General features: G+C 40.2%; 6 protein-coding genes, 1 long non-coding RNA gene and 1 other non-coding gene across 14 annotated transcripts; 6 read left to right on the top strand and 2 right to left on the bottom strand.

Annotated features, from left to right (window-relative positions):
• Window positions 1-56,186: 56,186 nt before the first annotated feature.
• Window positions 56,187-80,763, top strand: LOC124276577 (inner nuclear membrane protein Man1-like). Its single transcript, XM_046712224.1, is given in 16 exon segments — window positions 56,187-57,084; window positions 58,149-58,195; window positions 59,477-59,555; window positions 62,577-62,686; window positions 64,737-64,801; window positions 65,925-66,034; window positions 66,068-66,101; window positions 66,649-66,712; window positions 66,714-66,753; window positions 67,021-67,126; window positions 70,684-70,804; window positions 71,219-71,255; window positions 72,202-72,292; window positions 73,694-73,802; window positions 77,485-77,563; window positions 78,129-80,763. Coding segments are annotated over 16 exon segments (2,133 nt in total). The 5' UTR covers window positions 56,187-56,195; the 3' UTR covers window positions 78,281-80,763.
• Window positions 80,764-88,125: 7,362 nt separating this feature from the next.
• Window positions 88,126-107,231, top strand: LOC124276576. The gene is made up of 3 exons (XR_006898573.1): window positions 88,126-89,201; window positions 93,658-93,659; window positions 107,219-107,231. It is a non-coding gene; the product is annotated as an uncharacterized LOC124276576 (long non-coding RNA).
• LOC124276575 (pyruvate dehydrogenase E1 component subunit beta, mitochondrial-like) lies at window positions 90,552-122,417 on the bottom strand. Its single transcript, XM_046712223.1, has 11 exons — window positions 122,339-122,417; window positions 122,158-122,220; window positions 121,663-121,770; window positions 97,868-97,930; window positions 97,023-97,058; window positions 96,549-96,611; window positions 95,751-95,795; window positions 95,080-95,257; window positions 93,935-94,045; window positions 93,271-93,504; window positions 90,552-91,455 (listed from the first exon to the last, which is right to left on the bottom strand). The coding sequence occupies exons 1-11, from the start codon at window positions 122,369-122,371 to the stop codon at window positions 91,307-91,309; spliced, it is 1,083 nt and encodes a 360-aa protein (XP_046568179.1). The 5' UTR covers window positions 122,372-122,417; the 3' UTR covers window positions 90,552-91,306.
• Window positions 122,418-125,605: 3,188 nt separating this feature from the next.
• Window positions 125,606-133,573, top strand: LOC124276574 (phosphate carrier protein, mitochondrial-like). Of its 2 annotated transcripts, none has more exons than XM_046712222.1 (7): window positions 125,606-125,717; window positions 125,850-125,965; window positions 128,265-128,569; window positions 128,870-129,051; window positions 130,929-131,101; window positions 131,473-131,583; window positions 133,084-133,573. In XM_046712222.1, exons 2-7 carry the CDS (start codon window positions 125,851-125,853, stop codon window positions 133,242-133,244), a joined length of 1,047 nt encoding a protein of 348 aa, XP_046568178.1. In that variant the 5' UTR covers window positions 125,606-125,717; window position 125,850; the 3' UTR covers window positions 133,245-133,573. The 2 variants fall into 2 exon arrangements, with proteins under 2 accessions (XP_046568178.1, XP_046568177.1); XM_046712221.1 differs by having other exon boundaries at window positions 125,620-125,713; window positions 125,846-125,965.
• Window positions 132,186-132,389, top strand: LOC124276583. The gene has a single exon (XR_006898576.1). It is a non-coding gene; the product is annotated as a small nucleolar RNA SNORA53 (small nucleolar RNA).
• A 1,933-nt stretch (window positions 133,574-135,506) lies between the features above and the next one.
• On the bottom strand, window positions 135,507-208,823 carry LOC124276573 (laminin subunit beta-1-like). Its single transcript, XM_046712220.1, is given in 33 exon segments — window positions 135,507-137,454; window positions 138,171-138,327; window positions 138,751-138,927; window positions 140,455-140,596; window positions 142,182-142,357; window positions 143,204-143,380; window positions 144,759-144,941; window positions 145,437-145,672; window positions 148,595-148,779; window positions 149,053-149,233; window positions 149,938-150,129; window positions 153,550-153,646; window positions 154,578-154,777; window positions 157,057-157,162; window positions 157,164-157,282; window positions 157,633-157,796; window positions 158,429-158,597; window positions 158,600-158,659; window positions 159,259-159,402; window positions 160,125-160,314; window positions 160,488-160,615; window positions 161,280-161,400; window positions 161,809-161,967; window positions 162,993-163,208; window positions 164,592-164,701; window positions 165,736-165,915; window positions 166,452-166,640; window positions 167,525-167,645; window positions 168,668-168,813; window positions 171,453-171,570; window positions 172,365-172,918; window positions 208,229-208,426; window positions 208,735-208,823. Coding segments are annotated over 32 exon segments (5,280 nt in total). The 5' UTR covers window positions 208,278-208,426; window positions 208,735-208,823; the 3' UTR covers window positions 135,507-137,320.
• A 664-nt stretch (window positions 208,824-209,487) lies between these two features.
• LOC124276571 (5-aminolevulinate synthase, erythroid-specific, mitochondrial-like) lies at window positions 209,488-286,237 on the top strand. Of its 6 annotated transcripts, none has more exons than XM_046712218.1 (13): window positions 209,488-209,546; window positions 261,661-261,731; window positions 267,517-267,558; window positions 269,672-269,840; window positions 271,219-271,323; window positions 272,116-272,316; window positions 275,055-275,274; window positions 275,610-275,794; window positions 277,560-277,739; window positions 278,347-278,511; window positions 279,206-279,345; window positions 280,415-280,543; window positions 282,539-286,237. In XM_046712218.1, exons 4-13 carry the CDS (start codon window positions 269,678-269,680, stop codon window positions 282,872-282,874), a joined length of 1,824 nt encoding a protein of 607 aa, XP_046568174.1. In that variant the 5' UTR covers window positions 209,488-209,546; window positions 261,661-261,731; window positions 267,517-267,558; window positions 269,672-269,677; the 3' UTR covers window positions 282,875-286,237. The 6 variants fall into 6 exon arrangements, with proteins under 6 accessions (XP_046568174.1, XP_046568173.1, XP_046568170.1 ...); XM_046712217.1 differs by lacking the exon at window positions 209,488-209,546 and adding an exon at window positions 219,365-219,383; XM_046712214.1 differs by lacking the exon at window positions 209,488-209,546 and adding an exon at window positions 246,590-246,631.
• Window positions 243,573-246,333, top strand: LOC124276508 (cell surface glycoprotein 1-like). The gene is made up of 2 exons (XM_046712139.1): window positions 243,573-243,607; window positions 245,184-246,333. The coding sequence occupies exons 1-2, from the start codon at window positions 243,573-243,575 to the stop codon at window positions 246,331-246,333; spliced, it is 1,185 nt and encodes a 394-aa protein (XP_046568095.1).
• Window positions 286,238-288,358: the final 2,121 nt, after the last annotated feature.

The raw sequence follows: 288,358 nt of genomic DNA, 5'->3' as shown, positions 1-288,358 counted from the left end.
CCTAATGGTTAAAGCGTTCGCTCGTCACGCTAAAGATCTGGGTTCGATTGTCCGCATGGGTACAATGTATGAAGCCAATTTCTGGTGTCCCTCGCCGTGATATTGCTGGATATTACTGAATGCCATACTCACTCACTCACTCCCTTATTTTACGTGCACAAATGTTGTTAGCTAACAGGTAGCGTCAGGTGAACTCTGGAATCAGCCGATCAGCGTAGACACTTCGAAATTCTTGGTACAAATGCGGGAAGCATTTCGGTGCCAGCTTCTCTGATTTCTGTGTCTCAACAAAGAACGTTATCAGCTTCTTTCCAATCAGCAATATGCCAGCTATGCGAACCCAGCCTGTAAATAATCGAATCTGGGTCAGGAACTCCAGTGATTGATATCATGAACACCAACCGAAGCAATTAGGATACGATGACATGCGTCCACCAATCCAGCGAACCAGACCATCCTGCTATTCGCCCCTCACGACAAGTGTGGGTTATTAAAGATAGGTATATGTGCTTCAATCAATTTTTTCTTCTTCCTCAAAAACATAACAAATCAACTCTAACGGGGATCTTCATGAATTTAATTGGACTTGAAAGACGGTGGCCTGTGAAACATCTTATCGATTAAAGGCGTTCCAGAAAATGAGAAACGACCTACGTGGTCGGGATGGTATGACACGCCATTACCCATAGATCCTTGATAACAATCGACGTGATCAGTTTTCGTACGACCGCTTTCTGTTGACGTCACACCATAATTAACTTGCGTCATATACAGTTTAATGAATATCCGGGTTTGAATTGGTCTTCAGCAACCCATGCTTGTCGTAAGAGGCGACTTACCGAATCGGGTGGTCAGACTCGCTTACTTGGTTGACACATGTCATCGTATCCCCAAGAGCGTGGATCGATGCCCATGCTGATGATCACTGGAGTGTCTGGTCCAGACTAGATTACTGCAGACCGCCGCCATTAATCTAGAATATTGTCATTTTATAATATATAACAAGTTTTATGGATAACAACTTCTTTATTTTCGTGAGTGCGACGTTTCGATACAGATTCTTGTACCGTTGTCAAGCAAGAGTGATACATGAAGTGTAGGAGCTGCATATATATACTGTATATAACAATGAAACAACATAATAGACAAGGGAAACAACATAATTGCCATGATTGGCTAAGCAGTAAGCTGATGAAGCCAGTAAGTACATAAAGGATAGTGAGAGGAAGCCAGAGATGTAGTTACAATGAGATGTTTATACAATGGATGCGATGTTTATACAATAGACTGGGCTTGGTGGAGGAGTGGATCATAAGCAGATGTCATCGTATCCCCAAGATACGTATGCCACCCGATTCGGATGCAATCGCATCCATTGCATAAACATCTCATTGTAACTACATCTCTGGCTTCCTCTCACTATCCTTTATGTACTTACTGGCTTCATCAGCTTACTGCTTAGCCAATCATGGCAATTATGTTGTTTCCCTTGTCTATTATGTTGTTTCATTGTTATATACAGTATATATATGCAGCTCCTACACTTCATGTATCACTCTTGCTTGACAACGGTACAAGAATCTGTATCGAAACGTCGCACTCACGAAAATAAAGAAGTTGTTATCCATAAAACTTGTTATACATTGTACGTCTCAACTTCTAAAATGCCACTCAAACAAATTGTCATTTTAAATAAAATAAAGCCCCCAAAATCCAAATCTCATTGGGGTGCAGAGGTTAGGCTTAATGCTGTACGAAACAGGTGTCGGTATATCTAACAGGTGTCGTGTATTAAACAGGTGTATTAAACAGGTGTCGGTGTATTAAACAGGTTTCTAAGATGCCTAGCGGTTAGAACAATCGAAAAAAAAAATACATTATCAGTCAATAAAGGTATAGTTTTTTGATGACGTAACAATTGAATGACGTTATCCCGTCACTGCGCCATTCTAGTGTGCCCCCCTCGTAATCGAAACATTTTACATTACGTCACAATGTAAGCGACGTCACGATGCATGTCAGTTGTCATCGCCTCGTACGGCCTCCTACAGTAAACTACACCGTTGCATCCAGTTTCTTGGTTTGCTGTTGCTTCACGCAGCTAACATCACTGGTGGAAACATTACGTTTATGTTTTACGACGGTTAAAATGTGTCATTTCGACTCACAAGTTTTCAGCGACACGGTAACGTTCGTAATGTTTACATTCCCACAATGCAATTGTGGAATGTCGCTTGACTACTCAACTTCCTCTGGATGTACTGATCTAAACTTACGCTGGTAGTAGAAATGCAACGTTCATATTGCCCCATATGGTTTACGTTAAGGACAGATGTAATTAAAATAATTCAGAGAAGATATTTAATCCGAACGTAAACCGTCATCAAACTGTTATCATTTGTTTTTTTTCTGGTAACGTTCGTCTTAACTTAGGGGGCAGAGACATCAATAGAACAGCGCGCCAGTTAGCCCTGTGCGAGGATTCTTAATTTAGGTCACTGACACCGTCGTTTGTTTTCTGCCTTAAATTAATCGTAATTATCTTTAGAAAGTATTAAATTTGGCTTCTTAGAAAAGAAATACACTTCGCCCTACCACCATGTATAGTGTAATAAAACACACTTTCGCCCTGAACTATTATAACGTTAATTCTAAGATGCCTAGCGGTTAGAACAATCGAAAAAAAAATACATTATCAGACAATAAAGGTATAGTTTTTTGATGACGTAACAATTGAATGACGTTATCCCGTCACTGCGCCATTCAAGTGTGCCGCCTCGTAATCGAACCATTTTACATTACGTCACAATGTAAGCGACGTCACGATGCATGTCAGTTGTCATCGCCTCGTACGGCCTCCTACAGTAAACTACACCGTTGCATCCAGTTTCTTGGTTTGCTGTTGCTTCACGCAGCTAACATCACTGGTGGAAACATTACGTTTATGTTTTACGACGGTTAAAATGTGTCATTTCGACTCACAAGTTTTCAGCGACACGGTAACGTTCGTAATGTTTACATTCCCACAATGCATTCGTGGAATGTCGCTTGACTACTCAACTTCCTCTGGATGTACTGATCTAAACTTACGCTGGTAGTAGAAATGCAACGTTCATATTGCCCCATATGGTTCACGTTAATGACAGATGTAATTAAAATAATTCAGAGAAGATATTTAATCCGAACGTAAACCGTCATCAAACTGTTATCATTTGTTTTTTTCTGGTAACGTTCGTCTTAACGTAGGGGGCAGACACATCAATAGAACAGTATTAAATTTGGCATCTTTGAAAAGAAATACACTTCGCCCTACCACCATGTATAGTGTAATAAAACACACTTTTGCCCTGAACTATTATAGTTAAAGCACGAGGACGCTTGCGCGTGTACACTATACATGGTGGTAGAGCGAAGTGTATTTCTTAAAGCTATAACGTTTAACTATAATAGTTCAGGGCAGAAGTGTGTTTTATTACACTATACATGGTGGTAGAGCGAAGTGTATTTCTTCAGCATTAACCAGGTGTTGGTGTAATAAACAGGTGTCGGTGTATTAAACAGGTGTCGGTATGTTAAACAGGTGTCGCTGTTTTAAACAGGTGTCGGTGTATTAAACAGGTGTCTGTATATTAAACAGGTGTATTAAACAGGTGTCGGTGTATCAAACAGGTGTCGGTATGTTAAACAGGTGTCGGTGTGTTAAACAGGTGTCGGTGTATTAAACAGGTGTCGGTGTATTAAACAGGTGTCGGCTTGTTAGACAGGTGTCGGTGTATTAAACAGGTGTATTAACCAGGTGTTGGTGTATTAAACAGGTGTTGGTGTAATAAACAGGTGTTTGTGTATTAAACAGGTGGAGTTGTATTAAACAGGTGTTGGTATGTTAAACAGGTGTCGGTGTATTAAACAGGTGTATTAACCAGGTGTTGGTGTATAAATAAGGTGTTGGTGTATTAAACAGGTGTTGGTGTAATAAACAGGTGTCGGTATGTTAAACAGGTGTCGGTGTATTAAACAGGTGTCGGTATGTTCAACAGGTGTCGGTGTATTAAACAGGTGTCTGTATATTAAACAGGTGTCGGTGTATTAAACAGGTGTCGGTATGTTAAACAGGTGTCGATGTATTAAACAGGTGTCGGTGTATTAAACAGCGTTTGAAGACAGTTAACACATATCAAATCATGCAATCAGGTCATTTATGACTTCATCGTTATCAACACATATATCCACGACCAAAACAACATCTACGTCTACGACCACGATCACATCCGCACCTGAACCAACGGTAACATTAAAAATCCACTGACATCAACATTTACGACAGCATTGGCTACAGCCGCGGCTTCATCCTCAATCACGACTACATCCACACAAACGAATGTGACCGCAATCACGACTGTATCAACGACACGACAGCATCCACATCACTATCACATCAACATTAGCGACAGCATCCACGTCTACAACCTTAACTCCATCACCAACCACGAACACACATCAACATCTACATCCATGACGGTATCCTCGAACAGGTTACATCACAAATCTACAAGCGCATCAACGACAACATCAACATCGACTTCTCCAACCACATCCGGCACCGGTTTTACCACGCATTCATCCATTCATAGTGGATGATAGATTTGTTTACACACATAAATACCAGCAACGTATATTTGCCTCTCAATCCCTATTCTGTCCATCACTTGCTTGATGACGGTGGTAAAACCTACACCGAAACGTCGCTGTAATAAACAAGTTGTCCATCCATATATTGTTATCCTTGTTGACAAACGGCAACAGTACATATCGACGTCGGCTATCTGACAGAAACCACCCCAAACCGCCCCAGTATGTGAAAACGAGATACTTATTATGTTGTGACCGACTTCGAAGCAATGTTGTCTGTTGATGACGTGGATGCGAAATATCGGTCAACCGAGGCCATGATACTGCTGTAACATATAGCCTGCCCAGGAAACTTGCGTAGCTTTTACTTTACATCCGGTAAGCCGCACTGTTTTTATTTACGGGGTGGGAGAGCGCAGACGACAACAGTGGGTACAGGTAAACTGAGCCTGTCGACCGACTTTCACGGCTCGACCTGAAATTCGGTCACTGTGTGGTACAATAATGGTGCTACCTCGCATCAAGGTCGATATGGAGTTTAAATACTATCTCCGTCAGAATGTGTATTTATCGATATATACCACATAGATTTGTCACGGGACTGCCCTAGAAGCGACAGACGACCTGTGGGTACAATCGACTGTTATGAATAGTTGTGAACGAGGGGTTTTATTGGTTTCAGACAAGATTCGATCTAACAGATGGTTCATCTGACTTTTGTGAGGACACTACATACATTCTCATGTTACTTTGTTGTTCGTTTGATGTTTACCACTGCACTCAACAATATTCCAGCTATATAACGGCGATCGGTAAATAATCGATTCTGGACCTGACAACCCAGTGACCAACATCATATCAATCTACGTAATTGTGATACGATGACACATTTCCATGAAAACATCATCTTCATATATTTCTAATGATTTAATTAACGAGATGGATTAACGAGATTCCCACTGTCCCTATCTACTATCTAGCGAAATCATCGTTCACATTTTAAGCACTGTATATAAGTAAAATATAAACATTGTTATTCAAATGATTTAATTATTAACTAAAATCACTGTGCAATGCCGCCCCACAACTGCCCTAGAGCTTCGTAAGAAAAGAGGCAGTGGGGTAGCCTAGTGGTTTAAGCGTCAGCTCGTCATGTCGATTCGATTTCCTATAATGATTAAAACACGTGAAACCCATATCTGATGACCCTCGCCATTACTCACTTTGTGAGTACTGTTTTCTTGTATCGACCAAAATATTCCTTTTAAGTCACAACGTCAATACACGTCAGTATAATAATCTAGACTCTGAAAGACAAAAGAAAGTATACATCCATGTGTGATAATGCATGCAGGAAACAGGTGATGTTTTCATACGGGTATGGTAGTTGTGTTCTGGGTCTTTGTGTTTGAAGTGTTTCCTCGACTAGTCTGGCCTTGTAACGTTTGTAATGCTTTGGTCAAACCCAGCATACCTTCCCTTTCCCTGGTAGGTTCTAAGCCTCCATTTTCCAAAATAACTCCCGATTAAACAACGAATGGTTACGTATAGTCTGTCGTACAGTCCCTGAAGCAAATATATCCAAGAAAGCCAACGCAAGTCTAGAAAATGTGGCAAGTCTAGATTTCCTCAGCTTCAGGCTGAAAATGAAGAAAGTCTCAGGGCTCCTTTTCATTATATTTTATTTTGTTTTACTATGAACTTTTTTCAGTAAAATATGTTCATTTCAGAGACTAGTTGTTAGTCTAGGTAACGTATTAAAAGATCAGTTTTATGTAAATCTATATTCAGTCACTCATGATCAGATTTGAGTTAACTAGGGGCTGTGGGGTAGCCTGGTGGTTAAAGCGTTCGCTCGTCACGTCGAAGACTCGAGTTCGATTCCCCACATGGGTACAATGTGTGAAGCCCATTTCTGGTGTCCCCCCTGATATTGCTGGAATATTGCTAAAAGCGGCATAAAACCATACTCAGTCACTTGTGTAAACTAAATGTACATTCAGTGTCTTGAAAGGGTTCCACCACAAGCTCAGACACAGGGTTAAGAGGAGAGTGTTGTGCGGACAATCCCAGTTTGTAGTCCGGGATTACGTGTATTAATATCATAGTTTATTACATGCATATAAATTAATGTTTTATCATGTTCCACTGCCCTTTGTACACAAGTATACATGTACAGTAAAATATCATGTGGATAAAACCACTACGATGTTGAGTCTGCTTCAGCACCCCTGTAACTAGTCTCGCCTCCTCAACTAGTCTCTCTCACAGTTCCTGAAATGCACTACTTTCCCTTCCGCCCATATCCACCTGTCATGCTAAGACTGGCCTGTCTCACAGTCCCTGAACCACATTATTTTCCCTTCGGTCCAGCCCTCCTAGTCTGTCGTACAGCCCTCCCTGCAATGCTAAAGCTAGTCTATCTCACAGTCCCTGAACCACATTATTTTCCCTTCGGTCCAGCCCTCCCTGCAGTGCTAAACCTAGTCTATCTCACAGCCCCTGAACCACATTATTTTCCCTTCGGTCCAGCCCTCCCTGCAGTGCTAAAGCCCTAAATGAACAAGGGAAGAGTTCCTCTGAAGCTCCCATCTCACATTGACTCCTTTACCATTTAAAAGGAAATATTTGTTTCTATCAAAATGACTTATATTCAGAGAATAAGAGTGAGTTTAGTCTACACCTCAACTATCAACTGTCCAGACGCTTTTGTATACCTGGTGGTACTGCAAGTCATGATTTCCCACGCTGGGTGTTATTGCTACCAACGTCCTCAGTGTGTTTACATCGAGCGGTGCGCTTGTGACGTCAAAGCTCGGCTGACTCGACCGTCATAGCGCTTCTGTCGGTAACTTGATCTGATGTAAATAACGCAACCTTGCAGTCGGTTTTGTTTGTTTCTGTTTTTTAAGCTTGTTTGGGTGTTTCGTGTAGTGGCTTAAAACAAAATCTCGGGAATGTTATGAAGTAAGGAAGAGAATATTATGGGTGTCAACTGACACAATTCTTCGTTATGTGTCTCACTTCTAAATGCCATTCAAGGACCTGATGTAATGAAGTCACCAAGTTCTTCCCCAATTAGTCACCTCACGTGTTGCTTACGACCAATTCCAAACAGGTCTTACATATTCTGTACATATTCAATGATTTGAAATTATCGTTCAAGTTATAAGCACTGTATTTAAGAAAAATGAAAACATTATTCAAATGGTTTTGAAAGAAAAGTACTAAGAGACTCTTGAGATTTACTTGTCTATGTGAGTTGAGAACTATAGTACAGTATGCTATTGTTTGTTTTGAAACTGAAACGTCGATCGCGAGCTCTGGAATATTGCTGAGAGTGGCGTTAAACAACAAAAAAAGAAACATACTTCTGTCTCCGTCTTCTTCATCCGACAGGGGTTGGGTGTGTGTAGCCTAGTGGTTAAAGCGTTCGCTCGTCACGCCGAAGACCCGGGTTCGATTCCCCACAATGTGTACAATGTGTAAAGCCCAGTTCAGGTGTCCCCTGTCGGGTTATTGCTTGACTAGTGCTAAGAGCGGCGTATTACTAAACTCGCTTCATCCAATATTGTTGCATTGAATTAGCACAGTTTATGTACCGGAAGTATAACGACATCAGACGTGAATATGTTCCCGAAACAACGTGATGACGCGTAGCTGACCCACCGGCAAACCTCCCCTCCCCGGCAAACCCTCACCCCACCCCACCCTATATGTGACAGAGCTCAAGTCACAAATCAGTTGAAGTTAAGCAACGAGTTTGGCAGCTTGACTCCTGAGAGTTTCTAGGACTTCAGTCCTGCTCCACAACGAAGCACATGCGATACATGTGGTCTCACATTAGGCAAGTGAGTTTGTGCAAAATTGCCTCTGTTCACCCAGCAGAAAATGGGTACCCGGTGAGATAAGTCATGTGACTATAACCTTCTAGCGCCTCACAGCTTGGGTTATCCAGGGTAATAATAATCAGATTGTGATTACAGCGTCCAGTGAGCAACTACTCAGATGGATACTTGGCGCTACTAATGAATTATTATGATCATTATTAGACCACACCACGGCACCCACCCTGCCGCTATCTTTCCTAAAGCATGCTAAAATTACCTGGTGAGATGTGTTCAACACAAATTACACCTTTACTACTAATTTCTTACTGCCAAGCGCCACTTTATCCGGCCATTGCGCACTCGTTCAACGTGTAATGTTGTGAGTGTTCCTTGGTGCACCCGTACTTTTCCAAGGAGCATATCTTCACTTGCCCAGATGTGGGTTGAAGAAGTTCGCGGGGCAGTGAACGCATCTCGCATTTCACCAAAACAAAAACATCGGCTTTGTTTTCATCCCCACTGGTAAACCCATGCAATACGTGTCAAGTTGTTCACAATCACAAAATGAAACACGAATGTCGGTATCCAGTGTATGGGGTTATCTTTCAACTCCGCGAACATTCGGTTCACATCGAGTGAGCACAGAACGGTTAAATGTGATTCATGTGCACTTCGGAAAGACTCGTTTCATTCCGGAGATGCACGAAGGTACTCCGAGTTCCAGGATGTTTTTTCTTCATATATATTATGGTTCCGACTGTTGTTTCTTTATCGCCACAGTCAGCAATATTCAAGTTATATGACGACAGTCTGTAATTATCCGTGTCTGTACCAGACAATCCAGTGATCAACAGCATGAGCATCGATGTTCGAAAACGGATTACGATGAAATGCATTAACCAAATCAGCGAGCCTGACCACCCGACCGCGTGAGTCGTCTCTTACGACAAGCATGAGCTGCAGGGGACCAGTTCTAACCCGGATCTTCACTGGAACGTTCCGGTGCACGTACATGTTAGTGTTTCAGGTCTGTCTGACTACGAGTGAGTGTAGCGTAGCTTTGAGTAGTGTTCCAGTTCTATCTTGGCGTGTGATCTGGATGTAGGAGGAAAGCCGGTAGTGATGGAGGTCTCACCACTTTGGTGAAACACAGGAGCCTGGGTAAGTCTAGAAACTACGGTTATAACGAAATCAAAGGGACTACTACTAGAAACTACGGTTATAACGAAATCAAAGGGACTACTACTATAAACTAAGGTTATAACGAAATCAAAGGGACTACTACTATAACCTAAGGTTATAACGAAATCAAAGGGACTACTACTATTAACTACGGTTACAACGAAATCAAAGGGACTACTACTATAAACTACGGTTACAACGAAATCAAAGGGACTACGACTATAAACTACGGTTACAACGAAATCAAAGGGACTAGGGGAATCAGGGGAGTCATAAACTTTGTACACATGCAATTTTATGCATATAAATAAATAAAAATTATGCTTAAAAATGATTGGGGGGGGGGTGGGGGTGTTATTGATTTTGTACATGATGTGCAGGGGGGTCACTTAATTTGTAAATAGTTTGGGGTAGGGTCGTTCACTTTGTACATGCACCTCCATAATAATCATCATCCCCCATCCCCCACCCCCTAACCATAAATTATGAACAGTCCCTTGTTGGTAAAATTAGAATTAATTAATTTAATTCCGTTATATATGCATACCTCAAAAGTAACCGGCAAACGAAACTTGTGCATGAAAACACCGATCTAACGATAGACTGCACAGCATTTTTAAGAATGGCTACAGATAACCCATTATTGTTTGTGTTTATTGTGAGTAAAGAGGCTATCAGAGACATTATCATTTCCAGACTACGCACAATGAGTTGCACAACTTTCTGTTGCACAAAAAAAGAGGTACATGTGTATATTTCAGGGTGGTGTTGTTGCAGTGGTTGTGTCAGCAAGATCATTTCCACCAGTAAAGGGGCAGTAGCTTAGCCTAGTGGTTAAAGCGTTCGCTCGTCACGCCGAAGACCCGGTTTCGATTCGATCATTTCCCACATGGGTACAAAGGCCAATCTTGTTATCCCGGGCGTAAAACGAACCTCACTCACCCACTCGACCAGTAAATGACATAACCACAGAACCAGATTTACCACATCACTGAACTACTAATTGGGCAGGCATGGACTGTGAAGAATAACCGATGGATGTCTGGTTCAGCCATGTCGAACTTCTTGATGGTGAGCCTTTTCTTGACATGCATTAGGGTTACTAGGTAGTTATTTCAAAGCATACACAAAAAAAGTTCCAAAATAGCAATCTTCTTTCAAGAGCGATTACTGTACAAAGAACTCTGGTCATAAGGAAGTGCAAGTGGTGATGCACTCTCCAAACATTCATTATTTAGTGTTTCCCCCAGGATTCAAAAAGGGCAGGGCAACTGAATTTCAAAAAGGGCACCCCTATTACGAAAGGGGCATGTAATGACAGATTTCCAAGTTTCAAATTATCCATGCATATGGTTTGCAATGTTAGGAGCTCTAAGTTCAATGCATAAATCAATTAAAGGTCCAAAACGTGTGGTATGGGGCAAGTTATGCTTTATAAGAAATTACAAAACTTTCTGTGCATCTACTAGGGCGGCCTTTCTTTCCCTGAACAGTTCCTGAAAGCATTCTTAATAGAAACTGCTTCCTCCTTCTCATATGAAATTGCATCTTGATGCATCGGTGAGTTTTCATGCAATGACACCTTGTCAAGTCTAATGGTCTCACATCCCTCCTTATCCCATACCATGGATCCATTTCTCCCTTTTGTATTCCACTTTTGACAAAGAGAACGAAACATCATGCCTTGTTTGACGCCATCTTCATTTTGGACATCTTGATATTTCAACCAAGGCCTGTCCTCTTTCCACTTGGATTCAAATGTCAGTTTGTGCCCTGCATCCTTTTTCTCTTTCTTTTGAAAACAATTGCAAGCTGTACTGTTTTCTGTCACTGCAGGACTTTTGGATTCATTTGCTGCTAAAAATGCCTAGGGGAAACTCTATTATTATTATATCAACATTGATTGACTCCGATATATCTCCCCATTTTATCAATCTTAAATTAAAAATAAAGTTCCACTACTTTTTTTAAGAGCATAGTCTATATGGCTGGCAATGAGATACACAGTCAACAGTGCGACATTGATGACGTTATATTATGTCACTGGACTGTGGTCAATGTCCCCATCCGCCCGGCGTGGTTATGGTGACCTGTGTCCGCTTTGTGTCACATTCCATAGTCCAGTTCTTGACCTCACCGAATTCGTTTGACCTCGGGAACCACGCACGTAGGTCACTATGCGTGCAAATGTTCTTGACCCCCGCTGGCTCATGTCCAGGAGATGGTAAGGGGATGCTGCTAGGAAATGGGTAGAGACGAGGTGATGAGATTGGGGTGGGTGATGGGGGGGGAGGCTGGGTGGTGAGATTAGGTTGGATGATGGGTGATACCATTAATCAGACACCCCAATTGTCAGACACTTTCAAGAGCGAGGGTGGAGAAGGCTCACCCCTACAGTAACAATAGATCAGTCCTGATTAGTATATCCCCTGTTCTATAGGATCAAGTGACTAGCATAACACAGTGTTTGCTTTGAATGATAAGGACATATTAAACCTTATCTAATTGGCTTATATCTCTTGCACAATATGATCAAAACTCCCCCCCATAGGTCAGCCTTGTTAAAGTTTAAACTATCTTAATTGATCTACTAACGTAAGATGGGAGGCTGGATTGGGGTGGGTGATGGGGTGAGGTTGGATGACGTGTGCGTGGGAGGGGGGGGGGGAGGCTGGGTGGTGAGATTGAGATTGGGGTGGGTGATGGGAAGTGACCAGATGATAGGTTAGGGCTGGATGATGGAGTTGCTGTAGTTCATGGAGTGAAGCTGGGTGGTGAGATTGTGCTGCGTGATCGGGTGCGACTGGGTAATCGGGTGCGACTGGGTGATCGGGTGCGACTGGGTAATCGGGTGCACCTGGGTAATCGGGGGCGACTTGGTGATCGGGTGCGACTGGATAATCGGGTGCGGCTGAGTGATTGGGCGTGGCTAGGTGATGATATTGAGGTAGGTGTTGGTAAGCGACTGGGTGATGAGACTGAGGTGGGTGACTGGGCATTGGGCTGGGTATGGGCCATCGGTGCGGCTGGGTAAGAAGAAGAATGAGAAAATGTGTCTGTGTGTTTTCACTGCCCTTCCTTCCATACACAAGGTGCTCACATAATTAGTGAAAAGGTGAATCAATCTACATTAGATACAACCCAGGCTGCACGTGAGGCGCTCGATGTTAAATACCACCTCATCTAGCCACCCCACCGGATACCCATTTACTGCTGTGTGAACAGAGGCATATTATGACCAAAGTCACGTGCGTTACATGTGCTTCTTCGCCAGGCAGGTGATAGCGGCCGTATGTAGGAGTACGCCGGGTGGTGAGGTGTGTCGGTGTGCGGTTGTCCATATACACTCTGATTGAGATAAACACTCTACAATTTCATTGCAACCAGATCCTTAAGGCCTGATACGACACTTCGCTTAACATAGCGTAAACAATTGTTTCCGTTTGCTACAATTATATTGTTTGTAAAGAAAAACCCAATAGCGACAAATAAGTGGTTAATTATATATTTAATTTTTCTGCGGTGCATAACACAGTGCACATGGCACGTGACGAGAGAACCTCATTGTAAATGTCACACTGGTAATCATGTAGAACTCGGTTAATCATGGCGCTACTTGAAGAGCTCATTTACAGTCTGGTTGAGTAGCGCAATGACCCTCACCTTCAACCCCAGTGACCTCGATCGGGATGACCAATCTTTAAACATGCTGAGACGACTATAACCTGAGGTACCCTCGTCAAAATGTTCAGAGAATCAAATTGGGAAAGTTTCGCCTGCAGTAAATTAAATGTTAGGTGCAATAAATGCCTTCAAATTTGTGAGTGAGCCAGTAAGTTTAGTTTTACGTCGCTTTTAGCAATATTCCAGCACACCAGAAGTGGGCTTCACACGTTGTACGACCGAGTTGACTGTTTCTACTCGCCCGGGCGATAACAATGTGTTTGATCGGCTTTCAAGACGTTGGTGAGTTAATATGAGTGAGTGAGTATGGTTTTACGACGCTTTTAACAATATACCAGCAATATCACTGCGGGGGACACCAGAAATGGGCTTCACACATTGTACCCATGTTGGAAATCGAACCCGTGTCTTCGGCGTGACGAGCAAACGCTTTAACCGCTAGGCTACCCACCACCCCATACAGGCTGATCATGCCTAAAACATTTCAACGATACTTTACCATGCACTGAGATATAAGAAGCATGCATATAATCAATGCATAAGTGCACCATGCGATTAATGACGTGCAATATTATAACTGCAAAGGATCAAAGCATTCAAAGTTAACAACTGAATCTCGCGTCCCGCGTGTCTCAGCGGGTACTGATGTTGCTAAACGTAGCTGTTGTCATACGATGGTGAATTTAAACGCAACAGTTCAAGAGGGAAAAAATAAAGTCTATTTGGTGATGTTATCATGGCTCCTAGCTCTTCTCTAGACTTGTCTGTGCATATAGGTACAAACTTGCCGGGCACCAACACCTGCGCTGAATATCGGTTAATGTAATAATGTTATCTTGCCGTGACATTTGTCCTCCAACACCGAACAGCTGATCACCAGCTGATCGCAGGACACGTATTTTGACGACACGCTTTGTGTTCATGGACGTTGTTCAAGAACACGGACCGCATCCGTCTTGCGCAAACATCCTTGATATGGAAGGGTTTTCTGCCACTTGCACCTTGTGCAGGTAAATAGTAAGTGAGTGAGTTTAGTTTTACGCCGTTTTTAGCAATATTCCACAATATTACGGCGGGGGACACCAGAAATGAGCTTCACACGTTGTACCCATGTGGGGAATCGAACCCGGGTCTTCGGTGAGACGAGCGAGCGCTTTAACCACTAGGCTACCCGCCGTCCCACAGGTAATAGACCATGAGTATCACGCATATAGCAGGTGGAAGATGGACCCAGCACTTCAGATCTTTAGATTTAAGATTTGTCGTTTGTTTAGTTACTAGTTTAAAGATTCAGCGGGGAGGTGGGTTAGCCTAGTGATGCCTGGTAGCTAGCCGTAATATTGCTGAAATATTGCTAAAAGCGGCGTAAACTAAACTCACTCACTAAAAATTCAGCAATATTCCAGCTATATTACGGTAGTCTGTAAATAGTCGAATCTAGGCCTGACAATCCAGTGATTGATGTCATGAGCATCTATTTACTATTTCGGGATACAATGACTTGAGTCGACTAATCCACAACCCGATCCCCTTAGTCGCCTCGTAGCATGGGTAGCTGATGATCAGTTCATCCCGGGTCTGATCTTCCCCAACCCATGTTTGTCATACGAGACATCAGTTCTAACCCGGGTAGGTGAGGTGAGGTGAGGTGAGGTGAGGTGAGGTGAGGTGAAATTGGGTTTAACGTCGTGCTTGAGAATATTTCGCTCATATGACGACGTGCATGCGTGTGTATGTGTATGTGCGCCTGCTTGTACTAGCCCAGACTGAAGCTGGTTTTATAGTGCTAGCCCACTGCGATACCATGCCGCAATGAAGCATGAATACCCCACTAAGACACATTATACTGACTCCGAGCCGACCAGTCCTTGTTGTACCGGTACCCATTAATGACGAGAGCCAGGCAGGGACCAACAAGTACCATATTTTAACGTCTTTTGGTATAACGCGGTCGGGGATCGAACCCGCGACCTTCCGCTCTCCGGGTGGACGCTCTAACCACTACACCACGGAGGCGGTTCTAACCCGGGTAGGGGTGTTGGGGTAGCCATATGGTTTAAGCATTCGTTCGTCACGCCAAAGACCCGGGTTCGATTCCCCCACATGGGTACAATGTGTGAAGCCAAATTTCTGGTGTCCCCGCCGTGATATTGCTGGGATAGTGCTAAAAGCAGCGTAGAACTAAACTCACTCACTCAAACTCGGGTCTTTAGTATATTCAGGCGTAGTGGTCAGAGCATTCTATATCAATCAGCAAGGTTCGGATTTTAGGTATCTGCCAAGGTAGGATACATGTTATGTATCTTTCGGCGACACCCGGTGTTCGGTCACTATGGCCACAGGTAGCCAATATCTACATGGTATGGTGTGCTAACACTTGAGTCAATAAGCTGCAAGGAGCTGTGGGTTACGAGTTCGAATCCCAGATCCGACCTAGGCCTGAATGAACCAAATGATAGACGTTCCAGGATTTGTACTGATAAAGATCTGTGGTCTGACAGAACCATGCTTTTGGTTGCGGATTTCACAAAAATGACATGTACGAGTTAGAATCACAGAAATGTTCCGATTATGATCCCTCGTCTGACAAAACATAATCTGTGGCAGTCTAAGTAAACTTAGGCTCAGTATTATTCGTTACACTGCTATAGTGTAACGAATAATACTGAGCCTAAGTTTACTTAGACTGAATCTGTGGTTGCAATTTCCACAAAAATGACATATACCAGATTTGATCCAAATTTGACCCATGACTGTTATTACAGGGTACACACGTGATATTTCACTAGAAATCCGCTTCCTGAGCGCATCACGCGAACGCATGCCATTCACATGGTACAACGAGTGACGGATCCCTCTGCCTTTATCTTGCATAAGAGTGTAGTTGTCCTTGGAAATTGTGTTTGACGTCCAAATACACATTTTTCTGTGCGGTCATCGTTCAGGGTTGGAACCAGCGTTCTAATCTCTCAAAGCCTATCTGTTTACGGGATGACGTAACAGTGAATACGCGACACATTTATACAGGTAACAGCTTATAAAAGGTTATCTTTGTGAAAACGTTTCCAAAGGTTTCCATCATGGCCTCAGAAGGAGTTCCCCCTTTGCCCTCTTTCATTACAGAAATGTCCCTTACAAATTTTGGATACGTTGCTTTATTATTGTCAGTCAGTAGTAGTAGTCGTAGTAGCAGTAGTAGTAGGAGGAGCAGTAGCAGTAATAGTAGAAGTTGTAGTAGTAGTAGTAGTAGTAGTAGAATCAGTAGCAGCAGTAGCAGTAATAGTAAAAGTAGTAGTAGTAGTAGTAGTAATAGGAGTAGTAGTAGTAATAGTAGTAATAGGAGTAGTAGTAGAAGTAGTAGTAGTAATAGTAGAAGTAGTAGTAATAGGAGTAGTAGTAGTAGTAAATGTAGCAGCAATAATAGACTTGCACAAGTCTCTAAGGTAGAAAAGTAATACTTAAAATAATAATTTCTAAAAAAATAATAAATAACAGACTGGGGTCCTTAGATGCACTGTCCACTTATCTAGACTTGCTTCTTCGAAGGATAGAATTACTATACATCCATGGACTGAACATCAAGTACAGCCTTAGAGCAAGGCTGCAGCATTACCAGCGGCACATTTGGTTGGTCGTTTAGTTCGCGAATAACTCGAACTTTCCTTATCTTGAAAAGCATATCGGTAGACATTTTTCAGTAGTTACGTAACAATACCCAGACATGTTGTGCTATGGCTACGATGAGTGAGTTTAATGTTACCAAATGGAAGAGAAAAAAACGAGACGAGAGGACTAGTGGAGACGACCATCATATTTATGGCGATCATATTTTACGGACGCTTTAAGTAATCCGGACGTGGTGCTGCCAATGTGAGTGAGTGAGATATGCATTCGAGCGACCTGGATCCAGGTCTTGAGCCGGCAAACACGTGACTCAAATATTTCACAAATAAGAAAAATCGTGCTCTCCTTCCTAGAACGAGATAACACATTTTATATTCGACGGCGAAAATTAAAGTAACACTCGATATTCACAATATGGTTGAAATATTACCGACGTGACTTGAGATTTCTTTTCACTCGCTCACTTTTTTGTCGCGTCCCCAGGTTTTAATATTTCCAAACGGTTCTAAACTGACACGAGGATTCTGTCTACATCCCGAGAACAATTTTGTCGGTTTGAGTGAGTGAATCGGGATATACGCCGCTTTTAGCAATATTCCAGCAATATTCCAGCAATATCACGGCGGAGGACACTAGAAATGGGATCATACATTGTACCCATGTGGGGAATGGAACCCGGGTCTTCGACGTGACGAGCGAACGCTGTAACTACCACCCACCCCAGCTGACTGTATGGTGAAGTGAGGTGAGGTGAGGTGAGGTGAAATGGGGTTTAACGTCGTTACCTAAGAATATTTTGCTCATATGACGACGTGCATGCGTGTGTATGTGTATGTGCGGCTGCTTGTACTAGCCCAGACTGAAGCTGGTTTTATAGTGCTAGCCCACTGAGATACCATGCCGCAGTTAAGCATGAATTCCCCACTCAGAAACATAATACTGACCTCGAGCCGACCACTCCTTGTTGTACCCATTAATGCCGAGCGTCAGGCAGGGACCAACAAGTACCATATTTTAACGTATTTTGGTATGACGCGGCCGAACTACCGACTTTCTGCTCTCCGGGCGGACGCTCGAACCATAGACTAAGGCTTAGTCTCTGAATATATATAACTTTGATAGTAACAAACAAGCCCATTTAAATTGAAAAGGAGCCCTAGGGAGACCAGAGATTCAGATTCCTGAACCTGGGGAAATCTAGACTTGCTTCGTTTAGGGCTTTAGCACTACAGGGAAGGCTAGGCTGTAGGGAAAATAATGTGGTTCAGGGACTGTGAGACAGACTAGCTCGAACCACTACATCACGGAGGCGGTCTGCCCTGTATTGAATGAAAAGGGTATTTCAGTACAGAACCACCCACCATGCGTGCACACATGCACGGACTGTACATGCAGGAAGCATTGCTTTCATTAACACACGTTATTTGTGTGTCTGTATCTCCCTCACATAAATTTGTCCGGTTAAATAAATAATGACACATTCGGTAAAAAATAGTTACATAACACAGAGCTGCAGAATTTTATTCCACCCATGCATATAAACTTGTTTCACTTAAATTTCATAAACTCATCTCGTTACGTAAATTGGAACGCGTTGCATACCTATTCATTTTCACAGAAATCTGTTCCTCAACGTTAATTTTAAAGATCAACGTACTGGCGGAAACTAGAATACATATCCTCAGTTGGGGCTTGTAATGAGTACGTTACGACCCGGTCGTGTTTGAGCCCATGCAGCATCCACTGCGGGCGGAGCGTGGTCACCACAAGTACACCACGACTCGTGCACGTGAAGCACGCGCGGCTGGCGCACCGAGCAGACGATAGTATCGTGGTCCGGGCAAAGTCTATTTTCATGTCGTTTCTAATTTTGGTTTAACAGTCACGGTTAAAACGTGACTCACATAGTTTTCCTGACCGGATTGTACATCTGTTGTTGGCGAAAACACGGGGTTTCTAAAATGCATGAATTCAAGGTTTTCTGTTTGTTGGGTAACAGCCGACCAGCTATCTGATAGCGTTTTAAACTGGTTATTCAAGTGATTGGCATAATGATCATCAATATATGCACTTGAGGTGCAGTGATATGGGTCAACCAAGACCATCGCCCGTTTGTCGTCAAGCATTGTCGCATCTTACGACAGTGACGGGTTGCTGGAGACCGATTCAAACCCGGATGTTGGCTTTGGGAATTTGAATCATAAAATGTTTCTCAGTGAACGTGAATTGGGGTGAGGTGAAATTGGGTTTAACGTTGTGCTTGAGAATATTTCGATCATATGACGACGTGCATGCGTGTGCGTGTGCGTGCGTATGTGCATCTGCGGCTGCTTGTACTAGCCCAGACTTAAGCTGGGTTTATAGTGCTAGCCCACTGAGATACCATGCCGCAGTTAAGCATGAATGCCCCACTCAGACACATTATACTGACTCCGAGCCGACCAGTCCTTGTTGTACCCATTAATGCCGAGCGCCAGACAGGGACCAACAAGTACCATATTTTAACGTATTTTGGTATAACGCGGTCGGGGATCGAACCCGCGACCTTCCGCTCTCCGGGCGGACACTCTAACCACTACACCACGGAGGCGGTCGAACGTGAATTCAACTACAGTGGAAACCGCCTAAGTATATGGTTTGGAGATAGGAAGTCTTTTTGCAAATTGGCATCATCTGGTGAACTGAATCCAGTAAGTCATTCAACGTACATCTCACAGATGCATCCGTTTTCGATTTCGCACAGGGGCGGTGGGGTAGCCTAGTGGTTAAAGTGTTCGCTCATCAAGCCGAAGACCCGGGTTCCATTCCCCACATAGGTACAATGTGTGAAGCTCATTTCTGGTATCCCCAGCTCTGATATTGCTGGAATATTGTTATAAGCGGCGTAAAACTAAACTCACTCACTAGATTTCGCACATGTGCGTTTAGTTGAGAAGAGTGCGTGAGTGAGTATGGATTTACGCCGCTTTTAGCAATATCCCAGCAATATCACGCCGGGACGCCAGAAATGAGCTTCACACGTTGTACCCAGGGGAATCGAACCCGGGTCTTCAGCGTGATGAGCAAGCGCTTTATCTAGGCTACCCCTCAGCACAGTTGTTTAAAGGACATCAAGAGCATATTTTGGTAAAGCTGAATATTTTTCAACGTTAATCTGAAACCGAAACGTCAGGTAGCGTTGCGCAATAGACAGACGTCACACGTCAAATTGTCACAGAAAGAGAACTTAATTTTGTACCGTTGTTTGCCGTTAGTGAGTGATTGGACGTATTGTCTTCTCGGGGTGAGTGAGTTTAGTTTTACACCGCACTCAGCAATATTCCAGCTATATGGCGGCGGTCTGTAAATAATCGAGTCTGAACCAGACAATCCAGTGATCAACAGCATGAGCATCGATCTGCGCAATTGGGAACCCATGACACATGTGTCAACCAAGCCACCGAGCCTAACCACCCGATCCCGTAAGTCGCCTCTTACTACAAGCATGGGTTACTGAAATCAATTTTAACCCGGACCTCCACGGATCGCCTCTTCGGAAGAACCGGGCATAATGTGATGCGAATCCCAGATACTGACCAGGCATTTAAGGGTGTCACTTAATACGATTCCCAGGGTTTGGTATTACTGACTGACTGAGTTTGGTTTTACGCCGCTTTTAGCAATATTCCAGCAACATCACGGCGGGGGACACCAGAAATGGGCTTCACACATTGTGCCCATGTGGGGATTCGAACCCGGGTCTTCAGCGTCACGAGCCAACGCTTTAACCATTAGGCTACCCCCACCGCCCGGTTTGGTATTAAGTTTGCTTGTTTCTTGTTTAACGCCGCCCTCAGCAATATTCCAGCTATATGGCAACGGTCTGTACATAATCGCGTTCCAATTGTGTAAATCGATGCTCATGCTGTTGACCACTGGATTGTCTGACCCAGACTCGATTATTTACATATAACTGGAAAATTCCTGAGTGCGGCGTTAAACAACAAACTGGTAGATATCTTTAGAGCCTAGGTCGCTTTGTACAACCGCGCCTTGGTGCGTGTTTCACTAAGGCGTCGTAGCGCTACGACTGTCGTAAGTTATGTTAAACAATGGGAGTTACGATCTATTTAGCTCCTACATCGCTTTGTACAACCGCATATTGTGCCTGTTGTACTGAGCCCTCGTAGCGCTACGACTGTCGAAAGTTATGTTAAATTGTGGAGTTACGACAGTCATAAATTTACGATAGCCATTACTGCGCATGTGTGTTATAATGTCAAAGTCAGCAGTACAGTAGAAGTATAAAACTAACGCTTAGTCTCTGAATATATATAATTGTGATAGTAACAAACAAACCCATATAAATTGAAAAGAGGTCCTAGGGAGACAAGAGATTCAGACCTAAGGAAATCCAGTCTGAGTAAACTTAGGCTCCGTATTATTCGTTACACTGCTATACTGAGTCTAACAAAACCGTGTAGATGGTCGCGTCAGCTAACCTTTGAGCTACCTATGACCGTCCAATCAAACACGAGACGGCCGAACGGATTTCACCAATCAGACAACGACTACTTGTTAGGGTTCGGCGGGACTTACAAAACGGTTTTTGAGTTTTATCTTCCCTGGTTGCTGACACTGATCTATCAACAAACGAAAATCCGCATAAAACACATATATTTGACCTGCAGTATATACGCTTATGGGTTTCTAATGACATGGTTACTATTTGCTTATATTTTCTCAAGATAACATCGGACTTGAATATTGACAAAAACGCTATTTTCAGCGACTGTTTACTCATTGCGTGTATCACTCGGAAGCGATCGTGCGGAAAATAGCATTCGGAATCGTTCGGGGTTTTGAGGTAAAGGTTCAAACGGTATGTGCGAATGTTAACTTTCGCGTTTTGGTAAGCTGTGTTCTGATTGGTCAGTCCAATAGGTTAGCTGACGCGACCTTCTACAAGGTTGTGTTAGACTCAGTATAGCAGTGTAACGAATAATACTGTGCCTAAGTTTACTTAGACTGTGGGGAAATCTAGACTTGCTTTATTTAGGGCTTTAGCATTGCAGAGAGGACTTGGCAGTAGGGTGAATAATAATGTGGTTCAGGGACTGTGAGACTAACTATAGATGTATGCTAGACACTGGTTCAATGTTACACTCGATACTCTTAATGTAATAACTCCACAGAGAACTGATTGCCTGAGACACCCACGCACACAGCGAGGAGGGGTCCAGATGTCAAAGTTCAAGGGGAACCTAATCACGAGGTCAACTGCTGTCGGTTAGGAAATAAGGTGAGGTGAGGTGAAATTGGGTTTAACGTCGTGCTTGAGAATATTTCGCTCATATGACGACGTGCATGCGTGTGTATGTGTGTGTGCGGCTGCTTCTACTAGCCCGTGATAGGCATAATGATCATCAATATATGCACTTGAGGTGCAATGATATGGGTCAACCAAGACCATCGCCCGTTTGTCGACAAGCATAGTCGCATCTTACGATTCAAACCCGGATGTTGGCTTTGGGAATTTGAATCATAAAATGTTTCTCAGTGAACGTGAATTGGGGTGAGGTGAAATTGGGTTTAACGTCGTGCTTGAGAATATTTCGCTCATATGACGACGTGCATGCGTTTGTATGTGTGTGCGGCTGCTTGTACTAGCCTAGACTAAAGCTGGTTTTGGCAGTGAAGCATGAATTCCCCACTCAGACACATTATACTGACTCCGAGCCGACCAGTCCTTCTTGTACCCATTAATGCCGAGCGCCAGGCAGGGACCAACAAGTACCATATTTTAACGTCTTTTGGTATGACGCGGTCGGGGATCGAACCCGCGACCTTCCGCTCTCCGGGTGGACGCTCTAACCACTACACCACGGAGGCGGTCGGGAAATAAGGTATAGAGTCAAGGATATATAATATAATATTAATATCAGATGTTGCTTGATGTTTAATTTTCAATCTTTATACCTGATAGAAACGTGATTGCTTATTAATTAGATTAGAATTACTGAAAGTATTGACTTTGAAACGCAGGATATACACTTGTCAGGCAAAGCCTTCACTATCAGTGATGAGATAAAATTCCACAAACTTATGCAACCATTTCGTAGATAATATAGAATGTCTATCGATAAGGAATTTCAAGAATTTAGCTTTGCTATAAAACTATTAATATATATCCTATGAAATAAAATTACTGTAAACGCTTCTTTAATTGCTAATTGTTTTATGTCACCCTCTGCAGTTTTCCAGCTATATGACGAGTTTCTGTAAAAAATCGAGTCTTTTACAGACAATCTGCAGTCCGTTTTTCTCTAACTGACAATGGTGAATTGCAAAATAACTCAAAATTAGGAAATGTCCATTAAATGTCAATGTATACTGAAACGACAAAAATACCCAGTATCCAGCACTATCTCTTTTGGTATTTCTACACCAATCTCTGAAAAAGGTTTTTAAGAAACTATCATGTTGCCTCGTGCACCATCTGACATCTTTTACGCACGTGGTACACAACAGAACATGTAAATGCAACAGGGGTCGTCTCATCATAATTTTTGTCGCAATCTGGCTCACGCATGTGACAGCCATTGTCGTCGGAAGTGCGGGGGGCGTAGCTACCATTGTAAAAAAAAGACGGGCTTACACATGATTGTTGCTAGAAAGGTTGGGCAAGCCCTCATTACTATCGGAAGATAAAGCTTCGCAACCTATCGGGCTTACACGAAAAATTGGCTTGCTACGCGCCTGGCTGTCGCTGCTGATGGTCACAATTGTAATGTACAGGGTAATCGATAATAATTACCCTATATAGATATCTTTACTACTTATGACGTATTTTGGGTATACTAATTCCCGCGGTATCAGTTACACTGTCCATGTAGTGTTGTTCCGTGCCAGTGCACTGCAACATATAGTTTACCGTGATCTTTAGATTACGAGAGCTCATACCGTTGGAATTAGTATGTAAAACAGATCCAAGCCATCTCTAACCTCGTTCCATCAGTCTACCTGATGTGGCGTAATGTATGTAGCGACTTTGGTGTTGACTTGTGCTGCCTCAGGTAAGCTACGTCTCGGCATGGGCGCCGCCATGTTGTGACGTCATAGCGAGGTGTTTTAGAAGGTTTCGTATCTAGGATTTTACGTCACAATAGAAAGAACGGGGATGAGAGATTCTCCGATTAACGGTTGAGAGAGACAGACGAATCACTGAGAGTTGGATGGTTGCATCTCGATCGTAGGGAAGAAAACCCTGAATAACATGTAAGTTTACACCCGGCTTGCCGGAGGCACTATACTCGCAGAAGCGCATGTAAAATCTTTCTACTGTTGTAACTATATATAATTGTACTGTACCTTATAACTTGTAGAGTAACGCTTTGGGCGGCGTGATTGCATATTGTCTTTACTGTTAGAAGTTTGCTATTGTTTATAATAAATTTGCTGTTGGTAACTTTTATGACTTGTGAAATCATTTACTAGTTAAAACTGTTGTGTTGCCGTGGCTGGAAGAGAGTGATCCACATACCCACATTGTCGTAGTAAATACCTCTCCAGCCACCCCGTCGACCGTTACAGTTTTATGGTGGCAGCGGTGGGATCCATTTTGGATCACCTAGTAAATTGTGACTAGTAAATTAATTTATTATAAATGTCAAGTAATATAGTGAGTAATTTGTAGTTTTATTAAATCATTTGTATAGTACTGAATATATTAGTCATGGCAAGTCCTTTGAGTAGTGCTGATCCTTTGGATGGTCCTGCTGGAAACTTACGTTCTCGTCGGATGCAAATCAATCCAGAGTTAAACTCTGAGTTAAATTCGGGAACATTCTCCCAGGTTACATGAACAATTCTCCTGTTCATAGACAATCTTTTGTTGAACCTGTACCACCACCAAACACACCACCTGCCATGGTGAGCTCAGATTCAAACTTATTGGGTCTTGTGTCACAGCTGTCAAGCTGCATGATAAGTCTATCACAGAGAATTGATTCTCTAGATCGCTCTGCTAAGAATAATTCTGTGGGAAGAATTTCGCTTCAGCTGCAAAAATTTAATGGTACCGGTGATTACCGTGTGTTTGAGTCACAGTTCTCAAACCTTGCAGCCCAGTCCGACTGGAGTAATGCTCAAGCCGCCCAGATGATGGGTTGCGCTTTGGAGGGTGTAGCTCAGAAATTCTATTCTGGCTTACCTGAGAGACAAAGATGTGATTTTTTGTGGCTCTCTCAATGTTTGAGAAGAAGATATGCTAGCTCTCTTCCGGATGTGAGGCAAGAAGAATTGCTCACCCGTGTTCGCCAGCCAGGAGAACGAATTGCTGATTTGCGTGATAAAATCTGGTGTCTTGCTCAAGGTGCTTACCCGGATTTGTCGTATGAACTACAAGAAAGATTTGCTTTTGATGCGTTCAAGAGAGCTGTAGGGAAGGAATTACGACTTCGATTCATGGACCGTGGGGTCAGTACACTTCAAGAGGCAGTTGATGTTGCTGAGATGTACGAGTCCATCGTAGGAAGCCCGGTCAGAACAAACCGGTGAGAGCTCTCAGTCCTCATCCTTCTTCTGGGAGAAGAGTTCACTTCAAGGCGGAGGAGGATTCAGAGGACCAGCGTTTTAAGATGTTGACTGATCAATTGTCAGAGCTTCAGAAGACAGTTGAACGATTGGCCTCTGTACAGCAGCAGCAGTCGTATTCAAGACGTCACCAGTATCAGTCTAGAGGCCGCAGGTCACCAAAGATCTGGAGATAAGAATAAACATGTCAATGGTTCAGAGCATCATCAATCTTTTCCCGAGAGAAAAAAGATCAGGGGAACGAGGCACTCCTCTCTCTCGTTCACCGAGTACAGGCAGACACTCCAGTACCTGTTATAAATGCAGTGGGACTGGACACTGGGCATCCGAATGTCCAAGTAAATGCCACATTACCGAGCAATCGGGAAACGATCACCCACCTTCCCGGGTTTAGGTCGGGATATGGTGGAGTCTGATAAAAATGGAGCCGCAAATCCTAAAATAACAAAAACAAGAGGTCATATGGAGGGAGAGATTTGTTTGGTTTCTGATCAAGGGGGGACAACTCCTTCAACACTCACTCCATCTGACCCGATTCCTGTCAAGGCCAATTTCCGAGCCTGTTTCAATATTGGCGATAAAGGCCAACTTGTCAATCTTAAGATTGGAAAGGCTTACTTCACCCTGCTAGTGGATACCGGTAGCCAGGTATCTCTAGTGTCCCCTGCCGCGAGTAAACGATTGTCTTCATCTGTAGCTGTCAGTTCCGTGGACTTCATGCTTGAAGCTGTAAATGGAAGTCTGTTTAAAGCCCATGGTCTTTTTCAAGCACCTGTTCATGTGAGTGATGATATTTACCCCACTGTGGAGGAATTCCTGATTGCAGAGGTGGATAATTCCCATGAATGTGATGGTATTCTTGGAGTAGATGTGTTGGAGAGACTTGAGGGTCTGATTGACGTCGCTGGGTCGAGAATCGGATGCTTGGCAGTTGGTTGCCAATGGTTGGATCAGAAACCACTGTCAGCATTGCTGATGACGTTCACCTACCACCTCACTCCGTTTCCCTACGTCCAAGTTTCCTTGCCGGAGTTAATCAAAACCATCCTCAGTCCTTGTTGAACCCTGTAAAGACATACTTTTTACACAAGGTTTAATGATGAGTAACTCCATAGTTCATAATGAAACTAAAGCAGCCACAGTTAAAGTCATTAATGTTTTAGACAGCGAATACACTTTAACTAAGGGGAGAATTATAGGTCAATGTTATGGGACTAAAGTCATAGAACCTACCATAATCCCAAAGAGAGTTTCTAAGGTTAGGGTTGCAAATCCCGAGGTTCCCGAACACTTAGTAGATTTGTTCGAGAGAAGCCAAGATAATCTTACCCTGGAACAACAGGAAAACTCAGAGATCTCCTGTATACTTACAGAGATATTTTTGCTAAGAACGATGATGACCTAGGTCGTACAGGTCTGGTGAAACACCGTATTGATACTGGGGATGCTAGACCCATCAAGCAAGCCCCACGTCGCCAAACTCTTGCTAAGCAAGAAGCAGAGAGAGAAAGAGGTTGCCCGAATGTTAGAGCAAGGCGTTATTCGTCAATCGAATAGTCCTTGGTCTTCCCCAACGGTATTAGTGCAGCTGATGGTCGATGGAGATATTGCTGTGATTTTAGGATGCTCAATGGTGTTTCTCGTAAGGACAGCTATCCCTTCCTCGAATAGACGATTGTATTGACTGTCTAGGAGGGGCAACCATGTTCTGCACGATGGACCTTCAAGCAGGCTACTGGCAAGTGGAGATGGACCCTCGAGATCGAGAGAAAGCAGCTTTGTCACTCGTTCAGGACTCTACGAGGTGGAATGTCCTCCCATTCGGACTTTGTAATGCTCCGAGTGTTTTGAGAGACTAATGGAAACAGTCCTGAGAGGCTTACAGTGGAGTGAATGTCTCTGTTTTCTTGACGATATAATTGTCTTTGCAAATTCCTTTGATGAGGCACTTTTACGACTAAAATCTGTTTGGGACAGGCTGACTGTAGCAGGTTTAAAGTTAAATCCTAAAAAGTGTCATCTCTTCAGAGAGAAAGTCAACTTTCTCGGCCATGTAATTTCTGCTGACGGGGTTCACACCCAGCCAGAGAAAATAAACTCTGTTAGATTGTGGCCTACTCCTAGATCTCGCAAAGAGATTTTACGATTCCTGGGGCTTGCAAACTATTATCGGAGATTTATCAAAGACTTCTCTAGAATTGCAAGACCCTTACTTTTGCTTACCAGTCCCTCAGTTGATTTTGAGTGGACTGAGTGTACTGACCGAGCATTCATGAATCTGAAAGAGGCTCTCACCTCAGCACCCATATTTGGTTTTCCTGCCCAGGAAGGTGCCATGACCTTGGACACAGATGCCTCCGGTGAGGGAATTGGAGCAGTCCTGTCCCAAGATCAGAATGGCAGGGAAGTGGTTTTAGGTTATTACAGCAAGTGTCTCACCCCGGCAGAGAAAAACTACTGTGTTACACGCCGGAGCTCCTAGCTGTGGTTACAGCATGTCGGTACTGGCATCCCTATGTCTTTGGCAGGCCAGTGACTGTGAGAACAGACAACTCTGCGGTAGTCTGGGCCAAGCGAATAAAGCGACCAGTGAACCAAATGGCTCGTTGGCTTCAAGAACTTGGTAATTATGATTTGACCGAGGTTCACCGACCTGGTAGGAAACATTGGAATGCTGATGCCTTGAGCCGTCGTCCCTGTGAGCAATGCCCACAATGCAGGAGAGTGGACGGACCATGCAGTGTAGAGGTTCCTGACATCAAGGCTTTCTGTTCTGCTATCACCAGATCCCAATCTGCAAAACAAAAGGATATGGGTTTCAGTTGTGAAGAGATGAGAGAGTTGCAGCTCCAAGACCCAGATATCAGCCCAATTTGAAAGCTAGACAACAAAACAAGCGCCCCGAGTGGGAGGCAGTTTCTGCACTGTCTGAAGCATGCAAAGCCCTATGGGGTCAGTTCGACCGTTTGTCAGTTAGGCAAGGTGTGTTGCATAGGAGATGGGAGAGCAACGATGGAAAGGAGTGGCGATGGCAAATAGTTATACCATCAATCAGACGTAGAGCAATCCTTGAAGCTTGTCATAACTCACCTTTAGGAGGGCATCTTGGCGTCCTGAAGACATTCGCCAAAGCTGAGCAGTCCTACTACTGGGTAGGGATGAAGATGGCTGTCCGAGATCACTGCCTTCAGTGTGACAAGTGTGTCGCCAGGAAGAGTCCAAGGAAACAAAAAGCTCCTATGAAGGAGTATACCACCGGCTCCCCAATGGAGAGACTAACCACTGACATCATGGGTCCAATGGACCGCACATCAGCTGGCAACAAGTATATACTTGTTGTTACTGACTCGTTCACTAAGTGGACAGAAGCCTTTGCCATCCCAAATATTGAGGCAAAGACAGTGGCAAAGAAAATTGTTGAGGAGTGGGTATGTCGTTATGGTACCCCTAAATTCATACATAGTGATCAGGGTAGGCAGTATGAAGCCAATTTGTTCCAGGAACTATGCAAATTGTTGGGAGTGGTGAAAACAAGAACCACTTCTCTCCGACCTCAGGCAAATGGCCAGGTCGAGCGTTTCAATCGTACCCTAGCTGCCATGTTGAGCATTTACACAGACGAGAAACCACGATATTTGGACAAACATCTTCCCTTTGTGATGGCGGCATACAGAAGCTCAAAGCATGAGTCAACTGGCCAAACCCCAAACAAACTCATGTTAGGTAAGCAAGTGCGCATGCCCTTCCACCTGGTTACTGGTGATCCTAATGACCAGCAGCTCACCAGGGATGAGTATGTAGAGGAGGTCAAGCAGCAGTTGGAAAAAGCTTTTCCGAATCGGCACGGAAAGCACTTAAGCGCTCTTCAGAGGTGCGAAAGAAGCGTTATGATGTTGGAACAAAGAGAGTCACGACTTAAAGTTGGTCAACCTGTGGTTGTATAACCCCACAGAAGTACCAAGTTAAGTTATAAACTGACTCCAAAATGGTCGAAAGGTTGGGTTGTCACCAAGGTGATTGATGACATCACCTACCGCATTCAAAACGACATCAACAATCCTCCGGGTGGTTCATGTAGACCGTCTACTGCCATACCTAGGGAAGGAACCACCAAACTGGTTCCATTCCAAGCAGAATGCTTGAGTTCACTGCCTCTATGGTCCATTGTCCTGAAACACTGGGAGATAAAAACATTAAGAGAAGATATGAATTGCTGACGTCACGAATGAATTCTGTATATTCAGTTATCTAGATATCTATCAAGATTTAAAATTTAGGCGTGTTGGATGCTGTCTGATAGAAATTAGTTGATTGAGGAAATAGAATGACTGGTTCATAGGCTTAATAGCGAGACTAAATTGTAGATGTTGGATCAACCAATAGTACCCTAAAAGCCTAAAGACATGTTGTTGTTGGAATAACATGGGGAATGGATCTCTCTCTCTTGTTGCCCCGTTCATAACAAACATTTTTATATTATATCATCCTACCTACTATGTAATATGTAAATTCTAATCTTCAGGACCGAAAAATCTGTCAGCTCACCCTCCCCAGGGGAGGAGGTGCTCATCCTGGATGAGAACACAACCATCGACACAAACATGGACCTTCCTGCAGAAGCAGAGCAGGATATACATTTCCAGTCTGGAATGGATTGCCCGGCATGTCGGAGAGAAGCATATACACACACACTCCGGCATTTCAGCACCACTGGACAATGAGACATAGGCCCCAGTTGACCATCTTCCATTGTCCTGTCCTGGATTGCCGAGCGACCTACCATATGTTCCCGGACTTGACCCGGCACTATATGAGGCATCACACCAGCAAGCGGGCCAACCCAAACAACATGATACAGGCTTGCAGGAAGGCTAGGACGACTGTGGCAACGAACAAGGGGTTCATGCACCCAGGGAAATGGACCTTCCCGGCTCGGATGTCAAAGAAGGCAGCCAAAGTTACACCCGCACCTTCCCAATCAACACAGAAGGAGTTACCAGCAGAACCAGTAGATGTCCAGTCCGCTCCTGAGCCGACTGAGAAAGAGAGTAGACCAGTTTCCGTTGGTGAGGTTATTCCGAACCAGTGGGAACTGGCCTATGATCGGGCCCAGCTTGAGATACAGGCACTGAAATGTCAAGTTTCCCAGCTGGAGAGACAGATAGCCAGGTCAGTTCCGAGCTGGCCTACCACCTTCGACATTCCTCTGACCAAACCGACACTGGATGATTTCATCCGGTCTGGCAGAGAAGCTATGGCTGTCCTTCACGAGGCAGAGGATAGACGGTTCAACGAGCAGTTAACTTTGCGCAGACAAGCTGATGCCTACATCCGAATAATGACCAAGTAAGCTGCCGTTATACTTCGCAACTCTGGAACTATCTCCTGATCTCTGGATCTCTCTGGAACTATCTGTGGATCTCTCTAGAACTATCTCTGGATATCTCTGGAACTATCTGTGGATCTCTCTGGAACTATCTCTGGAACTATCTGTGGATCTCTCTGGAACTATCTGTGGATCTGCTGAACTGTGTGGACCTTACTATTTTGAACTGTATTTATTCTGGAACTGTGGAAGATATATGTATATTTGTGATGATTGTGAATAATTCTTGGGAATGGTAAGTAGGTAAGTTTTCTTGATTGTATGCTATATGAATTCCACATTATGCCAGTATTATTATCTGTATGAATGTACTGTATATATCATAATTACCATACCGTTGTATATATGTATATCCTCTTATGTCAGTAAATCGAGACGATTTAAGAATAAAAGAGGGATATTGTACAGGGTAATCGATAATAATTACCCTATATAGATATCTTTACTACTTATGACGTATTTTGGGTATACTAATTCCCGCGGTATCAGTTACACTGTCCATGTAGTGTTGTTCCGTGCCAGTGCACTGCAACATATAGTTTACCGTGATCTTTAGATTACGAGAGCTCATACCGTTGGAATTAGTATGTAAAACAGATCCAAGCCATCTCTTCACCTCGTTCCATCAGTCTACCTGATGTGGCGTAATGTATGTAGCGACTTTGGTGTTGACTTGTGCTGCCTCAGGTAAGCTACGTCTCGGCATGGGCGCCGCCATGTTGTGACGTCATAGCGAGGTGTTTTAGAAGGTTTCGTATCTAGGATTTTACGTCACAATAGAAATAACGGAGATGAGAGATTCTTCGATTAACGGTTGAGAGAGACAGACGAATCACTGAGAGTTGGATGGTTGCATCTCGATCGTAGGGAAGAAAACCATGAATAACATGTAAGTTTACACCCGGCTTGCCGGAGGCACTATACTCGCAGAAGCGCATGTAAAATCTTTCTACTGTTGTAACTATATATAATTGTACTGTACCTTATAACTTGTAGAGTAACGCTTTGGGCGGCGTGATTGCATATTGTCTTTACTGTTAGAAGTTTGCTATTGTTTATAATAAATTTGCTGTTGGTAACTTTTATGACTTGTGAAATCATTTACTAGTTAAAACTGTTGTGTTGCCGTGGCTGGAAGAGTGATCCACATACCCACATTGTCGTAGTAAATACCTCTCCAGCCACCCCGTCGACCGTTACAGTTTTATGGTGGCAGCGGTGGGATCCATTTTGGATCACCTAGTAAACTGTGACTAGTAAATTAATTTATTATAAATGTCAAGTAATATAGTGAGTAATTTGCAGTTTTATTAAATCATTTGTATAGTACTGAATATATTAGTCATGGCAAGTCCTTTGAGTAGTGCTGATCCTTTGGATGGTCCTGCTGGAAACTTACGTTCTCGTCGGATGCAAATCAATCCAGAGTTAAACTCTGAGTTAAATTCAGGAACATTCTCCCCAGGTTACATGAACAATTCTCCTGTTCATAGACAATCTTTTGTTGAACCTGTACCACCACCAAACACACCACCTGCCATGGTGAGCTCAGATTCAAACTTATTGGGTCTTGTGTCACAGCTGTCAAGCTGCATGATAAGTCTATCACAGAGAATTGATTCTCTAGGTCGCTCTGCTAAGAATAATTCTGTGGGAAGAATTTCCTTCAGCTGCAAAATTTAATGGTACCGGTGATTACCGTGTGTTTGAGTCACAGTTCTCAAACCTTGCAGCCCAGTCCGACTGGAGTAATGCTCAAGCCGCCCAGATAATGGGTTGCGCTCTGGAGGGTGTAGCTCAGAAATTCTATTCTGGCTTACCTGAGAGACAAAGATGTGATTTTTTTGTGGCTCTCTCAATGTTTGAGAAGAAGATATGCTAGCTCTCTTCCGGATGTGAGGCAAGAAGAATTGCTCACCCGTGTTCGCCAGCCAGGAGAACGAATTGCTGATTTGCGTGATGAAATCTGGTGTCTTGCTCAAGGTGCTTACCCGGATTTGTCGTATGAACTACAAGAAAGGCTTGCTTTTGATGCGGAGAGCTGTAGGGAAGGAATTACGACTTCGATTCATGGACCGTGGGGTCAGTACACTTCAAGAGGCAGTTGATGTTGCTGAGATGTACGAGTCCATCGTAGGAAGCCCGGTCAGAACAAACCGGTGAGAGCTCTCAGTCCTCATCCTTCTTCTGGGAGAAGAGTTCACTTCAAGAAGGAGGATTCAGAGGACCAGCGCTTTAAGATGTTGACTGATCAATTGTCGGAGCTTCAGAAGACAGTTGAACGATTGGCCTCTGTACAGCAGCAGCAGTCGTATTCAAGACGTCACCAGTATCAGTCTAGAGGCCGCCCAGGTCACCAAAGATCTGGAGATAAGAATAAACATGTCAATGGTTCAGAGCATCATCAATCTTTTTCCCCAGAGAGAAAAAGATCAGGGGAACGAGGCACTCCTCTCTCTCGTTCACCGAGTACAGGCAGACACTCCAGTACCTGTTATAAATGCAGTGGGACTGGACACTGGGCATCCGAATGTCCAAGTAAATGCCACATTACCGAGCAATCGGGAAACGATCACCCACCTTCCCGGGTTTAGGTCGGGATTTGGTGGAGTCTGATAAAAATGGAGCCGCAAATCCTAAAATAACAAAAACAAGAGGTCATATGGAGGGAGAGATTTGTTTGGTTTCTGATCAAGGGGGGACAACTCCTTCAACACTCACTCCATCTGACCCGATTCCTGTCAAGGCCAATTTCCGAGCCTGTTTCAATATTGGCGATAAAGGCCAACTTGTCAATCTTAAGATTGGAAGCGCTTACTTCACCCTGCTAGTGGATACCGGTAGCCAGGTATCTCTAGTGTCCCCTGCCGCGAGTAAACGATTGTCTTCATCTGTAGCTGTCAGTTCCGTGGACTTCATGCTTGAAGCTGTAAATGGAAGTCTGTTTAAAGCCCATGGTCTTTTTCAAGCACCTGTTCATGTGAGTGATGATATTTACCCCACTGTGGAGGAATTCCTGATTGCAGAGGTGGATAATTCCCATGAATGTGATGGTATTCTTGGAGTAGATGTGTTGGAGAGACTTGAGGGTCTGATTGACATCGCTGGGTCGAGAATCCGGATGCTTGGCAGTTGGTTGCCAATGGTTGGATCAGAAACCACTGTCAGCATTGCTGATGACGTTCACCTACCACCTCACTCCGTTTCCTACGTCCAAGTTTCCTTGCCGGGAGTTAATCAAAAACCGTCCTCAGTCCTTGTTGAACCCTGTAAAGACATACTTTTTACACAAGGTTTAATGATGAGTAACTCCATAGTTCATAATGAAACTAAAGCAGCCACAGTTAAAGTCATTAATGTTTTAGACAGCGAATACACTTTAACTAAGGGGAGAATTATAGGTCAATGTTATGGGACTAAAGTCATAGAACCTAACATAATCCCAAAGAGAGTTTCTAAGGTTAGGGTTGCAAATCCGAGGTTCCTGAACACTTAGTAGATTTGTTCGAGAGAAGCCAAGATAATCTTACCCTGGAACAACAGGAAAACTCAGAGATCTCCTGTATACTTACAGAGATATTTTTGCTAAGAACGATGATGACCTAGGTCATTACAGGTCTGGTGAAACACCGTATTGATACTGGGGATGCTAGACCCATCAAGCAAGCTCCACGTCATGAAACTCTTGCTAAGCAAGAAGCAGAGGAGAAAGAGGTTGCCCGAATGTTAGAGCAAGGCGTTATTCGTCAATGGAATAGTCCTTGGTCTTCCCCTAACGGTATTAGTGCAGCTGCTGATGGTCGATGGAGATATTGCTGTGATTTTAGGATGCTCAATGGTGTTTCTCGTAAGGACAGCTATCCCCTTCCTCGAATAGACGATTGTATTGACTGTCTAGGAGGGCAACCATGTTCTGCACGATGGACCTTCAAGCAGGCTACTGGCAAGTGGAGATGGACCCTCGAGATCGAGAGAGAAAACAGCTTTTGTCACTCGTTCAGGACTCTGAGTGGAATGTCCTCCCATTCGGACTTTGTAATGCTCCGAGTGTTTTGAGAGACTAATGGAAACATTCTTGAGAGGCTTACAGTGGAGTGAATGTCTCTGTTTTCTTGACGATATAATTGTCTTTGCAAATTCCTTTGATGAGGCACTTTTACGGCTAAAAATCTGTTTGGGACAGGCTGACTGTAGCAGGTTTAAAGTTAAATCCTAAAAGTGTCATCTCTTCAGAGAGAAAGTCAACTTTCTCGCCATGTAATTTCTGCTGACCGGGGTTCACACCCAGCCAGAGAAAATAAACTCTGTTAGATTGTGGCCTACTCCTAGATCTCGCAAAGAGATTTTACGATTCCTGGGGCTTGCAAACTATTATCGGAGATTTATCAAAGACTTCTCCAGAATTGCAAGACCCCCTTACTTTGCTTACCAGTCCCTCAGTTGATTTTGAGTGGACTGAGTGTACTGACCGAGCATTCATGAATCTGAAAGAGGCTCTCACCTCAGCACCCATATTTGGTTTTCCTGCCCAGGAAGGTGCCATGACCTTGGACACAGATGCCTCCGGTGAGGGAATTGGAGCAGTCCTGTCCCAAGATCAGAATGGCAGGAAGTGGTTTTAGGTTACTACAGCAAGTGTCTCACCCCGCAGAGAAAAACTACTGTGTTACACGCCGGAGCTCCTAGCTGTGGTTACAGCATGTCGGTACTGGCATCCCTATGTCTTTGGCAGGCCAGTGACTGTGAGAACAGACAACTCTGCGGTAGTCTGGGCCAAGCGAATAAAGCGACCAGTGAACCAAATGGCTCGTTGGCTTCAAGAACTTGGTAATTATGATTTGACCGAGGTTCACCGACCTGGCAGGAAACATTGGAATGCTGATGCCTTGAGCCGTCGTCCCTGTGAGCAATGCCCACAATGCAGGAGGAGTGGACGGACCATGCAGTGTAGAGGTTCCTGACATCAAGGCTTTCTGTTCTGCTATCACCAGATCCCAATCTGCAAAACAAAAGGATATGGGTTTCAGTTGTGAAGAGATGAGAGAGTTGCAGCTCCAAGACCCAGATATCAGCCCAATTTGAAAGCTAGACAACAAAACAAGCGCCCCGAGTGGGAGGCAGTTTCTGCACTGTCTGAAGCATGCAAAGCCCTATGGGGTCAGTTCCACCGTTTGTCAGTTAGGCAAGGTGTGTTGCATAGGAGATGGGAGAGCAACGATGGAAAGGAGTGGCGATGGCAAATAGTTATACCATCCATCAGACGTAGAGCAGTCCTTGAAGCTTGTCATAACTCACCTTTAGGAGGGCATCTTGGCGTCCTGAAGACATTCGCCAAAGCTGAGCAGTCCTACTACTGGGTAGGGATGAAGATGGCTGTCCGAGATCACTGCCTTCAGTGTGACAAGTGTGTCGCCAGGAAGAGTCCAAGGAAACAAAAAGCTCCTATGAAGGAGTATACCACCGGCTCCCCAATGGAGAGACTAACCACTGACATCATGGGTCCAATGGACCGCACATCAGCTGGCAACAAGTATATACTTGTTGTTACTGACTCGTTCACTAAGTGGACAGAAGCCTTTGCCATCCCAAATTTTGAGGCAAAGACAGTGGCCAAGAAAATTGTTGAGGAGTGGGTGTGTCGTTATGGTACCCCTAAATTCATACATAGTGATCAGGGTAGGCAGTATGAAGCCAATTTGTTCCAGGAACTATGCAAATTGTTAGGGAGTGGTGAAAACAAGAACCACTTCTCTCCCACCTCAGGCAAATGGCCAGGTCAAGCGTTTCAATCGTACCCCTAGCTGCCATGTTGAGCATATATACAGACGAAACCACGATATTGGGACAAACATCTTCCCTTTGTGATGGCGGCATACAGAAGCTCAAAGCATGAGTCAACTGGCCAAACCCCAAACAAACTCATGTTAGGTAAGCAAGTGCGCATGCCCTTCCACCTGGTTACTGGTGATCCTAATGACCAGCAGCTCACCAGGGGATGAGGATGTAGAGGAGGTCAAGCAGCAGTTGGAAAAAGCTTTCGAATTGGCACGGAAAGCACTTAAAGCGCTTCAGAGGTGCGAAAAGAAGCGTTATGATGTTGGAACAAGAGAGTCACGACTTAAAGTTGGTCAACCTGTATGGTTGTATAACCCCACAGAAGTACCAAGTTAAGTTATAAACTGACTCCAAAATGGTCGAAAGGTTGGGTTGTCACCAAGGTGATTGATGACATCACCTACCGCATTCAAAACGACATCAACAATCCTCCCCGGTGGTTCATGTAGACCGTCTACTGCCATACCTAGGGAAGGAACCACCAAACTGGTTCCATTCCAAGCAGAATGCTTGAGTTCACTGCCTCTATGGTCCATTGTCCTGAAACACTGAGAGATAAAAACATTATACCCATTTGATAATAGTGGGTGTAAACTTAAGAGAAGATATGAATTGCTGACGTCACTTAATGAATTCTGTATATTCAGTTATCTAGATATCTATCAAGATTTAAAATTTAGGCGTGTTGGACGCTGTCTGATAGAAATTGGTTGATTGAGGAAATAGAATGACTGGTTCATAGGCTTAATAGCTGAGACTAAATTGTAGATGATGGATCAACCAATAGTACCCTAAAAGCCTAAAAGACATGTTGTTGTTGGAATAACATGGGAATGGATCTCTCTTGCTTGCCCCGTTCATAACAAACATTTTTATATTATATCATCCTACCTACTATGTAATATGTAAATTCTAATCTTCAGGACCGAAAAATCTGTCACCTCACCCTCCCCAGGGAGGAGGTGCTCATCCTGATGAGAACACAAACATCGACACAAACATGGACCTTCCGCAGAAGCAGAGCAGGATATACATTTCCAGTCTGGAATGGATTGCCCGGCATGTCCGAGAGAAGCATATTCACACACTTTCCGGCATTTCAGCCCACTGGACAATGAGACATAGGCCCCAGTTGACCATCTTCCATTGTCCTGTCCTGGATTGCCGAAAGCGACCTACCATATGTTCCCCGGACTTGACCCGCACTATATGAGGCATCACACCAGCAAGCTGGCCAACCCAAAGAACATGATACAGGCTTGCAGGAAGGCTAGGACAACTGTGGCAACGAACAAGGGGTTCATGGACCCAGGGAAATGGACCTTCCCGGCTCGAAGTCAAAGAAGGCAGCCAAAGTTACACCGCACCTTCCCAATCAACACAGAAGGAGTTACCAACAGAACCAGTAGATGTCCAGTCCGCTCCTGAGCCGACTGAGAAAGAGAGTAGACCAGTTTCCGTTGGTGAGGTTATTTCGAACCAGTGGGAACTGGCCTATGATCGGGCCCAGCTTGAGACACAGGCGCTGAAATGTCAGGTTTCCCAGCTGGAGAGACAGATAGCCAGGTCAGTTCCGAGCTGGCCTACCACCTTCGACATTCCTCTGACCAGACCGACACTGGATGATTTCATCCGGTCTGGCAGAGAAGCTATGGCTGTCCTTCACGAGGCAGAGGATAGACGGTTCAACGAGCAGTTAACTTTGCGCAGACAAGCTGATGCCTACATCCGAATAATGACCAAGTAAGCTGCCGTTATACTTAGCAACTCTGGAACTATCTCTGGATATCTCTGGAACTATCTCCTGATCTCTGGAACTATCTCTGGATATCTCTGGAACTATCTCTGGATATCTCTGGAACTATCTCTGGATCTCTCTGAAACTATCTGGAACTATCTGTGGATCTGCTGAACTGGGTGGAACTTACTATTTTGAACTGTATTTAGTCTGGAACTGTGGAAGATATATGTACATTTGTGATGATTGTGAACAATTCTTGGGAATGGTAAGTAGGTAAGTTTTATTGATTGTATGCTATATGAATTCCACATTATGCCAGTATTATTATCTGTATGAATGTACTGTATATATATCATAATTACCATACCGTTGTATATATGTATATCCTCTTATGTCAGTAAATCGAGACGATTTAAGAATAAAAGAGGGGATATTGTAATGTACAGGGTAATCGATAATAATTACCCTATATAGATATCTTTACTACTTATGACGTATTTTGGGTATACTAATTCCCGCGGTATCAGTTACACTGTCCATGTAGTGTTGTTCCGTGCCAGTGCACTGCAACATATAGTTTACCGTGATCTTTAGATTACGAGAGCTCATACCGTTGGAATTAGTATGTAAAACAGATCCAAGCCATCTCTTAACCTCGTTCCATCAGTCTACCTGATGTGGCGTAATGTATGTAGCGACTTTGGTGTTGACTTGTGCTGCCTCAGGTAAGCTACGTCTCGGCATGGGCGCCGCCATGTTGTGACGTCATAGCGAGGTGTTTTAGAAGGTTTCGTATCTAGGATTTTACGTCACAATAGAAAGAACGGGGATGAGAGATTCTCCGATTAACGGTTGAGAGAGACAGACGAATCACTGAGAGTTGGATGGTTGCATCTCGATCGTAGGGAAGAAAACCCTGAATAACATGTAAGTTTACACCCGGCTTGCCGGAGGCACTATACTCGCAGAAGCGCATGTAAAATCTTTCTACTGTTGTAACTATATATAATTGTACTGTACCTTATAACTTGTAGAGTAACGCTTTGGGCGGCGTGATTGCATATTGTCTTTACTGTTAGAAGTTTGCTATTGTTTATAATAAATTTGCTGTTGGTAACTTTTATGACTTGTGAAATCATTTACTAGTTAAAACTGTTGTGTTGCCGTGGCTGGAAGAGAGTGATCCACATACCCACATTGTCGTAGTAAATACCTCTCCAGCCACCCCGTCGACCGTTACACAACTATAGGTGGCACTGTTGCTCACGTGACTAGCATTTTTTACTCAATCATGTTGAAGACTTTAGTAAGGCAACGCTGTCATGTCAAAAGGACTCATTTAATAACATTTCAGTATCCCGCAATTTGTGTGCAAGCTGTGTTCAATTATTAAATGTCAACTTTATCACGATATATCACATATAAACTCTATTAGGTCAAATCACAGCAGTGAGGAGGAAGCCGTAAGACGGCGTGACCTTGACCTTTGATGTAATTGTCAAGGATATTCACGCGCCAAGGTTTGCTAGATTTGGTGATTTTATTTAGTTATGACCTTGTAACCTCGAAAGGAAAGGTCATATTCATCCGCTGCAACCACGTCACCAAATCTCCTTCAAGGCCGGGAACTGGGCCCTGCACATGCATGACTCGTGAACATCCGGGTTAGCATTGGTCTTCACCAACCCATGTTTGGCGTAAAAGGCCACTAACAGGATTGGGTGGTCAGGCTCACATATTTGGTTGACACATATCATGTATTCCAATTGCATGGATCGATGTTCATGCTGTTGAGATCACTGGATTGTCTGGTCCAAACTCTAATATTTTCAGACCGCCGCCATATAGCTGGAATATTGCTGAGTGAGGTGTTCACCAACAAACGAAACAAACAGATATGGTGCATGATAAGAGACTTGGCAGGCAAAGCAGGGACCAATATACTTTCCACCAGCTCCAGAAAAACCATGCTGTTCGTTTATGAGATAAAGCTATTCAGCTTTCATTTTTGCGGTCCTTTAGCTTGTAATTTAAGTTCCGTAAGTACAATTTATGGCCTAACGCGTTTGCATTAGCGTGAGTCTTTAAGTGATACATTTACCTGTCTTAAAATACAAGCTAAAATGAACACAGAATAGCTTTACATTCGTTCTAGCACGACTGACAAGCGTTTGAAATCGGGACACAGAACACACAGGAGCAATAGGGGATTTTTCGAGGAACTGGTATTAAATCGCTCTACGTAAGAACAGGGCCCCGTTCCTCAAAGCGATCGTAGTGCTACGACAGTCGTAACTCCCTTTAACATAGACTTACGACTGTCGTAGAGCTACGATCGCTTTGAGGAACGGGGGCCAGATTTGCAATGAATAATATAATAATATCAATAAGTTGCAATATTTCAATAACTTTATTTTAGATACTGAAACAAACTTTTTCTGTTTCTAATAAATAGAAGTAATGATGGTTGTTACTCAGTTTACAAAATCTGAACCAGTTTTGTACCATAATGCAATCGACGAAACCTCTTCACTCCCACGACCTATATATTACTGATGGCTCGCCCGTGACCTAAGACGTAGGGTGACCCGCTTCATTGAACTTGCCAACTTCTACTCTCGAAAGTCAATATTGATCCCCACACTGCTGTTTCCAATTTGGAATCTACTAATGGGAATCGAGTATCTCCCAAAGTCGTGCAGGAATTCCGTGTGCCAGTCCCTGCTGTCCAGTGGCCTGGTCCAAGGACGAGGTCACAGCCTCGGAGATAGACTCACGCTTTGTCTCTGAATGTAAATTATATACATTTGATAGTAACAAATACGCCCATTTAAATTGAAACGGAGCCCCCGAACCTTAGGAAATCTAGACTCGCTTCATTTAGGGCTTTAGCATTGCAGAGAGGGCTAGGCAGTAGGGAAAATAATGTGGCTCAGGGACTGTGAGACAGACTTTCCGGAGAAAACCCTGGCCAGCATGGAGAACGATGAGTCTTTTCCAATTGGCAACTTTCTCCCACACTGCTTACAGTCCCCACCGGGTACCCACTGACTGCTGGCTGTTAGAGGCATGTACCCATGTCTCATCCAGACAAAACAGGCTCATTCTTCTTCAGGTTTCTGCTTAAAGGTTCGAAGATATTGATTTCTGATAACGATATCAAATAGTTCACACAACGCAGCCTTATCTATGGTGGCTGATTAGGGCCATCGCTTTCTCTCCTTAAAATTCGATGGCCCTAATCAGCCACCATACTTATCTGTTTGTATCCAAATGTATGCAAAAGTTGCCATAGCTTGTATTTTAGCTGCGGTGTGGTAGCCTGGTGGTTAAAGCGTTCACACGTCATGCCGAAGACCCGGGTTCGATTCTCCACATGGGTAAAATGTGTAGCCCATATATGGTGTCCTCTAGGGCTGTGTATTGGCAGATAAATTGTATTGCAATATATTGCGATTCATGTACCCGCATTGCGATATGTATCGCGATATATTGGGATCTTAAGTGTTTGACAGTGAATGACACTAATTGTGCATTCCGATCCTATTTTCTACATTATAAGTTCCTAAACATACATGTTATGGTTCTGACAACAGCAATCTAATAATTAGGTTGCATAGTCAGGAATTCTATTTTCTCTATTATACAATTTATAGTGTTACAGTTGGCCGTTTTGTCATTGAAAAACGTAGGAAAACATCTTTTGTGAATGAAAGTCTGTGTAGATTTTCATTTAAACCATAAAGATAATCACAAAAACTTCAACTTTGTTCTTTACCCAATATACCTGTTCTCAGAAAAAATATGGCAATACGCATCGTTTGAAAAGCATATTGCAAATATACCGGTAATACCGTGCAGTCCTAGTGTCCTCCGCCATGATATTGCTGGAATATTGCTAAAAGCGGCGTAAAACTAAACTCACTCACTCAGCTTCCATCTTTTTCATTTTCAGAAACTAAATGGTGATCTGAACTTGTCACCCATTATGGATTAATATGGACTGTATATCATTGCTATATTTGTATTTAGGGGAAATTTATGAAATTTATCATCAAGATGTACTCATCATTATGTGCTTGTGTCAGAACTGATACTGGATTATCATCTTATTTCAACTGTAATGTTGGCACAAGGCAAGGGTGTATTTTAAGTCCTCAAATTTTCATTATTTTTATAAATCAACTATCACAAATGCTGGAGAATGATGGTGGAAGTGGTATTTTTATATCTTCACAAGCCAAGGATGTTTATTCTCTTCTGTTTGCTGATGATGTCTCATCTGACAGTGCTATGCAGCTCCAAAGGAAAATTAATGTTGTTGAAAGGTTTTGTGCAGAGACTGGAATGAAGGTGAACCTGAAAAAGACTAAAATAATGGTATTTCGCAATGGAGGTCCGCTCAGGGATTATGAGAAGTGGTTTTTAAATGGAACACAAATTGAGGTTGTTAATATGTATAGATACTTAGGTATTGTGTTTACTCCAAGATTATCATGGACAAAAGCGAAAACCTGTTTATCGTCTCAAGCGAGGAAGGCCATATTTTCTATCAACAATTATCAAAAACGTTTTGGATATATTAACCATCATGAATTGTTTAAGATATTTGACTCTATGATTGCACCAGTACTCTGTTACGGATCTGAAATGTGGGGAACAAGCTACTGTAAAATTATTGAAACTGTGCACACCAGACTTTGCAAGTCATTTCTTAAAGTTAGTAAAACTACCAACAACAACATGGTTCTGGGAGAGTGTGGGAGAGCTCCTCTCCAGTATCAATATATCTCAAGAGCAGTCAAGTACTGGTGCAGACTGATACAGCTTCCACGAAACAGACTTCCTTATCAGGCATATCTAATGATGAAAACTCTCGATGATAATGGTAAAACAACATGGGATTCTCATATTAGGTTGATATTATTCCAATATGGATTTGGTTTCTTATGGATATCTCAAGACATAGGCTGTATACCCACATTCATGGAAATATTTAAACCGAGATTCTATGACTGCTTCTCACAAAACTGGCATGCATCACTATTTTCGTCACCCAAATGTAAATACTATTCACAATTTAACTCATCTCTAAGCGTCGAACCATATTTAACCAGTGAATTGCTACCAAATCAACGTAAATCATAACTCAGTCATAACTTCAGACTCGCAGTGGAATGTGGCCGTCATACAAACACCCCGTATAATGAACGTCTCTGCCTCTTTTGTCATGCTGCTGGCCTGGATTTCATCGAAGATGAACTCCATATTTTATTAATATGTCCAAAATATTCCCAACAAAGATCTGATTGTTTTTCAATACATCTGACTCAACCACCGACAATTGAAACCTTCATCCGATTGTTGTCATCAGACAATATACATATTTTAAAATCATTGAGTAAATATCTTTCACAAGTTTGCCCTAGAAGGAATGAATAACTGTAAAACAAATCAATACTAAACTTTACTTAGCTTTACTCAGCATGTATTTACTCTTGCCAAATGTATGTATTATGGGCCTTGGGCCTAAATTACTGAATAAACCTGTCTGTCTGTCTGTCTGCTATATTTGTTTCAGGGTCTGCATGATAGACAAGGGGTGTGTATTTCATACCCGCAAGCACAGTTTTAAATGGAATTAATATTTTTCGTGGAACATGTAAACTTCGACATTTTATACTACAATCCAATTGATTGTGCATTGTTCCAAGGTCATTGTCATAATCTGTTGAATGTTTGAACTTCGCAGCGAAGCAGTCGTAGTGAGTGAGTGAGTTTAGTTTTACACCGCACTCAGCAGTAGTTCAGCTATATGGCGGCGGTCTGTAAATTAAGTCGAGTCTGGACCAGACAATACAGTGATCAACAGCATGAGCATCGATCTGCGCAATGGGGAACCGATGACATGTGTCAACCAAGCCAGCGAGCCTGACCACCCGATCCCGTTAGTCGCCTCTTACGACAAGCATGGGTTACTGAAGGTTCATTCTAACCCGGACCTCCACGGGTATGAAGCAGTCGTAAAAGCATCGTGACCGTGATCACTATTCTCAAATATTCCACGTCAATAGCGCTATTGTAAGATATGTAAATCAAATTATATGGAGGATGAATTTCAGTCTAGTATATAAAGAATTACGTGTTAAATATTTTGAAAATATACCTATGTACATTAATGAAGATGTCATGATCTATAATCTAAAAAATTATAATTCAACACATTTACTGTCCATCTCAGATTATGTTAGAGTTGCCTTGATTTTGCGCAATTCATTTGTTTGACTCCTAGCAACTCATTAATGTTTCCCATACAGCTGTGTACGTGGGCCGAAGACCTATCTGCCGAATAGAAGAAGATTGTGTAACTAGTTGCGGGTGTATCTCGTAATGCAAACGCCCAAAATGAAGCAAGTCTAGACTTTCTTCTGAAGCTCCTACCTTACTCAGGCTCCGTGTTCGTTTTAATGAAGTTCTTTGTTGTGGTCACAATTACATCAAACTATACGTTTAGGAACGATAAAAAGGACTATAGTGAGTGAGTAAGTGAGTTTAGTTTTACGCCGCACTCAGCAATATTTCACCTATATGGCGGCGGTCTGTAAATAATCGAGCCTGGACCAGACAATCCAGTGATCAACAGCAAGAGCATCGATCTGCGCAATTGGGATCCGATGAGATGAACACAGCTCCTCGACTTCAAGGTTGTACTTCACTCGCTCAAGGTCATACCTAGTAGGCAATCAAGGTTGAGATGCCGTCGGTATATTCCTGTCATATAGCGACTCTAGGGTATTCTGTGTTGACAAGTTGTTATCTTGCAAGATTATTGCCTTTCGATTGCTTCACTTTTGTAAAGTGTTGTATATTGCTTACTTACTCGTAAAGTGATGAGGTTCTCCTCAGGGGACCGCCTCCGTGGTGTAGTGGTTAGAGAGCGGAAGGTCGCGGGTTCGATCCCCGACCGCGTCATACCAAAAGACGTTAAAATATGGTACTTGTTGATCCCTGCCTGGCGCTCGGCATTGATGGGTACAAGAAGGACTGGTCGGCTCGGAGTCAGTATAATGTGTCTGAGTGGGGTATTCATGCTTCACTGCGGCATGGTATCTCAGTGGGCTAGCACTATTAAACCAGCTTAAGTCTGGGCTAGTACAAGCAGCCGCACATACACATACACACGCATGCACGTCGTCATATGAGCGAAATATTCTCAAGCACGACGTAAAACCCAATTTCACCTCACCTCACCTTAGGGTAATTTAGACAAATCATATTTCACCACATAGTTCCGAATTCTACAGCACCCAGTGACTTCATCCCTCATAACAACACGGCACAACATCATGGAGATGATACTGTAACAACAAAATTCTACTTCACGGGAATACCTTCCCACAAGCTTTATTATGACATTTATAATCTTAATTGGTCATCCCCTTGACTGTGTCGGAGGGTTCTCGTTTGGCCGGAGGCTTTTGTTCTTGACAAAAATTCACTGATGCGCGATAATGCCTTAAAACAATAGTCTGTTTCGGCCTAACAAAGTACACACTATAATTTCATCTCGATAATTTTATTTCAGCAATTCAACATTTTTGGTATATTTTCTCTTCATGAACAAAATCATAAATACACATTTTGTACATTTTCAGAGAATAAGAAAATATCACTGAAGACATAAATAAATATGCATAAATATTTTTGTTCATATATACACATAATTATTCCAACACAGGGACACCAACCAGGTCTGAGACGAGATCCCCATATGCCTCTGGGGTGTAAGCCCCATTCAAGAGACGCAACATTACAACATTTCATATGAACTCTGTCCCTTTTTGTGCTCTTAACCCTAAACTTGTGACCTAGATGGATTAAGTGTCTACCTCCCCTTGAATTTGTAATTAATGAGTTCGAACTCAGTCTGCCAAACGCTCATGTGCCCCAAATGAGACTATGGGTGACAACTACTCACTGAATATGTATATTGGTTTACTCTGTCATGTATATGACTCATGAGAATAAACTTTGACTTGACTTGACTGAAAACAGACTATAGCCGGCAAAATAGCGGACCGTTACTCTTATTCCGTTATCATCACATCAGCTGTCCGGCAAACGGGGGTGAGGTGAGGTGAAATTGGGTTTAACGTCGTGCTTCAGAATATTTCGCTCATATGACAACGTGCATGCGTGTGAATGTGTATGTGCGGCTGCTTGTACTAGCCCAGACTTAAGCTGGTTTTATAGTGCTAACCCACTGAGATACCATGCCGCAGTGAAACATGAATACCCCACTCAGACACATTATACTGACTCCGAGCCGACCAGTCCTTGTTGTACCCATTAATGCCGAGCGCCAGGCAGGGACCAACAAGTACCATATTTTAACGTCTTTTGGTGTGACGCGGTCGGGGATCAAACCCGCGACCTTCCGCTCTCCGGGTGGACGCTCCAACCAGTACACCACGGAGGCGGTCGGCAAACGGGGGGTTAGGTCCCGTAAGACCGACCTTTGGTTGGGTGTAAAAACAAACTGGTCGGTTTGCAGGGGTGTATCCTCAAGGTTGACTGGTTCTAGATAATGGGCAGTCAATGTTTTTACAACGGTAGGGTTAATGCTAAAATGTTCACCGGAAAATAAGTGGACAAGATTCACGCTGTAAAATGTCATTTGTACTTAAACATTCATTGGGACTTTAATTTCTATTGTCTACACAGTATACAGGCAACACAGATATACCAGAACTAAGAATCACGAGCTCATCAACTTCACACAATAGGAGGCATTGTCCAGGTACTTCAACAATGTCAGGTTGTTATTTGCAAGCCTGGGTCCCGATTCACAAAGCGTTCGTATCGCTACGACATTCGTAAGCCTATGATAAACTATAGAAGTACGACAGGTCGTAACGTTACGAACGCTTTGTGGATCGGGGCCCTGAACTTCAAGGTATCTAGTCGTTCCTCCAAATCTATGTACTTCTTCTTTTTGGGGCAGTCTATGGCCGGCATTGTACTGAAGCATCTTTGCCTCGGATGTTGCTGATGTTGTTTTCCCACAACCTTCTTGAGACGGCCATGCCAATCCCCGATGTTGTTGTTTGTGGGGGACCGTCAGTATTTTTGGTACAGTCGAAAAGATTCCCCTTGACTTCGTTGTGTACAGGTCCGTGGTTGTGGGTATTTGGGAAATTATGTCGTTCACTGTTGAGACTGATATGCAATCTTTCTGAATGCATCTCCACGAGATCCATTGTCCCCTTTTCTTGTTGTTCACAATAAACATATAACCATTTACATATATGTATCTTCCACCACGAGAAGTAGGAAGGAACCTACTGTGCATTTGCCATAACTGAAGTTGTGGAAATGATGATGAAAACTGTCAGTTCCAACATTCTTATAGCTTGCAAGTTTATGTAAGAAATTGAATAACTCGCTACTAATGAATGGAGTGAACTAAACTCACTCATTAAACCCGCTGGTTCACATGTCAACCCGCTTCTACAAATGTAAGTTTTTTGTTGCCTGAGTGGACAAGTTTTACATGTTGTAGAAAACCAGTGTCTTAATATAGAACAAACTTTATGGATAACAACTTGTTTTTATTCGTGAGTGCGACGTTTCGATACAGATTCTTGTACAGTTGTTAAGCATAATGGAACATGCAGAAGGGGGAAGTATATAAATACTGGATGTAACAATGTAACAAAGAAAACAACATAATTAACATAATTGGCTGGGCAGAGAGCTGATGAAGCCAGAGAGTAGACAAAGGACAGGCGTGGAAGCCAATGATGTACAAATAATAATGAGATGTTTATACAGCAGAGTTTATACAGTAGATTGGGCTTGGTGGATGAGTGCATCATAAGAGGATGGAATGAAGTATCCTTGGTCTCGGTTGATGGTGGCTTTTAGCGTTTGATGTGGATGGCTTCGGTGAGCTTGCGTTTAGTGAAGGCCGTTTGTTAGAGAGAATGGTGATGTCAGACCACTCTATTTGATGATTGGGGCTTGCTTTGATGTGGTCGGAAATGGCTGATTTGCTGTCGGAATTGGTAACAGAGGTCTGGTGTTCTTTCACTCGGGTGTTGATGGGTCGGGAAGTTTCGCCTATGTAGCTCTGCCCACAATCACAGTTTATTTTGTAGATGACACATTTTGGGTTGTTGTTCTTTACGGTGGCGGGTTTTCTTCCATTGGCATGGAGAATGTTGTTAAGGCTGGAGGTCGCGGAGAAGGTGGTGTCTATGAAAGAACACCAGACCTCTGTTACCAATTCCGACAGCAAATCAGCCATTTCCGACCACATCAAAGCAAGCCCCAATCATCAAATAGAGTGGTCTGACATCACCATTCTCTCTAACAAACAAACGGACTTCACTAAACGCAAGCTCACCGAAGCCATCCACATCAAACGCCAAAAGCCCACCATCAACCGAGACCAAGGATACTTCATTCCATCCGCTTATGATGCACTCATCCACCAAGCCCAATCTACTGTATAACTCTGCTGTATAAACATCTCATTATTATTTGTACATCATTAGCTTCTACGCCTGTCCTTTGTCTACTCTCTGGCTTCATCAGCTTTCTGCCTAGCCTGTTATGTTAATTATGTTGTTTTCTTTGTTACATTGTTACATCCAGTATTTATGTACTTCCCCCTTCTTCGTGTTCCATTATGCTTGACAAAGGTACAAGAATCTGTATCGAAACGTCGCACTCACGAATAAAAACAAGTTGTTATCCATAAAGTTTGTTCTATATTGTACTTCCCAACTTCTAAAATGCCACTCAAAGAAGTCAGTGTCCTAATCCCTTAAAACAACACCGTTTTCACAACATCAAATATCAAAGGATTTTCACCTTGACCCAAAGGTCGAACTTACGGGGTATGATCACTGTGTCCGCCATGACATCAATTAGCCCAAGGCAACATTATTGTTTCTTTATCTATCCATTGTGGTCTCTTCGTCTGTCCATTGTTGGGTTTTACCATATATACATTCACATCAATACTGTCAGGCAGTCTGGTATTCCGACTGCACCTGTATGTACGGCCGTGAGTAAGATATCCCCGCTTGCTGGACTTTTCCCGTTATAGCAAAGTTACAATCACTGTTGGACTTATTTCTTAATGTAATCTGCATATTGTATAACCGACTAAAGAAGTGTGGACTCGGCGTTTTCGTTTGTCTTCGTCAACGTAAAATTCTGACCTAGTTCCCCTGTCGATCTTTTAGGCTTACACCCGATCACAAAACCTCTCTTTTTGCTTACCATCACCAATATTTATCAAGGATGAATCCCCAAGTTCTCAGTCTACCTGAAGAAATTGCAAGCATCCTGATCAACATGGATCGTCAACACCTTCATCCTGAATGGACCATCCACGAAACAGCGGACAACCTACAAGTTAACGTCAAGTGGAAAAAACAGCCAGCGACCGCAGTGAGTGATGTCACTCTAAGGCCGACAACAACGAAGTCACGTGCCAAATTGGAGAGAGACAGAAAGCGCCATGACATGTACATGCAGAGAAAGTCGTTTTCCCGCCATCATGATGAAAGTGCATCGTTGTGCCCGGGAAAGGTAAGTACAGTCAGTGCGGGTGCCAAGTTTAGCGTCATGGCAACGCCTGTGTTCAGTGATGCATCATGTCAATCTGAGAATACCCTATCAGCTGATACAGGAACCATGACAAATCCGACATCGTTTTCAAGTGTTGGAACTCAGGCCTCACCGACTAATGGGGAAGCTGCAACTTCTGCCTTGAAATCTACAACCACCACACCGCCGACAAATGTCAATCCCACTCGATGCACAGAAAAGGTTCTTAAACGGCGAGTCAAGAACAACAGACCAGAATTTCTCATCAAATGGCAGAATCTACCGAGCAACAAAAACACCTGGGTTCCTGAGGCTAGGCTTGACAGAGTCGCCCAAGCATACCTGAAGGCTAATGAGAAGCTTGTACCTGGACCCAAACCATACGAACAGTCCCCGTATGAAGCCCACGTGACCTATATGCAGGAACATCGGGCCAGGATGCGATCTGTGGTTCACATGAGGGATAACCCTGGTTTTCACTTTTATAACTGACTGACATGAAGACGCAATTAGAAAGTGGTCATATGTAACATATGCTATATTTGGGATGGAAGCCGCGATGGCTGAGGGGTTAAACGGCCGAATCTGTTGGTTGGCGACTAGATGCCTGACTCTGAGGGCGCGGGATCGAATCTCGCATGGGACTCAACCAAACCAAACAAAAGTACTAGAATATGTACTTTACTAATAAACAGTTTCACGTTTATTCTAACATTCGAACAGCAACGTATTTCGACATGAGGACATGTTTTCTCGAAAGTGCAGCAATTGTCACACAAATAGTTCCTTTAGGGTACTCTGTTTTCACAAGGTGTTATCTTTCAACATTATTGCTTTTCGATTGCTTCACTTTTGTAAAGTTTTGAGGGGCGGTGGGGTAGCCTAGTGCTTAAAGCGTTGGCTCGTCACGCCGAAGACCCGGATTCGAATCCCCACATGGGTACATTGTGTGAAGCCCATTTCTGGTGTCCCCCGCCGTGGTGTTGCTGGAATATTGCTAAAAGCGGCGTAAAACCAAACTCAGTCAGTCAGTCAGTAAAGTTTTGATGTTCATCTCCTTAGGGTAATTTAGACTACCTTAGCCACAAGCTTTATAATGACATCTATAACCTTCATTGGTCATCCCCTTGAGCGTGTCCGCCATGACATCAATTAGCCCAAGGCAATGTTATTGTTTCTTTATCTGTCTATTGTGGTCTGTTCGTCTGTCCACTGTTGTTTTTCTCTTCATATATGTTCACATCTACACTGTCAGGCAGTCTGGTATTCCGACTGCACCTGTATGTACCGTGAGTAGGATATACCTGTTTTCTGGACTTGTCTCATCATAGTAAAGTTATAATTACTACTCGACTTATTTTTAATGTACTCTGTTTATTGTGTAACCGAGTAAAGAAATTTGGACTCAACGTTTTCGTTCGTCTTCGTCAACGTATAATTCTGAGCTACTTCCCCTGTCGACCTATATACACGTTGGCACTTCAAACGAAGGTGCCATGCACTTTGTCATTACTTCTTTGAGTGGCATTTTAGAAATTGGGAAGTACAATATAGAACAAACTTTATGGATAACAACTTCTTTTATGCGTGAGTGCGACGTTTCGATACAGATTCTTGCTTGACAATGGTACAAGAATCTGTATCGAAACGTCGCACTCACGAATAACAGAAGTTGTTATCCATAAAGTGTGTTCTATATTGCACTTTGTCATTCATCGAAACACTATATTATAACTTTGGAGGAGTTATTTGACGAGCAGAACAACGTTCATGACTTGCCTGGGGTAGCCTAGTGGTTAAAGCGTTGGCTCGTCACGCCGAAGACCTGGGTTCGACTCCCCACATGGGTACAATGTGTGAAGCCCATTTCTGGTGTACCCCGGTGTGATTTTGCTGGAATATTGCTAAAAGCGGCATAACACTAAACACACTCACTCACTCATGACCTGCCACGGGCCGGTCGTTCACGTAACTTCACGTCACGTTACATTAACGACCAATTAATCGCAGAACCGTAAGAAACCGGAGGTTCATGGAGCACAACATCCGGCGATTGTGCCTCCACGTCTAGACTCGATTATTTACAGACCGCCGCCATATAGCTGGAATATTGCTTAGTGTGGCGTAAAACTAAACTCACTCACTCACTCACTCACTCTTATCCTATGAAGTAGCCTTGAATAGTTCGGATCACAGGTACAATGTACAACTGAAACATTATTGCACAACATGTAACACTGCATAACAATCTCCAGTGTCCGACCACAGGCAAACTGTTGCGAAAATAGAGTTGTGCATCAGAGAGAAAAATGACCAGTCTTCCTATATGCAAACGCTTGTTCCAGAATCATCACCTTTAGTAATGTTCTAGCATCTCTTTTTTGTAAGGTATATTAAGTAAGCTTTTACCTCTCATTTCATTACATCTCAAGCTCAAGAAGATCAGTATGTATTTTGTGAGATCAATACATAGATCTAATTTCGATAGATGGATTAATTACTGTTGCTGAGCGTACCATCAGTGTCTGCAATGCTATAATCGTTGCCCCTGTATTATATTACCTTGGAATACATACTGCCACTCAGTTTTGGACAATCATAGTGATACCGTTGTAAAGGGAGGGGGGAGGTTTTTTTGTGTGTTTTGTGTTGATGAAGATTTTAAGGGGGGTCACCCATTTTGTTCTGGGGAGCTAGGGGAGGGTCATCAATTTTCTACACATGTACTAGGGGGGTCAGCAATTTTGTACATAAAAATATTTTAGAAATTATGGGTAGGGAAGGGGATTTTGTACATGACATGCAGGGGCTTACTTATTTTGTACATAAATTTTAGGGGGTCATTCACATTGTACATGCTTCTCCATAAAAATCATTAAACCCACCCAACCCCCAACCCCCAACCCCACAGTTTATGAAAATAATCTCTGTTAATGTATGATTATCAATTTCTTCTGCGATCTTCTTCTGAATAAATTGTTGAGTAAGTGAGTTGTGTTTTACGCCTCTTGTAGCAATATTCCAGCAATATCACGGCGGGGGATACCAGCAATGGGCTTCACACATCTGAATAAATTGAAATGTTGGTGGGTTGTCATTATTTCTTTCGTTTAACATGTTTCTTTTCATACAAAATATTGATTTGGTTTCAATAATTTTCATCTATAGGAAATAAACCCCAAATTATATTTTCTTTAGATATACGAACGTGATATTCAAGAGTTCATATCTCGCCGGGTGGATCTCATTTTGTTACGTTCAAAGAATCTTGTACAAAACATAGCCCGGGTGAGATTTTATGCCCGCCTCGGACATTCTTTACGCTGGTTCTTCATCAAAATAAAACGTACTTTGTCAAAGCGCAAAAGATGCTTCTAAAATTTTTTTTCCCACGTTAAGGCCACCACGATGAGATGATCAAACATATTTCGTGATATCTTCAATATTAAAAATTTGAGTTTTAATTTTTATTCCTACTGAAAACAATGATTGTGAATCGGGCCAGTAATATATTGTTAATAGTTATCCCGACTGGCTAGCTGGAAACTTTGTTCTTTATTTCATACACATGAATCTGATGATGTTAATTATTAAGGTGTTAAAATTTCGTCCTCAAAAAGTGTCAAGATATTTATTATCTCTTGTCACACGAAGATCGCTATATAAGCTTACAGTAACTTACCATCTTCAATTACCAAACATCACAACAATTCTGACCGATGTGTATTTTGATATTGATATTTGCAGGCCAGTGAAGTATGGTGTGGGCTAGCAACATTTTTACACAACTAGCCCTCCTGGCCAATGACATTTCAAAATTAATTCATACACTGCCTGTGCTTATATTGAATCGTATGTTCAGGGTCCAAACAGACTTGTAATGCACATTAAACTATTCCAATTACAAAGCAAACTGTATGAACCCATTCCGATATGTTCAAGGTTAGTTATTCACAATATTTCTATTTGGTGATTGACCAAGATCCGTGGTGCGGGGGCAGTCTTATGCTTGAAGTATTCGTTCGTGTCGCCAAAGAGCAGGGTCCGATTTCCCACATAACATAATTACCATTAGCAAAGCAGCACACAAGCTGCAACAGCTAATATTTCAACTGATTTCCACTCAGAAGCATTCACTTTAAAGCTTGTAAAATAGGTGTCTTAATAGGTTGGCTAGTTGGTGTTTAACGCCGCACTCAGCAATATTCCAGCTAAATGCTCTCTGTCAAAATAAAGTCAAGTCTGAACGAGACAATCCAGTGATCAACACTTTGAGCATGGATGTACGCAGTTGGGATACGATGACGTGTCAACTAAGTCAGCGAGCCTGACCACTCGATCCCGTTAGTAGTCTTTTTACGAGAAGCATGGGCTGCTGAGTATGCCATCCTATTTAATAAATCCTTTTTTTTAAGGGATGGATAACAATATGTGGATGAACAACTTCTTTATTACAATGAGAGCGACGTTTCGGTGTACATTATGTGTATATGTTCTTACGCCGTTATCTTGTTAGTGATTGTTTGTTAAAACCTTCACCGAAACGTCGCTCTCGCTGTAATACAGTTGTTCATGCAAATGTTGCCATCCATTTTTAGGGCTCTAACTTCTAAATGCCTCTCAAACAAGCAATCCTAGTTAACCACATGGTTATCACGATAAACCATACGAATTTATGGATAACAACTTCTTGTTTATTGCATTATATACTTCATATTGACCCACCATCTTCTTGAATGCCGATCAAACACATTATCGCCTAGGCGAGTAGAAGGTGAGGTGAGGTGAAATTGGGTTTAACGTCGTGCTTGAGAATATTTCGCTCATATGACGACGTGCATGCGTGTGTATGTGTATGTGCGGCTGCTTGTACTAGCCCAGACTTAAGCTGGTTTATAGTGCTAGCCCACTGAGATACCATGCCGCAGTGAAGCATGAATACCCCACTCAGACACGTTATACTGACTCCGAGCCGACCAGTCCTTGTTGTACCCATCAATGCCGAGCGCCAGGCAGGGACCAACAAGTACCATATTTTAACGTCTTTTGGTATGACGCGGTCGGGGATCGAACCCGCGACCTTCCGCTCTCCGGGCGGACGCTCTAACCACTACACCAAGGAGGCGGTCTAGGCGAGTAGAAAGCAACAGTCAACTCCATAGGTGGATCCAGGGGTTTGGTGGTTATTAATGACCATTGAAACACTCGTGAAAACGGGTTAAAATGAACTGTGCACCCCCACCCCTTTCTCCAAAAGCTGTATCCGCCCCTGACCTGGTCGCTTGGCTTGCCATTAGATTTTACCGTTCAAACTGTGAAGTTTTCGTCATTCCTAGTCAGTACAAACCAGAAAAATGTAACTTGTTGTTTTTTATAATAAAAAAGTACAGATTGGTACTAAAATGTTTATCAAACTTCATTTTCTTGTGTTTTGGAGTATATACAAGGAGTTAAACAGTTTCAAAAACACTTTGCTTTGAGCAGTTGTGGGGATATGTCAGGAAACAGTATAGGTGCTGATTACTTTTCCCAATCGCCAATCAGCGAAGTACCATGGGATATAACCGAGCTCCAGTGGAGTTTCATTGCATGCAACCATTTACACTGATCTTTACAAACGTACTTTGATTGTTATATATTCTATAACATTCGGCTTTTTTTAGTATGGTATTTAGTTCAGTTTACCACATATTTTCAATAGTATACACCGCCGCCATAAAGCTGGAATATTGCTTGGTGTGGCGTAAAACTAAACTCACTCATTCACACACTCAATAGTATTACAGTGGCGGATCCAGAGGGGGGTTCAGGTGGTTGAAACACCCACCCCAACCACCCCTTTGAAAATGACTTTAAGATCACATTGAAGATTTATTTTTTTTGCGTTGGCGGAGCCAATGGGGTTTCAGGGGGTTCGAACCCCACTGAATCCCCTCCTTTCAAAATTCCTGGATCCGCCCATGGTATACACAGGTTTTAGATTATTATGGAAGATCTCCACTTTTCCGATGCGAAAAAAATGTGCCCCAACCGGCATTGTCGCGCACGCGCACCTGCGGCATCCGGGCCGAGTCGGTCATCGATCAACATGGCGGAGAAGATAACGGACCGAGAACTCGTGGACGAACTGAAACGGTTTGGAGAAACAGTGAGTCTGCCACTGAAGCTGGGCAAGCGGCAGATATACATTAAAAAGCTGAATCATTTCAAATCTAAGGCAAATAGCGGAGATCAGACTACCAGGAAGTCTACCAAGGGTGCACACCTCGATGTTTTAAGCTCCGATGATAGCGACTTCGAAAGCGCGGGTCAGACTGACCGACAGAGATCCAAGATCGTTAGTGGGGTATCCAAGTCTCTTAGGCGCAGATCAACGGCAAACACACCCATCACTCCCCCAAAACCTAAACCATCTAGCAGCAGATTGTCGTTAGGACGTCCCAGTTTGCGATCCCGGAAATCAGAACAAACAGATGACTCTCCTCGTATCACGAAATTAAATGCACGTCAATCTACATCCCGATTGTACCCCGATTTGAGTGACCTCAACGCATCTGGCAGCCTTGGAAACAGATCCAGAGTAAATGAGACATTTGAGTCGTCAGACTCCGATCTCGATGAAAGTACATATGAGGTTGAGAACAAGTCTGTGAACACGACATTTACCATTGAAAGCAACAACAGTTTAAACGATGGCAGATCGCGGAATAGATCGTATGAGACAAAGTCCAACACAAGTTACTCAAATCATGTCACCCCAGGCACATATGCTAACTCCAAACGTCACACAACAAACCATACATCATCTAAGCATGTGAATGACTCGAAGAAAAATTACAAGCTCTACCCTGAGCATGTGTCTGGGGGTCTGCTTGTGATTGTTGGAGGGTTTTTCCTGGTTCTGGCCGTCAGTTACCTGTTTGTTAGGAGAGATGTCATCTTAGCGTGGTACAGCGGGATTGGAGATGTCAAAGCAGGTACAAACATATCTTATCATTGCATGTGATCCGGTTAATAATGTCCATTTTTTGTTTCACTGAGATCTTTCACAATGTCCAGTGTATAAAATACAGCCCGTCCCACCATCCTTGATGGTCTATTTTTGAGGAAGACGGGCTGTTAAATAAGTAAGCCGTCCTTTGGTCGGGGGAAATATTTGAAAAAATAAACTTGACTTGGTTTGAACTTGTGATCAAAACAACATGTGCTGATTATCGATTATTTATTGTTTTAGTTTTTGGGACTGGCTGTGTTTGTTCAGGACTGGTCACAGTTTTGGACAGGCCACATTTCAAAATTATTTTATACACGGCTATATTACACAGTTGGAAATTGAAATTCAGATCTTAATATGATTATCCTAGAGTTTTGGGGAAGACTTCCGTCCGTATCCTCCCTTGACTTCTAGTCAAATCCTTTCACCTGAATATATATTCCTCATCTGATAAGGATGGTTTTAACATGTTTCTTAAATTGTATCTGAACTTACTGAAAGACATATCCAACTTCTATAAGTGCCACTCAAAGAAATTGTTCCTCATCATTAAAATTTAGGGGGGATACAGAATCTATTATTAACAGGCTGCCATGTATCGCTGGAACATTGCTGGGTGCGGCATTAAACAACAAACACAAAGTCATGCATTTTGGAATAATTTGCAGTTATTAAAACAATGTTGACGATTATAGTGATTAAGGTTTTCATGTCCTGCTGTGATAGAAATCAATGACTGTAATCACACCTACTGACTCAAAAGTAGTACTTATGTTTTGAAATCATTGCCAGCATTTACATGTAGACTGACAGGTTAAATCGTTGAAAATTCATTGGATGTTATTGTTAATTGCATTTTTGTATTTTGAATCATTTACAGTGACAATGATTAGCAAAACTGAACAATGACTCAAGCTGTGACAGTATCCATTGTTCAGTATGTTTAAGTATTAGTTAGCCATTTTTATCTATCAATATATATCTTTATTTAGTGATTTAGAAATTATTACAACTGTTGATTTAATGGATGTTCTGTGTTTGTTTCAGCTCCCAAGAGTACCTATCTTCTTTGTTCACATCCGGACAAACCACAGGTGATTTTCATAGATAGCTCACAATGTTTATATATTTTTCTAAGGCCAGACCAATCTCATTTCTTGTTTTACAGATTTTGCCCTCAGAAAACCTAAAGGCAGGAGGGAAAAAAAGTCAAAATCAAAATCACCAAAGTAATACTCCTTTTAATATAGTATTTTACTTTTGGCAATTTATATGGGGCAAAAAAAACAATCTAAAACATTTTCTTGCACATTTACATTATTGGCCAATAAAAATATAAAAAAATTAGTTTTTGAGCGGGGAAAATTAATTTAATTTTGTTTCTTATTCTTGGATAAAATACAACCAGCGGATCCGTAGAACAAGAAATAAAATTGGTCTGGCCTAATGTTAAAAAAGGTTGCAGTTTCATATTTCGGTGGCTATGGTAACATGCAGTGTCTGTACTAGCTCCGACTGGCTTCGAGTTGTGTAAGAATTTACATATTGTTGTGCAGAGTTCCCTCCGTTTCATATCGATAATCATTCATAATTTTTCCTATCAAAGATATTTCCGATTATCAATCTTTTTAGCCAGCCCTTGATTAAGGAGATATAACAACTGGTTGGCATGGCATTATGTTGTGTCTGTGGGGTAACCATGGTAACCATGTAAAACTAGGGCATGCTTGTTGTAAGAGGAGACTAGCGAGATCAGGTGGTCATGCTCGCTGACTTGGTTTACACGTGTCATCGTATCCCAGTTGTGTAGATCGATGCCAGGGGTGGAAATAACCCATTGCCCAACGTCCGAGTCCTGTGTGTTTTTCTGTCGGGCAAGCAAATTTGTATACAACAAGAAAACCGGCCGGTATAGTGGAAAAATTATTAGGGCAAGTGATTTTACATGTGCCACTGTACCGGAGTAAACTAGCAATTTTAAAGTTATTTCCACCCCTGGATGCTCATGCTGTTGATCACTGTCTTTACAGACTGCCGCCATATAGCTGGAATATTACTTAGTGTGGCATTAAACAACAAGCAAACAAATCAACCAACACGCCAGTAAATTTATAATGTTGCATCAGATGATCATGATACCAGTTCAACACGTGTCTTGAGTTGTTAGTGTGATTGCATTAGGTGGGTTATATTTTAAATTCAGCAGCTATTTTACAATAATATCTGTTATCTGTTTATACTCTAGTTAATTGAGACCCAGACCACTGGACATAATTCAGCTGTGATATTGCAGACTAGCCTGTTATATGTAACACCATTTCGTTGTGTTGCTGTGGAGTGTAATTATGTAAACACAATGTGTTTTCTGTTTGCAGGGATGTTATGGAGAGCCAGTGGTGGAGAAGACGATGATTGTCATTCGAGATTTGTATGATGTGTTAAGCAGTAAGAAAGGTGAGAAAATTTGAAATGCATGATGCAAATCATGTTTTTGGATTACTCCAGCTTCTGATGATGTATAGAATGTGAACATCTAAAACTGGACTTCTACTACTGGCCTCAGTTCAGAAATATACAGGGCGGTGGGGTAGCCTAGTGGTTTAAGCATTCACTCATCACGCTGAAGACCCAGGTTCTATTCCCCACATAGGTACAATGTGTGAATCCCATTCTGGTTGTCTCCTGCAATGGTGTTCTTTTTGGTTTTTATTTCCCCAAAGGTAAGGTTGTACATAGAGAATACTACACAAGGAGGTCTCATTACATACGAATTATACAAAACGAGTGTCCTTCCTATGGTATCTGACCGAGCGAAAGCGAGGTCACATAACATAGGAAGGTCACGAGTTTCGTATAATTTGTATGTAATGAGACCGAGTGTGGTATTTTATTTATTACCCACGTCTTACATGCGTTAAATTGACAAAATAGCGTATTTTTGTAAATATTTTGGTTTCAAACCGAAACCGGTTTCATAAAGAGGTTGCGGAAGAGTTTTGTACTTTAGTACAATATTTGCATGACGTCACACTGTAATGACGTCACTGCCTTGGTAACCGACGTCAAGATGCATGTCAGTTGTCATCGCCTCGTACAGCCTCCTACAGTAAACTACTCCGTAGAACCCCGTTTCTTGGTTTGCAGTTGCTTCTTTCAGCTAACATCACTGGTGGAAACATTGCGTTTATGTTTTTCAACGTCGATAATGTCTCAGTTCGACTCACAATTAAACAGCGACACGGCAACGTTCGCGATGTTTACATTCCTACAATGCATTTAAGTTGTAGAATGAATGAATTCATGTGTTTGTTATGAATGAAAAAATAGTTACATCAGAATGTGTACTAATTGAGAGGTCATCGGTTATCCAATCAAATCGTTAGAATCTCAGGTCAAGTCGTTACGACACAGGTCAACGCGATACGACACTCGTGTGACGTACGAGATTAGTATGCAACTACCCATACGTTGACCACGTGGGTAATAAAGTATGATTACATCATATGGCATAACAGTGTACACAGTTCTTACAGCAGCATATTTTTACACACTTTTTATGCAAAACTGAACATTTTACCATAAACATTTAATGTAAAATGTTACCTGTCAAAAGTGGAGAAGAGAGTATGGAAGGATGACCAATATTAATAAAAGGCTGAAAATTGGCATTTTGAAAAGTCATGCAATGGTGTTGCTTGAATATTGTTAAAGGCAGCGTTAAACCACGCTCACTCACTCACTATATAACAGCATCATAAAACCCAGCTCACTCACAATATACAGTACAACAGAAATTATTGGGAATTTAAAGATTGTTATTTTTTGTATTTTTTTCACTCATTACTCACGTATTAAATGTGAATATTAGCAGAACATAACTCCAGATTCAAAGACAGGTGAACAGTTAGTATTTTGTCAAGTCACCATGGGCAGCAATGCAGGCTTCAATGCGGCGGGGCATACTACTGATCAAAGAAGTTAGAAAGTCGTGGTCTATGCTGTCCCAATATCGGACCACTTCTTCTTTCATTTCAGCAATATTTGTCAGATTTTTCTTAGTGACACTTTCCTTCATAATTCCCCAAACATTTTCTATTGGATTTAGGTCAGGGCTATAGCTTGGCCAATCTAATAATGTCATATTTTGGGTCCGAAAACCAAGCCTGTGAATGCTTTGAATGATGTTTTGGGTCGTTGTCCTGCTGGAAAATCAAAAATATTTCCATAGAACATGTGAGCAGATGGAAGTAAATGTCCCTCGAGAATATCTGTGTTCATCTGCTCACCATTCATATTCCCTTCAAATACACAGAGGGGCGTTGCCCCTAACACAAATATGCCACCCCGCACGTTGAATTTCGGACTGTATTTTCGGCGCGCTGATGCAAAGGTTTTTCAGTTTGTTTGGTCCAGAATTTCAGTGTATTTGGAAAAAGCCACACAGAACTTTCATCTGAGAAAATCACATTGTCCCAGTTAAAATTTCTATGCTGTAAGCACCAGTTCAACCTTCGCTCCTTTTGTTCAGGTTTCATGATCGGTGATGGAATTCCTCGACTTTTCTAATTGTCTCCTTACAGACAGCCACAGTTCCTCTATCAATCATATCCAGCCTTAAGTTTTCTAAACTCCTTCGTTTGTTTTAAGAAACAAGAATACCAAGCCGCCTCCTGTCACAGACAGTCAATTTTCTGGGCCTACCTGCGCCTCTCTGGTGCTCAATGCCATATCCATTTGCAATATTTTTCAAAACACGATAAACAGTGGACAAAGGGATGCCTGTTCTACTTGAAATCACTTTAGCTGATCTGATGTCCTTGTTATAATACTCTAAAATCAACTTCCTCTTCTCTAATAGTCTAAATCATCCATACTGAGGATCACTGAAAATGTTATCTGCTAGCAAGTAAACAAAGGGGGATAACTCTTTGCGAACTTATGAAAAAGGATTAACGGAGTTGTCTCTCTTGAATGAAACCAAGCACTTGATAGATGGTCAAGGTTGTTTATACTAGAAATCCAATTAAACATATTCCTAAAATTCTCAATAATTTCTGGTCATACTATAAAGATGGTGTAAAACATAACAAGGTATGGGGGCGGTGGGGTAGCCTAGAGGTTAAAATGTTCGCTCGTCACGCATAGAAGACCAGGGTTCGATTCTCCACAAGGGTACAATGTGTGAAGCCCATTCCTGGTGTCCCCCACCGTGATATTGCTGGAATATTGGTAAAAGCGGCATAAAACTAAACTCACTCACTCAAAGGTATGGTGAACCTGTGGCAAATTGTGAGAAACACGAGATATCTGTGGTATATATTGGTGAGTCTTGCCAGTACATTTTGCATGAAAACTTGTGCATCTACACCTGAAATTAGTTACATGAATTATGAAATCTTTGGAAAGTCTATATAACATCTCTTCATTGATAATAATCATATGTATATTTTAAACCCTCTGTATTCTCCCCTACAGGGCTAGTTGTGTGTGGCTCTGCAGAGGAGTGGGAGAAGAACATGTCTGTAGAACAGTTCAGAACTTACGTGAAGAACATCAAGAACAATGATGTGGTACGTAAAGGCGAGGTGGGTATAGGATGAACGAGAGCGTGAAGGTTCTTTAGGCTATTGTCAGCAATATTACAGAGAAGTTATAGCTTCTTGTAATCGATCAAGTCTGTGCTTGGCAGACTAGCTGTTAATGAATATGTTTTATTACTCACCCGTTGAAGATATCACTGTTACAGCAGTTATTACAACATTATTACACATTGATGCCGTATGTATGACGTCAAAGTGGTTTACAGTTATGACGTCACAATGCTAATACCTCTGTCACAATGATATTAGACCTTGCTTGACTCACGGAAAGTTGAGAGTCATCACACTTGTTGAATTCTTAGGAAAGAAGTACTTGGCTCGATATTGTTTTGCTATGTCCCGAATAATACCATATTTATGAAACTCGTGAATGGTATTGGTATCTAACGAGCGAAACCATTCACTTGTTTCATAAGTATGGTATTACACGGGACATCGTTTAGTATTCTTTATGTATATGATAGTATGATCACACATAGTATGATCGCAGTGATCAGGGTGTGATCACACATTTTTACCATGAGAACAACATATTCCAAAGTTTAGTCAGCCCACAAATATTGCAGGCTTTTTTTAAAAATATTTCTAGATACATAAGAAATTTCCTGAGAGAAAAACTTTATGATACTTGTAGATTATCGCCATCCATATTTGACACGTCATTTTATCCCGATTGTGTAGATCTATGCTCATGCTATTGATCATTCCCCACACGAGTACAATGTGTGAACCCATTTCTGGTGTCCCCTGCCGTAATATTGCTGGGATATTGCTGAAAGTGGCGTAGAGCCATACCCACAAGCTCACTCATGCTGTTGATCACAGGATTGTCTGATCCTTATTTGATTATACAGTTGAACCCCAATGTCTCGAACTTGGTTGAGATGAATACTCGGTTGTGGCGAACTCATTTCTCGGTCCCTGCTGATTTTCTTATATTTATCATTATTTTTATGCTGACGGATGTGTGTCGAACTGTTCCCTTGGTCCAGACGAGTTTGACACAACATGGCTTGCCTGTATGCAGATCACTGCCATATTGCTGGAATATTCCAGAGTGTGGCGTTAAACAACAAACATACATCATATCATGTACATAACCCATGTGTATAATGCTAGACCGTCTCCGTGGTGTAGTGGTTAGAGCGTCCGCCTGGACAGCGGAAGGTCGCAGGTTCGATCCCCGATCGCGTCAAGCCTTAAAATATGGTACCTGTTGGTCCTGTCTGGCACTCGGCATTAATGTGTACAAGGACTGGTCGACTCGGGAGTCAGTATACTATAATGTGTCTGAGTGGGGTATTCATGTTTCACTGCGGCATGGTATCTCAGTGGGCTAGCACTATAAAACCAGCTTAAGTCTGGGCTAGTACAAGCAGACGCACATACACATATACACGCATGCACGTCGTCATATGAGCGAAATATTCTCAAGCACGACGTTAAACCCAGTTTCACCTCACCTCACCTCACCTCACCTCACCTCACCTCACCTCACCTCACCTCACCTCACCTCACCTCACCTCACCTGTCCAATGCTAGGACTGCAATGATTCTAATAAGGAATTGAATTCATGAAGGGATACAGTTCGATTGCCCGATGATGGAGGAACATAACGTCTCATACTCATGAAGTATGTGGACCGTATATGATGCTTCAAGGAAATGAATTATTAACTGGGTGAAACGGTGTTTGGTCCAGAATATCAGGGGCAGTGATGTAGCCTAGTGGTTAAGTTGTGCGTAATAATGATAATAATAGGCCTTTCCACGTCACAGGTATATGCTCAAAGCGCTCACTCATCACTCAGATGAGATTCCCCATATACATGATATAGGTACAAAACCCATATATATTTGTCCCTGCCATTCTATTGCTGGGGCAAAGTGGCATGAAACCTTATTCACTCACTAACACCAGAATACATCAGAAAGCTTTGACATCTCCATCATTTTCTGTTTACATTTTTGTGTAGGAGCTGAGATCGTCCTTGGTTGTTTTAGGTTTCTGTAATGTTTCTTGTGACCTTTTCAGGACATTGATGAGTTGGTGGAGTCCTGCCTGGATCACATTGTACTGAATCCACACTGGAACATAAGGTACGTACACCTGGTCACTAGTGGTGGTCCGAGTGGTGGTCCGATTAATTGAATTAATCAAAGATTGGTCGCAATGACAAAACGACCAATCAATCGATCATGTTTTCTCATAATCGAACACAAACAATTTTGGAACACTTGTTTGCAATTACGATATTTTACACAAGGTTGGTTTTGTCTGTTACATTTCATTAGCACTACAAGCTCTTCCAATTCATGATTGAATTTATTTTAAAGACTCCATGAACTTCATGTTCCTAACATACTAGTCATCCTTTAAAGATGTGAAATTTGCAAATGCATTTTGTGCAATTTGCAAAAAAACCAAAAGAACTACATGTTTTTTCTTTATTTTTTGTGCATTAACAAACATAACCAGAAAAATTTAATAAATGACGCTAACCAATTATTTTCAATGATTGATCGGTTGTAATGAAACAATCATCAATTATGAGATTTAAACCAATTCCAAACACTACTGGTCACTTCACACAGTATCATCATGTGTTTCCATTCCCCAGCTTTTAATGTTCAAGTACCTACACACGTGAAGATCTGTGTTAGAATTGGTCTTCAGCAACCCATGCTGTCAAAAGAGGCAGCTAACAGGATCGGGAAGGTTATGCTTGCTGATTTTGTTTACAGGTCATCATATCAAAATTGCTTTGATTGATCCTCATGATGTTGATCACTGGTCCAGACTTGATTGCGTACAAACTGCCGCCATATAGCTGGAATATTGCTGAGTGCAGCGTTAAACAACAAACAAACAAACAACCTTTCAAGTACCTACAGTCTAAGTAAAACGAAATATCATGGATGACTTAGAGTCTGATAATGTCAAGCCCCAGAAAGCAGACCAATTATTCATAACCGTGGTATTATTCATATCCTATAGTAAGTAAAGGTTACAGGTACTGAATGTGTTCAAATATCAATGTTGTTTGGACTTTCAGCAATAGGTTGCACTGGTGTGTGTTTTGTCTAGCTAACTTGAGCCCATGGACCTCAACATTACTTACCGGTAGCAATCTCATAACCAGGGAATCTGTAGCTTACAGTGAAACAAGGTATCTATTTGATTGCCACTGTTTCTGTAGGGCAAGTGTTGTTTCTGTTACAGACCTGTGAACAAGGAAGGAGAAGACACAATGAAACGAGGGGACATCAAGCACTTGGAATCGAGAGTCGCCTCTATGGCTCTCCTCTGTCGCCTTCAGAGATCCTTCTACCGATCCTTTCACCATCTTAATCCTAGGTCAGTCTGGCTCATGCCCAGGGGCTTTCACCATCTTAATCCTAGTATTCAGTCTGGCTGCAGGCCCAGGAAAATGGCCAATGGATAAAATAGTTATATATTTCCCAACTTCTAAGTATTCCTATTGTGTTCTATTATAATTGCGTCCCTGTTTAAACCGCCTCCGTGGTGTAGTGGTTACAAGAATCTGTTCAATCACCGAAGCGTCATACCAAAAGACTCAAAATATGGTAGATAAAGGTCCCTGCCTGTTATTCAAAAGTTTATCTATATTATACTTCCCAACTTCAAAATCTCAGTGGGCTACTCATAAAGTTATAATGGGCTAGTACATTATCTTTACCCATATGGTGGCGTCCCTTAAACCCAATTTCACACCAGGATCTGCTGATCATGTTTTCAGTTCCAAGATTTGCCCTGATTAACATCTTTTGTGTGTTGGTGATATCTGTTCATGAATTTCCAAGAGTTAGCAGATGTCAAATGTCAGGATGCAGTAAAGCTCCCCTTTCCCCCACCTTCACCCATAATGTGGTTGGTCCTTAAGAGAATTCACCACATGATGTAGACGCTGTTGCTGCTGCTGTTGTAGGCTGTGTGCTGGTGGTCATGCTGCTGAAGTATATGAAGTGGCGGAGTCTGGCGAAGGAACAGGAGCTGAGACACGTGTACGCCATGGTGGATGAGATCATAGGTGAGGCACTGCCAGGGCAGGGTTTGCACACGCTTGAAAAAGTCTGAAATTGGAACGTTTTACCCGTAAAACACCCTAAATTTGTTAAAATCTGGAAAAGGCCTAATTCCCAGTCATTTGCCCTAAAAAGACCCAAAATTAGGAAAACGTTGATTGAATATTGTGGAGTTTGATGTTTAACAACGAACATAGTTGTAAAATATTGCAACATCTCATGTTTGAACACTAACGCTAGTTACTTGTAGTGTGAAATTTGTCTTCAACCAGATATTCTCAAAAGACACCATGATGTGACGCAAGGGGAGAACGGAAGTCACCATCAGTTTCTAGCGGTGCAGCACGTGCGAGACCAGCTGCTTCCTCCATCCAGGAGGTAAGTTGATGTCAAACATTCAACTCACATATCTCTTTGCATGGTGCAATTTCGCTATTTACATCCTGGGGTATGGTGGGGTATCCTAATGGTTAAAGCGTTCGCTCATCACGCCGAAGATCTGGGTTCGATTCCCCACATGGTTAAAAAGTGTGAAGCTCATTTCTGGTGTCGCCACCGTGATGTTGCTGGAATATTGCAAAAGCTGCGTAGATCCATACTCACTCACTCACTCACTCAGTATTTACACCTGCACTGATGCATGTTGCAAATGGCTGGTGGACATTGCCTTCAGTGCCAGGTTGCACCTTGTATAGGTAACAATATATCCTCCCAACATCTTATAGCTGTCATCCTCTAATACAAGCAACAGGTTGCACCCGGTGCAGGTAACAATATATCCTCCCAACATCTTATAGCTGTCATCCTCTAATACAAGCAACAGGTTGCACCTGGTGTAGGTAACAATATATCCTCCCAACATCTTATAGCTGTCATCCTCTAATACAAGCAACAGGTTGCACTCGGTGTAGGTAACAATATATCCTCCCAACATCTTATAGCTGTCATCCTCTAATACAAGCAACAGGTTGCACTCGGTGCAGGTAACAATATATCCTCCCAACATCTTATAGCTGTCATCCTCTAATACAAGCAACAGGTTGCACCTTGTAGGTAACAATATATCCTCCCAACATCTTATAGCTGTCATCCTCTAATACAAGCAACAGGTTGCACCGGTGTAGGTAACAATATATCCTCCCAACATCTTATAGCTGTCATCCTCTAATACAAGCAACAGGTTGCACCCGTGTAGGTAACAATATATCCTCCCAACATCTTATAGCTGTCATCCTCTAATACAAGCAACAGGTTGCACCCGTGTAGGTAACAATATATCCTCCCAACATCTTATAGCTGTCATCCTCTAATACAAGCAACAGGTTGCACCCGTGTAGGTAACAATATATCCTCCCAACATCTTATAGCTGTCATCCTCTAATACAAGCAACAGGTTGCACCCGGTGTAGGTAACAATATATCCTCCCAACATCTTATAGCTGTCATCCTCTAATACAAGCAACAGGTTGCACCCGGTGTAGGTAACAATATATCCTCCCAACATCTTATAGCTGTCATCCTCTAATACAAGCAACAGGTTGCACCCGGTGTAGGTAACAATATATCCTCCCAACATCTTATAGCTGTCATCCTCTAATACAAGCAACAGGTTGCACCCGGTGTAGGTAACAATATATCCTCCCAACATCTTATAGCTGTCATCCTCTAATACAAGCAACAGGTTGCACCCGGTGTAGGTAACAATATATCCTCCCAACATCTTATAGCTGTCATCCTCTAATACAAGCAACAGGTTGCACCGGTGTAGGTAACAATATATCCTCCCAACATCTTATAGCTGTCATCCTCTAATACAAGCAACAGGTTGCACCCGGTGTAGGTAACAATATATCCTCCCAACATCTTATAGCTGTCATCCTCTAATACAAGCAACAGGTTGCACCCGTGTAGGGTAACAATATATCCTCCATCTTAACTGTCATCCTTAATACAAGCAACAGGTTGCACCGTCATCCTCTAATACAAGCAACAGGTCCTCCCAACATCTTATAGCTGTCATCCTCTAATACAAGCAACAGGTTGCACCCGTGTAGGTAACAATATATCCTCCCAACATCTTATAGCTGTCATCCTCTAATACAAGCAACAGGTTGCACCCGGTGTAGGTAACAATATATCCTCCCAACATCTTATAGCTGTCATCCTCTAAAGCAACAGGTTGCACCCAGTGCAACCTCCCAACATCTTATAGGTTCCTCTAATACACAATATATCCGGTGTAGTTGTAAACAATATATCCTCCCAACATCTTATAGCTGTCATCCTCTAATACAAGCAACAGGTTGCACCCGGTGCAGGTAACAATATATCCTCCCAACATCTTATAGCTGTCATCCTCTAATACAAGCAACAGGTTGCACCCGTGTAGGTAACAATATATCCTCCCAACATCTTATAGCTGTCATCCTCTAATACAAGCAACAGGTTGCACCCTGTGTAGGTAACAATATATCCTCCCAACATCTTATAGCTGTCATCCTCTAATACAAGCAACAGGTTAACAATATATCCTCACCCATCCTCTAATACAAGCAACAGGTTGCAGGTAAACAATATATCCTCCCAACATCTTATAGCTGTCATCCTCTAATACAAGCAACAGGTTGCACCGGTGCAGGTAACAATATATCCTCCCAACATCTTATAGCTGTCATCCTCTAATACAAGCAACAGGTTGCACCCGTGTAGGTAACAATATATCCTCCCAACATCTTATAGCTGTCATCCTCTAATACAAGCAACAAGGTTGCACCCGTGTAGGTAACAATATATCCTCCCAACATCTTATAGCTGTCATCCTCTAATACAAGCAACAGGTTGCACCGGTGCAGTAGTAACAATATATCCTCCCAACATCTTATAGCTGTCATCCTCTAATACAAGCAACAGGTTGCACCAGGTACAGGTAACAATATATCCTCCCAACATCTTATAGCTGTCATCCTCTAATACAAGCAACAGGTTGCACCCGGTGTAGGTAACAATATATCCTCCCAACATCTTATAGCTGTCATCCTCTAATACAAGCAACAGGTTGCACCCGGTGCAGGTAACAATATATCCTCCCAACATCTTATAGCTGTCATCCTCTAATACAAGCAACAGGTTGCACCCGGTGTAGGTAACAATATATCCTCCCAACATCTTATAGCTGTCATCCTCTAATACAAGCAACAGGTTGCACCCGGTGCAGGTAACAATATATCCTCCCAACATCTTATAGCTGTCATCCTCTAATACAAGCAACAGGTTTCACCCGGTGCAGGTAACAATATACCCTCCCAACATCTTATAGCTGTCATCCTCTAATACAAGCAACAGGTTGCACCCGGTGTAGGTAACAATATATCCTCCCAACATCTTATAGCTGTCATCGTGTGTTTTGATTTGGAAGTAAGTGATTGTAAGTAATATATTTCTTTCTACATGACTTATTGTGAGCAGAAACATTTGTGTACTCATAAATCAGTTATGTAGCAGTATTATCATTGAGGTAATGCATAATTGAAACAGAATCATTCATCATTTATCATTCGGGTTGGTGTGGAAATTGCATACACCACCAAACTTACTCACCTAATCTGAAAATGGTCTTTTGGAGGATGCCTGTGAAGATCTGGGTAAGAATTGGGCTTCAGTAACCCATGCTTGTCATAAGAGGCGTTGAACGCGATCGGGTGGTCAGGCTCGCTGACTTGGTTGACACATGTCATCATATCCCAGTTGCCTAGATCGATGCTCATGCTGTTGATCACTGGATTGTCTGGTCCAGACTCGATTATTTACCAACCACCGCCATATAGCTGTAATATTGCTGGGTGCTGCGTTAACCAACCAATCTTTTTGAGGAGGATGGTTATTATCATTACCAGGTATTATGATGATGGTGATGATGTTTGTGATGTTTGCTACAGGAAGGAGTTGCAGCCAATCTGGGATAAGGCGGTACAGTTCATTGAGAAGAATGAATCTCGCATCCGTCTAGAGGAACAGACCATCGAAGGCGAGGAGTTCCGAGTCTGGAGATGGATACATGTAGGTGGTACAGAACCTGTTAGCTAGGACTAGTGATACATGTAGGTGGTACAGAACCTGTTAGCTAGGACTAGTGATACATGTAGGTGGTACAGAACCTGTTAGCTAGGACTAGTGATACATGTAGGTGGTACAGAACCTGTTAGCTAGGACTAGCAGTACACTTCTCAAATGATGCGTATTGCAATATCTTTTCTGAGAACAGGTATACTGGGTAAAAAATGTTGTGTGATTATCTCTAATGGTTTAAGTTAAAATCTACTTTTATTCACAACTGATGTATCTCTTGTAATGAATTGACAAAATGGCATATTTACATAATATATGATGCATTGTATATATTAAAAAAATATTCCCGAAACCAACTTATTGAAGAAAATCAAGTAAAGCCTGATAATGTTTTCTGTTTTACAGAATTCTCCAAATGGAGGCAAAGTTTGGCAAGGTCAAGGTAGGTCATGGTTAAGGGTCAAGAAAATGTCAAACATCATACCAGATGCGTTTTGTTCTACATCTTTATAATTATGGTTCTGTTACCATGGTTACCAGATACGTTTTGTTCTACATCTTTATAATCATGGTAATGTTACCACTGTTACCAGATACGTTTTGTTGTACATCTCTATAATCATGGTACTGTTACCAGATACGTTTTGTTCTACATCTTTATAATCATTTTAATGTTACCATGGTTACCAGATACGTTTTGTTCTACATCTTTATAATCATGGTAATGTTACCATGGTTACCAGATACGTTTTGTTCTACATCTTTATAATCATGGTACTGTTACCATGGTTACCAGATACGTTTTGTTCTACATCTTTATAATCATGGTAATGTTACCACTGTTACCAGATACGTTTTGTTCTACATCTCTATAATCATGGTACTGTTACCAGATATGTTTTGTTCTACATCTTTATAATCATTTTAATGTTACCATGGTTACCAGATACGTTTTGTTCTACATCTTTATAATCATGGTAATGTTACCATGGTTACCAGATACGTTTTGTTCTACATCTTTATAATCATGGTAATGTTACCACTGTTACCAGATACGTTTTGTTCTACATCTTTATAATCATGGTAATGTTACCACTGTTACCAGATACGTTTTGTTCTACATCTTTATAATCATGGTAATGTTACCACTGTTACCAGATACGTTTTGTTCTACATCTTTATAATCATGGTAATGTTACCACTGTTACCAGATAAAGTGATTACAGAACTAATCCTTTTCAATGATGTTACGTTCCCTCATATTATTGGGCAAAGAAGAGCCTTGTTATGCTTGTCAACATTTTAATACTGTTACCAAAGTTTAAACATGATTAAATTGGCCCCACATTTGTAAACACTTTCTAAGTTGTGATTGGTTTTGTTCCCAGCATTTGGCGAACACAATGACGACAGCTCCAACACAGTGATGTATTGTCCAACTCCATGTCTGAAGATACGCAACATGTTTGATGCTGACGTGTAAGTACATACTGAAATACATGTCACTTACAGGCAGCTGGTACATTGCTTATCGAGACTTAAAGCTTTCAAGACTGTTTATTGTACCCTGCTGTAAAGAGGGAGGGGGATATAGGTTTGAACGTCCATCCATCCGAGATGATGGGGACAGATTTTTCACAAAAAAACGTTGTAGATAGTGAAACCAAATTTGGTATGTGTTTTCAGGACATGAATGCCTTGATTGAGTTTGAAAATGGAAACCGTGTTACAATTTATAACCGAGTTATGGCTCTTGTCATGCGTTTCTTGACTTAGTGCACGGTATCCCCAATGGGAACAGATTTTCTCAGAAACCATCATAGATAGGGAAACCAAATGTGGTATGTGTTTTCAGGACACAAATGCCTTGGTGGAGTTTAAAACTGTTAACCAAGTTACAATTCTTTACAGACTTATGCGTTTCTTGACTTAGTGCACGGTATCCCCAATGGGAACAGATTTTCTCAGTAACCGTTATAGATACGGAAACCAAATGTGGTATGTGTTTTCAAGACATGAATGTCATAGTGGAGTTAAAAAGTTGGAACCAAATAGGAACAGAACACTGGCATGGGATATTGATGACCATGTCTTCTTATTTTTGGTGATTCTTTCTAAAATTTGGACCTTGGTTTGATCTTTGTACTTTATAGACCATTCCCTTTAGTTCTCTCAAGATGTTTTTACCTGACACTGTGAACATTGTTTCCATTCATGTGAAGATCTGGGTTAGAATTCGTTTTTCTTCTGAACATGTCATCATATCCCAACAGCATGGATAGATGCTCATGATATTGATCACTGTATTGTCTTGTCCAGACTCGATTTATTACAGATTGCTGCCATTTGGCTGGAATATTGCTGAGTGTGGTGTTAAACAACAAACAAAACAAGAAGTGCTGGTGTCTCTTTGACGTTGCGTCTTATCCTGCATCCTTGCTTCCGTATTACTATTGCCCAGTAATCTTCACAGATCCAGTTTCACGTTTTTAACATACATCACTTTGGTTTTTCCCCCTAAATTCATTTTTGGAGATTTTGACACATTTTTGATAGTTATCTGGTTGGCCGTTTTATTTAACATGGTCCAGACTTGATTATTTACAGACCACCGCCATATAGCTGGAATATTGCTGAGTGCGGCGTAAACTAAACTCACTCACTCACTCAATTTTAGTTTACATTGTTACGTTGAAGACATGTTATTATTTCCTAAACTAGATTCCACAGAAGATATCTTCTTGGAGATAGCACTTGTATGATAAATAGGATCTTACGCTCTTCTGAAATCAACACTTAGATCCATGTTGATGTATTGGATGTCTAAGTACAGTGTCTAAGTACTACTGTCTAGTAGCTTACTGATGGTGTTTTGTGTAGTGAGGGCGAGGATCCGGCCTGGGAAGTCAGTATTCAGGACGCACTGCTGGAGAAGTGTAAAAACATAGACAGCATCTTCCACATCTTTGTCGACAAGGAGTCAAGGGAGGTAAGTCCTGTTGACAAATTGTTGCTTTTTAACTTGTTTTCCGATTATTAGTTAGCTGTAAATGGAGCAAGTTCTGTTGGTCTTCAGTAACCCATGTTTGGATTCTGGATGTAAATTGGTCTTCAGTAACCCATGTTTGGTTTCTGGATGTAAATTGGTCGTCAGTAACCCATGTTTGGATTCTGGATGTAAATTGGTCTTCAGTAACCCATGTTTGGATTCTGGATGTAAATTGGTCGTCAGTAACCCATGTTTGGTTTCTGGATGTAAATTGGTCGTCAGTAACCCATGTTTGGATTCTGGATGTAAATTGGTGGTCTTCAGTAACCCATGTAATTCTGGATGTAAATTGGTCCCCATGTTTGGATTCTGGATGTAAATTGGTCTTCAGTAACCCATGTTTGGATTCTGGATGTAAATTGGTCGTCAGTAACCCATGTTTGGTTTCTGGATGTAAATTGGTCTTCAGTAACCCATGTTTGGATTCTGGATGTAAATTGGTCTTCAGTAACCCATGTTTGGATTCTGGATGTAAATTGGTCTTCAGTAACCCATGTTTGGATTCTGGATGTAAATTGGTCTTCAGTAACCCATGTTTGGATTCTGGATGTAAATTGGTCTTCAGTTTCTGGATGTAAATTGGTCTTCAACCCATGTTTGGATTCTGGATGTAAATTGGTCTTCAGTAACCCATGTTTGGTTTCTGGATGTAAATTGGTCTTCAGTAACCCATGTTTGGATTCTGGATGTAAATTGGTCTTCAGTAACCCATGTTTGGTTTCTGGATGTAAATTGGTCTTCAGTAACCCATGTTTGGATTCTGGATGTAAATTGGTCTTCAGTAACCCATGTTTGGTTTCTGGATGTAAATTGGTCTTCAGTAACCCATGTTTGGATTCTGGATGTAAATTGGTCTTCAGTAACCCATGTTTGGTTTCTGGATGTAAATTGGTCTTCAGTAACCCATGTTTGGATTCTGGATGTAAATTGGTCTTCAGTAACCCATGTTTGGATTCTGGATGTAAATTGGTCTTCAGTAACCCATGTTTGGTTTCTGGATGTAAATTGGTCTTCAAATTTGGTTTCTTGTAAATTGGTAGTAACCCATGTTTGGTTTCTGGATGTAAATTGGTCTTCAGTAACCCATGTTTGGTTCTCTGGATGTAAATTGGTCTTCAGTAACCCATGTTTGGTTTCTGGATGTAAATTGGTGGTCTTCAGTAACCCATGTTTGGATTCTGGATGTAAATTGGTGCGTCAGTAACCCATGTTTGGATTCTGGATGTGGATGTGAATTTCTGGATAAATCAGTCAGTAACCCATGTTTGGATTCTGGATGTAAATTGGTCTTCAGTAACCCATGTTTGGATTCTGGATGTAAATTGGTCTTCAGTAACCCATGTTTGGTTTCTGGATGTAAATTGGTTCCATGTTTGGATTCTGGATGTAAATTGGTCTTCAGTAACCCATGTTTGGATTCTGGATGTAAATTGGTCTTCTGGATGTAAATTGGTCTTCAGTAACCCATGTTTGGATTCTGGATGTAAATTGGTCTTCAGTAACCCATGTTTGGATTCTGGATGTAAATTGGTCTGGATCAGTAACCCATGTTTGGTTTCTGGATGTAAATTGGTCGTCAGTAACCCATGTTTGGTTTCTGGATGTAAATTGGTCTTCAGTAACCCATGTTTGGTTTCTGGATGTAAATTGGTCGTCAGTAACCCATGTTTGGTTTCTGGATGTAAATTGGTCTTCAGTAACCCATGTTTGGATTCTGGATGTAAATTGGTCTTCAGTAACCCATGTTTGGTTTCTGGATGTAAATTGGTCGTCAGTAACCCATGTTTGGATTCTTGATGTAAATTGGTTGTCAGTAACCCATGTGTGGATTCTGGATGTAAATTGGTCTTCAGTAACCCATGTTTGGATTCTGGATGTAAATTGGTCTTCAGTAACCCATGTTAGGTTTCTGGATGTAAATTGGTTAAGGTGAGTCAGTAACCCATGTTTGGATTCTGGATGTAAATTGGTCTTCAGTAACCCATGTTTGGTTTCTGGATGTAAATTGGTCTTCAGTAACCCATGTTTGGATTCTGGATGTAAATTGGTCTTCAGTAACCCATGTTTGGATTCTGGATGTAAATTGGTCTTCAGTAACCCATGTTTGGTTTCTGGATGTAAATTGGTCTTCAGTAACCCATGTTTGGATTCTGGATGTAAATTGGTCTTCAGTAACCCATGTTTGGATTCTGGATGTAAATTGGTCTTCAGTAACCCATGTTTGGTTTCTGGATGTAAATTGGTCTTCAGTAACCCATGTTTGGATTCTGGATGTAAATTGGTCTTCAGTAACCCATGTTTGGATTCTGGATGTAAATTGGTCTTCAGTAACCCATGTTTGGATTCTGGATGTAAATTGGTCTTCAGTAACCCATGTTTGGATTCTGGATGTAAATTGGTCTTCAGTAACCCATGTTTGGATTCTGGATGTAAATTGGTCTTCAGTAACCCATGTTTGGATTCTGGATGTAAATTGGTCTTCAGTAACCCATGTTTGGTTTCTGGATGTAAATTGGTCTTCAGTAACCCATGTTTGGATTCTGGATGTAAATTGGTCTTCAGTAACCCATGTTTGGATTCTGAAATATGCAACTTACCAGTGGGTTGTTGGGCGCCTTGGCGTGGTAGATTGTATGCCATCATAAGTCATCGGTACCTGGACTGTCACTTGAGATGCACACTTGCACATACCAGAGGGTTACTGTACTGTCCCGACGCAGCATGTGACGATGTCGTCACTCATGTGTTTTGCTGTTGCAGGGCTGTGTCTACATGAAGTGTTCCTGCTACGAGGCTGTCGTCACTCACGTGTCTTTTGCTATTGCAGGGCTGTGTCTACATGAAGTGTTCCTGCTGTAAGGCTGTCGTCACTCATGTGTGTTTTGCTGTTGCAGGGCTGTGTCTACATACGAAGTGTTCCTGCTGTGAGGCTGTAAAACGTGTCCTCATGTCGTCACTCACGCATTGTGTTTTGCTGTTGCAGGGCTGTGTCTACATGAAGTGTTCCTGCTATTGCGGGCTGTCAGGCACTCACGCATGTGTTTTGCTGTTGCAGGGCTGTGTCTCATACGAAGTGTTCCTGCTGTGAGGCTGTCGCCACCATTTTGATTGCAGGCTGTGTCTACATGAAGTGTTCCTGCTGTGGCTGTCGTCACTCATGTGTTTTTGCTGTTGCAGGGCTGTGCCTACATAATGAAGTGTTCCTGCTGTGGCGCTGTCGTCACTCATGTGTTTTGCTGTTGCAGGGCTGTGTCTACATGAAGTGTTCCTGCTACGAGGCTGTCGTCACTCACGTGTGTTTTGCTATTGCAGTGCTGTGCCTACATGAAGTGTTCATGTGTTTTGCTGTTGCAGGGCTGTGTCTACATGAAGTGTTCCTGCTACGAGGCTGTCGTCACTCACGTGTGTTTTGCTATTGCAGGGCTGTGTCTACATGAAGTGTTCCTGCTGTGAGGCTGTCATCACTCATGTGTCTTTTGCTGTTGCAGTGCTGTGTCTACATGAAGTGTACCTGCTGCGAGGCTGTCGTCACTCACGTGTGTTTAGCTGTTGTAGGGCTGTGTCTACATGAAGTGTTCCTGCTGTGACGTTGTCATCACTCACATGTGTTTTGCTGTTGTAGGGCTGTGTCTACATGAAGTGTTCCTGCTGCGAGGCTGCTGGACGAGCAAGACAGGCTTTGCATGGATGGTGGTTTGATCGTAAGTATTCACGCACTTGATCACAACCACAGTAATATGTGTCTCTAAGTAGTGTGTTCAACAAGGACCTGGTGGTCAGATGACCCCATCTAGGCACACTCGTAACGAAGTTGGGTTTTTTTAAAATCTATTTTATGAACCAGTTTTAAGTGGCAGACTATTTCTGGTTGTGTTGCTAGGTTACATTCTCAACTCTGTCATGTGTATCCTTGTCTAATCATGTTGCTGTTTCATATGTTTTTTAACTATTATGTAGTGTAACTGTCTAGTCCTGTTGCTAGGCTTCATTCTCAGTTATGTCTTAACCGACCCGTGAAGATCCGGGTTACAATTGATCTTCAGTTACCCATGCTTGTCGTAAGAGGCATCTAACGGGATCGGGTGGCCATGCTCGCTGACGTGATTGGCACATTGTCATTGTATCCCGATTGTGTAGATCGATGCCCATGCTGTTGATCACTGGATTGTCTGATCCAAACTCAATTGGCTGGAATATTGCTGAGTACGGCGTAAAACTAAACTCACTCACTCACTCTATTATAACCATATCTTCTTGTGCTGCCAGGTCGCCTTGTGACTGTCCGCTATCTGAAGTTGGATTACTACCATAACAGATTCCCAGAGTCGGTAGACATGAAGAATCCACTCCTCCCATCAACCAATCAGATGTCCTCACTTTCTCAGCCATTTTACAGATCTTCTCTTGAAATGACCTAATATGGTCATATAGTGTCATGTGATCAACTGAAGTGTGCCTTCTGGGTTATTCAATGTGGTTTGGCAGTTGTGATTGGTTGACAGTCCATGTCTTATGTAAACACTTGGCCCAGTAATTTTCACAGCGTAACTTTGTGGCCGTTCATGGATCTTCGTGACACAGATGGATGTCTGGTCCTGTCTCAAGATCCAGACATGGTTGCCTGTTGCTAAGCAACTGATGAAACCCCTGCCAATATAGATCATACACATTGGTGTGGTTGTCTAAGGCAAAACATTTATCAATTTCTCCTAGTTGCTATGGTTACCGTTGAGAACGCACATCATTTACAATAAGAGCTTTCAAGAGGACTAAACTTGCGAAGTCCTTCTTTGCCTACACACTGATGTCTAGATTGAGAACAAGGCGGAACATGGGTTCCAGATAGCAGCGAATACTTCCAATCTTAAGTCAGACATCATGATAAATTTAATTCTATGAAAAGGTCATTTAATAGTGCTCTGGATTCTTCATGATATTGCTGCAATTTTAACTCACTCGCTATGGATTCTTACACTGTTACCATGACAACAAGATCTTTTATTGATAACAAGTCCGTGATATAACTGGCGTACTGTTCCATGCGTATTCATTCATTGACTTTGGTGATTACGATGTAGCCTCCATGATGTTAGGACCTCGCTGTAGCTTGTATAGTCCTGGAATATTTATCAAAGTGTATATGTGAGTTTTTTACAAGAACATGATTTAAAGAAGAATTTATTCCTGCAAGGCATCATTGTGTAGTTGAGATTGGTTTATTACAGTCTTTGTCGGCGGCAACTGTTGAAGGCCTGTTACAAAGAACCGTAGATCTCAAATTGCTATGGGCAATTGGTCTTGTAGTCAAAGGGGATGCAATTCGCAGAGTTGCTTCCCTTGTGCACTCCAGGAAACCCTGTTTTCTGTGGGCTCCAGTGCCAGTTCGCCCTAATTATGTTTCTAAGTTTGTCAGCACCTCACCAGGTTTCACAAAAGTAGAACATGTCTGAGACTTCTTTGAGAGGCATTTTAGAAGTTGTAAAGATGAAGGAAAACCAAGTTCTATGGATAGTCAACTTCTTTATTGCAATGAGTGACGTTTAGGCGTAGGTACTGACACCATTATCTTCACAATGTTCACTTGCCTGATAACGGTGTTAGTGCCTACGCCGAAATGTTGCACTCATTGCAATAAAGAAGTTGACTATCCATAGAACTTGGTTTTCCTCCGTTATCTGAGACCTTCACCATTGTGAGCTTTCCTCCCTCATTAAGCGGACACACATTTGGACATTACAACTATTTTGAAAGTGGTGTTGAACCCACCTTACTCACTCTAAAACGACTTTCTTTAACTGCCTTGATCGACTGGAACACTAAGGGCGACAACTAAGGGAGGCAGTTAACCTTGCCCTAAGGGAGACAACTGAGTTTATTGGTAAATTTGACTGATAGTGAAAGTTTTACAGGGTCTGAAGTACTTTGATGCAGTCTTTTTCTTTTGACAGTAGTGGGTATAGCATTTGAGTTCTCTTGAGGGCATTCAAGGGTTTACTAGGGAAGGCAAGCTGGGTGGAGTTGACTAAGAGACCAGACAACTGCTTTGGATTGAGAAAGATGTCAAGTCTGCTGGAGCTGACAGAGAAGTCGTGTTGTTGAGTTGACCAAGAGATCAGACCGGTGGAATGGATGGAGAAGTTGTGTTGTTGAGTTGACCAAGAGATCAGACCAGTGGGATGGACTGAGAAGTCAAGTCTTTTGGAGTTGACCCATGGGACAGAAGTCTAGAGGAGTTGACCATTGGATTGGATTGAGAAGTCAAGTCCAGTGGAATTGACTGAGAAGTCTCGAGAAGTTGACCAATAGGTCATCTCTAAAATGCTTATAACTCCTGTTACTGTGAAGTGAAATAAATTGATATTGTCACATGTAATAGTGAAGTGGGTCAGCTTTGTCAGTTATATATATGCAGATACTTAGAGTACACATATTGGCAACTTTATGTCTCCATGGTTACCAAATGTCGGTATGAAATTGGTACAATTGAACAATGGACATAACATCTAGTTACATGTCTGTTCTAAAAACAATCAGTGTTCCCAGTTAATGTGTCCTGGTGTAACAGATCAACTATAGTCAAAAAGACTTTATCTTCTTTTGCGAAGTTGGAACAGACCAAGGTAGAACCCTGTCTGTGATGGCAACACATGACCTTGACCAGTGTAGTGGTCATGATTTACTATCTCTGCAGTTGAACTGACCAACACACAGATGAAATCACGTGATGGCCGTCTGAGCCTTGTCATCTGCGGAGATGCTGGCAGCAACTCATGTCGGATGTCAGAACCCCACTGGTCTGAAACTCAAGATGACACAATGGGGATTTTTCTGTTTTTCAGGAAGCACTGATTTTCTCAATTTGTAACAGGACATTGTGTGTCAGTACCAACTCGGAAAGGAATGTTCCGGATGTTCTGAAAAATAATTAGTCCAGGAATATAGAATTTGAACCATTCTGAAACCCAGCACAACACATTGATGATCCAGTGCTTATTAAATTAATACTATTTTCATGGAGTAAGGGCTAGCCTTGTGGGTAAAGCATTCACTCGTTAAGCCGAAAGCATTGGTTTCGATGTCCCACCTGGGTACAATGTGTGAAGCCCATTTCTGGTGTCCCATGTCATTATATTGCTGGAATATTGCTAAAAGCTTTGTAAAACTCCAATTTCTCACTGGTCAAACCTTGGTAACTTGAAGTCAAGATGACATTTATCAGTTTCTGAGAAATTCTGTTTTACTGTTTAAGACAAAAAATGAATCCAAAGTTACTGTAATTATGGTACTTTTTCAATTTTAAATTCTGACCTGTTTCAGTAGTCTGAGGCAATTTATTTCTGAACCTGTGCTGCTTATTTTCATTCTCACTCTTTCATATTTTCATAACCGTTGTGCCATAAGACATACATCAGATTTGCTTGACATATTCATATATAGCTATCTTCTTTTCGCCATACCAGCCCTGATAGTGGATATTCATCAAACGTTGCCTTTGTTATCTTTGAAGGAGCAGCTGGTCTCACAGATGCTCCTTGTTAATCATTTTTAATTCAATATACTAATTATGATGTTGAACTGCGCAAGGAGTGTAGTGTTACCTTGGGTATGTAAAATCGTAACATTTTTGGGTGGCAATTTAGAAGTTGGGAAGTACAATATTGCTGCTTGACAAAAGTGTGTATTGAAACTTGGCAACCGCAAAGTAAAAAGGTTTATCCATAAAGTTTGTCAATACTGACAAAATCGTAACCAACAATACATATCTATGGTCTACGTGATCTTTTTATTTACTCGCGATTAGAGAGAGTTGACATAGAAACTTGGTCAAGCCGTTTAATATCTGTGCTACTGAAGAGTATCATTATGAGGACAACTATGAGTGGCTGGTAGACTTATCCTTTTGGGATTTGATTCTCCACATGGGTACAATGTGTGAAGCCCATTTCTGGTGTCCCCCACTGTGATATTGCTGGAATATTGCTGAAAGCAGCGTAAAACTAAACTCACTTATGTCCTTATGGGTGAGTGGTGCTCTAAACAGTGAATGTTGAACTCACAGGTGGATGGTAAAAATGGTTGAATACTGAACCAATATATGTACGATATGTGGATTTAAAAAACAACAACTGGATTTTCAAAACTTGAGGACATGTCATCTGGAAACAATAAACATTATCAATTATGATTCGGACATGTTTTGACATATCCAAATAAATTTTGAAAATTCAGATTATTGCTTATTGTCAAAGACACTTTTACTGTGGAATTCTACAAATGTCCACAACAAGTGTGGAAGCGTCCTCTATTAAGTAACATTACCCTCCTTGGTGCAGATTATTAGGCCACACATTGATTTCTTGTTTTCATACTGTTTTTAGCGGAAATATCATTGTTAGTTTCAGATTACTTTTCTTTAACTTTGAACCCACTTGAAAAAAACAACAACTTATTAATAAAATAATGTTGAAATTTGTAATCAAATGGAAATTTAAATAAAGAATATTCATCTGAAAACAAGAAAACATTGTCTGGCTTTAAGTTTAAACTGTTATCTTTTATAAGATCTCCAACCTGTGGTTCAAACTCAGTATAGGGCATATTGTTTGAATGTGGGTGTACAGACTTGTCTGAAAAACATTCAGATTTGGATGACACATACCTTGACTGAAATGTTTCTTTCAGCTTTACTGTCATGATTTATTCTATTTTGTATTGTACATTTTCTGTAGATAATGCTTGATTTGACTGTAGGATGTTGTGTGAGAATTGATTGCATTGAGGTATCCAGTTCGGGTAGGAGGGGTCACTTTGTCAGTTTGTATTTCGGGAAAATATTTCAAAGCCCTGGATCAGTGAGGATGTAGTGGCACTAGTGTTGGGAATTGGTTAAAATCTCATAATTGATGATTGGTTCATTACAACCGATCAGCCATCAAAAATAATTGGTTAGCATCATTTATGAAATTTGTTAATGCACACAAAAAATAAGGAAGAAACGTTGTTTTTGAGGTGTTTTGGGGGCAAGATTTCGCATCTTTAAAGGATGACTAGTATGTTAGGAACATAAATTTCTTGGAGTCTATAAGATAAATTCAATCATGACTTGGAACGAGCTTGTAGTGCTTATGAAATGAAAAATACTCTTAATGAAAACAAGTGTTCCAGAATTGTTTGTGTTCGATTATGAGAAAACATGATCGATTGCTTGGTCATTTAGATACTTCCGACCATCTTCGATTATTTCAATTAATCGGACTGCCACTAAGTGGAACATTGCTGAGCATCAAGTGAAAGACCACAGTGCAAACTTGGGGCGGTGGGGGTAGTCAAGTGGTTAATACGTTCGCTCGTCACATTGAAAACTTGGGTTGAATTCCCCACATGGGTACAATGTGTGAAGCCTAATTCTGGTGTCCCCTGCCAAGATATTGCTGGAATATTGCTAAAAGTGGCGTAAAACTAAACTCACTCACTCGCACTGTAAGCTTAAAAATCCCAAGTATTTCCGATTACTTTTTTGAGAGGCATTTTAGAAGTTGTAAAGATGAAGGAAAACCAAGTTCTATGGATAGTCAACTTCTTTATTGCAATGAATATGATGTTTCAGTGTAGATAGTAACACCGTTATCAAGCACTGAGAGAGTGGGTTCCAATCACTAATAGGACTTGCTCAAACAAGTACTAGCATCTGTGTTTTATATCGAAAATATGACGTAACATTTGTCCCCCTCTCTGAAAGGCTTTATAGTTCAGCCAAGTAAATCAGGGTTGATATTGTAAATAATGTCCTCAACTGCCTGAAGACGATAGTCGAACAAGGCAGAGTCTGACTAGCCAGTCAACAAGCATAAGTGCAGGGGCCTATTTTAATAGGATCCTCTGGAGTAGCAGTAGCTCTGTCGTTAACGTTTTCTTCAGTAATGGAGGTATGTGTCATTTAGATGGATTTGTTTTCCTGTTGTTCTTTTAATGTTGCCTTGTCAAGGAAACATTGTGATATATTGGAAATATTTCAGAATGCTCATTTATTTGAAGGAAACAATGTTTATGTTGACGAAATGACAGCGTGTTTTGATTTGGGTCACTTTACCTCAGGTTAATGTCAGTTATTACAAACATCAAAGATAAAACAAACGTTAGATATTACTTTTGAAAGATGTAGAGAAAGTTTGTGGAGGATGTTATCTTTACAAACAATATTAAAATACAGTTTGTGAACCGTGCAATCATGTTTTTATTCTGTCACCTTCTAGTGCTATTGTCAACACGTAATTGTCAACACGTAATTGACGTGAACTGACAGAACAATAGAACAGATCAAATTGAGGACGTGGAACGACCATGTTTGATTGTGTATACTTAAAATACTGGTGTAGAATTAGACGCAAATACTGTCTTGCAGAAGATTATTGCTCCAAATATATATTTTCCAAACTCAAATATTTTATGAGGTTTTTCAAAACCAAATGTGCTCATTCATCTTGGAATTTAAGTCATTATTTCTCTGAAGTATGTTGATTATCATTTAACCTTACAACTATTGGGACACTTGCAATATTGTCTTCTTGGATTCTCTCAGTATTGTCTCTTGTTTAGCCACGATTTGGAAATTCAACTGTCCATTGTTTACCGTCTTCAAACAATGGCAGAATTGACTTTAGCTTCGTCAAACTTGATATATTGTAAAAACAATTAAAAATGGAACTTCAATCATATTTGATCCAAGTCTGTTTTTTTCGAGGAAATATTTCTTTTTTAGAATTAATCACAAAAATGTAAATGGTGACAAAAGGTGAGGGGGATATTGAGGAAAAGAAATATTTCTATTTTTCCAGTTAAAAAATTAAAAATGTTGATTTTTATCATATATTTTTTATGTAGAAATTAAGCTAGTTCTGCATAATTTGGTACAAAATTCACCTCGCCCTAGTTGTAAGGTTGTGTATATTTGTGTATTTGCATAATGTTCACATAGGCAGCATTTCTGTATTCACAGTGAACATACAACTATTTCATTTTATTTCCTCAAATATATATGACTAGAAGTTATAGCTGCTAATTTATCCTTCTACAATTCTAACAGTAATTCTCTTGTAATATAGTCAGTCTTTTATGGAAGTTTGTCTGAAAATATGTCATGGAAAACATATGGTATTATTTATTCTATTGTCTGATGTAAGTTGCATTCTTCTCGTACGAAATTTTGCTCTTTCACCAGCCATGTTTCATTGTTACATTGTTATATTGTAAAGGGATGACTTATGACAATGTTTGCTACTTACCCGGTAACGCCTGCCAGACTTACTCAGTTCAGTGAAATACTGTTTGATTTAATTCCTCAGTTCGATTAACATCCTGGAACTTAATAAATATTTGAGGAGTTCATCAACCAATCAAGTTTCAGACAAACACTGTTGTCCATTCATATTGTAACTTTGAACATGGTGAGCCGGTCGAAATGTTTTTAAGAAGCTTTTGTGATCGAAACAAGGTTTGATATGTGTAGTGTCTATAGGGTAATAATCCCACCATTGATGAGATAACCTGCCCTTGATCACCGTGGATGAGGTCAAGTAGTGGTACAATGTGTACATATTGGCAATCATATACTCCACTGATTCAACAAGCCATGAGGACTATATACCATGAAATGATGGGGTCTTCAGGAATAAAACAATTCAATTTCCGTTTTCTCTTGTTATTTGTGAATGTGTGTGTAACCTTGCTTAACACAAATGATGAATGTCAGATTCATCAAACATGTCAATGGTGAAAGCCTCCAATTGTCTGAATATTGAACTGTAGCCCTCCCAATAACTTTAAGGTGAAGTTCATCTTCCATACTTTTAGCTAAAGTTCATCTTCCATACTTTTAGCTAAAGTTCATCTTCCATACTTTTCAGCTAAAGTTCATCTTCAATACTTTTAGCTAACTAAACTTTTCAGCTAAAGTTCATCTTCCATACTTTTCAGCTAAAGTTCATCTTCCATACTTTTAGCTAAAGTTCATCTTCCATACTTTTAGCTAAAGTTCATCTTCCATACTTTTCAGCTAAAGTTCATCTTCCATACTTTTCTAGCATCTTCCATACTTTTAGTTCATCTTCCATACTTTTAGCTAAAGTTCATCTTCCATACTTTTCAGCTAAAGTTCATCTTCCATACTTTTCAGCTAAAGTTCATCTTCCATACTTTTCAGCTAAAGTTCATCTTCCATACTTTTAGCTAAAGTTCATCTTCCATACTTTTCAGCTAAAGTTCATCTTCCATACTTTTAGCTAAAGTTCTTCTTCCATACATTTCAGCGAAGAGCTGGGTTTGATTTCCAGCTAAAGTTCATCTACAATGTGTGAAGTCCATTTCTGGTGTCCCCTGCCGTGACATTTCTGGAATGTTGCTAAAAGCGTTGCTAAAAGCGGCGTGAAACCAAACTCACTCACTCATCCTCTAATACTTTTCAGCTAATGTCCATCCTCCAATATTCAATTGTCCCACTACAGATGTCCTGTTTATGTCGCAACTAATTGTTATTGTCGTATGCAGAGAAGAGACAATAATGTACACTTTCTATTTGAGAATGTAATCTTAATGCATATGATCACAAAGAAAAACTCCCCATGACTCCTTTTACTGGTAAACAAGAAAAGTATGCATGTGTGTATTTGGTTGACATTAGTTTAGCACGTTTTGAATGTGACTTTGGTTTAAGTTGGATATGGTCGTCAATGTCATGATATACGGTATATTACCGTAGATAAGCCGAATTTGGAGGACCAAAAAAAGCAGTCTGCAGAAGGGTAACGAGTACGAGTAACATTACTGTCTCAATAACAACAGCGATCGTTATGATATTAAAAATATATCACACACAGGTCCCACATTAAGGGTCAGTAAACTCTTTATTAGATACTATTCTCACCAAACATACTTACGGTTTACATCCAAGACGGTAACTGCCACTTGTCTTGACATCTCAGTTGGCTGAGATTAGGACCCCATCGCAGGGGGTCAGCTTATGTAGGAAACATACCATTTTGATACTGATTTTAGGTGTCAAGATTGGGGGTCGGCTTATATACGGTAATGAACGGTAGTCCTCAATGGGGATCATTCTGAGTCTAAAAGCCTTGAACCATCTCCTTAAATAACAGACTTCTTGAGCCATATCCTACACTGTGTCATCATACAGTGTTGTCAGGCCTTGTTCTTCATGCCGTCTTCATCTGGTTTGGTTGGCCCAGACTTGTTCCCCGACTGCTCTTGTTCCTGCAATACAGTTATCGGTGTGTAAAAACAACATTCACTTCTCTGTTGTGTCCCTTTGGTAGGCCAGAAGCCTTTGAGAGTGGGTTCAGATCCAGGTTTCAAGATTTGTCAACACCTGTTTAGCATCATCTCACACTCAAACGTCAGCAAGTTGGGTTTTATGCTGTTTTTTGCAATATTCCCACAATATTATGACGGGGACACCAGAAGTGGGCTTCACACAATATAAGCTTGTGGGAAATGAAACTCATCCGTCGGCATGACAAACAAATACTTTAACCAACAGGCTACCCATGAAAAATGTGGGAAAACATGAACGTACATGACCAAATATTCACGTCAGTTGCCTGGACCATTGATCAAATAAACAGAGTAATAATATTGTGTGGATTTGAGCTCGTCCCTGGGCATGTGTGAAATGTAGCACTATGTATGTGGCTAGTAGCATGACTTGGTCTGAACAGTATTTCATTTGTATCAGTGTCTCAGCTTGTGGGAACGAAACCACTAGGCTACACCACGATCACAAATTCCTGACCTGTCTAAAGATTTTTGTTTGTCGTTTTACGCCACACTCAGCAATATTCCAGCTATATTGTGGCGGTCTGTAAATATTCGAGTCTGGACCAGACAATCCAGTGATCAACAGCATGAGCATCATGATCAATTATAATCAAGTCGACCAAGTCAGCGAGTCTGACCACTCGATCCCGTTAACCACCTCTTACGACAAGCATGAGCTGCTGAAGACAAATTCTAACCCGGATCTTCATGGGTGGAATGTTTAAAACTGGCAACTTTTCATGAGCATTTGTGGTGTCTTTGACCACCAAATTGTACAAAGGAATATAGGAAGGAATACGAACGTCCTGGAGAGAAGTTAGTTTATTTTTATGTTACATGAACATGACATGCCAGAAACTGTCATATAATAAACACATCAGCCAGTGTCTCAACATACAGCCTTCACACATGTGATCTTCTTCAATAACCTTGTGTTTTCAAAACTCCCGTGGGTCTTCAGGCTCACAATAACAAGTCCAAACTAAACAATAATAAAACACAACAAGCCACATGTCACCAAAACCATATGCTCACAGTAATTATTGTTCAATTGATAATTGTCTCGAACTGAAAGGAGGAGTACAACTAGTTTTAGTACCTCTCATTTCAAATGGCAAACATGAATTTGATACTCTTGGAAATTAAAGTTTAGTTTAGTTTTACACCTCTTTTAGCAATATTCCAGCAATATCACGGCAGGGAACACCAGAAATGGGTTTCACACATTGTACCCATGTGGGGAATCAAACCCAGGTCTTTGCTTTAACCACTGGGCTACACCACTTGGAAATTGAAACAAAGACTAGCATATTCCATATGTTTGATAAAATACTTTGTCTTGTTCATAGAACATTTTCAGTGTTTGTTCTAGGCCTCCTGTTAGCTACATTGCAGCGGAACATAGTAACAAGTTCCTTTCCAGAATATCATCGTTAACAAAGAAACAACTTGTGTGTTTGATAAAGAGCATTCCAATAAGTTGGAATTTGGGTCATCTTCAACACCACAGAAAAAGGACCGACTGACCCAGTGTCATTTTACGCCGCTTTTAGCAATATTCCAGCAATATCACAGCAGGGGGACACCAGAAATGGGCTTCACACATTGTACCCATGTTGGGAATCGAACCCGGGTCTACAGCGTTATGAGCGAAGACTTAAACCACTAGGCAACCCCACTGCCTGAACTGTGAGTGTAGACTACTATACTTATTATAGGGACATTTTATCCCTTTACACACAAAACTGATTCTCATGCCAAATGTATTTATATAGAATGACATCTGAATATCCTTATCCAGCAGTTTCTGTTTGGGTGTTATCACTGAAACGGACTTCTCAAATGAATATGGCAGGCCTTCTGGTCACAGATATGATCGATGATAACACCACGACACCTGTTAGAATGTTTCATGATGCTTCCGAAACAGTAACAATCAAAAACGATAATACAAGCAGAGAAATCACTTTAAAGAGAGCAGAGAAACCAGGTTTAAAGGGAACTCTTCAAGTAATTGTAACATACACAAAATGTATTAGTAAGTAGATAGGCTGATGTTTTTCTCTGTTCGTCTATAATATTTCTGTATGATTTATTAATAACTGGTGAAAAAATGACATTTGTTTCCTTCCAGTTCATCTGAAACAACCACCTTCACACAAAAATATTGAACAATAATTTCGGGTAGGAAACACAGCTATTCACAAGACTTGGGAACTAAAATAAATAAACAAACATGAAAACAGATAATTAACCGTGCATCTAGTTCACCAGGTTGATTCATAGAACAATCTTATCTACATTAGGACACAGAGCAGCACTCATCACTAAAGTCTATTTTGTTGCTGATCATACTAGAAAGCTAACAAGCTGAGTTTCATTACCAAACGATGACAACAAAGTGTGACCAAATTTGATTAATCATTTGATGCATTCAAAACGAAGAAAATACATCAAGAAAAAGCTGGAGTTGTGTTGACAGATGATTTAGAATCATACCTATTGGTTCATCAATTTCTTAATGTCATTTAAAGAAAAATTACAAGCTGAAAACCTTTTCTCAGTGTCACTGCAGCACCATTGAAGATGGAGGAGAAGGATTTACACTATTTCAGTGTGATGTTTTGGTACAGGTGCTTGGAGATTTACAAAGCGAGCGAACACCATACTAATTCCACGTCTGATAAGGGACCGTTCATAATTTATGGCTGTGTGTGTGTGTGTGTGTGTGTGTGTGTGTGTGTGTGTGTGTGTGTGTGTGTGTGTGTGTGTGTGATTGTGTGTGTGTGTGTGTGAGAGAGAGCGTGAGATGATGACTTTAAAGGGGTCACCCATTTTGTCCTGGGGGGGTGGGGGGTTTCAGCATTTTTGTACATAATTTTTTTTTAAATTATGTTTTAAAAATATGGAAAGGGAGAGGGGTCATTGACATTGTACATGACATGCAGGGGGGTCACTTACTTTGTACATAATTTTTATTTTTTTTGGTGTGCGTGCATGCGTGTCATTCACATTGTACATGCTTCTCCATAAAAATCATTATCACACCCCCTAGCCATAAATTATGAACGGTCCCTAAGGCTAGTACACACCTCCATCAAAACAATGCACTGTAAAATAGTGGAAATACCCGAGTCAATTCTGTCTTCAGGTTCAAAATGACTGATGTCTCCGGCATTACAACTACTTCTAATTGAGTATTTATGGCAAGACATCTTTACATTTTAATGCATGACAAAATTATTACTTTCCAATACCAGGATGCTTAAAAAACAACATTTTTAACAGTGGGTCACCTCAATGACTGATCATAGCAACAAACTGAGAAAAAATGTATCTCTGAGATTCAACATTCCTGTCTTTGGCTCCACCAGTTCATGTTAATGACATAATAATCATCTCTGATTAATATAAATGTTGGTATTAACAATACTGTTCGTAATGCGGTGATTAGTTCCCACTACAACCTTCCTGACTACATACATTGCCTGTGGTATTGTGGACACACACAGCTCAATCGAAATTTCCAAATTATCAAATTTGTGGACCGACATTCCAAGTTTAGGAAAGTGTTCTTCACATCCTATCAAACAAACTGGCAGTGTAACCATGACGTAAAATAAACATTAAAAATTAAAAATTGTTGCACATTTACAAACTCATGTTAAAAAAGTTACCGTGCTTCTTAAATTAATTTGAACTGAATTGTTATTCAATAAAAAAATAAGTTAATGCCGATTTTATTTGATAGTATTTCACTTCATAAGCAAAGAATACATACCACTCAACTTTTGAAAAGGATAAAGCGCCAAAGGATATATATATATATATATATAAATATCGGTGAGTTTCTTTTCCAATTGTCAAGGACAGTATGAAAACTGTAAACATCCTTACCTAAGCTTGAGTGGTACATATGTGCTCTTGGAGTGATAACAAACATAAAACACCACATAAATACTGAAAACCCACTTTCAGCCACCGGCCATGACCTGGAAGAAGACACCGGCTAACAAGCACTTTTGAGCCTATACACAGTCTTTCATTGTATACACCTAACGACCCTCATTCTATTAAAATGGTGTAAGAACTGGTAATATCTGCACAGCTGATCATCAAGGGATGTTCAGGCTCTTTTTCACAGCTCTTATAACGTTGATTGGCTGTGGGAAGGCGGAGTCTTCCAGGGTCTTGGCGTATGGAGTGGGGACATCGGCGCCAGACACACGCAAGACTGGGGCGTCAAGGTAGTTAAAGGCAGCACCTGGATCATAGATCGTTAAGTGTGTGAGTGATTGAGCTCAATTCAAAGCCTTTACAGTAATATTTCAGTTATATTTTGTTGTGTCAGCTTAACGTGGAAAGCATTTGTGAAACCAATTAGCACTATTTGGTGCTGACAAACCTCTGAGCACAGGTTAGGCATAGACAAACCTTGGATTATGATAAAGACAAATAATGGATTTGAACCCAAAGACAGCAGATCCTAATAGCACCTGCCATATCTACAAGTTTCTACAAAGCATTTCATGTTTGTTCTCCGGCTTCCCACACACTGTGCAGTTATAATGTGGGTGAGTGAGTGAGTGAGTTTAGTTTTACGCACTCAGCAATATTCCAGCTATATGGCGGCGGTCATTATATAATCGAGTCTGGACAAGACAATACAGTGATCAACAGCATGAGCATCGATCTACGCAACTGGGATACAATGACATATGTCAACCAAGTCAGCGAGCCTGATCACCCAATCCCGTTAGTCACCTCTTACGACAGGCATGGGTTATCAAAGATCAATTTTAACCCGATCTTCACCGGTAGTTCTAATGTGGAATAATGTGGAAACTTCTGGGTAGGAACAGACTTCAAGAGGATATTACTTATTCTACCATGACTGACTGACTGAGTGGAGGGGTGGAGAGAAGGGTCAGTCATGCAGCTGATACTTCCCAAAGAGTGAGTTTAATTTTACGCAGCTGTTAGCAATATTCCAGCAATATAATGGCAGGGGACACCAGAAATCGGGCTTCACACATTGTACCCATGTGGGGATTCGAACCCGGGTCTTCGGCGTGACAAGAGAACGCTTCAACCACTAAGCTACCCCACGGCCCCTATTCTACCATGACTTCAGTAACTACTGGATTGTGATTGGTTAATCAAAGTAATTCAGAGGTATATAATCACGTTATATACCTCTGATTTTCCAACACAGTATGTATATATTTTTTCAATCTTAACACGGTTATGGTAGAATGGAGATAAACGTTTGGTTTAAATCAAATTTCGAGCTATTATAATTTCGTTATATACCTCTGATTTTCCAACACAGTATGTTTATCTCCGGAGTCTTGTATCATAGAGAGAGAGAGTGAGTGAGTTTTATGTCAATTTGTGTGTCAAAGGTTTTCAAGCATGAGTGAGTATGGTTTTATGCCCCTTTTAGCAATATTCCAGCAATATCACGGCAGGGGACAGCAGAAATCGGGCTTCACACATTGTACACATATAGGGAATCAAACCCGGGTCTCCAGCATGATGAGGAACCGCTTTAACCATTAGGCTACCCCACCACCTCAATGACAGCACTAAAAGAGCAGATATTCTGCATGCGGCTAACATGTGGGTTTAAGGCCAGACCAATTTTTTTTCTAGTTTTACAGATTTTGTCCCCATAAAACCTAAAGGCAGGAAGAAAAAAAAAATATATAAAAAAATCACCAGTCAAAGCAAATCTCCACATGAATTTTTCAAAGGCATTGTGTTTCAAGTTCACACCCGCTGAGGTGCTCGAAGCACTGACTTCTAACACAAATATTGCTAGAAATTTAAGCTTTAAGTCTCTGAGAACACATTCCTTTGTTTTGTGTCCTACAAACTGCCTTACATAGTCGAAGTCTCACTCCCGTATATCTTGACATTAGGATTTTATTTTTCAAGTGGGGAAATTTTTTTTCTTCTTTTTTTTTCTTATCCTTGAACAAATATGACCGTCGGATCCGTAAAACAAGAAATAAAATTGGTCTGGCCAAACTTTTAATTTAAAAAATTCAAACAGTTGTTTGACTACTGAACTTACTCTCTATCAAGCGAGCACATATCTCTGATCCTACACCAAACTGTGGCCAGCCCCCCTCCACTGTCACTAGATGGTTGGTCTTCATTACGGACTGGATGATGGTCTCTTCATCCAGCGGTCGAATTGTCCTCAGGTTGACCACCTCACACTCAACGCCCTGACCGGTAAGCTCCTCCGCTGCCTGTAGACAGGTGCCCACACTCTTGGAGTGGCTCACTAGGGTCACGTGACTTCCTGGAAATCATTCAATCAGAAAATACATGTGAGAAGTAAGCGATACCTTAACCAGAGTCCGAAATGAAGCCTTTTTAACCAAGTTTGGGTTCATAGACTCAAAACTAAATGAGTGAATGAGGCGGGTATTTTTAGCAATATTCACAGCAAGAGGCGTCAGAATGCTTCACACATTGTAACTATGTAGGGACTCGTACCCAGGTCTTTGGCGCAACGAGCCAATGCTTTAACCACAATGCTACCCCACCGCCGAAACAAACATGTTACCCCACCGCCCCAGAAACAATTATTTTAATTTGAAAAAAAGTCAGAAATTGCAGAAAGTACCGACATTTGACAGATGATTACATAAATCAGTTTTAAACACTGCAAGGCATGATTGAGTTGTATGCAGTGCCATCATACTTCATGTTAGACCAAAATTACAAACCTGCTCTTTCAATTTTAGCTTTTCCTATAGGCACGACGAAGTCCGGGGACAATGCTTCATCGGAGATCTCGAAAGACGTGCCATACATCAGCTCATTCTCCAAGTGTACAACTACAAATTGAATAGATCGGCAACATGCTGATGGTGACATAGTACCAATTATGTTATAAATATATACCAAAGTTTCCTTTCTTCAGTCTGTTGGGATGTCTACCAGCGGAATATATTGCAGCAGTATTATGACTGACTGACTGACTGACTGACTGACTGAGTTTGGTTTTACGCCGCTTTTAGCAATATTCCAGCAATATCACGGCGGGGGACACCAGAAATGGGCTTCACTCATTGTACCCATGTGGGGATTCGAAGCCCGGGTCTTCGGCGTGACGAGTCAACGCTTGTATTATGACATAAAAACTCTACTGACAAGTGAGTGAGTAAGAGAATTTAGTTTTAAGCCGCTTTGCGGTAACCCAGGATTCATTCCTGTAGTTCTCGCAAATCGCAAATTACCTGCCCTTGAATTACATGGGTGAGTGAGTTAGTTTTACGCTACTTCTAGCAATATTCCAGCAACATCACGGCAGGGGACACCAGAAATGGGCTTCACACATTGTACCCATGTAGGGAATCAAACCCGGGTCTTCAGCGTGACGAGTTAACGTTTTAACCACTAGGCTACCCCACAGTAATCTTGAATTACATAAACATTTTACCAACTTATCAAACATCGACATATGGGGAAGTGTAAGGGAGGTAACTTGCATTACGTAAAAACGAAAGCCACTACAAAATTTGAGACATGGAGACATCTTTTCAATCAAATAGATCTTAAAGAGATTTCTTCCACATGCAAGTCAGTTTTGTGAATTTTCACCACCTCAATGATAATCAGTGTGATGCCATGTTTTTGATACTTCCCACAGAACATCGCGTATGATGTGTAACTTGCATTGTGATTGGTTTGTTAGACCTAGTGGTGTTGCTAATCAATATGGCAAATGGAAATGAAGGCAGAGTAATTTGGGATTGTGAGAACCACCGTAGTGGATCAAGGGATATTGAAGGTTTACCAAAACACAATGCCTTGAGATTGAGAAAATAGGGTTATTTGTGATTCTGGGAGTACGATGAAGCTACGTCACCTGGGTCAGGATCCCTGATAGCAGCTTTGAGCAGTCCTCTAGCATCCTCTGAGGAATAAGGGGAGAGAACTTTGAGTCCTGGGCAGTGACTGTACCAGGCAGCGAAACACTGGGAGTGTTGGGCAGCCACGCCCATGGCAGCACCGTTAGGGCCTCGGAACACAATCGGCACTGGAACCTGGAGAACGTAATGTGCACATTCATTAAAAGGATCTATACTTGTAAGATGTGTGACATTCGACATATTATAGTCAGAGTGACACACATCAGAATTACACTATTCAGATAACAAACTGTCTTAAAACTTCACTGAGATACATTGATCATGCAGAGGTCAAATTTCTGTAATCAAGGTATATAAATATACACATTTCAAAAGCCTGAATAATGTCCCTAGTGAGTGAGTGAGTTTGGTTTTACAACACTTTTGGCAATATTCCAGCAATATCACGTCATGGACATCAGAAATAGGCTTCACACATTGTACTCGTGTGGGAAATCAAACTCTGGTCTTCAGCGTGACAAGCGAACGCTACCCCACCGCCCCTTTATCCTTAGAATACTGAATGATAAATCAAAAAACAACTAGGCTATGACTTTCAACAGTTTCCTATGTTCCCAGTGATACATTTTTCTCATTCATCTTGTTATATTTAATCACTTCAACTTACAGTGCCTGCAGACATGTAGAAAGTTTTTGCAGCTGAATTGATAATCTGAAACAGAATAAACATCCATCAAATTTCTGTTAAAAAACAGTTTGCATGAGAAAAACGTTACTTTTGCCCTACCTGATCTATGTAACATACAATATATATGGGATTACACTTTGTCAGCAAAGTACAGATGCTAGCACTTTTAGGGGTTGAGTCCCAAATGGGATTCATACCTATAGTCCGTTTGGCTCAAAAGCGGACCGATGAATAGCAATCCAACTCGAAAACTAATAACCATAAAATACTCAATGAAACACTGATCATAATGAAAACGTCAGACCTACTCTGTGAGGTTTTTGCAGAATTAATGTCTTAAAATTAAAAAAGTTGTTTAACAAACTATCATCAAAATATTGACACAGTTCACTGTTTGTTACGAGGGAGGAGTGCAGGGAAAGGGACAGCCACCAGCACACAAAGTCAGCGATCTAACCCACTCAGCCACCGTGGATACCATAAGGGACTCAACCTAAAAATGTACTGGAACCTGTTCTAGACTGAGAAAATGTAATCTAAAATATAACATATGTTACATCTCACCAATTTCTGAATGGCATTAAGTGGGTGAGTGAGTGGGTTAGTGAGCGAGTTTGGTTCTATGCCACTTATAACAATATCACAGCAATATCACAGCAAGGAACACCAGAAATGGGCTTCACACAATGTACCCATGTCTTCCTGGTCTTCGGTGTAACAAGCCAACGCTTTAACCACTTGGCTACCCCACCATCCCCTGAATGTCACTATTCATACCTGATCTATGGCTTGCATGGAGAAGTTGAACGTCATGAATTCGCACACCGGCCTTAGTCCAGCCTGCAAATCAAAGCAACCTTCATGCTACAAAATATCCTCAGACATACTCATCAGATCATGTTCCTTGTGTATTTAACTAGAAAGATAAACCATAACCACAGGTCTCTTCAAACAGCAGTTTGTAACTTATGAGACCAAATTAACCCTAAGCTAGTTCTTAGTTCTTATATGAGTACAACATTTACAGGACTGACTGACTGACTGAGTTTGGTTTTAAGCCGCTTTTAGCAATATTCCAGCAACATCACGGCGAGGGACACCAGAAATGGGCTTCACACATTGTACCCATGTAGGAAGTCGAACCCGGGTCTTCGGCGTGACGAGCAAATGCTTTAACCACTAGGCTACCCCACCACCACCACATTTACAGGAAATGAAGCAAGAGCTTATTGTCTACACACTAACACCTACCATGGCAGCTCCTACTGCAATACCAGCAAAGCCCAACTGCAAAACAAGCAGGGCATTTATTAAAGATATCAAACACAACTTCGAGAACATTACATAACAGTGGACAGTCACATCAATATTTAACCCCTAAATACTAAACCTGGAAAGGATCAACTTGTCTTATTGTGTGTTTGTTTTTGAGTTTGTTTAACACCGCACCCAGCAATATTCCAGATATATGATGGCGGTCTGTAAATAATCAAGTCTGGACCAGACAATCCAGTGATCAACAGCATGAACATCGATCTGCGCATGATGACATGTATCAACCAAGTCATCGAGTCAGACCACCCGATCCCGTTAGTCATCTCTTATGACAAGCATGTGTTGCTGAAGGTTAATTCTAACCCAGATTTTCATGTGTAGTTTGCCTTATAATAGGCATCCCAAAGAAGTGGGAGGCAACTGCAAGCGTAAACAATATGTAATATTGTTCGTATAGTCTTTGTCTACATCCTATGAGTGAATACTTAATAACATCATATTGCCAGGGATTTTCAAACCAATGGTCAAGCGACAATTTTGGTATTTTGTGTGCTTGCTTTCATTTTTTTCCACTTGTTGAAAATGACATGGTGTATTAACACAAAACCAAATGTGTTATAAAACGTCTTCACTCATTGGATGAAACCTCAGGAAGCTGTTGGCTTTAGCCAATAGGATTACTCATATTATAATGCTATGAGGCAAGTTCACCTCATACGTAATGGTCTTTTGTTTTTAGTGTGTACAAGCCTAACATCACGACTGAGTTACTTTAGAAATATTGTAAAGTTAAAATGGGATGAAAGACACTACAATCGTACCTCTGTGATGGGTGTGTCAATTATACGCTTGTCTCCATACTTTTTCCACAGTCCACGAGTCACCTGTAATTGAAGAATACACAGAGCTGTCATGACAAAGTTAAAACATGGTTAATAGTTAGGGGTGGGTATTGCAGAGAATTTTCATATTGCGATAGATTGCGATGCGAAAGCATGTATGGCGATATGTATTGCAATATATTGCATGAAGTATTTTTAAACAAAAAACTACTTATAATCGAGTTAATTCTTGATTTATAGAGCAAAAACACAATGCAATCACTAGGCTTGATTAAGCTTTCATAACAACTTTTAATCATGATAAAGTAAAAATATGAATAATATTTGGCACAAATGAAACAAGGACATATCCGAAGATTTCCGAGTGTTACGAAGTTTTCGGAATGCAAGTCAAAATACTGGTTTTCGATCAGCGTATCGCGATACGTATCATGTCTGAACCGGTAAATACCGGTAAACCGGTTATATTGCGCAGCCCTATTAATAGTACATACATATAAATATCTACGAATCTAAACACCATAAACACCATTACACCTACAGGTAAGATCAGAAACCTTTATCAACATGATCTTATCTACCTTTCATAATGTTTTCTGCAAGTTGCCTATGTAGTATTTTAAGAATCATATCTTTTATATCTCATTCTAACACACCTATGTCTATTCACTCGTATCCATCAACCAAAAAAACAAACTCTCATTAATGGACACCATATTTCTCCAAATGGGAATATGTACTAGTCTGTGTGTAAAGGCAATACAATTCCATATCCATGTCCATAGGACTGACTGGGGTTGGTTTTACGCCGCTTTTAGCAATATTCCAGCAACATCACGACGGGGGACACCAGAAATGGGCTTCACACATTGTACCCATGTGGGGATTCGAACCCGGGTCTTCGGCGTGACAAGCCAACGCTTTAACCATTAGGCTACCCCCACAGCCCTATGTCCATAGGAATCCTGTTGATCAAAATCTGCTTTCTGAGCTGGTTTGAGAAATTATTTCTGGTTTTACACTAGAGTCAGCAATATTACAGCTAAATCACTGATCGGTTTGGTTGTTGTTTAACACCACACTCAGCAATATTCCAGCTATATGATGGTGGTCTGTAAATAATCAAGTCTGGACCAGACAATCCTGTGATCAACAGCATGAGCATCAATCTACGCAATTGGGATACGATGACATGTATCAACCAAGTCAGCGAGCCTGACCACCCGACCCTTTTAGTCGCCTCTTACGACAAGCATGAGTTAATGAAAACCAATTTTAACCCGGAACTTCACAGCTCACATCACTGAGGTCTAGATGGTTGGCAAGAATGATGATCATACATTGGAACTAAGGGATAATATCTGAGTCGGCTCATATGAACAGGGGGACCAGTGCTTCCCGAGAAACCTCACAGTAATACGAAGCAGATGCTGAAGTCTGACCAGTTAATATTGGGATGGGTTACTTGGATTTCTGTCACATTAGATATTACTGTTCCTGTGACAACTTTAAGACAAACACTTTTTTCTTTTTCGTTTTTTCCTCACAACAGTTTTCCAGACATCCTCCATGTCCCACCAAATCATATGTTACCAGTATATCAAACAGTCAGCTCCTTGACAGTTATAGTATAATACAACTAGCACTTTGCATCCAGAAAACCTATTTTTCATTGTCATACATTTTTTATAAGAAAAGCAAGATTTATGGATGTCAACTTCTTTATTGTGAATAACTTATGCATTCTACTTCTAAATTCCCTTCAAAGACTTGAAAAAGTATTTATCATTACAAAAAAAACACCCTCTTAAGGCCCAGAATCCTGGAGGTTTTATTCGCATTTTGCCAGATATGTTCTGCATCAAAAAGTACCATTCATCAATGATTACAGAAAATAAATATATAGAGCGACCACTAATTTTAGTTAATAATAATCAGAGTTTGTTATAGACTTAGTTTGGTATATCTACTTAAATATACAGAAAGTTCCTACAGTATTTTGTATTATGTACAAACATGGGGACTGACAGTTTCAAGTATAAGGGGACTGCAATATCTTCTTTAATTCTCACCAAAAATGTATGTATATACCTATTGCATCAGTAAAAGTGACACGCAATGGGTTTTTTCATTGCACAACAAGCAATATTTTTCCTTCCATCAAGTAATATTTTGGGTTTCAAATAAGTGTATGATTCTTGTTTCGTCTCAAGACAGTCAGTCCCTAATCTTTTATGTAGATGGGTATATTGTTAAAATTATCCAATACACTCATTTCCCATCAACTAATATACATCTATTAGTCTAACACTTACCTGAGGAATATAGTAGGTAATTCTTAGTTTTGGTGAGCTTATATTTGGTCTACCGTAAGTGTATGTTGTGAAGATAAATGTTCTAAGTGCAACTAATGGTATGAACAGTGATGTTAATAAGCCAAAAGCAATCATAAATGATGTCAACTTCATTGAAATACAATGATATATACAGTGTTCAAAAATATGAATGAAACTGCTAAAAATAAGCATACAAGTGTAGGGTTATGCCATAGCATTAGTATAGAACGTAAGGGGTCCTAGAGTCAAATAGTACAGAAGCAGCAAGCTTCACTGACTAAGGAACCCCTTCCTTTTAAACCAACCTATAATACTCATTTATTAATAGATTAAGAAATATACCAACATGGAAGATAGTGATATGGCCATCTATCAACCATGTAAAGCACATTGTGTGGTATATATACACAATACGTATTCATTAATAGATTAACAAATATACCAACATGGAAGATAGTGATATGGCCATCTATCAACCACGTAAAGCACATTGTGTAGTATATATACAATACTTATTCATTAATAGATTAACAAATATACCAACATGGAAGATAGTGATATGGCCATCTATCAACCGTAAAAGCACATTGTGTAGTATATATACACAATACTCATTCATTAATAGATTAACAAATATACCAACATGGAAGATAGTGATATGGCCATCTATCAACCATGTAAAAGCACGATAGTGGGTATATATACACAATACCTATTCATTAATAGATTAACAAATATACCAACATGGAAGATAGTGATATGGCCATCTATCAACCGCGTAAAGCACATTGTGTAGTATATATACACAATACCTATTCATTAATAGATTAACAAATATACCAACATGGAAGATAGTGATATGGCCATCTATCAACCAAAGCACATTGTGTGGTATATATACACAATACCTATTCATTAATAGATTAACAAATATACCAACATGGAAGATAGTGATATGGCCATCTATCAACCATGTAAAGCACATTGTGTGGTATATATACACAATAATGTATTCATTAATAGATTAACAAATATACCAACATGGAAGATAGTGATATGGCCATCTATCAACCCGCGTAAAGCACATTGTGTAGTATATATACACAATACTTATTCATTAATAGATTAAGAAATATACCAACATGGAAGATAGTGATATGGCCATCTATCAACCATGTAAAGCACATTGTGTGGTATATATACACAATACGTATTCATTAATAGATTAACAAATATACCAACATGGAAGATAGTGATATGGCCATCTATCAACCACGTAAAGCACATTGTGTAGTATATATACAATACTTATTCATTAATAGATTAACAAATATACCAACATGGAAGATAGTGATATGGCCATCTATCAACCATGTAAAGCACATTGCGTGGTATATATACACAATACGTATTCATTAATAGATTAACAAATATACCAACGTGGGAGATAGTGATATGGCCATCTATCAACCACGTAAAGCACATTGTGTGGTATATACACAACGATACTTTGTAATAAGTAAAAGGTTCACGGTTCAAAACTTTGATGTTGGATGAAAATGTTAATGTGTCTAAAAATGTAATTACAGGTAAGTCTGATTGTCCAACATCAAACTCATGAACCGCTCCTTCACAGAGTGAAATTATATATAGCTATCTCCTGAGAAGCTATTAATTAACACTTAAACGATACACTTCCAGGGACTTCACAACAGTTTGTTGTCAAAGTTACGGGTATGTGCAGCCAGTTTTGGTTAACATGGCAACATGTATTTTGAAAACCAGGACATCCAAAATATGTTTGCGATCTCTCAAAGGAGAGAAGAAGAAGAAAATGAAAGAAATCTTTCATATTTCTAGGATTGTATCGGTATTAATGACAAAGTCATTACTTTTAACATGTTTTTTATATTTCATATTAATCAAGCCCATTGGATACATACAGGAAATGTCAAATGAACATGTTCTGAAAAGCTTTAAAATATTGTTATGAAAATCATGGGAAAATGTTCATATGAATGACAACTAGTCTTTCTCCTTCCTTTCACTTGCAAGATCTGGATGCCGCACATGAAATAGGCAAATTTGTCAAGAATCTAGGAGAATGTTGAAGATAAACTAATTACAATAATGGCTGCACTGTCCTTAACAACATCACCTTGCAAAATAAGTTTAGGTCATATACTTGTTCATGTTCAAAATTGAACATACTGGCTAGCAACCAGTTATCGCCAACATCTGGCTGTAGCGCTTGCGCAGATAGCTTGATTTTAACTCTCGTAGCCTATCGCTTTTGTGATGTGTCAATGTGTGAAATACTACGGAAGTACAAGTCAAGCTGTCTGTGCAAGTGCTACAGCCAGGTGTTGGCGATAACTGGTTGCTAGCCAGTACACTTCCCATAAGCCTCCACAAAATCAGCATTTTGGACATTTAGTTTTGTTCTAAGCCAAAAGCATTTAAGAATTAATGAGAAAAAAGGTCTAAGTTCTCAATCCTATGAACCAAATCAACAATTTTCTTAACAATTTCTAAAAACTTGATGTGTTTCTTCAGTGTAGGCGATTCTACTGGCACAATAGGTATACATCATACCGTCTCTTTTGTTTAAATTTTCTGTCAGTTTATGTTTTTAGCCAAATAATTGTTACTGAATTCTGATATTCAAATGTAAGCTGCAGGAAGGTGAGTTTTCATTCTTGTTTCAAGTTTTGCAAGTTTGAGTAAAAGGGAGCATGCAAAATGATCAACAAATATTTGACTACTTTCAGGTACACTGGTCCAGAACTTCTTGATTTCTGATTGGAATTTCTTTATATCCAGTGCTGACAAGTCAATCATTGGAGACATGAAGTCACTGAACATCTTCTGACTCGGCATAAGTGTATTGACCATATTCTGACTCAGCACAAGAAGTGTGTTGTCCACCTGACTCAACACAGGAAGTGTGTGATCCACCGTCACCTTCTGATTCCACAACAGGAATGTGTGGTCCATCTTCTGACTTGCCACAGCAAGTGCATCACCGACCTTCTGACGCTACACAAGAAGTGTGTGGTCCACCTGACTCAACACAGGAAGTGTGTGAAGCAAATTCTGACTTGACACAGGAAGTGTGCGAGGCAAATTCTGACTTGACACAGGAAGTGCATCAGGCAAATTCTGACTTGACACATGAAGTACGTGAGGCAAATTCTGACTTGACAAAGGAAATGTGTGAAGCAAATTCTGACTTGACACAGGAAGTGTGCGTGGCAAATTCTGACTTGACACAGGAAGTGTGTCAGGCAAATCCTGACTTGACACAGGAAGTGTATGAAGCAACTTCTGACCTGACACAGGAAGTGTGTGGAGCAAATTCTGACTTGACACAGGAAGTGTGTCAGGCAAAGTCTGACCTGACACAGGAAGTGTATGGTGCACTCTCTCAAATGACACAAGCAGCTGTTTATTTACTGGCTTTTCAGATTTGTCTTACAGATGCGTGGTAAAAATTTAAAAAATCTCACACAAAGTGATTTCTTGAAAGTATCAAAGTTAAAAAAATTATACTCAAATGAAAGGAAAAAGATGTCACATGTTATGATTACATTTCTTCCTTCACTGACCCATCTCATAAAATTCTTTTCAAAAATGAAGTCTTTCACCACACTGGTAAGATGATTTATTTCACTAAACTGAAACTTTATGTTGGAGGACTGGCATCCTCAGTAACCATAAAATAGTGCCGGACCGCTGTAGCTCACCTGGACAAGAAGTCAACGGTTATAAATGTCACCAGCCACTTAACAAAAGTTAATGACTGCTTTGGTAAAAGTATCAAGATTTCCACAATGTTTCTAAAAATGCAATACTGATTGTGCTACTGCAGAACACATAGTTAGAATGCACAACAGTTCAGTGAGAGAGTGAGTGAGTTTGGTTTTACGCCGCTTTTAGCAATATTCCAGCAACATCACAGCAGGGGACACCAGAAATGGGCTTCACACATTGTACCCATGTGGGGAATCGAACCCGGGTCTTCGGCGTGACGAGCCAACGCTTTACCAACTAGGCTTCCCCACCGCCCCGCACAACAGTTCAGGTTGAACACTGGGCATTCCAACACCTTGTGCTATAATGTTACTAAAGCGATACAATTTTTCAAATCTTAAAGACAAAAACAAAACCGTATATCAAATAATTATTTATATATATTATTTATATTATAAACATTATTTATATATATACTCAAGGCAAAAGTTATTGTGACACACAAACAACAACTAAACAGTAGAACAAACAGTGTAAACATTATACTGCTGCAAATGAAATGTTATATTACATGGAATGACAAATGATATGGTAACAATGAATAGTCCATGAGAACAGTGCACCTGGTATATGTACATCAGACACAATGCAAGAAGGCTGCTGACTGAGTCTGGTTTTACGCCGTTTTTACGAATATTCCATCAATATCATGGCTGGGGACACCAGAAATGGGCTTCACAAGTTGTACCCATGTGGGGAATCGAACCCGGGCCTTCGGCGTGAGGAGCGAACGCTTTAACCACTAGGCTACCCCACAATGCAAGAAGGAGTTCACAAACAAGTTGGCACTGTCAGCAGCGAGAGTGCCCACCTTGTGTATTGATGCAGGCCTCGTACCTTTGTCTCATTGAGGCTAATAACGTTGACTGCAAGGTACCAAACTTAAGCATACTTCTTGCTCTCCATCTGTTACCCCCAGCATAGCTTGTCAAACTTGTTCGAGAACAATGAAGAAGTATTTGTTTCTAACTCCTGCACTTCTAAGACTGCACGGAGTGGAAATGATATGCATCTGGTCGTCCAACTTTTTAAAGTGAACATTACAGGTCATTTCCCCGAATATGTCATGCTTTTTGTAAATTTTGTCCAATTCAAACACCAACTGTCTGGTTGCATTTCTTCAAAAAGTTTAGGACAGTTTTTCCCTAGTTCAAATCCATAAATTAATCCACAAGATTAACAATGAAAAAATTCCAAGTCACAATAACTTTTGACCCAAGCATATTTATTTGGTTAAGGCTAGCAATATGACCCTTGTCATTATTGTGCAAGTTTGGACCAGACAATCTAGTGATTGACATCATGAGCATTGATTTAAACGAAAAGGATATGACATCCATCAAACAAGTGAGCCTGACAGCCTGACAGTTGCAAAACTGCTGATGCAGCTTAAAGCAACACTCACTCACTCAGAAAGTCTGACCACCCAATCCTGTTAGTTGCATGGGTTGCTGAAGACAAGTTCTAATTATAAGTTTAATGGGTCAAATAATTACGAGACTAACTGTACATCCTGGGCAAGAGTAGCCAGACATTGCCCCTAATTGCTTTTATTTTGGTGCTCTGTGGCTATATTAAAAATATGGTTCAAATCATTCAAATTACTTTCAGATGTCATCATAGTTAGTCAAGCCTTTGTTTCACTGGTTCAGTTGTTGCTGAGATCATGCTTACAATACAAAGAAAGATGATGCATCACGAGAGAATTTAACAACATGGTCTAAGTGCAAATGTCAAATGAAGGTCCAAATTAGAGACATCATGAAACATTAAGCCCATCTATGAACTACCTATATCAGTGCTGGATCTTGAGTGCACACACCCTTGCAGGATTGGTACACAGAAATCTAAAATGTCCAGTAGATTTCCTTCCTGTGAGCCCCATGTGTCCCCCAGAAATATAAACGGACTACTCATAGGTTTGAGTGTGATAGTATTTCGGTGATATTTCTTCCCCTGACTAGTGTTATGAGAATGTCTTATATATCTATACATAATTCTGTATATATATTTATAAATCTGAAGTCATTCTAAAATATATTTACATTCCCTAAAATACCTGTTCACCTTAACTGAGAAGCTATGCTTACCAGTGGCCACTCTCCATTGTCTATAAGTAAGCTGGGGTAATGAAACAACGATGTTATATAATTGTAGCTTGGGTTTTTGACTTGTTTAAGCAAGGTAACACACAGAGTGATCAGTGCCCAGGTCGGGAGTGAACTGAACGGATTGGCCATGTCGGCAAGTTTAAACTGTCTACTTGAATATGCCATGTCGGCATAGAGTGATTTCATGTGAAGGATTGTATGTGTTATTATTCTGAGGAAGGTGATGGAGCAGGAACAATTGTATATCCATGTGATAACCAAAGTAAGACTTTTAACATATACATGATTACATGTACCATGATACTTGTTTTGCACATTTGTATATATGTATAGACTGCCAGTATTAAAACGATATTAAATTGTTGTGTGATCTCTCCACTCGTAACACTAGTTGTTTGTTTGTTTGTTTGTTTGTTTAACGCCGCACTCAGCAATGTTACAGCTATATGATGGCAGTCTGTAAATAATCAAGTCTGGACCAGACAATCCAGTGATCAACAGCATGAGCATCAATCACACAATTTGGTTCCCCTCACTGACAAAAGTCTTAACAACACAGAAAGTATACCACTGCTAGACTGATGTATCATGCGACTTATCAGCGTTGAAATCCCTGCCCTTTGCTGAAAGTATTGGTTTGATTTTCATTGTTCTTTAAGGTATTATTAAACAGAAGGATTTCAGAAATACTCTGGTTTTGTGTCCCCTTCCTTTTTGGAATGTCCCCTAATTTATTAGCAAAGGGGCCCAAATGTCCCTGTCATCTAGTTCCTCTATCCATCAATGATATATGAATAATTACATTTCATTCTGAAAGAAATTACCTGAGTAATCATAAGAAGTTTAAGCTTTTAGTTCAATCCAAGGAGAAGGGTCATTTCATGGTAAAAACTAAAACATCTCAATTCCAGAATATGTGTTGGGCCCCACAGCACACGGACTTAATTTCATTACCTTTTCACCAATTTTAGTGAGTTATGGTCATAGATAACTTCGCTAATATTATTGTTGCCACGGCAGTTATGAAAAACAGAAAAAACATTGAGCAAATTTTGGTGTCATCATTGGAGAGAGAAAGCAGGTGAAGTTTCGTCATCATTGGTTAAGTGGTTTCTGAAGTGATATTTATAGCGATTGAGTGTTGATTTAAGCTGCTTTTAGCAATATTCCAACAATATCACGTCAGGGGGACGTCAGAAATGTGCTTCACGCATTGTACCCATGTGGGGAAGTGAACCCGGGTCTTCGGCGTGATGATATTTATACATACATACATCTATTCTTTGTCAGCATTTCCTCTCAAATATTGAAAAAAATTATCTTATTAACAACTGAACTAGTATGTATAAAGTATACATTGTATAGATGTATATAACCTTTTACTATAATACACTTTTAAAAAAAGATGTTATTATTTTTTTATATGGGGCCCTTTTGACTTTTTTATGCGGCCCTTTTGACTAGGGGTTTGCGGCCCTTTTGACTTTTCTGTTTTGGGGCCCTTTTGTCATGTGGCCCTTTTGACCTGTTCCCGTTGCAGATGGTGATTGGGGTCGGGCTTGGGGATAGAGATATCAGCTATAAAAACTATAAGATAAATTATCAATAGAGACATATTCGATACACATGTAAAAGCATAACATATCTTTGAGATGATCCCTTGTGCCTGTGGGCAGCACGTGCATTTCATGCCAAGTGAGTCGAGGGTCCGTCGTCATACCTGGCTGAGCGACCTAATTGCCATCTATAGTCTGATCTATTGTTTTCAGCAGCTATTCATATTTTTTCTAAGTTTTGTCCCATTTTATGAGTAAACATGCTTTTCTGGATATCCTATTATGCATCCCACTAAATGCCCAGTTAGGCCGATTTGGATTATTTCGACATATGCGATTTGCAATTGTGCAAATTTTAGGGATACAGAGTAACAGCCCCAAAACAGGTTTTTTTCTATTTCCGACAGTACTTTAATGTACCAAATTCTTTAGATTTTGAGTGAAAATAGATGAATATATATTGGTTTTTCACTATAACTGCAATGTCATGTGTCATTATTGATGGAAACATGAAGCATGAGAAGCTTCAGCTTCTTCGATCTTCTTTTTGACAAGAACTGGTTAACAGATGCCCTTTTCTCAAGATAATGATTGTTTACTCTCAACCTATGATGTCGACATACCTCTCTTCTTTTGGACTATGTACAGCGTATACATGACTAACAGCCAAACTACGTAATTATTATTTGTTTTTGTAAGGGAGAGGTGTTCATATAAGCTTACAGCTTGTTCACCGATCTCTATTCAATTTAATTTGAATAAACTGACAACAAATGACAGAAAACCAGGCCTTGCATAAAGCTCATGTGACTTTCAAGCCGATGAACTCCATTCATAAATGAAGGATGTTAACTACTGTATTGTATAGAAAAAAGGACTAATTTCTATGGGTATTTTCTCTGTATAACAAGTTTATAGATGATATACAGTGAAACCTGCCAACACCGGCACCTGTCTAATCCGGCACACTGTCAAAACCGGCATAAAATTTTGGTCCCGCCATTTTACAACGATGTAAGGAGCATTAAAACATTGTCTAATCTGGAACCTGTCTATTCTGTATTCCGGCAAGACTTTCCCGTCCCAACAAGCAATTTTGACTGTAATCAACACTGTCTAAACCGGCATGGATATGAGCAGTCCAAAAGAAATATGTAATTTTTAAAGTAAAATTGATATTTTATACTTATCCTGACTCATGATCTTTGCTTATCTCCCTTTTCCTTGCGAATGGTAGTGGAACACTTGAATCCCTTTGTAGTTCCCGGCGAACATAAAAATACACTCACCAACGAGTTACCTCCCTTTTCCCGCGCAAACAGTCATGTGACCAGCCTTACTTGTCACTCTCTCCTGATTTTTCTGCCCATGCACCTGGATCTACTGTGAAATCCGAAGTGTTTCCAGCGGGAGGTTGGGAGGGCTTCTCCTCATGAGTCAGGATAAGTATAAAATATCAATTTTACTTAAAAATTACATATTTTTCCTTATCCTGACTCATGATCTTTTGCTTATAGAATCCTACGGATTGGTGGTGGGTCAAGCCACTTCCTGGATTCAACAGCTGTCCATAGATACGCTGTATATAACGGCATTTCCTAGATCCTATTCTTCCAACTTCCGTTATAACTCGGGGACCACAATCTTGTCTTACTTCTCTCTCAGACAAGTGAATCTTCTAGATTCATGTGGCTTAAGATATACTAGTATCTTCTTTTTACTAGTTATCTATAACAACCCATAGATTATGATAAGATCTTTATCATAAATGAGTTGCGACCCCTTTACGTACAGGTAAGATCTTTACCCGTACAGAGTCTTAATCACTCATGCTAGCCTAGTCTAGACTGTGCGCATGGACTTTCAAACTAGAACTTTTTCCATAGTAAAAGTTATCAACAAGTCAACGTGATAAAGGGTGAGATTTCAACTCAGCGCCTTTGAGGAACCATTAGTTGTTGTGCTACAACAAGAGGCCCTAACTAGTGAATGCCAGAGACGTCTTCAGTGGCTATGTCTCGGAGGTAGTGGTTGGCAAACACCGTATCTGACTTCCAGAAGCAGCCCTCCATAATTGATGATATAGAGCAATTTCCATGCAGAGCAAGTGTTGACGCCAGTGCTGACTTCGTGTGGGGTGGAAGCTCTTGGAGGTTCTAATCCTGCTGCTTTGTAGGCTCTTAGTATAACAGCTCTCATCCAAAACGATATTGTCATTCTTGAGACCTCCACTGATGTCTCCGTCGACAAGGGGATGGATAGGCGCTTGAATTTTCTTCTCCTTGTTTTAGTCTTTTGAAGATATATTTTCAAAGCTCTGACAGGACACAAGGATAAGTCCTGGGTGTCCTCTGGTCCGAGGATCGTAGATAGCGCTGGCTCATGGAACTGTCTATCTGGTTGACCAGGTAGTTGATTCTTTGCAATAAAGTCCCATCCAATCTAAGTCCTAGATGTCCAAAGTCCAGCGCATGTATCTCAGACATACGAGCTGCCGTGGCGAGTTTTCTGTGTGAGTAGCTCGAAGGTAGTCAGTTCTAGAGCATGAGATGACGTAGAATTACATTCAGATCCCAGGCTGAAGCTCTGAATTTCTTTTGCTGGTCCTCCAGTTTAAAAGATCGCAGCAGAGCTAGTAATTCTGGTACTTTCGTCAATTTGATGCCTCACTTCATAGTGACGACTGTGCTGATGGCTGCCAGATATGTGGATAATGTCGAACCTTTCAGATGTCTTGTATATCTAAGGTGACATAGATATTCCGCCACTTGAGGATGAGAAGCTTTCATAGCTGTGAAGCCCTTCCGCCTTGCATATTGTTCAAATTTCTGCCATTTGTCGTCATACAAATTGCGAGTAGATCTGCGTAATGCTAAGGTTACTGCTTTCGCTGCTCTGGTGGAGTATCCTCTTTTCTTCAGACAGGTTTTGATACGGTCCACACGTGTAGCTGGAACACTGTTGGGTTCCTGTGGACTTGCTTGGTGTATGGATGTCTGAGTAGGTTCGGCCATTCTGGTAGTTTGAGGGTTGGACTTACGAGATCTTCTATTAGGTCTAGGAACCAGACTCTCGCTGGCCAATAGGGCGCGACCAAAGTCAGTTGAAGCGCTTGTGTCTGCTTGATCTTCAACAGTACTTTCGGTAGTAAGATCGGAGGTGGAAACTCATAAGCGTTTAGTCCTTCCCATGATATGCTCAGTGCATCTGTTGCCCAGGCTTGGGGATCTGATACTGGTCAAACAAACGTCTGTAGTTGTTTGTTGAACCTCGTGGCGAACAGGTCTATGCATGGGGATCCTATTTCCCTTATAATGAGCCGGAACGCTTCTGGATGGAGCATCCATTCCGTGGGTGACGGATGAAGTGGTCGGGAAAGAGCGTCTGCTAGTACGTTCTTGGCTCCCGGTCTGTGACACGCCTTTATCCAGATGTTTGCCTCCTCTGTGATGTTGAACAACTGGAATGTGAGCTGCAGTAGGCTTGGCAATCTTGTTGATCCTTGTTGATTTATGGAGAATGCCACCGTAGAGTTGTCCGTGTGGATCATCAGCATTCTGTTGCTCAGCGAACTCAACCATAGTTGTACGGTGTTGATCACAGCTTTCATTTCCAGCAGATTGATGTGAAGATGCTGTTCTGCTTTTGACCACTTCCCTGATGCAACTTAGTTGTTGAGATGTGCACCCCATCCCTGTAGCGATGCATCTGCATAAAGATGTGTGTCGAAGACCAGCTCTTATAAATAGGTCCCTCCGCAGACATTCAACCTGTCAGTCCACAGTAGGTACACTTTGAGATTTCCTGGTAGCAAGATAGGGTCGACGCTGTCCAGATGTTTTGCCAGGAATAGTTGCAATGGCCGTAGTTGTAACCTTCCTGTGCGAGTCAAGTCTTGCGCTGAGGTTAGTAGACCGAGTAGACATTGCCATGTTCGTAGTGTTAACGGAGAGATGACTGCTTGAAGAATCATGGCTTGTATCTTGACCCAAAGATCTTCTGGGGTCACAATTCGATTCTGTGTTGTGATGAATCTTATCCCCAGGAATTGCAGATCTTGTTTTGGTTCCAACTCTGACTGCATCAGGTTCACTAGCCATCCTAGTTGCGTGAGCAACTTGATTATAAGTTCAGCTGCTGTCTGAGTAGATTGGCACTTTGATAAACCTGTATGCCGTCGTCCAGGTAAAAAGCATTGTGTAGACCTCGACAATGTAGGTAGGCGACTATGGGCTTGGTTATTCGTGTGAATAACCCCGGAGCCGACGATATTCCAAACGATAGGAATTTCCATTGGAAGTGCTGACCGCTGAATAGGAATCGTAGACATTTCCTTGATTCCGGATGTATGGGGATGTGTAGATATGCATCCTGGAGGTCTATGCTGGCCATATAGCAGTGTATGAAATAAGCCAAAAACCCAACCAGACATCAGGGCTGGTAACTTAAAAATGTTATCAGCCCAAAATGGATTTAATCAGACCAGACACCAAGATATGTATGGAACATCTAAAAGTTTTACCAGACCATCGGGCTGGCTAGCTGTAAATCTAGACCGTCCATCAGAAATCTAGCCCGTCTCGGGCTGTTGGACGGGCCTTATTTCATACACTGCATATAGTCTGCTGGACGAATTAGTAGTCTGAGTTTAGGTAGGTGGATCATTCTGAACCTTTCCGGTTTGAGTAGATAGTCTTGGTTGAATTTCCGCATGTTGTAAATCAACCTGAATATTCTTTGGAATTCTTCTTGGGTACTAGGAAAATTGGGGAGTAGAAGCCTGGCGTGAGATGATGTTGATCTATTCTTTCTACCGCATTCTTGGTTAGAAGCGAGTTGATGGCTTCTTGTAGCTTGTCTGCTTGCTCGTCTGCATAGTTGAAGACCATCAGTCTGAGGGTTAACGGTGGTGTGGCCTTGAGCTGCAATCTGTACCCTTCTCGCAGTACTTGTGAGACGCAGTCCTCCAGTAAACCCCAATTTTCCCAGTACCTTTGTAGACGTCCACCCACTGTCGATGGTTGTACTGGAACGGCTGGGGGTGGAAGCATCCAGTCGTTCCGAACCCCAATTTCAACATCTAGCCCCTCTGAAACCTCCGGGAGTACGTCCTCTACCTGAGTTTCCTCTGTAGTTTCCGGATGGGTGACAAAAAGAGCTTTTCCAGCCTCTGAAGCTGGAGTATTTTTTCTCCTTAGCCTTCTGGATACCGAAATATTTCGACTTCCTGTTGTACTTCTGAGAAGTATGACGAATGACGTTGGCTAGAGTATCTATAGACTTGATCATCATGACTTCCCTTGAGTCGTGAGTAGCTTCCTTAGCTGCTTCATCTATCTCACCTCCGAAGTCTGTAGGCGCCGCCCAAGGAGCTCTAAGTAGCGGTTGGGTAAATCTGTCACTCCAGGAACACGATGCCAGTAGACCCTATCTCCGTAACAAGGTGAGACCCGCCGACGTTGAGGCCAAATGATCCGATATGAAGTATTGGTCCTTCTTCTGAGTAAGCAGAGCAGATAATATCATCCTATCTTCTTCCGAACTGGGGTTCTGGAACTTGTTAATCAATGCCTCATTGATTGCTCTGGATCTCGCTAATCCGAAGAAGGATCTCCTCGTCCTGGTATCAAGTTGGGCAAACTTTTTATCCTCCACCTTGTAAACCTTGTTCCGAGAATCGTTTACCAGTTTTATATTCTCATCTAAGTCTGGCGCTCTCATAAAGGGGTCCTTGTGATGTAAAGGGAATTTCCTCGCATTAAATGCTGGCAGATGTTGATTCTGGAATCTAGTAGCTTTTTCAAAAGATATTTGTAGGTTCGAAGGCACCTTGGATATTGACTCCATAGGAGCAATGGTCACAGAGTCGAAGTCGTCCTTGCACATCTTATATGTGTATATTTCATCCAATTCCTTGGAGGGAGACTCTAAGTTCAATCCATTAGCTATCCAAGCTGTAACCTCCGTATCTGAGAAGACGTAGTCGGTATGTTCATCAGATAGTTCTTGTTCCGTAGAACTGTGCCTTCGCGAATCCTCCGTGTGCGAACCTTCCTTTCGCGAATGTCGTGATTCATCCCTTCACGAACCTCTGTCTTGTGATCCATCCCTTCGCGAACTAGTCTCTCACGAACCCTGCCTTCGCGAACCTTCTCTTCATGTGTGAGAGCTGTGGGATCTAGATCTGGAACGGCTGGCTCTTGGGCATGGATTCCTAGGCGTTCTCGACCGTTGAGGGTTCGCAGACGAAGTTCTCGTAGAGTTAGTAGCCTTCACGAACCTTCCATCTTGTTCTATGATGACAGAGTCGTCCGATTGTGATGAGCTTCTCGAACGTACAAGTTCACCAACGATGTCTGCAGATGTAGATCTGTGAAGCGTATTAGGTTCGTGTAGGTCTGAGGGTTTGCGAACGTTGTCAGTTGATGAGTGGTTCTGTCGTGCCTTCGCTTCCTCATCAAAACATCGTTCCATCATGGCCATCATTTGAGTAGTAAATTGCCTCATAAAGTCGCCTAGATCGAAGTTCTGCGTTGACTGGAACTGACTCGGCGTTGATGAAGCGTTCCCGAACGCTGATGTGTTGTGTGCTTCAACTTCACTGCGTTGAGAAGTTGGTGGTTGCTTGTCAAACAGCTGGCCCGCTGTTGTAGTTGCAGGAGACGATCTAGTAGTCGTGGAGGTCGACTGCATCGCCGATCTAGTAGGTACTTCAGGCAGAAGTAACGGTGGTTCATCAAACACGTCTGCCTCGTGCGGTAGGATGATCTCCTCATTAAACGACCTCTGATGAGTTGACTTGCTAGGTCGTGTTGATTTCGATGTAGACCTAGTTATAGATGCCCTTTTCTGCGTTGTGGATGAAGCAGTAGTCTTTTTCTGAGAGGGCGTCAACTCCGGCGTAGTAGACCTCTTTTTCAACCCCGTAACAGACGACTGCCCCTGCAACGTACTCAATATAGCACCAGAACTATGTATTTCTGCAGTAGCAAACAACCTACGGTTTACCGGCTTGATCTCCAGGTTTATCAACAGTGACTTGTGATGACTTCCTCACCCGAACCATGGCACGTCTATAGATATAAGACAAATATTGATTAAATTGCAAATTTGATAAATCACTGCAATATGTACAACGTGAGGTGGAAGAACATGGCATAATGCACGATGGGCATTGGGGGTGAGGATCAGCCACTGATAGCCGGTGCCTGCAAACAATGCAAGATTTCATGAAATGTAAACAAGTTACAGTGCACGATGAAAAAGTGTCACAAATTCCAATAATTTCTTCAATCTTTTCTTACTTCCCTCTTAGACAAGTGAATCTTCTAGATTCATGTGGATTAAGATATACTAGTATCTTCATTTTACTAGTTGTCTATGACTACCCATAGATTATGATAAGATCGTTATCATAAATGAGTTGCAACCCCTTAACGTATCTTTACCCGTACAGAGTCTTAATCACTGATGCTAGCCTAGTCTAGACTGCGCGCATGGACTTTCAAACTAGAACATTTCCGTAGTAAATGTTATCAACAAGTCAACGTGATAAAGGGTGAGATTTCCAACTCAGCGCCTTTGTGGAACAGCTAGTTGTTGTGCTACAACACGAGGCCGAAACTGGTGAATGCCGGAGACGTCTTCGGTGGCTATGTCTCGGAGGTAGTGGTTGGCAAACACCGTATCCGACTTCCAAAAGCAGCACTCCATAATTGATGATATTGAGCAATTTTCATGCAGAGCGAGTGTTGACGCCAGTGCTCTGACTTCATGTGGGTTGGAAGCTCTCGGAGGTTCTAGTCCTGCTGCTTTATAGGCTCTCAATAGGACGGCTCTCATCCAGAACGATATTGTCCTTCTTGAGACTTCTGCTGATGTCTCCGTCGACAAGGGGATGAAATGCTCTTGAATTTTCTTCTCCTTGTTTTAGTCTTTTGAAGATATATTTTCAAAGCTCTGACAGGACACAAGGATTAGTCCTTGGTGTCCTCTGGACCGAGGATCGTAGATAGCGCTGGTACATGGAACTGTCTATCTGGTTGACCAGGTAGTTAATTCTTTGCAATAAAGTCCCATCTAAGTCCTAGATGTACTGCAGCACGGTGCCCCGTGTCGAATCTAGTTCGTCAAAAATCCAGCGCATGTACCTCTGACATTCGAGCTGCCGTGGCTAGGGCAAGTAGAAACAGATGTTTTGTATGAGTAGCTCGAAGGTTGTCTGTTCTAGAGGTTCGTAGGCATCACTCATGAGATGTCGTAGAATTACGTTCAGATCCCAAGCGGGTGCTCTGAATTTATTTTGCTGGTCTTCCAGTTTAAAAGAGCGTAGCAGAGCAAGTAATTCAGGTACTTTCGTCAACTTGATGCCTGACTTCATAGTGACGACTGTACTAATGGCTGCCAGATATGTAGATAGTGTCGAACCTTTCAGATGTCTAGTGTATCTAAGGTGACATAGATATTCCGCCACTTGAGGATGAGAAGCTTTCATAGCTGTGAAGCCTTTCCGCCTTGCATACTGTTCAAACTTCTGCCATTTGTCGTCATACAAATTGCGAGTAGATCTGCGTAACGCTAAGGTTACTGCTTTCGCTGCTCTGGCAGAGTACCCTCTTTTCTTTAGACAAGTTTTGATACGGTCCACACATGTAGCTGGAACAATGTTTGTTTCCTGTGGACTTGTTTGGTGTGCGGATGTGTGAGTAGTTTCGGCCATTCTGGTAGATTGAGGGTTGGACTTCCGAGTTCTTCTATTAGATCTAGGAACCAGACTCTCACTGGCCAATAAGGCGCGACCAAAGTCAGATGTAGCGCCTGTGTCTGTTTGATCTTCAACAGTACTTTCGGTAGTAAGCTCGGAGGTGGAAACGCGTAAGCGTTTAGTCCTTCCCCTGATATGCTCAGTGCATCTGGTACTGGTGAAACAAACGTCGGTAGGTGTTTGTTGAACCTCGTGTCGAACACGTCTATGCATGGGGATCCTATTTCCCTTATGATGAGCCGAAATGCTTCTGGATGGAGCATCCATTCCGTGGGTGACGGGCGAAGTGGTCGGGAAAAAACGTCTGCTAGTACGTTATTGGCTCCTGGTATGTGACACGCCTTTATCCAGATGTGTGCATCCTCCGTGATGTTGAACAACTGGAATGTGAGCTGAAGTAGGCTTGGCGATCTTGTTGAACCTTGCCGATTTATGGAGAATGCCACTGTTGAGTTGTCCGTGTGGACCATCAACATTCTGTTGATCAGCGAGCTCGACCATAGTTCTAAGGCGTTGATCACAGCTTTCATCAGATTGATGTGAAAATGCTGTTTCTGACCACTTCCCTGATGCTACTTGGTTGTTGAGATGCGCACCCCATCCCTGTAGCGATGCATCTACGTAAAGATGTGTGTCGAAGGCCTGCTCTTGTAAATAGCTCCCTCCGCAGACATTCGACCTGTGAGTCCACCTAGTAAACCGAGTAGACATTGCCATGTTAAGTGTTAACGGAGAGATGACTGCTTGAGGAATCATGGCTTGTATCTTGACCCAACGATCTTCTGGGGTCGCAATTCGATTCTGTGTTGTGATGAATCTTATCCCCAGGAATTGCAGATCTTGTTTTGGTTCCAACTCCAACTGCATCAGGTTCACTAGCCATCCTATTTGGCGTGAGCATTTTGATTGAGAAGTTCAGCTGCTGTCTGAGTAGATTGGCACTTTGATAAACATGTATGCCATCGTCCAGGTAAAAGCATTGTGTAGACCTCGATGATGTAGGTAGGCGACTATGGGCTTGGTTATTCGTGTAAATAACCCCGGAGCCAATTTTATATTCCAAACGGTTGGAATTTCCATTGGAAGTGCTGACCTCTGAATAGGAATCGTAGATATTTCCTTGATTCCGGATGTATGGGGATGTGTAGATATGCATCCTGGAGGTCTATGCTGGCCATATAGCAGTGTATGAAATAAGCCAAAACCCAACCAGACATCAGGGCTGGTAACTTAAAAATGTTATCAGCCCAAAATGGATTTAACCAGACCAGACACCAAGATATGTATGGAACATCTAAAAGTTTTACCAGACCATTGGGCTGGCTAGCTGTAAATCTAGACTGTCCATCAGAAATCTAGCCCGCCTCGGGCTGGTCGGACAGGCCTTATTTCATACACTGCATATAGTCTGCTGGACGAATTAGTAGTCTGAGTTGAGGTAGGTGGATCATTCTGAACCTTTCGGTTTGAGTAGATAGTCTTGGTTGAATTTCCACATGTTGTAAATCAACCTGAATATTCTTTGGAATTCTTCTTGGGTACTAGGAAAATTGGGGAGTAGAAGCCTGAGATGATGTTTATCTATTCTTTCTACCGCATTCTTGGTTAGAAGCGAGTTGATGGCTTCTTGTAGCTTGTCTGCTTGCTCGCCTGCATAGTTGAAGACCATCAGGTCTGAGGGTTAACAGTGGTGTGGCCTTGAGCTGCACTCTGTACCCTTCTCGCAGTACTTGTGAGACACAGTCCTCCAGTAAACCCCAATTTTCCCAGTACCTTTGTAGACGCCCACCCACTGTCGATGGTTGTACTGGAACGGCTGGGGTGGAAGCATCCAGTCGTTCCCAACCCCAATTTCAACATCTAGCCCCTCTGAAACCTCCTCTGGGAGTACGTCCCTGTACCTGAGTTGCCTCTGTAGTTTCGGTTGGGCTGACAAAAAGAGCTTTTCCAGCCTCTGAAGCTGGAGTATTTCTTCTCCTTAGCCTTCTGGATACCGAAATATTTCGACTTTCTGTTGTACTTCTGAGAAGTATGACTAATGATGTTGGCTAGAGTATCTATAGACTTGATCATCATAACTTCCCTTGAGTCGTGAGTAGCTTCCTTAGCTGCTTCATCTATCTCACCTCCGAAGATGGTAGGCGCTACCAAGGAGCTCTAAGTAGCGGTTGGGTAAATCTGTCACTCCAGGAACACGATGCCAGTAGACCCTGTCTCCGTAACAAGGTTAGACCACACGTTGAGGCCAAATGATCCGATATGAAGTATTGGTCCTTCTTCTGAGTGAGCAGAGCAGATAATATCATCCTACCTTCTTCCAAACTGGGGTTCTGGAACTTGTTAATCAATGCCTCATTGATTGCTCTGGATCTCGCTAATCCGAAGAAGGATCTCCTCGCCCTGGTATCAAGTTGGGCCAACTTTTTATCCTCCACCTTGTAAACCTTGTTCCGAGAGTCGCTGACCAGTTTTATATTCTCATCTAAGTCTGGCTCTCATAAAGGGGTTCATATGTAAGGGGAATTTCCTCGCATTAAATGCTGGCAGATGTTGATTCTGGAATCTAGTAGCTTTGTCAAAAGATATTTGTAGGTTCGATATTATTGGCTCAATAGGAGGAATGGTCACCGAGTCGAAGTCGCCCTTGCACATCTTATATGTGTATATTTCATCCAATTCCTTGGAGGGAGACTCTAAGTTCAATCCATTAGCTATCCAAGCTGTAACCTCCAGATCTGTGAAGACATAGTCGGTATGTTCATCAGATAGTTCTTGTTCCGTAGAACTGTGCCTTCGCTGAATCCTCCGTGTGCGAACCTTCCTTTCGCGAATGTCGTGATTCATCCCTTCGCGAACCTCTGTCTTGTGATCCATCCCTTCGCGAACTAGTCTCTCGCTGAACCCTGCCTTCGCTTCCTTCATTGAACCTTCATGTATGAGAGCTGTGGGATCTAGATCTGGAACGGCTGGCTCTTGGGGATGGATTCCTATGTTCTCGAACGTTGAGGGTTCGCAGACGAAGTTCTTGTAGAGTTAGTAGCCTTCGCGAACCTTCCATCTTGTTCTATGATGACAGAGTCGTCCGATTGTGATGACCTTCTCGAACGTACACGTTCGCCAATGTTGTCTGCAGATGTAGATCTGTGAGGCGTATTAGGTTCGCTGTAGGTCTGAGGGTTTGCTTACGCTGTCAGTTGATGAGTGGTTCTGTCGCGCCTTCGCTTCCTCATCAAAACGCCGCTCCATCATGGCCATCATTTGAGTAGTAAATTGCCTCATACAGTCGCCTGGATCGGGTTCTCTGCGTTGACTGGAACTGACTCGGCGTTGATGAAGCCGCTTAAGTAACGCTGATGTGTTGTGTGCTTCAACTTCACTGCGCTGAGAGAAGTTGGTGGTTGGTTGTCAAACAGCTGGCCCGCTGTTGTAGTTGCAGGAGACGATCTAGTAGTCGTGGAGGTCGACTGCATCGCCGATCTAGTAGGTACTTCAGGCAGAAGTAACGGTGGTTCATCAAACACGTCTGCCTCGTGCGGGTAGGATGATCTCCTCATTAAATGACCTCTGATGAGTTGACTTGCTAGGTCGTGTTGATTTCGATGTAGACCTAGTTATAGATGCCCTTTTCTGCTGTGGATGAAGCAGTAGTCTTTTTCTGAGAGAGGGAAAATCAACTCCGGCGTAGTAGACCTCTTTTCAACCCGTAACAGACGACTGCCCCTCCAACGCATACTCAACATAGCACCAGAACTATGTATTTCTGCAGTAGCAAACAACCTACGGTTTACCGGCTTGATCTCCAGGTTTATCAACAGTGACTTGTGATGACTTCCTCACCCGAACCATGGCACGTCTATAGATATAAGACAAATATTGATTAAATTGCAAATTTGATAAATCACTGCAATATGTACAACGTGAGGTGGAAGAACATGGCATAATGCACGATGGGCATTGGGGGTGAGGATCAGCCACTGATAGCCGGTGCCTGCAAACAATGCAAGATTTCATGAAATGTAAACAAGTTACAGTACGATGAAAAAAGTGTCACAAATTCCAATAATTTCTTCAAATTTTATATAATTAATACATGATAGTTATAGCCAAATACAATACACAGCGTAATTTTGATAAATAGGATCTAAATATAAAGGATATCTGCCGTATACGGGACTCCAGTGCTCCCCCAACCATCCGCTTGGGCGAAAAGGGAAAGAGTGACAAGTAAAGTCTGGTCACATGACTGTTTGCGCAGGAAAAGGGAGGTGGGTGAGTGTATTTTTACGTCCGCTTCGGGAACTACAAAGGATTCAAGTGTTCCACTACCATTGGGAGATAAGCAAATGATCATGAGTCAGGATAAGGAAAAATATACTATTTTTGACATGTTTTGAAGTCAAGAAAAAAAGGTGGGAAGCCTTTGTAATAAGTGGTGGGTGGTGGGAACCTGTGGGTAACCTGTGGAAGTGCATGGTGTTGATGTCTCAACACACAAGTATAGGGCATGCAGATGATGCCATTTCAATATGCTTGCAATATCAAAGGGAGTGACACCAGAATTTGACTTCCGTGGTGAACAGAACTTGGGGCCTTCGGCATGAAAACTGAATGTTTTTACCACTTGGCTGCCCCACTGCCCAGATAACACAGGTCATTAATGAGGTCCAGACTGTAAAGCAGACTGTTGTGCACATCTGCAAAACTGTTGAGTGCCATTTTGTCATAATCTGCATTAGCCAACACTGTCATCTCCTTAAATTCACATTTCTGCCATCAAGGCAAGTTGTAGTCTGCATGAGAAGGTAAGGTACTGACAGAAACTATCAGCTGCATGAAGATACAACCTACTTCATCTGTAAGCTTTTCAGTCAAATAAATGACAATATAGACAAAAGCAAAATAGTCTTCAGCATGTTACACCATGTAACAAATAGACAATATTAAACAATTTTGCACACATAAGCAAGCATGTTTTCAAATGCTGGAAGTGGTGCGATGTAAAGCACATGAAGCAGAAGCACTTTATAGAATCAGTTAAAGGTGTCCAAACAACACTGTACACACAGAAGCACAGCTTTGTTTACATTATAGCCATATTGCAATTTACTGGTCTGCCAAGAAGACCCTCTGCGTTGGATAGCATAACTTCTCTTCCTCTAAAAACAACAGTGATAGCAAAGATCTGTTGATTCACCTTGTATGCTCCATCATACTGTGCAACTTCTTCTCCCATTAGAAACACTTTGTCATCACGGGCTATCTCTTCATCAATTGCACTGTTTAAGGCATCTCGAACTGTCATCTATGAAAATCCAAACAGAAGATTTGTTACAACTAAAGCATATTATAATAATTCTCGTTGAAAAGTCATAATGGTATAATTACTACTGATACAAAAGTTTATTAAATTAAGTAAATATCTTCGGGATGATGTAAGGATGTCTCCAAAAGAGAGGATTCTTCGACTGACACTGTAAGAAGTTTGGAGCAATTTGTCCCACACAGTGAACCCAAGGTCAAATGCACATTTACAATACATATTTTCTGTACACATGTCCGTTAGATGCAGACACATGTAAGAAAACTAAGACAATGTGGATTTGTAAAACGACAATTAAAACGACAATTAAAACTCATAGAAGTTGTCGTCATTTCGTCATACAGCTGACAGAAAGCGAACCCTACCAACCTGAGTTCCAGAGCGTGGAGCACTCAAACTGAGGTGTCGCCTCAAGACGCACCATGCCGTGTTCTGGAATGAATAACAAACATTTTCAAAGTGATGCATCATTGGAAAACGTGAATATTCATAAACGGTTTTATTTGAAGCATAGAAAGTAAGAATTTATGACAATGAAGCAAATAGTTACCTTTAGCAGTCGACTGCTTGTGATAGCTGCCATGTTGATGGCCGTGCCGGACGCGATGTACCCAAAATATATTTATTGTAGAGCTATCCGTAGTGATCTCCCCTTTATTTCGTTGTGTTCGATTAGATTAACTATGAAGACACAATGACATTAAGAATGTTATTTTGGGGGCAGATTATTATACTTTTGGGGGGTTCAGTCCCATCCGGACGTAGACGCCGCAGTGGCTGAGTGGATTAGGATTAAATCGCTGATTTTTTGTGCTGGCGATTAAGTGCTCGCAGAGAGTACGGCTTCGAATACCGAATGGGACTCAACCCCAACAGGTACCAGAATCTATACCTTACTGAGAAAATGAAAGCCCAAATATAACATATTGTAGTGATCGGTGCTTCCGCAGTTGGGGTAACACTGGATGACCATCCGAAGCGGCTGGTATGTTTCCGGGTGTGATTAGAATTGATCTTCAGTAACCCATGCTTGACAGAGGCGACTAATGGGAGCGGGTGGTCAGGCTCGCTGACTTAGTTGTCACATGTCATCATTTCCCAGTAGCGAAAATCGATGCTGATGATGTTGATCACTGGATTGTCTGGTCCAGATTATTTACAGACCGCCGCCCTATAGCTGGAATATTGCAGAGTGTGGCGTAAAACTAAACTCACTCACTCACGCACCGAGTGTGATTGAGGCGCTAAAACTTGGTTTACCTCAAAGGGGAGAATGTCAGTGGGTGAACAAAAGCAGGTAGGAGAAGTACTTGAAATAGGTTTGAAATCTTGAGACCATATTGAGTGAGTGAGTTTAATTTTACGTCGCTTTTAGCAATATTCCAACAATATCACGGCGGGGGACACCAGAAATCGGGCTTCACACATGTAGGGAATCGAACCCGGGTCTTCGGCGTGGCGAGCGAACGCTTTAACCACTAGGCTACCCCACCGCCCTTGAGACCATATTGAATCAAAACTGAGTCCATCATCTTATACCAACATTTTGGAACAACGTGCCTATCACATAAAAAAAAGAAAGAAACTTGATTGTTGGACACCTCATGACTGGAGACATTACTATCCAGGTATTCCATACAATTTGTCCCTTTTTACATCTGATAAACAGGCGTTTTGCCAGTGAAGACACATTGACGGACGGGCAGGCTTTCGGAAGGACTGTGAGTGGGTTTGATTTTAAGCCGCTTTTAGTACTCTTCCAACAATATCACTACGGGTGACACCAGAAATTGGCTTCACACGTTGTACCCATGTAGGGAATCGAACCCGGAGTGTTTGGCTAGACGAGAGAACGCTTTAACCACTGGGCTACCCACCGCCCATTCGGAAGGACAGACCAAGCTGACCGACATACGGCAAGATCGTTGCTATTTGAGTACAATAATACTCAATGCAACACTATTTCACCTCGCCACCTACTCTATTTTCAACAATGTGTTCAAATGCAGATTAACTATACGCATAGTACTTATCTAAAATTGTCATGTCACATTTCCAGCTACAGGTACATAAGGGGCGGTGGGGTAGCCTAGTGGTTAAAGCGGGCAACGCTCGGCAATTCATCGTTGTCAGTCAGTCAGTCAGTCCAGCTACTAATCGCAATAATAAAGTTGATGGTGGTGATGATGATGACTTGGGGATTTAAAGTGCGCTTTCTAACTTAATGCCATTTAGAGTGTTTGATTGAAAGAGGGGTTGTTTGACCAAAATATATGGCAACCAGAAGGGGGCGTTGGGTTGCATGATGAAATTTGTATGAACTTTGAATTTGGACATTTGCCAGAAGTGGTTGGGGTGGCTGAACTACTGGGTGGTTTGGTTGATATTTGTTTTGTTTGTGTTTATGTTTGTTTTGTTTTTTTCCAGGTTATGAGGTTACGAGATTTTTTTGTATATTGGTGCAAGTTGGTTATGTGGGATTTAAGTTTAAACTATTACCTATATTTATATAGTCCTTCAACATGACCTTCCGGGGGTCACACTGACCCTGTCAAAGGTTATTGCCCCTGGTCTTATCAAGACATTACGCAACTCTGAAAATCGCCGACGGGTCCTGTACGTAACTGCCGACAAAGGTAACTTAGCATTTAGGCTCAGGTAAGTAATTCTCACTTGGCCATTGGTCAGTGGAGACCGGTAGTTCAGTAGGTTGGCAGACTGAGGACTGACATAGTCGCTGAGTTGGGTACTAGTTGAACCTCTAGCCACACTCCGTCATACAGGTATGGTATACGGTTTTCATAGTGAAATATTTGACCGGTAGGTACAAAGAAATATGCATTGTAAAGGATTTTTATTCACCTTCAAGTTTGGTTTGGATAGGGAGGTGATAAGTGGAACTAACGTTTATTTCTTTTCAAAGAGACGTTTCTGTAGAGATGCTTGTCTCTTTGACGACGAAATCGGCTTGCTTGAGCTGGATACAAGTGAAATCTTTGAAGGGCATTTAGAAGTGGAATGCATAAGAAAAGCAAGATTTATGGATGTCAACTTCTTTTTTTGTAATGCTTTTCTTAGATACTGGTGCATCTGAACCGAAAGCTTCGCGGATAAAAAAGATAGTTGTGTTGTCAGTTTTAACTGGACTAAAGTACGTCTGTAAGTCAATGTATTATTCACTGGTTGATCTAAGGTTATTAACTATGTCATTGATAAATAAAACACGTTTTGTTCCAGGGGCTTGTAAAAAGTTCAAGTAAAATCAGAGACCATATAATATATATAAAATCAGTAAATACCGTTATCACGTGTATATAATTTACAACAAACCTTGATATTAGTTAAGTATAAAAGGGAGGTTACATGAATATAACTGAAATTATCGTAATGACGTGGCTAACTTTAGTGGATAACCATATTTATTTTACGATAATGTAAATTGGACACGACGAACAGCGAAAGATAAGTATATGCTATCTCGAATAACACGTCAAAAAGTAGCATGTCGGGTATTTTTTATTTTTTTTGCTTTTCGTGACTGTTTCATGGATAAATGTAGATATGGACATAAGTTCTTTTCTTGTACATTGTGTACACGTCAAATTAAAATCAGCTCTGAAAGTTGAAAGAATCATAAGAGACCATATTTTCGGTTAACTGGTTTATACCTGTTCCCCTAATCGAAAACACATATAATTTTCTCATGGTACATCACGTGAAGGTATCCCAACTAATACATTTTATTCGGAATATATCTTTATATCATTGCATTTTAGATTTCATGATTTATTAGGATGAAATAATGTTTGGTGCCCTTGTGAGAATTTATCGGAGTAATATTAGAATTGGTGAAATAATCTGACGTCACAATGTTAGAAACACGTGACTTCCACCCGGTCTCTCTACGCCGTGCACGCCATTTTCGGTAGGTATGAAGGGCAAACGTGTCAAAGATTTCAAATAACTTTCTCTACAGGTGTTGCATCATCTTTGAATTTCTTCATAAGATCTAAGGATTGGCTGTCTTTGTAAAACACTTTCGTTGACTTCTTTTCAGGAAGGATGTTCAAATCTTTTCTATCGTCCGCCCAGAGCGGCACTTTCAATAACCCATTCCACGCGAAATGTGAGGGGTTGAAAGTCAACGATGACCGAACAATTGCTGCAGCCAGCACCGGTAAGATGATGTGTCAGGTTGATAACTTTAGAATTCATTGTTCATTATGTATTTCTGATGATGCCATACGCCTGTTAAATCTTGTACTGGCGTTCACAGCCTGTATGATCAGCTGATGACAGTTCAATGTCAAATTGCATCGCGAATAAAAACGATGAAACATTGTTGACATTTGATCTCAGTTTATACCGGAATGAATGACTGTAGTTGAAGGATCTGATTTTTTTAATAACGGTCATTGCAAGCGCACATTTTTCAGTTTTCAACAGCCAGGTTTGTCTTGTAGGCCGAGGCAGAAGTGATTTTTCATTTGATTGGAAGGATTGTAGCCTATGGTAACCATGACCTAACCATAACTTTTCATTTATAATGCCAGACTTATTCACCTCTCACCTGTAGGCTCAGATTGACATTTTTACCCAGACTTCTTTGTCCTTGAATGTGTATAAGACCTGTCATGGCAAGGTGAAATCATTAACAATATTTGTCAGTCTCCCCTTTCATCCTTGGCAATGGTACTTTTCCGATCATTAAACCATCTCAACCTACTTCAACCATTTGAATATTGTTGCTCAGTTTGATGTCCAAGGAATGTCACCTGTATGTTTAGCATTAGAAATTTCATTGGTCTGCATTTGTTACCTGCAATCTACCTAATGGGAAAGCTGGTGATGGTCCTCATGAATTAATGTCACCAGTTCCCCCGACTTTCTCCTAAGTCTTGGCATTAAGTTAATTTTGAACCCTGATGTTTGTTGAGGTAAGGGGGGATAGGTAACTAAGTTACTTGCTTTTGTGATTTTACTGATGCATATGTAAAAATCATAAACTACAAAACCTGAAATTGTTAGACATGGTAGGTGTTATTCCACTACCAACAAAATACAGTCAAGTCTCTTTAATCCGACTCTCGTTTATCTGACAATCGGCTTTATCCGACACTTTAGTTGGTAACAAATTGAATATACGTAATTCAGTCTCGTTAATCTGACAGTCCCGCGTGTTCCGACAGCCCGATCAATTACCCGTGAATACACTGTCACGTGTCACTGAAGATGTTATGATATGCGAGGAGCAATGAGGATTACGAACACAAATTCTGCCATCTGATGAACATCGTATAACTGCTGTCAAGTCTATTTATAGCTTGCCGTTCAGTCAATTTGTTTAGACCCATGGTTAAATTCAAGCATAGATGAAGATTCCGTAAATGTTTAATGAAAATAGGAATTGGTTGTGAAAACAATGAACACTCCTCAAGAATATTTATTAACACATGATCTAAACAAGCAATTTGATTGGCTGACAAGACTGTCAACAAAATGCCTGCTTCCCCACACATGTTCGCGTCAAGATAACATTTTGTATTTACGAAAGGTTCACTTCTCATCGAATTCACGAACAAGGTTGGAAATAGATAGATTTATTGATACTTGTTACATCTGTGCATAAATCTATAGGTGTTCTATTCGATTTCTGCATCAGTCGACACGTAGATCTGGAGTTCTACTTTCTCAGTTTTCACACAGTGTGTTCTTGACGTAAGTATTGTTTAGCTGTAAAACGTGTGATCTAAAGGCAATATTCGATTATGGTGTAAGAGGTCGATTCCCAACACTAATTACACACACACACTTAATATGAATCATGACTGTCCTGTTTTTGACCATGAACATGATCTGTACTCAGAATTCGATAATCCGACATCCTTGTTAATTCGACATTTTGCTGTGCAACGGACGATGTTGGATTAACGAGACTTTACTGTAATTTTAATATTATACACCTTAAAATGGGTCTGTACGGATGCCAGTATGGAAATGTTTCACTATGACCTTTGTTGTTAAAGGCTACCAAAAGGGTCAGACTTGGTGACATAATCTCAAAAGTAGGGTGCATGGTCATGGTTTCTATGTTCTTTTTAATACAATTTAGGCCAAATAAGAAATGTTCCGATTACACCTCTTTAAAATTTAGGGTAGATAGGTAGGATTATTTTTTTTACAATTTTTTTTAGAAGTACAAACTAATGACAAATTTATCAATGTATAATTTTTTATTCAATCAAGGTTTCAGCTATCATTTAGACTTTCTCTATCAGAATGTCCGATGTCCGTTGGTGCCGGGAAAACCCCCAATGGTATCTAAAAGCTTACTTCATTTAAACCGCTTAAACTAGATTAAGGTTGGCACCAGGTAAGGGTAATCGGAACAACAACATTTTGAAAAGCGTTTTTTGACATACCGGTATACCGTGCAGTCCTAGCAAATACTGACTAAATTGTCCGAAAATTTTCAGACGAAACCAGCTGTGAGTTTGGCTCAAGCAAGTACTATGCCCTTTGTGGGTTTGGAGGCATCTTGAGCTGTGGTATCACACATACAGCTGTTGTGCCATTGGACTTGGTGAAATGCAGAATTCAGGTGGACCCAGAGAAATATGGAAGCATCTTCAAAGGATTCCGTGTCACATTGGAAGAAGGAGGCACGAGGGCCCTTGGAAAAGGATGGGCACCAACATTTATAGGATATTCCATGCAGGGACTCTGCAAATTTGGCTTTTATGAAGTTTTCAAAATATTCTATGCCGGACTCATGGGAGAGGTAATTTTTGACATGTATTAATTGCCTTTTAAATAATATCTTCTGTAAAGTAAAACTAGCAAGCTAGGTCGATACATGTACATTTGTTCTTTCTTATAATAAACCATCCCTTATGCATATTATGAATTTAAGAAGTCCCTTCACTTCATTCATAATCATATGCACAGCTGGTAGAGTAAATGGAATATCCTTTCGAACAAATTACAGTGTATTCATGGAAAGCTTTGAAAGTGAACATCAAACTTGAAGTAGGGTACTGCTTTGCTTGAGTTTCATCCTGGGTGTGTTTTCATCTTGCAGGAAAACACCTACTTGTGGCGTACCTCCTTGTATCTGGCTGCTAGTGCATCGGCGGAATTTTTTGCCGACATTGCTCTCTGCCCCATGGAAGCAGTGAAGGTCAGGATTCAAACTCAGCCAGGATGGAGCAACACACTTAGAGAAGGTTTCCCACGTATTCTCCGGGAAGAGGGTGTGTCTGGGTAAGGACTGGGATTGAGCCCTAAGTCATTACGATGCGAGCAAATTCATTTCATAGTAAAAACAGGTACTGAAATCTGTTATTGTCCCTGAGAGATATATTTTTATTTCTGGCTTCTTTTAATAGAACTGAGTGATACAAATGTGAGTAAATATATCAAGACCATATGTATGAAAGTTCCACACAAAATGCAGCATTTCTGTGTCATTTGAAAGCCATATGTATCTTTGTATGAAACCAATCTGCACAGGTATATAATGATCTGAACTGTCTCATCATTTCGTTTCACCGATATTACGCAGTGAACTTGTTTGTATAGTCACAGGACATGAAAAAAAACCTTGCACTCACATCACATTGTGGAGAGATGCTTTTGGGTATTTGACTATTTTGGGCAATTTAGAACCAGGGATATAACTTGTAATGACACAGTGTAGGACGATCGTTTAGAATTCTCTAGGAAATGTACACAACTACAATGAAAATCAATACAACTACTATTAAAATGTACCTGGTGGTCATTCATGGGTATAACTGGTCCATATAACAGTGTGCAAAATTTACGCTGGTCCTGTGGTCCCTGGCTAGTAAAAATTCATCAGGACCACTAAATGATAAGTTTGCAGTGGTCCTGGTGGCCACTACGGATGTTATTTTGGACCAGTCACGTACAGTCAGGACCACTAATTATTGTCTACTCATTGGTCGTCTGGTCTAGTGGGAAATTTTGAAAGGTTTCTTATAAGTTTGCTGGTCACAAGGCTTAGTTGTTTCATTATTTATCATGATACCCCTGACAGTATAGGTCATTGCTGATTGCATCAGTCACAGGTTTGACTGGGTCATTTACATGTCACAGTAGCAACCAACAGTTGAAATTACAGTTTAATACTGGGTGGCTAAATGATTAAGACGTGATTTTCTATAGTTATACAGGGCTCCAGATAATTTTTCAACACCAGGGAGTACGTACTCCTTATTTGCTCAATATAGGAGTACTGGAAAACCTTAAATCTACATGTAGAGTACTGAATTAATGGAGTATCAGTACTCTTGTGTTTTGTTTCATGTATGCACCACAACATTGATTTTTGTGTAAACAGGTCAGTGAACAATAAAACAAGATTTTTTCAGATAAATACGTTTGTAAATGATTCTAAGACCGTACACCATTGCTGTGGTGCGTATTTGCTACGTTTTCTAAATTATTTCCTACCGTATCGTGCATATTTTTTTATCCGTACATACGTCGATACGGCCCTTATCTGGAACCCTGGTTATATATAACTATCCTTTTCAGCAGTCATAATGTTATGACTGTATTTCCAATAACTGATGTCCCCAGTAGTGATATTGCTGGAATATTGCTGAAAGTGGCGTAAAACCATACTCGCTCACTCCAATAACTGAATCAAGAGCAGAGTGGAGATTGTACATGTCCAATACAAGCGAAAGCTCCATCAGATGCATGAGTTGATTAGGTGTCCTTTCCAACAATTTCCTTATGTATTTGGAGTTTAGCATGAATGTTGTCAAGACCAGGCGGTGGGGTAGCCTTGTAGTTAAGGCTTGTAGTTAAGGCCTTTGCTTGTCATGTAGAAGACCCGTGTTCATTTCCCATCTGGAGAGTGTCCATGCAGATTATATCTGGTGTCCCCTGTCGTGGTATTGGTGGAACATTGCTAATAGCGGCGTTAAAGCAATATTCACTCCAGTGTCAACCCAAATAATAACAGATTGCAGGCATTCAGTACAGTTAGAGCACACATCACAAACTGCAGACGCTCCTTGTATTAAACTTATACCTGTTCTTTTTACATGCAGTTGATGCATGCAAATGGTTTTGTTCTGACGATTCATGTTCACTCTTTTTTTCAGGCTCTACAAAGGTCTTGTGCCACTATGGGCCCGACAGATCCCGTACACCATGATGAAGTTTGCCTGCTTCGAGCGTACAGTAGAAGCTCTGTACAAATATGTCGTTCCTAAGCCAAGAGCTGAATGTTCCAAGTCTGAACAGCTTGTTGTGACATTTTCTGCTGGTTATATTGGTAAGCAACTTTGAATTTTAAGTACAGTTAACTATGTTTATGATGAAGAATCTTTTTACGAACTCAGATAGGTTTCTTTCTTGTCCAGTCCTCTTGCTGTATTGCCATGTGACATGTTTTTTAATTAACTAAACTTGGTAGCCCTTTGGAGTGAGTTATAACCAGAGTTTACTGTACCACTTTTCCAAATTGGAAATTGAATACCTCGATTATGAGGGGATAGTCTGTCATACAGACGCTGAAGCTATGAGCTTTTTTTCTGTAATATATGTTCATTTTAGAGACTATTTGTTAGTCTAATGTGGGGATAGTGAAGTCAGATAGATGTTGATGTTATTTTCCCCTGCTGTAGTTTTACTTCATGTTTTCAGCTGGTGTCTTCTGTGCCATCGTTTCCCACCCTGCTGACACAATTGTGTCCAAGCTCAATCAGGATGCAGGGAGCAACTTTGTTGATGCTGCAAAGAAACTTGGATTGGGAGGTATGGGGTTTGTTTATTAGCCTAAGTTGTTCCTTTGTGTAGTGATTCAGGGGCAGAATAGGTTTACAGTACCTTGCTTGTAAGAACTGACGATTGGGTGGATGTGGTGTGACCTGTTTGAGTTGTGCACGCCATTTGAAGATTATTACTCCTCATGCTGTCAACCACATCCTTGATCAAGATGGAATACCCTTGACTTGCTCTCACAACTTAATGTAATATTCACAATGTGCCATTGCAGGGTAAGGTCATACATTGGCTATATAGACGATATTGATCATTAGATACAGCTTCATTAATATTTGAAAATGTTAAAATGATTTTTAATATTCAATGTACGTGCTGAAGTGACACACTTATTAGATCATTCAGGGTTCAGTGTGCTACATGCTTGTGTTGTCAGGCAAGATAAAAGGAAGTGGTTTAGTTTTGGTTGATGTGCCCAATGTTTATCAGGTATTTGTGTAACGATCTGTTTTATTCACTCGTCAGTGATGTTTTGCCAGTAGGTCATACATCTATGATTGACTTGTCAATACAGGTTAATTAACTTTAAAAATTTGAAACAAAATAAGAAAAGAATTCTGAGACTAAGCTGAATTTGCACGCTCCTTAGATCCACTCTCGGGGCAGTGTGCTACATGCTCGTGTGTAGTGTCTGACCCAGCAACCTTGTGTTGTACAGTCGAGAGTGCTTGAGTCATTGGTGTGCTAGATCAGTATACCTGACATGGCAGACTTTGGATCTGGACTAGGCAGACTCTCATGTCTGTTTGTGCCATGATTTGGCTGTCACTTCGGACAATCAATTATTCAGTGTTAATGCATCGGTATATAAAACTTCTGAAAAATTCTTTGAGTTGCGTTTAGAAGTTTTTGTGATGAAAAATGGGGATGTACAGCATCTTCCTTGGTAACAGTGTCAGCAGCGCTGAAACATCGCTTACATTAGTAATAAGTTGTATATCCATAGAATTTTCCCCCTTGTTCATCTGGACAATAACTTGCATATGTAGTTTGAACTCTCAAGATAAAACAAATTTCTCAATGCTGATACATTATGTATTAAGGCAACCCCTTCCTCTCAAGAAGTAACCCGTGAAGATCCGGGTTAGAATTGATCTTCAGTTACCCATGCTTGTCGTAAGAGGCGACTATTGGGATTGTGTTGATGCATGTCATCGTATCCCAATTGCGAAGATTGATGCTCATGATTTTGATCACTGGATTGTCTGGACCAAACTCGACTATTTACAGACCACAGAATATTGCTGAGTGCGTCGTAAAAGTAAACTCACTCACTCTTAAGAAGTTTGTAACCACCAAATCAGTGATGGTGGTGTAGTTGATATAAACTGGTAATTGCAAGTTTTATAAATCGGGCAACAGTTAACAGTAAGCAGGCAAACATTGTCGAGCAGCGTAATTTTAACTGATATGCCATAATGTTTATCAGATATTTTCCCAATATGTCAACTCTTATCAATGCTGTTTTGTCAGGTATGTGGAAGGGCCTGTTCCCCAGAATCATCATGATCGGCACACTGACAGCCCTGCAGTGGTTCATCTACGACTCTGTCAAGGTGTACTTCCGTTTGCCACGTCCACCACCACCAGAGATGCCCGAGTCACTGAAGCGTAAGCTGGGAATTACCCAGTGATGATGGCTGCACTTTAGAATGAGAATTTGGACATTTAGAAGATCTGTTTACTGAACACACAATAGATACATATGGATAATGCAGTTGTTTTCTGTTTCCAGGCTGGAAAATGTTTATTCCATGTCTTGAACTTCAAAATATTGTGTTGTTAATCTACTTCATGGCTGTAATTGTATTAGGTCATGATTTTGGTCATCTTGAAAATGTGTGCCATTTGAAGGGGAACATGATGTTTAGCCATATTGACACAATGTATAATACAGTGTGAATATTTATGAGGAATCATCTAGCATTACGATGCAAGAGTGAATAAAAAATATTAAACCTTGGATATTTTTTTGTTCTCTGTGAAATCTCATGGTTCAGTTTGCATTAAGAGAGACACATGTGCTAACTTTGTGGAATAATACCAAGTTGTATAATTCTGCAGTTATAGAGAGTAATGCTATCTGATACTGTTATGGGTTTGGGCTACAGAAAAGCCTGTTATGTGTGCAACTCCACTAGAAACCTTTCATTTGTTGTTTAACGCCGCACTTGGCAATATTCCAGCTATATGGCGGTGGTCTGTAAGTAATCAAGTCTGGACCAGACAATCCAGTGATCAACACCATGAACATTGATCTACGCAATTGGGATACGATGACATGTGTCAACCAAGTCAGCGAGCCTGACCATCCGATCCTGTTGGTAGCCTCTTGTGACAAGCATGGGTTGCTGAAGGCCAATTCTAACCTTGATCTTCAGAAGTTGACTAACAAACGTGATGCTCATAGGCACAATGTGTGAAGACAAAAGGGTGAAATTGCCTGAACAGTTTCAGTATGTACAGTAGGCTGCTTGACTTTAGCAGAGTGTCATTAACACAGCTCAGACACACAGCTATTTACTTCTCACTTCAACAGCATACAGTATCTGACAATAGTTAAAAAACGTCTCATATACACCACAAAGTACTTCAGGATATTCAGCTGGGAAGCCAAATATTCCACTGCACACATTCATAAACTGAGAAGCTGCATTCCACCAAATGCCTCTGTTTTTAGTCTCAATATTTAACACAACAACAAAGGAAGCTAAGACATCAATGTCCTAAGTTTCATGGCCTGCTAGTATGTGTGAAGTGCTGTGATTTGAATTTTATTGTTGTTAGAGTAATGTTTGGAATTGGTAAAAATCTCACAATTGATGATAGGTTCATAACAACTGATCAATCATCGAAAATAATTGGTAAGCGTAATTTATAAACTTCTCCTGGTCATGTTTGTTAATGCACAAAAAATACATAAAAAACAATGTAGTTCTTTCGGTTTTTCTGCAAATTGCACAAAATGCATTACAAATTTCACATCTTAAAAGATGGCTACTATGTTAGGAACATAAATTTCCTGGAGTTTTTAAGATATATTCAATCATGACATGGGACGAGCTTGTGAAGCTTATGAAATGTAACAGACTAAACCAACCTTGTGAAAAATGTTAATGCAAACAAGTAGGCCGCCTCTGTGGTGTAGTGGTTAGAGCGTCCGCCCGGAGAGCGGAAGGTCGCGGGTTTGATCCCCGACCGCGTCATACCAAAAGACGTTAAAATATGGCACTTGTTGGTCCCTGCCTGGCGCTCGGCATTAATGGGTACAAGAAGGACTGGTCGACTCGGAGTCAGTATAATGTGTCTGAGTGGGGTATTCATGCTTCACTCCGGCATGGTATCTCAGTGGTCTAGCACTATAAAACCAGCTTCAGTCTGGGCTGACACCAGAAATGGGCTTCACACATTGTACCCATGTGGGGAATCGAACCCGGGACTTCAGCGTGATGAGCGGACACTTTTACCACTAGGCTACCCCACCGCCCTGGCCTGGACTTGATTCTCTGCAGGCTCAACGATGTAATTTGAATATGCAACTCCTTATAAAACAACGATTACCTCTTTTATCATGGAACTTGTGTGCAGAAATGTCCCCTGTAAAATCTTTCAAATTATCAACTCATGAAGAACTTGGTTAGAATTGGTCTTCAGCAACCCATGCTAGTTGTAAGAGCTGACTAAAGGGATCGGGTGGTCAGGCTCGCCAACTTGGTTGACAAATGTCATTGTATCCCAATTGTGTATATTAGATAGTTGCTCATGATGTTAATCACTGGATTGTCTGGTCCAGACTCAATTATTTACAGACTGCCGCCATATGGCTGGAATATTGCTGAGTGCAGCGCTGAACAACAAACAAACAAACTTTCAAATCATCAAGACAACCAATATAATATCAGAAATAGAAGTTTATTGACTTGTGATATAAAAATTACAAAATGGTGTAAGTCTGCTTTGGATATTCTACTTTTGATCACTACATGTCATTGGTTTGATGCAGTTGAGCAGTTGTCTCCCCTGGTAGGGAGGTGACTGGTCGACCTGAATAGCGAGGGAATTATGCATGTAATAACTGAGACAACTTGTAAATGAACAAGCCAATGTTCATGACTGACATAGAAATACCACATGAAACTAAATCCCGATGACAAGATCCTCGATACCAAAATTAACTTTTTCAAAATGGCCAAATCAGGATTAGAATTGGACACTGCTCATTATTTGGTAAGTGTTCTCGCACTTTTGGCAACTTTTAGGCACTAAACTGCTATGGGGGTATAACTACTACTTGTATCCTGTTGACTGAAAAAGATATTACCAGGAACTCAACCGTTCCAAGATTTTGTATAAGTTGTAATTTTACTTTGCATAATATCCTTGAATATCAAACAGAAACTTCAGATCTTACATACAAAATACAATAACCAATGCCCTAAAATGCATATATGAATCACTAGCAGATTGCTCGGAGCCTGATAAGGGAAAGTAGCAGACTTCAGCATGATTATTGTTTTCTACCTTTATATACGTGAAATGCCTACTGGTCTAGTGCATTCTACATGGCATAAATATACACGCTGTACAGAGTATTGGTTCACGCAGCACCTTGAAGTTTTGTTGCCAGCTGGATTACCTCCCTTGCCTAGACAAACCCGATTATCTCCCTTGTCTGGGCAGATATCACCATCTCTTAATTATTAGGAATACCAAATTTGTATTTACTGTGTTTTTCAATGTAGAAGATCACTAATATTACAACATTTTAACCAACCATCAAGTCAAACTTGTAGTGAATCTTGTACAACAAATAGTTTTGTCACCTGTCTAGATCTGAAAATGAAAGTGATTAAGTTTTTGGCAAAAATGAGAATATACCGACATTTAGTACCATTCGAAAATTGACTGGTGAAAACACTATCTCAGACACTTGCACCTGTCTGTTAAGCAGAATCCTTATACAGGTAAACTTGAGGTAAAGCAAGGTTGATAGCCCAGCTAGGAAGGAGGGAAGTAATTACTATTTCTTCTTAACGACTGAATGATATTGCTAATGAATATCAACAGATCATTGTCAAAGCTGAGCAAAGTGATTGAATCATGATTATTTTTTTTACTTTTTCGTATGAAATACATGATCATATCAAAATATATCTACCATTAACACTGAAAAGATTATCTAAAATATCAGATCATTCTTAAAAAACAAGTTTACATCAACTGGCAAAAATTCATGGTCAAGTGATTAACTTTGAAAAAATCATGAACAAAAATTGCCATTATCAAAACTGATTAAAAACAGACATGTCTACAGGACTGGGTAGGTATATACAATACAAAAATACAATTTCACATACAAAGATATAAAATGGAGTAAAATCACATGATGTCAAACATTTAAATAAAGTACAGAGACCAGCGGACGACTGCATGCAGGAAATCTAGTCTATACTAGGAGTGGAAGGGAGGTAACTCTTTCTTCCATCACAGGAATCAAGATCGTCCCATGGTGACTAAATCAGTGCTGTTGACAAACAAGGACGATGGTTGTCCAGGGTTTAAACACTGGAAGCCGGATAAAGATAATCACATCCTTGTACCGTTCCTTAGGGATGCATCTACTTCGACAGACGACACCCTGTTAGTCAGCTATTGGGTAACAAGCATGGCTTACGAGAAACTGGGCGACACAGATTGGTAAATGATACAATTAACAGTTACGATAATATTTTGATTTCTCTTGTATTTTGTCCAGGTACTCCTGCATCCGTCTGTTAAGCTCGTCAATCATGTCTGACAGCTCATTCAGGGTCTTGTTATTTTCCTCAAAATCTTTCTGCATTCCTGAAAACAAAAACAATACCTGTTCATGTTGAGCTAATAACAGTGAGTGAGTGAGTTTTCTTTTATGCCGCTTTCAGCAATATTCCAGCAATATCACGGCAGGGGACACCAGAAGGCTTCACACATTGTACCAATGTTTGGAATCGAACCCGGGTCTTCGGCGGGCCGAGCGAACGCTTTAACAACTAGGCTACCCCACTGCATCCTTGCATTAAATAACCATCATGTTTCGTTATTCACCCTTGTAGAGAAGTCGAATCTAATGAACAGGGACCATATTGTTCTGAAAGTGGCTCGGCAGATGTACAGTAAAGCTAGTTCTATCATTGTCTAAATTACGAGGTCTGACTGCAGTGTTCGAAATTCCGCAGATCCTGTCCTTCAGATATTGGGGCATTTGACCAAACAAATTAGTTGTCACATCAGGTAAATGACAAGGACTACTTTCAAGCTCTGTTTAAAAAAACCCACCCTGTTATGATTTATCAGATTTGTACCACAAAACATGCTTTATGAGTGAGTATAGTTATACCCCACTTTCAGCTATTTTTGTTATTCCAGCAATATCATTGCAAGAGACACCAGAATTGGGCTTCACACATTGTACCCAAGTTGGGAATTGAACCTGGATCTTCGGCGTAACGAGCGAACGTTTTAACCACTAGGCTACCCCACCACTCCTCGTGCTTTATGTGAGACAAGGTTGTTTGACTTACGCTGCAAGTTCTGATATTTCTCCTGGGTGCCAGCAGCCAGTTCATCTGCCCTCTTCTTCAGCCGCGTTGCACGCTCGTGTGCATCAGACGTCATGTTGTACTTGTTGTTTAAACGACCAGCTGCGCTTTGATATTTGTTGTCAAGGTCATTTGCATCCTGAAACAAGGTCAATATATTTATTTACAGGATCATAGAGGAAGTCTCATGATAAAATATATATATCTGGAGGTCACATAATTGGTCAATAATTGATCAGTGGTTACTGACGCTATATGGTGGCACCTCGTACAACAATGCTGTGTACCCATGGTTACTGAGTGTATACTGTGTAACCTGATGCAAAGCTTTTTTTTGCCATGGTTACTTAGCTTTCTTGTCATGGTTACTGAGTGTATACTGTGTAATCTGATGCAACAATGCTGTGTAACCATGGTAACTTAGCGTATACTTTAGATAATCATAAAACAACCCTGTGTTACCATAGTTACTGAGCACATACAGTGGTACCTGATGCAACAATGCTGTGTAGCCATGAATACAAAGACTCTTATTTGTTCCAGCACATGTCTGAATACATACCCTCTCTGCCTGGTTGGCAAGATCTGTGGCATCTCTGGAGGCCTTCTCTGCTTCTTCTACTTCAAATTTGTTCTGGTTGTACTTCTTGCGGAGATCACTCAGACGTGCCTTGAGCCTGTCCAAGATAGTCATACTCCTGTTGGACGTATCTGCTGCTGAGGTAGTTTCCGACTCGATCTAGAAAACACAACATTACTTCTTACATCCTTCCTTAATTTTGTGATAAGGTAGAAACTAGGATGATCAACATCCGTGTTGGTCCTCAAAAAACCAGTGACAGGCTTATGCCTCAAGTGAATGAGTGAGTTTAGTTTTACGACGCTTTTAGCAATATTCCAGCATTCTACCATGACTTCATTAAATACTGGATTGTGATTGGTTAATCGGAAGTCATTCAGAGGTAAATAATCACGTTATAATATACCTCTGATTTTCCAACACAGTATGTATTTCTTTATTCTTAATAACATGGATATGGTAGAATGGAGATAAACATACTGTGTTGGAAAATCAGAGGTATATAACGAAAATATAATAGCTCTAAATTTTCTATTTAAAACCTCACGCTATGCTTTAGTCAGTAAATGAATTTGGATTTGGTTTTATGCAGCTTTTAGCAGTATTCATGGGAGGGGACACCAGAATGGGCTTCACACATTGTACCCATGTGGGGAATCAAACCCAAGTCTTCGTCGGGACGAGTGAATGAGTTAACCTCTAGGCTGCCCCACTATTTATTGTTTGTTAGTAAACTTAGCGATGTCTACTAACAACAATTATCCCGGGTGTCAACCAATTATGTTTCGCCTTATTTAAGCACTCAAAACTGCTCGAGTCGAGAGTCAAAACTATGTTCTGGCTGTGTGGATGTAATTTAAATAGGTCTTCAAATATCGAATCAAAATAGTGATAATGGTTATCAAAACTCGAAACTAAAGTGTCAGATTTGATTTTCGCTGAATTGAACCGAATCGTTGCAGCCCTAGTGAGCAGTGATTCATGCTGGTACAATGATACATCATCAATCCAGTCACCAAATCTGACAACCTGACTGCTTTGGTTGACTCTGATGACCAGACCAATTCCAATCCTGTATCCCTACATGACAGGAACCAAACTGTGAAACCTCATATGCTAGGAATCATTAGCCTGTCCAACCAAGCCCAAGTTTAGCTTGGAACCAATTAGTTTGTTTGTTGTTGCCACCCCGGAAATATTCTAGCTATATGAAGGCAGTATGTATATCATAAAGTCTGCACCAGACTACACAGATATTGAAATCATGAGGATTAATCTCGGGATATGATGATATGCAACCAAGTCATGTGATAATGTAGGGAATATCCGTCATATCTTCACATCCACAATGCTTTTAGTCAGATCTCCCTGTGCAATAATGTGGCATCAGTTCCTATGTATATATGACATGTGTATGTGATAATGTAGGGAATATCCGTCATATCTTCACATCCACAATGCTTTTAGTCAGATCTCCCTGTGCAATAATGTGGCATCAGTTCCTATGTATATATGACATGTGTATGTGATAATGTAGGGAATATCTGTCATATCTTCACATCCACAATGCTTTTAGTCAGATCTCCCTGTGCAATAATGTGGCATCAGTTCCTATGTATATATGACATGTGTATGTGATAATGTAGGGGATATCTGTAAAATCCTAATTTCCACAAAGCTTCCTACCATGGCCAGATCTGCCTCCGCGTCACGGATGTTGGCCTCAGCAGTGATGATAGCCGTCTCAGCTTCCTCCTGGGCCTTCTTAGCTCCATCCAGGGCACTGAGAACACCCTCTGCTGTTTTCTGGATAGCAGATGCATCCTCTCTGTAACATGAAAAAACTCCTGCTATAATGAAGGGCTAGGTTACCTGTATACTTACTCTCACTAAATTGAATTTGGAACCAAACATGCAGCCGTCAAACATACTTTCAGAAGTGCATATTGTCCACATGAGAGCTGGATATTGTCACGTGAGAGTCGGATATTGTCACATGAAAGATGGATATTGTCACATGAGAGTTGGATATTGTCACATGAGAGTTGGATATTGTCCCATGATTGGTGGATATTGTCACATGAGAGTCAGATATTGTCACAAGGGAGTTGGATATTGTCACGTGAGAGTCGGATATTGTCAATTGAAAGCTGGATATTGTCACGTGAGAGTCAGATATTGTCACAAGGGAGTTGGATATTGTCACATGAGAGTCTGATATTGTAACAAGAGAGTCGGATATTGTCACAGAAGAGTCGGATATTGTCACGAGAGAGTCGCATATTGTCACGTGAGAACTGGATATTGTCACATGAGAACTGGATATTGTCAGATGGGATCTGGATATTGTCACATGAGAGTTGAATATTGTCACATGGGAGTCAGATATTGTCACATGGGAGTCAGATATTGTCACATGGGAGTCAGATATTGTCACATGAGAGTGGATACATTTCTGTGAGAGTCAGATATTTTCACATGAAAGCTGGATATTGTCATGTGAGAGTTGGATGTTGTTACATGGGAGTCAGATATTGTTACTATCAGCTGGATATTGTCACGTGGGAGTAAGATATTGTCACATGGGAGTAAGATTGTCACATAGGAGTCAGATATTGTCACATGGGAGTCGGATATATTTTCACATGGGAGTCAAATATTGTCACATGGGAGTCAGATATTGTCACATGGGAGATGGATATTGTTATGTGAGAGTCAGATATTGTCAAATGGGAGAATAAACTGTCACATGAGAGTCAGATTTTGTCACATGGGAGTCGGATATTGTTACATGGGAGTCGGATATTGTCACATGGGAGTCAGATATTGTCACTTGAGAGTCAGATATTGTCACATGAGAGTCAGATATTGTAACATGGGAGTCAGACATTGACACATGGGAGTCGGATATATTTTCACATAGGAGTTGGATATTGTCAGATGGGAGTCAGATATTGTTACATGGGAGTCGGATATTGTCACGTGAGAGTCGGATTTTGTCACATGGGAGTCGGATATTGTTACATGGGAGTCAGATATTGTTACATGGGAGTCAGATATTGTCACATGGGAGTCAGATATATTGTCACATGAGAGTCCGATATTGTTACATGGGAGTAATATATTGTCGCATGGAGGTCGGATATTGTCACGTGAGAGTCAGATATTGTCACATGGGAGTCAGATATTGTTACATGGGAGTCAGATATTGTCACATGGGAGTCAGATATTGTCACATGGGAGTCAGATATTGTCACATTGGAGTCAGATATTGTCACATGGGAGTCAGAGATTGTAACACAGAAGTCAGATATTGTTACTATGAGCTGGATATTGTCACATGGGAGTTGCGTATTGATAAGTAAGTAGAAATTACTGTACATTTATCATCTACAAGCATTACGACAACTCACGATGCATCATCTGCTCTCTGCTTGAGTCTCTTGGCCTTTGCCAAGTCATCCCTAGTTTCATCCAGGATGGAGTCAATGTTTTGCAGACCTTGGATGGTTCTGTTGATCTTGTCAGCCAGATCCTCAATCTGAGCGGGAGTCAGGGAGATGCTCATTGCCAGCACCTCTTGTGCGACCTAAACATAAGGGGAGAGAGAGAGAGAGAGAGTGAGCAGTGTGCTATATGGCAGCAGTCAAGTCTGGACCAGGAAATCCAGTGATTTACAGTATCCACGCAAATTGGATGTGATGACATGTGTCAACCAAGTCAGCGAGCCTGACCACCCGATCCCATTAGTCGCCTTTTACGACAAGCATGGGTTGCTGAAGACCAGTGTTAATGTGGATCTTCACGGGTAAAATTTATCTGAAGTGCAGAAGCTGCCTCATAAACATCTCATAATCTACACAGACATGAATGATATCTTTAACATCAAACCCAGAGTTACCAAGCTGAACACATATACTGAAGAGTGAAATCTCGTTAGGGTCTGTATGAGTGAGTGAGTATGGCTTTATGCCGTTTTTAGCAATATTCCAGCAATATCACGGCAGGGGACACCAGAAATGGGCTTCACACATTGTACCCACGAGGGGAATCGAAACTGTGTCTTCAGCGTGACAACCAAATGCTTTAACCACTCGTCCAAGGTCTCTAAGAGTCTTCAGACACCAATATATCCTCCTGTGAAGATACCAGTGGGCAGGTGAGCCTGCCCCCACACACAATGGCTTGCATTATAAGCTTTAGTAATGATTTTTAATTTTCAGTTTCCAAAGTTGAAAACATGAAAAGAACCATTTTTCTTAGTTAAAGTTAAAGTATAAAGGCTGACTGATATGCGTGTATTAGTAAAATATCCACAGAATTATCTCCCATGTTAATCATGCCTCTAAATGAAACTTAAAGAAGTTGTACGCTTCCTACTCCACCCATGTTGGAAAATCGTTAAATCTCCAAATCATCATCATCATCATCATACCTTCTCAATGCTCTCTGGCTTGGCAGACTCCTCACTGAAGAACTGTCTGACTCTGTTGAGGAGGTCTTCAAGGTCTTCCCTGGCAGATTCTGATTGGTTCTTGGCTAGCAGGGCTTGGTCGTACGCCATCTTGGCATCTGCTTTAGCTTGCTCCGCGTCCTGCTTGGCTGATTGGAGCTGGGAATGAAATGGAAATTTGTGTAACCATTTGTTTATCATAGGGGTGGACACAGTAGTTAGTTTTTCATGCACTGATCAAACATGTAATTTTGCTGAATATCTGTAATTTGTGATGCTCACATTACAAATATATTTACTCCTTATTGTCATAAAACCTCTTTTCTTGTCTTCTGTAAATCTTGTTTGTATTCTGAATTTTAGTAGAATTTGTTGTGTTTGGCTTGATACATTCCGATAGCAATGCTTTACCCCTCCCATCAACTGTGCATTTTCGTATATTACTCTTTTTTCCACAAATCTTCTCTGAATGCATGGCTCTTGTGATGCTTTCTTGCATGATACTGCCAAGGCACATTTACATATTTCATGTTTTCTCCTCTTTAGGTCAGCTCTTTCAAAACACTTCAGCATGTACCCAATAAACTTTGCAGTAGGAAATGGTTGAGCCCAACTTAAAGCTTGATTCATATTTTAAAAGAATGTAATGCAACAATATGAACCATTCTCAGATGAGTTTACTTGACAGAAAGCAGCTTAGTTCGGACTTGAGTCAGAAGATGGGTACTGATGTTATTAGACGAGATTATATAGACGAGATTAAAGGGTGAGTGAGTTAAATTTTACGCAAGATTCAGCAATATTCCAGCTATATGATGGCAAGCTGTAAATAATCGAGTCTGGACAAGACAATCCAGTGATCAACAGCATGAGCATCGACCTACACAATTGGGATATGATGACATGTGTCAACCAAGTCAGCAAGCCTGACCACGTGATCCCGTTACGACAAGCATGGGTTAATGAAGATCAATTCTAACCCGGATCTTCATGGGATATGAGATTAAAGAACTGGGTGGGTGGGTGTGCTCGCGTGAGTGAAGATTTTTAGCAAAACAACTAGAATATCACAGATAGAATTAAAACTACCTAGCATATAACATTAAAATTAGAACACTATTAAGGACAATACAAGATATAAATGGGCTAGAGGTCACCAGCAACTGACGGTAGATCACTGACTAGAGACCATGGGGACTTACAGTACCTTCGCTACCTGCATGGACCCTAGCTGGACTTACACTATCCCTTCAGCTGTTGGCGACTGTACGGAGGTCTAACCATTATTTAAAATCATAAATATACGATTAAAACATTAGTAGTATTAAATTTACTTATGAGTGTGTTTAGTTTTACGCCGCATTTAGCAATATTCCAGCAATATCAAGGCGGGTACACCAGAAATGGGCTTCACACATTTTACCCATGTGGGGAATCGAACCTGGGTATTCGGCATGACGAGCTAACGCTTTAACCACTAGGCTACCCTAGTATTTGTCATGTCAATGAAATGTCTCTCACTACCTCTAATACTCACATTTGTCAGTGTGGTATCGGCTTCCGTTTGCTTCGAGTCCAAGATGTCTGCAGCCTGTTGGGCATACCTCAGAGCTTTGTCGGCCTTGGTGACGGCACCAGCTCCACAGCTTGCTCCTCCACAACGTCCACAACCGCCACCACCACACAGAGTATCGCATGGATCTGCTGGACTTCCACACACCTAAATGGTCATGGTTAGAGTGAGTGAGTTTAGTTTTACGCCACTTTTAGCAATATTCCAGTAATATCAAAGTGGGAGACACCAGAAATGGGCTTCACACATTGTACCCATGTTGGGAATCAAACCTGGGTCTTTGGCGTGACGAGCTTTAACCACTTGGCTACCTCACCGCCGGACAGTTAGTCAGAACCTAATGATATACTGATCCTGTTTATTAGCTATATAGAGATCATTACACGAGTAAGTGTGTCATACGACTTATACGAAACGGGTGTGAAAATCTAATGTTTTTAAAACAATCTATCCGATCAATACATAATAATTGTAATCTGATTCTTTCAAACTAATCTTAATCCGATCTATTCATAACAATTTTAATGGGATTCTTTCAAAACATTTTTATCTGATCAGTTTGTAACAATCTTAATAATGAAAACTCAACAGACATTGATCACAGAGGAGAGAACTTACAGACTCCAACCAGTGTCTACCAACCTGCTCATTCAGATTAGAAAGCCTGCCTCCCAGTGATGACACCTTGCCATCCAGTTCATCAAGAGAAGCCTTGTTTTCTTTGAGGCGGTTGTTGAAATCATCTCTTCTCTGGTCTATGAGGGCATCCACCTGTTGCCGGGTCCTCTCTGAATCCTGAACAGTCCTCTGTGTATCATCAACCTTCCGCTGGGCTTCACGAGATCGACGTTCAGCCTCCCGAGTGATGTTGAAGGCACCTATAGTGGAAACATTCACTTAATTGTAACAAGTGGGGTAAATCCTTTAAGAAGTAACGGCCACACCTGATCTTCCACACCTCAGTCCCAGATGTCACTTGGAAACCAACAAGGAGACCTCACTACCCATGGTGGCGACCAACAAGAGGACCAACTCACACTACACATCAGTATATCAACAAGGGGGATAACTCACCCTACACATCAGTATATCAACAAGGGGGATAACTCACCCTACACATCAGTATATCAACAAGGGGGATAACTCACCCTACACATCAGTATATCAACAAGGGGGATAACTCACCCTACACATCAATATATTAACAAGGGGACCAACTCACCCTACACATCAGTATATCAACAAGGGGGATAACTCACCCAACACATCAGTATATCAACAAGGGGGATAACTCACCCTACACATCAGTATATCAACAAGGGGGATAACTCACCCTACACATCAGTATATCAACAAGGGGGATAACTCACCCTACACATCAATATATCAACAAGGGGACCAACTCACCCTACACATCAGTATATCAACAAAGGGGATAACTCACCCAACACATCAGTATATCAAGGGGGATAAGTCACCCTACACATCAGCACATAAACAAGGGGGATAACTCACCCTACACATCAGTATATCAACAAGGGGATAACTCACCCTACACATCAGTATATCAACAAGGGGATAACTCACCCAACACATCAGTATATCAACAAGGGGACCAACTCTCACCCTACACATCAGTATATCAACAAGGGGATAACTCACCCTACACATCAGTATATCAACAAGGGGATAACTCACCCTACACATCAGTATATCAACATCAAGGGGATAACTCACCCTACATCAGTATATCATCAGTCAACAAGGGGATAACTCAACATCAGGGGGATAACTCACCCTACACATCAGTATATCAACAAGGGACCAACTCACCCAACACATCAGTATATCAACAAGGGGATAACTCACCCTACACATCAGTATATCAACAAGGGGATAACTCACCCTACATCAGTATATCAACAAGGGATAACTCACCCTACACATCAGTATATCAACAAGGGGATAACTCACCCAACACATCAGTATATCAACAAGGGGATAACTCACCCTACACATCAGTATATCAACAAGGGGATAACTCACATATCAGTATATCAACAAGGGGATAACTCACCCTACACATCAGTATATCAACAAGGGGGGATAACTCACCCTACACATCAGTATATCAACAAGGGGATAACTCAACACATCAGTATATCAACAAGGGGATAACTCACCCTACACATCAGTATATCAACAAGGGGATAAGTCACCCCACACATCAGCATTTCATCAAGGGGATAACTCACCCTACACATCAGTATATATCAACAAGGGGCCGGGATAACTCAACAAGGGGGATAACTCACCCTACACATCAGTATATCAACAAGGGGATAACTCACCCTACACATCAGTATATCAACAAGGGGATAACTCACCCAACACATCAGTATATCAACAAGGGGATAACTCAACCAACAAGGGGATAACTCACTACATCAGTATATCAACAAGGGGGATATATCAACAAGGGGGGGATAACTCACCCTACACATCAGTATATCAACAAGGGGATAACTCACCCTACACACATCAGTATATCAACAAGGGGATAACTCACCCTACACATCAATATATCAACAAGGGGGATAACTCACCCTACACATCAGTATCAGTATATCAACAAGGGGGATATACCAACATCAGTATATCAACAAGGGGATAACTCACCCAACTCACCCCTACACATCATCAAGGCCGGGATAACTCACCCCTACACATCAACAAGGGGATATCATCAACAAGGGGATAACTCACCCTACACATCATCATTTCATCAAGGGGGATAACTCACCCTACACATCAGTATATCAACAAGGGGCCGGGGATAACTCACCCTACACATCAACAAGGGGGATAACTCACCCAACACATCAGTATATCAACAAGGGGGATAACTCACCCTACACATCAGTATATCAACAAGGGGGATAACTCACCCTACACATCAGTATATCAACAAGGGGGATAACTCACCCTACACATCAGTATATCAACAAGGGGGATAACTCACCCAACACATCAGTATATCAACAAGGGGGATAACTCACCCTACACATCAATATATCAACAAGGGGACCAACTCACCCTACACATCAGTATATCAACAAAGGGGATAACTCACCCAACACATCAGTATATCAAGGGGGATAAGTCACCCTACACATCAGCACATAAACAAGGGGGATAACTCACCCTACACATCAGTATATCAACAAGGGGGATAACTCACCCTACACATCAGTATATCAACAAGGGGGATAACTCACCCAACACATCAGTATACCAACAAGGGGACCAACTCACCCTACACATCAGTATATCAACAAGGGGGATAACTCACCCTACACATCAGTATATCAACAAGGGGGATAACTCACCCTACACATCAGTATATCAACAAGGGGGATAACTCACCCTACACATCAGTATATCAACAAGGGGGATAACTCACCCTACACATCAGTATATCAACAAGGGGGATAACTCACCCAACACATCAGTATATCAACAAGGGGGATAACTCACCCTACACATCAGCATTTCATCAAGGGGGATAACTCACCCTACACATCAGTATATCAACAAGGGGCCGGGGATAACTCACCCTACACATCAACAAGGGGGATAACTCACCCAACACATCAGTATATCAACAAGGGGGATAACTCACCCTACACATCAGCATTTCATCAAGGGGAACAACTCACCACCAACATTGGTTCACAAACAAAATGGCATATGGACAAGGGGGACACATCTACATCAACACAATACGGGGAACACCTCACCTTCTACATCACGGGCCTGGATGTCAGTGGCGTTTGCTCTCAGCTCCTCAGCGAGATTCTTCAACTTCTTCACACGGCCCTGCAAGATGCCAATCTGGTTGTTGCCGCTCTGTACACGGGAAGTCGTGTTACTGAGCTCCTTGTCGATATTATTCAGGGATTTGTTGCTTTCAGTCAAGTTACGTCTGCAAGAAACAATAGTCACATAAACAAATCATTTGAATTTTTTTATTTCCAAATGGTGGAAACAGTGATACAGTGAGTGAGTGAGTATGGTTTTGCACTGCTTTTAGCAATATTCCAGCAATATCATGGCAGGGGTCACCAGGAATGGGCTTCACTCATTGTACCCATGTTGGAATTCGAACCCAGGTCTTCACCGTGATGAGGGGACGCTTTAACCATTAGGCCACCCTACCGCCCCAACAGTGCTACACTAGATGAGATATGTGACTCACCTGATAGTGTCCAGCATGTTCTGGATGTCCTGAACGTCCACTCTGGTGACGTTGGCGGTGGACAGGATACGACGGATCTCATCGATGTTGTTCTGCATCTGCTTGAACTCATCATCAAATGCTTTGATGGCACCTGTCACTGAGATATTGTTGCCGGTCTCCACCAGGCTGTGAGTCTGATCTGGAACAGAAACATGAGTCTTGCAGAAACCCATATCAACCACAGTTTGCAATGGAAACATGGAACATAAGTTCTTATTAGGGGTGAAACGGTATACCGTTATATACTGACTGAGTTTTGTTTTACGCCGCTTTTAGCAATATTCCAGCAACATCACAACCACTAGGCTACCCCACCACCCCGTATACCGTTATAACACAATACACAGTCGAATACACACAAGATGGGTCAAATGTGGGACCTACCATCAGGGGGACATAACTCTTAGCTACACTGCTGCACTGGGAAAACGTAATTAACACCCAGTGTCTTTGCAAGGTATTTTTATTATGCTTTAGTGTCCCGTAAAATCATAACTTGACAAGTTTTGCAACATATAGGGCCTTTCTCAGGAAAATCACTGGCAATTAGGGCCTTTTTAGGCTAAAATATCCAATATTTCAGGCTTTTCCAAGCCTGTGCAAACCTGTGTTAACAAGTTCATGTTTCAAAACTATTCAACATGATTATAATTATACTCATGTGTGCTCGAATATTGAACTAATATTGCAATATAATGCAATATAACAGCCTGGCAATAGTCATCACGTGTCCAACAAAAAATAGACCAAATTTTAACTGAAAGCAATGAATTCCAGGAAACAATGAGCAGTAGATTAGTCATGGGGAATAATCATGGTATGAGTTGCTAAAGATGAACTCACCTCTGAGATCACGGATGATTCTATCCCAGTTGTCGGAGCACTCGCCACAAGGCACGCAGTTGGGCAGATCTCCAGTTGTCCCGCTAGCGCATCGATCACACTTGTAGCCTGTGACACCCTGCTCGCACACGCACTGACCAGTGCGGCGGTCACACTGCATGGATTTAGATCCCTGGGGGTCGCAGTCACATGCTGCAAGGTAGAAAAGGGTGCTAACATTCTCTAAGGTAATGGTCAGTGTGTAGCATGTTTGCCTTTGGGAACATCATATGATTGATAGATCGACTGACTAAGTGACTGAGTGACTGACTCATAACTGCTGTCTATCTCATAATTTGAGAAAAATTATCACTATGACATAATTCTTACAAATAATCCACAGCCATGACTGTTTTCATTAGTTATCACACACTGGAAATACACAATCCATTCATTAAGAGAATGTTCTGCTGTAGATTTGGAGGAAGTAAACCCCAAATCTGTGCACAGATCTTGCTGGAAGTAGTTCCTGTGATATCACATTTGCTTGGTTGGTTTGGTGTTTAACGCCAACCACAGCAATATTCCAGCTATATGGCGGCAGTCTGTAAATAATCGAGTCTGGACCAGACAATCCAGTGATCAACAGAGCATTGATCTACACAATTTGGATATGATGACATGTGTCAACAAAGTCAGTGATCCCGTTAGTAGCCTCTTATACAACCATGGGTTGTCATAGATCCATTCTAACCCAGATCTTCACAGGTATCTCATTAGCATATTTATTACGTAGTGATACCAGGTTTATATGAATGTTTATGGCCTTGATAACTTTGTCCATTACGTGACAAATGTATATATTTACTACTTCCATGATTGCTTGTTCCTTCCCTCACTAAACATTACTCAGTATACAGTGATACTGAACAGAAATCAATGGGCATCATGGCACTCAACAAGCTGACATCTAGATTGTACTAGTGTTTTTCTTGAAATTGTTCGGATAAACGAATTTTCGGATATCTGAACCGAGGACCATATGGAAAAAGACAGACAAACAAACGTAACATAATAAGCCTCAGACGTATTCTTTTATTGATTGATTGGTCAACAAATAACAAATACTGTAAACGATTATATTTCGCAAGCAGGTTTTATTTTCGCTTTGAAGACAGAAATTCACGGAATCTTAAAATGATCTACTGATAGTAGCATAAAGAATCATACTTAACTGTCGCTGTAATGGATTTCCCAAAACATAATTAAATAATGAGCCAAATCCCCATCACGAATTCATTAGCTTAAAACAGCAATGTGTGTTGTACAAGAATGGAAATTGGTCACATGACAGATGGTTTGATACAAAACAGATTACCATGAAACTTAATCAGAAAGAAATAATACAGCAGTATTCTATTTATTCATTAAGATTTTATTTACCAGTACATCATGAAGCTTAATAGTCACTTAACACTCAATCATCTTATTCACAACAAACCGCTTGTTTGAAATCACAAAGAGCTTCATATACAGAAGTTAATTCGATCAGATCGTCAGAATTTGGAACATAAGACTGATGTGTTTTTCATCTCTTCCTTGCGGAGTAAACAACGGGGACGCTCTAGCCTTGCCAATAACAATTGACAGGCCTCAAGATTAACTCAGTGTCACCTTGCTAACTAAGGGCAGTTAATCCTCTCACCCTTCAAAGAATGCCGGCTTGTAACCCTTGTTTCATGTTAGGGCACGAAGGCCACTTTCGGTAAAATGCGCCGTAAACATACTCGACAGGTGCTCAGCCATCCGATATAATGAGAAAAAAATGCATATGATTTAGCATTTTGTATGTGAAAATGACCATCCGGTTATGGAAACCGGATTCCGGTTAAGTGAAGTAGTTTTACAACGTTGTGAATTACGTTTTAATGAATTTTTACGCTCGAAGAGCGGTTTTCCGGATGATCTGAGGTTCGATAAACGGGCACGACTGTAATACTAATGAAGAATCTATGTAACTGAATGATGGACTGACTTCTAAACATGGCCGGGAATTTCACGTGAAGCATTGGCTCGACAGCGGTTCTCCCAGAAGAAGTCCTCACAGTCACCGTTTAGTTTTACACCACACACAGCAATATTCCAGCTATATGGCGGCAGTCTGTAAATAATCGAGTCTGGACCAGACAATCCAGTGATCAACAGAGCATTGATCTACACAATTTGGATATGATGACATGTGTCAACAAAGTCAGTGATCCCGTTAGTAGCCTCTTATACAACCATGGGTTGTCATAGATCCATTCTAACCCAGATCTTCACAGGTATCTCATTAGCATATTTATTACGTAGTGATACCAGGTTTATATGAATGTTTATGGCCTTGATAACTTTGTCCATTACGTGACAAATGTATATATTTACTACTTCCATGATTGCTTGTTCTTTCCCCTCACTAAACATTACTCAGTATACAGTGATACGAACAGAAATCAATGAGCATCATGGCACTCAACAAGCTGACATCTAGATTGTACTACAGTCGTGCCCCGTTTATCCGTACACTTGTGTTTTTCTTGAAATTGTTCGGATAAACGAATTTTCGGATATCTGAACCGAGGACCATATGGAAAAAGACAGACAAACAAACGAACATAATAAGCCTCAGACGTATTCTTTATTGATTGATTGGTCAACAAATAACAAATACTGTAAACGTATTATATTTCGCGCAGGTTTTATTTTCGCGCTTTTGAAGACAGAAATCTACGGGAATCTTAAAATGGCGACTGATAGTAGCATAAAGAATCATACTTAACTGTAAAGCTGTAATGGATTTCCCAAAACATAATTAAATAATGAGCCAAATCCCATCGCCGAATTAGCGAAAACAGCAATGTGTGTTGTGGCCGCAATGGAAATTGGTCACATGACAGATGGTTTGATACAAAACAGATTACCATGAAACGAATCAGAAAGAAATAATACAGCAGTATTCTATTTATTCATTAAGATTTTATTTACCAGTACATCATGAAGCGAATAGTCACTTAACACTCAATCATCTTATTCACAACAAACCGGCTTGTTTGAAATCACAAAGAGCTTCATATACAGAAGTTAATTCGTCAGATCGTCAGAATTCGGAACATAAGACTGATGTGTTTTTCATCTCTTCCGTGAGTAAACAACGGGGACGTCTAGCCTTGCCAATAACAATTGACAGGCCTCAAGATTAACTCAGTGTCACCTTGCTAATTAAGGGCAGTTAATCCTCTCACCCTTCAAAGAATGCCGGCTTGTAACCCTTGTTTCATGTTAGGGCACGCAAGGCCACTCGGTAAAATGCGCGTGTAAACATACTGACAGGTGCTCAGCCATCCGGATATACGAGAAAAAAATGCATATGATTTAGCATTTTGTATGTGAAAATGACCATCCGGTTATGGAAACCGGATTTCCGGTTAAGTGAGTAGTTTTACAACGTTGTGAATTCGTTTTAATGAATTTTCGTTCGGAAGGCGAGTTTTCCGGATATCTGAGGTTCGGATAAACGGGGCACGACTGTAATACTAACAGAAGAACGCATGTAACTGAATGATGGACTGACTTCTAAACATGGCCGGTACTCACGGAAGCATTGGTCGACAGGGTCTCCCCAGAAGAAGTCCTCACAGTCACCACAGGTCTGTCCTCCTCTCCCGGCCCGACACTCACACTGACCTTCCAGCTGGGGGCGACACGGACATGGTGCATGAATAGACGTGGGAAACTTATACATGGTGCATCATTAGATGTAGGTCAGTTGAAGTGGGAGAGTGAGTGAGTGAGTGAGTTTAGTTTTACACCACACTCAGCAATATTCCAGCTATATGGCGGCAGTCTGTAAATAATCAAGTCTGGACCAGACAATCCAGTGATCAACAGCATGAGCATCGGTCTGCGCAAGTGGGAACCGATGACATGTGTCAACCAAGTCAGCGAGCCTGACCGCCCGATCCCCTTAGTCACCTCTTACAACAAGCATGGGTTACTGAAGATTCATTCTAACCCGGATCTTCATGGGTCTGAAGTGGGAGAACATAAAGCAGGTCAACAGACATTACAGTGTCAGTATAACAAACATGGAAAATCAACTGGCAGCAACTAGATTTTTCGAATCATTGAACTGAATTTTTGAATTGTACTTAATTTTGTACCATTGAAATATTGCCATGCAAATATATTCATGGATTAATGGGACACAAATTCCTGCATCCAATAGGCATAATAATTGACAATGGACACAAAGAAATTTATTAACGCATCCACAGGGACGCAGAAGAAGTCCACATACGTTCTAATAAAATTCCAATCAAGTAACAATAAGTTAACACTGAGTTTGCTGCTAGCTGGGTTATGGTATCATGTGCAATTAAATTACTGTAACAATGTCATGATTCAATAACAAGTTTAATAGTAATATTTAAGTGTCCGGGACCCCCATTTTGTTGTCAGGACTGAAAACAAAGAGTATGAGTCCGAGGACCCACAAATACAGGACTCCAGGTACATTCCTGATTGTACCCATGTGGGCAATCAAACATGGGTCTTCGGCGTTACGAGCGAACACATCAACCACTAGGCCACCCCACTGCATCACTAAAAATATAAATGTTCACCTGTGTGCACTCAGTGGAGAGAGATCCCTCCGGATCACAGTTACAGGCATCACACCCCTTCCCACTCTGTAGGTTGTAGTGGCTTGGGGCACACTGTTCACATCGGAGACCGACCACGTTAGGCAGACAGGGGCACTGACCGTTGCGACGGTCACACTGACCACCATTGGCATCTGTACCCAGACTGAGGCAGACGCAGCCTGGCAGAAGACAAAGTTTGACTTCAGTTAAACAAGAGTCATCAGAAGATGACATATCCCCCCGGCCCCCACATATTTGAAAGAACAAATCATGTCAGTTACTTAAAGTCCAGCTTGACTTTTGTTTAAACCAAGTCCAAATCGTTTCCATGGATATCATGAGAAATATAAATGCAAAAAATCTGTAAATAGCAAAAGGCACATTTCAAAATTTGCCTAATATATCTGCCAAGTTCTGTTGAAAGATACTGAATGCTTTTAGAGTTGTGCACCTCAAAAGAAGCCTACCCCTCCCTTTGGGGACCAAGTCCTAATCGTTTCCATGGAAACCGGGAAAAATTAATATGCCAAAAATCTGCCAAATAGCAAAAGGCACCACTTTGGCATCTGCCTCACATATCTGCCTAGGTTTGCTGAAAGATATTAAGAAGTTTTCCAGTTGTGCTCCAGAAACGAACCCCACCCCTCCCTTTTGGAACTAAGTCCAAATCGTTTCCATGGAAACCAAAAAAAATAAAAATGACAAAAATCTGTAAATAGCAAAAGGCACCACTTCAAGATCTGTCTCATATATCTGCCAAGTTTTGCTGAAAGATCTTAAGAAGTTTTCGAGTTGTGCTCCGGAAACGAAACCCACCCCTCCCTTTGGGGACTAAGTCTGAATCGTTTCCATGGAAACCGGGAAAAATAAAAATGCCAAAAATCTGTAAATAGCAAAAGGCACCACTTAAGGATCTGTTTGATATATCTACCAAGTTTTGTTGAAAAATATTGAAAGTTTTTTGAGTTATGCTCCGGAAACGAAGCCAACCCCTCCCTTTTGGGACGAATCATTTCCATGGAAACCGGGAAAATTAAAAATGCCAAAAATCTGTAAATAGCAAAAGCCACCACCTTAGGTTCTGTTTGATATATCTACCAATTTCTGTTGAAATATATTGAACAGTTTTTGAGTTATGCTCGGGAAACAAAATGATTACAGACGGACGGACGGACGAGGGTCCACTATATCCCCCCGCATTACATGCCGGGGGATAAAAATATATTCTTGTATAAATACGTGTCACTACCATCCCATCACGTTGAACAATCAGTTATGATGACAAAATTGCCAAAGCAATGGCCAGAATGACTGGTCCTCGCGCGATTCGGGAAATGGAGCGTGTCTACCTTTAGTTCTTTAAAGACAAAATATTGCTGTTCATTATTTTTCAAACCCCAATTCTTTGAAAGGCATCAGTTCACCACATCCCTAGCAAATTTCATTATCAACTATTCAAGTGTTTTGGCATTATGCTTCAGAACAAGCACTACCATCAATTTCAGCAACATCCTACTCGTCGACATGAACCCCGCCCCTCTCCTTCACCGAATTGAAATGATAACAATCACAAATTATCAAAGGGCACCAGTTCACCACTTGCCTGAACTGTAAAGCAAGTTTCACCATAAACTACTGGGCCCACTTGCACAGAGCAATCTGAGTTACAATCAATCTTAGGGCCTTACAATCAAAAATACAATCACCGTACAATTGCCCTAATCCACTTGCACAAAGCTGATCTTAGCACGATTGTAAGACGGCATGGATTTAATCAGCATAATATTTCAAGGGAAATCACTCCCATCTTGCATGAAAAAACTGAACCAGGCGGGAATAGTACTTTATGATATTGACTCTACCGCAAATAACGATGTTTCTGACTTTAAATCGGTTGTGCATTCTCCGTGTTGTTGAACTGTCGAGGCGAACCACACAGTTTTATACAATATAAAAGCAGTGTCCAAAAGTAAAGCTGATTATCTGCGTGAAACAGACACTAACTTGAACGCCATTTTGTCACAGACTACAATGATCTTAGCTCTGATTCTAACTTACAATTATCTTAGCCTACAATTGCTTTGTGCAAGTGGATGGCGATTGTAGCCGAAGCCTAAGATCGCGATCTTAAGGATTTACAATAATTGTAGCGCTAAGATCGTTCTGTGCAAGTGGGCCCTGAACAATATTCGAAACGGAACAGAGACTGGTGAGATGGCCAGATTTATAGATATGCTGATCCCATCATTGCCTCTGTCTTACAAGCAAAGGGGATGACATGATCACTGCCAGTACGGTTTTACGCCACTTTAAACAATATTCCAGTAGTATCACGGCAGAGGACATGTCTTCACATATTGTACCCATGTGGGGAATTGAATTGGCTCTTCTACATGACAAGAAGATGCTTTAACCACTACGCTACCTAGAATAATACTCTCTATTAGATCTCACTTACTCTTGCAGTCTTGAGTTGTGGCATCTCCGTAGTAACCAGAGACACATTGTTCACAGCTGAAGCCCTCGGTATTGAACTGACACTTGAGGCACTCGCCACTGTCACGGGTCGCAGCTGCCGGGGACGTCGGGGTCAATGTTGTTGTTGCAGAAACATTGCTCACAGCTGCCACCAGGGGACAGCGGGTTGCCGAAGTAGTTCTCGGAACACCGATCACATGTTGGTCCTACGAAAATACAACTCGAGGAATTACACACTGATGGTGATGTCTACATTTTATCACAATAAATATTGCCTCTATTTCACTAATTATCATGTCAGTAGGTTTGGAGAGATCACTTTACCATTTGAGATATAATATTCTTTATTCTACATGGACTATTTGTTTTCTGCAGGAACTTATCCTCAAATCAACTGTGAAATGTTTATAATTGCCTTTTTTTGCATCTTTGCTCACTGACCAAAACATTTCACAATACTGAAAATGAAACGAGTTTGATTTCAACATCTCATTCCTATACTGTCTCCACAAGTCTGCTATCTAAAGCTTAATGTGATTGAGTTAAGTCCCCTTACTGTCGTATCCAGGGTAACAGTCACATGTTACAGAGTTGGTCCTGGGATCAAGGCCGCAGGTGTCGGCATGCTGGTTCTCGGAGCCAGGTCCACCTGGGCAGAGACAGGGGCGGCAGGGAATACGCGCACCAGCACGGGGGTCGCCATAGTAACCATTCATACATCTGAAACAGCAATATCATTATTCAAGGAGCAAACTATAATGTTTTGCTAAATTTAGGGGAAATCACTGGCAATATGGGTATTTTCAAGGCTTAAACCTGTTTGTGTCCTTTTTAGGGTAAATTGTTCAAATTTCATGCTTTTTTCATGCCCTTGTGAACATGGAAAATTCAAATTGCTGGTACCATGGACAAGTATGCTCCTAAAAACTTGACCTCACACAGGATTCCGTGAACAGCCAGATTTAACTACACGGAACCATATTTCAATTTCAATTTCAATCACAGCATGTCAGCTCAATTTGACAGTTAAGACCGATGTAGTGCTTGTTGTAGATGACCGTCACTTCCATGAAACCCTCGGACAACAAATGATCATAATCTGGCGAAATGTTCTCCTACAACCATGTTGCATGTATACTGCTCCTGTCCTATGCAAACATAATACTGGCAATCTGAACACTTTAAAGGATGCATTTGTTTCAGATGCATTTTATGTTTAAATTTGAAATTAAGTTATAATTTGTCAAGAGAGGTGACAAAGCCACGATGAGGCGAACTGGACGAACACCAGTTCCACTAAACCATGAAAACATCAAACAACATTTATCCAAGAATAGCACATGTTCTCATACCTGTCGCAGTACTGTCCGCCGGTGAAGTTGCGGCATCCGATACAGCGACCATCAAGGTTATCACAGGTGTCGGCGTTGCCGTTACACTGACACTGCCGACACTGGGGGAAGCCCCAGAACCCAACGCGGCAACTGTCACAGGCACGTCCGTAGGCGTTCTGTATACACGACACTGGCCAGACTGCTCATTACAGAAGTTGTCTCTGGCGCCAATATTGTGGCAGTTACACGCTGGTGGCAGAAAATTGAGTGAGTGTGTGAGTGAGTGAGGTATTATGGTTTAAGCAATATTCCAGCAATATCACATCCGGGGACACCAGAAATGGGTTTCACACTTTGTACCCATGATTGGAATTGAACCTGGGCCTTTGGTGTGACGAGCAGGTACTTTCACCACTAGGCTTTACCCATTACTAATAATGGAAACGTCATGAACCTCTTCCAGGGAACGTATCATAGCAGAAGTGAAAATACACAGTCTAGTTTAACAGCAAGTGCTGTGTAACACTAATAAATTACACTGACTATATATCTGGGTTTTGGATAGATCTGTTATCTACATTATTAGTTTAAATCAGAGAGCTTTTTGCTGCTGTTGCTGTTAATAAAAGAGTCACCAATGTACAAAAAACAGATTCCAGATGCCAACACTATTCATGTAGAACTCTTAAGTATTTTCCTAAGTCATAAAGGACAGCATCTGTTTTTAAAGATTCCTAAAAGTGAAAAAAACAAAACATCGCTCACTGTATCATAGACATCGCTCACGAATCTGTAGGGACAATTTTGCTGATGCAGCTCATTTTTACTGACCGAGATCAGAAGCTCACCTGTACATCCGTTGGGCCCAAAGCCGTACGTCCCAGGTGCGCACTGGTCACATCTCCTTCCAACCACATTGGGCTTGCAGGGGCATTGACCCCCCTCAGGGTTACACTCACGACTCGAGGAACCAGTTGGGTCACAGTCACAGTCTGTACGCATAAACACAAATGGACATATATTAGTGGGAGAGTTTAGTTTTACGCCACTTTTACCAATATTCCAGCAATATCACAGCGGGGGACATCAGAAATGGGCTTAAGAGATTGTACCCATGTGGGGAATCGAACCCGGGGCTTCGGCATGACGAGCTTTAACCACTAGGCTACCCTACCGCCCCAGGGGTACACATGGACATATATCAAACTTTGTCACCCTCAGTTCTTGGGTTTGGGTCGTAAACAGAAGTCCACAGGATTTACAACTTCAATACCAGGGGACGCTTGGTTGAATTGTATCTGGTGAAAGTTTATATCAGAGTGAGTGAGTGAGTTTAGATTTACATCGCTTTTAGCAATATTCTAGCAATATTCCAGCAATATCATGGCTGGGGACACCAGAAATAGGCTTCACACATTGTACCCATGTGGGGAATTGAACCCGGGTCTTCGGCGTGAACGCTTTGACCGCTTTGACCACTTGCCCCTTACCCTGACTGACTGCCCCGAGCTTTTGAAACTGCTAGGAAACAGCACAATGGACACCATAGTCAGAATGCAAAGAAAAAAACATTAGCAGCATTATGTTCATAAAAACCTGAACAGAATATATTCCACCATGTCCATGCAACAGCTAGAATCTGCAGAGTTACTACATGTTCAAAAATTGTTTGTATTGAAACCATATTCAGCTGATGTGAGTGAAATCCACTGACCGATGGCTCCATTGTGGAGCACAGAGGAGATGCTGAAGATGTGGCCCTTGCAGACGTCTGGCATTTCTGGCTGGATGGAGTTGAACTGCAGCTGACGACATCGGTTGCGCAGGAAGTCGTTCTTCATGTACTCGTGAAGTCCGGGGATCTGGAAGATCGGGATGGCGTCGGTGTTGGGGACCAGCATCAACTGGAAACATAAACAATGTTGGGTGAGTGAGTGGCGCGGACCTCTCAGCAACATAACAGCTATACTAGACATCATCACAGCTAGACGTCTTGCAATAACATTACACCTGTATCTCAACAAAAGTTAATCAATATCACAGTTACATCACAGCCAGACACAAGTAAACCACTCACAGAGTCAACAAACATGGTTGCGTCTGGTGTCTGCTGGCCTTGCTTGTACCGCTGGAAGTCCAGTCTGATGGTGTACGTCTTGCCGCTTTCCAGACAGGATGGAGGGGTCACCAGCTGGTACCGTGCACCTAGGGATAGATGGGACATTACTTATTGATATCAGAACACTAGGAGCAAAACAGACAGGATGGAGGGGTCACCAGCTGGTACTGTGCACGTTGGGATAGATGGGACATTACTTATTAATATCAGAACACTAGGAGCAAAACAGACAGGATGGAGGGGTCACCAGCTGGTACTGTGCACCTAGGGATAGATAGGACCAAAATTAATTACATCGGAACACTAGGAGCAGAACAGACATGATGGTATGGTCACCAGCTGGTACTGTGCACGTTGGGATAGATGGGACATAACTTGATGATATCAGAACACTAGGAGCAACACAGACATGATGGAGGGGTCACCAGCTAGTACCGTGGCACACTATTTTCCATCGTTTAATATGTGTTTTATGTGTGCCCTTTTTCTGTCACAATCAGTGTAGAATCTACTGAAAGAGCTGGGTGGTTAACTGGAAGGCCTAATGGTTTGTCTGACTTGAGTTTAAGTGTGGTCATATGCTGTTTTGAATCACTGACCATATTACCATGACAACACAACACGTCAGAGTGTCTGACAAACTCAAGGTCTCATCTGTTACATACAGTTCAGTCAATTTTTAAGGTTTCGTCTTTTATATACAGTTCAGTCAATTTTCAAAACAATTTTTAAATAACTTTGTGCACTCACCTGGTTCAATGGTGACAGACTTGATGTCATCCTGAGGGATTAAGTCAGCACACAGACCATCTGGGTCCACCTGGTCCGGTCGTACCACTGTCACGCGAACATCCTCCCACATCTCTGGCATCTGAGGTCAAGGTCAAGGTCAGGAATATTACAAATCCTCAGTAAAGTTTCAATTTACAAAAGGCCTAAAAACATATTCAATAAAAACGCAAAAAAAGGCTCATATGAGCTGAAAGTCAATGTCAACAATATTACAATTCAATGGCCATCAGTAAAGTTCTAGTTTATGAAAAGACTAAAGACACATTCAAGATCAAGCATATTACTTCTATGCAGATGACATTTGAATTGACATACAAAGAACTTGTTTTCTTCTTCTCTGCTACTTGCTGTATATTCTATCTGGAATGCGTATATCGAATTACGTTACAACAAAGATTAGTGGTCTCTTACAGTTCGTAATAACTTAAGTTTATTGTAAACATGTTATGGCAAACCTTTTTCCCCCATAAAAGGAAGAACGTCTTACCCTTGGGTCATATCTGAGGATGATGTCGTAGTAGGTGGGGAAGCTGATGTCACTGACGGTGAACTCGATGCTGTCGCCCTCCATCACCCTCATGTAGCCTGGTCCTGTCCAGTACGAAGGACCACCTGGGATTGGTTCCCGGATGTACACTCGAGCATTCTGCACAAATATTCATTTCAAAGTTATGACAGCTGAAGGTACATTTCATTTAAAAGAATGTTAAATCCCTACAAAATTAACGGCAGCTTTTAAAATCCTCACAACCAATCAAGTTGTATTTGTGATTATGGGATGGTGTAAGCACATTCGTTCACCTGATGACCCTGTGTGCAGTCCTTCAGTTGATGGCTCCATGAGCCATGTTTCTTTGTTGTTGTTTAACACAGAACTCAGCAATATTTCAGCTAAATGGAGGTGGTCTAACCGAGTCCAGACAATCCAGTGATCAATACCACGAGCACCGATCTACGCAATCGGGATACGATGACATGTGTCAGCCAGTCAACGAGCCTGACAAACCGATTCCTATTGTTGCCTCATAGGACAGGCACCTAACCCAGATTTTTGCGGGTCCATAATATGCGAGTTGATATTCAGATCTGGCATTTAACAGATTGACAATCACTGCCAGACAGAACGTCTGCTTTGTCCTGACACACCTGCTGTTATTGTGAAACTAAAGTTCTTTCATAATTAAGCTGTGATTCTGAAACCTACATTTGCAACGTGTGTAAAGATATTAAAATTTATTACCTACGAGGGCGAAAATATCGGGGCTCATATTTTCCAAGCGATGCCCTAGGGTAAAATATCACTTTGTCATGGTGACGTGACATTATGAACAATGCAATGACGTCACGTGTCTTCTGTGATGTTGCGTTCTACATGCAGCGAGGACAGGTAGCCAGCCTATGTTTGAAAGTAGATGTGGGTTTCTTTTCCTCTATTTGACCACTTCGGTAATAAACAGAATATCATATTCATGCCCATATCATACTATGTTTATGATACTGGTGCCTAAATATCGGTATATCCCCCGCTCTCGCTTGGGAATTAACAACATTTAGGCACCTGTGTCGTAAACGTAGTATGACATGGGCACCCATATAATATCCTCTATGTATTTTCACCCACTTCCACAATGAAAGATATCTATGGATCAAGGAGTTATATAAGTGACTCACCCCACTGCCGCGTCCAAACTCTGCTTCGTACGTGTAATAATCCAAACCAGCGTAGAAGTAGCCTGGATTCACCTGCTTGCAGTGTTTGCCGATGATGTTTGGCCGACAGGTGCACTGTCCCGAATACTGATCACATGACTCGCTGAGAGCGCCACCTATGTCACAGTTGCAAGCTTCACATCCATAAGGGCCATCACTCAGACCGTAGAAGCCTCGCTGTAAGAGTGACACATCTGGGTTATGAGAAACTACATAAATAAAAAATCTACGACAGTAAACAGTAAATCTTAGATGTTCATATTAACATCACAAAATCACTGAAATTGTGCTCAATCGGAAAAATGTTGTAACTGATGTCAATTTAATATAAACCTAAAAATTTCTATGTAGATTTATACTGCTGGAATATTACTATAAGGGGCATAAAACCATCACTCCCTCACTCACTCATCTCTACCTCTTAATTTAAATAATGAGTATGGCTTTGCGCCCCTTTTAGCTATATTCCAGCAATATCACGGCTGGGGACACCAGAAATAGGTTTCACACATTGTACTCATGTAGGGAATTGAACCCGGGTCTTCGGCGTGGCAAGCGAACACTTTAACCACAATGCTACCTGACTGCCCCCTTCAAATAAATAAAAAATCCCAAAGAGTGTAGGGCTGAAATTGTGTAGTTTTCCAGTCAATTTAGACAGCTCCAGAAAGACCAGACTAATTTCATGCTGAATGTCTAATATCTTAGTCAGAGAGGCATACAATCTGCCTGCACTGGTGTCTTTTAGACATTGTTTTGTTTCATCATGATTAAAGAAAAACAACCTATCATATATATTGAATAAGTGATTTCAACAATTTGAAAATCAAAGGCAAAGACATGGTTCCACTCAGAACCAGGATTCTTAACATCCACCTTCAAAACAAAACTTGCAGTTGCATCAAGGACTGACTTAACACACTGTTCTCACTGGGGAATAAAATCAGGAAATTGGCATAGCAAGCGAACACCTCAACCACTCCGCAACCTATCCCATTTTGGCAGCCTGTGAGCTTGATAAAAATACAAGAACCATCTGTTTCGGCCTCGAATACTAGTGCTGTAACGATGCATCGAATTATCGATGGACTGCAATAGTTGAGTCTCCCATAGCAATTAATCCTTGGTAGAAATGAAAAACTATCAATGCATCAATAGTAGGTGTGACTATCGATAGTTTACTAATTGACCTCTGTTAAATGTGCAGTGCAAAATACAGAAAGTACCAGATTTGTTCACTTTAATTTAGAGTTATCAGCCCCTGTTACCAAACATGGCGGCAAACACGGCATGCGACTCGGAGTTTGAAATTGGGAATAACAATAAGTTTATGTTGATCTGTGTTTGAATTTTCTTGCAAGTTCTTAACAGAGACTGAAACTACTTCAACTTGTTTTTATTTAATATAAACTATACATTCATTTGGGAAATGACTTCTCGACACTCGATTCAAGGCGAAAAAAACCCTATTGCAATAGTATTGCAATAGTTGGTCACAACAGACTACAGCTATCGCAATAGTTGTTTCCCCCTCAATAGTCACCCCTATTGAATACTCACGTGGCACTCATCACAGTTCTGTCCAGTGACGTATCTCTTACACAGACAGAGGCCAGTGTACTGGTCACAACCAAAGTCTCCCAGCGTTCCCAGAGGGTTACACGAACAGGCTGAAAAAAGTCAATTTGTATCAATTACTGTATTTCAACAGGAAGCAGCTGCCTGTTCATAATAATTATTATGCTGTGTATTGGCAAATAATTTGTATTGCAATATATTGCGATTCAGGTAGCCATATTGCAATACGTACTGCGATATATTGGGAACTTAAGTGCTTGACAGTGAGTGAGACTAATTGTACATGTTGATCCTATTTTCTACATTATAAGTCCCTAAACATACATGTTATGGTTCTGATAACAACAACCTCAAAATTAGGTTGCATAGTCAGTGATTCTATTGTCTTTTTATACAATATATACTGTTACAGTTTGCTGTTTTGTCATGGAGTAACGAAGGAAAACATCTGTTGTGAATGAGAGTCTGTGTAGATTTTAATTGAAACCATAAAGATAATAACAAAAACGTCATATATGTTCTTCAGCCAATATACCGTTCTCAGAAAAAATATTGCAATACGTATCGTTTGAAAAGCATATTGCGATATGTAAACACCTTATTATATTGCGATATGTAAACACCTTATTATATTGCGATATGTAAACACCTTATTATATTGCGATATGTAAACACCTTATTATATTGCGACATGTAAACACCTTATTATATTGCGATATGTAAACACCGTATTATATTGCGATATGTAAACACCGTATTATATTGTGATATGTAAACACCATATTATATTGCGATATGTAAACACCTTATTGTTTGGCTGTTTACTGTTTAATGCCACACTCGGCAATATTCCAGCTATATGGCTGCACATCGATCTATGCAATTCAGATTCGATGACGTGTCAACAGAGTCAGCAAGCCTGACCACCTGATCCCGTTTGTCACCTCTTATTTCAAACATGAAGCATGGGTTACTGAAGACCCATTCTAACCCAAATCTTCATGGGTTATCTCTACAGTTATCAGTGGCATTTCAGTTTTCATATATGTCTTTTATAGTTTACTCTACTGTTGTTAGCTGACCAATTTTAATGTAAACACCTTGAAAACAACAAAGTTGTACCTACCATCACAGCCGAGTGGGTTGTCTGTCTGAAGGTTCCAGTAGTTCTCCACACACTGGTCACATCGTGACCCTCGGACATGGCGCTTGCACCGACATCGACCACCCTCCAGGCCAAGCACTTCGTCTGTACGACCCTCACACTCGCCATTCCGCTCGGATCCAACTGGGTCACAGTCACATGCTGCAAAATGACAGTGGAAAAATGTTATAAATGTAAACGAGACCCTTGTCATAAATGTACTATGTTATAAATGTTCTTGGCACTGAAACAATGTTATCGCTAGGTTCTCTTTCTGGGACATCTATACACCTACATTTAGCAGATGTCATACTTACGTTGACATATCTCTGGGACATCCACAGACCTACATGTAGGAGAGCCCATACTTACGTTGACATATCTTTTGGACATCCATACATTATATGTAGCAGACGTCATACTTACGTTGACATATCTCTGGGTCCTGTCTCTGGGCCATGCATACACCCACATGCCGCAGACGTCATACTTACTTTGACATATCTCTGGGTCCTGTCTTTGGGCCATGCATACACCCACATGCCGCAGACGTCATACTTACGTTGACATATCTCTAGGTCCTGTCTCTGGGCCATGCATACACCCACATGTAGCAGACGTCATACTTACGTTGACATATCTCTGGGTCCTGTCTCGGGGCCATGCATACACCCACATGTCGCAGACGTCATACTTACGTTGACATATCTCTGGGTCCCGTATGTCTCTGTTTGGGTCTTGGAAGAAGAAGGGTTTACACTCCTGACAATTGCGTCCTTGTGTGTTGTGTTGGCAGTTGTCACAGACGCCGCCACTGACACGACCTGTAGCCTCAAACACCGCTGGATCAAAGTGACACTGGGCAGCATGATTGTTGCAGTTGCATTCTGGGAAAAAGAAAGACATCTTTGTCAATGAAGGTGGGTTTAAATACTAGACAGAAAAACTCCGACAAATAACGGACAAGAGCAATTACAAGAAATGGGATTATCACCACCATGCCCAGTGTGAGTGATTGAGTATGGTTTTACACCGCTTTTAGCAATATTCCAGCAACAACAGGGCGGGGGACACCAGAAATGGGCTGCACACATTTTACCCATGTGGACAATCGAAACTGGGTCTTCGGCATGTAGAGCAAATGTTTTAACCAGAAGGCAACCCCATCGCCCCGTTTTCAGCAATAATGCAGCCTGTTATTCTTAATGTAATACAGAACAAGGGAGTTCACTGTGAGCATAATGCTGAGACACAGGATCATTGTCACACAGAATCCCGGACTAATAAACATCAGCTGATCCTGAAATGACTAAGGGACATAACCCTCTATGAATTTCAGTGCTTAAGTTGATCACTAAGGGAAATAAAAGGGAAGTAAGTGCTGAATTCAACATCTTTTTAAATACACTGTTTACAACCATTGCACTGTAATAATTTAGTCACTTACAAAACCTACTTCAGTTGTGCGGATTTCAGACACAATGTCATATGCTGAGAATGGAGTGTAATATCAAAAGAAATACTTGACATTCAAAAATGATACCAAGCACAATCACAAAACTCAATCAGAATCAGTTGTCATTTCTCTATGCCATGACTCACACATATTTCGATCAGCCTGATAGAATTTAGTAAAATGACAGACAGGGAACACGAGAAATGGGCTTCACACCCATGTGGGGAATCAAACCCCGGTCTTCGGTGTGTGGAGCGAAAGCTTTAACCACTAGGCTACCCCACCGCCCCGATCCCGATGTAATTGTGAGCTTACTCGCACAAGCATTTGGCTGGTTCCTCCTCGCTGGCTGCCATGGCAGATCGTTGTAGAACTCGTCACACATCTCACAGTTCAGGCCCCTGGTGTTGTGTGTACACTCGCACATGCCATGCACCTGCAACAAGAGAGTGAGTTTCGTCTTACGCCGCACACAGCAATATTCCAGCTATAGGGTGGTGGTTTGTAAATAATCTAGTCTGGACTATAAGAGTATAAGGTTTTACCTTCGGGCCGCCGCTACACAGTACCAATCACCAAGACTAAACGAGCTCGAACGTCTTTTGTACCTCAAAGTATTGCAATTTTAAACAAATGTTGAATGTCCAGTTATCATCTTATTCATTTAATAATATTCAAGCACATATTATTCTCTTTTTATGTTTTCAATAATTTCATATTTCATGTTGTTATTCATTTGTTTTGTCGAGCTTCGTGATCCAAAACGAATTCCTTTTAAGGTAATAAAGTATTATCTGTCTGTCTGTCTGACCAGACAATCCAGTGATCAACAGCATGAGCATCACTATTGGGATACGATAACATGTGTCAACCAAGTCAGCGAGCCTGACCACCTGATCCTGTTAGTCACCTCTTACGACAAGCATGGGTTACTGAAGATCAATTCTAACCCGTATATTCACAGGTATGCAACAAGAGAGAGTAAATAACATTGTACCCATGTAGGGAATTAAACACAGGTTTTTGGCATGCTGTTCAAACACGTTAATCACTAGGCTACCCCAAAACCAACTTACAACAAGAGCTGCATATCTGCATTTAATTTTTTCAAAAACTGTATATGATAAAATAAGCAAATCTAGACGTAAAAAATCAACATTAAGACAGCATTAGTTTATAACATAATATTAAAAATACGAACAACCTGCTTTGCAAAAATAGATTTCACATGATATTATATATCATATGTTAAGTAACATAAATAAATGGGAAATTGGTTTACCAAGATGATCAAAGAGATGAACTTTCTCACTATACCATGTACACACTTCAATAACAATAATTTTCTCTGGACCCAAATTTTCTTTGTAACATTAATGATGAACACTCAACAAAGGGCGGTTGAAACATTGATAATGCCAATGTGCGTATAGCAAAGGGCTGTTGAAATCAACATACCATGTTTGGGAGTGAGTCAAATCCCGGCACCGGCAAACATCTGGAGGCGTGGCCATAGCAGGAGCAGCTCCCTCGGACGGTCATGTCAAACACAGAGTAATAATACTTCTCCTTGATCTCTGAACGGCTGTCCAGCTGAGTGTCACCTAGCAACACAATAAAATCAGAATTAATGGAAAATCATATATATGTCAGGGTAGAGACTGCGATCTGGTAGAATCGGAGATTCTACCAGTAGAGATTGCGATCGGAGTCTCTACTGGTAGAATCTCCGATCCTACTAGTAGAGATAGCAATCGTAGTCTCTACTGGTAGAGACTACGATTATATGGAATAACCTATGCAAGCAAGTGCAAGCTATGCAAGCAAGTATAATAAGTGGGGATAATGTTTTCCTTTTATTTGCCAGTTATATTTGAACTTATTTATTGTTATCTTGTTAACTTTATTTGTTAAGTCTGTTTTGGAGTAAGGTATTTTGTTTATGTTTTTTGAGTGGAGTCCAAATTTGGCATCTTGGTCTCATGATGTAAATACAGTGTTACAAACCATTTGTATTTTTTATTTTGATATTGTTTACAGTGAGGTGTTTTAAATGTTTGTTATCAAAGTCTCAGTTAAAAGTAGGAAGTTCATTCAGATGTATTTCAAAACTTATGATCAGTAATTGTTATAAAAACACTGCTTTCCAAAGAGGTGGGGAAATGACCAGGTGGGGATATTTCAGATGGGGTAATGACCTGGTGGGGAATTTATAAGCTCGTGTCATTGTTGAGGCAATGCTCGACCTTTACTTTAGTTTAAGTTTGAGTACATATTGTAATTTATTGTTGTTTAAAACTACTAAGTTTAATGTTTGCCAGTTAACTGCTTAATATATATGTAGAAGTGGAAATAGTCTAGTGTTATATCTGAATAAAATGCATAGTACTGTTCAGAAAAAGTGTCTTTGTTGTTTACCCACAGATCACTCGAGTTTCTACCAGTTGAAGACGATTGCAGCCTCTACTAGTGGGATCGGAGTTTCTACCAGTTGAATTGGAAAATGTACTGGTAGAATCTCCGATTCAACCAGTAGAGACTACGAATACAATCTCTACTAGTAGGATTGGAGATTCTACAAGTAGAGACTCCGATCGCAGTCCCTACTGGTAGAGACTCCGATTGCAATCTCTATTGGTAGAATCTCCGATTCTACCAGATCGCAGTCTCTACCCTGACATATAGTTATTCAATAAAACCTGTATATAAAAAATGACAAGAAAAATGTTAACTGCAAAAAGCCCCAGGTGACATGATCAGCTGACAACCAGGGCCTCCTTTCACAAAGCACTAATGTATGGTTATGTGTACTTTCCGTAGGTAGGTATTTCTTTTGAAGACATTGCTAAAAATTAATGGCATTTCATACTTGTCTACTCCATGGATAATTGCTCAATATCAATCACAGGACTGTCTGGACCAAGGCCTCCTTTTACAAAGCACAAAGGTGATCGTAAGTCACTAAGGTAACCTTAGAGCAATGTTAAAGAATGGATTTCAGGTTAACCTTAGTAAAGGTTGTTTCGTGAAAGGAGTCCCTGATCTTTTGGAGTGAGAAGTTGTTGCCATGGAAAGAAAGACATTTCTTTCCATTGAATTGGCAGACAACCAAATTGAGAATAAAGTTGTTCCCATGGAAACAGAAAGGCTGAAAGTTGTCAAAATACCATCACTCACTTCTCTTGAGTTAGAAGGCACCATCTAACAACCTGGATTGAGAATATCCTCAAGTTTCTGGTGTCCGGGGAATAACAAGGAAAGTGTTGAAAATAAATAAACATTTACACCTTCCCCGTGAACGTATACCACATAGTGACCACACAGGAAAGGAAAAATAACTTCAACTGCTGACTAAAATGCAAATGAGGAAAATTAATACTAAGAGCTAGGAAAATAGAATTGACCCACTTGGTTTAAAATCACACATATTTCATTTTCTTTTTTCATTAAACAGTGGAATATTGCAAGCTAAAACCTCCCTGATATCGAAACCTGCTTTCTAGCCTGCTCATGTTTACATGCATATATCTACAGAAAAATAGATCAAATGAAACAAGTTTTCTGAAGTGTATTATTAACAGCTGAATGTAATTTATCCACACATGGTTGGAGAAGAATACATGTGCACCAACAGCAACACGATACTTATCTCTACATTCTCAAATGTTTTCTTATCAACAAACAAGCATGCATTAATTACTGTTTTCCTCTAAATTCCTTCAATGGTTTCCATATACTGTCATGTTTCCACCAGCAGCTGATGGATTTACCAGCTGCATGGCCTCCGAGACAGCCAGGCCATGTCACGGGTTTTCACAAAACAATGTTACACTGAGTCAGACAAGCAGAGTGAGTCTCTAACAGCCAGGTGTTAGAGAAGCACGTGCACAAGTGCCGACAAAGTTAATGATTCATTAACCTGTGCTGTGCCATCGCCATCTTTTCTCGCACATCTGGCTGTCCCTTTCTTTGCACTCCTCCCTCACTGTGTCAATATTTTAATGATAGTTTGTTAAACAACTTTTCTAATTTTAGGACCTAAATTCTGCACACAAATCACAGAGTTGGTCTGATGTTTTGATTATGATCAGCGTTTCATTGAGTATTATATGTTTATTAGTTTTCGAGTAAGATTGCAATTCATCGGTCCGCTTTTGAGCCAAACGCACTATATATGCAAGTATAGTGAAGACGGTTAAGAACTTCATTCAAGCAGGTATGTCAACATGGTTATGAAGCTCACCTAACGTGTGGAGTTCCGTGAAGTTTACTCTCAAGTTGGTGAGTTTGAGCAGATCCTGCACCTGTTCGCTGTATGGGTCCTTGATGGGAATGAATGGCGGCAACACACGGAAAATGACCTGGGAAAAAAAGTAGTTACAATAAAAGCATGAGAGAGACACGTTCACTGCCAAACAGTCACACCACTGTGTCTGGGAACAAATGAGTGAGTTTGGTTGTACGCCGCTTTTAGCAATATTCCAGCAATATCACGGCGGGGGACACCAGAAATGGGCTTCACTGAACAATATAGCAACTATAGGATGACAGCATGTAAATAACCGAGTCTAGACCAAACAATCCAATGGTCGAGATAGTGAGCATCAATCATAGTTTGATGACATTAACAATGGTTCTGAGCCTGACAGACTGATGCATTTGGTCTCCTACAACCAGTATGGAATCTGGGGACCTATTCTTATGCCGAGGATTGCAGCTCTTTACTACCTGGTGAAACCAATGAACACAGGAAAAGAGTCAGGGAGTATGGTTTTACGTCGCTTTCAGCAATATTCCAGCAATATCACAGGACACCAGAAATGGGCTTGACACATAGTACCCACGTGAGGATTCAAACCCAGTATTCGGTATGACGAGAGAACGCTTTAACCACTAGGCTACCCAACCACCCCCACAGGAAAAGAACCTAACAAACCAGTGATTAATATCATGAGCAACTTTCTAGACCATGTGGTAGATGTCATGCAGTCATCCAAACCTCCTGACGGATTTAGAGACTTCTTAAAACACAATACAGGTTACTGATTATCTTGCTAACCCAGAATACATCCATAAACCAAGGGTTATAATCGTTGTGACTCTCAGAAGCAGATCCTGCCACGCGGTGACAGTCTGACTCAACACAAACACTTACCTCTCCCTGAGTTGACGGTGTTTCCGCTGAGTATTTTGTCTGACAAATAACATCAGTCATTGACCGCACGGGTCCTCTTGGAATTCCAGGGAAAGATTTGCGACAGCTCTGAGCAAAATAACGATACACTTTCCAAGTTTTACCAAAATCATATGACCTTTCTATAAACATAGCCTTTGGCCTGAATGTTTTAAATGTCATAATCAAATGAGTAAAATGAAACTCTGCTTCAAGATCCAGCTGAATTGAAACATTCTCAACACCATTTTCAGCCTGCCACCACCGATCTCGTCTGTCTTTGAATGACGAGACAATGTTCTCGATCCGGTGGCTGTTTTCATGTACTTTCGACTGCCATGGATCTTGCGACTCGCACTGAAAGCACTTTGTCCGCTTTTCTAGATATGACACAACACAATATCTCTCCGGTTTGTTCAAACCGCACGTGGATGATGCTTTAAGTTGCTTTCCTCGACCAATCAGAAGATCTCCTGTGGCGGGGTAGCAGCTGCCTTGCTCGCACTGACGTTGTCGCCGAGACTGACCCACGACATCTGCAAAAAGGAAGATAACTCTTAGCATCACTCTATCACTAAACCGGCTACTTGTACTTTTATTCTTCGTCGATAAGTTATCACATAGACTTACATCAAGACATTGTCTTAGGACTAGACAAACGCTTAGTCCCTGAATATATATAATATTGATATAAACAAATAAACCAATTTAAATTAAACAGGAGCCCTAGTGAGTTGGAAGATTCTTTACGGCTTTAGCATTGCAGGGAGGGCTGGGTAAAGGGAAATTACTGTGGTTTAGGGCCTGTGACACAGACTCTCTAAGGACAAGCATGGGTTGTTGATAACCAATTGCAACCTGGATCTTCACAGGTGTAATTTATCGAACTACTTTGCTGTGTAATTCATGTAGAAAAATGTCTTGATGAATTTGGTCTTCAGTAACCCATGCTTGTCGTAAGAGGCCACTAATGAGATCGGGTGGTCAGACTTGTTGACTTGGTTGACACATGTCATCGTATCCCAATTGCGTATATTGATGCTTATGTTGTTGATCACAGGATTGTCTGGTCCAGACTTGAGCATTTACAGATCGCTGCCATATAGCTTGAATATTGCTAGGTGCGATGTTAAACAACAGACAAGTATGATAAATTCTCAAAAAATGCCCAGATACAAAATAGTACAACTACAAGAGCATTCTACTTTTGACCGTGACAACATCATGCCATGTAACTACCTATACACTCATAAAACAATTTCCTCCCGCAACAAGAGAAGAAGACAGTTAGACAAGAACAAACATAAATCTGTAAAAGATTAAAACGGTTCCAAAATGCATTTGTAGTTAAGATATAACTTTGCCTTTCAATTGTGACTATATGTACCAGTAATCGCTAAACATCAAGTCGATACAAATGTCATGACTCAACATGATCATTTTACCATTTACAAATCCATTTGGATATAACTTTACCAATATGATAGGTACACATAGATCATTTATATTCATGAGTGATGTGTGAGTGCATATATGAAGTGTCCTTAAAGCTGTACCTTTTTCCTTATGCAAGTTATTTTTGATGCTTGAATTAAGTAGCTCACATCAATTCTTGAGCTCCCTGTCAGTCTCTGTCTAGCAGGTGCTATTCTCCAATCATTTGTTCTTAGACTATTTATGTCAAATAATAATTTGATTGAATTTCAAAAATATATATCTTACTTCTTCATAAATAAATGAATGAATGAATGAATGAATGAATGAATGAATGAATGAATGAATGAATGAATGAATGAATGAATGAATGAATGAATGAATGAATAAATAAATAAATATGCATGTCATGCATGATCACAATACCATTCAAGGACCTACTGAAAATTAACCGTAACCACTCAGACTTGGGCTATGCTATAACCACCACGTAGTAGGGAGTTATAATTGTTATTCTACCCTTCACATGTCCCAAGAAGACCATCTGACATATTGGTGGATCCTATACAATACACACGTGTCTACCACACATACACCCTTCTCCCACGTATACAACTCCTCCGACCACAGGGTCTGTGATCGCAGCAGTGTTGTTACAGGTAGGTACACAGGTATTTCCCTAATTACACACTGCAGTCTGTGAGGCTAATGGGTTTTCCGTGTACTTCCTGATATGTACAGCACTGATTTGGCATTCAAATACACAGAGGTATGAAAACGATTCCATAACATAGAAATATTACAAATGGACTGTATACTGATAGTTATTACACAACACAACTGCTTCTGTAATAAAATTTTACATGCTTTTTTTCCCGTCATTCGTAACAGTTTTACAAAAAGCTGAAGATACTATTTATATTTAACCTTCTTGCAAGCTCTGAATCAATTCAAATGTTTCTTAAAAGTCGCCACTTTGCTGAATTCAGGATTCGGTCTGCTTAAGCTTTGTGGAATCTAAAGTTATAAAGATTGGCTTGTTAGTACCAGCTTGTATAAGTTTTGTAAACTGCCCCACCAGATGGTTTGTGGACTTTTTTTTTAAAACCCCTAAAAATCTTATCTAATCTAATTACTGTTAGACAAGTCTGAATATAGAAATCACTATGTAATATTCTGATTTTTAAATGTCTCTTCTCAATGAACATCAGATACAAACCATTTTTTGAGCAGATCATTTTCAATAAAAGATAGAAAATACTAACATCACCACTGAACTGACTAAATAATCCAAGCATCAAGTGATAAGACAAAACTGGTGGGCTACAGGCATACAGATGATGAAACATGGCCACTGAGTAGGTTCAGTTAAAAGCAAATATCAATCTGGAAAACTCTTGTTTTCACTCCTGGTATGTTCCTTGGGCTAAAGAGCTGCCCCAGTTTGTTTGCATGGCTCTGAAATCTGACTTCAAAAGATGAACAAGCACAAAGTTGGGGGCGTTACTTGAAAGACAACATGGGATGGTGGGGTAGCTGAGTGGTTAAAGCGTTCGCTCATCTCACCGAAGACCCAGGTTCGATTCCCAACATAAGTACAATGTGTGAAGCCCATTTCTGGTGTCCCCTGCTGTGATATTGCTGGAATATTGCTAAAAGTGGTGTAAAACCATAATCACTCACTCACACAAACATAACCATGGTACCAACGTTTAAATAAAACTTCATCAGACGAATCATCCGATTTCAAAGAATCATTATAGTTACACATGATTAAGTGTTATCCTGGTGCAAACACAGACTTTAATGCATTGAGCTGACTATGGAATACATAATACACCGCCACCCCCTTCCCCACCAGGAACAGCTTGTCTCCCACCAACCCCCAAAACACCCATGACAACTTATTCCTCTTGTCTGCTATCTGATGTGATACTGCAGTGATAATCCCTCACCCCTGCCACCCCCCAGGGATGACCCACGACACGTGATCGGGAGACAGGTCTCATACAAGTCAGTCTGTCTCTCGTCCTGTAAATAACGCCTACGCATGGGTCTCAGTTACTTCCCTCATTTGATACAGCGCAACACAATGGCTGCTTGATGGGCATGGCAATGTATTGTCGGTCACTGTCGGATCTGAATGTCTTGGATATTTGCATAATACACCTCACTTGGCTAAGATGCTCACCCGCATGGCAATTTATATATCAATCAAGGAAAATATTCATCTATTATAAAATCACAAAGGTTCTGTCCATTTCGTAATACTGTAGAGAATGAATTACACTTTCTATTTCTTTGTCCTGCATATAATGATTTAAGAATGTATTTTCCACAATGGCTACAATCAAATATTAATGCTACAAAACGGTATTCAATACTTTCATGTAAAGCATCCCTATTACAATATAAGGTAGCACTATTTATTTATCACGCTCTTATATTGAGAAGAGATTCAATGTAACGTGTGTGTCGCATGTTGTATATGATGTACATATCATACATATTTATTTTGTATATGGGCCGCTGGCCTTCATACAACAAACTGATTGATTGATTGATAGCGAGGTTCATGCTCATAGGTAGACTTGCAAAAGCCTCTAAGGTAAAAATTAATAGTTTAAATGATAATTTCTAAGAAATAATAAATAACAGACTGAGATCCTAGCCTTGCCTCCTTGAGGGATAGAATTACTATACATCCAGGGACTCAGCATTCAGTACAGCCTTGGAGCAAGGCTAGCTCATAGGGTGAAAGTTATCCACATGGTGAGTTATTCAGGGTGAAATTACGCTAGATTTCTGTAGAATGAGATTTATGCTCCTTCACTGGGTGAGATACACCACTGTAGTCTGAAATTCTCCTTCATGAAATAACATACTCTTCAGCAAGGCAGCTTGCTACTATTGCAGGTGAGATATTCTGCCAAGTTCCTTAAGGTCCTCCACTGGGTGAGATACACCTCTTCAGGGCAAGATGCTGCTCCAAGGGTTGAGAAACTCGTCCATGGTGAGAGATTGCACAGGGTGAAATGTTCCTCTATGATACAAGATGTTTTTTCACAGGTTTAGATACTTCTCCAGCAAGACCATTCACCTTGGAGTGTGATAATTCACCTTCTGGTGAGATGAACGTTACAATTAGGTGAGACACTTCTCCCGAGAGATAACTCACCATTGGGTAACATATAGTTTACCACCAGCTGAGATACACATTCAATTGAGTGAGATACTCCTCCATGGAAATCATTATCTACTAGCTGAAATATAATTCTTCACTGTCTAAGATACACATCCCCATTGGGTGAGATACTCCTCCGGGGAGATCATTACCTACTGGCTGAGACATAAATCTTCGCTGGCTGAGATATAATTCCCCACTGGGTGAGACACTCCTCCAGGGAGATCATTATCTACTGGTTGAGACATAAATCTTCGCTGGCTGAGATATAATTCCCCACTGGGTGAGACACTCCTCCAGGGAGATCATTATCAACTGGCTGAGACATAAATCTTCGCTGGCTGAGATATAATTCCCCACTGGGTGAGACACTCCTCCAGGGAGATCATTATCAACTGGCTGAGACATAAATCTTCACTGGCTGAGATATAATTCCCCACTGGGTGAGATACTCCTACAGGGAGATCATTACCTACTGGCTGAGACATAAATCTGCGCTGGCTGAGATATAATTCCCCACTGGGTGAGATACTCCTCCAGGGAGATCATTATCTACCAGTTGAGACATAAATCTTCGGTGGCTGAGATATAATTCCCCACTGGATGAGACACTCCTCCAGGGAGATCATTATCAACTGGCTGAGACATAAATCTTTGCTGGCTGAGATATATTATTACCCATTGGGTGAGATACTCCTCCAGGGAAATCATTATCAACTGGCTGAGACATAAATCTTCACTGGCTGAGATATAATTCCCTATTGGGTGAGACACTCCTCCAGGGAGATCATAGTCAACTGGCTGAGACATAAATCTTCACTGGCTGAGATATAAATCTCCACTGGGTGAGACACTCCTCCAGGGAGATCATTATCTACTGGCTGAGACATCAATCTTCGCTGGCTGAGATATAATTCCCACTGAGATACTACTCAGAGGGGTCACTATCTGTCTCACAGTCCCTGAACCACATTAATTTCCCTCACGGGTTCCTCAGAGAGGGCTCCTTTTCAATATAAATGGGTTGTTTGTTACTATCAAAATTATATATATTCAGAGACTAAGCATTAGTCTAGGGGGTCACCTACTAGTGTGATTCCAACCCCAGCTGCAATCTCCCCCTGATACAAGTGTTTATACCTAATGAATCACTGTGTACAAGATAACAGTCTGGAACTTCCTTTGTTTATACACTCCAGCCAAGCCATGATGAATTAAAGATGCTTTCCATCTACAAGGCTTTGATAACGCTGAATCATACAGCCATGTTTAAATGTTTAAACAGGTTTTATCCATCAAACGTTTCTGTAAAAGAATCAAAATTATGTGTCAATTTTGTCATTAGTTCCACATGCTATTGCAGATTGACATAACGACTCTCACAATCATGGTATAACTAGAAGTACCAGAAATGCCCAACACAGAGGATATTTGGGTTATCTTGCCAAAAAACATTACTAGCTCCAAGGTTTAAAAGGCAGACTTGATAAAGTTGATATTTTCATGAGCAATTAAAAACATTATTAGGACACTTAATCAGACAAACATTATAACTGTTAAGAGTGACGGTTATTTTAGCAATATTCCAGCAATAACATGCCGGGTGACACCACAAAAAGGCTTCACACATTGTAACCATCTTGGGAATCGAACCCAGATCCTCAGCGTAACGAGCAGATGCTTTAACCATTAGGCTACCCCACTGCCCCCAGGCAGGTCAAACATCTTGACTATCCTGTCATGATGATCAGGGGCTCCTTTCATGAAGCAACCTTCACTGAGGTTAACCTTAACTCCCAATCTTTAACATTGCTCTAAGGTTACCTTAGTGACTTACAATCACCTTTCTGCTTTGAGTAAGGAGGCCCTGGTCCAGACAATCCTGTGATTGATATTATGAGCAATTATCCATGGAGTAGTCAAATATGAAATGACATTAATTTTTAGCAATGTCTTCAAAAGAAATACCTACCTACGGAAAGAACACATAACCTTACATTGACTGTTGTTATAACTGTTCTGTACACTGACTAGCTGAAGGTGGAATAAATGTCATATACTTTCAGCATACCCTGCCATGGTAGGGAGCTTTTCAAGTCCAACTCTCTACAAACACCCAATACAAACGTCTCATTTCACTGCAGTGGATATAAATGTCATATCTCCCTCAGAGATAAAAAAACGGTATCAGGCAGTCGAATCAGCTTCTTCACATCTTTACAGTGCATGACAGCTGAACATTTTCTTGTACTAAATATGTCTTGTGACTTTGCATGGCATTTCGCATGACCTTCAGGAACATACTTCATCTTTAGGATATGTGCAATAGGTTGTACATGTGCTTCGCAATATCTTATCAGGACTGTATAAGACCTGTTTACATACATAGGAACATTATAAGTCATAACAGTATCACATTAATGATGAGTGATGACGTTTTCTTATAAAATCACAGTCTGGTTAATGTCAAGCAGCACCAAATAGTCCATTTCTGCAGTAAACTATGTTTATAGCCAAACTCTTATAACAACATATTTTTTGGTTACAGCCACTTGCTGTGTACTACATACTCCCCATCCAAAGCTTAGACTCACTTAAAACACTCACTATATGTTACGTATATATATGGTTACATCGAAGATAGATTTGTCCATAGACTAACAACTAGTCTCTGAAATGAACATATTTTACTGAAAAAAAGTTCATAGTAAAAAAATAAATAAAATATAATGAAAAGGAGCCCTGAGACTTGCCACATTTTCTAGACTTGCGTGGGCTTTCTTGGATATATTTGCTTCAGGGTCTGTACGACAGACTAATTTGTCCACTAACTTGGGGGAACCAACTGCAAACCTTATGCAGATGAATTGCACTAGGATCATGCATCAAATTGCTGAAAAGCATGTGCAAATATCCTGCATGTGAACAGCTGCGTTTTGGTGTAAAGTTTTGTTAAGAATTCACCACTTTTTACTGATATTATATCATTTATTGAACTCATGACAATAATCTTTTCAACGTTACGAATTTGTTTTACAATATGTCAGTTTATGTGTAAACAGTACCTTTAAACAGTAGAGAATATTTTGGTTTAGATTTTAGTTTAGAACAGTTGCCTGAAGTAAGTGGCTATATTTACACTAGTGAGTCTAAAATTTTGATGGGTAGTATATTTGAAATGGGTATTAGGAATTGTAACAAGCTAAAATTAGTGCCCCTATCAACACAAGTTCACTGTGATTCATCAATAAAGCTTCCATTAGTCTCTCAAGTAGTGAATGAGTGAGTGAGTTGGGTTTGACGCTGTAGGCAATATTCCAGAAATACCAAGACAAGGACACCAGAAATGGGCTTCACACATTGTAACCATGTGGGGAATCAAGCCCAGGCCTTCGGCGCGCGATGAGTGAACACTTTAACGACTAGGCTACACCAACGCCCACTCTCATATAGACTGACTGACTGAGTTTTGGTTTTACACCGCTTTTAGCAATATTCCAGCAACATAACGGCGAAGGACATCAGAAATGAGCTTCACACATTGTAACCATGTGGGGAATCAAGCCCAGGCCTTCAGCGCGACGAGTGAACACTTTAACCACTAGGCTACACCAATGCCCACTCTCATATAGAACCTGAGCAAATATATTCATAACTCCCAAGTAAGTAAGTAATACTATGGCAAGTCTAGTTTCGTTCTGAAACTGAACAGATTCTCTTGACTCTATTATATGATATTCTTCAGGACATATATGACTAGGGCTGCAACGATTCGGTTCGATTCATCGAAAATCAAATCTGACACCTTAGTTTCGATTTCCAGAAAACCATTATCACTATTTCGATTCGATATTTGAATACCTATTTAAATTATTTCTACACAGCCAGAATGTAATTTTGACTCGAACTCAAGTAGTTTCGAGCGCTGAAATAAGGAGAAACGTGATTGGTTGATGCCGGGCTAATTATCCAATGAGAATTGTCGTTAGTAAACATCGTCAAGATGATGATGGATATCATGCTAGAAAAGCCGACTCGGGAGGTTAAATGAAATCTGATGTTTTTACAGACTGTACTTGTATGAAGAATCAAATAAAAAATGATCGAATCGAGGGTCCAATATCGAACACTGAATCGAATCGAGGTCTGGGTGAATTGTTGCAGTTCTATGTATGACCATTTTATGTTCAACGGATACATATGTCTATTTAACCTCGCTTTTTTTTGTTTTTGTGTATGTTCTTGTTTGTTGTTTGTTTGTAATGTTCTTTCAGAATTATTTTATGTATGTAAGATGTTCTCGGTTGTTTATGACCAATGCACTGCTTGCATTTAAGAATATGAAAACATCCAACTGATGCTGATAGGTTAATTGTTTGACAGGATGCCATGAAATATTTTTTTATCATCATGGAGGTCTTACTGAAACTTCACAGAAATCTTAAATATTTTCACTTCATTGACGAACTGATAGTGTACATGGTGAATGCAGACATACACTGTCTCAGTGGCATGTTCTACAGTTAATCCAAATACCAATGACACTATATTTGGGGTGGTGGGGCAGCTTCAAGGTCAAAGCGTTCGCACATTACGCTGAAGAACCCGGGTTCGATTCCCTAAATGGGTACAATGTGTGAAACCCACATCTGGTGTCCCCTTGTGATATTGCTGGGGTATTGCTAAAAGCAGCGTAAAACGAAACTCACTGACAATATATTTAACTAAGTCAGGAAAGTGAGTAGTACATAGACTCTTTCCCCTTACAATGAGGTAAGCGATGTTCAAGGTGGTTAGAGCTGGTCTCTTCATCAAGATGACAGGCACTGAATAATCACTGATCTAAAACTATGTCCATTCAGTATGACCATAACCAATTTGACACGATAGCTCTTGACGATGACAATGGTAGCAGTGTGGCGAGTGGAAGGAAGGAAGGAAATAATGAAGGAGGAGGAAGGAAGGAAGTGGGGAATTTGTGGTTGCTGATGTTACCCCTCTTAAGTCATATGCCTCCAATCAGCGATCGTCTGGTTCATCTCACGCTCCACAACCTCTCACACACTCACTCTGGATGACATGGCTTACCATACCATACCACTCACTGTTAGCGAGGGATAACATACTCATCAAAAAAGTTAAGGACCCCCCCAATATTCAGTATATAAGCATTATATGGATCATAATATGAACGATTAAATACTTTAAAATTGAAAATTGGGGTGGTTTTTAACTTTTTTTGTTGAGTGTACTTAAAGAATAGAGAATCAAACTAAATTATGATAATATTTTTAAAAACTATTTTAATTTCTTTTTTTAGCTGAACCTTTTCTGCACAGAAACTTTACTGGGCTTTTTTGGGGAAAAAAGAAAGACAAATACATTTAACAATCATGGCTCAGGACTAAGGGAATTGGTGTGAGTTTAAAATTAGTCCCCATATTGAAGCAATTGGAGACAACTGGGTTTTCAGCATATTCCTTGTTGGGAATCAAACCCAGCTTTTGGCAAACACATTGCCCACTAGGCCACTACACAGGTGCTAAATCAAAGGCGAGAGATTGTGCAAGTTTGGATTATGGTTGCTTTAAGCAGCATCGCAAAGTCCTTATGTTATTCAGGTCAGAGACGCTAATCGCTTTTATAAAACCCACATGAAGACTATCACCCGGACAGTCTTAGACGAAAAAAAAAAAAAAATTTCTGACTGCCACTCGGTACAGTAAAACCCAGTACAAAGACAAATGGGCCATCAGTGCCCCAGTTACAACAAAACAGGAAATAAGGTGCATTAATATCCTATGAATACACTTCTTCTATTTCTGGCTTCAGTAATTTCTTCATTAACAAACAGAGGTGATCTGACCCATGATGTTGAAAGTCAGACCATGGAGTCTGCAACAGAAACAGCTGCCACAATGTTTCCACATCACCTGCTCTAGTTGTATTCATCTGCTGACTCAGCGAAAAAGCTCAAAAGTCAAAGGCTTTTACTGTGTCATTACAACCCCCAACAGAGCTAGTGCCCCAGAGATCAAGGATCAAATTCAACTGCCATGTTTGAAACAGAATTTACTTCAAATTCCTCTTCAGCTCTTGGTAATCATCCTTGAAGTCCATTCTATATCTTTAACATATGGTGAACAGCATGAGGCAATGAAAGTGGCCTGCAGTCACCTGTAAGTAGTAACTAGTCTGCAATACAGACCCCGAAACAAATACACCCAATACAGCCCATGCAAATCTAGAATGTGGGCTAAGTCTTGATAACCACAGTATCATTTACTTTCAAAAGCCCGAAAATGCAGGTTTGAAGTCCATCCTATATCCTTAACATATGGTGAACAGCATGAGGCAATGAAAGTGGCCTACAGCCACCTGTACAGTAGTAACCTACATCCGCAGTACATCAGCGGCTGACCAGATTCAACAGTTAATGGGGTGTGTTTTATGGGGCAGGTCTTCGGTATGATCTAGATACCACAAGTCGGAATTCTTACCATTCTTTATCAAAGAATGTTGACCTGTTCAGCTAACATCGAGTGTAAATGTTTCTTCTACCTTCAGTTTAACATAATTACATATTCCTTCTTCTTACATGGGATGTGTGAAACATTGAGCATTTAACAACATATGTTATATCTGGGATTAGACTTTCTTAGTAAATCGAGCATTTAAGACATAGAGAAATTCTTCTGACTTGTTCTAAAATGGAAAGTGGAAAATAGTTTTGTCATGTTTGAAAAACACCCATGATGTCATTCATTCTAACAAAAATTTATCAAGTGAATATTTACATAATAAATCCGCTCTTTAGAAATATACACAAAATGGTGTTGAAATGTTCATTTTCGACAATATAAAAGTTGGTAGATCAGATTTTGAATTAAACACAAAAATGTTGATTTTAAAAATTTGAAGACTGCTGGTTCTGTAAGAAAAACTGTTTACATTTCAAACTTGCTCAAAAGAAAAGTCTGGCAAATGTGCCAGGTATCATGAAGCTAACTGCACAAGGTGGTCAACAGCTCAACCTGTATACCCTAAGACCCATAACTAATCTAGCTTGGTCCGAGGCGTGTTATCGAGGCGTGTTATCGCTATTCATGATACTGAGTAGTAGGCTGTCCAGCAGAGATTGGTCAGTTGGCCCATGGCCAGCAGGAACATCAAAGGGCATGTTATAATGAAAGCTAGTAGCAACATATAACCTCTATAACTTCTTTCTTCTTAAAGCTGATTTCTTCAGATATATTCTTAGTGCTCTGACTGAACAGAGTGGACATTGGCTTAATAGCTTACTCACACGTTTATCACAGCAATTAAATGAATATTATTAATTCGTATTCAGATGTGAAAAGGAAACATATTTTCTTTTTCCACCATGTTCTTATTTACCTGAAATTTAGGGAAAAATAATCAAAATTGGCTATCTCCTTGGCCAGTTATTGGCCCATTAAAACGTGTTATCAAAAATGGCAGAAAAATGACATTCTTCCTGTACCTGATGTACTGAATTAAAAAACAGTCCCTGGAGATGACAGAACAATTTTGACATGGGAGTGTTGTGTATACTTCTTTCAGAAGTATCTTAGTATATTTTCACTGAAAACTGAAAAAAGAATTTCTGATAAAAAACCCAAGCTCCTTAAAATATTTTAACTAGTCTCTGAAATGAACATAATTTACTGAAGAAAAAGTTCATAGTAAAAAAAATATATATATAATGAAAAGGAGCCCTGAGACTTTCTTCATTTTCCTGAAGCTGTGGAAATCTAGACTTGCCACATTTTCTAGACTTGCGTGGGCTTTCTTGGATATATTTGCTTCAGGCTCTGTACAAGAGACTATAAAGGATGTTGAAGTGCTTGCTTTACGGTAGCATCTGAATGTCAGTCGATGGTTCAATCAAGAAGTAACACAAAGGCGGTTGTACTGCTTGTTCTATACGCTTTACGGTAACATCTGAATGTCAGTCTATGGTGTCTTCTTGGAGTAACATGAAGACAGTTTGAGTCCTTGCTGTGTAAGCTTTACGGTAACACCAGAATGTCAGTCTGTGGTGCCTTCTTAGAGAAACATAAAGGCGGTTGTAGTGCTTGTTCTATACGCTTTACGGTAACATCTGAATGTCAGTCTATGGTGTCTTCTTGGAGTAACATAAAGACAGTTTGAGTGCTTGCTGTGTAAGCTTTACGGTAACAACAGAATGTCAGTCTGTGGTGCCTTCTTAGAGAAACATAAAGGCGGTTGTAGTGCTTGTTCTATACGCTTTACGGTAACATCTGAATGTCAGTCTATGGTGTCTTCTTGGAGTAACATAAAGACAGTTTGAGTGCTTGCTGTGTAAGCTTTACGGTAACACCAGAATGTCAGTCTGTGGTGCCTTCTTAGAGAAACATAAAGGCGGTTGTAGTGCTTGTTCTATAGGCTTTACGGTAGCATCTGAATGTCAGTCTGTGGTGCCTTCAAGAAGTAACATAAAGGACGTGCTTGTTCTACAGGCTTTACGGTAGTGTCTGAATGTGTGTCTATGCTTGCCCCTTATGACAAGCATGGGTTGCTAAGACCAATTCTAACCCGGATCTTCACAGGTAACCTTCTTGGAGAAACATAAAGGAGGTTGAAGTGCTTTCTCTACGGGCTTTACGGTAGTCCTTGAATGTCATACAACAGTGTACTCCCGTGACATGGTACAAGCCAGCCAGTGCATGTGATGATGGATGCAGCTCGGGAGGCAAGGAAATGCCTCTGTTACATGTGTATAGTATGTGTTTCCTGGCTTAGTCACATCATTCTCCTGGTAGCACGTTCAAGTGATTATTTCCCATCTACACATGCTCTATGACATTTCCAGGTGGGCATAGACATGGTGGAGTGATTATGATTCGTAATCTATGGTAAAGCTTGGTGAATATTGCTCTAATATTACCATGATGTAAGTGAAAGCAATTACGATGCTATTTCAGACGTTTTGTCTAAAGCATGTGACAAGTTCAACAAGGTTTAATTACTGGGGAACTGTATTTGCCTCCCAGAGTTCAGAGTCTTTTTCAAACCTGATGGAGTCAATTTTGTGCAAACCTTATTAACGACTAGGTGTTACTATACTGTTAGACCCATGTTAAGTCAAATGATAGAATTAGAGTGAGTAAGTGAGTGAGTGAGTGAGGTTTGACACCACTTTTAGCAATATTCCAGCAACATGATGGCGGGGGACACCAGAAATGGGCTTCACACATTGTAACCATGTGGGGAAATCAGACTTCGGACTGACAAGCAAACACTTTAACCACTATGCTACCCCAATAGACTAAGAAAACCAATTAGCAGAAACATGATGTCCTCCGGTTTGTTTGCTGTATTTAGCTTGTTTGTTGTTTAACAACAATATTCCGTGGTATATATTGGTGGTCCGATTAATTGAAATAATCGATGATTGGTCGCAGTGACTAAACGACCAAGCAATCGATCGTGTTTTCTCATAATCGAACACAACAAGTTTGGAACACTTGTTTGCATTAACAATATTTTTCACAAGGTTGGTTTTGACTGTCATTAAATATACATTTCATAAGCACCACAAGCTCGATCCATGTTATGATTGAATTTATCTTAAAGACTCCAGGAAATTTATGTTCCTAACATACTAGTCGTCCTTTAAAGATGTGAAATTTGCAAATGAATATTGTACAATTTGCAAAAAAAATCCTCAAAAACGTTTGTGCATTAACAAACGTAACAGGAAAAATTCATAAATGACGCAAACCAATTATTTTCGATGATTGATCGGTTGTAATGAACCAATCATCAATTATGAAATTTTAACCAATTTCCAACACTAGTCCCCACACCATTTTATTCCCCCATCCACCACTGGCCTTATAGTCTGTCTCACAGTCCCTGCAGTGCATTATTTTCCTGTCTGCCTTGCCCTTTTTGTAATACTAAAGACTTAAATGAAGCAAGTCTAGATTTCTTCAGGTTCTGAATCTCCCTGTCTCACTGAGGCTTAATTTCAATTTGAAAGATATTGTTGGTTCTATATATTCAGACACTAAGGCTTAGTCTACTGCCCTAGTCTGTCGTACAGACCCTGAAGCAAATATATCCAAGAAAGCCCACGCAAGTCTAGAAAATGTGGCAAGTCTAGATTTCCTCAGCTTCTGAAAATGAAGAAAGTCTCAGGGCTCCTTTTCGTCATATTTAATTTTTTTTTGCTATGAACTTTTTTTCAGTAAAATATGTTCATTTCAGAGACTAGTTGTTAGTCTATCTTCTGCCCTTACATCAGATGTTCCTGCCATCTGAACCCTGCCACAAACTAAGCCTTATCATCACATCACCACTTCCAACAAATATACTTGGCTTATCAAGTTCTGCCACAGCGTCCCCCCAAACCACAGTAAGCTGCAATACATCAGTGTAGGAAACCAACACCGGCCCCTCCCAGAGCAAGCCTCCCCAACCACTTGCGGTCAGTGCCACTTCAAGGGCTACTTGTGATGAAAGGTCACAATGAATTGATTGAGAGATAATACATGTTTGCTTGCTGCATGATGAATGCTTACTTTAGGGTGCTTGATAACAACAAACTGGATCTGATATCATGACAAATGAAAGTTTCTCTGAAGCGTTAGTTTGTCTAAAAAATATGTCCTGTGATATTGTCAAATTAAAAAGAATTTGTTTTCCAAACCATATTTACATTTTATTGGTGTATTGGGGGAGTATCTAGAATCAAACCCAAATTGCTTGTGGATGCAGTATCTACTGGGCTAGACAAACAGCAAGTCTCTGAAATGAACATATTTTACAGAAAGTAAAAGTTTTTAAATTAAAATTGTAAATACAATAAATAGGAGCTCAGGGCTGTGGAAATCTAGACTTGCCACATTTTCTAGACTTGGGTGGGCTTTCTTGAATATATTTGCTTTAGGGTCTGTACGACAGACTAATACTGGACCAACCTCATCAGCTACCAGTAATGAACTGGAATTGAACAATATCCAGCCAAACTAATTAAACTACATTAGTTTTGAATAAAATAAGAACTATGAGAAGGAAATCGAGGTAATGTGACTAAATATTCACATCTGGACCAGACAATCCTGTGACTGACATAGTGAACAATAAACCATACTGTCATGGCTCAAAGGCTTTCGCTACAATAATGTACTACAAATACATACCCTAGGCTTATGTATCTGACCTACATTGGAAGACCATCCCCATGTCCCACTTTCTTCATGACCTTCCCAAAAAGACCAAATGCAAAAGAAGTATAAATCTTATAATCAAATGTCAGTCTTTTCATGACCTTCGCCAAATATGCGTATTGTATTTTTCTTACCACCCCATGAGAAAGCCTGAGTCAAAATTTTTTTGCTTGTGAGTCTGTGACCCTCTGCTGTTTCCCTCTGTCAAACCCCACCACATGGCTGTCCATATCAAATTTTGTTGTGGTCACATTACAGTGTGAAAATTGTTACTACTTGTTCATTCAACAACTCCCGAAGACATTATCGATGTGAGGTGAGGTGAAATTGGGTTTAACGTCGTGCTTGAGAATATTTCGCTCATATGACAACGTGCATGCGTGTGTATGTGTATGTGCGGCTGCTTGTACTAGCCCAGACTGAAGCTGGTTTTATAGTGCTAGCCCACTGAGATACCATGCCGCAGTGAAGCATGAATACCCCACTCAGACACATTATACTAACTCCAAACCGACCAGTCCTTGTTGTACCCGTTAATGCCAAACGCCAGGCAGGGACCACCAAGTACCATATTTTTACGTCTTTTGGTATGACGCGGTCCGGGATCGAGCTTTTCCGATAAACTACAAAGGGACCTCATGAATTTACCTAAGCTAAAGCCACATACTGACCAGTAAAATGACCAGTCATTTCGAGTGTTGAGTGACTGCAACTAACCACCGCCCATCATCTCACCCCACAACACATTCCTTTATACTCCCCCCACTGATCTCATTTACTCAAGTGGCAGTTCCTTTCTCCTCCCCAGTTCAGGTCAGCGGTCAATTACTGACTTGACCCTTTGGACACTGTCCCCATGTTTGTTCTGTCCATGGGACACCATTGTAAATATAGTTTAATTCAAGAGCATGTGTCGGTCTTCAGAGATACACATCCTGCATTCTAACAGGGGTCGTTCTGAACCCTCCACGTGGTGTATACCTGGTGTATACGACATAGCCATGATGTGAAATAGACAACACATGTTTACAATTATCCATTTCATTCATTTATGGGTCTTCACTATCTGTTTTTGATATCTTTTCACATTTTAATAAAGAATAAGCCTTACAGCATTCTCACAAATGTATGAGAGAAAAGAATATTTTTAAAAAGTTCTGTCTCCAAAACTGTAGAGAAGAATTAGAAAAGTGAATCAAACTACTCTAAAAGTCATTTGGCAAAACTAAGTTGCCTCAGCTGAAATTGTAGGTTGCATATACATATCTATAGAATTTGCATTACACATTATCATATATTTGTACACATGGTAATTATATTTCTGGACCCAATGTTATTCTCATTTTAACACAGATAATTTGAAAAAACGTTAAACACAATTTATTGAGAGATTCTTTAACAATACAAAAACAATTGCATGATTATAAAGGCTTTACACAAAAAATATCGAAAGATTAAGGATATTGAAATATAAACATCAAAACCTGACCAGGCAACTTTAAAAGAAAGAGTTCTAAGCATGTCCAGTAGGTCCACTACTGGAACACTTATTAAACACTCTCACATGGCCTGGTGTTTGTGTACACAGCATAGCGCCGTATCTATGTACTCTCAACTTCAATGAATGCACTTGGAGATGGTTATTAATACACATAAACACTATTGTTCTGTTCACACTTTCTTCAGCAAAACATTTTTGGAAATACAATCTTCTCTTTATCATAACTTCAACTATTTAATAAGCAGTGTTAACAGCCAGCCTATTCTTTCATGTAACTATGATTAGTGTCATAGTCAGGGATCATATCAGTATCGATCAGGGATCACATTAACATCAGCGAAAGATCATACTGGCATCATCCAATGATCATACTTGCATCAGCCAGGGATCACACTGGCATCAGCCATGGATCATATTGGTATTGATCAGGGATCATATTGGTATTGATCAGGGATCATATTGTGTCAGTAAGGGATCATTTTGGTATTGATCAGGGATCACACTGGCATCAGCCATGGATCATATTGGCATCAGTCAGGGATCATATTGGTATTGATCAGGGATCATATTGGCATCAGCCATGGATCATATTGGCATCAGTCAGGGATCATTTTGGCATCAGCCATGGACCATATTGGCATCAGTCAGGAATCATATTGGTATTGATCAGGGATCATATTGGCATCAGCCATGGATCATATTGGCATCAGTCAGGGATCATTTTGGCATCAGCCATGGACCATATTGGCATCAGTCAGGAATCATATTGGTATTGATCAGGGATCATATTGGCGTCAGTCAGGGATCATATTGGCATCAGTCAGGGATCATATTGGCATCAGTCAGGGATCTATTGGCATCAGTCAGGGATCTATTGACATCAGTCAGGGATCTATTGGCATCAGTCAGGGATCATATTGGCATCAGTCAGGGATCATATTGGCATCAGTCAGGGATCTATTGGCGTCAGTCAGGGATCATATTGGCATCAGTCAGGGATCTATTGGCATCAGTCAGGGATCTATTGGCATCAGTCAGGGATCTATTGGCATCAGTCAGGGATCTATTGGCATCAGTCAGGGATCATATTGGCGTCAGTCAGGGATCATATTGGAATCAGTCAGGGATCTATTGGCATCAGTCAAGAATCATATTGGCATCAGTCAGGGATCTATTGGCATCAGTCAAGAATCATATTGGCTTCAGTCAGGGATCATGTTGGCATCAGTCAAGAATCATGTTGGCATCAGTCAGGGATCTATTGGCATCAGTCAAGAATCATATTGGCGTCAGTCAGGGATCATATTGGCAACAGTCAGGGATCTATTGGCATCAGTCAGGGATCTATTGGCCTATTGGCATCCGTCAGGGATCATATTGGCATCAGTCAGGGATCTATTGGCATCAGTCAAGAATCATATTGGCATCAGTCAGGGATCATATTGGCATCAGTCAGGGATCACATCGTTATCAGTGAAGAAAATCATAGGCACTATCTGGCATCATTAACAATTCGTCAGATAGGTCCAGACTCTAAAGTAAGGTCCAGTCCCTGAGTGCAGTCAGTGGCTACCAGGTAGAGTCCCTCCCTGTGGCCACACATAAAGCACTCTAATCCAGGCGACAGATGGCGGTGGGCACGCTGTTCCACTTGACATGGTTTATACCTACCCCGGTCCAGGCCATGTGAGGGTGGACATTAACATAAAGCACGCCAGACAGACAGACACTGGAATGTCAACACTGCTCAACGAGTAATGGTTATGGTGGAGGAATAAGGACAGGAAGATAGGCCATTCCTAGACTTGCTCCAAGGCTGCACTGAATTATATGTCCATGGATGTTTGATCCTCATAATATAATAATAATAAAAACTATATCTAGTGGACAGTACAGAAACCTTTTCTTTTTATTTACATAATCTATAAATTATTATTTACATTAATAATTGAAAAGAATTAGACTTGTGCAAGTCTAGGCACCACTCAGATTGTGTCGTTGGTAGTATGCTATTGCTTAATCCTACCTATATACAATTTTGGTAGAAACAAGCAATACATTTAAGTCAAAAAGAAGCTAAATCATATTGTCAATTCAAAACCTATGTTAAATCTTAACCTGCTGGATTCAGATAGTACGAGCATAGTTGTGGCTAATCTAAAATGAAAATTTGATTTATTAACACTAATAACAGCAAATGATTTACAGCAAGGGTTATTTGAGTGAAAGTGAGTGAGTGAGTTTAATTGTACATTGCTTTTAGCAATATTCCAGCAATAACACGGCGGGGGACACCAGAAATGGGCTTCACACATTGTACCCACGTGAGGAATCGAACCCAGGCCTTTGGCGTGACGAGAGAACGCTTTAACCACTAGTCTACCCCACCGCCCCTTAAGGGATTGAGACAATCTTGGTGGATGTAGATGGTCAGATAAATTATCAATTCAGCAAGTCTGATTCACAGCTAAATTTCAATGTACTGTCAACAATACAGATGCTCGTATTACACTTTGGTTTTCTTTGGGGGGATGAGTGCATGTACACTGTTCATATGGTTCCAGCAAGTGTCAGATGGTAGACGGTTATGAGTTGATATTTCTAAAATGTAAACTAAAATTCAGGTCCAAGCCAACTTGATTTGTCACATTTCCATAAACATGCCAATAGTATCAGTCACTGAATGTTACACATGGTCTATAACTGGTTAAACAACACCAAAGTAGCCAAAGTAGCTCTACATTTTTTTTTAAAGTGTACAAATTAAGACTCAGTGGATTATCATTGCCTACCGTACAATTTAATTATTTACAAAATGTCACAAAATGATTCATCTAAAACTTTAATTTTAATGTTTATAACGCACATTTTTAATAATTCTTCACAAAAGGCATCACAAAATGATTCATCTAAAACTTTAATTTTAATGTTTATACCGCACAATTTCAATAATTCTTCACAAAAGGCATCACAAAATGATTCATCTAAAACTTTAATTTTAATGTTTATACCGCACCATTTTAATAATTCTTCACAAAAGGCATCACAGAATGATTCATCTAGATTCTAAAACTTCCCAACCATTTTATAATGTAACAAACAAAACATTTTTATTTTCATTTTTATCCCAAACAAAATATTTATATACTTAATTCTGTATGTCAGTTGCATTTTAACTTATTATAAGGCCACCTTTATAATGATTTCAGGAGACAAACGGTATATCCCTGACAGCACTTCTGTGCACTCCTCCACCCCATTGACATCCATAGCCACACAAGGCGCAGAGCAGACGTGACATCTAGGACACAGACCTCATGTTTAATAGTGCGTAAAAGAAAGTTATTAATCTGCTCGCCAAGTGTAGGAACGTCAAAGAGATTTGAACAATGAACAAAGATAAATCTGAGTCACATATGGTATTAACTTTTAACACTCCAAGCTTAAACAACACAAAGCAGATTTGCAAGCTTACATGCACATTTGGCTGTTGATCTCGGTTAACCGATTAAATCTACATTTATCGTCTGGTGGTCCAGACAGGCAGCTGAACTTTGACCTCAAAATAAACATGTCAGGGTACGTCTGTTCATAATCTGGTGTGACACCTAGGGATAGAGTGTATTGTATATATGGGATGTGGTATGGTTTATCACGTCTACCTGGGATGTTCAGCTTTGATCCAAGGAGGCGTGATACGATTTGATAATGCCTAGATAGCATACATCCAATATGACATGGCATATACATGGTATACATGACAACATGATATAATTGCTGATGTTAAGTGCTGATGTCTGATGTATGGCTGGACATGGCCTTGGACATACATTATTTAGCACTGTCGTTGTGTAACATGTTACATTTGGGATCACACTTTCTCAGTGGAGTACAGATTCTTGTACTTTTGGGGGTTTAATCCAACCTGGGATATAAACCCACACTGTCAGTGTCTTACACATAATCACCATCCAAATGACTAAACTTCAAACAATCATATAACAATAACGAAATTTGCAGTGATTCAAGCTTAGAATTATTGAACTAGATGTTGGATGTGTAGTCTGTAACTGTGCACAGACACACCTTGAAACAATCAATAATCAACAATATTTAATATTACAAATAAAAAATCCAGAGAGAAATTTTGAAATATTTCCAGTGTCATACATTAAATCATTTTCATCTCAGATGCCAAAATTATTTTGCAAGTCCAAGGGCTCCTTTTTATTGTATTTACAATTTTAATTTAAAAACTTTTATTTTCTGTGAACTATGTTCATTTCAGAGACTAGCTGTTAGTCTTAAGACTAAGAGTGAGTGTGTGAGTGCATCAGTGTGGTTTTAGACGGCTTTTAGCAATATTGCAACTAATGATTTACAGTAAGGGCTATTTGAGTGAAAATAACAAGAACAGATTGTGAGTGAGGGAGTGAGTTTAGTTTTACGCCGCTTTTAGCAATATTCCAGCAATATCACGGCGGGGGACACCAGAAATGGGCTTCACACATTGTACCCATGTGGAGAATCAAACACGAGGACTCGGCATTACGAGCAAAGCTTTAACCACTAGGCTTCTCCACTGCCCGTCATTGCATAAAAGTTCATGTTAGCAATATTTTGAAGATGCACAGGAAATCACTGTTTGATTTGTATAAATATGTCCATCACCACCTGTTATCATGAACCACCATACAAGGCTGTCTGACTTGTGTTTGTTGAGGCCCAGCATGAGAGAAAACAAAGTGCAGTTCATTCAGTTTTTCACAGGTGGTAATGAAATCCCCCTGGACTATGTGTGGAATCCTGCTGTCTGTAGTTAATCTTGTGCAGGTGCCCCTTTCTGACGTGGCCGCAGTGCACTCGCTGACCCCAACATGACATGTGCAAACACTACAATGTAGCCACATTCATCAGCCAGCTCAAGGGTCCTCATCAAAACTCTCCACGGCCCTAATGACATTGACATGCACTGCACAAAGCTTACATGTATCAAGATGTAAACAATTTTTTTAACCTATATTATCCCACATTGTTCCTCGAACAAAGGATTGTGTGAGTCCTGGTTAAAACTTCCAACTTTCTGTGTCCCAGCAGAGACCTTTATTCATTGTGTATCAAATTGTGAATTTTTTTTTTAAAAATATATCCCAGCATCCTTAATCCTGATGTTTACTAAGCAGTATTTCAGACAGTGATTTTTTGGCGTGCACGCATGCACACACACCACCACCAAAGAAAATGAAACACACAAAAAATAACAAAAAAAATAACAAAAAAACCCACAAGATAAAAAAAATCGAAACAAGAAAACTGTGCAAGTTCATGCACAATAATAATATACCACTCCTGTAAGTTTCAAACTCGACTTGTGCACTTTGTATAGTATAAATGTTTATCTCCACCATCTTACTGACATCTTGTCAGCTGTGAAGTGGTGTTACAACATCTCAGGCTTTCTTCTGAAGCCCATGTGGATCTGATTTGCCACAGGAAACTGTGCTATGCATGCTCTACTGACAAACTACACACAGAGAAGATGTTCTAGGTAGTGTGGGAACGGAAGGGTGTGGAGGAAGCTCCAGCCACCGACACCATGTGGGGTGAGGCTTGGGGTGGAGGTGGTGAGGCTCGTAGGTCCCAAAATATATTATTTCTTTTTTCAGACAATGTTTTATACTTTATAGTATGCCATGTGGACTTGTACAAGTTTCTAAGGCAATAAATATTTCAAAATATGCTCATGGAAACGAATAAGGGAACACAAGAAAGTACAAGTGTTCCTTTATTCTTTTCCAGGTTTCTCTAAATGCTGTCCAAAGACTTTAAGAACAAGTTGTCCCAATGAAAGACTGGTATACTAGACTTGCCTGTTGTTAAGGTTACAACTGCTCCACAACCAGGCCACAGGCAACCATGACACAACAGATATAGGTGTGTACTATTCTGTTTAATTTCTGGCTAGCTTTTCTTAACAGTGGTTAATACAGCTGAAGGGGTCGTTGTCGGCACAGGTACTACAGATATGTACCTCAGGTACGTTTCTGTATACAGACATGTACCCTTAACAAAGTAAAACTACATAAACGTACCCCGGTACCCTAAACGAAGGACGAGTCCATATTCCGCAACCCAATACCGAAACCGTATGTAGTTATTCCCATTAAGCTGATTGTGAGTGGTGTACGTTGTGCACCGCGAAATATCCGTTACTGTGTATGTTCTTATGTAACGCAATCAAATGCATCTAATACAACAGTATGACAGTTTCGATCAAGAAAACGGCACAATGCAAAATGGAATCTTCCTAGGGTAACGTTTCTGTATTCTGATTTTGTTTAGGGTACATGTCGGTATACAGATACGTAACTGGGGTACATATCTGTAGTACCCTTGCCAACAACGACCCCCTTCAGCGTTAATACATGGTAACTGATGTAAGTTACGTTTCTTGAAAAAGGAAGTCAAAATAGACAAGGAAATCATATCATCACTCAGGATCGCTGATTTTTCCTCAATGTAAATAGAGTTTCTTAACAGCCTTTTGAGGTTGTGGTAAGAAATAGTTCTGTTGCAAGTTGAACAGATTACATGAACACCACCCCACCCCCTCTCAACACACCACCCCCACCCCTCTCCAAAAGTATTTGTGGGGCTTTATGGGTACTGCATCCCTAACACTCACGGAGGTAGTTTCTGCATCGTGCATTGAAATACCATTACTGGTTGTTACTTTTGTGAATCACTCCATCAGTGCACCTGCCGCTCTTTTCCACAATGGGGATTCTGGGGTAAAGTAGCATTCCTGAACCAATAATGGTCTAGAAGACAACCACAGTAATGACTGACTGGTATGCATATCTTCAGAAATGCAGAGGGACAGCTAAACTAACGCTTTAACTCAAAATATATATTATTTTGAGAGAAACAAATAAACCCAGTTAAATTGAAAGGGAGTCCCAGTGAGATGGGAGAATACTTGCTTCATTTATGGCTTTAGCATTATAATTTGTAGGGAGGGCTAGGCAACAGGGAAAATAATGTGGTTCAGGGACTGTGAGACAGGGTAAGGGATGGCATCAACAGTCATGGATAGATAGAACTGTATAACAAAAGGCATAGTGCAGTGTTAAAAACCTCACTATACAACCACATACACACACTGGAGAGTCCAGCATGGTAAGGTGAGTCTAGCCTTATGGACAACAGGTGCTTGCCCATATAGTACTGGCGAGTCCAGCATGGTAAGGTGAGTCTAGCCTTATGGACAACAGGTGCTTGCTCATATAGTACTGGAGAGTCAAGCACGGAAAGGTGAGTCTTGCCTTATGGACAACAGGTGCTTGCCCATATAGTACTGAAGAGTCCAGCATGGAAATGTGAGTCTAGCCTTATGAACAACTGGTGCTTGCCCATATAGTACTGGAGAGTCAAGCACGGTAAGGTGAGTCTTGCCTTATGGACAACAGGTGCTTGCCCATATAGTACTGAAGAGTCCAGCATGGAAATGTGAGTCTAGCCTTATGAACAACTGGTGCTTGCCCATATAGTACTGAAGAGTCCAGCATGGAAATGTGAGTCTAGCCTTATGAACAACTGGTGCTTGCCCACTGCTGCTTAGGAGAGAGGGGCTGGAATGAGTGAATGAGATTGGGTGAAAGTGAGCGAGAGGAATCAGGTGAGTGATTGGAAATGGGTGAGAGAGTGGGTTGACTAACACTTTGTCTCTGAATATATATAATTTTGATAGTAACAAATAATCCCATTTAAATTGAAAAGGAGCCCCAATCAGATGGCAAATTCAGAATCTAGACTTGCTTCATTTAGGGCTTCAGCATTGAAGGGAGGGCAGTAGTGAATATATGTGGTTCACAGACTGTGAGACAGACTAGAGAGTGGGTTCCTACCATGAATAGTGTATTACCTCAATGCATAATGTTCACGCTCAGCTGGTTTATAAAACTGATTTCAATAATCTTTTCTCACAATCTACATCAAAGCTGACATAACTGACAATAGGTATGATATGAATGGAGACACCATCCCTAAGTGGTACATCATTGTACAATGACGCCCCAGCCTAGCATGTTGAGATCCTGTTGACCTGTCAAGCTTCTTAACACTTTTCAACATGGAAAACCATACTTCTTTACGGCTGCTTATACAAAATTGTAGATGTAGAAACAGGTCCTTTTTGAATCCCAATATTTAGATATATAATGTAACTTGGTCAGATTTTTAAAAGACATTAAAACTTTAATGCGAGTGTACATGCATTATTTCTTTCCAACATTAATGAATACACCTTGCTCTAAGCAAAAACAATAATTCTGCCCATCATTTAATAAATCAGTAATACAGTCACACTCATTTCACAATCTCTAAAATTCTCATTTAATCTCACAGGAAATAGTAACACGACACTGGCAATGAAACCTTAACAGTTACATAAATGTCAAACATATAACCCATATACAATGTTCCTTCTCTGTCCCATAAGGGATGTTTTTGTACAATAAGTTCTATTCTCAAGTTAACACTAAGAGGCTAATCCTACAAACATGACACAGTGTTTATCTATTCAGTATTTATTTCCACACAAAAGCCACATCAAAAGCCAGGATAATGAGTCATCCTTGGTTACCAATAGGCCTCCCTTATCAAACATTCAACGTTGGGATGACTTATCAGAGCAGTCTCTTCAATCTCCCATATTCCTCTTACACAGCCCAAATATTACTAACCCTCAAACAATGCTTGATCAGCAATATTCCCACAATCTCTTTGTGGTCAAATCTCAAAAGCATAATGGCTGTTGGTATCAGGATTATATAATTCTTAAATTGTAGATTTATGTTATCAGAATAATCCATGGTGACCTCCACCACAGATCTGCTATGTAAAAGGGTGTATGAATGGTCGGAGGGTATCTCCTGTACAGATATGGGTCAGAGGCTATATTTATCCTCTTTGACAAGTGGCAGGCTGAGAGTTGAGGGCACTTCTGGTTATCAACATCCAATCAGGGCTATCAGCACTGCTTCAGGAGTACATGTGGTGCCTTAGATCGCCATGGAGTCATAGACTTGCTTCAAGTTGTCCATTAGCATTTTTAGTAGATGACATAACTAAACCCACCCCAGACTGCCATAAACGTTAAATTTTCTAATAGAATTTAAACCAAAAGCTGTCAGCTTTGATCATGCAGTAAATATGATACCACGGACCAACATGGAGCCAGAAACTTGCTTTCAAGTCTTCTTTCAGTAGTTTTGAGTAGTTGGCAGTATCCCTGACTGACATTAACATTAATTTTTCTGATAGAAATACAAATTGTCTGCATTGATCATGCAGTAAATATGATACCTCAGACCAACATTGAGTCATAGACTATAAATCTTCCCTTAGTATTCCAGGCATAGAGGCATCAGTACTAGAAGATACTACTACAGAAATGTACTGTAACACAAGTCTTCAAACAGAAATGTACCGTAACACAAGTCTTCAAACAGAAATGTACCGTAACACAAGTCTTAATAAAGAAATGTACCTAACACAAGTCTTAACACAGAAATGTACCTTAACACAAGTCTTAACACAGAAATGTACCGTAACACAAGTCTATACAGAAATGTACCGTAACACAAGTCTTAACACAGAAACGTACCGTAACATAGTCTTAATACAGAACTGTACCATAACACAAGTCTTAACACAGAAATTTACCCAGTACCCTCAACGGGCGATGAGTCCATATTCCACAACACCAAAACCATATGTAGTTGTTCCAGTTCAACCTCAATGCGAGTGGTATTTTGTATCGCAAAATACTCGTTACTGTGTATGCTTGTTTCATATGTAACATAATCAAATTTATCTAATACCACTGTACGACAGCTGTAATCAAGAAAATGACAGTGCGGAATGGACTTGTCCTGGGGTACATTTCTGTATTCGGATTTTGGCTGGGGTGCGTTTACAGAAACGTACCCGGGGTACACATCTGTAGTACCCAATGCCGACAATGACCCCTTCAGCTGTGCATACAGAGCCTTAGATAGTTTGTCTCACAGTCCCTGAACCACGGCATTTCCCCTTCTGCCCTGCCTTCCCAGCAATGCCAAAGCCCGTAATGAAGCAGATTTCCTCAGGTCTGAATATTCCATCTTACTGTCTCTCTTTTTCAATTTAAATAGGATTATTTGTTACTATCAAAACTATTCAGAGATGAAGCATTAGTCTAAGCCTGAGATTAAGACGTGCTATAAAAGTTAAAACCATACTTCAGTTAAGCACGAAGAATAGTAAAGGCTCCCAGACAGAAGTCATATATACACAGACAAATGATATACCTGGCCAACACTAATATCTGCTTCCGAAACAAGTTCCTGACAAACTGATGCTCTGTTTTCTACTTTTTATACCAGAAACAGTTCCCCACTGTGACAGACGTTTTGTAAGTCAAATACCTCACCGAGTACAATTTACCTCAAAATAACTTTGAGTGTCAATGGATTAAATCCCAATCTCACTAGCAATTTAAGAAATGTATTTTCTTGGAGAGGTAATCTTCAGATACAGTGATCAATCTCAATTAGAAATATTTCTCATGATCATGCACCAGGAAGAACATGTTTTTTTCCATTTCTTGCTGCCGCCATTTCTCAAAACAATTGGGATCCCATCTGGACAACAAGCCCATTCATGCTCAGTTCACCTGCTAGACATTGTCATAGACTTGCTGCAAGTTTTCTCGGACAATAATGCAATATAAGCATTTATACACCGACTACAAGAGTGAGTGAGTGAGTTAAAGTTTATAGTCACAGCGGCAGTATTTCAGCCATATCGTGACTTAAGACAGTTATAAATTCATGACAAATGCACAAATTTTAAAAACCTGTCGACAAAGGACAGTAAAACCACCGACTACAAGAGAGACATTGGGATGATACTTGGTACAATGTCTGCTTTACAGTTTATGGGTCTTTACCATTATTCCTAATTTAGAGGAATGCAATTCCAGATTGGCAGAAAAATCAAAGGTTTCTTTCCTTTGTCCAAAGATATTTTCCAAGGTATGTTATACTTCTTTCCAAAAGAAACATGTCAAATAGGTCCCACAGAAACTTGGTCAAAATATTTCAGAACATATTCAACAACTTAGTTTCATATTCCTCATGCTTATTTCTGTGCTTTTATCCCATATTCCACCTATGTATTTGGACCATTTCAAATAAAAATTCACATATGCTGATAAATGTTTGTTGACATTTTTCTTTTGAACCAGTGTATTTGCTAGTTCTATATTTTACACAACAAAAGACATAGAACTTTCATACCCTGAGCATCACATTGAACTTAAGATGTATATGAACAGTTTAAATACTGGTTTGAAATCTCCTGTACATATTATCTTTAAGGTTTCATCATATAATATCATCATTCATAAATTCAAATTGAACCTATAAGTTCATAAGTTGTTTGATAATCCAGATTTTTCCAGTTCATCATGTTCACAGACCTGCCCGCAATATTCTGTTTGTAGTGCACCATATCAAAACCCCATCAGACCGACAGCCCTGTCACTTTACTCCACCATTCAATATGAAACTGAGCGTGTCCGTACTGAGTGTCATCAATTCTACATCTTGAAGGGTCATCAATAAACAATCACCATACAAACGTGTGTCCTGCAATGGTGGGTGAGATTCAGGCCAGATACCTGAGTTACGCAAATGGACACCTAAAATCTACTCTTCACACCCTCTAATTTAGTGCGGTATATAAGGTTTGTAAAGATCCACTGAGTCATATACAACATATATCATTCTTGGGAATTCATATACTACACCATTTTGCGTAGCTGTGTGTTTTTCTTTTCAGGACACATAAACCTGATTCTCATAATACCTCAAATGGACATTTGAACGGAACGACATTTCTAATAATTCTAATGTGAAGTGGAGAGCCACAATGGATCCAATGACAGTTTATACGAGACGATGAGCGTTTGTATTTATGCCGCTATAACATTTCCTATCAATATCACAATGGGGGAAAACAGCAATGGCCCATGACAATACATAGTTTGTTTCTTGTACAACACCATCCTCAGTTTTCAAGCTACATGACAGTGGAGTGTAAATACTAAACCCAAACCAAAAAAACAACGCACAGCACTTATTGAGATTCATCATTTCCAGTAACATGAGAACTGCCAATGGTGTTAACGTCCCAAATCACCAACCTATAATAATACAATCGTATCACCATAGCTGTTGTTTATACAATATATACAACCCGGGGCATGTTGGAGTTGTGATCAAATACCCTGGAGCTTATAACACTATAGTTGTAATACCCATCCAGTTAACACTTGATCATTAATGATATCCTGCCCTGAAGCAAACTAGGATTGAGTGACTGTTGCTTTAAATCCAGAGATAGCATTGTAGCAGTTTTTAAAGGCATCACATCATAACCGATAAATCAGACAATAAGATACAAGATATTTTGTGCAAACATTCGAAATAGAAACAGTGACAATATCCTATAAACTACATAAATGAGATACAAATAAGTATATGAAACACATATATTAAGACAAATATTCATAAACTTATAATAACTTTGATAACAATGATACCAGCCTACACAGGAAACAGCACTTAAAGAACAAACACAAATATTTATAATTTTCTAATAACTTTGTTAATTATGAAACGAGCCCACCAGGAAATGACATGTAAGGAAGAAACTTTATGCTGAAGTATTGTCAAGCTGCCATTCTGAGAGACAACCATTTATCTGAAGAACACTACAATCCATGCAGCAAGTCTAGGTCTCCCTGAGAATGGAAACTCTACTCCTGTTTCTAACACAGAGTGTAGGATTTCATACCCAGTTGAGTCTTTCCGAACAGGGCACATGGGACATGTTGAGAGCAGGATTATTGTTCTGGAGCATGGGTAACATCTAACCATGTTGATCTAATACATCCAAATAAACAGTTGTATGTGTTGGTTGCTTCAACTGATACCTGCACTGAAGGTGGTAGGAGTACTAGGACGAGGCATGTCCCATGCCAGTGTTTGGATTCAACATATTGGTACAGCATTTCTACAAGACTTATCCATTTTCAGTTCTGTGTGTCTTCAACAGAACTACATACAGCTGAGCTGTTAACATGACTTGTGTGCACTGTGGCGGAATGTTCAACTGTTGTGGGAGGGGAGACAGAGAGACTACTGCATGATAAACAGTCCATATCCATGTTTAACTTCTTGGGAAGATGGAGTACTGAGTAAGGATAACATATGTTAACAATGTATTAATTACAAACATGGTGGGGTTTGGGTGTGTGGGGTGGGGGTGGGGGAGGTGTTGAGAGAGGGAGGTTTTGCTGTAAGTTCCAAAACCATTATCAAGCAGGAACATTCATTGTAATGTCATTGTCACTCCTAACAGTAACAGGGGTGGAAATAACTTTAAAATTGATAGTGTACTCCGGTACAGTGGCACATGTAAAGTCACTTGCCCTGATAATTTTTCCACTATACCGACCGTTTTCTTGCTGATTTTTTTAAATAAACAACATAATGAACATTGGAAAGTCAACTGGTCACCGGTACAGTGTGAAATACAAATTTGCTTGCCCGACAGACAAAAAAACTGGACTCTGATGTCGGGCAATGGGTTATTTCCACCCCTGAGTAATAAAGCAAGGAGTGAGTTAAGTTTTACGTCGCTTTTGCAATATTCCAGCAATATCACAGTGGGAGACACCAGAAATAGGCTTCACACATTGTACCCAACTGGAGAAGTGAACCCAGATCTTTGGCATGACGAGTGAACGCCTTAACCACTAGGCCACCCCACCACCCCCCTAACAGTAATAAAGCAAGGAGTGAGTTTAGTTTTACGCCACTTTTAACAATATTCCAGCAATATCACAGCTGGGGACACCAGATATAGGTTCACACATTCTACCCAAGTAGGGAATTGAACCCGGGCCTTCGGTATGACGAATGAACACTTTAATAACTAGCCCTACCCCATAGTCCCTATAAAAAGCAAGGAAGGAAGGATAAAAATATATGGATGTAATAATAAAGAATCATTTATCCATATATTGTTATCTTTCCTTCCTGATCCAACTTTTAAATGGCTCTCAAAGAAGTAATACAGCAGTTATTCATCCTTTATCTTATGCCTACTTAGTCCATAATTGAAAGAAATACAATAGTGAGTTAGTTTAGTTTTACACCTCTGTTAGCAATATTCCAGCAACATCGCAGCTGGGACACCAGAAATGGGCTTGGCACATTAAACCCATGTGGGGAATCGAATCCGAATTTTCGGCCTTACAAGTGAACCACGAGGTTATCCCACCTGCCATGAATACAGTAACTACACAATCTTGAACTTACTAAAAATAATTTAATGATTATACATTGCAACCATTGTTACAGAGAAAGAATCACCAGGTACGAGTCAGTGCTTCGGATATCCACGGCCGCTGGTCACTGACCCTTTAAAAAGTCAACTTCGTGACTTCATTCTTAACCATATGGATGTTTTTTTGTTTATTTCGGTACCGGGCTATCGGTTCCATGAATAATGAATGGATCATTTGACCCATTAACACTCACATCAGTCTGAAGGCTTGATGAGTGTAAGGACCATGTGCTTCATGGACTGGTGGACGAGAATAAAATTTACATAAGTCATATTGTGCCTGTTATCACCTCCATAACTGCTTCAAACAAATCACACAATACTTCAAACACAACCGGTATGTTCAGTAAGCATTGATAACTTCACATTTGTCTAGTGACCACTCCACTGGAACACGATTAGGCACCGAACTGTGTCTTTTAAGTTTTGTGCCTCGTGTATCTGGCATATTATTTATAACAGAAACAAGCATCTGGTCTGTGGTTGAGACTTAGGCAAGTTACAGAGAACACAGGGATATTGTGGGGTATACTACAAATGAGAAAGTTTTGAGATTAATCTGGATTGGTTGGTTAGTTTGTTGTTTCACGCAAAACTCAGCAAAATTGAAGCTATAGGACAGCAGTCTGTAAATAATCGAGTCTGGACGGTATTAGAATCATTTACAGACGTATTTATCTGAAAAAGTATTGTTTTATTGTATATTGACCTGTTTACACAAGACTAACAATGTTGTGGTGCATATATGAAACGAAACACAGGATTACTGATACTCCATGAAATCCCATTCAGCACTCTAAATGTAAGTTTCCAGTACTCCTATATTGAAAAAAAAAGGAGTATGTACTCCTGATCTTGAAAAGTTATCTGGAGCCCTGTATATCATTGGCTAACAAATGACATAGAGCTGCTAATGCTTTGTGGATAGGGTCCCTGATTACTTGGTATCATCAGGCAGAGAATGCAAAGAGTCACAAGATCAGCCATCTTCCTTTGTTGTTGAACTTTATTCCCTATAAACCAACAGAATATCACTTAAAGATTCAGCTGCTTGAAACAATGGCTACTTACATCTCCTCATCCTTGCACGGTCAGGCTCCCAGCTACTTTACCCCGCCTATAATCCCATTATGGTGTCAGCTTAATCTTAATGTACAGACACCCACATCCCAGATGTCTCAGGTACCTCAAGTAGATTTGATTAACTTCATTATCAAGACGTTGATGTCACATAAACTGCTGCACGATGTTCAGTTTGTAATTGGTAACCATGGTAATCACTTTCTTAAAGTCTTATCGAACAAATCTAGAAACCTTATGCAAGGGAAGATAAGGCAGATATAGCTGTATAGTACATCATAGTTATCAGAAACTGTGGGACAATGTTCACTTGCAAATTGGTTATCGGTAGTCATGGTAATCACTTTCTTAAACTCAAAAGTAATCTTGAAAACTGATACATGGGAAGATATGCAGATATTGTTGTATAGTATAACACAGTTATACATGAGAGCTATGTGGACATTGTAACAGTTTTCATGACTGGTATTACATGTACAACACCAGGTCTACTCTGTTAATGATCACAGGAATGTAACAGTTTGAATCTATCAGATTATTTTGTGACACTTTGTGTGCATATGGTGCAAGCAATAATCATTAGAAAGGTTTCATGTTCTACAACTGCATTGGCTAGACAAGATCTTCAGTGATCACTATTCAGTTCCTGTTAGAAAACCTTTAGTCCCAGAAAGTTATCTTATTTTATAATAAATATTTACAAAATAAAGCCCAGAAGGAGCCCAGATTAATGAATAACTTCGACAAAAGCTGAGGCAGTCTAGACTTGAGTTGGACTCTGTTTTAAATCTATTCTCTTGGTGTGTGGATGAGGGACAATCATCCATCTTAAGTGTTGCACACCAACACAATCAGTGAACCTTTACTCTGGACATATAAAAACCAGTCTTGCTTTCTCTTAATCCCCAAATGAACTTAACATCCCTGACACAGATTCAACAGTCATAATGCTTTAACATCACAAGAACTTTTGATAGGTAGAACTGCATATTTTAAGTCATATTTAACATCAAGGACATTGGAAAAACAATTCAACATCATCTGACAATATTTAGCTTAATTCACACGTTTTTGACAAGAAGGCATAAATTCATAATTTTTCAGCTTCCAGGAAAGGGAAGTGTTGTTCAAACACTCTTCAATAGGCTTCCGAATACAGAATGAGACGGGGACAAAACACAGTGTCTCGCCAGCCATCAGACCATGTCGGACCACCAGACGAGCCAGTATTTCAGTCCATTACAGTGTGGTGTGATAATGTCACCAGGTACAAATATCATACCACATGTAATGGATGTGTGTGAAACTCCCACACCCATTCATGACATCGTCAACTGCACAAATGAGTACAGAGTAGTTTCAGTGTGAATAGCCGCTGACATGTAGAGTACAGCACAATGAACATGAAATGACAGCAATTATTGGATATGATTAATCTTTCAAAGAGGACATTCTGTCCCATCCTTGTTTTCCCAATTGACATGCTTCAGAAGCTGTTGTGTTCCGCTGAGTCGTCAATGTTTGTGGAAATGTGATGATGAAACGTTGGGGTGGGGGTGGAGGGGTGGTTTGAGGGAGGGGTTTTGAGGGGAAGGGGCTACTGGGGTGGAGTAAGGGTGGTGAGGAAAGTCTGTCAACTTATTGAAACACTTCACAATTCTCTGTGCACAGGATGTACCCATGCGTACAAACTGCATCAGGTTAAATTGACCCAGCTACCATTCAGACTCCTCACAAACAAATCTGAAAGGTTTCCATTTCTTTTGTTTAAAAGGAGCGGATATCACACTAAAACTTGACTAATAGTGCAACAATATTTTTAAAATGTTGAAATTATGGACAAATGTTGACAACAACTGTTGGGTGGAGTAATAAAGAATGCATTTCATGAAAATCCTCTGTTATTACTACTGGCTAGATAGAATGCAACTGCCTCATTCACAAATACTGCCATTGAGATTAAAACGTTACTTTAACTCCATCAAAAACAAGGCATTTTTCAAGGAATCCAGATGAAGTGTATTTGGCAGGCACATTCAGAAAAATACATATTTTGTTCATAATAGGGATTTTTAATGTTCTTATTTGGAAGTTATATTTTCCATTGTTTCTTAAATAGAACTATTTATATTGTAACAAACAAGTAACTCATCCCACAATTAAATTAAATACACAATGCCTTTAAGAAAGTGGTCAAATGTTACAAATGTTTGATTTTCAATAAACTTTCTTAGTAAAGTACAAATTCTAGTGCTTTTACGATTGAGTCCTCAATCTACCAGAATTTGTAGCAGAAAGTGTTATCCCAAATGTCATATTAGTTACAATTCTCAGGCATCATCTATTGGAAGCCTCACAGAATGCTGATGATGTTAATTCTTATCAGCTCTGCTGGAGACAGAGAACCCAATGTGTACCAGGAACCAACCAGGGTTCTGGCATCAGCAGCTAGCTGTCAGATCGCACACAGATAAGCGCCCTAGTTGTAAATTAGACCAAGGGAATTCTAGACATAAGACTGGCCCACTTGTAAATTACACCAAAGATGGTAACCAACACCCAACAGCCACCTTCTATAGCTTTGCTGGCCACTGGACAAAGGTCAGCCTGCATGTGGTCAGTGAAATCTGGTTAACCAATTATTTACACTTGTAACAATTTCTGAACCGACATAGTTAATGAATCTGTCCATATTCATTCTGCACAATCACCAGAGAAAATCAAATATTCATTCTGCACAATCACCGAAGAAAATCAAATAGAAATATAATTTGATAAATAAAGACATTTATCAAAATCTTCATATTTAAAGAAAGGCAGAAGACTTATTCCTAAGTAGTTTTCAATGAATGGAAGTTGAGCCTTCTGAGAACTGGGTCATTTAGCTCATAAAGTAAGCTGCTGGCAACAAGTGGATATATGTCAAGTCAAAGTTGCAAAAAATCCTTTAGTTATTACAAAAACTTACCTTTTACAATTATACAGCATAGTGTGACGTATAAAAGAGAAAACTCCATGCTGGCAGAATATAGAAGTATGTCACACTAACAGTCGTCCATCCATATATATATAGAAACGTATCCTGTGATTCACTGGGATGTGTGTCTTCTATAGCCGGGTTGGGGTTGTCTTTAAATCCCAACCATCGTATCCGACTAGATTTCACCTGCAAGATAAGGAAATGAGAAAATAAAGTCGTCTGTCGAAGTATTCCTACAGAAGCACTTTTGAAAAGTGCCGAGTGCGTTCGCAGACAGACTCATGGGTACACTGGGCCTGACTGGGAAACTAGGCCCCTGAAAGTAGCAAGTTTGCAACTTCTGTAAAAAGTACCCCGTGGAGACAAAAACCCTACAAACGTATTATCTATGAAGACCTTAAAACTAGTAAACAAGATAAGATACGATTTTGCACCTAAGCCTCATGTTGTTTAGTTATACAATGTCTAAAGATCACGCATTGTTGAATACTTACAGGAGATGTCAACACAGACCTCACACCATTCTTGGCGGGAGGTAAACGGAAAGGCTACCGGAAGTGAGGTCCTTTACAAATTCCTAAACTTTTCTGTGGTCTTGTTTATTAAACTTGGTCAAATATTAAGGTGTTTCTTTTAATGTATCAATGTCAACGATATTTGTGGAACATCCCATTCTCGAAATATTGGCATATAGTAATGAAAACACATTAATATAGCGACAATAATTTTCCCACATCAGTACAGAGGGAAGAGGTTTTCTTACCGTAACAGCCAATCAAGTGGAAGAAAAGTTTGTGAAAGGGGAAATCCGTGGTTGGATTTCTGACGCACATAAATAACTAAAACATAGGTTTTCCTTTCTGTTTTTGTCAAAGACAATGATTGAAATTAAAGAAATATGAATAAAGACTGCTGAATTACACGTTTGGACGTCACAGAAGACAAATTCATTATGGACTGAAGGTCAAAGGTTATAGGTCAATAAGGTCAATATTTCAAGAGGTCAGTGAACCGGAACGTCATTTCCGTAATGGGTTGGCCGGTGCCAAATATATTCTGTCCGTGTGTAAGTCGGAAATAACAAACGGAAAATTAAAACACGGCAAAGAAATAGCTATTGTAGACCTGTATAAACTTTCTGCGGCGTTGCATTGTCAGGGCTGATATGCGGTATAAGAATTGGTATAAGGGAGCTAACTCTAATCTTATGCAAACAAATGACCTCTGATGTTGAGAAACGTGCCGATTGACGGGTAGGATGCTGAGGATTTCATAAGCACTGTCATTCCATTCTCATCATCTCCTGGTAAGACATTTATTGCTTGTTTAGTTAGCTTTGTATTCCATTGGGTATGGTGTATTGCATAATAGATATGCTACAAGGCAAACTTCACTGGCGTTAGATTAGATCTAGAACATTTTTATTTTTAAATCCCGATATCTCATTGATTGACATTGATCGGTTTTCGCTGCCAATATGGGGACGGTGTGTAACCATTGGTTACATGCAAGTCACTGACGTTTGTTGGCGCCTGTTGACTGTAAGAGTCTGGCACTAAAATATACTTGATTCACCATGCCTTCCATCCTGGTGTCACGAAGGGAAAGCGAAATGGAAAAGAAGGGCAAAATATGCCCTGGATATTTATAGAACTAATTTATCATTACATGAAAATTGATATAAACTTCGGAGAAAGAAATAAGTAGGATTTGAAAGCTTTCTCCAGGTTGAAGGAGTCAGATCTCGAATTTTATCCCCCTATTTTTAAAAGAAATCTTGTTCATAGATAAAAAAAAAGAACTAACAATTACCCAATATGTATACGAATAAAGTCAAGTCAGTTATAGTCTTTCCCTGGTTGGTATATCTATTGTACACTTGTGTTCATGTGACATATTGTTACGATTTTATGGATGTTTTGTGAGGTCAGGTGTTGATGTATTTGAAGCACTACTAAAATCCTTAACCTTGGTTGAACTTACCCTACACTTTACTGTGGTGAGTGAGTTTTTCACTGCACTCAGCAATCTTCCAGCTATATGGCTGCAGTCTGTAAATAATTGAGTCTCGACCAGACAATCCAGGAATCAACAGCATGAACATCGATCTACGCAACTGGGATACGATGACATGTGTCAACCAAGTCAGCGAGCCTGACCACCTGGTCCTGTCCTCTTACGACAAGCATGGGTTGCTGAAGATCAATTCTAACCCGGATCTTCACGGATTTACCCTTCACTGAACCTGAAGTGCTAATCTAAATCGTCAGCTCCAAGGACAAGTCTAGATTGCTGAGGAGCTTTTCTTTTCTAATATTCATAGGAGTTAGTTTGTTTAATATGTGTCTTTTTATCGTTAACATAAACAACAACTTTAATTCGTTACCTGCTGTGAGACTACTTTCGGGCTAACAGTGAGTGAGTTTAGTTTTACGCCACACTCAGCAATATTCCAGCTATATGGCGGCAGTCTGTAAATAATCGAGTCTGGACCAGACAATCCAGTGATCAACAACATGAGCATCGATCTACGCAATTGGGAACCGATGACATGTGTCAACCAAGCCAGCGAACCTGACCACCCAATCCCATTAGTCGCCTCTTACGACGAGCATGGGTTACTGAAGGCTTATTCTAACCCGGACCTTGACGGGTTTTCTGGCTGACACAAATGAACTGACAAGAGACAAGGCTGCTGCAAGGACAGCAGACATAACCTGGCGACTGTATAAATATTTCAGAACATTGATTGGTTGTCTGTGACCTTTGAAGGTTTTTATATACCATAGGGTGTGTATTAAATATACTTCTTCAACCTATTTCAAGCAAACAGACAAAAAAGAAAGGTGGAAGCTGATCACTGGTTTCACTTGTTTGTTTGTTGTTTAATGCTGCACTAAGCAATATTCCAAATATGGTAGCAGCCGGTAAAGAATCAAATCTGGAGCAGAAAATCCAGTGATCAACAGCATGAACGTCGAGTTATGCCGTTGGAGTATGTCGATATGTGTCAACCAAGTCAGTGAGCCTGACCACCCAATCCTGTTAGTCGCCACTTATGACAAGCATGGGTTGCTGAAGACCAATTCTAACCCGGCTCTTCAGGGGTCTGATGGTATAGTTAAATAGCAAAAATATGTCAAGCAGTGCAAGCATTTTCAATTTTTTTATGAGATCTGAGATATATTTGGATCTGATTTATGTGTTTTATAGCTTAATATTTAATCATGTCATATAATAATGTCATGCTGATTGATATATTTATATACATTTGATTTATTTGAGTTCGCTTTTGCTTAAGATTGAACAAGAAAACTGAACAAGAAGAAAGAGGCATGAATATCACACACACACACACACACACACACACACACACACACACACACACACACACACACACACACACACACACACACACACACACACACACACACACACACACACACACACACACACACACACACACACACACACACTTTCCTGTACATAGTCCAAACACCTACATGTCATTTACCTCATTATGACAAAAATTATTTATGAGTACAACTGACATTATGACAGATGACTAAACCACTAAATGAAGCCCTCAGGTGAACAGAAAAATACTTGCAAGGCAAAATCCACCAGTTGTGTGAAGACAACGTCTCAACCAATGTGACTTAACACATGTGAAATACCTTAAACTTATGTGCTGGTTGAGAAATGAACATGACTTGTCATATAAATAAAATGTTGTACAGTAAACTCCATTTGTAATGAGAGCATAAGGGACCACAAATGTTATTTTGTTATAACTGTAGTTAACATTTTGGCTAAAACATACTGTAAGTGGCTGGAACACAAAATGAGTTTGTTATCTGCGTCATTTGGGTGTGTCTGTTTTTTCATGTATTTTGTTTGGTTTTTGAGATTGTTAAAGAACCACTAAACTTTTTTGTTACTCTTTTAACCATTACATATGAAAGATTTGTGGTTAGTCTTATGCGGAACACCAAATTTATTCTTTAAAAACTTGTGGTTAATTAATACCGAGCGATTAAAAGTGGCCAAAAAGTCGCCTGCTTCCCTCTCGCCCGCCAACGAAACCACAGACAGGTTACGTAACTCTGTCGCCAGAGCACTGCAGTGACGTCATATGAGGAACGATTTTCAGTTAGTTGTATAGAAAATGTGTAGCACGCCATCATTTTGATGATTTCTCGACATGAACGACGACATGCCGAATCGCTGCTTTGTCGCCAATTGCTCCTAGGGTCGGGTGATGGTGTCACCATGCACAGATTTCCACAGGATCCCGCAGTTCGTAAGCTAAATGGGTTATGTTTGTGAGTGCGGTTTAAGCGCTAGGGAAGCCTGAAACGATATCTTACTTGTGTTCAGATCGCTTCACGGAAGTTAAAGAATCAAAACTACTTACTAGTTATAGTAAAATATGTATATGATTGATGACCATAAAGATTTTCCATAACACAACTTGTAACATAACGATTTCTTCCTCGGAAGTGAGGTTGTGGTCGGCAACAATAATATTGTAAGTAGTATTATATTGACACCCACCTCGCTGCCAGGGAGAAATTGTCATGTTATACGCTATGTCATGCAAAATCCTATTGGCCATCAATAAAATACATATTTTACTACCAGTAGAAAGTAGTTTTGATTTTGTAACTCGGTGAAAACAAACCTAAATAGCATTTATCCACAGACTGGCGGATGTTCCCACAGGGGCTACCATTTTTTGAAAATCGTGAAAGTCTGTTAGAATTAATGAGATTATAGTTTGTTTTCATCAAGTTAGAAAATCAAAACTACTTTCTACTCAGAAGTTAAATATGTATTGGAATCATAACCAAAAGGGTTTTGCATGACACAACTTATAACATAACGATTTCTTCCACGGAAGCCAGGTGGGGGTCGGTCACAATACTGCGCGATAAATTTCTTGCTACATTCACATGGTTAATGTCCACTCACCAGTATGTAGATACTAGTCAATGTGCGCCTTTATATTTGGTCTTATAATCCTAATTAGTTTATTATCATACTTTTATGCATTTTGAAACTAAATAAAAAGCTGACGATCTGCTGATACTTATAGTGAATTTATAACAGAACTGTAATATCTAGACATTTTATAGTTTGCCAATGTGAATCATAATTCGCATTAACACACCTAGTGTATGTTGTCTGTCTCATTACACTTCACGGCGAAAACAATGATTCTGTTGAATGCTACGACAAATGATTAAAAACAAAATGCAAATATTAAAATTAAAACAGATTAAAGTTATAGGAACAATATCAGGCCATTACCTTGTTTGAGGAATGTATCCATCAATATCCACAAAATTGTTCCAAATGATGTGTCTTTTAACAGTTTAATATACTAAAAAAGTGATAAATCTTTTCAGGTATTGGTGTATAGTCTCATTGGTCACCCAAGATAGCACACCTGGCAACTAATTGCATAATGTCCGCCTTTCATTAAAAAACAGTAATTTAGTTAGCCAATAATGGGCAATCAATCAATGTATTGCCGGTTAATCCTTTGAAAGAAGGACGTTGTTTTTACGCAGACACCGACACGGCAGAGTGTATTCAGTATAGATTAGTAAATCTACATACATAAACACTACCTTTGACAATTCCGCTGTGTAAGATAAAAGTAATTAATCAATCAGCGTGTTATCGGTTAATCCTTTGATCGATGTTCATAATGTTGAATATTTACTCCAGACACAAGAAATGCCAAATGGGAACCTTTGTCGGTAATCTAAGTGTGTTACCACTAATTATACCTGTTATAAATTCATTAACTGACCATCAAGTGAATGATGACAAATAACATGTGTAGGTTTATACCACCTAACACGGGTTACAACAAGGAGTATTAATTGCTGTATTGCATGTGAAAACTTATGGGCCGACACTGTTTTGAGAATACAAACAGATTTTTACATGACATGATTAAATATCGAGGTAAAAAACACAGAAATGGGATCAATTTGGATCAGTCATTATACAAATAGGGCCTAACGACACCAATCAATTGTGACAGAAGCGCCTATGAAAACAAGTTGTAACTCGAAACTAGGCAAAGCAGGAGACAAAATTAAATGACAGTAGATTGTGAGAACATATAGCTTTCATTTTCCACAACAATTGTCACGGTTTCAGGTTTATACAAGCCTGTAAACAAGATAATTTACCCCCTAAAATGTAGATGAATTCTGCATCGGCCCTCAAAGCTATTCCTCATATGACGTCACAGAGTCGCGCCGCTCTGATTGGTTGAAATTTCGTTCGCGGGTGAGAATTGTGCACTGTTGTCAAAAAGGTCGATTTAAGTCAATTAAAGGTCGAAATGAGTAGTTTTAATGACGGGGTTGCATTTATAACGATGCCAGTTAGTGATTTATGTATTTTAACCCCCTAGGGTTTATGTGACCTTTAAGAAACACTTTTCCCCTTCCATAAAGATCTTCACCATAATGTATGCATTGCTTTTTTAAATTCAAAACAATATCAAACTTTTCTATGGAAGGATGGATTGATGAAATAAAATGTATTTCATGGAAGTGAATTACTTCGATTCCATGTTATGTGAGTGAATAAGTGTGGCTTCACTTCATTTGTTTTGCAATGTTCATACTTTATCAGATTAAGGGACATTAGAAATGGGTTTCACATGTTGTGCCCATGTAGGGAAACGAACCCGGGTCCTCGGTGTGACAAGTGAATGCTTTCACTTCAAGGCTACCCCATGGCCCCTTAATTAAATCGACCGTCTCCGTGCTGTAGTGGTTAGAGCGTCCGCCCAAAGTTACGGGTTCCAACCCGGCCGCGTCATACCAAAAGTCGTTGAAATATGGCATTGGTACTTGTTAGTCCTGCCTGGTGCTCGGCATTAATGGATACAACAAGGACTGGTCGGCTCGGAGTCAGTATAATGTGTCTGAGTGGGGTATGCATGCTTAATTGTGGCATGGCATCTCAGTGAGCTAGCACTATAAAGCCAGCTTAAGTCTCGGCTAGTACAAGCAGCCACACATACACATGCATGCACGTCGTCATATGAGCGAAATATTCTTAAGTGTGACGTTAAACCCAATTTCACCTCACCTCACCTAAATTGAAGCCTGCAGATCGATGGTCATGCTGTTGATTGTCCAGACTTGATTATTTACACTCACTCACTCACTCAATTAAGGTCACATCAGCAGTTTTTCAGTTTCATTATCAGTCGTCTCAAGGAACCAACTCAAAATGCTTGTGGATACATAGAGCTACAATATTTTTTTATGTAATTTATGTTGACACTGACAAGACACATTTTACAACCACAGGTAAATCCACTGAATTATTTCACCAAAAATTTATTGACATCCACAATAATGAAAAATCTCAATCTACAACAAAAGCCAAAGCACACAAATTTACATTTATGAAAAATTGCTAATACATTTTAAAAGAAGATGAGAATTGTACAAAAAGTTAGGGATAAATTTCAAATAAAACTTGAGACTTGAATTAACAATGAGTGATAAATTTCAAATAAAAGTTGAAACATGGATTAAAAACATGTGATAAATGCGAAATAAAAGTTTAGACATAAATTAGAAATTAGCGATAAATTTCAAATAAAGACAGAGGTTCATACAAAACATTAGTGGTAAATTTCCAATAGAATCTGAGATTTGTATGAAAAATTGGCATTAAATTATAAATATAAGCTGAGAGATTATAAATAATTGGAGATAAATTTTAAACAAAAGCTGAGACTGGTGCAAGACACAAGTGTTAAATTTCAAATTATAGCTGAGACTTAAAGAAAACCAATGATAAATTTCAAATAAAACCTGACACATGTATATGAGAGTAACTTTAAATTTAAAATAAAATAGAGATTTGCATAAAAAACTTAGTGATAAATTGTATATAAAAGCTGAGACTTGTGTGTAAAGTGAGTAATGAATTTCAATGGAGTCTTAATGTTCTCTCCATTGGGAAAGAGAAGCATCAGCAAGCTATGACCAAACTGTCGCTCAACATCCATCAACTAGAACATTAAGAGAGGGCGATATGTAGACCAGCTGTGTAAGCCACGATTATGTAAGCAGTACAGCTCAGTGGAGGTTGAAGATAAAGGCCACTTACCTTTAACTGCGTTTTCTGCTCTACTAAAAGATTTCTTACCCATATCATCCAATGTTACACTGATGATGGAAAGATCCCTGCTGTATAATATCCTATGAAGTCCTGGCCCAATTTGCTCAGTCCGTACAGCCTATTGAATTCATAGCATTTATTAAATGTGTGAAAATGCCCAATATTTGTAGGCATTGTTTCTAACAAGGTGTTTTTACTGTATAACTTTGGGTATTATCATTATCATTACTGTTTAATAATTATTCCTGTCATAATTAAAAATGTGCTTAATTGTTATAGTTCCCCACCCCCTAGTGAGTGCAGGGAAATTGCAGGGTTTTAACATCTTGCATCCTTTGATTGTGTGAGTGAGTATTGTGTTGTCGCTTTTAGATTTATACCAGCAATTTCATGGCAGGGCACACCAGAAATGAGCTTCACACATTGAAGCAATGTGGGGAATTAAACACAGGCCTTAGTCGTGGTGAGCGAATGCTTTAACCACTAGGCTACCCCTGGACTGTCCCAGTATGAGTTGAAGGTTTAAACATGGTGTTCCCAGATAAATGTCAAATATTGAATTTAATCGTTAGTTCAAATACATCAGTCTCCTGACATGCTTGTATCTGCTTCAATGCTTTTTAGAAATCTTTTCGTTTGTTGTTTAACGTCACGCTCGGAAAAAAATTCCAGCAATATGGCGGCAGTCAGTAAAGAATCAAGTCTGGATCATACAATCCAGTGATCAACAGCATGATCATCCATCTACGCAGTTGGGATACGACGACATGTGTCAACCAAGTCGGCAAGTCTGACAACACGATCCTCATAATCAGCTCTTACGACAAGCATAAAGATCAATTCTAACCCGGATCTTCACAGGTCGGGGCGGTGGGGTAGCCTAGTGGTTAAAGCGTTGGCTCGTCACGCCGAAGACCCGGGTTCGATTCCCCACATGGGCACAATGTGTTAAGCCCATTTCTGGTGTCCCCCGCCGTGATATTGCTGGAATATTGCTAAAAGCGGCGTAAAACTAAACTCAGTCAGTCTTCACAGGTCACTTCAGAATGTAATATCATGATATTTACTAGCGTTGTTGCTTGTATCCATTCATAAATCTAATTTGTTATTCACCATTCATAGAAATGAATATTCATGAAGGAGTGTTTTGACTGAAATATGGTTGTTAGTCATCGGAGCGAATGCAAAATGTTTTATATACTCATGGAAACTAATGAGGGAGCGCATGAAAGTACAAGTGTACCTTTATCTATTTCCAGAATTTCACCCACAGTGCAAAACATACCCTTTTTCACTTGGGACTAGTCTGATATTTATCTAAGTGTGATGCGCAAAATAACAGATATACAACCATATACATAAGCATAACTTGTGTCACTTTGCCAAGGCCTCTTACGTCATGAGGCTTTAAGTTGTGTCAGAATTAAGTCGCAATTCAGTCGCACTTCATATTTCAAAATATATCATTGAAATGTTTCAACCTGAGCAAAAACATATTTGATTTATTATACATTAAGTATTCACGAATAAATATTCGTATTCGTTACCCTATATTTGTGAAATATATCATATACGTCTCAAAGTGTATTGATTGCAGCCCTATTGTTTAGTCCTTTGTGTTTCCTTGCTGATTGAAGGGCAGTGGGGTAGCCTAGCGGTTAAAGCGTTCGCTCATCACGCTGAAGTTCGCCTGGGTTCGATTCCCCACATCGGTACAATGTGTCCCCTGCCGTTATCTTGCTGGAATATTGCTAAAAGCTGGGTAAAACCATACTCACTCACTCACTCATTCCCTGCCGCTTCTATACCAAAAGACATTAAAATATGGTACTTGTTGTTCCCTGCCTGGCGCTCGGCATTAATGGGTACAACAAAGACTGGTCGGCTCGGAGTCAGTATAAATACTATAATGTGTCTGAGTGGGGTATTCATACTTAGTCCGGCATGGTATCTCAGTGAGCTAGCACTATAAAACCAGCTTAAGTCTGGGCTAGTACAAGCAGCCACACATACACACGCATGCACATCATCATATGAGCAAAAAATTCTTAAGTATGACAATTAACCCCATTTCACCTGACCTCACCCAATAGCATATACCAATCCTCTTGATGTCAATCACTGGATTGTCTGGTCTATCCTTAATTAGGCCAGACCAATTTTATTTCCTGTTTTACGGATCTGGGGCCCGGTCGTATTTTTACCAGAATAAGAAAAAAAAAAAAATTAATTTTCCCCGCCCAAAAAAACCCTAGTGTTTGTATTGGCCAAAAATGGAAACTTACAAGAAAGTTTTTTTTAGATTGTATTTTGCCTATATACACTTCATAAATTGCCAGAGAAGTAAAATACTTTTTAGTATTTAGGAGGAATGTTACTTTGAATGGTGATTTTTATTTTTTTTATTTTTCCCTCCTGCCTTTAGGTTTCCTGAGGACAAAAATCCGTAAAACAAGAAATAAAATTGGTCTGGCCTTATTAACAAAGCTAGAATATTTCTGAGTTCAGCATAAAACAATATACAAGACATGACTTGAACATTTCTGACTGTGTTGTCAGAGAGCATTTACTCAATATGAGTATACATATTGACATCAGCATATTCTTTATTCATTAGAACAAACAAAAAATTTGCAAGAAAAAAATTCAATAAAGTATATCAAATATTGCAAAACAGGTGCTACAGTCGAGTATTGTATATTTACATTTTCAAAAAGAAAATATTCAATTTAATACACCTTTGCGTACATTTCTCCTACAACAGCTGTGGATGAACTGGGTTACGATTGATAAAGCCAAAGCTCAACAGACTTATGGAAACTGACTGATAATCAGCAGGACAGGCTGTAGCACACCACAGGTAATCCTGTGTTATCAGCTGGGGATGGGCTCAGGAAGACAATCCTGCATTGTGTCATGACAGACAATTAGGATCGCATGTACCTGTTGTTTGTGGTTTATCATACTCATTAAGGTAGGGATGAGTTTTATCATATGTTTTGCAGAGCTTGTTATGTTGAAGATTAAGCCATGTTTCAGTTGAGGCCTATTAGGGTGGAAGGGGCCTATTAGGGTGGAAGGATCGATTAGTTAATCAGGTGTGGCCTGATCACGTGGAAGACTCTTGATTGTCGTGTGTCAAGGTCGTGGTGTAGTCCATCTGAAACTCTCTGAACCATATTATTTGCCACTTAGCAATGCAAATGCAATAAATGAAATGTTGTTGGGTAGCCTAGTGGTTAAAATGTCACGTGAGAGACCCAGGTTCGACTTCCCACGTTGGTACAATCTGTGAAGCCCATTTATGGTGTCCTCCGCCGTGATAATGCTGGAATATTGCTCAAAGTAGTATAAAAGTAACCTCACTGGCTTGTGACGGTCCGATTAATTGAAATAATCGAAGATTGGTCGCAGTGACTAAACGACTTAGCAATTGATCATATTGTAATTGAACACAAACAATTTTGGAACTCTTGTTTGCAATAACAATATTTTTCACAAGGTTGGTTTGTCTGTGTCGTTAAATTTACATTTCATAATCACTACAAGCTTGTTCCAAGTCATGATTGAATTTATCTCAAAGACTCCCAAGACATACTAGTCCTTCTTTAAAGATGTGAAATTTGCAAATGCATTTTGTTCACTTTGCAAAAAAAACCCAAAAGAACTGCATGGTTTTTCTTAATTCTATGTGCATTAAAAAACATAACAGGAAAATTTGATAAATAAAGCTAACCAATTATTTTCGATGATTGATTGGTCAGTTTAGGTCAGGTGCACCATACTGTTATTTGTCTCGGATTAGTGTTTGTTTGGCTGTCTGGGACCACACATTCACAGGCCAAGTGATATTTTATTAATGTCTTGCTGAGAAATTGTTTTGTGTAATGTTGACGGAGATAAATAGAGATTTCGTGATTGTACCACTACGTAGAACTACCCTACCATGTGATTGACATAGATAGAATGGTTATTGCTACAAACATGAAACTTTCTACAAATGAAATCTCTGAAAGACCTGACAAATGAACAAGAGTGAAGGTTAAGATCATTGACATAAACAGGATGGTAATTTGTACCTATAAATGAAAACACTTGCTGGGTATAAAACATTCATATAAAGCAACAGGTTTTGTAGGGTATTAGTCCACTGGCCCGTGAATCTGCGATACATGAAACTATCTGCTCCAAATGTCTATTCGCATCAGTTGTGAAATACTGTTTGGTGTACTGTGTATGCTAACAGATTGAAAGGATACTTAAGACTGACACGGGTAAATTTGGTTGTTTGAATTATCATACATCATTGAAATTCTTGGGTGTATTTAAAGGCACAGTGTTACACTTTTTAAACAATATTTTAGTCTAAAATATATATATTGGGGTATGTGCACTCACTTTAGCTTCCTGTTGATGCAATAAAAGACTTATTACCCCTTATGACTTGTCTTAAATCGATAATTGAAACTTCGAGGCGAAAAGCTTCCATACAGACAACACTTGCCATATATGGAATAATAATAATGATAATAATAATGACTGACTGACTAAGTTTGGTTTTACGCCGCTTTTAGCAATATTCCAGCAACATCACGGCAAGGGACACCAGAAATGGGCTTCACACAATGTACCCATGTGGGGATTCGACCCGGGTCTTCGGCGTGACGAGCCAACGCTTTAGCCACTAGGCTACCCACCGCCCCAATAATAATAATAATAATAATAATTAGAAGTCTTATAATGCGCAAATTTCCACGCAACAAAGCATGCTCAAGGCGCTAACACAAACATATATACATCATGATGAAAAGTCTAATTCTCAATCAAATGAGTCTTGAGGTTTGCTTTAAATGCATCAAGTGTTGGGACATTCCTGAGGTTGAATGGCAGACAATTCCATTTGCGTGCAGCAGCGATTTGGAAAGATCGTGATTTTAGGTTTTCATACAGTATGGCAATAATTGAAGCTGTAGTTGATCTGAGATCTCTTGCAGGTTCATACTCAGCAATGAGATCGTTGAGATAGCTGGGCGCTTGATGATAGATAATTTTGTATATGAGAGTCAACAGTTTGAAATCCACTCTTTTCGTTATTTGAAGCCAGTGTAGTGATCTCAATACTGGTGATATGTGAGATTTCAAGCTGTTTTTTGTGACGATTCTTGGGCAGTGTTCTGAATTTGTTCTGAATTGAAGTTTGTATATAGTTTCTTTGGAGCATCCGATGAGGAGACTATTGCAATAGTCCAATCTCAAAATGCTGATGTGGCGTCAACAGTCAGAAGGTGGCGAATGGAGCCAATATTACTCAAATGGAAATAACAGATATGACAAAGATAGTTGATGTGATCTGTCATAGTGATGTTAGAATCAAGTTGAACATCCAAGTCAACATCCACAGATAGATGATCGACTCAAAGCTTTTTGAGTCTAGACGATGGTCCGATGACTATAGCTTCTGTCTTCTCGTCGTTCAGCTGTAGTTTGTTAGTTGCCATCCAGGTCTTGACATCTTGAATGCATGAGTTCATGTCCTGTACAGCTGATTGTTGTAACTGAGGGTCCAGAGGAAGACCTTTCCACAGCTGGGAATCATCAGCGTATAAGTGGTGAGGAACACTGTGTTCTTGTATGATGTTTCCAAGTTGACATGTATACAGAGTAAACAATACAGGAACAAGCACGGAGCCCTGGGGAATACCACATGTCAGTTGGATGTTCTTTGATTTGGTGTCCCTTATCATCACACATTGTCTTCTGCCCGTCAGATAGGACTTGAACCAGGTGAGAACAGTTCCTTGTACTCTAAACTCACACTAAGCATGCTAACAATCTCTGGTGATCCACCGTATCAAAAGCCGAGGAAAGATCGAGCAATACCAGATGGGAAACATCACCACTTTCAACAATCATGTTTACATCGTTTAGAACACAATTCAGGGCTGTTTCTGTTCCATGTCCAATCCTGTAGGCCAAATGGTACTTGTAAAGAAGATCATTGGCAACTAAATGCTCTTGAAGTCTGTGTTGAACTGCTTTCTCAAGAAGTTTAGAAATGAATGATGCGTTAGACACTGGCAGGTAATTCTTCAGCAAACTTGGGTCCAAGTTAGACATTTTCAACAATGGCATGACCGCGGCCAGGTCTGACTTGAAAGAGTCCTGCTTGTAGGTTGATGATCTGGGTAATGACAGGTAAAAGCACATCGATACAGTTCAAGAACAACTTCGTTGGAATCGGATCCAGAGTGCAAAAAGTTGGCTTTGAGCTCACGATTAGTTTCAGAACCTCAGCTTCAGTCAAGGGTCTGAAACTATCAATAGGAACTCCATTGTACTCCTGAGTTTTGGTACCCTCTTGCACATTGGTAAAGTTGGATGTGATGTTGGAAATCTTGTCAGAGAAGTACTCACAGAAGAATATGGCCAGGAAGAATCATCATACCCAACCGGTAGAATAACTTCCGAGTTCTTCCCCATCAATGTGAATTAGTAGAGAACAAGGTTTTTGGATCTCGAACCTTGCTTATAACACATGTGGTGTTATTGGTGTTTGCCAAACTGGCCTGAATCACAAGTTGTGTTATAGGATGTTTGTAAAGAGCGTTCGAAGGGACATAACTCTATGGGGTTCGCTTGAAATAAAGTTCGGCCAGTAAAGGGCGCGAGGGTCGATTTAATGCAACGTTGCATTAATTCATTCGAACTTTTTAATTTCATATTGTAATCTTAATATTTGTTCGGAATAAATTATATGGTAGCTTAGCTGGGGCTGATAGTTAGTGTTAATAAGAGAAATGCATTATTGATTTTTAGATAAGTGTGGTGTGATAGTGCGCCTTTAACACTTGACTGTCATTGAATTTGTTCTGGTAAGAAAAGAAATCTTTTTAGTTTAGTTTATCTGTGGTCGATGTAACATTGATATATTATTTATATGATTGTTACATCATTCACAACAACGATGCAATTAATATCAGATCAATAACATTGATATGATTGATGTAACATTGATATATCAGTGATATCTTATTGATATGATTGTTACAACATTATATAACATTGATGTGATTGATATCAGACAGATAACATCTGACATGACTTCTTTCAGAGGCATTTACATACATCACATACATACATACAAGGTACATACATACATTATGGATACACACATAGATACATACATACATACATACATACATACATACATACATACATACATACATACATACATACATACATTTTGATACATACATACAACAACCCATTTGTATTGAAAAGCTCAGCCCTAGCTTAGACCAGAGATTCAGAACCTGGATGTCAATCTCAGACATCGCTTGTCATCTTAGGGGACCATACAGCTCTTTGCAGCCACTAGAGAAGGGGGCATTCCATCCTTACGGGAACCCATTCACATGTGGATCAGGGACACATAGTCACAGACTTAGAAGTTGGAGCTGTCACAAGTTTATGGATTTACACTGAGTATTTCGGTGTAGCTTCTAACACTGTTATCAAGCACCAATATCATCACTTGCTTCATAACAGTGTTATATTGTTATCCTTCCAAAGACTGATATGACTGATACACAATTCATGAAATTAATGTCATAGATAAATTTCATATCACATAGATAACATTATGTCACTTTGATATGACTGTTTGATGCTACAATGATGTCATTGATTTCCCATTCTGTAAAAGTTTCAGAGTGTCATGAGTAGGGTTTTTGCACCGCTTTTAGCAATATTCCAGCAACATCACGGCAGGTGACACCAAAAATGGGCTTCACACATTGCACCCATGTGGAGAATCGAACCTGGGTCTTTGACGTGATGAGTGAACGCTTTAACCAATGGGCTACCTCACCGGTTTCATAACATGAGCAATGGTTTGATATCAATGAATTATCTTTGAAATCCAGTGATGCATGCCACGTAGAGCCAGCTGGAACCCCTGTGTTCATGCCTTGGACCCCCCACCCTCACCCCTAAATTATATCAGAGACTCCCTGGAGTAGGAAGTTGATGAATCTAGTTTATTTAATGCCAATTAGCTGTGGACTAGATGCATCTGGCGCCAGGGTTGCCCACGGTGACCGCTCTGACTTTCAGACTGAAGCATCAAACTTGAGTTGCGATTCTAGTCTCGTCAGAAGAATGTGAATTCATAATTTGAATAATGGGATGTCAAAATTTACATACCGTATATCAACGCATAACACAAGTTTTTCATTTCTAGAATTAGTTGGGTTTGGAGTGGGGTCGTCTATATATATAGACTAGACCAAGCAGTATTAAAAAACAATGGAAAACGAACATTGTAATTTTGCTACTATATAGGCACTGATGTGGGCTTTGTTCAGGGTTGCATTAGTAATGGGGTATATGGTTTAAACAGTATTTATTCAAAATAAAGACAATAAATTAGAAAGACAATACAGAACTAACAAAAGGATTGGCAAACAGGCGAAAAAAGGCCTATATTAATGCCTCCCGAGAGAAGACTGACTGAGTTTGGTTTTATCGCCGCTTTTAGCAATATTCCAGCAACATCACGGCAGGTGACACCAAAAATGGGCTTCACACATTGCACCCATGTGGAGAATCGAACCTGGGTCTTTGACGTGATGAGTGAACGCTTTAACCAATGGGCTACCTCACCGGTTTCATAACATGAGCAATGGTTTGATATCAATGAATTATCTTTGAAATCCAGTGATGCATGCCACGTAGAGCCAGCTGGAACCCCTGTGTTCATGCCTTGGACCCCCCACCCTCACCCCTAAATTATATCAGAGACTCCCTGGAGTAGGAAGTTGATGAATCTAGTTTATTTAATGCCAATTAGCTGTGGACTAGATGCATCTGGCGCCAGGGTTGCCCACGGTGACCGCTCTGACTTTCAGACTGAAGCATCAAACTTGAGTTGCGATTCTAGTCTCGTCAGAAGAATGTGAATTCATAATTTGAATAATGGGATGTCAAAATTTACATACCGTATATCAACGCATAACACAAGTTTTTCATTTCTAGAATTAGTTGGGTTTGGAGTGGGGTCGTCTATATATATATAGTAGACCAAGCAGTATTAAAAAACAATGGAAAACGAACATTGTAATTTTGCTACTATATAGGCACTGATGTGGGCTTTGTTCAGGGTTGCATTAGTAATGGGGTATATGGTTTAAACAGTATTTATTCAAAATAAAGACAATAAATTAGAAAGACAATACAGAACGAACAAAAAGGATTGGCAAACAGGCCGAAAAAGGCATATATTAATGCCTCTCCCGAGAGAAAACAACTTAAAGGAATTAAACAAGATTAAGAGAGTGAAAAAATGATATATAATTAAATGAGGCAGTTTTCAAAACAAACAAAATGAGTTAGTACTTATTGTATTCTATGTGTTCAAAACAAACAAAATGAGTTAGTACTTATTGTATTCTATGTGTTATTAACAAAACGTTTGGACTTAATTATGAAATGATAAATGGATTTCAGAAGTAATTCTGTGTCAGTATTGGATAAGTTATCTTTGTCTGAGTATTTCATCAACAGAGAATCCATTGCGGTAGACTGACTGACTGACTGAGTTTGGTTTTACGTCGCTTTTAGCAATATTCCAGCAACATCACGGCAGGGGACACCAGAAATGGGCTTCACACATTGTACCCATGTGATGATTCGAACCCGGGGTCTTTGGCGTGACGAGCCAACACTTTAACCACTAGGCTACCCCACAGCCCCCCATTGCAGTAGAAGTACTAGTTATGTCTAATATGACTATATAGTGGGCAGAAATTTAAAAGTGTGAGATATCTTCTGTTAAAAAGCCCCATTGGCATGAACTATTTTCTTTAATATATCTTTCGAATTGGTGTAAGTTTAAATCGCTACATCCTAGTCTCAGTTTGGACATGATGATTTGGAAAAATCGTGTGCCAAAGTTAAAAGTATTTTATAGCTAATGGGGTATATGACTTGGCATTGATTGTGAAGATTTTACAAGGTGTTATACGGTACTTGTGACCTTTCTTATGTGACAATATATCCTTCCTTAGGTGGCATTTTGGACAACATCATTTAAATAATAACTATCACTGTAACTCCATTATGATGCCTCCTAGAAGGGCATGTCCATTGAACTTTCTAACCAGCCTGTTAAGACTTCAAAATTCTTGGTTAGGCTGAAAGAAGCATTCAGACAAGATTATCAAGGATATATTTGTTTTTCTTGATCTGTTTTCTTTAGCCGAGATCAAAATTTACTAATGAGATTGTAGTATTGACAAATTAAATGACATTCGGTACATGTGTAGTTATTTCGACTCAAAATTAATGTACTATTTTTGGCGATATTAAATTTTTTCCCAAGATTTATCTTTGCATTTCCTCCATACTGAAAACTTAAGACAATTACCCAGTCATTCATTTGGTAGTTGTGTTCGTTGTGGTGTTCAACACATGTCCTATTTGTATTTTTGTGTGGCTTGATGTGTGGGTGATAGTTTGGGCAACACCCTTTCCTTGGAAAGATTGACCCATGAAGATCAGGTTAGAATTGTCTTCAGCAAGCCATGCTTGTTGTAAGAGGCAACTAACGGGATCGGGTGGTCAGACTAGCTGACTTGGTTGACACGTGTCATTGTATCGTACATCGATGTTCATGATGTACATCACTGGATTGTCTGGTCCAGACTGCCGTCCTGTAGTTGAAATATTGCTGAGTGCAGCATTAAACAAACATTCTTTTAAACTTTGCACTTCAACTATGATAAAAAAATCTTCTCAAAATGCATTTCCTAATCTGTAATACACACCTTTAACATCATCACTGCATCTAATTTAAATCTATTTATGACCATGTAGTGAGTGAGTGAGTTTAGTTTAACACCGCACTCAGCAATATTCCACCTATATGGCGGTGGTCTGTAAATAATCAAGTCTGGACCAGACAATCCAGTGATCAACAGCATGAGCATCTATCTGCGCAATTGGGAATGGGTGACATGTGTCAACCTAGTCAGCGAGCCTGACCTCCCGATCCCGTTAGTCGCCTCTTACGACAAGCATGGCTTTGTTCTAGAGGGTGACAAACCATCTCTAGGCCACTAATATGACGAAAATGTTTTAAATTTAAAAGTGATGACACTTAACACTCTTATGTCATTTCTCTCTTCCTGTTCATAAATATTCCGTGAGAGAATAAGAATAATAGGAAAAAATTTCATGTAGAGGCGGAAATGTTATGGATGTTAACTCCTTTAAAATGAGGAACTGGGCTACTTACAAAAGTTACGTGCAATAAGGTCAAGGTTAAATATGAAAGAGCAGATTGGGTAGCTGACCTAGTGTTGGACATAAGAATGTCATGTATATTTATCAATGTCTAAGTACTTTTGTCCAAGGACATCAAATGCATATATTTACATCGTAAAATGTGATTCTTCTGTGAAAATACAATACTTGTCAGGAGCAGTGTTTAAAGACTTGTCTTTCCATTTGTGTGAGTTTCTACTTGTTTAACGAGTATTTCCGCAATGTGCCAGGTTTATGATAGTGGCCTGTAAATAATCTGTCTGAACTAGACAATTCAGTGATTGAAGCTAAGGCCAACAATCCATGCCATTGTGTTACCCTGGGTTTTGTGTAGACTTTGAAAACTAGGAGTCACGGTGGCCTGTAGTTAAGGTTTTGGAGAGTCAATAATAAAGTATATTTTGTGTTACTCTCCTCTGTTGTAAGTAGTCTGACGCAATATACCAGTATTTGCTGGAGTTATATGGATCCAAGGTACATTTACCATATATGACTGCAAAAAAACTAAATTTTTAGGACCAAAACTGCATTGTGTAGGAAAAGGGCAGCTTATCTGAAGATTACACTTTCATCAAACTTTTTTTCTGGTGTAAATCACGATGCGATTTCACAATTTACAACCTGCATCTATGCATGTTCAAAATGGCAGGTGCAGGTTACCTTTTAGATAATATAAGCAGCAGGTTGCACCTGGTGCAGGTAACAATAAATCCTCCAACATCTTACAGCTGTCGTGTTTTAATTGGAAGCAAGTGACTTGATGTAACAAGACCTGTTACAAGCATAAACATTTGTGTACTCATTTATCAGTTACGTAGCAGTAATCATATAATTGAGATTTATGAATAAAAGGTAAGGCAAAATTGAAACAGAATCATACATCATTTATCATCATGGGGTCAGGTTCTGTTGAATGTATCTGATACTGAGTACTTGTTGTGAAAATTGCTGAACAAGAATTAATGTTACTATAAAGAACCAGTGACATTTTTTTGTGGTGCAACCAAACCTATAAGCCAGGTTGCACTCGGTGCAGGTACTGAAACCACCACCCAACCCCCCCCAAAAAACACCCCCCCAACCCCAATTTTTTTAATTTTTTTAAATTCGCACTCTGTAAGGCCACAACATCGGATTGCTTAGTGTGAACAAACAAGAGAAAATGACTTTGTTTGTTTGTGAAGATTGTAATTGGACTTGATTAGACAGGTTTATTTACCTTTTCAGTTCTATTTATTTTTGCTAGGAATTGTGACATTTGAAGGGATTAAGATTGCCATGTGTGTTACTATTTGTCTCGTAATTTGAGCAATCAGCTGTGCTCTCGGTTCCCCCGTGATCTAGCGGTGATTTAGTTAAACATTCCCAATAATATAACAGAAATGAAAATATTTGAGGAGTATATTTATTGTTGAGTCAAAATAAACAGGAATTACGTGTCATGTTAATCTGTGTTACCATGACAGCAAACTCATTAAGTCTGACCATCAAATCCATGAAATCACGTCTTACAACAAGTCATGGTTGCTGAAGAACAGTTGTCACATGGAATACTTCCGAGTACATCATTATAGTTAAATTATGGGAATGAGCATATTGTGGCACAAGAGCCCAAAGCGAGGACTCTTCAAATAGATAAAGCATCACAGCTGAAGCAAATCCATCAGCATCAGATCCTGAAATGACTAAGGGAGGCAACTTTGTGGATGAAATTGCTTGTACTAAAAATGGTGGTGCACTTAACCTGTACCAAAGATCCATGGTATGATTTCAAACACAGTTTTTCTTTTTTTTAAAGATTTAAAGGTTTTATACAGGATTTAAAGATAGAAACAGGCTTTGTCTCTGATCATTTGTCGTTCTGTCATGTAACTCATAAATCTTCATTATTTCTCCATAAAATCTTCAGCCATGCGCTGAATAGTGCTTTGTGCAATTCAAGATTTTGTTTGAATTGCATCTTTGTGTTGCTTATGCTACAATGTAGACTTCAGTTCATATGAATATTCGGTCCATTACCGGACCAAGGCTCCCAAACCATTCAATAGTTCTGTATGATACTTTGTATATATACCAGGTAGCTGCTCAACTGGTGCATGAATGCCGGCTCTGGACATTTTTTACATTTATATTAATTTTCAACAAAGAGCTTGACTTGCCAGTATGTTCATATAATGCATGGTTCACACCGGTTTTACCTTGATCTAAAATGACAAAATGCAAAGATCTTTACAAGCAATTGAGTGTTATGTAAGTTAATGAAATTGTGCGGTGTGCTGTACTGTAAGATTTGATAATTACAGAAAGTTTATTTCTCTTTCCCACAAGTTTGAACGTCCATTCTATACATTTGTGTGTACTGCATGCAAATTTTGCATGGGCTGAAATTCTGGTTCAGTTTCATATTCCAAAACTGATCCCTATGTGATGATGCAACATGTATTCAGCTTTATCAGCAGTCGTGGAGCAGTCATGTTTGTTGCCTCTCTCAGCAATATTCCAGCCACATGGTGGGGATCTGTAAATAATCAAGTCTGGACCAGACAATCCAGTGATCAACAGCATGAGCATCAATCTACGCAATTGGGATACGATGACATATGTCAACCAAGTCAGTGAGTCGGATTGACCGATTAGTCGCCTCTTACAACAAGCATGGATTGCTTAAGACCAATTCTAATCTAGATCTTCATGGGTCTGGAAAGGGCGATGGAGTAGCTTAGTGGTTAAAGCATTGGCTCATCACGCCGAAGACCAGGGTTTTGATTCCAAACATGGGTACAATGTGTTCCCTGCTGTGATATTGCTGAAATATTGCTAAAAGCAGCATAAACCTAAAACTCACTCACTCATGAGTCTGGTCAAAATTGAAACCAAGTAAAAACTTCCAAATGTAACATTGTCAACCTTTACAATACCCAACTAAATATAACTCAAATATCAAAGATTATGACTGTATTCAGTTTATCACATGAAATCATCGGATTGACTGAAACATGGATGAAGGGTTCTGATCTGAAATCTGTTTTTGCTGACTATATCATTTATATGAAGGATGCTGAGAAAATATCTGCAGCTGGGAGACAGTCTGGAGGCATACTTGTACTTATCAAAAATACTTTATGTCAATACGTAAAATGTATTGAGGTGTTTGAAAGCTGTATATTTGTATTGTTTGATAAATTCCTGTTTAGTATTAATAAGGATATATTACACACTTGTGTGTATGTACTTCCTGAACGATCATCGGGGTATAATACTAATGGCATCATTATCTTTCAAGAAAGATTATTTGATATACTTATGAAGTACACTGACGTATATTTATGTATTGGTGGAGATTTTAACACCAGAACTGGTACAAATTCTGATTTTATAGAGAATGATATTTTAAAGTACACAGAAAGATACCGATAATAGGTTATGTGAGCTTTTATCGGATGTTTCTACAATGAAAAGGTATTCAGTAGACATATGTGTGAATCGTTTTGGAAAATGTTTACTTGATCTATGTGCAGTCTTAAACATTAAACTGACTGACTGAATTTGGTTTTACGCCGCTTTTAGCAATATTCCAGCAACATCACGGCGGGGGACACCAGCAATGGGCTTCACAAATTGTACCCATGTGAGGATTCGAACCCGGGTCTTCGGCGTGACGAGCCAACGCTTTAACCACTGGGCTACCCCACCACCCCCTTAAACATTTATATAATGAATGGAAGATGTGATGGCGATCAGGGTGTGGGTGATTTTACATTCACTGGACATAATGGGGCAAGCTTGATTGGTTATGTAATACGTTCCCCGAAGCTCTTTCAACACTAAGAAGTTTAATGTACTTTCTCATGCTGAATCATCACTTCTTCCACTTGTTTTATCTTTACAAGCCCCTCAAGCAGCAAGTTGTGCTTGTGTTGGTTCAGATGAGGATTATTCTAATATTTTCTCTTCCAAGTTTATATGGACCCTGAGAAAGAAGATAATGGTAACGTGTTCAGGCCTTTCTTTGATTTTATTATGAAGAATGATGTTGAAGATGAAATTCCAACTGATATTCTAGATGCACCAATTTCAGAGTGTGAAAAAAGAGAAAGTATATCTAATCTGAAGTATGACAAATCTGCAGGAATAGACAATATTATACCAGAGTTTTTCAAGAACGCGGAAGATGTGCTTACACCTTACCTACTAGTAATATTTAACATTATGCTCGAAAATGCAGCCTTCCCAGAAGCATGGGATATCGATATTATCATTCCACTGTTTAAGGATGGGGATCCAAAATTAGCAAATAATTACCGCAGTTTCACATTACTTAGTATTTTTAGTAAAGTGTTCTTGTATATCATTAATAAAAGACTAGTTTTCTGGGCTGATTCGAAAGATAAACTTCACGATTTACAAGCGGGCTTTAGAGAGGGTAAATACTGTACCACTGACAATATGTTCATTCTCCAAAGCCTTGCACAGCATGATATCTCACGTAAAGGTGGTAGATTTTATGTTTTATTTGTAGATTTTGCCAAGGCATTCGACTAAGTTGATAGGAATAAATTATGGAAGCTCCTCACCCAGAACGGCTTGAGTAGCAAATGGGAAAACTATTATGTAATATATATAACAATGTGAAAGCATGTGTGCGTAACAATGGTGTTATGTCATCAACGTTTGATCGAAATGTCGGTGTACGCCAAGGCTGTATACTAAGCCCATTTCTGTTCATTTTCTTTATAAATGAATTAGCGTCAGTTGTGTATCAAAATTGTACAGATGGTATTCAGTTGCACCCGGACATTGTTCAGGTATTTTTGTTATTGTTTGCTGATGATGTCATCATGTTCTCAAGTACCGTGAAGGGTCTACAAAAACAAATTACCTTGCTGGAAAGCCATTGCTGTGAATTTAAGCTTAATGTAAATGCAAATAAAACAAAGGTTGTTGTCTTTAAGAATGGCGGTAAACTGTCCAAATCAGAAAAATGGCTTTATAACGGAGACTACTTAGAACTTGTTAAAGGATATAAATATCTAGGGGTCCATTTTGCCAATACGTTATCATGGTATCAGGGACGAAAGGTTTTTATGGGCATTTACAGTAATTTAAAGAAATTGGCCAATGTAAATTTCAAAACATATTTCAAAATATTTGATACAAAAATTGGGGCGGTGGGGTAGCCTAATGGTTAAAGCGTTGGCTCGTCACGCCGAAGACCCGGGTTCGAATCCCCACATGGGCACAATGTGTGAAGCCCATTTCTGGTGTCCCCTGCCGTGATGTTGCTGGAATATTGCTAAAAGCGGCGTAAAACCAAACTCAGTCAGTCAGTGATACAAAAATTAAACCAATTTTGCTATATGGGGCAGAGGTTTGGGGGTTGTCTCGGTTGGAAGCATTGGAAAAGGTTCACTTGTACTCTTATAAAATAGTCTTGGGAGTTAAATTAAATACCCCAAATGTAATGATCTATGTTGAATGTGGTCTATTCCCACTTTATCTAGAAGCACAGATAAAAGTTATCAAATACTGGGTAAAGCTCTTGAATATGCCTGCATCAAGATTTCCCAAGAAATGTTATAACATGATGTGTTTGTTTAACACCAACGGAAAATCAAATTGGGTAATGAAAGTCAGAAATTTACTGAATCATTGTGGTTTTAGTGATCTATTTTTGTCACAAAAGATTACCTGCCCAAAGTCATTTTATAATGCTTTATTGCAAAGATTAAAAGCTATGTACCTTCAGACCCGGAATTAATCTTTAATACAGTCTCCCAAATCCACTTTTTACAGTACTTTTAAATCTTTTTTTCCATACAGAGCAATACCTCCACGATATTAATCTTAGAAAATTCCACATTTCATGATCCAGATTTAGATGCTCTTCACATGATCTTATGATCGAGAAAGGCAGATATTATAATATTCCAAGAGAAAACAGATTGTGCAAATTTTGAGCACTAAATGTAATTGAAGATGTGGCCTCTTCAGTACTGGAATAAAGAGTTGATAAACTCAAATATCATCTAAATAAAATTTTGGACTGAGCCTGAGAGATGATAACCAGGTGAAGAGAGAGATGTCTGAATATGTATGCCCAACTCGTGGAGTACGGCACATGGATTTGTACTCTGTGTAGGAATTAGGGCTATAAACTGGAACATGTCACTGGAGATGTAGAATAGAAGAAACAATGTTAATGGTTTATGGTGTGTGACGTTATGTGCATTGTGCTGCTGTCACCGTAGCTAGCCAGGACACAACTTGGGATCAAAATCTGGTTCATATGTCAAAACTTATCATCAATGAATTCAGGTTATATCTGAAAACACATGAGGTTTTTAGGTGCTTCCATAGGATGGACTTTTGTTTATCTGTAATATGTAATATAGGTTTAATTGGCACAGTTCTGATCAATAATATATGATAATTCTTGCCAGAAAAATTGATACCTTATTTTTGTTGCTGGAGCGGACTTAACTGACCGAGTTCCTTGCCGTCAGATGACTGTGTTTTGTTTGTTTGTTGTTTAACGCCGAGCTCATCAATATTCCAGCTATATGGTGGCGGTCTGTAAATAATTACGTCTGGACCAGACCAGTGATCAGCATCATGAGCATCGATCTATGCAATTGGGATGCGATGACGTGTCAACCAAGTCAGTGAGCCTGACCACCTGATCCCGTTAGTTGCCTCTTATGACATGCATGGGTTACTGAAGACCAATTCTAGCACGGATCTTCATGGGAGAGCTTCATGGGTTACTGAAGACCATCTTCATGGGAGAGACAAGCATGGAGAGCTAAGCATGGGTTACTGAAGACCAATTCTAACACGGATATTCATGGTGGAGACAAGCATGGGTTACTGAAGATCAATTCAAACATGGATCTTCATGGTGGAGATAAGCATGGGTTACTGAAGACCAATTCTAACACAGATCTTCATGGTGGAGAGAAGCTAACCACCATGGGTTACTGCCAATTCCAATTCTAACACGGATCTTCATGGTGGAGACAAGCATGGGTTACTGAAGACCAATTCTAACACGGATCTTCATGGTGGAGACAAGCATGGGTTACTGAAGACCAATTCTAACACGGATCTTCATGGGAGAGACAAGCCTGGGTTACTGAAGACCAATTCTAACACAGATCTTCATGGTGGAGACAAGCATGGGTTACTGAAGATCAATTCTAACACGGATCTTCATGGGAGAGACAAGCATGGGTTACTGAAGACCAATTCTAACACGGATCTTCATGGGAGAGACAAGCATGGGTTACTGAAGACCAATTCTTACACGGATCTTCATGGGCAGCTGACTTTGCGTACCACTTGGTGATGTGCTGGGATGATGTCATAGTTTCAGAAGTGTAACAGCGTTCTTACTTTTGTTGGCAGTATAACCAAATTGTATGAAATTCATTTGTACAACAAACTGTAAAACTTCAATTGGGTAATTGAAGGACAGAGTGAAAGATAGCTTATAGCCCAAACAATCATCAAAGAGAACAATCATCAAAGGGACATCACTAAATATAGCAGCGTTGTTTGCGATGTGTTCCTTTTTTATTCTATAGAAAATATTTTTTAAATGTTTCAACTTAAGCAAGTACAGGACATATTTGTTATTCTAATTCCTAGGTATTAACCTTAAAGTATTCATGAATAAATATTCTAGCACGACATTGTGTGATACTTGATTCTGATTGGCTGAGAGCTCATCAAAACCGTACTTAAATGGCAGTTTAAGACCGCTAATTAAAGTGACCGATTCACCGCGTATAAATACAACGAACTCGTTGACCCTATTGTTTGTAAACAAACATGTCGGACATCAGCACTTCCATTGTCCATGTATCCCACATAAAACGTGGCATGTCAGGTCTTTTCCAAACTGGGAATAGTAGCAACAATTATTTCCGTGAATAAAGTTAGCGATGACTAAACTTAGTGAGTTCACAGCTTGAATTGGGGCGAGTCGATTGTCATACAGTAGGGGAGATCAATAATTTGCTTGAGAAAAATCAAATAATTGTACTTGCTTACAGTATAAACTGTATTTTTTTATTTATTTATGTATGCTACTTGTTACAAATACAAGCATACTGGTTCCTGCAATATAGCATTTATGTTGTTGAAAATGTCTTATTTTGTTCATTACACATCTGTCCCTCAGCGGGCATATTCCAAGCTTGAATTTCCAGGAAAAAGGCCTCTTCACGCCTTGTGTTCTTGGGCGCCAAACAGTTTGGTTTTAAAACGCTTATCAGTCGTGCTAGAATGAGGATAAAGCTACTCTGTTTTCAATTTTGCAGTCCTTTATCGTTGATTTAAGACCGCTAAATGTTTATATTTTACATTTAGCGGTCTTAAATCAACGATAAAGGGCCGCAAAATTGAAAACAGAGTAGCTTTATCTTCTAAATCCTATTCGTTAGTAAGTATTCGTAAAATTTGTGTCATATTCCCTGTATTGTTGCAGTCATTGTATATTGCAATATTTGCAACTATTTCGACCATAGACTTTTATGTCTGAACACTGTTATGGTTGCAAACATTACGATGTTTGAGTCTCCGCTTGACTAACTAGATATCTAGTCTGTGAAATAAACATATTTTATAGAAAAAATGGTTCATAGATAACAATCATAAAATATAATGAAAAAGACGCCTAGAGACTTCCTTCATTTTTAGACTATCTAGACTTGCCACATATTCTAGGCTTGTATGGGCTTTCTGGGATATATTTGTTTCAAGGTCTGTATGATGAGCTAGGTCCCTGCATGACCAGTTGTAAATGCACCATAATGTAATTCAATGTTAAATATGAACATGATTCAGGGATATCCGGCTCATCACGCCGAAGACCCGGGTTCGACTCCCCACATGGGCACAATGTGTGAAGCCCATTTCTGGTGTCCCCCGCCGTGATGTTGCTGAAATATGGCTAAAAGCAGCGTAAAACCAAACTCACTCAGTCAGTCAGTCAGTCAGTCAGTCAGTCAGTCAGGGATATCCATTAACTTGAGTGTCCTATTCTCTGTGTTTTCAGTATTTGCATTACTTAGCTTTCTTCACATAATATGATAGCCTGTAGTGGAATAGTGGAAAAAATGTTGCTCATCACACCTAAGGTCTGCGTTTAATTCCCCATTTGGATAAAATGCATGGAGGCCATTTCTGGAAGGAAATAAATGTCTACTGTTGGTAGATTTTAAGAGGTTATTACAAGACACTGTCATATCATCAACTTTTTATCATATACCACATCAAGGGACGTCACTCTAAGATGAACTAGGCTCTGTCTATTGAAGTTTCGAGCATTTGCGAAGTTTCATTCTGTACCAGTTTAATAGCCGGGCAATACGGTTGATATGGATTTTCGGCTCTAGGGCTGGTAAGCATTTTTGGCCCGGGTGGTCAGTATGGACATATGCCGACAGCCAGTATTGCATGTGCAAAATGGTCCATATTATTCATTGGTATATGATAATGAAAGGTTATTACATGACAGTTTTCCTATGGCCAGTCATCATATCAACCCAAGGGCCGAATGGTCATATCATAACCTATTTATCATATACCACATCTGTAAATATTGAAACAGTAAAAACATGATAAGAAGAAATCACTCATACTTCCACCATTTCTTGATGGGCTAAAACTGAAGCAGATGACGCAAGGGTGTATTAAACCTTCGAGCGTTTGTGTGTATTCATTCTGTACCATTTTAGCCGTTTTCGGACCTTGGGCTGATATGGCTGATATGCATTTTCGGCCCGGGTGGTCAATATGGACATATGCCGACAGCCAGTATTGTATGTGTTAAATGGTCCATATTATTCATGGGTATATGATAAATGAGCTTATTGTTTATTGCGTATGAAGGACAAGGTGTGTTGATTGTAAATATCCGACAATAGAACTACTGTATATACCACAATAACTTTAAGCTAAGCTGAGAGTGGGATTTTTATTTTAAATTTATGTCTGCGGAATGGGAAACTGTCTTCAGATTGTCAGTAAATTGGGTCCATTGAACTGCAAGAACCAAGGTATTACAAGTGCAGAAGCTCATCTCAAACTGTTACTGTGATTCATTATTGGTAAAAGTGACGTAACACCATAAGAAATCTCATTGAATATTATATTTTAAAAAATGCAGTGAGCTACAGTTCCTTTTAACTTTATTTTCTTATATCCTTCTTTGAAGAAGAAATCAAGGTTGATGCATGATGTTATCACCTTACTTGTGTTTTTATTCAAAAACTGCATTAATCTACCTTAGTTGGCTGTGATTATTGTAGCATCCATTGCTGTGCACGTGGATACTACACCTCATGTTTTCAGTGATTAAGCTCATTAAGAAGCAATTGGAGGTACTGAGGCGGAGGTACTTATCCAAATGTAACAATGTCATTTGATTGCATGAACCCTGAGCATTTTGAGGAAAAGAATATTCTCCTCAGAATAAATAATTGCAAATGTACCAAAGTTACCAGTCGGTGAACATGAGTTGATTTAAGATTTATAATGACACCAGCAATATTTCAGCTATATCACGGGTAGCATGAGGTTTTTGTTTGTTGTCCCCGCCGCAACGCAGAACGGGGGACTATGTATTCAGCAGCGTCTGTACGTACGTGTGTCCCGATTCTTGTTATCACGATATCTCATGAACTGTTGTACCCAATATCTTCAAATTTGGTGACAGCCGACATTGAGGGATTACCCAGACACCAGTCGATTTTGGTGACCTTGACCTTATTTTCAAGGTCACCATGACACTTTGACCACTTTTCAAACTCTTGTTAACGCGATATCTCATGAATTGTCATACCCAATATCTTCAAATGTTTGGTGACAGCCGACATTGGGGGATTACGCAGACACCAGTCGATTTTGGTGACCTTGACCTTATTTTCAAGGTCACCATGACACTTTGACCACTTTTCAAACTCTTGTTAACGCGATATCTCATGAATTGTCATACCCAATATCTTCAAATGTTTGGTGACAGATGACATTGGGGGATTACGCAGACACCAGTCGATTTTGGTGACCTTGACCTTATTTTCAAGGTCACCATGACACTTTGACCACTTTTCAAACTCTTGTTAACGCGATATCTCATGAATTGTCGCACCCAATGTCTTCAAATATTTGGTGACAGCCAACATTGGGGGATTACGCAGACACCAGTCGATTTTGGTGACCGTGACGATATCTTCAAGGTCATCGCAACACTTTGACCACTTTTCAAACTTATGTAAATGCGATCTCTCATAACACGTTGCACCTAATGTCTTCAATTATGTCAACAGCCTACATTGGGTGATTATGCAGACACCAGTCATTTCTTGTATGTGACCAAAAAATAAAAAGTAGTAAATATGTTATAAATATTTCATTCTTATTTAGCAGCGGGGGACATTGCCATATTATTGGCAACCACTTGTTTTTTATGTATGCAATGCTGTACAGTACTCCATGAGTATGACAGTGTTCTGAATATAACAGTAATATGCATGGCATCACAAGCAGCGGTTTAGTCATTGTGTTTTGATGACTTGCAGGATTAGGAACTAATTTCAATTTTTGTATGTTTATGGGGCATTAAATGTCAACAATGATAATATCACCTCCTATTTGCAGCCAATCAGAAAACATCCTTCTTTTAGGCTATGGCCCACTTTGTACTGATTAATGGAAGCACAAGTGTGTGAAAGATTGCTGGGTTGGCCTATCTAGTGAAATGGAATAACTTGCAATTTATCAACGACATAAACTACAGTGTAATGAACGTTCTCACTTGTGATATCTGGGTTCTTACATTTCATTGGATACAAGCTCTTGAATCTGAAAGTAGTTGCCCATTCACACCAGGTATGATGTGAGGCTATTATTGCCATTCATAACTGTCTAATTGCGGTATATATAGCATTTCTGCTCTTAAAGTACTGTCAGATATAGAAAAAAACTGTTTTTTTTTCACATTTATATCTACAATTAATGTAATTAATATGTGAAAGTGTGAAATATCTGTTAAACTAAGTTTGGCCTAACTACAGTCTCAGTGGTAGCGAGTTAGGAAACGTAGAAAAAGGACTGAGGAGATAGTAGCTCAGAAATGAGCAATGCGATGTCCAAAGCGACTTATTTGGAACAGACCATGGCTTTATGCAATTAAGTGTGAGATGATATTGTATTACAGAGGACACTTTTTAAATGCCCATTTTGAAATTAGACTTAGCTTCATTATAAACGATAGCTGACGCAAAAAATAAGAACTTTAATACTGAAACTATTAAGGATGTAGCTACCATGGAGTTGGAAACTGTCACTATAAAAACCAACAGGTAGGAAGGGTTGTCTCAAAAGCAAAACCAGGACGGGTGTTCCAGACTGTGGTAGGGGTCAGGCTGGGGGATATATATTCTTTATTTATCCTCCAAGTTGGGAGAGTACAAGTACAAGTTGCAAAAAGGTAATATTTACGCCACAGTCACATTGTTATGTGAAATAGAGTCTCTCAGAAAGCTGGCTGCACTGCTTAGTGCTGTGTGACTTCTCTGCACATCAGATGAATGTACCTTACAGCCACACTAGTAAATGTTCTCTGATCCTCTGCATTAAGTCCATACTGAGGGCTACATGACAGAAGACACAACACCATCTCAATGTCTGACAAGTTGTAGAACCATACACTGAAGTCCACAGGACCAATATTGATCAGTTCACACCACAGCTGATCTCTCACAGAGAGTAAATTATCACACTGCACTCCACAGCATGAACACACGGATCACTATATAACCGTCCACACTTCTCACACAGGTACACAGCATCTTTAATGTATCTAATGCTGGAACATAACTGCACCAGGAACTTGGGCGAGGTTCGGTACAGGTGGTCTTCCCGTGACAATGTCCATGCTGGATGAACACACAGGTCTCTGTGTATCTGTGCGAACCACTGGAGATCTGGTTCAACCGTAATCCTATCAGTCCACGAGTGAATAGAACTTCCAAACAGCTGCTTTCACACTTTGTTTCCAATAAGCCTTACGTGGGAATATGCCAGTTGACAAGTAGTCTTCTAGCACATTTGTCAACTGATACTTCTGGAGGATTCTCATCAGATCAGGAATAAAACCTCTCGGGTTGTGCACACACACCATGAACAAAGCACAGTAGCCTTGTCAGAAACACCTGGTGTGGAAGGTAAGATGTGTTCATGTTTATGAGGTTTCCGCAAACAAGAGTTTCTTTTATCTATCTCAGCTTCCAGAGGTAGTAAACCCAGGAGACCAAGACACACATCAGTCCTAGTTCTCTTTGGGAGGCTTTGAATCGCTTTTATGACATGCCTGTAGGAACGTTCAAGCATAAGAATCTCAGTCTGACTGAGAGAGTTCCACAGCTCACTACCGAAAAGACACTTTGGTAGAGCTACTTTCTGGATCAGTTTCAGACAGACAATGGGAGACACCAGAGATGGATTAAATCCTTTCCTTGAAATTGTGTAAGCATAGGATCTGATCTTAGTACATGCCCTAGTGTTCTTTCCATTGAATTAAACCTGTCAGAGAGTATAATGCCGACATGTTTGACTTGGTTAACTGTTGGTAGTAGACCCCCATATAAAGAGAGGTCGTCAGCAACAACTTTAGATTTTCTGCTAGCCCCAAATGTAACGACTCAGTCTTACTAGAGGAGAATGTGAAGCTTCTACCACAACCTACTGTAGTTTTCTGCAATTCTCAGGAGGGAGCTGAGATTACTGGTACAGGAACTCACCAAGGCTACGTCATCGGCTTGAGTTGAACATTCTGTGTTCAAATCCATAATCAGGGCACCCTTCTTCGATTCAGTAATATCGTCCCAAGAGTTGGTTGATATACAGCAGATACAGCCTTGCAGACAACACTCCACCCTGACGATGCGCTTTGCTGAAGAGTGAACCACCTCGATTATGTGTTACCTATCAATACACAGCTCTCCATATCATGGTACAGCTTGTCTATAACAGTCCACAGTTTTCCTTTTACTCCACCATCATACAACTTCTTCCATAAACCATCATGCCACACACTGTCTAGATGCTTTACAGCTGTCAAGAAATAGCACATGAACGTGGCTGCCTCGCTCTTGGTAGTGCTGAACTGTTTCCTGCAGGTTGAACGAAGCGTGAGTTGAACAGAGACTTTCCTGGTAAGCCATCTGCTGTTTGTTAGGGAAATTGTTATCCTGGCGAGAGCGTTTAAGTGAGGCAGTAGGGCCATTTCAAAGACTTTCTCTATTACGGGCTTAATGAAATACCGCGATAACAGTTTGGGTCTTTCTTTGATTTGTCGCCTCCTTTATGCAGTGGCAGGATAACACTACGCTTCCAGGCTCGTGGAATGAAACCAGTTTGAATGACAAGGTTATATAGACAGCTCAGGTGATGCATTAATGTTCTCCTCCAAACTTCAGATGCTCATATACTAATCCATCAATTCCACCTGATTTTCCATTTTTTAGCTTCTTGCACACTGCCTCAACTTCATTAAGTGTGATATGACAGGGATCAGATGTGTCCGCGTTGCACAGTTTCCTTATCTCAGAAACCTGACTTTTCGATGTTGCGTTTAAAACATTCATCAAAAATGAGAGCTTATCTGATGACTGAAAGACAGTTTCAAAGTGATAAGCCCATTTTTCAAGCACATCATCAGGGTTGCTGTATGTGACCCCTTCGACTTGAATTGGTGTGATCACTTTGTCACGGGATCCTTTCAACTTCCGGTTCACCAGGTGCCAGAAAGCTTTTTGATTCAGTTCAGATGATTTCTCAAGGTCACTCATCCATTGAGATATCACATTATTTGCAGCCTGTCTCATCTCTCTCCTAAATTTGTTTTTATTCATCTTGTACTCCTTGAATGAGATGTGTTGCATGCCTCTGGGACGTCCCTCTTGCTTCCACCTTGTTCTTGCCATAGTCATGTCCCTATGGGAGAGCTATCCCTATGGGAGAGATATCCGCTAAGATAAGATAATCCTTTAGGGGAATTAAACTAGGGAAGTATAGGGCATGTCATAACAATTTACAAATGATATCCAGTTCTGTCGATCTTGGGTGGTCATGCCACTTATATATTTTGAGACATTTAATACGATGGCTGATTTAAGCTTATCTATGGGTATCATACTTTTTAACATATCTCAACATAAACTTTATGACAGAAAGACAAGTAAGATGTTAATCAATAGATGAGACATATTCAACACACATGAAAAAGCATAAAATATCTTTGAGACGACCCCTTGTGCCTGTAGGCAGCACTTGCATTTCATGCCAGGTGAGTCGACGGTCCGTCGTCATACCTGGCTGAATGACCTAATTGCCATCTATAGTCTGATCTATTGTTTTCAGCAAATGTTCGTATTTTTTTGTTAAGTTTTGCACGATTTTACAAGTAAACATGCTTTTCTGGATATCCTATTACGCATCCCACTGAACGCCTAGTTAGGCCGATGTGCGTTATTTCATGCTATATGCAGTGGTGTAAATTTTAGGGATACAGAGTAACATCCAAAAAACAGTTTTTTTCTATTTCCGACAGTACTTTAGCTCACTCTTTAGCTCACTCATACTTTAGTTTTCACTCATAACTGACAAATAATAAGCACATATGTCTGCTAGTAAAAGACTTTAATTATATGTTTTAGTCTCTCTGTTACTGCTATTTATTTTTAAATGTTCAAACATAAAGACCATGTGGCTTACATAAGACTGACAGTGTTGGGTATCACAGGTTGGTTTTAGTAGAATACAGTAAATAGACATGGATGTCTGTCTGGTTGTCGGCAGTGAAAGAGGGTATGTAATTCAGGGTATATAGGAAGCACCTATAAAATGCTTGCTGAAGACTTGTTGCAGGGTGTCAGTCTGCAAGGAGAAGTTGATTCTTTCATTTTAGTTGTCTAAAGACAGTTTCTTGAACTAGTGATAATAATAGTGCGGCAGCCTCCCAACCCTGGTCAAAATCTGGACTCCAGCCTACACCATAATCTCCACACCTCTACCTTTCCCAGTGTTAATTATTTACCAGCCTCCACCCCTACCCAATCAAGCCCCAGCAGTCCCATTTCCACACATTTCCCATCACTCTGTCTCCATCTATATATCGGCCTCCACCCCTACTCTGGTCTCTACACATACACCAATCTCCATCCCCACCGCACACTCCACCCTCTCTACACCAGCCTCCATCCCTACCCAAGTCTCCACCCTTTCCAAGTTTCCATCCCCATCCAAGTTTCCACCTCAACCCCAATCTCCACCTCTACCCCAGTTTCCATCCCTACCCCAGTCTCCACCCCTACACCAGCCTCCATCCCTACCCAAGTCTCCACCCCTACCCAAGTGTCTAAAACCTATCCCAGTCTCCACCCTACCCAAGTCTCCAACCTTCCCATGTCTCCATCCCCATCCCAGTTTCCACCTCAACGCCAATCTCCACCCCCTACCCTAGTTTCCATCCATCCCTGACCCAGTCTCCCACCTCCCTACACCAATCTCCCATCCCTACCCTGCCAGTCCACCCCTACACCAGCCTCCCATCCCTACCCAAGTCTCCACCCCTATCCAAGTGTCTAAAACCTATCCCAGTCTCCCACTCCTACCCAAGTCTCCAACCTTCCCATGTCTCCATCCCCATCCCAGTTTCCACCTCTACGCCAATCTCCACCCCTACCCCAGTTTCCATCCCTGACCCAGTCTCCACCCCTACACCAGTTTCCACCTGACCCATCCCCTACCCTACTCCTACCAGTCTCCCCACCCCTACACCAGTTTCCATCCCTGACCCAGTCTCCACCCCCCACCAGTTCTCCATCCCTACCCTAGTTCCCACCCCTAAGTCCCAGTCTCCATCCTATCCCTAGTTCCCCACCTCCCTACACCTAGTCTTCCATCTCCTTTCTACCCCAGTCTCCACCCTCTACACCAGTTTCCATCCTACCTCTAGTCTCCCACCCACTACCCAAGTCTCACACCAGTTTCCACCCCTACCCAAGTCTCCACCTACCCAGTTCTCCACTCCTACCCAAGTCTCCCACCCACTACCTATCCCAGTCTCCACCCCCTACTTCAGTTCCCACCCCTACCCAGTCTCCACACCCACTACCCACTTCCCAGTCTCCACCCCTACCCCTAGTCTCCCACCCCTACCCAAGTCTCCACACTCCTACCCCAGTGTATCACACCCTACCCAGTCTCACCCCTACCCAAGTCACCAACCCCTACTCCTAGTCTCCACCCCAACCCTTCAGTCTCCACCCTACCCTACCAGTCTCCACCCCCTAGCCCGGTGTACCAGTTCCCACCCCTGGACCTAGTCTCCACCCTACCCCAGTCTCCACACCTACTGTCCAGTCTCCACCCCCTACCCCAGTTCTCCACCCCCTACCCCTAGTTCCCACCCCTACCCTAGTCTCCACCCCTACCCCAGTGTACACCCCTACTCCAGTCTCCACCCCTACCCAAGTCACCAACCCTACCCCAGTCTGCACCCCTACACCAGTCTCCACCCTACCCCAGTCTCCACCCCTACCCCAGGTCTCCCCTACCCCTCAGTCTCCACCCCCACCCTACCCCAGTCTCCACCCCTACCCCAGTCTCCACCCTACCCCAGTCTCCACCCCTACACCAGTTCCTACCCCTACCCCAGTCTCCACCCCTACCCCAGTGTACACCCCTACTCCAGTCTACACTCCCTACCCAAGTCACCAACCCTACCCCCAGTCTGCACCCCTACACCAGTCTCCACCCCTACCCCAGTCTCCACCCCTACCCAAGTCTCCACCCCTACCCCAGTCTCCACCCCTACACCAGTTCCCACCTCCCTACCCCAGTCTCCACCCCTACACCAGTCTCTCACCCCTACCCCCAGTCTCCACCCCTACCCCAGTGTACACCCCTACTCCGGTCTCACACCTGCTAGCCAAGTCACCACCCCCTACCCCAGTCTGCTGCACCCCTACCCCAGTCTCCACCCTACCCCAGTCTCCACCCCCTACACCAGTTCCCACCCCTACCCCAGTCTCCACCCCTACCCCAGTGTACACCCTACACCAGTCCCCACCCTACCCCTAGTCTCCACCCCTGCCCCTGTAGTCTCCACCCCTACCCCAGTCTCCACCCCCTACCCCAGTGTACACCCCTACTCCAGTCTCCACCCCTACCCAAGTCACCAACCCTACCCCAGTCTGCACCCCCCTACACCAGTCTCCACCCCCTACCCCAGTCTCCACCCCCCTACCCCCAGTCTCCACCCCTACCCCAGTCTCCACCCCTACCCCAGTCTCCCCCCTACCCCAGTCTCCACCCCTACCCCAGTCTCCACCTCTACCCCAGTCTCCACCCCTACCCCCAGTCGCCACCCCTACACCAGTCTCCACCCCACCCCACCCCAATCTCCACCCTATACCTATCTTGATCCTGTCCTCAATCTACGTCCCTTATGCAAGTTGCAAACCCTATTTAAATCTCTTCTCCAACCCAAATCTTTACCACAATCCCATATAAATCTTTACCACAAATGATAACCACTATCAAAGCACATGAATAGCGAAACACTACGTGAAGCTTTAACCTCATATCCTGCTTGGTTTTTCAACATACACGTCAGTCCCCTTCCCCCTCCCAGGTGTTCCCCCACAAGCTCATTATATCACCTTGTCACTGCTTCAACACTGTTGATAATGTCACAACAGTGTGGGTGGAGCTTAGATATTTTACAGCTGTGTGATTGGCTGATTGACAAGTATGGCTATATATAAGAGATGTGTTACATATTCACTTACCTACTCTCCAGACTGCATTGCTACTGTTTATGTCCAGGTAAGCTTTTGATATTCAGTTTATGCCAGGCACTGTCACATATTCTCTGTAAAGCGATATCTATGTCTGGATTCTTTTTCCCTATTTCCTTCAGTTTTGTTCAGAATGGGGCAGATGTTTTCATAATTTACCCATTTATATAAGATCTGCAACAATGATGAATTATTTAGAAAAGCTAATTGTCAAACTGTATCGTTTTTACTAGAACAAAATGCTTTATGTTTCGTTACTTTCTAAAGAGGCTGTGTTGCCTAAAATAAGTGGAAAGCTAAACTATTATTTATGCGTATAATTATTAGCATAAATACAACTCATTTCTGGATGATTTTAATATCTTGTCATCTGTTTATGTTTATGTTGTTAATACAACTGATGTTTTTTCACCTGCACAATGTAATTGAAATCATTGAAATATTATCTGTAGATTTTGACTACACTGTACAAAACACACAGTGCATAGGTTTGTTTCACCTAATAAACATATGCTTGCTGGAAGACGACTTGTCGCACATGCGGGAGTTTACAGGTGACGCGTTGTCAACCAATTGGGTGTCTCCAACTCAATGTGTCTGCTTGACTGATCAGCTGAAGGACACTCAACGTCACAGTCGACCACACTGTGTCGTGTTGAGCCAAGATCCGGGTTAAATATAGATGTGGATTAGTTGATATTTTCAAGGGAGCGTAAACAGTGCTGAAACATACTCTATGTTGTGTTTTTTCTTTCATTCATCTTTTTACGAGTTTCTATTTTTTTTATTTCTGCCTATTTTGAACCCTGTGCACTTCATTTTGAATTTGTAACTTTTTATGCTCGGTAACAGATTTTTGCTTTTACGAGTTAAAATCAATACTGTAATTGTAATAAATCATTTGTCCTAAAAACAGACAGATTTAGTTGGTAGTGTTTTTTTATTAAGCACAGGTGTAAGACCTTGATTTCAATTAAATGGTTCTGATGTCATTGTGGTGCAAACATCTAATAAAAACACCCTGAAACAGTATCATAGCTCATCTTTGATTCCTAATGGCAATGTTGAGAGAACCCCGCCTCGACTCACCTCACTTCACTTAATCTTACCTCATCTTATCTCACCTTACTTAATCCTACTTCACCTCACCTCACCTAGTCCTACCTCACTTCACCCCACCTCACTTAATCCTACCTCACCTCACTTAATCCTACCTCAACTCATCTCACCTCACTTAGTCCTACCTCACCCCACCTCACTTAATCCTAACTCATCCCACCTCACTTAATCCTACCTCACCTCACCTCACCTCACTTAATCCTACCTCAACTCATCTCACCTCACTTAATCTTAACTCACCTCACCTCACTTAATCTTACCTCACCTCACCTCACTTAATCCTACCTCAACTCATCTCACTTAATTCTATTTGACCTCACCTAATCTCACCTCACCTCACTTAATCCTACTTCACCTCACCTCACTTAATCCTACATCATCTCACCTCACCTCACTTAATCCTACATCATCTCACCTCACCTCACTTAATCCTACCTCATCTTATCTCACCTCATTTAATCCTACCTCACCTCACCTCACTTAATCCTACTTCACCTCACCTCATCTCACCTCACTTAATCTTACCTCACCTCACCTCACCTCACTTAATCCTACCTCAACTCATCTCACCTCACTTAATTCTATTTGACCTCACCTAATCTCACCTCACCTCACTTAATCCTACTTCACCTCACCTCACTTAATCCTACATCATCTCACCTCTCCTCACTTAATCCTACCTCATCTTATCTCACCTCACTTAATCCTACTTCACCTCACCTCACTTAAACCTACTTCACCTCACCTCATCTCACCTCACTTAATCCTACTTCACCTCACCTCACTTAATCCTACCTCAAATCATCTCACTTCACTTAATCCTACTTCACCTCACTTAAACCTAACTCACCTCACTTAATCCTACTTTACCTTAACTCATCTGACCTCACTTAATCCTACTTCACCTCACCTCACATAATGCTATCTCAAATCATCCCACTTCACTTAATCCTACTTCACCTCACTTAATCCTAACTCACCTCACTTAATCCTACTTAACTTAACTCATCTCACCTCACTTAATACTACTTCACCTCACCTAATTTCACCTCACAAATCTTAATCCTACTTCACCACACCTCACTTAATCCTACCTCATCTTATCTCACCTCACTTAATCCTACTTCACCTCACCTCATCTCACCTCACTTAATCCTACACTGTAGCTTAATGTCATTTAATTTTTCATGGAACAAATGTTTTAGATAAGTAATGTTTGTGAAATATTGTGAAAACCAGATGTAGCTAAGTTTGAGGTTATCAAGTATATATGTACCCATTTGGACTACCCTCGGTCTGAGGGTATAGGACAGTCCCTTCTCACAGGGCTGTTCCCACGTTGGGTACACATGGTCTGTGTATTGCTGAGTACACAAGTTCTATGTACAGAGTGTTTGTACTTGTGGTGTTCACAGTCAGGTGATAGTGGACTGACTCTGACTCAAAGATATAAATAACAGACACAGATGTTAAAACAGATATATACTCAGGTAAACTTTGGTCAAGGCTGGATTTCTTTGCATCGAAACTTCTTCACAGACCAAAGTGGGTAAATATAGGGCAAGGCTGAAGTTTCTCATTATGTTTAATGTGCAATATTTGGACTGGGTTGAACTTTCAACAGGGAATCGAGCCTGAAGAAGAACTGTTTATTCAGACAACTTTGCCACCAAATTTTAAAGTTATCTTTGGCCTTAGCTGAACAGTTCAGGGGTGGAAATAACTTTCAAATTGCTAGTGTACTCTGGAACAGTGGCACATGAAAAATCACTTGCCCTGATAATTTTTCCACCGTACTTTTTCTTGTTGATTTTTTAAACTAAACAACATAATTATGCCCCCGCCATAAATATGGCAGGGGCATATAAGGTTACCCTCGGTGTCCGTCCGTCCGTCTGTCCGTACGAAACAGGGAATGTATTCTATCCACTTCTCCACCATAACCACTCTGTGGAATTCAATGAACTTATACATGGGCTTTCTTGGGACTCTAATGGTGTGCATCTCATATTTTGTTTTTTTATTTTATTGGGTTTTTTGGTAAGTTTAGAGACATTGAACTTAGGTACATTTTGCTGAATTTCTCTATGATGAATTTCTAATATGATGATTTCTCTAACAGAATTGCTCAGCGGAACTGAATCTACATGTCTTTTTGTAGGGACTCTAAAGGTGTGCATTTCATAATTTTTTATGCAATTTCTTACTTTTGTCACTTTTACAGATGTTTGAACTTAGTTGAATTTTGTTCTATTCAGCCAGTGTTCGTTCCATCCAACAGGGGGTGTACGTTATCCACTTCTCCTCAAAAACTACTTTATGGAATTCTTTTAGATTACACATGTGCTTTATAGGGACACTAAAGGCATGCATCTCATATTTTGATTTTGTATTTTATTTATTTTTCCAATTTTAATGCCGTTTGAACTTAGATCAATTTTGTTGAATTTCTCTCTGAATATAGTGTTGTAGGGGGTGAAGTCTATCCACTTCTCCACAAAAGCAGCTCAACAGAATTGATTGAGCTTCTACGTGTGTTTCATTGGAACTCTTAAGGTGTGCATCTCATACCTTGTTCATCCAATTTCTTAATTTTGTCACTTCTACAGATGTTTGAACTTAGTTGAATTTGGTTCTATTCATCCAGTTTGTCCCATACAACAGGGTGTGTACGTTATCCACTTCTCCTCAAAAACTACTTTATGGAATTCTTTTAGATTACACATGTGCTTTATGGGGACTCTAAAGGTGTGCATCTCATATTTTGATTTTGTATTTTATTTATTTTTCCAATTTTAATGCCGTTTAAACTTGCATAAATTTTGTTGAATTTCTCTCTGAATATAGTGTTATAGGGGATGAAGTCTATCAACTTCTCCACAAAAACTGCTCAACAGAATTGATTAAGCTTATACATGTGTTTCATTGAGACTCAAAAGGTGTGCATGTCATAGTTGCATAGATGTTTATTGAACTTGTTCGTGAATTTTGTTCAATTATTGATCTTTATATGTCTTATGAATGTCAGCGGGGGCATCCGTGTCCCTGGACACAATGTTTCCTTGTTAACATTGGAAAGTCAACTGGACACCGGTACAGTGTGATATACAAATTTGCTTGCCCAACAGAAAAAAACACTGGACTCGGACGTAGGGCACTGGGTTATTTCCACCCCTGCTGTTCCTGAGCACATTTGGCCTTACAAGGCTTGAAGCTAGACCTTTTAGACAAACCATTTTTGACGAACATTTTGACCAAGACTAAACCATGACCTCAACTCATTGATGCCAACTTTCCAAACATTTTAATGATCATATGTTACAACATTGATGACCTCTCACATATAGGGTTTTTTACTTGGACAAGTATCAATGTTTATCTTGGGGAAAGTAGTTTCTGTTGGACTAAGAAACACAAGTCTTGTCAAAGTTTGTATTTTCCGATTTTTGTCATATGGCCTGGATTGATAAATTTGACACTACAGTGGATAGTCAGCTTTGTTATTGCAATGAGCTCGACGTTTCGGTGTAGATACGAACACCATTATCAAGCAGGCAAGTGATACAAAGCACAATTGAGTGTACATCAACCTTGCCAATTGTATATACTCACTATGCAGCTATGCATATATTCTCCTTGTTTCAACTCTTTGTATCACTTGGTTTGCCTTCATCTGTACAACTTCTAAAATGCCTCTCAAAGAAGTAACCTTCATCTGTACAACTTCTAAAATGCCTCTCAAAGATGTAACCTTCATCTGAACAACTTCTAAAATGCCTCTCAAAGATGTAACCTTCATCTGTACAACTTCTAAAATGCCTCTCAAAGAAGTAACCTTCATCTGTACAACTTCTAAAATGCCTCTCAAAGATGTAACCTTCATCTGTACAAAATCTAAAATGCCTCTCAAAGATGTAACCTTCATCTTAACAACTTCTAAAATGCCTCTCAAAGATGTAACCTTCATCTGTACAACTTCTAAAATGCCTCTCAAAGATGTAACCTTCATCTGTACAACTTCTAAAATGCCTCTCAAAGATGTAACCTTCATCTGATGTAACCTTCATCTGTACAACTTCTAAAATGCCTCTCAAAGATGTAACCTTCATCTGTACAACTTAAAATGCTAAAATGCCTCTCAAAAGATGTAACCTTAACCTTCATCTGTACAACTTCTAAAATGCCTCTCAAAGATGTAACCTTCATCTGTACAACTTCTAAAATGCCTCTCAAAGATGTAACCTTCATCTGTACAACTTCTAAAATGCCTCTCAAAGATGTAACCTTCATCTGTACAAAACAAAATTCTCAAAATGCCTCTCAAAGAAAATGCCTCTCAAGATGTAACCTTCATCTGTACAACCTTCTAACAACTTCTAAAATGCCTCTCAAAGATGTAACCTTCATCTGTACAACTTCTAAAATGCCTCTCAAAGATGTAACCTTCATCTGTACAACTTCTAAAATGCCTCTCAAAGATGTAACCTTCATCTTTACAACTTCTAAAATGCCTCTCAAAGATGTAACCTTCATCTGTACAACTTCTAAAATGCCTCTCAAAGAAGTAACCTTCATCTGTACAACTTCTAAAATGCCTCTCAAAGAAGTAACCTTGTCTTGTTACATTATTTGCCTGGTATGGTATATTCTGTTGGCTGTCATGATATATGATGAACGTTTCTACTCTGAAAAAGTACAGACATGTGTGAGGTGTCACTATCAGTTGCTTGACATTTAAGGGAGTCTCTTGATGATACTGTCACCTGTTTACAAAATTTACATACTGTGACTGTCATAGGAACAGATGAGGTTGTCTAAGATTCAGTATTTTGTTGGTCCAGTGTTTTATACATTATTCATCAGACCCATGAAGATCTGGGTTAGAATTGGCCGTCAGCACCTCATGCTTGTCATAAGAGGTGACTAACAGGATCGGGTGGTCAGGCTTGCTGACTTGGTTGACACATGTCATCGTATCCCATTTACGCAAATCGATGCTAAATAATATTGCTCATGATGTTTCAGATTCGATCATTCACGGACACCAGCATATAGCTGGTATATTGCTGAGTGTGGCATTAATCAAACAAACAAACAGACATTGTTCTACAAAAAAATTGTAAAACCAACCAAAAACACTCCATTATAATCTTGGTCATTTTATTTCTGTTTTGTCAATGAACACATTAACTAACAATATAGACTATTGTTATTCAACAATAACTAACAATATAGACTAATAAATAACACATCTCCTATCACTGGATTGTCTGGTCCAGACATGATTATTTACAGACCTCCGTGGCGGTTATGGCATTAATCAGTCAACCAACATCTTTTTTCAGCAATGTGAAGAAGCTGTAATTTATTTGACAGGAAAACAGCATCTTCAGTATTTGCCCCTCTTCATAACCCCCAAGAAAATATAAATGGTTGCTTCCGAATGATCAGTCAGTTTGTTCCGTAATGACCAGTTGATTTTCTCCCTAATGACCTGTGTATATATAACTGGTTATGTAAGCGTATAGTGTAACAATTCTAACACAGCAGAACTAGACACACAAAAAACATTTTCCTGTCTGTCTCTTACATAACTTCACCAGCCATCAATCATATGAGTCACATGAAGTGTCTCAACCAATCAAATTGCTTGTTTTGTCTGTGTGGACCAATGAGAATGCTCCACCTGCTCTCCAGGTTTTAGCTGTGCTACATATGTTTACACTAACCCCTGTTCCTCTCAACCTTCGACCCCACTACACTGAACAAAATGTATGTGAATAGATTTAGTTGCAGAAATAAATCTTGATCAATGACGTCTGTTTATCGATATTCAATGTATTTAACTCCAGTTGATTTAATCAAATTTCCAACTGAAAAAAAAAGAGAAAGATTTGACTGCACAATTCACTGTTTGATAAAGCAGTGTATTAAGTAATCACAGTTTTGTATAAAGGTATAATGAATTGTATTTAACTAAAAAATATTTTAACATCATATTTCTTAAATTTACCTTGAAGAACACATCATAATTTTTATATTGAATTATTTAAGAAAAATGGATAAAATTGCGTACATAAATTTCCCTAACATTTTGATGAACAACAACATTCTATTAATGAAATCATGCATTGATACAATGCCAATTTATGGAGCTGACTGCAGTAATTTAATACTGTACGGAATTTCACACTGTTTAAACAATTCACATTTACTGGACAACACGTAACCAGTGCAAAAAGTAGAATTCGTTATTTGGGTTTGGGGGGAGGTGGGGTAGCCTAATGGTTAAAGCGTTGGCTCGTCACGCCGAAGACCCGGGTTCGAATCCCCACATGGGCACAATGTGTGAAGCCCATTTCTGGTGTCCCCCGCCGTGATGTTGCTGGAATATTGCTAAAAGCGGCGTAAAACCAAAACTCAGTCAGTCAGTATTTGGGTTTGGCATATTTTGCTGTATATATTTAGTCTCTAGATTTTTCATTCATATCATCTGAGTTGGCAGATTTATGAAGATTGTTAGGGACTAACTACCATTTTGTTTGTGTTTTGGTGTTACAGAATGATGATGAGTTATTAGGGTGAAACTATGTGGGTCTGACAGTAAGTCCCCCTTTCTGAACTTTCTCGGAAGACATAAATGATCTCCTTAATGACATGGAAACAGTAATGTACCGGTGTAGCAGCCCAGACTAACCCCCCACCAGATTATACCCTGGGGTAAACTATAGGCTAGCCCAGTTTATACCCCGGGGGTATATTCTGGACTAGGCCAAAGTATACCCCTCCAGCCCAGACTATACCCCTAAAAAATTATGGTGACAATTCACTCAATATGAGTGTGTGACTCGGGCAATGGTATTGGTGTCTTTTAAAGGGATTTGTAGGTGCATTTCATTTACATTACTGCATAATACAAAATTTATTAAGTATTTGTTGAGTGCCTCTCTGCAATATGATATTTTCGACTTTGTGTTACTCAGCCAATGCTGATATATCGAGTTAGTAGTTTGTTATTTGCTTTATTTAGCGTCGCACACACAACTAAGGTATTTCGGCAACGGGGTAGTACAACATGAACAGATTAACTACGGGCACACTCTACTCATCAATCTAATTAGCTGTACCATTATGGAGGTACTATCATTCTCTTTCAAGCTTGTCCTTGACACATGTAGTTATGTCTCGTGTCAAACTTTCTCCATCTTAAACATATGAAAAATTGAATGGAGACCTTTTGGCATGGATTCCCTTCCAGAGCAAACTGACAGATCCATGTACTTACTGGAACTCTCTGTCATTTGTCTTTTAACCAGATGCAACCAGACATTCATTATTGAATTTAATTTGTGGGAGGTGAACAAGCCATTAAACAAAACTATTAGAATCATACTCAGACCCTGAAGGGCAGACCGACCCTCGTAACAATAGTTTACTTTCAACAAGAGTACAGGTATGAAAAATGTACTGAGAAAATACCTATATCAATTATTTTGTATATCATTTAGGCTATATATGTTAAATCTTATTAAAATATGTATAAAAATGTTATAAATTCCCCTTTTTTCTTTCCTTCTCAAACATATTCTCCCCACTTGAATATTTGTGAGTGAAGTTAGTTAAATGCCCCACTCAGCAATATTCCAGCTATGTGGTGGCGGTCTGTAAATAATCGAGTCTGGACCAGACAATCCAGTGATCAACAGCATCAATCTATGCAACTGGGATACAATGACATGTGTCAACCAAGTTGCCACTTATGATAAGCATGGGTTACTGAAGATCAGTTCTAACCCAGATCTTCACGGGTATGAATATTTGTACTTGGTGTTCAACTCAATGGATTCAGCCTTCCTGTAAAAAATATGTCTCCGTGTCATTAGATAAGTTTATGATGACTTTCTCCTCTTATTGTCCCCCTAATATTTATTGAAGCATTTCATTGATTTATTTTGTTTTGTTTTTTAATAAATATTAATAAAGTTTTAAACCTATTAATGTACATTCTAGCACGACATTGTGTGATACTCGATTCTGATAGGCTGAGAGCTCATCAAAACCGTACTTAAATGGCAGTTTAAGGACCGCTAATTAAAGTGATCGATTCACCGCGTTTGAATACAATGAACTCGTTGACTCTTTTGTGTGTAAACAAACATGTCGGACATCAGCGATTTCTACCTCGGAAGCATCTATGATGATTTTGAAGTAAAAGCGTATGGTTTGAAGAAGAATTTCTCGTCAGTAATCCCAGTGAAGAAACTACGAAGCTGGAAAATTCGTCAGCAGATCAAAAACGGCAGTATTCAAACCGGGTCTAGATCTAGCGGGCATGACGTCGACAAACACACGTCGGCCCACACATTCTAACCTGACCGCTTCTGTCCCGACTGTAATGCCTAGTCCTTCCACTTCCACTGTCCATGTATCCCACATAAAACGTGGCATGTCAGGTCTTTTCCTAATTGGGAATAGGACGGTGGTTATCAATAATTATTTTCGTGAATAAAGTTAGCGGCGACTAAACTTAGCGAGTTCACGGCTTGAATTGGGGTGAGTCGATTGTCATACAGTAGGGGAGTTCAATAATTCGCTTAAGAAAAATCAAATAATTGTACTTGCTGTATTGTTTTTGTTTATATATGCTACTTGTTACAATTACAAGCATACTGGTTCCTGAAATATAGCATTTATGTTGTTGAAAATGTCTTATTTTGTTCATTACACAACCTGTCCCTCAACGGGACGATTCCATGCGACTTCCAGGAAAAAGGCCTCTTTACGCCTTGTGTTCCTGCGCGCCAAACAGTTTGGTTTTCAAACGCGTATCAGTCATGCTAGAATGAAGATAAAGCTACTCTGTTTTCAATATTACGCTCCTTTGCGCTAAATGTTTAACTTAAAACCTCACGCTAACGCGTTCGGTTTTTAAATTACATTTAGCAGTCTTAAATCAACAATACAGGACCACAAAATTGAAAACAGAGCAGCTTTATCTTCTACTTTTGGCATCCTGTTTAAAAACATTTATGTTATTCTAACATTGAAAAATCAATATTTTATGTAAATGTTGAATGTCCAGTTTAATGATTATATATGTGCTCTTATACATACATGTTTAACAATCTGACACATTAATTCTGTCTGTCTGGTTTCTAATATGAAGAGTACAAAAAAGAATCTGACAAACCGTCAGTTGAAATAGGTTAGGTTAGTGAAACTTAAATTGAAAGTAGACGCTACGTGAATGCTTTGCTCAGGATTTAGTCTTTTTTTTAATTGTCTATTGATAATATTTATTATGTACACAACATATACAATACTGACAGACTCAGCTTTAGCTTGTATAATACCAGCCCAACCAAACAAACAGTTTTTCAGTTTACCTACAAACCCAGTTGAAGCTGGTTCAACAGACAGAGCATAGCGTATATATAACTCCCTCAATCAGAGTTCAGTTGCACCCATCATATTTATGATACATGTTCAAGGCTGAGCTGTCCACTCTGTGGGCCCCAAACAAGCACATGTAATCTATTCCGCATCGGCTATTCATTGAGAGGTCCACATCAGCTATCATCCGGTAAAGTGATATGTTGCTTTTATTGTAGCAATACGTAACCAAATAGGCTATGTGAGATCTCATTCTTGATTTACATTCTCTTGTTTTGAGGAGTTCTTTTGAGAAATGATACAAAATGGCCTGATAGAATGGCCGAATATATTAGGCTGTCACGATTCAAGTGAGCTGTAAACAGCCCCAAATAGCTGAATCATGCAAGGATGTAAATGTAGTTTGGGTGTTGTTGGGGTGTTTCCCTGGAGTCGATCCTCGTCAGCTATGAAGCCATGTTATTGAGGTCCACTTTGAATATGGATCAACTTCTGTTTGACGTATATTTTTAGGTGGTGCTCTAATCTCTAGTAGGTGTGGTGTCAATGAGGACTAGATATATTCTTTCTGTATTCTGTCCTGGTACTTTATGCTGTCGATTTTCAAACCTTGCAAACAATTGCTATTGTACTATTTGGATTTTGTCACGCTGGTTGAATGTAGGACTTAAAATGCAACCCTATTTAAATTCAATTTCTGATTACTGTAAGCAACGTGTAATATGTCATGCCCAATGAATTGTAATTAGAGAACACGGAGTTGAAAAATGAATCTTTTTAGCATTAAATTTTGTCTGGAAAATATAAATGTGATTTCTTTTGTTGCAGAGTATATGGTATTTTGGAAATTTAATTTGTTTTTTTGTTTTCCGTCGAATGTAATTGCATTTATATATTTTCAGTCTTTATATGTTGTATTTGGTTGAAATCCCCACATGGGTACTATGAGTGAAGCGCATTTCTGGTGTCCCCCACCGTGATATCGATGGAATATTGCTAAAAGCGGCGTAAAACCAAACTCAGTCAGTCAGTCAGTCAGTGTTTGGTTGAACCTAGAAAAATAAAATTATAAAATATTGGCGACATGCTTTTAGAAAAATATGCACCTATGATCCATCTGTTGCATGTTATTCAACATTTTTTTTAGTATTGTGTTCCAGGGTGTCGATTACAAACTGTCAGTATCGATATATGTACATGTAAACTGTGCATGGCAATAAGTAATTGTTTATGATTTAATGGAGCTCCACAGTCTGTGTTCTCGCTGAAACTGATATGTCTAGTTAATCAAGTGTATTCCGGATGCTACATATCCTGTTTGGAGCGAACAGTGTATTTACCAAGTCAGGCCAAGCTTCATACATAGTATGCCCATGAATAGTCTCTCGTACAGACCCTGAAGCAAATATATCCAAGAAAGCCAAAGCAAGTCTAGAAAATGTGGCAAGTCTAGATTTCCTCAGCTTCTGAAAATGAAGAAAGTCTCAGGGCTCCTTTTCATTATATATATTTTGTTTACTATGAACTTTTTTCAGTAAAATATGTTCATTTCAGAGACTAGTTGTTAGTCTAACCCATGAAGATCCCGGTTAGAAATGATCTTCACCAACCCATGCTTGTCATGAGAGGCGACTACGGTATTGGGTGGTCAGACTCGCTGACTTGGTTGACACATGTCATCGTATCACAATTGCGTAGATCGATGCTGATGATGTTGATCACTGGATTGTCTGGTCCAGACTCGATTATTTACAGACCGCCGCCATATAGCTGGAATATTGCTGAGTGTGGCATTACATTACAAAACAAACAAACAAACAAATCATACTTATTATTTTGTACAAGTAATGAGGTATGCATCATTAATGTCAGTCATATATCCTTTAGTTGAAAAAAGTACTTCAAATTCCTTAAAAACCAGGACATTGCACATTTTCATAAAATCAATGTCAGTGGCTAGTCAGTTCCTAAATAGTAACAACAGACAATATAGTTCCAACTACAAATATATTTTTTTTCAACTCTGATTTTTCTTTGTCTTACAAAGAAAACTTAAAACAAGATATCCACCGTGCCTGGCCTCCCCAATTTTAGGTAATATATTTGATGATGAGATGAGACTGACAAATTTGATGATGTTCACAAACATGATGTGAAGTAACATTATTCATCAATGAACAGATCTCTGATCATCAAGTCTGACTCATTCACTGATAGACAAGGATAAAGCTGTTTGTAGAAAGTAATGGCAGCACCTAGCTGACCTATCCTATTTACAGCCAGTAATGATCCAGGTTAATTCATCATTAAATGTTAATCTCCAGACCTGTACTCATCAATGCAAGGTAATCAGACATTAGTTAGCCTGATCAGAGACTCATGCAAGTTTATTGTGAGAGCTTGATATGGTACTCAACAAAATAGGAATTGTGCAGGGCCCAGTTCCTCAAAGCGATTGTAACCCTAAGAAGATCGTAACTCCCTTACTTTAATATAAACTTATGACAGTTGTAGCACTACAATTGCTATCGAGGACAAGACTCTGATGTACATCTTCCCATTATGACTGAGGTAGATATGTATTACAATCTGGAACTATCTTCTTGAAGTACTTTAGGCCAGACCAATTTTATTTCTTGTTTTACAGAATTTTGTCCTCAGAAAACCTAAAGGCAGGAGAGAAAAAAATAAAACATAAAAATCATTAGTCAAAATAATTTTCCTTTTAAATACTAAAATAATTTTATTTTTGGCAATTTATGAAGTTTATCTGAGTCAAAAAACAATGTAAAATTTTTTGGGGGTAAGTTTACACTTTTGGCCCATAAAAACATGAGGATTTGATTTTTTGAGGGGGAAAATTAATTTTATTTTTTTCTTATTCTTGAAAAAAAACGACCAGCGGATCCGTAAAACAAGAAATAAAATTGGTCTGGCCTTCGAGGTTGGGAAGTTGGACAAAGTTTATAGATAACAAGTTCTTTATATTGTGAGTGCGATACAGATTCTTGTACCATTGTCAAGCAACTGTTTGTCAATAAAGCTGGAAGTAGTTCATTAAAACGGATTTCATTTAAAGATAGCTTTTTGAAAATCTAAAGCAGAAAAAGGCCTACTTGAAAGACATTGCAGAAGAATCTGACGATCACAAGAACTCTCACAACATGTGATCAGTTGTGACCTTGTCAAGATTCTGGGTCATTAGAAATTACTACACTTGTGCTTGTCAGATAACATTTATCTTGCAACTTGTTTCAAATTGTATCTGATGATTTGTTTTGAAACAATGAGTTGTAAGATACTGTAAACGGTATCTCCTGTCCATCAGTGCAGAAATCTGTTTCTTACTCGCCACTTTTTGTGATATATTTTGTATATCCTCATGATCACATGGACATGTTAGCACATGATGAAGAAAGTAGTTTGTCATGATCTGGCCTTAGGTCCACCAATGACAAACTTGGAATATGATCTCACACGATTGATATTGCGTTATCTAAGTTAGGTATTTCACCCAGAGAATGTGAAAAAGTTGGTCCCTGTCTTATCAGGTGACCTAGACTAATGTTTAGTTCCTGAATATATATATAATATTGATATTAACAAATACACCCATTCAAATTGAAAATGAGCCCCAGGGAGACCTGTCAGAACCTGAGGCAATCTAGACTTGTTTCATTCAGGGTTTTAGCATTGCAGGGAGGGCTAGACTGTAGGGAAAATAATGTGGTTCAGGGACTGTTTGACAGACTACATTGCAGGGAGGGCTAGGCAGTAGGGAAAATAATGTGGTTCAGGGACTGTGAGATAGACTAGATTGCAGGGAAGGCTGGGCTGTAGGGAAAATAATGTGGTTCAATGACTGTGAGACAGACTAGAGGTGGCCTAATGGATGAAGTTGTCAGTGTTTGTATCTTGGTCAAATGTAGGTCATTATGCCCAAAACAATGGCATGCTGTTCATAATATCAATCGGGGTGGCGTGGCCTAGTGGTTAAAGCGTTCGCTCGTCATGCCAAAGACCGGTTTCGATTCTCCCCATGGGCAATATGTGTGAAGCCCATTCCTGGTGTCCCCAGCCATGATATTGCTGGAATATTGCTAAAAGTGACGTAAAACCCAAATCACTCACTCACTCACTCACTCACTCATTTACTTATAATATCAGTCACCAGTTTATTTGTCCCAGACTTGATGAATAAGTGGCTGCCATTAATTAGGTGGAATATTTCTGAATCTGATGTTGAACAAAGTGGCTGTGTTGTTCAGAGTATTTAAGGTACTTTCATGTGGTTAAATATAAACACAGCTTTATCTTATTGTTGAATGAAACATGATCACTTCCTTACACCCTGAATCAGGGTCTTGAGGTAGCCTAGTGGTTAAAGCGTTCACTCATCATGCCGAGGATCTGGGTTTGATTCCCCCATGTGGGTACAATGTGTGAAGCTCATTTCTGGTGTCCACCGCCCTAATATTGCCTGAATATTGCTAACCCACCCAGAAACATCTTGGTAATTATATTAATTTTTATTTTATTTTCCAGACTGTGTGTCGCTTTCAGTGAGAAGCACACACCTCAACACTGCAAAGAACACCAGTGATTCCACTGACTAGGTGAGTTGTCCATTCAGTGTTCATCATGTGTACAATGTGTAAAAGCCCATTTCTGGTGTCCCTTGCCATGATATTGCTTGAATATTGCTAAAAGTGGCGCAAAAACGGCGTAAAATCATACTCACTCACTCACTCACTCACTCACTCACTCACTCACTCACTCACTCACTCACTCACTCACTCACTCACTCACGCACGCACCCACCCACGTCCTCTCACTGCCTCACTCACTCATCCATGTCCACTCACTCACGCACCCACATCCACTCACTCACTCACCCATGTCCACTCACTCACGCACCCACGTCCACTCACTCACTCACCCATGTCCACTCACTCACGCACCCACGTCCACTCACTCACACACTCACTCACTCAGTGGTGTCCACCGGGGGATCTACATCAATACATTATATGGGTCCTTGCTGGTAATATGTAGAGCTGTTTATCGTGGTCTAAGTGGCGAGAAGATATATCCCGATACCAGTTTACTTAGGCAAGCCGATATTTCATGAAAGTATTGGCAAGGAACCTGCGAGACAATTATCATCACGATACAATGGTGGCGATACGATACGTATCCCGATACTTTATATTTCTAATAGCAGAACATATATGATAGATAAAATGACTGAATCTTTATTTGTTATACAGCAGATCTTGTGTTACATTCACACACACTTAAAAAGCTGTTCATTTAATAAAGTTTCATCATTTAATGCTTTTAAAGTAGTCAAACATATTCAGTATACTTTGATCTAACATATATAAGTTTGAAACCCAAGTTTCCTTTGGGAAAGTGTGTTTCTGCACCGATGCTTTCACAAACAATTGAATGTAATTTATATCAGAATTCAGAATCACTGAAAAAAACTCTTAGTATGCTTTCTAAATTTTATCTTCTCTTTGTTCTCTTTCTTAACAAAGCTAAGACGTTGTTCGTGTATGTTAATAAATGGTGTTATTTGTCAAACAACTAAAACATATTTCAATTACTAAAGACAAGTATTCTACAGTTCACAGAGTTTGAAACATGCTCACACTCTTTCACTTATACACCAACTCCTTTGTCCATGTAACAAAGATAACAGACACAAACAAATTCCTAAAAGGTTCAATTTGTTTTTAAAATTCAGAAGAATTTCAAAGAGACTCCCTTCCTATTCCTAATGCAATACTCCTTACAACTTTAACTAGTATTGAAGTTGTATCGGGATGTGGCGATACATCGATGTATCGTGGACCCTTGCGATATAAATATCCTGATATATTGCCTAAATGTGTTTTGTATCGATGCACTCGTATCGCGTAGTTGACGATGCAAACATCGATACTATCGATGAATCGTTACACCACTAGTAATATGAGAGTCCTGTAAAGTACTTAAATAGTGTAGTGTAGTGTAGTGTAGTGTAGTGTAGTGTAGTGTAGTGTAGTGTAGTGTAGTGTAGTGTAGTGTAGTGTAGTGTAGTGTAGTGTAAGTTAAGATAAATACGATAAGAGCTGGGATGCATCAGTGAACATGTGGAGAGTAGTCATGGGTGAAACAACACACACAGATTACTACGCTGGAGGTAGGCTCTTGGTGTTTGTTAACATCTCTCTGGATGCAGTATTTATAGTTTTCTGTGTCCCTCATCTGTATTTGTGTGTGCCAGACCCATACTTGCATCATGTAAAACCCGGATACAGACTACCAATAGCATTGAGTGCCCTATTATATGAAATACTTTTAAGGCTCACTGACTTGGTTGACACTGTTGCTCACTGGATTGTCTGGTCCAGACTCAATTATTTACAGGCTGGAATATTGCTGAGTGCGGCATTAAACAAACAAAAAGAAATTATGCTTACATATTAGCATAAGATATCTGTCTGCAGTGTGGTATTGCTGTAACACAAGACGCCACAACAACAACTGATTAAGCTTTGGCAACCATGATTGCATTTTAATACTGATTAATACCAGATGTTTATGAAACCCTATCACCTCACTTAAGATAATGGGATGTATTTTGGTAGGTGGGTATACAAACTGGTTCTATTATTCATGGAAGAAATGTGTCAGAAATATGATGTATCTGCTTACTTCTAATTGTTAATATATTTATCATTTATGCTTGTAAGTTTTCCGTTTCTTTTCAGTTAGTGAGTGAGTTTAGTTTTACGCTGCTTTTAGCAATATTCCAGCAAAATCATGGTGGGGGACATTAGAAATGGGCTTCACACCTTGTACAATGTTTGGCATCGAACCCGAGTCTTCGCCATGATGAATGAACGCTTTAACCCGAAGGCTACTCCACCACCTTCTTCTTAGAATATTGATCTTTGAATATAATATGAAACTTATGGGGAAGGGAAGTGAAGTTGTACAAATCCAAGAGAACCGACAAATGCTGAAATCATTCAAACATGTCGGATATGTGATAAGACCTACCGGTAGTGTTTGTGTAAGCTGATAAAATATAAACTTTCAATTTGACAATTTTGTCACAAGTACTTTCATGTATCGTGTAAACAAGTGCATATGTGATTGAATGGTGAGGTGAGGTAAAATTGGGTTTAACGTCGTGCTTGAGACTATTTCGCTCATATGACGACGTCTTTTGGTATGACCTTCCGCTCTAGGGGCGGACGCTTGATTGAATGGAATAAAACTTAAGCGTAAGTAGCGTGTTATGTTCAGATGCTTGCCGAACGATTCATATAACTGGAAGATTATATTTTCTCTTTTACTTCAATATTTGAGCTTCACTTTGCCAGAGGTTCACAGACAACTAGGCCTTGCAGGTGCCACACTGCTAGTTCACACACAAACAATGAATAGAATCGTTTGATCAGCATTCTAGTTGGTGAGTCAATACCGAAGCATACAACTTTATAGATGACAACTTCTTGTTTGTTGAATGGAGAGATGTTTCGATGTAGATTCTGACACCATTATCAGGCTAAAAGTGTAATAGCTTGATAACGGTGTGAGAATCTACATCAAAATGTCACTCCATGCAATAAGTATAAACTTGTCATTCATAAAGTCATATGCCTTCGTTATTGAATAGAGTCAAGTAAATTACATATACGTGAAAAAGTAATATGATTCAAGAAGAATAGCAGAAATAATTGTCCACAGTAATTGATCGACCTTCCTGGAAAGTGTCAGCATTAGACACTGAACACTTCAGACATTGAGAATTGAACATGGTCCTTTGGTGTGATGAGCGAGCACTTTAACCACTAAGCTACCACACATATTAAGGATGGGAAAGCCACATTAACTTGGTGCGCCTAGTGGATGCACGAGTTGTATGATCCCCAGGGAGCTAGGATTGATAATACAAAGAGCCGTTGAGATTGACATCGTATGATCAAGGGAAAAACAAAACATCTGTGAGCAGCCTAGCTGGCACTCGGCGCTATATAAATAGATTATAATAATAATAATATTATGGTGTTACTGAAACGACATTCACTTGCACACTCCCTACAGTCCATGTCATATCAAGTTTGAATGACTGTGTAATACAGCACACTCAGTAATAAATGATATGCTACAAGCGATCGTGAGGTCGTGAGATGTAAAACTGTCAATGCCACTCTTGACACTTAGCTACCGCCTTGCTCTTAAAACTTGTTAAAAAGAACTGTAATAAAAAGACTTCTTATTGTGCACAATTGAGCATCCAGAAGATGAAATTCCTTTATGAATAAGGCACAGTTGAAATACTGTAAGTTCCTCGTGACCGTAGGAAGGGAGGTACCTTGTGACAGATCCAAATATGTAAGTACGGAGAAATAGTCTAGTACAAGTAAACCAGACAATCACATATACAGTTTGGGGCATGTGGCCGAGTTTGCTGTGCAGAGTTGCATCCCTTTGATCCACCAGAACCTTATGATTATGAGTTTGAATCTTGGTTTGCCATTACTTGTGGATTTCACCAAAGTCATAAATGTTAGAATTCTGAATACTGTTCAAAGTGGCGCAAACCCCAAGTCACTCACAAAGACAATGTCGGTGGTGGGGTAGCCTTGTGGTTAAAGCATTCGATCGTCATGTTTGATCAATATAGGTACAATGTGTGATGCTCATGTCTGGTGTCCCCCACCATGATTTTGCCGAAGTATTGCTAAATGCGGCAAACTAAAAACTCACTCACTCACAAAGACAATGATGATCTTACAAATGTGCTCAATGAACACATTTTTAACAACCATTTTTTATTCTTGAAAAGTATTTTCTGGTTCTCTTAATTTCTTAAAAGCCATGCTTAAACATATCAATGCTCTCAAACACACCTTAAAAAGACAACCCAGGAAGATCTAGTTCAGAACTAGTTCAGCAACCCATGCTAGTCGTAAGAAATGACTAATAAGATGGAGTGGTCAGACTTACTGACTTGTTTTGTGCATGTCATCCAAACCAAATTGCAAAAACTGATGATGTCAGTCACTGGATTGTCTGGACCAGACTTGTCAGTTTGCTCAAATATTTCTAATTGCAACAAACAAAACACAAACACAAATATTATATTTTAAAAAAAATAATAAAACTATCATTGTGTAATTGTCATGGATATTCTGACTATCAATTTAAACCAAAATGGAGACCACTCTTAGCTTTACGCAACAATTGTGAGTCAGCGTGAAATGAAACAACACTAAAACAGAAAGTAGTAAGCGTTAATTTTGTAATTCTTATTTCCAAAACTGACTGTTTCATGGAAAAGTTAGTTCCTGGTGAGACACTGACAAGACGATATACTGTACCGATTAAAGTGAGAATGTTATGGCACTCTATGGCTTGAACAGCCTGCAAAACATTGTGAATTGGTTTCAATACATGAAATGAATATATTCAGAGATCATTTCATATGTTTCATTTACCGAAACTTACTGCTTCATAGGAAAGCCCATTCCTCGGGAGACACTGATTGGTCAATACACCATACCTATATAAGTGAGAATGTTGTAGCACTTTGTGTCATTTGTTCTGGAGTGTGACAAGCCTGGACTACCTTGTGAAGTGACAGTTTGTGTTGATGATAGTTAGAAAACGTAATTTGAATATGGTAAGAGTTCATGTTGTATTCCTGTTTAGGTGAGACTAATATATTTTCTTGTTTCACAGACAAGCTCTCTTTTTTAGCACAAATTTAAAACAAACAAAAAGTGCCCTTTTTTTTGAAGAAATACAGGTTATGCGAAACATGCCAAACTTTATCAAAGTCTAAATGCCAGGCCAATTGTTTTCATTGTATATTGAAGAGTCGACCATACATTTTGAAAATGTTTTAAAACAAAAATGAAAATATTGTATTTGAAAGAAAGCAACGTATTCAACCCTTTGGGGGAATTAACCATGTTATTGAATTTTGTGATTTTTGTCATGAAAACAAATTTTTACATGAAAAGGCATTTTTGTTATATCCTACCTTAGAGCATCTTTAATTTCTTTGATAGCTTTGAAACAAGAAATAACACCAAAGAAGTAATATATGGGCTTGATGTGTCTAACTGGATTAGGATGAAAATATTATTAGCTTTTAATAAACTGTAAAAGTGTCTGTGTAAAACAAATTGCCACACCTATGACTACAGGACTATGGATGAGTGGCCTGTAGTTCATATCTCAGATCTCGATTTTCACAAACTGTTTAATATCCAGGTCCATCCCACAGAAGTGTACAGGTAAATAGCTATCTGTCTGTTATATTACATTCATTAGTGCCACACGTTTATAGTATGACCATAGAATTCCGTTATCACCGTTTCTTGTATATTTCAGATTCGTTTTGTATCAGCATCACCAGCTGTTTGCCTTATCAAGGTGAGATTAGTTGTATTGTCGCTAGTATCAGCATGACCACTCAATGACGTGAAGTCATTTACTCATATCATGTTAATTAACGGCCTTTTTGCAATCAATAGGTGTATTGTTGTTATAAGTTGTATTGAAATACAGACCTTTGAATTAGTCAATACACGTGATATGGCACAACAGCTCTATTCAATATTTGTCAGTTATATTGAAAAGTGGAGCTTTGAAATGTCATATTAACTGTATAACATTTTGAAAAATGATTTCTTAATTACTATTTTCATTTTGCTGTGTTAAAAAGGTTATGATACTGACCCAGAGTCATGTACAAAAGATGCCTTTATAACCGCTGATGTTGCAGTTTAATTTAAGAGCTGGAGCACGTTTTCATCATGATTTTTTTATTCTCCTCAAAATTTGTTAAGGATCCTCCTTTGACTGAAGGTGACTATTTTGATCCTTGGCAAATGTTGAGTGGTATGTTCGAACTCATACATAACACTTTTGTAGAACAGTAATTATCGATGGCTAAATTATCGATAATTGGAAATATATCGCCGATAGGAAAAATTAATAATGACATAAAAATTCATATATTCATTGGCTGCTTCTAAGATATATTCTGGATGCTGTTTTGTCAGTAATCCGTGACTAAACATGTCACCAGTGATGTGAAATAGGTTGATTTCTTTAGATTTTGGGGGCATTTTTGCTCAAAGTTACTTCTCCACTATTTGTATTTTATCGATTGATGGGGCAGTGGGTAGCCTAGTGGTTAAAGTGTTCGCTGATCATGCTAAAGACCTGGGTTCGATTCCCCACATGGGTTAAATGTGTGAAGCCCATTTCAAGTGGTAATGCAGCATGAAACTAAACTCACTCACTCACTAATCGATTGATTTTCAGTTAAAGATGATTGATTTATCATCCAAAACTGTGTTCCACAGGAGATATCGCTTGTGTAAGATCATATGATATTTCCCAGGAGATATCGTTTTGACAGTAGATTTTGTACATTACCCTGACAATGCTATGACGTCATCAACTTGATGACGTCACAATGCTATGACATCGCTGCTCTGCAAGTCTAATGGTAGTACAGTGTTGAGAGATGTACATTTGTGATTGAAAACTAATGAAGAATGATTTTTGATGATAAATAGAATCTCACCCTCGTGTCTACTGATATCAATTATATCAACACTCGTTGATAAAGGTAAAAATATCCTCGGCAAGCCTCGGATATTTGTAACTTTATCAACTCGTGTTGATATAATTGATATCAGTAGGCACTTGGGTGAGATTCTCTCTATATATATCAGAGTAATATCCTCCACACTCTAGTTTTCATTCTATGTATAATCATACATGTAAATACTTGAATATTATGTCAGGGATGTTTTGATAAATTTCTGTTTACCCAGTTTCACAGTGTTTTTTAATGGATGAATTAATATCTCACTGTCATGGCCAGACATTTTGCCAATCTCTGCAATCTCTGTTTCAAGTTTCCAACAGCAAAACAGTGTTGTATAATGTATATAAACATTGACTTTAGATGTATGTGATACACAGAGCTTTAACATAAACAAATTGTTTTTTCACAACAAACCTATGCTATGTTTATCAATAACAAATTATGCTTAATGGTTAACAAGGTGGTAAGATAAATATTAAACCCAAGTTTATCCCACTGGTTTGACAGTTTATCTGATCGCAATACCAGGTTTATAGGACCCTGGAATCACGAAGACACAACATGTTTTATGGATAACTTTTTATCCATAAAAGTGTCCTATATTCATGTTAGTCCTACTTCTAAATGACTTTCAAGAACTCCTTGGTATCTCGTACTTAAGCATGCACTTGTGATAACCCTTGCACCTGTGTGCAGAACTATGTACAAAACTGTACACAGTTGTATCCTTTATCTGTGCCAGGATATGGGACGGTGCGTAGCCTAGTGATCAAAGTGTTTGCTTGTCATGCTGAAGACCCAGGTTTGATTACCAACATGGGTACAATGTGTGAAGTCCATTTCTGGTGTTCCCCCCCTTGAGTTCCTCACTCACTCACTGTGCCAGGTTCTGTGGCACAGATTTGAATCTGAGACTATTTTCAGAGCACCATGAAACGTCTGGCATGTCCGTTTCTGACCAAGATCCCTGTCAACAACCTGAGACAGTTTCCCCAGCAACTCCTGAGCTATGCCAACCGCTGTCCAGTGATGATCCACGCCTTCCAGTACTCCTCGGCCAGCATGATGACCACTGAGGTTGACGCCAAGGAAGGTGAGACTGAAACATAGTTCATATTCATTGAAAATATGTATCATGTTTATTTACTTATTTTGTTATTCAATTATGTCGAGGGTTCTTCATCACCTGTGTTATGTTCTCCTTACTTATTTTTCATACAAAATCCATAACTCGAACAGCTCTTCGGTTCATATCTGATTTTCAATATGGCTATTGTGGCAGACATATTGAAAATGTTTATTTATGGTCATTACTATGCGAAGAAATTGGGTTTATATGTTTAGTTTGTGATGGGACTTCAATACATATGTTTTTTGCAATGCAAGTATTTTAAATTTTGACCTTTTTGTTTAGAAAATGCTTTAAGTTGTCAAAAAATGTACTTAATGGCCCTGTAAATGTATTTGAAATTTCCAGAAGACGCTGTACTGTAACATGTGTGTTTCATCTTACGATACTGTCATATTCTGTGTAAAACATTTGGTTTTATTTTTGTGAGTTTTAGTCAGTATTTATGCTGAAAATATTTCGACATTTATTAAGATTAGAGCAACTCATTTGGTGAAATAAATGACAGATGAAGGCAGGCTTCTTGACGCCCAAGCATTAACTGTCACTTCTTCTTTCACCAGTTTATGTATGCTTAACAAATAATAAAATAAATTTTTGTCACAAATGAAAATGAGCCCTCCTAACTGATGCTGTGTTGGTTCATCCTGAAATCCTCATAACTATCATCATTATTGACCTCCTTAGGCCTGGCAGTAGAAGTCAGTGCATTCCATTCAGTCTGCCTAAGCTAGAGTTGAATCCTAAATTGTGTCCTACTTATGATGCTTAAGGCCAAGAAAAAAAATATGTCCGTTTCCAGTAACCCAACCGACCCCATCCTAACCCCCCGACCCTAAATTTTTTTTTAACCTAGTCAATATCATGACTGGTGTGCATTTCAACTCGTCATTTTCATCGAAATCGATTATGATATTTTCATGTTTTTCAGTGTGTGTAGGGCTAAAGTGGATTGCATTGAATTGGCATAATGGGTCCTCACTGACCAAATCTGCAAATATATAACATAAATAATGATATAGAAATCTTTCAATGTTTCATCACAAGGCATTGTCACTACATGATATGGTATTCTTGAAGACCTCAGGTGCCCACCTGATGCTACTATAAAATAAAATAAAAAGTAAAAAAAAGAAGATAAAACCGACCCACCTACCCTATTTTTAAAAAGCATGTAATAGGAAACGGACATATTTTTTGCGGGGGCCTAATCTGCATCATGTGGTACCTGTCATTTTGGGCTTTATATCCTCATTAAACTAATATACTGTGATGTGATAGGAATTGTGTCCAAAGCCTAGTCACTCACTGTATTCACATCAACACTGATATGATCTTGCAGCTGAGGTTGCCGGGACAACCAAGTGTCCTTTCCTGGCCAACGAGATGAAGGTTCAGGAAGCCAGCCCAGCTGTCCAGAAGGACATCATCACCATCAACAGAGAAGGTCAGATTCTGCCAGCAATTTATAGAGGATTTTATTTTTAATCTGGTTTATGGGTCTGCAGCATCAAATTTAACGAATTTGGTATGATATTAAAATATTTAGAATTTAGTAAAACTCAAATCTTAATTTCATTTTCTGTTGGTATATGAGCATTCCTTGTGCCATTGGGGTGGAGGGATAGCCTAGTGGGTAACTCGTTAGCTCATCACGCCATACTAAAATCTTAAACAGTAAACTTGTATTCTGAGAGTTGTGATAAGATCAGCGAGAAACAAGCTCATGCACTCATGCACCCACTCACTCACTCACTCACTCATCCATCAATACCCATTCACTTACGCCATTACAACAATTCACCCACTATATCCAAAACATCCAAAGCTCACTGATCCGTAAAGATCCGGGTTAGAATTCATCTTCACTAACCCATGCTTGTTGTAAGAGGGTGGTCAGGCTCGCTGACTTGGTTGACCATGTCATCGTATCCCAATTGTGTAGATTGATGTTCATGCTGTTGATCACTGGATTGTCTGGTCCAGACTCGATTATTTATAGACCGCTGCCATATAGCTGGAATCCTGCCGAGTGTGGCGTAAAACTAAATTCACTCACTCACTCACTCACTCACTCACTCACTCACTCACTCACTCACTCACTCACTCACTCACTCACTCACTCACTCTACATAAGTATGACTGATAATGCCAAATGTCAGTGCCCCCTGCTGTGATTTTTTGTTGAAAATCCTCTGTAAGAGCATGCTCACTCACTCACTCCCTATTGATGTTCTAGATGATGTCAACAACATGGCTGCTGCCAAGGACAACTCCGGACTGAGCAGGAATGTTGCAGACCATGCTGCTGGAGATATGAATGTGGAGATGCAGGGGGAGACAACTGTGGAGAAGGACTCTGGTTACAGTGGAGTGCCAGGATGGAGTCTAGGAGAGACCCTCAAGTTCCTGAGAGGGAAAGGGTCGGGGCCGCATGGAGGTGAGTGGACTGCAGGTGCTGTGATTGGAAGGTCTGAGTGTAGTATTGGAGGGTCATTGCCACGTGGGTAGTTGTAGACACATTGATGACTACCAGCAGGAAGAAGGGCAGGAAAGGTCTGAGTGTATTATTGGAGGGTCATTGCCATGTGGGTAGTTGTAGACACATTGATGACTACCAGCAGGAAGAAGGACAGGAAAGGTCTGAGTGTAGTATTGGAGGGTCATGCCATGTGGGTAGTTGTAGACACATTGATGACTACCAGCAGGAAGAAGGGCAGGAAAGGTCTGAGTGTAGTATTGGATGGTCATGCTATGTGGGTAGTTGTAGACACATTGCTGACTACCAGCAGGAAGAAGGGCAGGAAAGGTCTGAGTGTAGTATTGGAGGATCATTGTCACGTGGGCAATGGTAGACACATTGATGACTACCAGCATGAAGAAGGGCAGGAAAGGTCTGAGTGTAGTATTGGAGGGTCATGCTATGTGGGTAGTTGTAGACACATTGATGACTACCAGCAGGAAGAAGGGCAGGAAAGGTCTGAGTGTAGTATTGGAGGGTCATGCTATGTGGGTAGTTGTAGACACATTGCTGACTACCAGCAGGAAGAAGGGCAGGAAAGGTCTGAGTGTAGTATTGGAGGGTCATGCCATGTGGGTAGTTGTAGACACATTGGTGACTACCAGCAGGAAGAAGAGGAAAGGTCTGAGTGTAGTATTGGATGGTCAGGAAAGAGGTCTGAGTGTAGGGCAGGAAAGGTTGATGGTGGAGTGGTCATGCCATGTGGGTAGTTGTAGACACAGGAAGAAGGGCAGGAAAGGTCTGATGACTACCAGCAGGAAGCAGGAAGAAGGGCAGGAAAGGTCTGAGTGTAGTATTGGAGGGTCATGCCATGTGGGTAGTTGTAGACACATTGCTGACTACCAGCAGGAAGAAGGGCAGGAAAGGTCTGAGTGTAGTATTGGATGGTCATGCTATGTGGGTAGTTGTAGACACATTGATGACTACCAGCAGGAAGAAGGGCAGGAAAGGTCTGAGTGTAGTGTAGTATTGGAGGGTCATGCTATGTGGGTAGTTGTAGACACATTGATGACTACCAGCAGGAAGAAGGGCAGGAAAGGTCTGAGTGTAGTATTGGATGGTCATGCTATGTGGGTAGTTGTAGACACATTGCTGACTACCAGCAGGAAGAAGGGCAGGAAAAGGTCTGAGTGTAGTATTGGAGGATCATTGTCACGATGACTACAATGGTAGACACATTGATGACTACCAGCAGGAAGAAGGGCAGGAAAGGTCTGAGTGTAGTATTGGATGGTCATGCCACGTGGGTAGTTGTAGACACATTGATGACTACCAGCAGGAAGAAGGGGAAGGAAAGGTCTGAGTGTAGTATTGGAGGGTCATGCCACGCGGGTAGTTGTAGACACATTGATGACTACCAGCAGAAGAAGAAGGGCAGGAAAGACACATTGATCTGAGTGTAGTATTGGATGGTCATGCTATGTGGGTAGTTGTAGACACATTGCTGACTACCAGCAGGAAGAAGGGCAGGAAAGGTCTGAGTGTAGTATTGGATGGTCATGCTATGTGGGTAGTTGTAGACACATTGATGACTACCAGCAGGAAGAAGGGCAGGAAAGGTCTGAGTGTAGTATTGGAGGATCATTGTCACGTGGGTAGTTGTAGACACATTGATGACTACCAGCAGGAAGAAGGGCAGGAAAGGTCTGAGTGTAGTATTGGAGGGTCATGCCATGTGGGTAGTTGTAGACACATTGATGACTACCAGCAGGAAGAAGGGCAGGAAAGGTCTGAGTGTAGTATTGGAGGATCATTGTCACGTGGGTAGTTGTAGACACATTGATGACTACCAGCAGGAAGAAGGGCAGGAAAGGTCTGAGTGTAGTATTGGAGGGTCATGCCATGTGGGTAGTTGTAGACACATTGCTGACTACCAGCAGGAAGAAGGGCAGGAAAGGTCTGAGTGTAGTATTGGAGGATCATTGTCACGTGGGTAGTTGTAGACACATTGATGACTACCAGCAGGAAGAAGGGCAGGAAAGGTCTGAGTGTAGTATTGGAGGGTCATGCCATGTGGGTAGTTGTAGACACATTGCTGACTACCAGCAGGAAGAAGGGCAGGAAAGGTCTGAGTGTAGTATTGGATGGTCATGCTATGTGGGTAGTTGTAGACACATTGATGACTACCAGCAAGAAGAAGGGCAGGAAAGGTCTGAGTGTAGTATTGGAGGGTCATGCCATGTGGGTAGTTGTAGACACATTGATGACTACCAGCAGGAAGAAGGGCAGGAAAGGTCTGAGTGTAGTATTGGATGGTCATGCTATGTGGGTAGTTGTAGACACATTGGTGACTACCAGCAGGAAGAAGGGCAGGAAAGGTCTGAGTGTAGTATTGGAGGGTCATGCCATGTGGGCAGTTGTAGACACATTGATGACCACCAGCAGAAAGAATTGCAGATAAGGTATGAGTGTAGTATTGGTGGGTCATGCCACATGGGCAGTTTTGGACACGTCAAAGAAGGACAGGTTAGAAGAAACATCACTAAGCATACATTGGTTCACTAAAGAACTATGAAGCTTCATAAGTCTAGGACTGGGTTCCACCAATGTGGTCAATGTCAGAACCTCCATCAGATTGGGTCCTTTGTCCCACATTAAGCAGATAAATACTGTTTAATGTAGTGTTTCTTCAGTTACCCACTTCTCTTGTCCTGCAGGTAATCCCCCTGGATTCTTCAACTATGAAGCTTTCTTTGCCACTGAGGTTGACAAGAAGAAAAAGGATCACTCGTACCGTATCTTCAAGAAAGTGATGCGGAACGCAGATGCGTTTCCCTTTGCCCAGGAGCACTCAGACGGCAAGAAGGACATCTCCGTGTGGTGCAGCAATGACTATCTAGGCATGAGCTGGCATCCTAACGTGTGCAATGCTGTCAGGTAAGTTTCTGAAATGGTGCTGTTGTACAAAGCAATCTTAGGGCTTAGGTGATCGTAACTCCAATACCGTAACATAGACTTACGACTGTAGTAGGGCTAAAGTTGTTATCTGGACCATGTATGTGAAATCTGTTGAGACAACAGCTCTTGTAGTAAAGGAGAGATTTATTGATGTCTACTTTGACGACCATGACGTTCTGAAGATAGCTCTAAGATCTTGTTTGGCTTTTTTTTAATGTGAAAGTATGAGGCATGTCTTCAAGATTTTCAAGACAGTGTCAGGATATGTGTATATGACTCTATTGTTGTTTGAAACACATTTCTATGACTCACAGGACAGCGCTGGAAAAGCATGGGGCAGGTGCTGGCGGGACCAGGAACATCTCTGGCAATTCCCCACTACATGAACGTCTTGAGCAACGTCTGGCTGAACTACACCAGAAAGAGGCTGGCCTCATTTTCACCTCCTGCTATGTGGCCAATGACTCAACACTTTTTACTCTGCTCAAAGCACTTCCAGGTATGCTGGTTTTCTTGTGTGTCTGTGGGGGATTCAGCTGATGATGGTTCCTTGTGATGATGTATGTTTGTCAGCATCATACCTGGACTAGTAGATTTCACAATGTGTACCATTAAGGATGTACCTGTATCGTTTTTAAGCTGACATGTTGTGATATATCTGGCATAATGTCATATAACTGGCATACTGTGATATAACTGGCATACTTAGATATAACTGGTATAATGTCGTATAACTGGCATACTGTCATATAACTGGCATACTGTGATATAACTGGCATACTTAGATATAACTGGCATAATGTCGTATAACTGGCATAATGTCATATAACTGGCATACTGTGATATAACTGGCATACTTAGATATAACTGGCATACAGTTGTAAAACTGGCATAATGTCATATAACTGGCATACTGTGATATAACTGGCATACAGTCATGTAACTGGCATACTGTCGTATAACTTGCATACTGTCGTATAACTGGCATAATGTCATATAACTGGCATACTTAGATATAAGTGGCATAGAGTCGTATAACTGGCATAATGTCGTATAACTGGCATACTTTCGTATAACTGGCATACTGTGATATAACTGGCATACTGTGATATAAATGGTATAATGTCGTATAACTGGCATACTGTGATATAACTGGCATACTTAGATATAACTGGCATACAGTCGTATAACTGGCATACTGTGATATAACTGGCATACGGTCGTATAACTGGCATACTGTCGTATAACTGGCATACTGTCGCATAACTGGCATACTTAGATATAACTGGCATACAGTCATATAACTGGCATACTGTGATATAACTGGCATACTGTGATATAAATGGTATAATGTCGTATAACTGGCATACTGTGATATAACTGGCATACTTAGATATAACTGGCATACAGTCGTATAACTGGCATACTGTGATATAACTGGCATACTGTCGTATAACTGGCATACTGTCGTATAACTGGCATACTGTCGCATAACTGGCATAATGTCGTATAACTGGCATAATGTATAACTGGCATAATGTCATATAACTGGCATACTGTTGTATAACTGGCATACTGTGATATATTTAACGAGGAAAGTTCTATGGATATACAACTTCTTTATTATTAATCAGGTACCACGAAATATCGCTTACGTTAAATCTAAAGGCCACTCAATAAAGTTAAATTGATGAATTTAAGGTAACAGTGAATTAATTGATGCACTATGACACAACTGCACGCTGTGATACAGCATGATATACTGCGATATATCTGACATACTGTGATATACTTGATATTGTATGGTATGACTGAAGAACTGTGATATACCTGATGTACTGTTGTACAGTTGACACACTTGTTTATACCTGAGATACTGTTGCGTAACTGATTCTGTGATGTAAATGGCTGACTATGTTATAACTGATATATTGTAATATAACTGACATGTGTTACTGATATACTGTCATATATCTGACTCACACACACAACAGATGAAGAAATATGTTGATGTCATTGCAAAATGATCATATACTGGACAAAATAAGTTAGGGATATCGGTATTTTAATGATTGCTATTTTATCAGTGTGTCAATGAATAAATAGATCATTATTCATTATTTCAAAATTTGCATATATCCCTTACTATTTTTGTCAAGTATATGTTTTAATTCCTCTGAACATATCAATCAACAGCACCAAGCAAATCCTCTCACACCAGTTACTTTGTTTAATATTCTACAAAACTGTCTATTCTGTTCCAGGTTGCCATATATTCTCCGATGCCGGTAACCATGCGTCCATGATCGCAGGAATCCGGACAAGTGGCGTCCCCAAGCACATATTCCGTCACAACGACCCTGACCATCTCGCGGAGCTTCTCAAGAAAGTGGATACCAGTGTCCCCAAAATTGTTGCATTTGAAACCGTGCATTCCATGGATGGTGAGTACCCATGGCTGGGTTGGTCACCATTAATGTTGGTGGATATGTATTATAAATATTGTATTAAGACAGCATACATCTGTCCCGCCTCTCTTTGTGCACAAGCGTGACTTGTCATAAGAAGGGACAAACAGTAGGATCGGGTGGTCAGGCTCGCTGACTTGGTTGACATGTAATTGTATCCCTATTATATCGAGCGATGCTCATGATGTTGATCACTGGAATGTTAGGTCTTGATTATTTACAGACCGTCTCCATATAGCTGGAATATTGCTGAGTGTGGCATAAAACTAGACTCACTCACTCATCAATTACGGAATTAGTTTGATGTTTGTAAAAATCCAAACTTATCCGCATGGATTAGAAGGAAAAAAATATTACAGGTGCTGTAATTCTTTCTTTCCAAAATGTTTCCTCCTTTGGAACGTTTTGAGTGTATTTGTGGAAGGGGAGGAAATATTTCTCAACACAATACTGCAGCAATTGTTTTTGTTGAAATCTCCTGCCTCCATAAGGTCCAAAACCTCTGGACAAATACGACATTGCAAGGCATTATCATGACAAATGGTTGAATGATATGTGACAAACTGTTGTCTTACTTCTACAGGATCCATCAGTCCTCTGAAAGAACTGTGTGATGTCGCCCACAAGTATGGGGCCTTGACCTTCGTGGATGAAGTGCATGCAGTCGGTCTCTATGGCGACCATGGTGCTGGCGTGGCTGAGAGAGACGAGTGTCTTGACAAACTTGACATCATCTCAGGAACTCTTGGTAAGACCTGCATTTTCATAGATCTGTTGTGTGATGGGGTAGTCTAGTGGTTAGAGTGTTCACTCGTCAATACAACAACCTGGTATCTATTCCCCAGGTGGTACAGTTTGTGTAGCCAATTACTTGTGTCTTCCACCATGTTATTGCTGGAATATTGCAAAAAACAGCATAAAACCATACTCACTCATGATGCAGTTAGGTCAGTTAAGACATGCTGACATGAAGGCTGCACGAAATTGTTCCTGTGTCCTTTTTTCCACATTCTTCAAGGGTGAGCAGCTGCTTCCCATTAGATTACCTAACCAAAACATTATCATTAAGCTGCTTAAATTAACGTTTTCAACATTTTGAAGATGATAATCTCTTTCTGAGTTTAGTGAGGCCTCACACGCACAAATTGGTACTCCAGTGTTTACTGTTAAATTGCAAGATGAAATATATTGTTGTAAGCCTCAAGGCAATTTGTTTGCCATTCCTTTCCTATGCTTCATGGTAACAGTTGTTCCCATAAAAGTAACTTTATTACTCAGTTTAAGAATATATCAAACACTTGTCCCAGTATGACTCAGATATTTCTAAATTCAATTACAAATGTGTCTAATGAAAAAAGTGTCATACTTGTGACAACTTTTTCTTTGTATATATGACTGTTGATAAAACATCTGCCAAATCACGGAGACTGATATGTTTTCAGGCAAGGCCTTTGGAAATATGGGTGGTTACATCGTCGGCACCGCAAACACCATCGACATGGTTCGGAGTTACGCTGCAGGGTTCATTTTCACCACTGCCCTACCTCCTACAACACTGTCAGGAGCTCTTGCTTCCATCGATGTAAGTAAAATTCTGGATACACTGTGTGGAGCTCTTGCCTCAGTTGGCAAAATAGAATTGGTCTTGATTGTCATTTTTCTAAACCATTGCACTTACTCTGTCATAATTCTACATGACACTCCCTTGGTTCTTTCTGCACCTGTTTAGCCCTGTATATCCATCTAAGCTTGTCAGGGCAGTGTGGTAGCTAGTGTTTCCTGAAGGCATATTTAGCAAGGTGCAGCACCCTGCCTATTTTATTTGGCGCCCTGCCCTGTTTATTTGGTGCAAATACAATAATTGATTTTAACACTTCATGGAGTTTAGTTTCTATTTCATGTTCAAGTTAAGCGGAATAACTCTGCTCTTTGAGCCTTTAAGAATCATATGCATGGATAATTTGGAAATCTGTCATTACATGCCCTTTTGGAATAGGGGTGCGACTTTTGAAATTATATCACCCTGCCCTTTTTTGATCTGGGGGGAAGCACTAGTAGCCTAATGGTTAAAGTGTCAGCTCATCACGCTGAAGACCTGGGTTCGAGTATCCACGTGGATAGAATATGTGAAGCACATTTCTGCTGTTCTCCTAGCTGGAATATTGCTAAACGTGGTGTGAAACATTCTCGCTCATTCTAAGTTTGTCATACCTCTGCACATGGGGTTTAACGAAAGAGGTACACATTTGACCTGCATCTCATCAGACTTTCCTATTGCATGCAGATGACATTTCTTTGAGTGGCATGTGACCCACTGCCCTGCTTGACAACAGTATAAGAATCTGTATCGAAATGTCGCACTCACGAAATAAAGAAGTTGTTGTCCGTAAAGTTTGTCTATATTGTACAGATGACAAGATATGTCATAGTGCCAACCTCCCTGTTACCATAGCGTCGTCATATGAGCGAAATATTCTCAAGCACGACGTAAAACCCAATTTCACCTCACCTCACCTGTTACCATAGATGGCAGGTATTTGAAGGATGTTGTGTCACCTTTGTACAACATACAACCACAAATACCACTGTCACACCCGCATGAACAGAATATGTATGTGTAACATAAATATGCTATTCCTCATTATTAACAGGTGTTGGCGAGTGATGAAGGCCGAGAGCTCCGAGCTCGTCATCAAAGCAATGTCTTGTATCTGCGTGAGAAGTTAACTCATGAAGGGATCCCAGCCATGCACAGCCCCAGTCATATAATACCTATCCATGTAAGTCATATCTTGCTTTTCCACTTGAGATATAGCATACCTGTGCATATGAGACATACCATACCTGTACATGTGGTCATAGCATACCAAACATGTGGGTCATAGTATACCTGTACATGTGAGACATACCATACCTGTACATGTGATCATAGCATACCTGTACATGTGAGTCATAGCATATCTGTACATGTGAGTCATAGCATAGCATACCTGTACATGTGATCATAGCATACCTGTACATATGATCATAGCATACCTGTACCATACATATGATCATAGCATACCTGTACCATACATGTGATCATATCATACCTGTACCATACATGTGATCATAGCATACCTGTACCATACATGTGATCATATCATACCTGTACCATACATGTGATCATATCATACCTGTACCATACATGTGATCATAGCATACCTGTACCATACATGTGATCATAGCATACCTGTACCATACATGTGATCATAGCATACCTGTACCATACATGTGATCATAGCATACCTGTACCATACATGTGATCATAGCATACCTGTACCATACATGTGATCATAGCATACCTGTACCATACATGTGATCATAGCATACCTGTACCATACATGTGATCATAGCATACCTGTACCATACATGTGATCATAGCATACCTGTACCATACATGTGATCATAGCATACCTGTACCATACATGTGATCATATCATACCTGTACCATACATGTGATCATAGCATACCTGTACCATACATGTGATCATAGCATACCTGTACCATACATGTGATCATATCATACCTGTACCATACATGTGATCATAGCATACCTGTACCATACATGTGATCATATCATACCTGTACCATACATGTGATCATAGCATACCTGTACCATACATGTGATCATAGCATACCTGTACCATACATGTGATCATAGCATACCTGTACCATACATGTGATCATAGCATACCTGTACCATACATGTGATCATAGCATACCTGTACCATACATGTGATCATATCATACCTGTACCATACATGTGATCATAGCATACCTGTACCATACATGTGATCATAGCATACCTGTACCATACATGTGATCATAGCATACCTGTACCATACATGTGATCATAGCATACCTGTACCATACATGTGATCATAGCATACCTGTACCATACATGTGATCATAGCATACCTGTACCATACATGTGATCATATCATACCTGTACCATACATGTGATCATAGCATACCTGTACCATACATGTGATCATAGCATACCTGTACCATACATGTGATCATAGCATACCTGTACCATACATGTGATCATATCATACCTGTACCATACATGTGATCATAGCATACCTGTACCATACATGTGATCATAGCATACCTGTACCATACATGTGATCATAGCATACCTGTACCATACATGTGATCATAGCATACCTGTACCATACATGTGATCATAGCATACCTGTACATGTGATCATATCATACCTGTACCATACATGTGATCATAGCATACCTGTACATGTGATCATATCATACCTGTACATGTGATCATAGCATACCTGTACCATACATGTGATCATAGCATACCTGTACCATACATGTGATCATAGCATACCTGTACCATACATGTGATCATATCATACCTGTACATGTGTGTCATATCTTACTTATCCATGTAAGCCCCAGTTGTAACGTACCTGTACATATAAATATCTCTAGTTTAAAGAAGATTGTGGGGCTACTTCTCCAGCTCTAATGAAGCATTACAATGAATATCTACTATCACTAAACTGTAGGTGACACTTTGGGGGGCAATACAAGCATCCTAACACTTCCTAATATTCCTAGAACACTTACGCGACTGTTTGAGTTACCGGTAATCTATTGCCAAAATGAAGCCAATCATGTTCTCTAAATTGAACAAATTGCAAGGGGAACGTCTGGAAAACTCTTTAAATAGTGAGGTAATTTTCTGTATGGTACTTTGTCTCCTGCAGGTGGGGGATGCCCAGACCTGCACCAAGGTGTCCAATGAGCTCATCAACAAACACGGCATCTACGTCCAAGCCATCAACTACCCTACAGTCGCCCGTGGCACCGAGAGACTGCGTGTGGCCCCCACACCCCATCACACTAGTAAAATGATGGACGTCTTTGTCGACAATGTTGTTGATGTCTGGAAATCAAATGGCCTTGACCTTTACAAACCTATGTGCCCAAAGACTTGCGAGAGTTGTCGCAAGGCTTTGGACATACAGGAATTCTTTAAGCCAGAACCGCTTTGTTCCCGTTCCAACTGCACGTACACCTCCCTCCAGGCGGCGCTAGCATAACTGCAGCCAATCAGAGACAAGCAAACTATTCAAAAGATCAGTGAATAATTTGGAAACTAGAATTGGTCAGCTATTGAAAGAAAATGTAAAGTTTTGATATAAATGACATTCGGTTAGTAACTGAGAAATATAAGGAAGAAATTAAGAAATGATGCTTTAAAATTTGATTCGCAGTTCAAAAAACCAAATTTCATTTTTGATTTAGAGAGCTGTTTTTTATTGTAAAGCAGCATCCATAACAGATAAACACTCAAACAGAAACTTGTGTTAGAAGTTTGGCTTGACTCGAGAGTTTTGTGTTTATGAAAGGCGACAACCATCAGATCTAAAATCCTGCCTCCGTAGCCAAAAGCTGAAAAGGGGACGCCAAAAGCAATAATGTCATGTATTTTTTAAAAAGAAACAGATAAGTAAGAAACTGGTTCTCAGATAAGGACATTTAAAAGTAGTTGTTTTGATAAGTAGCTTGAGTAGGTGTGAGAAAGTGTGATACAAAAAGTACAAAATTGTGTGTTGTTTTAGGCATAGGATATTTGGGCTTTTTCGTAAAAAATAAATTCCAGAATGTCAGAGATTAGCTTGAAACATTTGATACTTAAGAACTAAAACTATCAGTGTTAATTCAGAATCTGTTCTCAACTTATGTTGAGATTTTTTTAAATGGTATCTGTTGTCATTTGACATTCTTATTACTAGCTGCTTTATTAGTTTCAGTCAGATTTAGTACTGCTTTCAGAACAACTGTCAAATATATTTATTTCCAGTTGCTTTAACCTATGTTCATCTGCTTCTTAGCAAACAACACTTTCTTCATCTTAGTGTATTATTTGGTATTTGGTATTTATATTATCAGTTGTAGACAAGCATTATTATTGGGGTTCATATTGGTAATTAGCCATGACCGATTTGAAAGGAAATGTAAAAAACAAATGAAGCTACTAATGTTGATAAAAGATGTTTAACCCAATTTCATTCCTGTTTTGCAACTTTTTTCATAAATGTTTTTGAGAAATATCAGAAAAGTTGTTTTTGAACAAGAAATCCAGGTACTGACATAAAATAATGTTTAATTCAATTGAAGTTTGTGTCAGTGTTTTCATGTAAAACAGTAAATCTTCCTGTATGTGAAAGACCGAAAAATTCAGAAATTACTTGGTCTGGCGAATTAATATAAATACTATTTATATTGTATAATGGGACATACATGTATATGGTTGGGTAGGTGATTGTTATGGAAATTATATTCTTTGAAGATAACTCGTAGTTATAGAATCTATTGGGTAGGCTTTGTAGCTGTAGAGAGAACTAGGTTATAACTACATACTTCTCTGTATGCTATTTTGGGTATTTTCTTCGACCATAAACTGCCTGATTCTCTGACATTCATTTCTGACGGTTACACCTTGTCCTGGCAAAAGTAAACATTCTTGGTTGTTTTATTTCTAATTTGTCAAGAATTTAATTCTCCTTTGAACTGAATAGGTAAGATGTGTAGATTAGAAAATAGGGTGAATGTGAAAATCATTAAGGCGATTGAGTTTAAAGTTTTTTGTCAAGTTAGATTGAATATATTGTTGTTCTATCAGTAGTGTTACTGGTTTAAGTGTTATTTTTTGGAATGCAAAAACAACTTATGAATGTTTTTAGATTATGTATTGTTCAGGAACTGACTGTTTAATATCTCTGGGTATCGGAAACCTGGGAATTTGATACAAAATATCTCATAATCACAATACACTCCTCCAAACATCCAGGATGACCAGTGAGGAATACGTCTGGTGCAAAATTTTTGAGAATTAATCATTTTTAGCAAGGAATATTTTTTCAGAAACAGTTAAATAATATTTTACCTGCCTCTTCCCCATGTGAGGAATATGTCTGGTGTAGGATATTTGAGAATTAATTATTTTTAGCAAGGATAGTTTCTTCAGAGACAGCTTAATACTTCTCTGCCTGCTTCCCCATAATATGGAATGGTTAGCCTCTCTGACTAAAACCAAATAACCTCTGAAGCACTGACAAGGCAGTCAACATTACCATGGCGACAGGTACTACTGTAGGTTACCGTTGAAAAAAATTAGTAATTTACAGATCCTTACAAAATCCTTCTGTCCTGACTAAAATATTTTAAAAATTGTATTTGTGGGAATTCGGAAAACTATTTTAGAATGAAATGTTTTTGGAAATGTTTATAAGTTTGGCTTCTCTATTTTGTCCAATTTTGTACTCTAATATTGTGTTAAAAAATAAACAAAACTTCTACAAATCTGGTCTGTGATCAGTGTTCACCAAAGTCTTAGGAATTGTTCACGCCTGGAGGGAAAATAGTTTGTGAATTTACAAATACGACAAACATCTTTACTGTGGTGCAATATTCATGAAAGAATCGTCATATTGGTGCCGCGACTGTCAATGAATCGGTTTTACGTGCCGTCGGGAACAAACATATTTTACACATTATTCATGAAGTATCTGATATCTTTTTAAAATGATTGTTACGAATTGAACTATTTTCCAAACATTTCAGTATATTTTGTGATATACTTTTGTCACAATGTTCCAAATGGGAAATAGTCTAGTCTGTGAATAGACGACATTAAGGCTGTTATTTGTTGTTGAGCTGAAAATTTATTTTCTTCATATTTTTATCTCTGTTGATGAATTTAAGTGCTAGTTTCAGAACATACACGACCACATGCTTTAAATACAATGCCAACTGATTTTACAGGGTGAAATTATTGTTGTTATTGACACACTTCAAGTAACTCTTTAAGTACATATTGTATGGTACCATATTACTTCAAACAACACTGAATCGAAGAGTTGACAATTGCCAGTAAGGATTTACACTCATTGAAGGAGAAAGAAGTTCAATATTAACTTGAAATATTGATACATGAAAAGTGTAAAAGAATATCTTGAAACCAAGATGAACTACTAAACAGTGCAAATTTTTATGTACTGGTTACATTATTTAATTTGAGTTTGAAGTTTGAACAAACACTGAAAACGGCTTTAAGGCAAGATTCCAAATGTTTTATTTTGTTAATATATGATATTTGTGATAATACATCCAACATATTATGATCAGACATGATTTGTGCAATGCATCTTTCCTTCAGAGAGTCTACTAAGCAAGTGACAATACAGGTTCGCAAACATCTGGTGCCTTATGCTTGAAACTGTGGCAAATGTTCTCTGACCACTGCCAGCATATTTTTGAACGCCAAATATTATACAACATCCCATAGGATACGTGTTATTTATTAGTCTATATTGTTAGTTATTGTTGAATAACAATAGTCTATATTGTTAGTTACTGTGTTCATTGACAAAACAGAAATAAAATGACCAAGATTATAAGAGTTGTTTGGTTTTAAAAGATTTTGTGGAATAATGTCATCTTTGGTTGCTTGTTTATTTAATGCCACACTCAGCAATATACCAGCTATATGATGGTGTCTGTAAATAATCGAATCTGGACCAGACAATCCAGTGATCAACAGCATGAGCATCGATCTTCGCGATTGGGGTTTGATGACATGTGTCAACCAAGTCAGCGAGCCTGACCACTCAATCCCTTAGTCGCCTATTACAACAATCACGGGTTTGCTTAAGACCAATTGAAACCTGGATCTTCGTGGGTTGGAATGATGTCATCAATAATTCAGTATTAATGACAAGTGATGATTTATTGATACACATTTTGGAATGTTTGTTTAGTGGGTGACAGACAGTGAGTGAGTTAAGATCTAAAATTGCTGATACAGAGATCTAAAATTGCTGATGTAGAGATCTAAAATTGCTGATGTAGAGATCTACACTTGCTGATACAGAGGTCTAAAATTGCTGATGCAGAGGTCTAAAATTGCTGATACAGAGATCTAAAATTGCTGATGTAGAGATCTAAAATTGCTGATGTAGAGATCTACACTTGCTGATACAGAGGTCTAAAATTGCTGATGCAGAGGTCTAAAATTGCTGATGTTTAGGTTTAAAATTGCTGATGTAGAGATCTAAAATTGCTGATGTAGAGATCTAAAATTGCTGATGCAGGGATCTAAAATTACTGATGCAGAGATCTAAAATTGCTGATACAGAAATCTAAAATTGCTGATGTAGAGATCTAAAATTGCTGATGTAGAGATCTACACTTGCTGATACAGAGGTCTAAAATTGCTGATGCAGAGGTCTAAAATTGCTGATGTAGAGGTCTAAACTTGCTGATGTAGAGATCTAAAATTGCTGATGCAGGGATCTAAACTTACTGATGCAGAGATCTAAAATTGCTGATACAGAAATCTAAAATTGCTGATGTAGAGATCTAAAATTGCTGATGTAGAGATCTACACTTGCTGATACAGAGGTCTAAAATTGCTGATGCAGAGGTCTAAAATTGCTGATGTAGAGGTCTAAAATTGCTGATGTAGAGGTCTAAAATTGCTGATACAGAGATCTAAAATTGCTGATGCAGAGATCTAAAATTGCTGATGTAGAGATCTAAAATTGCTGATGCAGGGATCTAAAATTACTGATGCAGAGATCTAAAATTGCTGATAGAGAGATCTAAAATTGCTGATGCAGAGATCAGAAATTGCTGCTGCAGGGGTCTAAATTTGCTGATATAGAGATGTAAAATTCCTTATGCAGACATCAAAAATTGCTGATGCAGAGATCTAAAATTGCTGATCCAGAGGTCAACGATTGGTGATGCAGAGATCTGAAATTGCTGATACAGGGGTCTAAACAATTTCTAATGCAGAGATCTAAAATTGCTGACGCAGAGGTCTAAAATTGCTGATGCAGAGATCTAAGACGGTTGCTCCAGAGATCAAAGATTGGTTATACAAGATCTAAGATTACTGTTGGAGAGATCTAAGACGGTTGATCCAGAGATCAATGATTGGTTATGCAAGATCTAAGATTGTTGTTGGAGAGATCTAAGACGGTTGTTCCAGAGATAATGATTGGTTATGCAAGATCTAAGATTACTGTTGGAGAGATCTAAGACGGTGGTTCCAGAGATCAAAGATTGGTTATGCAAGATCTAAGATTACTGTTGGAGAGATCTAAGACGGTTGATCAAGAGATCAAGGATTGGTTATGCAAGATCTAAGATTGTTGTTGGAGTGATCTAAGACGGTTGTTCCAGAGATAAATGATTGGTTATGCAAGATCTAAGATTACTGTTAGAGAGATCTAAGACGGTTGTTCCAGAGATAAATGATTGGTTATGCAAGATCTAAGATTGCTGTTGGAGAGATCTAAGACGGTGGTTCCAGAGATAAATGATTTGGTTGCAAGATCTAAGATTACTGTTGGAGATCTAAGACGGTGGTTCCAGATATCAAAGATTGGTTATGCAAGATCTGAGATTGTTGTTGGAGAGATCTAAGACGGTTGATCCAGAGATCAAAGATTGGTTATGCAAGATCTAAGATTGCTGTTGGAGAGATCTAAGACGGTTGTTCCTGGCATCAAAGA

The sequence above is a fragment of the Haliotis rubra genome, unplaced genomic scaffold, assembly GCF_003918875.1.
Source record: "Haliotis rubra isolate DU_JTF1 unplaced genomic scaffold, ASM391887v1 Scf21, whole genome shotgun sequence".
Lineage (NCBI taxonomy): Eukaryota > Metazoa > Mollusca > Gastropoda > Lepetellida > Haliotidae > Haliotis > Haliotis rubra.
This window is presented reverse-complemented; position numbering and strand designations above follow the sequence as displayed.

Bases quoted from the DNA above. Each gene is read 5' to 3' on its own strand.
- LOC124276575 (XM_046712223.1), bottom strand. From the start codon at position 122,371: ATGGCAGCTATCACAAGCAGTCGACTGCTAAAG. The intron at 96,612-97,022 runs GTAGGTGTTAGT...TTTGATTTGCAG, and splicing joins TTGCAGTAGGAGCTGCCATG to GCTGGACTAAGGCCGGTGTG. The intron at 91,456-93,270 runs GTAAGTTCAGTA...TCTATGATCCAG, and splicing joins ATGTGCTCGCTTGATAGAGA to GTGCTGCCTTTAACTACCTT.
- LOC124276574 (XM_046712222.1), top strand. From the start codon at position 125,851: ATGTTCAAATCTTTTCTATCGTCCGCCCAGAGCGGCACTTTCAATAAC. The intron at 131,102-131,472 runs GTAAGCAACTTT...TCATGTTTTCAG, and splicing joins ATTTTCTGCTGGTTATATTG to CTGGTGTCTTCTGTGCCATC. The intron at 131,584-133,083 runs GTATGGGGTTTG...CTGTTTTGTCAG, and splicing joins AAAGAAACTTGGATTGGGAG to GTATGTGGAAGGGCCTGTTC.
- LOC124276508 (XM_046712139.1), top strand. From the start codon at position 243,573: ATGGATGTCTGTCTGGTTGTCGGCAGTGAAAGAGG. The intron at 243,608-245,183 runs GTATGTAATTCA...CCCCTACCCCAG, and splicing joins GTTGTCGGCAGTGAAAGAGG to TTCTCCACCCCCTACCCCTA.
- LOC124276571 (XM_046712213.1), top strand. From the start codon at position 266,771: ATGATAGTTAGAAAACGTAATTTGAATATG. The intron at 272,317-275,054 runs GTGAGTGGACTG...CTTGTCCTGCAG, and splicing joins AGGGTCGGGGCCGCATGGAG to GTAATCCCCCTGGATTCTTC. The intron at 275,275-275,609 runs GTAAGTTTCTGA...TATGACTCACAG, and splicing joins AACGTGTGCAATGCTGTCAG to GACAGCGCTGGAAAAGCATG.